Source organism: Pituophis catenifer, unplaced genomic scaffold (assembly GCF_029215685.1).
Source record: "Pituophis catenifer annectens isolate HBS135680 unplaced genomic scaffold, rPitCat1.0.hap2 SCAF_2, whole genome shotgun sequence".
In the NCBI taxonomy this organism is placed as follows: Eukaryota; Metazoa; Chordata; class Lepidosauria; order Squamata; family Colubridae; genus Pituophis; species Pituophis catenifer.
Genome location: NW_027256882.1, coordinates 176,839,355 through 177,127,712, shown reverse-complemented (window position 1 = coordinate 177,127,712; position 288,358 = coordinate 176,839,355). Strand labels below are relative to the sequence as shown.

The following is a 288,358-nucleotide window of genomic DNA, read 5'->3' as shown; positions in this document are numbered from 1 at the left end:
ATCAATGTACTTCTTTTGACAAAGCAGCTCATCAAACTGGGTGAAGAATCTTTTAGTTAACAGCTTGCTAAAACAAGCTAGGCCTAGTGGATGAGAACAAAGGGATTTTACATTTTCCTGCCCTCAACCTACCTCATCATTCTGCACACACTGAACTTTAGGCGTTTGTTATATTTTTATCACTTATATTATATAAGTGGTAAAAAAATAACGTATATACTTGGCTAATGGAATTGTTGCAAAAGTATCTCGGTTTCATGGTCAAGATCAAGTCTAGGTAATTGCTTCTCAAGTGACGATTTGGAGGTGGGATGATGAGCTTTCAGCATGAGATGCGTTCAGTCTTTCTCCTCTGCTTTCCATGCTTTTCGAGAAATGGATATATAGATACCCTGGAAAAAAATCCACCATAGATTGAAGACTTGGTGGGGGTTCAAGAGCAACAGGGTGCAAAGGACCAAAAGATTAGCAAGCAGCAAAAGAACTGGGATCAATGTAGTTCTTGCAAAATGGAAATAAGACTCCCACACCCAGCTTGATCATGAGCACATGGGAATGATAAAAAAAAAAAGGGAGCTGTCCCCACCCTTAGCTTCCTCCCCCCATGTAAAGGAAGAGAGGAAACAGGTGGTGGCTCCATGGAGACATCTGAAAAGGAGTGAAATGGAAAAGCAATACAGGGGAGGAGGCAGGAAGACAGAGATGGATGAGTAGGAGGAGAGGGGGGTTTCCTATTGTGGTGGCTAGGATGCAGGGTGCATAGGATAGGAAGCGGATCCGTGTGTTTGTCTCTTGGTTTGGGAGATAGCAATAAGTGGATCTATGAAGAGGTGGAGATACGGGAAGAGAAATACATTAAAAAAAAAAAAAGGCAGGCAGGGACTTTGCAAGGAATGGCCATAGACAACAATCCTGCATCACCAGTTTTGAGCATGCGGTTTTGTCTGGTGACTGGGCCTGCTCACCTCCGCTTCTCCAGTCTGGCTAATCAGAGGAGTGGTAGAAACATTATCCCAACTGGCTGGCTGGGGGTACGTGACGGTAGATGGATGGCACTCGAAGGGGGGAGAAAGCCTGCCTCTCAATCCACTCTACCGTGTTCTGGTAGCTTAGGGTTCACACCCTATCTAGGGAGGCTGGCTAGGAATGCCCCAGAGCTGTTGCCTTGGAGACAGGGCCAGTCCTTCTCCCAGGAAGAAATGGGGCTAGGGAAACTGCCATTTCAAAGGATCGCCCCCTCTCCCTTCTCTCTTCCTGCAGGCCGTGATCCTGCCCCCTCCCTCTATTGTCAGCCTGGATAAGGTATAAGGAGCTGGAAAATAATCCAAGCCTTTACCGTTTTTTTTTTCTTTCTTCCGATGATGTTGACTGCTTAGGAGAATGGCAAAATCAGCCCTTGCTGAGGAGGAGGAGGGTTGATGGGGATGGAGAGCAGAGTCTGCCACCAGCTTAAAGGATGCATCCAGAAGAACTGAGCTCCGTTTGCCATGTCTGGACCAAGGTTACTCCATCATTTTTCCCCCGTGAAATTCAAGCTGGTCTAGTCTGACTCCCCAAACAGACAGCAGCAAAATCCAGTCTACTAGGTTTTCTTTCCACCGGGTCCCACCTAGATCAGTCCATTTCCACTAAAATCCAACCAGCAGGAACCCCCTCCCTTTAAGCCAAAAAATCTCCAGACTGATCCATTCTTATGTCAAAAAAACAGACGCTCACCAATTCTTCCAGGGATTAGTTTCATCAGGGTAACCAAGGCATCAGATCGCACTACACCCCAACTGAGTCTGTCCTCAAATCTCACAGCTCTCAAAAACTGGCTGTGGCTCGATTCATTTTTTTCAGTGGGATTCCACCAGGAAGGACCCCAAATTCAACTGCTCCTGTCGAAGTGGAAGTCAAGCCATCTTGGTCCCGTCTACCGGAAGATTCTTTAGCCTGCCTGGGAGGGGGAGAGGACTTTAGGCCCCAGCATCTCCGGGCTTCATTGGGAGAAGCCGTTGGTGGTGGTTGTAGGTCCAGGTCCGCGAGAAGGCTGCCATGAGAGAGAGGAAAGGGCAGCGCGTTGCAGGAAGCGGCGTTGGATGAAATGGCTGTGGAAGCTAACAGGGAGGACAATGGACAGAGATAAGCGCGCCCGCTCGCGCGCGCCCCGTATGTCTGTCTCTGTGTGTGTGTGTGTGTGTGTGTGTGAGAGAGAGTGAGGACGCGCGCTCGCGCGCTCGCGCTCGTCTGTACGTGTGTGAGTGAGAGTGTGAGAAGGTGCGGGAGAGGGAAGCCTCGGGAATTTCCGGACAGCTTCGGCCCCAGCGGCGGAGGGAGGGATTTGGGTAGGAGGGAGCATCCTTTTTCACTTGCAAGAACCAAGAGCAGCTGGTGGAAAGCACCAAGTGCCTCTTGGGGTAGGGGGACTCTGGGAAATTCTTGATAGAAGCCAACCTCAGATCCAGGAATTCGGCTTTATAGGTCATTCACCAGCAGGGAGAGGACTCAAGGCGAGGGCTTCGTTTCTAAACTTCTGGAGTAGGTCCGAGGGTCGAATGGGTCAACATTGCTTATATAGAGTCAAGAAGGAAACCCATACAGATATAAAAAGACACGCACCTTGTTTAGTACAATTCTCTTCTTCGCCCCCTCACCGGCTTTTTAATACTATATCCCACCGCCCTTCTTTCCAATGCAATTTCAACACTCGGTTGCCAAGTCAACCATAGGAAGGAAAACTTCTGCAAATTAAATCTTAAGAAAGCTCCTCCCTGTCTCATGCTCACAAGTGCACAATACAGAGTGCTGCATTATATGGGGCCACAAAGGATACTTATCACAAAGCATATTTTTAAAAACTTTCACGAATCTTTCCATGGGATATCTGTAAGGCTGTGGTCAATGATTAAAAAGCTACTTTGATAAGGGTGGTGGTGGGATGAGCACAAGGGCTTCAGCCCCACCCCAAAATAAAAACCTTGTTATGAATGCTGCTAATTCAAAGCTCTCTTTTTGCCAGAAGTTATTTTATAAATATATAGACCATTCACTGTAAAAAAAGATTGCTTAGGGAAGCCAACAAAAAGACAAGTCTAGCATGCAATATTATTGATAAAACTATCAGCTTTGTTTAAATGCTGTTTAACATTTTGTTCAAGCTTTTGTTCGGTGCAGAAATCCGTATTAAATCATTCTTGGCAGTAGCTGTAAGGGGAATCCACCATCTACCTAGAAAATAAACAGGGCCCACCGTCAAACATTATTATTGCATTTTTTTTTCCAATCCAAATCTACTTTGTAATTTGTATTCCCCAATCTAGAAGGATGGAGAACAGATTGCAGCTTTCTGGATGGTAATTTTTCTGTTTTTTCCTTACGGGATTAAGCATATACAATTCCCCTTCTCCCTAGTATTCATTTTCCAATCTTAAAATGAGTTTTGTTCACATTCACTGTAACCGTTCCAAACTTGTCTGAATCCTTTTTTAGGTATAGTGCTCCAGCTAGGCATAAGATACCAGATGAGGTCTGACCAGTACCAAATGGACTGAAATAGTGTGTAAACGAAGTCTCCAGAATTAGAAAGTCAGTGTGATCTGAAGAAGGAAGATGAGCATTCTGCTGCAGACATGGATGTATACATCAACACTCTGACTCATGCTCAAGAATGCCCTGATAACCAATGACAATATTTATACATCACACTATCACTGGTCCCAATTCAAAGTCTAGCATCTGTACTTTGGTCTCATTCCAGTTCATATGTTGCAATCAATTGCATGGACAGCTATATTTGTTCAGGTTAAGTCAGTGAATGGCAAATGTTTTGGGCTTAATGTGTCAAAAATTCAGAAAACGTCTAATTTGATTCTGCTGTGTGTGTGGTGTGTGTGTGTGTGTGTGTGTGTGTGTGTGTGTGTGTGACATGCGCACAAACTGAACAGAAGAGAAACAATTATATATTTATTTTTTAAAAAATGCAGACAAATTGAGGTAGTTCCAGGTCGCACAAGGCCTTCATTCTTGAAACAGCTTCAGAAAATGTTCTTCCACAGGATCTGTAATCTCCAAAAAGTGTGAAAGCATACCCCATTCTCACAATTCCCAGTGGCTCTGGAGGCAGCATGATGTCCAGAGGAATTCCCCCAAAACTGTGTGAGAATAGGGTGTGCTTTCAAGAACAGTTGTTGTCAGGTATTGGTGAACATTGGCATGTCACCCAAACTGTAAGTGTATCAACACAGAAATATTTCCACACTGTGACACTGCTCTTTTTGGAAATACCACTCCATCCATGAAAATATTGAAGCATTTTCCCCAGGTAGCTAAGGTTGGCCTCAGCAACTAGCATTTTGAGATTGATTGATCGATTGAGATTGATTGATTCTATACACCTTAATATAGGCTGCTAGGATCCAATAATATTCTTCTGGCCAGTTCTCTGCACTGGTGCTGTTTTGTCAACCCCATGTTCTTCAACTACTGACAATGGTCCTCTTCTGGATCGGCTGCTCATCTCCATAGCTTCAAGCAGCTGGTCTAACTTTGTCAGAATGCTGTCACCAAAATGCTATGCAATTGAATGACAGCTACTGGTTTACATGACTTTAAGAGATTAGACAAATTCATGAAGAGTAAGGTTATTAATAGCTGCTAACTGTATGGTCTGTCTGCTATTTCTCAGTTCGTAAGTAATGCATTATAGAATATTACTTGCTGGAAATATAATTGTCTTATAGGCTTTCCAAAATGTTCTCCTTATCCACTGTGAAAAACAGAATATTGGATAGCCCTTTGTTTTGTTTCAATTCTGATTGCTTTGCCTCATCTGGATTGGCTGTCCTCCAATTATTTGTTCAAGGCACCACTTTGGATTGTCTCCCCCTCAACTAGGGGAGACATGAAAGGAAAAACAAGATCTGGCCTAAGGGGCTGCATACAGCTAATGTCCTTTTGTAAAGTAAAAGATGTTGATTGCAAACTAACCAGAGCAGCAGTCTTCTGCAAAATAAATTCAATGACTTGCACATTCATAAACTTGGATATTTTGCAGTCCTAAAATAGTCTTATGCTCCTATTACTGACAGAAAATTTCCCAGCCTTCATTGGTGATTTATTTAATAACTTTCAGTAAAGCATTTATTTGCTCTGATATTTTGTTTCTAACCAATTGTTTCTAAATGGAGCATCCCAAAGGGAGTGAAGTCCATACACACAAAGCCTAATTTTTCCAAACATTGTAGAAGAAAAAATTCTACACATGTTCAAATAAATTCTTGTTGCTTTGCTTATTTTGGGTTGACTTCTCACACTGAAATATAATGCTGGGTATTAATGTCTGTACCCTGTGATACAGGGTACCCTGTTTAGATACTTTACTAAACAGATTGTCAAGTTCTTAGATATTATCACTTTTTTCTTAACCAGCTTCAATGCTTTTTGCAAGAAAGTTTAAACCAGCAACTACGCGTTTTCAGGCATACTGAATTGTACTATATTACCGACTACCAGGTTTCTCTATTTTTCTCCTGAAATTCATGCGTTCCAAGTGTCACTGAATCCCAGCATCCTTTATTACTGGCCATGTTAACCATATTCAGCAACACTGGGAGTACCCCAAGTTTCCTGCCCTTGCTTGAGCTAGAATGTCACAATTGGGGCAGAGATAAAACGATTGCGGAATACCAACTTTTAGGCTCCTTTTTTGCTGATAATGACAAATTAAATAATTTAGGTTTCAGTGCATATCATCTATTGGGGAAGACCAGTCTCTTGAAATAATATCCTTGGGTCATTAACTGAATCAAAAGAAGGAAAGGGGTGGAGAATAAGACTGGTGGTCTTATTCTCAAGTGCACTCCAGGTATAAAAAAGATTTACATAGTGAAGGAATCTACCGTAAAAGACAAGAATTGGATAAGATCTTATTAGAAGGAGGGAAAGGGATATTATCTAAATGTTATGCATATTTATTGTCTCTGCAGATAGGACAGGATGTAGTGAAGGATTGTATGATAGCATGGGGGCGAAATTTTGGATATCCCCTTGACTTCCAGCAATGGGAACAGATTTGGTTGAAAAATATGAAATTAACCATGGCCTCCTCATATAAAGAAAACATATATAAAATGGTCTACCGGTGGCATCTCCCCCCGGTGAGATTAGCTAAAATGTTTCCCGGGACATCTGCCTGCTGTTGGAAGTGCGGTTACAGCAATGGAACCTATTTTCACCAATGGTGGACCTGCCCGCAGGCGGTTAAATATTGGAAAAAAATACGGCAATGGATTTTGGAAATTACACAGATTAATTTGGAACTAAGACCTGAGATTTTCCTATTGGGGGCAAAACCTTTGAATATTAAATCAGATATATGGTTCTTGTTGATTCACATTATCACTGCAGCAAGATTAGCGTATGCGCAGGAGTGGAAAAATCAATACTTACCGATAGATTTGAAAATAATATATAAAATTAATGAGTGTGCGGAATCAGATAGATTAACTAGATTGATCAATGGTAAAAAAGATTCAGAATTTTATAACAGTTGGAAAGTATGGTACGATTGGGTCCAGAAAAGGTGGGATAGAATAGATATATGATGATGTATATATATATGGTGGCAAATATGTATGTATAAAGGAATGATTTTATACTTATGGACAATGTAATCATATTATACCATGGTGGCAGGATTGTATATTTTATTTGTGTATTAGTGCATAGAATATATTAATAAAAAAATTTTTTAAAAAAAAAAAAAGAAGGAAAGGGGGAATATGGAGGCAAAGAGTTGGGAGCAGTGGTGAAATCCATTTTTTTTTTTTACTACCGGTTCTGTGCGCGTGGCTTGGTGGGTGTGGTGTGGCTTGGTCGGTGTGGCAGGGGAAGGATACTGCAAAATCTCCATTCCCACCCCACTCCAGGAGAAGGATACTGCAAAATCCCCATTTCCTCCCCACTCCTGGGGGAAGGATATTGAAAAATCTCCATTCCCACCCCACTATGGGGCCAGCCAGAGGTGATATTTGCCAGTTCTCCGAACTACTCAAAATTTCTGCTACCGGTTCTCCCAACTGCTCAAAATTTCCACTACAGGTTCTTCAGAACCTGCTGGATTTCACTCCTGGTTGGGAGGCTGAGGCTTCCAAATAATCACAGGAGGGCAGGTAACAGTTACCCTAACCCTAACCCATTTGTTGCAGTTTCCAAAAAAATTCCCAAGGACACAAGTGCTATAGTCAGGATGTTTATTAGTGCTTCTGAAGCAGGCACAGCTCAAAAGGATGTACACACATACACATATAAACACACCCACACCCACACACACATACGTTAGTCCCATCCAATTCCTTGCTCTACAGTAGCAGATACATAACAGATTCCCTGCCATGCTCCCTATAGTCTGCCATGCACAGATCTTTTTCCATAGCGAAAGACCTGGCTGAGGAACATGATCAAAGACAGCAGCCTCAGTCTAAGATATGGAGTCCAAGATATCTAAAGGGCTCTATCTTGGGGGAAGGCTGCTCAAACAAATAAGGCTTCTGGGATTGTAATCTAATTCCACACCATGGGGTGATTGCAAAATTGAAGAAAGGAAGCAGAGTTGTTGCTTTTAAATCATGGACAAATGTACCACTGCTAATTCTCTTCTTTAGTGTTCTCCAGCAAGCTAAGTTTCAAGGGCTGAACAAGCATGATTTCTCATTCATAAATCCATAGCTTGATACTAGTTCAACCTGCACAGCTTACCTCCCTCCCCCCTCCCAAACTGCATGGATTCAGTCTGTTCACAGAAAATAAGTCTCTTCTGGACAAAGCCACAAATACCAGTGGCAGAAGTGAAATCTCCACAATGCATTCTGCATGCGTAAGACAATTTGCATCAAGATAAAACTACTGGACAGAACCAGCTGCTATACTACAAGAAGAGGTCAGCACAGCCTAAAAAGCTAACCACAAAAAGGATCAAATAAATTACCCTCTCATCCCTAAAAAATTAGACAGCTGGGCTTTCGCAACCATCTATCTGACCATTTTTCAATAATTCCAAAATTGTAAGCAATATAGTTTAGCTTGAATAACTACCTTCAGCTAGTTTAACTTTGCAAATAAAATATAAATAACTCACTCTTTGACCATTAACAAAACTGTTGAATGTGTCAGTTACTCTTACACTGATGAGCTGATTTAACACATGCAGTGTAATAAGAAAACCCTTGATCTTTTGTTAAATTACTGATAATTTTTGAATTATTGGCCAGTATCTAGAGATAGCTTTCAGCGTTCCTGATCTTTCTTTCTACCATTTCCATTAACCTATTCTTCCAAATGGCTGTGCATATATAGTACTCTTCTCTCTATTCCAGATATCTAACAATATTACCCACAAAAATCAATGCTACATTAGATGTAGGTCTTCAGGATGTCATAGGATTCATTTTTGTTCTTGCTCTAGTATATTACCAGAGTATAATATTGTTCTGAAAAATTACCTGAATTTTTGCAAATATAATATTGGAAATATAATGAGGCCCTGTGCATTAATGGAAGGAGTTATGAACTTGGCTCTCCTAGTTGTTTCTGGCTTGTATTTTTCATGACCCAGAAAAAATTTGTAACTTGTTAATGTATTATAAAGAGTAGCTGTAATTATTACACATGCTAACCTGTTGCATACAATTATATTTGTGCACTCTTACATCTATTTAGTTTCAATATTAATTATAAAGATTATCCAAACTTCCTACCTCCTCTGAATTACATTTTATTATTGCTGCTCAGAGAAGAGAAACCACTGATTTTTCTATAATAATGTTGGTGAAGAGTTAGTATACAGGATCCAGTGGGAGCAAAGATTTATACATTAGCGCAGATACACAATGGTGGTTATAGAGATGATTTTTTATAACAACCTGCAATCTAGCTGTTATTGATACTATGTTTAAAGTACACAACATTGAACTGAAGGTAGGGGTTCATATTACTGAACACACTTCATTTAAAAATAAAGTACACATAAGGAAGAATCTAGTATAGCTTTCTTGCACAAACTCTAGCTTCCTACGTGCAGATGGAGAATCTTGAAACAACTGTACTCTAAACTGGCCAGCTGAATGCTGAAAGTTAACAACAATATAAAGTAAAAGCACTAAAGTAAGCCTGGTTTTACAAGAGCTAATTCAAAATACATTGAAATTGGGTATCCCCAAATCCACAGAAACCTCTAATTAACATGAAGCACATTCCGCATATAAATTCTCCTACACATTATTTGACCAGGAGCTGTGCAAAAGCACAGCAATGTTTTATGCAGATATTTTGCATTTTGATATAAGTTGTGCAGAAGAACTCTCTGAAGAATAATACTCCATAATATGTTTATATCCCACTGTGCAGTCCTTAATGTTATTCAACAATCTGCCACCAGAGGCAGCCTGTTCATTTATGAAGATTTTGGCTTTGACCAGTGTTCCCTATAGACATCTGAATTATAATCAATGCTTGCTTTGTAGCCAAGTGGAGGTACCAAATAATTTTCAGAACTTATGTGGTGTGGAACATGTATAAGACATATTTGCTTGATGAAGGATCTGACAGTTTGAATAAGGCAGAAGGAACAATAGTAGGACATCAAAAAATGTTAACCATGGGACAATTAAGAAAAAAATGTGTACATTCTCTCTCACTCACTCACTCACACACACACACAGCCGTGACTGCTAATTACATTCTGATCTCAGCTTTTATCTGGAAAATACAGATTTTTCTTAAGATGACTGACGTCAGGACAGATCTCTCTTCATGAAGCACAAACAGTATTCCACTTTCCAAACCTCCCTATGTTCCTTAATTAAGAGCATTCACCAATGGATGGGGAAAGCAGGACCATGTCTGGATCAGCAGACAGAAGTGGCTTCAGAACCCATACAAATATCTCCACTTCCTCCACAAGGCCCCACAAGCTATATCACAGCAGCTGTTGACAGTACAACATTCAAGAGGAAGTTAATGAAAAACATTTAGCAGCATGAAAGCGGGTGGGCTTTCTTCTTACAGCAAGTTCAGTGCCATTTTAACCTATTGCACATAAAGACACAGGATGTTTCCAATCTACTCCTTTGCTGCAGACATCAAACATGTATATATAAATTATTTTAATCTTCTGCAAACCCACCAGCCTGGGTTTGTACTGCTAGTTGTTAATAAATAAAATCTCTATCTTGGGATGAATTCTACGGTAGAAAAAGTCAGCCTTCCCACCAGGTACAAAAATAAATATGGGGCCATCTGTTTTAAGGAGCTTTCCTGTAGTCCTCTACGTTGGACCCTGCCAGTGGCAGAGAAGTGTAGGATCCAGGAGTGAAAAGGGGTCCTAGAAGCACAGACAGTCAGCAGTCCAAAGTTTCTTCCTAAGAAGCTGGGTATGGCTCAGGATAGGGGCATGAATGGAACTTGGCTGTGCAATTGTAGAGGCCATCTGGAATGGTTGTGATTGTATTTTGCAGAAGCTGTACGGACAAAAAACTGAAAATGCTGCCATCTTCTTTGGAATGGAAAACTTCTGTCTGTCTCCCTGTTTCATTCAAATAATGGGAAATTACAGAAACGTGGAGCACAATGCAGGATTGCACAAATCCTTCTGAAATCAGGTGCTCAACAAAAGTGCTATTTTGCCTTTGGACTTTTCTTGTTAAATTCATTGAGGCTGGCACAGGAGAACATTCTGAAAGAAAGTGCTTCATGATATTTTCAAAACATATTTACAATTTCCCAGCCTTGTAAAAATAAATGGGGATTAGGGGTCATCTGTTAATTAGTCTTTTTCACATTGATAGACTGCTAAGTCATAGGGTAGTATATTCAGGTCTAAGCCTACATTCTTTCCCAAAGAGCCAAAGGAACTTCCACAATAGATAAGCACTAGGTGTGGGGTCATTTTTAACTCAATGGGATTTTTGTTTGTTTGTTAATGCAGAATTCACTTAATTAGTAATCATTTGTACTTGCACATGAGAAAAGCAAGATAGAAACTGAGCTAGCTAGTTGATTTCTCCAAATCTCTTACACAGAACAGGTTGGTACTTTGTAATAGAATAAAACCAGAGGCTCCTCAAACTTACTAGGAATTTAGTTTCCAAACTTTGCACTAATATATAGAGAATGGGCATACAGAATTTAAATAAAACATTCTATCTTAAGTTTTACATGGGCCATTTTGACTTGCTTCTTATAAGTAAGCTAACTGGATTCCAGCCAAGTACCTGAAAGAGCAAGGCCAAAGACACAGAGATAAAGTCTACTAAATTTTAACAAGGAATTTTGTTTTTAAAGATGGAAAAGAGAAATAATATTCTGGCTTTTTGAGTAGGATTTGAGGCCGTTAAGGCATACTTAATTGCCTCTCTATATTTGAAAATGAAGGATGGACAATGCTGTTGCTTCTAACCTTCTTGAATAAACTGTGCAAAGGGAGAATGGGAGGGCTATTGGGGCTTTGAGCCCTCTGTCACCCGCTCTGGGTCTTACAAATGCTACCTCAGAACCAATTCATGGCAAGTTTCACATATAGCTCATTTTTATTGTCCAAGCAATTCATCTCTTATACCAGATGATCTAATAAAAATAAATAGTTCTGAACCTTGGGAAATTTAGAATGGATGTGCTATTAACTCTAAAAAGATCTGATACTACTGCCAAATTTTTAGTTGATCAGGTGAAACGGGAATAGAGCCAAGTTACAGATCTTCTCATGAGCCTTTGGCACTTCTGAGAGTCATACCAATTATGAGAACCAATCCAGAAGGAGGTAAAGTGTAACGGCCACCAAAGGCATGCAGCTGTTGAAAACCACGGGAAGGAAGACAAAGAGGCTGAGGAACCGCAGGGAGCGTGTCAAGATCTTTTCAAGTTCATTATGAGGAACAGGACTGGTTTCAGGGGGCTTGTGGACATGAAGGCCCTCACCCAGCCAGAGGCTGCCATGCCCTATCAAGAAGCCCTGGCTCTTGCCTTGTCCAGGGGCATCAAGAGGGCTGGATGGCAGGTCTGTGGGCCGCTTTGGTAGGGGCACTAGTGTCCGGGCTGGAACTACAAGGGGCATCACCATAGCCTCTGGAATTACCGGCCTCAAGGTGTTAGGTGCCACCACTCTCAAGCTGGGAAAGGAGTCAGAGTCCTTCATTGGACTCTGTTGGACATTTCCCTCTTCCAGATGATTTAGAAAGCAGCCTTCTAGTAAGACTGGTGGGCTATCACGGCCTGATCCCACCATCCCAGGTGGTCCCTGTGTTGCATATCCTGCCATAATTCCCTCCTCCTCACTATCTCTGGAGTCATCGCCCCGTTGCTTAGCATAGTACAGTGTGATCTCTTTTGCCAGGGAACTGTTGAGTGCTCTCTCTGGGCCTGTCCAGTTGACTATCAGGTCACGATCAGTCAAGACACTCTGACGCAATGCAATGAGAGATGGTACAGGACTGGTGTTGTTGCCTGAGCTGTCCTCAGACCACTCTCCTCTTCCTCCAAGCTCCTCTGCTCGAAGCCGGCTCAGATGGGACAAGTAAAGCTGTTCCAGTTCTCGATCTATGGCATCTTCCTCCAAACGATGGGGCAGCTCTTGGTATCTTCTCAACTGTTCCTCCATGCATTCTTCCATGAAGGAGCCCTCTGTGGTGAGGTCACACTTGCTGAATTCAGGAGCATCCCACTGTCCCAAGGGATGGGGTTCAGCACCTAGCATGAAACCCAATGGCACTTTCAGCTCCTCATGAGATGTAGTGTGGACCCTGATAGCATGTCCCTGTGGGGAATCAGTAAAATCTACGAGATGATCTCTAGAAGGGTCCTTCTTTTCTGGTGAGTTAGTAGTGATTGTGAGTTCTGGAATCTAGGCAGTGAAGGAAAAAGCAGAAAAAATAGAATGTGAAAAAGAGTAGCAAAATAATATATTTATCTATAGTGTGATGAACGCTCATAGCTACCTACGGAGTGGTAGAAACAGAGCATTAAGTTTCATCAGGAGAGTAAGGAATGTGCCTTTTTCTACCAGGTGTTATGGCATAACAACCCTAAAATTGCATGCCTATAGAGGAAACAAACAGCACACTTTACTTTCCAGCTCCATTGCACCAATAGGTATTGATTTAATCTCTTTTTCAAGCACACTACTTGGAAAAATATGTTGTAGGTCAGAAAAAGTCTACATCATAATTGAATGATCGTTATTCTAAAAAGACCTATAAAAATCTGAAGTTCAAGCTCTTTTACTACTTATTTTCTAATTGTTCATCTTTAAGAGGAGAAAAATTATGTTTTATTTATTATATTTTAACACCCATTACTTCTGCGTGCTCAAAGTAGCATACATTGGTATTATCACTGTGGTATCCTGTGAGTAGTATGAATCAAAAGAAAGTGACAGACCAAAATCACCCAATAAATTTCAATTATCAAACCTGGTTCATCCCTGTCTAACTCTGCAATTTTAACCACTATGTAACAGTTGTTTGCTGCCAAGATTTGGTAGCTCATGTTTGAAGGTTGAGTGGGGGCTATAAAAATTTAGGATTAGATACAACCTACAGGTTACAGGATCCCAATCTTATTAAAATTTTATTCTCAGTCTGTATCAAAAGTGTTAATTTTTAGGATAAAAATGGTTATGTTTTAGCAAGAACCATGGGGAAATAAAAAGTATTTATAGAATTAATGCTACTTTCATTTTAAGTATACTTATTTCTCCTCAGAATGTACTGCTTTATTTAAATGAATGGACATCATATATTTCTGCAAGGCAATGCTGATTAAAATGGTTATGTTAAGCAACAAGATAGTAGCCAAACTATGTATGATATACTTATGAGAACAACAGTTTTATTATAAATATTCTTCCAGCCTCTGTTCTGTTATGATTTTGATGTTGTTCTTTCCAGAACTAGTACATTTTTCCTCTTTTTGTCAGACTTGATTTGTAATAACAGATTACAAATTATTTTATCATTTCTTTGTTTTAGCCTTCTTATATTTGCAATGGGAAAACAATTTTTTTCCCAGTAATCCTGCAGCTGCTGGCCCTGGCTTCTCAACCAACAGTTCTGAGTCCTGTAGACCAGCACTCCCCAACCTTTCTGAGTTAGTGGCCTGGGACAGGGGCGTGGGGTGGAAACAGCGGATGGTTTTTTGTGGGGGGCAGGCACGCACGCAGCTTCATTTGTATGAGTGGTGGGCACATGCACCAGTGCCCGCCACACACAGAAGTGGGGCTGCAAGTGTGGCCCAGTTGCAAATAGGCCACGGTCCAGTAGTGGGCCATGTCCCACAGGTTGGGGACTCCTGCTGGAGACCATTTAAAGAATAACAGAGTTGGAAGGAATTTTGGAGGTGTTCTAGTCCAACGAGGACTAGAACTAGAACTACAACTCAGGCAGGAAACAGTATATTACTTCAGACAAATGGTTGTCTATCTTTTCTTTAAAGCCTCCAGTGTTGGGAGTACCCACAACTTTTGGAGGCAAGTCATTCCATTAATTGTTCTCAAGAAATTTCTCCTTAGTTCTAGGTTGCTTCTCTCGATTAATTTCCATCCATGGCTTCTTGTCCCGCCTTCAGGTGCTTTGGAGAATAGATTGACCCCCTCTTCTTTGTGGCAGCCCCTTAGATATTGGAACACTTCTATCATGTCATTCCTGGTCCTTCTTTTCATTAAATTGGATATACTCAATCCCTGCAACCATTATTCATTTGTTTCCAGTCCCCAATTGTTATCAGATATCCAGGATCTCCAACACTTAGCATGCCCTTTTTGACCTTGGCAACAATCAATCCAGTATAGGTTTTTTATAAATTACATTTCACCATATTGTTTATGGGAGAGGCACGCTTTGTGTAGCTTCTCTGATGAGACTGGTCCAATATGGTTGAAGTTCTATTGTAGCTCTTAATTCTCCACAGAACATGCAAGCCCCACAACCATGTTAAGGGTGTGCCTCATATAAGAAAATAAGCTTTCACCTTTGTTGTTTCAAGTGCTATTTTAAACTGACTTTCTTCAGCGAAGGTTTTAGGCTTTTCTTAATGTAGTCATTCAAGCCATGCTTTTCTTCCTTCATAGTTTGTTTCACCTGTAAGAGTCCTCTATCCCCTTCAGCTCTTGGCAAATGCAGTCAATCAATATCACTCTTTTGATCCAAAGCACGGTGCACTGTCATTAGTTTTCTTGCCTTCCGATCCAAGATATCAAATTCTATCTAGGTCCAATCAACTATTCCTGCTGTATACTGAATAACAGGGACTGCCCCAGTATTATTTGCTTTGATAATGTTTCCACCAATTAGCTTTGATTTCAACATTTTTCAAACACATTTGATATATTTGCAAGAAGTATTTTCTTTTACTTGTTTCTGAATAAATTGGAAGCTTCCAAAATTCCCAAATATTTGTAGCCTTCTTCTGGTGCTACTACCTTAATCAAATCTTCATTGCTAAACTATATTCCATCATCTGCAACAATATTGCCTGCCCTTATGGCTATGGTTGCATACTTCTCAATGTCAAATAACACTCCAATCTCTTTTCTGAAGTCGTTTGTGTTTTTTAATAAAGGATCTAGTTCAACCTTTGTTTTTCCAAATAATTTTAAATCATCCATACAGAGTAAATATGAAATTTATACTCCTTTTTTGCCAATTCATATCCATAATTTGTCTTATTCAAAATTGCTGTCAGTAAGGCCATTAATACTTTACAGTAAAGTGGATAATGAGTCACCCAGGAAAATTCCTTTTGATTTCAACTTTTCCTAATTCTTCACTTTTAGTTGTCAGCTTTGTTCATCAAAACTTCATCAAAATGTTCATAAATTGCTGAATGTTTCTACTGATTGCAAAAACTTTGAGACATTTCTCAATCCAGCTTTGTGAAATAGAATTGAATGCCTTTTTATTTTCTATTCCAAGCACTGAACAATTTTGTGTTTTTTTAATCCTTTAAAACCATCTTATCATCAGTAACTGGTCCTTTGTTTTTCTAAAGCTTCTGCAGCATCCTTTTTGCTCTATAGGAGTAAATCATTACTTTTCAAATAGCTGTAGACTTGATTTGCAATTATGCCCATAAGTAGCTTGTATTTGTTGGCAAACAGGCTATATCTGTAATTTCCAGGTTCTTTCCCCTTCTCCTTATCCTATAGAATTAGGAATGTCCTTTTAATTGTTTAGTCATTTTCTGGTTTTTGGTACTTCCAAAAATCAGAAAATGGTCTGGTCTGCCAACCTCAGATGTAGATTAACCTGAATCCATGCAGATCATCGGCTCAAGGAGCATTCCAGTTTTTACCTTCTCGGATTGCTTTCATAACATTTCCTCAATTACCTTACGGGTGTCAAACTTGCAGTGTCACATTGCCATCACATGATGTATCACGATTTTCCCTTTGTGGAGCTGGGGTGGGTGTAGCCTGTGTGTGACGCATCCAGCTCGTGGGCCGGCAGTTTGATATCCCTGCTCTAATGTTTTTCATACTGACTATTTCCAATGCATGTTCAACTTGCTTGAACCATGTTGTACTTCTACTGTTTTCCCACAAACGTTTCCAAAATTTTAGGGTCTCTTTTTTGTCAAGCTTCATTTATAGTTAGTCCTTTCCCTTTTTTCAAGGGTTTTGTAGAATTTAATATTGATTTGCTCTAAATTGCAAAATCTGCAGAAATTGAATCATTTGATTCTCATATTACGTGATCTTCCCTGGAAACTGCCATAACTCTGAAATTCCTTTACTGTCCAGGTTGTACTTTACCCACACCCACACACAGTTTTGATTGATTTTTCAAAGTTCCTTGCTTCAAATTCTTTAAATTGCTCAAGTTTATGAAAATTCTCTTTATTTTCAATTCTATTTACATGTACCATTTAGGTTTTCCTTTCTTAATAACTTCATTCCTTCGTACTTGAAGCCCCAATTCCTCAGTAGTTACATAACCGTGGCATACATCAACTGGTTCATTTGGGCCAATGTTTCAGTTGGAATAATTTTAACAACTTCTTCATTGTTTTAGCCAAAGTTTTCTTGCTAATTTGATTCCATTTTGGTAAATGTATTTTTTTCAACTTCTTTCATTTCTTCTTTGATTGAGATGGGGGATAGGCAGGTGGGGAGAGGTCAAGATAAGGCAGTTACTTTATTTTATCCTGTCTCTGGGCTAGAAGGGAGCAAGCCGGGACGGGTGGGTCCTCTTTTAACAACCAGTGGGATTTGGTTAATAATGGCAAATGATGTGGTCATGTGATGTCACAGTTTACAACTGCATCACTTAGCAATGGAAATTCTGGTCCTAATTACACCCAAGGATTACCTGTATACCATAATAGCCTTAGACTTTTTTTTGAAAAATGGATACTGCATTGCAAAGATACTGTTGTCATTTGGAAAGGATTTCAAGATGCTGAAGAAACAAAAAATCTAATCAAAACATTAATCTGCAAGCAATAGTGGTAGGATCAACTATTAATTTCATACATTTTAGGGAAAATGCTATCAACTCCAGATTATTGTTGTCATGACACCAGTTATATTAAAAATATAGGTGAGGAACTGTTTATACAGGACATATTTAATAATGGAGCTGTGAATGAAGCCACTTCCCTAAAGTGGTGGAACCAGTCAGTAATCTGCCAAGTTTTCACTGGACTGGTTTCCTTTGCAAGCTGAGATTATTGTCATTATTTATATTATTTGCTCAAAACGAACAAATTAACCAAGTGTTGAAAAAAACCAAGAACAATATATGTACTTCAGCTATGAATAAAAATAACAGTGTAATGGGCAATATGAGATCTACTTATGTAAATGTTAAGGATATATACATTTAAAGGTGTGGTGACTGGAATATTAAGAATAAATAAAATTTAGGGGGAAAAAAGAATATAGGGAAAATATTCTTTTTTTTCTTCTGGCTGCCAGAAGAAAAAAAGCCCAGAAACTAGTGAATTGTGATTTCACTGAACTAGGGCTGCATAATATTTTGGTTTACGTAGGTAGAACCTGGCTAAAGAGAAATATATATATATATATATATATATATATATATATATATATATAAAGTTTAAAATATAACTGAATGTACCTTGTTATTTATGTCTGTATGATTTATTATTCCCTATATATTGTCATTAGGTATTATATATCATTTTGTACATTAGCATAATTATTACCCAAAATATTGCACAAAGTATACAGGTTGTCCTCGAGTTATGGCCACTACTCATTCAGTGACTGTTGAAAAATATACCAGCGCTGAATGAAATAGACTTACGACCAGTTTATGAAATTGTGGCCTTTGCAGCATCCTGATGGTCACATGATTGTGATCCGGGTACCTGGATGCCATTCTTGCAATTATGATGTCAGAATGAGTTGCAGTCATGTGATCACCATTTACGATCTTACTCTGTAGTACCTGCTCTGTGGTGGCCCCCACCAGCCCGCCCATGCTCTGTAGTGCCTGTCTGCAGTCCCCGCTGTCCCACTTGTGCTCAGAATTACCTGCCCATAGCCCCTGCCAACCTGCCTGCATTCAAAAGCACTGGCCTGTGGCTCCTGCCAACTGCCTGCATCCCCTGCAGCTTGCCCACAGTCAGAAGTTCTCTCCCTGCCAATCTGCCTGCACTCTCCTCCAGCTGGCCCATGCCCTGTAGCACCTCCCCACAGCACCCACCCACCTACCCACCCACCCTGCTCCTTGCCTGGAACTCCTGCCACTTACCTCTTAACGACCCACATGATCCGGAGGCTATGATGGCAACTGGGACTGTCATTGCCAAGCGATGCAAACAACTGCTCCGCCTAGACCAACTGATCGGTGGCCGGTTCTCGGCTGCCCGCAACGCCACCGATCAGCTGGTCTAGGCGGTCGGGGCTGCTGCCACCGTTCACCGCTGCCGCTTGTCACTGCTGCTGCCTCTCTAAATCCCCTCCCCCCAGGTATGGCAAACCCCACTGGGGTTTGACACAACATGCTTTACAACTATATTGCTTAGCAATGGAAATTCTGCTCCCAATTACTGTGTTATCATAACCCTTTTTTTCCATGTGCTTCATAAATATCTGTTGGTGTGTGTGAAGAATCAGTGATGGTAAAGTCAGGTCACTCTAACTTTGTTGTTCTTTACCTGTTTTATTGGAGTTGAAGGCTGCATTACAGAAGAGTTTGGAAATTCCTTGGATAGATTTCCGTCAACACTTGTTTCTGTGATGAGAGAAAGACAGAGGAAATGTATAGAGGTAACAGGGAGAGAAAGTAAAGAATCAGCATTCAATATGGAGGACTATTTATTTGTAACTCACATTCTCAGAACTGCTGGGTAGAATCACTATTTTGTAGTTCTGTGAGCTCAGAATGGGATCCTAGACATCCAGTTTCTTTATAATCTTAGTTTATACATGTTTTACACATAGTTTTAGAAGTCTCTACAGTCAGCATTGAACTTATATAATGATTGATTAAGTACCAATTTAACTAACAATTCTCAGGACTCTGTTGGCAGAAATACCCCAAATTCATTGTTTCTTCTTATTTATATCATAATGTATATCAGGATTTCTTAAACAGTTTTCTCTCAGGACCCCTTCCTACTTTTAAAATTTATGGAGGACCCCCAAAAAGCTTTTGTTTCTATGGGTTACATTTATTGATATTTATCATAGATAATATGGAGGACGGACTTTGCTTGCCTGAACGTCCCTTCTCGGTGCGCTGATGGAGAATCCAAAGCGAGGATTATTCAACAGTCTAGCAGTCAGCACTGAGTGTATGAGTCTTTAAATTTTTTTAGGCACGCCCCCTTTGCTCATCTGAGCTTCAGTTTTTGTTCACGAAGAAACAGTTCAGGGAGACGTGCGAAGACCCAAGTAGTGGCCGGCAGCCGGACTGGGTGGGTTGGATTCTCCATCAGCGCGCTGAGAAGGGACATTCAGGCAAGCAACATCCGTTCTCCAGCGCGCTGCTTGGAGAATCCAAAGCGAGGGATATGCCCAAGCAAGTTTTACATGGGGGGGTGGACGGCTGCTCATGCATGACTGAAGCAGAGCACACCGACTGCAAAAGGCGTCATCCGAACGACGCTTCCGCCGAGCCGAACGAGTCAACCTTATAGTGTCTGATGAAGGTGTTCAAAGAAGTCCACGTGGCAGCTTTGCAGATGTCAGATACCGTGGCATGAGTCGCCCAAGATGCCATGGTGTAGGCGCTCCGGGTAGAGTGAGGAAGGATTCTACCGGGAACCGGTCTGTCCCGAAGCGTGTACGACTTGGAGATGCAAGCCTTTGCCATCTCCCGATAGTGGACGATGACACCTTCCGACCTAACATCCCAGGAAGGAATGAGACAAACAGTGCTTCCAATTTACGGAAATGTTGAGTCCTCCGGATATACCTGTAAGGCTCTACGGACATCTAAGGCTGCCATTGAGCCTCTTGTGGATGTCTCAGATCCCGGCAGAAGTCCAGGAGAACCAATTCCTGCTCACGCTGGTAGAGGGAATTGACTTTAGGTAGGAACGATGGGTCTAGCTGAAGGACCACCCAGTTGGGGTAGAAAACACAGAAGTCCTCCTGGACAGACAGGGCAGCCAGCTCAGAAACACGGCGGGCCGAGGTGATTGCAACCAGAAAGGCTGTCTTTAACGTGAGAAGTCGGAGGCTAATGGTTCCCAACGGCTCGAAGGGAGGCTGCGTAAGCACCTGAAGAACCAGAGACAGGTCCCAAGTCAGGTAGTGGTGGACGACTGGGGATCTTAGGTTCGCCGCACCCCTTAGAAAACTGCGAATTTTATTGTGTGAAAGGGGAAGATTGTTTTTAGCCGACAGGACCATAGACAAGGCCGCCACTTGTCGATGGAGAGTGTTTGGTGCAAGACCCTTGTCCAGGCCATATTGAAGAAAATCTAGCACCTCAGAGACAGATGCAGAGGTAGGGTCCACATGGGCCCGGGAGCACCATGCACAGAATGAGAACCAGGTGGCGTTGTAGATGCGGCATGTGGATGGGCCCCTGGATGCCTGGATGGTAGAGATAGCCTTCACTGAGACATTGTCCCATCTCAGGAGGATCCTCTCAAATGCCAGGCAGTCAACTGCAGCCATTGGGGCTCTGGGTGCAGTATGACCCCCTGGCTGAGAGAGAATCTGTCGTCCGGAATGCGCCATGGAGGGGCGATGAGAGATTCAGAAGGTCCGTGTACCAGGCCCTCTGTGGCCAGTGGGGGGCAACCAGCAGGACTTCTGCCTTCTCATGCAGGATCTTGCGGACGAGGCAGGGAATAAGCGGTATAGGAGGGAATGCGTATAGCAATCCCGGAGGCCAGGGGATGGCAAGTGCGTCGATCCCTTCCGCTTGCTGGCAAGGGTAGCGAGCGAAGAACCGAGGGAGCTGTGTATTGTCCCGTCGTGCGAACAGGTCGAGGACAGGAGGGCCGAAGCATTGGGACAGCTGTTGGAAGATGTCTGGGTGAAGACGCCACTCCGATTGATCGATCTGCGTTCTGCTCAGCCAGTCCGCGGTTACGTTAGTTGTCCCGGAGATGTGCTGCACCCAGAGCAAGAGGAGGTGAGTGTCCGCCCAGGTCATCAAGCGAGATGCCTCGTCCATCAGTGGTCTCGAGCGCGTGCCCCCTTCACGGTTTACATGTGCCATTGTAGTCACATTGTCCATCCGGACCAGCACATGTCGACCCTCCACTGATGATTGGAAGTGGAGGAGGGCGAGGCGAACTGCACGGAGCTCTAGCCAGTTGATTTCATTCTGGCGATCCGCCTGCGACCAACTGCCTTGGGCAACTTGAGAGAGCATATGGGCGCCCCATCCGGTCAGACTGGCATTGGTCGTCACCGTGAGACGATGCGGTTCCAGGAAGATGCAGCCGTTCATCAACGCTGACAAGGTCCACCAGCGAAGAGACCTGCAAACCTCTGCTGGAAGCGGTGCCCGAGCAGTGGAGTTGCTGCGGCGGGAGCGTTGGTATGGGAGCATGAACCATTGGAGCTGTCGACTATGAAATCTCACCCATGGAACAATGGAGATGCATGAGATGAGCTTCCTGAGCAGACAAGACAGGAGCACGAGAGGGATTGCCTGGAGCGAGAGAATTTGGAGGACGAAAGACAGTATGCTGAGGCAACGGTCCGGAGACAAAAAGACCTGCCCTTTGATGGAGTCTATAATCGTACTCAAGTGTAGAATCAGGTAGTGGGGCGTAAGTGGCTTTTCGGCAGGTTCAAGGAGAAGCCGTGTTGACGTAGGCAGTTGCACACCGTGGCCAGATCTCGCATGGCCTGATCCTGTGTGGACGAAAGGATGAGAATATCGTCCAAATAACACAGGACTCTGATGGGAATCTGCCGAAGATGTGCAGCCACAGCTGCCAGGATTTTTGTAAATGTCCTGGGGGCGGACAAAAGCCCGAAGGGCATGGCCCTATATTGGAAATGATGATGGTTGTATGAGAAGCGGAGGAAGCGACGTTGTGATGGTCGAATCGGGATGTGAAGGTAGGCCTCCTTGAGGTCTATGGAGGTCATCCAGCCCCCTTCTCGAATGCATCCCAAGATGGACTTCAGGGACTGCATTTTGAACTGATTATTATTATTTATTATTAATCAAATTTCTATACCGCCCTACTCCCGAAGGACTCAGGGCAGTGAACAGCCAAGATAAAATACAGATAATACAAATATTAAAAATCCCTTGAAATTATTAAATATTTTGGCCGAAACGCAGATTAAAACACCCAATTTATAAAATCACGAATTAAAAAATTTAAAAGAGGAGAGTTAGGCCAAACTGATGGTAAAGCACGAATTTGTTCAGTTCCTTAAGATCCAGGATCCCTCTGCAGCCTCTGGAATTTTTCGGAACTAGGAAAAAGATTGAATAGAAACCGGTCCCACAGTGTTCTGTGGGAACTGGCTCTATGGCACAAATGTCGGTGAGTTGTTGTATTTCCGCCTCCATCAACCGACGTTTGGTCGGGTTGGACGACACTGGGCACTGGATGAACCTGGTATGAGGGCAGGAGTGAAGCTCCAAGGTCAAACCCAGTTGGATAGTCTGTAGGACCCAGGCATCCGTTGTCAATGCTTCCCATTGAGCGGAGAAGTGTTGGAGGCAACCGCCAATGGGAAGATGATGGAGTCATTTGCCTCTCCTAAAGGCACGGGTCCCCGTACCTCTGAAGGGGCGCTTGGATGGGACAGAGCATCTGCCGCGGTCTCGGAAGGATGATCTGTCATAGGGACAGTCAACTCCATGCGAGTATTGTCTCGTGGCGAAGGACCCGCTGGGTCTGGGGTCAGTCCGAAAGGGCTGCCTCTGGCCATATGACGAAGGTTGATGATCGGCCCACTTGTATGAGGAAGGCATGACCTTACGTTTGTCTTTATCCTCAATGAGGATCGGGTCCAAGGCCTCCCCAAAGAGCCGTGACCCTTTGTATGTGGCTGATGCGAGCCTCCACTTTGACTTCATGTCCGCTCTCCAGTGCCTCAGCCAGAGCAGATGCCGAGATGTCACCGACGAGACCAAGGCACGAGACATGTGGCGGCATTGAGAGAAGTGTCAGTGGAGTACTCCATCGCCGCCACGATCTTATTAATGTCTTGGTGGACTCTTGTGTCCTCCGGTGGCAAACGCTCCTGGAGTTGGTGCAGCCAAATGAGAGTCGCCCGATTGAAGAACGACGCTGAGGTCGCTGCCCTGACCACCCAGGCTGCAGCATCATGCATCTTGTGGACTGTAAATTCCACCTTCCGGTCCTCCATCCGGAGGCCGTCGGCGATGTTGTGAGACAGGAGCAAGGAAGATGAAGTCAAGTTAGCCACGGGAGTATCCACAGCAGGTAAAGACAAACAGGAGAGAGCCAAACAATATAATTTGCAATCAAGACCAGTAGGTGCCGGCAAGGAGGACGGCAGGGCCCAGGAACATTGAACAACTTCCGTGAAAAGTTGAGGGCACGGAATATAGGCTTGTTCGGTCTTAGGAAAATTAAACAGAGCGTCGTGTGGTTGAGATGCTGTTGGCTGATCAGAGAGACCATCTGAGGTGGCCATGTGAGTAGTCGATTTTGCCTTGTGTAACAAGGACTTAAATAGAGATGGTCTAAAGAGACCGGTAAAGGCTGGTCTGTCAGGAAGAAGGTCCTCATCGTCGGAGAATTCCATGTCCTTCTGGGCCTCCTCATCCTTCAGAGAGGAATCATCAGCTTGTGCAGAGTCCAGCTGAGAAGAATAGTGGTCCGCAGGATCATCATAGTGAGAGACCTGAGGAGGCGGAGGAGGCAGAGGCGGGGGAGGAGGTGGAGCAGCCATAGTCACGGGCCTGTACGACATAGGCTGATGAGCATTAGCTGCCAATGTTTTAGATATAGTCTGAGAGGTAAGGAAGCATGACATGTGAAGGTCCCCCAGGGCGGAGCCCGGCAGCTGTGGGGGTGTAGGTTGGCTCCGGAGGAGGGCACTTAGCAGAAGGTCGGGGATGAGACAAATCCACCGGAACTGCCGTGCCATGCGAGTGGACAGTGGGAGGAATCACCACCTCCGGCATTGGAGAAGAGGTGGTCACAGGGACGTGACCCTGGCACACAGAGGGCGGGATCCCCGAATGGGGAACAGAAGGCACAATAGAATGGGCAGCTGGATAGGTTGCATGTGAGGCTGACGTCTGTGCCTGTCACTGAGCCAAATCAAATTGGCGTTCTAGCGCCCTATGATGTCTGTTGGCATCTTTGGTGGCAGCCGACAAGGATTTGCGACTTCCCGTTGAAGGAGCTTTAACGGTTGTAGTCCTGTGCTTGACCCGCTTCTTTGCCTTTTTCTTAGCAGGGCCTGGGGAAGCTGGAGCCTCAGAAGGCCCAGGGCTGTGCTCCAGGTCAGATGAGAGGTCGCAGTCAGCCATGCTGAGGAGCATTGAAGACACGAAGAGAAACAGGTAAGCAGGTGTTTATATGTATTTATTTATTTATTTATTTATTTATTTAGATAGATGGATAGATAGATAGATAGATAGATAGATATAGATATAGATATAGATATAGATATAGATATAGATATAGATATAGATATAGATATAGATATAGATACAGATATAATGGTTTTGATTTTTTTTTTTTACAGAGTGGGCTGCACTGGGGCAGCAACCCCACCCCATCCAGCACCAGCTGCTGTGATCCTGTGCCAAGATAATGACAGACCTGCCAGGCAGTCACTGAGAATAGGGGCTGTAGCAATATGGGTGAAATGCCACAGAAGGTCTGTTAGGGACAGATTGGAATTGCCCAGCTAACAGCCTCTTAGCCACTGGAGGGTTCTAGAGCGGCTCATTTGGTCTGTGTAGCTGCAAACAGGCCCTCAATGCATAGTAGTGACGTGTTTTTTTTGTTTTTTTTTAAATTTGATTTATATGCCGCCCTTCTCCGGAGACTCAGGGCGGCTTACAATGCATTAAGCAATAGCCTTCATACTTTTTTGTATATTTATACAAAGTCAGCTTATTGCCCCCACAAACTGGGTCCTCATTTCACCTACCTTAGAAAGGATGGAAGGCTGAGTCAACCTTGAGCCTTGGAGAGATTCGAACCAGCAGTAAATTGCAGGCAGCTGTGTTAATAACAGGGTGCGTAGACCACTGTACTATCACAGCTCCTGTGCTGGCAGTCAACGTCACAATCTGCAGCGTACAGCCGCAGCGCTGTTGAGAGGCAGATAAGGCACCCGGGGGTGCTCACTGTGCAGCCACGGTGCTGTTGCCGGGCAGAATAGCGCTAGGGAGTAAACTGCGCATGCTCGGAACTGTTGACAGGTAGATTATAGGCAGGGAGACTCACTGAGCATGCACAGAGTTGTTGCCGGGCAGAAAAACGCCGGTCGGACAAACAGCCTCTCACTGTAATGGCGGCCTCACAAGCGACCGAAAAAATGGCACGAAGAAAGGCAATGCCTGTTCAGCCCTCCCCACAGGCTATAGAAGGTGCATGGACACTCAAAAGTGGCCCCAGCGCATCATAGAAGCGGAGGGAAGTAGTATGCCACTGGGAGCAGGGCAGGGACTCAATAAGCAGCTGACAAGCTCCGCAGTCAAAGGAGTATGCCACTGAGAGCAGGGCAGGGACTCAATAAGCGGCTCACAGGCTCCGGAACGAGTGTGCCTCTGAGAGCAGGGCAGGGACTCCATAGCCGCACCAATTCCAGCATAAGCAGATCTCCGAGAGAAGATGCCCTAGACAAGGCAGAGCTTCTGTCAGGCAAAAGGGAGGCAAAGGGAAAGTCAGGAAGGACTTACCCTGAAATAACACTGTAGAAGGGAGAAGAGGAGAACCACCCTTGCGGATACAGTCCAGAAAATTAAGTTCAAAAAGAGTAATAGAGAATCCAAAGCGAAGATATTCAGTAGTCTAGACACCAGAGATGAAAATAAAGTCTGAACTGCTGACTGAGTGAATAAAAACTGAAGCTCAGATGAGCAAAGGGGGCGTGCCTAAAAAAATTTAAAGACACATACACTCAGTGCTGACTGCTAGACTGTTGAATAACCCTCGCTTTGGATTCTCCAAGCAGCGTGCTGGAGAACTATTTATTTGCAACTCACATTCTCAGAACTGCAGGAGAAGACAGTTAAGTGAGTTTTAATGCATTTTATGACTTTTCTTGCCCCAATTAAGTGAATCACTATAGTTGTTAAGTTAGTGACATGGTTGTTAAGTGAATCTGGCTTCACCACTTATTTTACTTGTCAGAAGGTCACATGACTCCGGGACAGTGCAACCGTCATAAATGCATACCACTTGCCAAGCATCCAAATTTTGATCATGGGGCCAGGGGGATATTGTAACAATTGTAAATGTGAAAACTGTCATAAGAAACTTTTTTCAGTGCTGTTGCAACTTCAAACAGTCACTAAACAAATGGCTGTAAGTCAAGGAATACCCTGTATTAAAAATTAAAATTGATGCATCTACTGCTACTGTCACTTCTTATGATTTTCAATGGGATTTTAATATTATATTAATTTTCAACGAATAATTTTGTTCAAATATATCTATATATCAAATATAGATATAGATCTTTAAAATATGTAATGTTTTAAATAAATATAGATATAGGGAAAGATATAGATCTTTAAAATATGTACCACTCCAAAAGGACTTCGAATAAACTGATATAAAATGAAAATATACAAGTTTAGAAAACACAAAATTAAACATAGTTCTAGAATCCAGAAATACCTTAGTTGACTGTTCAAGTTTATTGTACTTTTGGGTAGTCTGCCAAGCGATCAAGATATAATAGAGGAAAATTTTGAATATTAAATTACTGTTCATTTTCTGTTGACAAGATACACCTTTCAGTTTATTTTTTTTTTAAAAATAAATTAAAAAATAAACTGAAAATGGTTTGATTTCAACAATAAAATAAACCGTAGAAGAAGCAAGTCAAAGGAACTGCTGTGTGATTTGTTCCCCCAGAAGTTTAATTATTAAACTACAATAAGGTTTCTCATTACAACAAACTGAAGAACAGCTTCACATTCACCAAGGGCTGTGAAACGTATTGTGGGAACTCTAAGCTCACCACCATCTTTTGAATTGCTGATCCCAATGCTGTATACTTTTCTGCTGATACCATTGATTCTAGTTGTTCACTTTGATAGACAAGGACAGAGAAAAGAGGAAGGAGCGAAATAAGTTTCAAGAAAGAGAAATCTATGTTTCTCTTCGAGGCACAGAGTTGATTTCTCAACTCTTTAAGTCTTAGCAACTGGCTACAATTGTATATACAAACTACTTCCAATTTACTATAATGGTACGCTGTTAGCTTGCCTGCCATTAAATTGTTACAACTGAGAACTTTAACAATATAGCAATCAAATTATCCTAATGTTGTGCTATATCCAAAACATTTGTAGGATTCCATGCTGCCTTAATTGTGCTTGAACTCTGTAACTATTCCTTGCAATCCTTTCCTAGAACTATCTCTGTTCTGTTGCCTAGTCCTAGCCGATGTTTACAGGATGAGAGTTCCCCCACTTCCTTTCTTGAACTATTTAGAACAGCACTCTGTGTAGTGGGGTTGGGCTGAGAGAGAGTGGTTGGCCCAACATCAGGCTTTCATGGCTAAGATGGGACTCGAACTCATGGTCTCCCCCTTTCTAGTCTGGTGCCTTAACCACTAGACAACCCATTTCTTTTGTAGAGATAAAGCATTAAGCCTATGAAGTTCCAGTTGAGTTCAAACTCTGGTTGCACACATGAAAAAGGGCAAACTGTCAACTGTGGAACCTTCTTCCACTTTTGATATCTTGGAGGAAGATACAGCTGAGCGATTAATTTTGAAGACAGTGCTAATCACACAAATGACATGACTTACATACTTGCACCAGACATCAGGATACGAAACTACAACATTTGTGTGAAGTTGTCACGACATACATGTCTGCTGCACCAAAACCTATTTTGGTTTCCTCATGCCGGGTTATTGAAAATACAGGAGCCCAAGTATTGTCTTTTCCTGGATATTGGCTATTCACTTGCTTTGAATTAACTAAAACCTAGGGGATTACAGTAATCTGGCCAATGACATACTCTTAACTTCTTGACTACTATGGAAATTGAGTCATTATCTTTCGGTACTCTAGAATATATATAAAACACACTGAACTACATACCATTTATTTCATTTCTTCTCTTTTCCTTCTCTACATGTTCCCAATTCTTCCCGTTTCTTTTTAAGTTTTTCATATATTTTAATGAATTTTAAAGCAGGTTTTTAATCATGTAATATTTGGCTTCTATTGATCATGTTTGAAATCCAAAGGCATATACAGTTTAAATACACATTCTTTGAATGTTTGGCAAATGCTGCTTTTCTAGTCTCCAAGCTTTTCTCTTTTGTGGCTGGTACATATCTATATTAAATATTAAACTCAATGGTTGTTGAACTAATACTCCCAGTTTAACTTTAACTGTTCCTCTTTCTGTTTATCTACTCTGAGTGCATTCCATGCCGCTGGCAAAATTACATTCCGGCATCCATCTGTACATATGTAAATTTGAATGGAACTGAGAATGGACGATCTGTTGTAACATTCCTAATTTTAAAAAACTCTTGAAGGGGAATTGAAGATATTTTCCCAGTTTAGTAGATATAACAAAATAAAAGCTCTCCTGGATCTAACCCAAAGGCTTTATTTAGTCCAGCATCCTGTCCCAATGCAGGCAGCTTCAAATGTTCAGTGGAATTATTTACTTCATCTGTATCGATCACAGTGACATTTTCTTCTTTGCCCTCAAATGCCAGGCAAAGAAGATCCAGCAAGCAACTTACCTTCAGAATAAATATACTGAGTTATGTCCTCTACTTGTAGCTCATTTTCACCTGACCTGCAACAAAAAGACTTCGTGAATACTGGCTGTTAGGAGACACATGAATTGTTGATATGATCCCCAAGACAAATAGGTATCAAATACGTATTGCACAATAGGCACTTCTGTTCTCTGCAATTTAAAGTTTTCTTATTAATCAACTTTATAAAAGCATTGATAATTTTGTATTTCATGTGCTAAAGGACATCTTGGGAATACAAAATAGGACTGGTATGTACAAGTTCCTGATAATCAAAGACGTGGACAAATGTACTTAAATTTATTGCTTAAACATATTAGACCAAACACAGAATATTTATTTATATATTTCATTGGAAGATTTGAACTCAGTTGGGACTCTTTAATAGGAATTCAGGATGTGCTTCTGAACATGTGTTGAGTACTAAAAGAATGCCAAGTAATTAGCAGTAGGTCCCATTCAAAGAACAGCTATGAATAAATAGTAATATACATTCATCATATTAATATATATGCAGGATAGCATTTCTATCTATACTATATCTCTCTTCTTTTTAAACTATGGCTTCATGAGAGAAACAGGCAAGAGGGAGAAAACAAGTACCGATAGTTTCCTAGTTTCTTAAACATAAGAGTCTTACTTTATGACCTAAAGGCTGGATGACAGACACAGTATGAAAGAAACCTTCCCCTTACCCACAAAGGTGCTTAAAAGTTTGTGAACCCATTTGAATTGTTAATATTTCTTCATCACTGTATCTCTTGCCATTAACTTTAGTGGTCCAAAGGTTCATAGATGGAAAGAGATGATGCAATCTCCAACACCCCTTCTCATCATCTGGAACACACATTCACTATTTCTATCTTGTTTGTGTTACTTGTGTGGTTGTGGCTTGGCTGGCACATTAGCAATAATTTGTTCTACAGGATAGTACTGTAATCCTTACTCTTGTATATCCTGTTTGTAGTGTCAAGAACTATCTGCACTCTTATATGTAACTTACACTGCTGTACCCAAATTTGGTCTAGTTATTGTTGACACATATAAGCTATAAGTTATTGCTGGCACATATAAGCACATATCGTTACCAGATAAGGTTTGCTCTTCTTCCTTTAGAAATTTAGCCGCCATAGGTTGTTGGCTGAATTGGTTACTCAGCCATAGACATTTTAAAACGACCATAATTTTCTGTTTCTGTCTGAAGAGATATTTTTCTTACTCATCTTTTTCAAGCTATAACAGGAAATGCTACCAAGCTCTTCCCTGGCCAAATCTTTCAGAATCTTCTTATCTTGTTTATCCTCATTAAAAGTTATTAAACCATCAATGTTAATTCAGGATAAAGGTTCTTTATTACTTATAAATCTCAAGTTTAGGCAAGATCAGCCTTGCTTTGTTCAAATCCTTCCTTAAGCAACATTTGGTTTAATTTCTCATTTCAGGCACTGACAACCTGCTTTAGTTCATAAAAGCTTTTCCGTAGTTTGCTCATCAGGTTCTGAAAGAATTCTGGGGGCTGTTCCATATGGATCTCTAATTCTCCCTGTAAGTCTTTAGACCCAGTTGGCCACCATCCGTGCTCCTCCTCCTGCTATGCCTAAGAGCATCCTGACTAAAGTCACTCTGTGAGTGAGATGGGAGGTATCTAAATTTGACAAATACACACACACAAAAAAAAGTATGCTTCATAACAGAGGGAAAGTTCATCATAGCCCTCTTCCTAGTTTGGGATTATCCTTAGTCCAACCATCTGGCTTTGTAGTGGTATACTTCTCCATTTGGTCTTGAAGCGTCACCTGCATTGATTGGCTTTGTCCTGGCAGGTATTTTTCATTTTTATTATTATCTTGCCTTTATTATTTTTATTGATAACTAAAGACAGCAAATTACATTAGATGTAATTAGTACATTAGTACATTAGACTTAGATGAGGGAATAAAAGGGGAATTTATCAAATCTGCAGATGATACCAAGCTGGCAGGAATAGCCAACACCGGCCTAGATGATAGGCTCCAGATCCAGATGGATCTTGACAGACTTGAACACTGAGCCCTAACTAACAAAATGAAACTCAATGTAGAGAAAAGTAAAGTCTTACATTTAGGCAAGAAAAAACAAAAGTATATATATAGATTGGGAGAAACCTGGCTCAATAGCAATAACTTTGAGAGGGATCTTGGGAGTCTAAATGGACAACCAATTAAACATGACCCAACAGTGTGCAGCGGTAGCCAAAAATGCCAATGCAATCCTAAATTGCATTAACAGAGGGATTCAATCAAGATCACGTGAGGTACTAATACCACTCTATAAAGCCTTAGTAAGACCACACCTAGATCGCATCCAGTTTTGGTCACACTATATAAAAGATGTTGAGATTCTAGAAAGAGTGCAGAGAAGAGCAACAAAGATGATTAGGAACTGGAGGCTAAAACATATGAAGAACGGTTGCAGGAACTGGGGATGGCTAGTCTAGTGAAGAGAAGGATCAGGGGAGACATGACAGCAGTGTTCTAATATTTGAGGGGCTACCACAGAGAGGAGGGGGTCAAGCTATTTTCCAAGGTACCTGAAGGCAAGACAAGAGGTGGCACGCAGCGCTTTCTCTGATGGCACATGAGCTGTCGCCCCAGTTCAGCTCCCCTGCACATGTGCATGTGCCTCCCGCTGGCCACCTGATCTTCAGGTCTCTGCCACGCTTTCGCAGGGTGCAGAGGGCCGCATGTGTGGGGTGGGGTGCATGTGTGGGGCCGCATACATGTATGGGGATGGGGTGCGTGTGTGGGGACACATGTGCATGCACAGTGGGTGGGGCACATATGGTGGAGCACATGCATGGGGCCGCGTGCGGGGGTGGGGCGCATGCACGGGGGGTACGAGCATTGCATTTTGGGCACTCGGGGGCACAAATGTGCTTTGGGCACTCGGTCCAGAAAGGGTTAGCCATCACTGGTGTTGGGTCTCCTGCTTGGGTGGGGGGGTTGGACTAGATGACCTACAAGTACCCTTCCAACTCTGTTATTCTATTCTATTCTGTTCTACATAATACTCCTTCCTCCTCCTATTTTCCCCACAACCACCACCTTGTAATATGGGTTGAACTGAGAGAAAGTAACTGGCTCAAAAGCACTCAGCCAGCTTTCATGCTAAGGCAGGACTAGAACTCATGGTCTCCTGGTTTCTAGACCAGTGCCTTAACCATTAGACCAAATTGGCTCTTGTTACTAAATGTTATTTATCTAGTTGCCAAATGTTATTTTTGGAAAGAGATTCCATCTCTTCACTTGCTTTCCAGTTCCCAATTTCATGAATCGACGGTTTTTAGATAGTCCCCAAGTCTTTACCTCTTCATTTCTTTTCTCTTGGCAATAAGTAAGAGTTTATCTGGGAGGAGTGGCATGACTCTTTGTTAGATATCTCTGAACTGCATCTCAACTAGTGCTGAAACAGGCTGTAGTGCTGGTTTGAAACCACAGGCAAGGAACAATTGTGGTAGTGTTGCATACTAGTGGCTGCTAAGTTCAAATTCCGAGCTGGCTTTACTTTCTCATTAAAGTACCGGTAAGTCACATTTATTATTTTAAACCTTCCAGTGGACAGATCTAGGATCCCCATATTCTTTTGTGTCAGCTGTATACCTATTCTTGTTCAACTATACTTCAATTTCCTTCTTTTCTCTTTAGAAATATAACCACATACTGTAGATCCAGACATTCTATTTTTTAAAAATAATTCTTAAAATTATTAAATTTAAACCAAATTTTCTGTTGAACCATAGCTACCAAGAATTGGCTTTAATGACTAGCCAGTTTGGAAGATAGCAGAAATAGTTTCTTACTGCCATTTCTGATCCAGGCCTGAGTCAACTAGCATACTGCTATAGAGAATGATACTTTCTTTCTGTTGATCCATTTTGTTCTATTGCAAAGGGAACAGAAGTCTTATGAATAATCCCATTTTCCTTTAAATAATTAGATTAGTTCACTCAAAATTCAGTTGTTATCAGAACATAAATTGTCTTTCTTTCAATAGCATTTTAATAGCACTTAGACTCATATACCACTTCACAGTGCTTTACAGCCCTCTCTAAGCGGTTTACAGAGTCAGCATATTGCCTCCAACAATTTGGGTCCTCATTTTACCGACCTCGGAAGGATGGAAGGCTGAGTCAACCTTGAGCCAGTGAGAACTGAACTGCCAAACTTCTGGAAGCTGGCAGTCAGCAGAAGTAGCCTGGAGTACTGCATTCTAACCACGGTGCCACCACAGCTTAAAAGTGTTTTCTACATAAACCAGAAATTGTCTGGATTGGTGATACTTCATCTTTATGCCCTCTCAGACAGAAACAGCAAAAACAAGGTGTTTCATTAAAGAAAATTACAAAGTCCCAGTTTCCTCCATTTGACTCAATGGGAAGGAAAGAGGTCAGTGTAGATTTGCTTATTCAGAATACTGCTAAGGTGCAGTATTTCCTGTGCTTTCAGTATTTTTTCTTATTTGTGATTCAAAGACATTTACTAAATAAATGTACAGAGAAGCATAGATTAGCACATTTGTTGTGCATGTTTCAAAACTGTTGGTCAATTCTTCCCTTTGTATCTGCCTGATTTGCTCTATATTCCGATGTTCTAGTTTTCTATGGCAAGATTCAGTGCAATTTCTCTTGCCTCCTTTTCAAGCTCAGTTGGTTGCCTCTTATCAGAGAATTACTCTGAAAAGTTTAGATTCTAACAATATTCCTTTCAATAACAGATCCCATCTCTTGTTCTTATTGAGCAATTTCCATCAGAAAATTAAATTCTATGTATCTTTCTGACTGCATAATTAACACTCAATCATTTGGAGCTCAAATCTGGAGAGTACAGTGCAATGTGTAAAGCAATTGTCTTTTCATCAGTCTACATTTTATTAGCCTCCCTAATCTCTTGTGAACTTATTTGCTGTCTATTTATTCCTGTATCTGCCCTTTGCAGCTTGTTTCAAGAGTCACAAAAAATCCTTATTTTAAAACATATGAGTTGCTCCTCTATGTAAATAGACTGAATTCAGACTACTCTGAATTTTTTTTCTTACTCTGAACAATTCTTTCACAGAATGCACTATTTTTTGCCCTTTAGGTTTAGCTCTGTTCTCTTCTTCACCCTTTTCCCATCCTGATGATTTTTCCTTCCTTTGAGAGAAAAACCCTTGATTTTGGCTCGAACTCTCTCCATTCACATCTTTAAAGCACTGGGTAGACCCTTTAAACCGGGGGTGTGAAACTCGTGGCGTCACATTGTTGTCATGTGACCTATCATGACTTTTTCCCCTTTGTTAAAATGGGGGAGAACGTGGCCAGCGCATGACACATCCGGCACGTGGGCTGCGGATTGACACCCCTGCTTTAGATCCTTTTCAGGTAAAATACCCTCAACTGTAATCTGCTGTTGCAAATAAAGCAGGATTTTTCTCCAGTTTTCAAATTATCTCAAATAATTTCTCCTATTAAGAAGCCCACCCTGGATCCAGACTCCCTGAACACTATCGTCCAGTCTCCAACCTTCGCTTTATAGCGAAGGTTGTTGAGTCTGTGGTGGCACAGCAGCTCCCTCAGTTCCTGGAGGAAACGGACTACCTGGACCCATACCAATCGGGTTTCAGATATGGTTACAGCACAGAAACGGCATTGGTCACCCTAGTGAATGATCTCTGGCGGGCCAGGGATGGGGGTTGCTCCTCCATCCTGGTCCTTCTTGACCTCTCAGCGGCTTTTGATACCATCGACCATGGTATCCTACTGCGGCGACTCGGGGGGTTGGGGTTAGGAGGCACCATTTTACGGTGGTTCTCCTCCTACCTCTCGGGCCACTCGCAGTTTGTATGGACAGGGGGACAGAGATTCTCCCCAAGGCCCTCACATGTAAGGTGCCTCAGGGGTCGGTTCTCTCCCCCCTGCTCTTTAACATCTATATGAAGCCGCTGGGTGAACTCATTCGTGGATTTGGGGTGAAGTACCATCAATATGCTGATGATACTCAGCTTTATAGCTCCACCCCGGACCACCCTGGGGATGCCCTTTCCGTGATGTCTGCTGCCTGGAAGCGGTGCGGGCCTGGATGGGAAGAAACAGACTCAGACTCAACCCATCCAAGACTGAGTGGCTGTGGATGTCGGCATCTCGTGATCTAGTGGTCCCATCACTTGTGATAGGAGGGGAGGTACTCACTCCCTCAGAAAGGGTTCACAATCTGGGTGTCCTCCTGGATTCACGGCTATTTTTAGAAGATCATCTGACGGCCGTGACCAGGGGGGCCTTCGCACAAGTATGCCTGGTGAGCCAGTTGCGCCCTTTCCTAGACCAAGATGCCCTCGCCACGGTCACTCACACCCTTGTTACTTCTCGGTTGGACTACTGCAATGCCCTCTACATGGGGCTGCCCTTGGGATGCACCCGGAGGCTACAGCTAGTTCAGAATGCGGCCGCGCGGGTTGTTACGGGGGCTTCTCATTACTCCCATGTGACACCTCTCCTGAGCGAGCTGCACTGGCTGCCGCTGGTCCTCCGGGTCCGTTTCAAGGTGCTGGTGCTCACCTATAAAGCCCTACATGGCTTAGGCCCGGGGTACTTGCAAGATCATCTCCTGCCATCCTCCCATCGTCCTGTGCACTCCCACAGAGCGGGCCTCCTCAGGGTGCCGTCAGCCAGACAATGTCAGCTGGCGGCCCCCAGGGAGAGAGCGTTCTCCGTGGGAGCACCGGCCCTTGGAATGGTTTGCCCACCGGGCTTTGGACAGCCCCCGACCTCCTCTCCTTCCGCCGCAAACTGAAGACGTGTCTCTTTTATCAAATGGGCTGATCCGTTGGGGGATTTTTATATTGGAAATAATTTTAATTAATTTTAATTGGATTTTAATTTTTATGTAATTTTCGAATTTTTGAATGTTTTCTTTGTAAGCTGCCCTGAGTCCTTCGGGAGAAGGGCGGCATATAAATTACATAAATAAATAAAATAAAATAAAATAAAATAAAATAAAATAAAATAAAATAAAATAATAAAATAAAATAAAATAAAATAAAATAAAATAAAATAAAATAAAATAAAATAAAATAAAATAATAAAATAAAATAAAATAAAATAAAATAAAATAAAATAAAATAAAATAAAATAAAATAAATAAATAAATAAATAAATATTAGGGATTCCTGTACTCTATTTTGGATATTGATCCAAAGTAGGTTTTCCTGTTGCTTGCTTCAGCATATTAAAACATTGGGACATAGACATCACAAGGGAAGCAACTTCTATATAACTTCACCTTGCAATACACATTATTTTAAAACAGTTTTACTTGGATCAAGCATTTGGTTCACATAGTCTGAGATGCTTGTGTCATCTTGCCATCTTAAACAGCACATTGTTTTTCATTAAGCAGATGGAACAAACAGAGTTTTTATAGGTAAGTTTCTTTAATTAGTCACAAACCTCACTCACGGTTGTTAGTTCCTTGATACGAATAAGCATATCACTATATCCATTTACAGAAATATGTACTCGGGCTTTTCTGTTCCTGGCTTCCCAAGATCTCTGCCTCTTATCTTCTGAGAGATTTTGGGTTTTCAGAACTTGCCATTTTCCAAAAGTTTCCAAGAACAATTCCATACAGGAGACCATTTTTTCCAATCCTGGCTTTTGAAATTTAAAATAAAGTAAGAGGTATGTTATCTCATTCAGCTGCATTTTGCAGCTGCTTGCCAAGTGTCAAAATTGAAAAAATCAATTGAAAATCCTGGGCATTTTGCCACCCTAGTCCTGGGATTTTTGTGTTTATTTTGGTAATCCTTAACTCCAGATTACCAGTTCATAGCTTGGAAGCTGGTCTCAACCCATAATCCTGTTTGAAGTCAGCATTACCCCTTGTTAGAAGATGTGCTCCTGAACATATGCAGAGTACTAAACAATAGTGAGCAGGAGGTCTCATTCGTAATGAAGAATGCTCATAATATATTTGACTTGGATGCAGAATATAGATTTAGCCCACCTATCAATGAACAGATATAATATTTGAAGTACTAGATAGATTTCTCAATACATAGGATAAGAAAACTGCACTTTTATCCAAACTACATGTTAAAAAAAAAAGAGAAGAAATCCCTTGTCTCTTAAACACAGAAACCAACAATAGGCTAGATGAGAGAAAGACATATGGAGAGTACATAAAGCACTTCCCTTACATCTATGAGAATTGAATGAAAAGTACTGTCTTCAATATTGTACATCACCAATAGATGGCAGTCCTGATGTGATAGAAGCTGTAACATGTTCTTTAGCATCTGTTCTTTCATTTCTTGGTGGAAATTTGCTGTGAAAAAAGATGAGTTGCTCTCAAAAAAGTTGCATTGCTATTCTTTATGAAAGGGAAGCCTGCAGTGGGTACACATCGGTGTACTTTTAGCAACATGCTGTGATTGAATTGACTGAAGAAGTCTTTCCAACTGAAATTCACCACCAAATGTAGGTTATTTATGGTGATGTCATGAATACTGTGCATTGCTGCACAAAAATATACATTTAAAGCAATGAACTGGGAAAAGCTGATGCGTATGATCAAGAATGAAGTGGACAACTTGTGATAGCAAACAACTAATTTCATAGAAGAAATACTTGAAGGACCGACTATGAAAAATGAATGGATAATTCTAAGGGAAACTGCTGACAAGTTTGGCATTTCACAGAATTTTGTGGGTCATATTACAGATGTTCTTCCACAACAGATAGCTTTAGCAAGATGGTTCCTTGCATGCTGAATGCAAAGATGAAAGCTTCAAGTGTTGAAAATTGTCAACAATTGTTACTATACAAGAATGAAGGTGAAGAAGTTGTTTCCTTCATTGTGACAGCCAATGAAACAGAGGGTCATTGTTGTAATCAAAACCAAAGTCCGTGTCAGTCCATGATTTACCTTCACAAATCTGCACATGAAACACAAATTCAAAACTGAAAGATTTTTTAGAATGCAGAGTAGCGACTCAGAGCATAACACTCAAAACTTTAAAACAAAATTAAACACAAGAAGAAATTTTGCTGCAACCTGACTAGGCTTCAAATCTGATAAACCATCCAAGAGGCAATTGTGAAGTTGCATATCCTTATCTTACCCTATATGTCATAGGGTCCACACTTGGTACTATGCAATTTCCACCTTTTCCTGAAATTAAAAAAAATACCTTCATGGGCATCTGTTTGATTTAAATAAAGATGTAGAAAGAACCTGACTGAAAAGACAAAGTGTGGAGTTCTTTCAAAATGATTATAAAAAGTTTGCCCATTGTTGATAGAAGTATACAGAAAATGGAGGTGATTATGGGGAAAAGAAATAGAGTACAAAAGAGCTCATTTCAAGGATTATTTTCCTGTTTCATTTATTAAAAATATCCCTATTTAAACTAATAACAACAATACTTAGACTTATATACCGTTTCATAATGCTTTACAGCCCTGTCTAAGCGGTTTACAGAGTCAGCATATTGCCCCCAACAATCTGGGTCCTTATTTTACCGATCTTGGAAGGATGGAAGGTTTGAGCCAGTGAGAATCGAACTGGTTGGCAGCCAGTAGAAGTAGCCTGCAGTACTGCATTCTAACCACTGCGCCACCAAGGTTAATATTATGGAAGTGGAAGAATTACTTTTCATTCAAGTCTCCATTTGCCTTACTGGTCATCAGTTCTCTTAAATGCAAAGAAATAATGTAAACAATTTCAAACTCTGGATGTTCCTGCAGCACTCAACCACAAACATGGAAATCAACTGTCACGATGAAATTGTGATTTGTGGTCAATACAAAAAAGACTCTACCTTCAGCATGTGGGAATGTGATTTGTACAATATTCAAAAACACAGCTTTACCAAAAGGCCACCGTGGCAATATATCAGTAATGACATTAAAAGTCAGGAGATAGAATCCTCTCCCCTGCAACCTCTGCTTTTTCTTTTTCTTTTATTTTTAAAACTATGTTTTACTTATTACAGAAACTGCAAATGAAACTCTGCTGCTAAAACCAAGAGATTGACAGAAATCCAAAGCAAAGCTCTGAAGCTGGCATATTTGCATACTTCCCCCAGATTGTAATTATGTCACACAGCCTTCATAAGTTTCATACTGTGGTTTGTGGTAAAAGACAGAGGTCTCGTGTGTCTGTGCAAACATTTTGCTGAGAAGTCAACTCTTCAGAAACTCCCTTCACCTGAGAAATACAGAAGCAGAGATGATCTCATCTCATTTCACAGCTGCGTAACTCTTTAGTTCTTGCTTCTGATTTAACCTATAAAAACTGGAATCAGAAGCTGTGAGCCTCTATACAGAAGAGAAGCAGGTTACTTCAAAGCATTGGAAAGTGCTTTGAAGTATGTTAGATAAATTTAGGATGACCCAAACTGAAGACAACGTCCCTCCATAGAAAAAATATACAGTAGAAAACCTGGGTTTGTTATATCATCATCTCTGAAGGGCTGAGCAGTAAATGGGATTGAACTGGTGATCTTTGTTTAGAAAAATTGGGTGTAGGCTGGAGTCACTTGTCCTTTCTTGGTATCTGGCTCTCCTCCAGATGGGATACTACATGTATGGATGTAAGTAGTAAACTGGACCAGCTGAACCACATTTTTGGATGTTGAATGATTTGCTGAAGCATTCTGCTGCCAGATACAGTCAGCTATTTTGGATGTGTGTCATTGGTCACAGCATTCCTCCCACCCCCGAAAGCCTACTGGTCACAGCATCCCCCCAGAGAGCAATATGCTTCCCCACCACTGATGTTCAGAAAGTGATTGAAAATTCAGCTGTTTTCTCAAGCCCTGGGACAAAGTACTGATTGAGACCATGTCAGAGGTTTAGGGTAGGAGGGAGGGTCGGGTGCTCTCAGGTTAAAGCAGTCACAATGCCTGGTTGCAGTGCTAGCCCCCCATACTTAGCCCCGAGGCCTAGTCATCAGAATTTCACTGGCTCTGGCCTCCAGCTGCTGTTACATAATACAAGGCCAGCCTGTAATAATGCCTACCTCGTTCATTTATTTTCTTTCTTTATATAATAATGCCTACCTCTTTCATGATTTTATCCAAGATATCATACCAGTTTTGGTAAGGCATACCAGGTTGGTCTTCTCATCATCTAACCATTGGATGAGAAAACCCATCTGATATGCATCACTAAAGCTGATTTGGTAGAGAAAGGATATCCTGTTTTGGAAATATTCCCATCTGGATTTGGCATCAGGGTGTAGCGGCAGAAAATGGCTATTGTCATCCAAAAAGACTGGTGGCTTCCAGGGATACTGCTCCAGAGACAATGGAAATGAGATCCTGTTTGTGAAGTGAACCTAAAGGTTGAGATGGGTAGCTGCAAATGTATTAGTGCAGAGTAGTACAGAGAAGAAAGTATATGACAACTGTTCACAAACACATCAGCTTAGCCTGGAAAGATAGGAGGTCTGGAAGAAATTTATGATTGGTCCACCTTAACTCTCTTTGGCATAAGAGGGAGAGGAAAAGAAACTCTTGTCAGGCCTTCACAATTCTGTTATAATCCATATCATTGAAGTAGCATTCTAGTAGTTCTTGCAATGTCTCTTTCCTAATCTTATTTATCTTAAAAAACCACTTTACTTGCCTCCCTGAGCTACTCAATGCTATGGCCAAGTTTTTCCCAGAGTTCCCTAGACCTATGATTCTAGGGAACTTCAAACTGTCTTCTCTGGGCTCAAAATTAGAGGTAGCTTGGAATGTCATAGATACCATGGATTAAATCTAGGTTACTGATGGCCTAGATCACATACTAGATCTGGGTTTTCTCTTGGAATTGTAGTAACATGATCTAGAGTTGTGGATGTTGTCATCAGTCCCTCGTTATAGACAGATCACTCCCTGCTGGCCTTGAAATTTTCTGTGGTTATCCATTGATGCAGGGAAAAAGTACCTATTTGCTCAGGGTGCCCACCCAGGCACTTGATGGGGGCTATGGGGGTCCAGAGGGTTGTCCCTGAAGCTTTGTTGCACAGCTCAACAGAGGCCTTAGTCATTGTTTAGAATGAACAGAAGACAATGCCTATATGGATCAGACTATGCCTATATGGATACTGTCATGACTAAGATCCAAAATGTGGACAAATTGGGCCTGCCAGTGCTACATCATGGTAAGCAGTGTTGCAGGCTAATTCTGCCAATTGCCAGCAGTTTGATCCTGATAGAGCTCAAGGTTAATTCAGCCTTCTATCCTTCCAAGGTCAGTAAAATGAGGACCCAAATTGTTGAGGGCAATTTGCTGCTCTGTAAACCGCTTAAGAGACAGCTATAAAGCACCATGAAGCAGTATGTAAGTCTAAATGCTATTGCTACACCAACAGATTCATCAATGGCAGGTCTTTCCTCTGCCATCACCTGTTCAACCAAACACTTTGCTCATGTGTGCTCAGTTTGATGCCACCACAAGACTTGCTGCAATCTCACTACTCTGTTACTCCAGCACTTTCCCTGCAACTATCCCTCACTTCCCCACTATTGCATTTTCTGCCAAGCCCTCTCCCCAGTTTGTGCTTCATTCCTAGCACCTCTTTAAGCCTTACATATGATTAGATGCACTGCATCTGTCACTTGCCAGCCTGCTACATGGACATTTGCCCCCTTAGTTGGAGCCAAGGCATTTTCTATGTATGTGGATCCCAGAGAATCTCCAGACTGAGAAATGAAGTAGCACAAGAGACATCTACACAATCACTGAAGAAAGAAAAAACTTACAGGCCAGGTTATAATACTGACACAACACTGATCAAACTTATGAATTACTGGCAGGCTTCAAACAGGGGTGGCATGTGTGTCCGAGCCCTCCCTGATCTTTCAACTCCTTTGAAACCATCAATTATGGTATCCATCTCAGCCAGCTAAGGGAATTGGGAGCACTTCCCAATTCCACAACTATGGCATTTACCCGAGGAACTACCACCACTGCCCCTCCCTGGTCCATTTTGCTGCACTCTCCATGGTCTATAAAGGGCCTATCACTCTTCATGCTGGTGGTGGAAGATGGGGCTCCTCCACCTGCACTGCTGTCCTGCCTCCTCCACTGGTTCACTCACAGTGTTAATACCACTTTATAATGCCTTGATAAAAATTTGGAGTATTGCATCCAGTTTTAGTCACAATATAAAAAAGATGAGATTCTAGAAAGAGTGCAGAAAAGACCATCAAAGATGACTAGGGGATTGGAAGCTAAAACGGTTGCAGGAATTGGGTATGTCTAGTTTAATGAAAAGGACGACTAGGGGTGACATGATAGCAGTGTACCAATATCTCACAGGCTGCCACAAAGAAGTGGGGATCAACGTATTCTCCAAAGCTCCTGAAGGCAGGACAAGAAGCCATGGATAGAAACTAATCAAGGACAGAAGCAACCTAGAATTAAGGAGAAATTTCCTGACAGTGAGAACAATTAATCAGTGGAACAACTTGCCTCCAGAAGTTGTGGATGCTCCAATACTGGAGGTTTTTAAGAAGAGATTGGACAACAACTCATTTGAAATTGTATAGGAGTTCTTGCTTCAGCAGGAGGTTGAATTAGAACAAGGGTCCCCAACCTGTGGGCCATGGCTTAGTACCAAGGCCATGCAAGCGGCAAGCAGGAATGTTCATGTGTGAAGCTCCATTTGTGCTCACCTGCTGCTAGTGTGGAACCATCCCCTCTCCCCGTCCTGCTGCCTCCGCTGGCCTGCAAAGCCAGAAAGGTTGGGACCACTGGAGTTCTAGAAGAGCTCCAATGTCTCTCCTAACTCTGCTATTCTGTGCTGCTGCCCCCTGCTGGCCATGCCTTGCACACTCTCTTCAGCAGACAAGACTCCACTACTCTGCCACAATCATTGGGTCCATCCCAAGGCTATACCCTTGCCCAGCACCTGGATCCCAGGCCAGCAGTAGGAGGAAGAAGAAGGTGAAGGTCACCCAGGGGCAGCAAGGGGGGTAGTCAGGTGGAGTGCAGGGTGGTCAAAAGGGTAAAGATAGGCAGCTGGGCAGAACTGAATTAGAGGCAGTTCGCACAGGGAAGAGAATAGGATTGAGGGATGCTGCAATGGTCATAAAAAGATATTGGACAACCATTTGTCTGAAATGGTATAGGGTTTCCTGCCTTAGCAGTGGATTGGACTAGAAGACCTCCAAGGTCCCTTCCAACTCTGTTGTTTTGTTATAAATTTGGGCATGCATCCTAAGGAAAAGAGGAACACAGGGACCAAAGGTGATAAGAGAGGGCAAGAGAAAAGACTGTTTTCATGTTACTAAAAAGAATTCAACAACCCTCCCACACATTTGCTAATTTTCAAATGCATTCATACTTTTCAGCAGGAATATCTGTAGTCATGTACTGTATATCTTCTGCCCATTTGTTCTTCAAAGTTTAACCAACTTGACCCGAAGGTAAGTATTTGGAGAATTTCCCCCCTATTAATATGATATATAATATAACATGTCTAAATATAATGGAAATATATCTCTGTCCACATTCTTATGTAATCATACAGTGACACTTGTTATAAATGCTATGCCAAACAGAACCTAAACTATATTACAGTGTGTCTACTCTTGAGTATAGTAATATTTTGTATAACATCTGTTGGAATAATTCAAGAATGAACAAAAATATACTAATCACATTGAATACAGCAGATTGTCTCAGGTCTATAGTAAGGTACGGTATCTCTATAAATTCCCAAACTCTATCTAGGTAGTCTGCGACTTACGACTACAATTGAGCCCAAAATTTCTTTTGTAAGCAAGACATTTGTTAAGTGAATTTTGCCTCATTTTATGGCCTTTCTTGCCACACTTGTTAAGTGAACCACTGCAGTTGTTAATAACACGGTTGTTAAGTGAATCTGGTTTCCCCATTGACTTTGCTTGTCAGAAGGTCACAATAGGTGATCACATGACCCTGGAACACTGCAACCGTTATAAATATGAATCAGTTGCCAAGCATCTGAATTTCAATCATATGACCATGGGGATGCTGCAATGATTGTAAGTGTGAAAAATTGTCATAAGTTACTTTTTTCACTTTTTTCTATCTGAGGGAAACTCTGAAGGGACGATTCTATGTTTTTCAATCTGCTTCACTCTGAACTAGGGAAAGATCTGCTTTGAGAGATGCCTGTTTGCTTATGGTCACAAGTACATAATGCCACCAGTACTGGCTTCTGCCATTCATAATTTGTTTGATTGTTGTGAGTCACCCAACGTCGTTGGTAATTGAGCAACATACAAGTTTAACACATTATTAGTATAACATTGCTAGAAATTACTGGCATTTCTAATATATGTCAAGTATGCATGTGTAATTGATGCATTTGTTTTTAGTAGACAACTGCCTAAATCTGATTGGAAAGCAAAATTGGACTTGATCCAGAATTCAGCACATTGATATGTAAGTGTGCAAAAAAAAATACTTATATACTTTATTTATTTGGCTAAGTGTGGTTAGAACACACAAGAAATTTATGTACAGAAGCATTCAGTGCACTTGGAAAACAATATAATACAGCATAATAATAATAATGTTGATACTAATGTATACATCCAAAAAAGGGAGAAGTAAAAAATAATAAAGGGGTTAAATAATACTGCACCATATGGCACGGGGGTCAAACTCGCAGTTGTCGTCACGTGATCTATCACGACATTTTCCCCCCTTTGGGGAACTGGGGTGGGCGTGGCCTGCATGTGATGCATCTGCCCATGGGCCGCCAGTTTGATACCCCTGCCCTATGGTTTAATACCCTGTTTTCCCAAAAAAAGATATCCCCTGATAATAAGCCCAATCAGGCTTTTGAGCATATGGCAATAAGGCCAAGCATTTATTTCAGGGTTCAAAAAAATATAAGACAGGGTCTTATTTTCGGGGAAACACGGTATACATAGGTGGCTAAAAACAATAAAGAAGAGTATATATTAATGTGAGACAACTTCTAGAAAACTTACTGTTTGATGTAATATGTTTTAATTTTAATTTGCAAACAAATGCTTGATTGATGATTATGCTGGATTAAGGTTTTATTGAACAAACTATAAGACACACAGATATTAGCGATAAATTGTGATTTAACTTAATATATGCTGGAAATGATGATTATTATGAAATACAGTAGAATTAATTTGAAAGAATATGCTGGGAAATTGACATAAAATAGATAATTATATGCTAAGGGAAAGTTAAAATAAGAGGGAGGGATACCAACTAGATAAGAGTTTGAGACTCGGAGGAAATACGTTGGAAACTAGTTAAAATGCTGGAAATCAGCCAAACAATTACAGGAGAGTTGGAGGAGACTATGCTGGAAATCAGCCAAACAAGAGTGGGAGCCCTGGAGGAGACTATGCTGGAAATCAGCCAAATATAATATGCTGGAAATCAGCCAATAATGGTGGTAGGCTTGGAGGAGATTATACTGGAATTAGCCAAAAATAGTTGGTGTTCTGGAGGAGACTATGTTTCTTTAGATGAAGATGTTAGAATCTATGTTAAAACTTGTTCTTTTATGTTTTGAATTTTTATTTGTAAAAGATGTCATGGGAAATTGAGAATGGAGCTTGTTAAAGGAATATAAGCGTGGTAACCATCTATGACCGGATCGAGACTCTGCTCTTGAAAGTTATATTTCATGTTTAAGTTTGAAAAAAAAATTATTATTTTTTTTTGCAAATATATATATATATATATGACAGGGCCTTATTTTCGGGGAAACACGGTATACATACACATTAAGCAAAAAAATAAAAAGCAGTGATTGTATTTTGTCAGCTGCAAGAATTGGGTGTTAAATCTACTAAACTATGGTCACTTCATGAGTGTAATAGTTGCCATAAACACTACTAAAATTTGAAACATTATTTCTGTCCTGACCCATATTCAGGATAAATTTGATGCACCAAAATCACTTTCTGGTGGCGGAGAATCCTGGAAATTATATTCCAGTATATCTGCAGGGCTCCAGAAGGGAAGGTTAGAAGAGACTTTTCCATAATTTCTTCCCAGAATTGTAAAATATCACCTGACAAAGCCAAACTTTGACAAAGCCAAACTTACAAAGGTCATCATGAATCCGCATATGAATGGTGGGTGGGGATTTCTGCTGAGAGTGAAAAATCAAGATGCAACCTACTCATTTTAAATACTAACATTAGAATAGCAAGAGACCACAATGAACAGTTGTTCCCATTGAGGGTGGGAAATTAAATCATTTCTTGCTTTTTAATTTTTAATCCTTCCGTCTACAGAGACACCTTATAAACCGCATTTAAAGGTTTTTGCAGACATGTTTGCAACTCTTTTTTTACTGTTTAAAAAGCATTTTCTCTTTAGATAATAATAGGTAAATTTCCATGGTTCTTTCTCTATATAATACATTTTCTTCCATTTTAAATTGTATAAAAATTGTTATATACCTTAGTACAGGAATCCCCAACCACTGGTCTGTGGACCAGCAGCAGGGGTGGGTTCTACTTACCTTTACTACTGGTTCGCATCGCGCCCGCACTCCTCTGCACATGCACAGAAGCTTCTGCACATGCGCAGATCACCTATGATGACGTCCGGGTCAGTGGGCGGAGCCTCCCACCGGTTTTCCTACCAATTCTTCGAACTGGTCCGAACCGGGGGCAACCCACCACCGACTGGCACCATGTTGCGGCATGCCAGAAACTGGGCCGCGCAAACAAGCAAAGCCCTATCCGCGGAATGCAGGCAGCACACAAAACCATGCCTCGTCTGATCCACAGAAAAAGCTCTCTCCAGGGAACTGGTTCCTGGTGCCCAAAAGGTTGGGAGCCACTGCCCTAGTATACAATATGAAGCATGACAAGTGGCAGAAAAATGTGTTAAATTCTTTATCTTTAAACTACTCTACATAAAAATCAACAAAGTATACGGAATTAATAGTTACTTGAAAAGCCAGTCAAGTTGTGATAATTGTTCACTTCAAATATTTAACTCTTTCCTGCAATCTACTGGTTTTTTACAGCCTAGATTTGGTAGTATTGTATTATGTTTGTATTCTATTAATTTACAACTGTTTCTGTAATCCTTGTGCCAAACTGTTCTATATTTTTCTTAATGTGTGAACCTGCTTCCTAGAACAGCCATATATTGATCCTTCCCTTAAATCATATCAATTCTGCCTTAATATCCATCTGTTCCATGAAAATTTTGGCACTACCCACTTGTTCTATGCTGTCATGCCCTGTATGAAGCTGTTTGCACTTTATATTTATTGTGAATGAATCCAGGCGGCTGTACTTGTTTTAATGATGATACTAAACAAACCACAGAAGCTCCTTTCGAAGTATGTTTAGTGTAGGGCTAGGCAACACATGTCATTGCAGCCCAAAGGCTACAGAGGGCAAGATGACACTATAATGTGAATGAAGCTGTCTCTCAGATGCAGGTGCAGGGACATAATTTTCTTTCTTTACTAAAAGCTCTCATGCTTCTTAAGGTTCTTTTAAAACTATGCCATATGTAACTACAAAACTGAAATAACTGCTACATGGAAGAAAATAATTTTCTGGACTAAAAGAAAGGGAAATTTAACTTTCTGAGTAAAACATCAGCAACCTCAGATATGCTGATGATACCACTCTGACAACTGGATGTGAGGAAGATTTGTGGAATCTCTTCATGCAGTTGAAAGAAGAGAGTGCAAAAGTTGAAAGAAGAGAGTGCAAAAGCTATTCAATTATTTTTTAAAAAAACCTAACATTATGTCAACATGCAATTACAACCTAATGAAAATAGGCAAAATAGTAACAGTTTATTTTCTTAGGCACAAAAAATTGTAGGGATGGTGACTGTGGTCATGAAATAAAGAGATATCTGCTGCTTGAGAAAAAGATTGAAGCTAGATCAAGACAAAATACTAATGTGTTATATGCCGTAGTACAAAATACTAGTGGATGTTGTTGGTTTTCTGATTAGGTCATCTAGATGCAGCAAGCCTAAATGATACTCATATGACTCCTTTATTGTTGCTATTGACTTGCCAAATAAACCAGAAGAGCATCAATGATGGTGGGTAGCTTGAAAGCTAAATTCTATGAAGAATGGTTAAAAAACTGGGTATGTTTTCCCTAAAGGACAGAAAGCTAAATGTGACATAATAGCAGTATTTCAATACAATGTCACATGAAAGGATGTAGAAGCCTTAAAAACATTTAAGGAAACTGACAAGGAAACCCAAATTCATAGCAAACCTAAGCAAAATCCATCTAGAGCTAATTGCAAAAAATAGTAGTACTAGCAACATAGAATGGTGACAAACCTCCCAATGAGATTGCATTTTTAATTGCCTCCTTTATTGGATAATATAAAAAGTGTCAAGAGAAATAATATCCCATATTTTTTCATGCTATCTCCATCATGGCACCTGTAGGTACCAAAATATTCAAGGACAATCTTACCTCCCCTAGAGATCTCCATGCCTCATCTGGCCTTTAAAAAAATAACATTGGGGGGGGGAGGAAACCTGATATGCTTCAAGGCGAAGTCCCAACCTCAAACATACTTATTTCTGGCCATGTTTCTGGGCACTGGTCATACGATGGGGGTTCTTTCCAGAAAAAAAAGGGACAGAAAATGCAATTATCTATTTATAAACTTGCCCACCTACCAAGAAAAGTGACCGAAATAAATGAAATATAGGAATTATTCTGGGACTCTAGAATGAGTAACTGAAAGAACGAGATCAGTTTGCCTCCTAGAAAATTCCACCAGGAATTCCAGCATTGTAGTTAGACTGAGAAATCAAATCAAAACAAAACACCATGGAAGAAAACAATGGAAAATCACTTCCATTGTTATCAAGAAACTATGGAATGTAGCTGTATGGTATCCATATGCTGATTAGGAACTGAGGTTAACTTGAAAAATATGGCACCCTTTTGCAACAGTGCAACATGTCTGAAAATCCACATACCAGTCCCCAAAGTCTCCTGGGGTCAATAAGATAATGGATTGTTATGTTCTCTTTAAATTTTAACATTTCCTAAGGGGGAGGAGGCTGAATCTACATTTCTATCCAGCACTTCACATGCAGACAGAATAATATTCATGATAAATGGACAACGACTGATTGTTCAACCTCCTCTAGTCTTCACCAGACAGAAAAATGCTATATATAAATGCTACATTGCATCTAGAACACAGAATTGTGGAATAAATACATTTTATCCATTTTGTAAGTTATGATTTTATTATTTCTTTGTAAAGCAAAGTACCCAAAGTCTTGGACAGACAAGATTATTCTTCCCCATTTTCCCCATGTTCTGCTCTTTATATGAGGCTCTATATCCATTGACAAACCTATTCCATGGTTCCCTTAATACGTTTGAAAGAAAACTCTTTCTTGGACTGATCAATATTCATGAGCACATAGTTACTCATAAGGAACTTTGCCTTAAGTCAAACTTCTCTTAACAACCCTAGTGGGAGTGCCTTCCTTTCTCCTGGATCAACACCTAAGAGAATAATCTGCAGCTATGTTTATTACTTTTCCATACCAAACTCTATCTACCTAAGTACATGTTCTATGCTTTAGTTGTAAGCCTTTATTTTAAGAATATAAGGTGAGGGAAATCCTTCTAATTACACACATTAAATAAATGGAATATGGTCCTACGTCAGTATCATAAGAATCAGATATGTTGCTTCCAGACTAGAACTCCTTAAGGCTACTAAGCACCTTTTTATACAGCATTTAGTATAATATTCAATAAATTCCCAGGTATGGTGGGTTTTCTTCTCTTTCCTTTTGGTCATAGGTAAATCTGGTTCAGCAATGGCCTTTCCTGGTTCTATCCTTTGTGTTCCTTCCTGTTAAAAGTCTGGCGGGATCAATTATTAATAACCTCTTAACTGATCTTTGAATAGGCTCTCTAAAGTAATGCAACTTTAACCCCTATCCCTATGGGTTGAGGAAACAGAACCAAATATCATAGAGGAGGAAGTAGTGGGAGCACTCAAACAGTTGCCAAACTGCAAAGCCTAGGAGTTAATGGAATTCCTGCAGAGTTGCTGAGACCAGTGCCAACAAAAGCACTGACAAGCACTTTGCCAAAGTGTATGGAAGTGTGGTCAATGACCAAAAGAATGGAAAAGGTCAATATTTATCCCAATATCAAAGAAAGGTGATACGAAAGGCTGTTCCAGTCACCAAACCACAGCCTTGATGCCACATGTGAGTAAAATTCTCTTGAAGATAATTTAGCATCATTTGAATTCAACTGCCAACAGGGAACTGCCTGATACACAAGCAGGATTTTAGAAAGGAAGAGGAATGTGTGATTATATTGTCAATCTATGTTGGATGGTGGAAAAAGCAAAGGAATACCCAAAAGACCTCTATGTGTTCTTCATTGCCTATACAAAAGCTTTTGAGTGTGTTGACCATGAAAAGCTCTGGAACTGCCTCAAAGAACTGGGAATATCACCACACCACATGCAGCTCATTCAGTCATTGTACTCTGATCAGGCAGCCACTGTAAGAATGGAATATGGACACACAAAATGGTTCAGAATTGAAAAAGGCACTCAGCAAGGTTGAAACTTGTCACCTATAATACCACCCAAAATGTACACAGAAATAGTTATGAGAAATGGAAATTTGGAGGAATCTATCATTGGGGTTAAAATCGGTGGTAGGAATATCAACCTCTGATATGCAGATGATATAACATTGCCCATGGAAAGCAAGAAGGATCTGGAGAGGTTAATCCTGAGAGTCAAAAATGAAAGTGAAAAATTTGAACTGCACCTTAAACATCAAGAAAACAAAGATAATGACAACTGCAGAGAACACATAGGTCAGAGTGCAGATTGACAATGAGACCATTGAAACAGTAAAGAAATTCATCTTCCTGGGCACTACCATCAACCAAAGTGGTGACTGCAGCCCTGAGATCAGAAGGCATATAGCACTTGGAAGAACTACAACGTTTAGCATGAATAATATCTGAAAGAGTAAAGACATCAGCCTTGCAACCAAATGCAGATTAGTTAACACAATAATTTTTCCAATTACTTCTTATGGCTCTGAAACTTGAACTCTAAAAAAGGCAGATAGAAAAAGGGTAGATGCATTTGACCTGTGGTGCTGGAGATGACTATTACACATCCCATGAGCTGCAAAAATAAAGTCCTAGACCCGTAATGGCGAACCTATGGCACGCGTGCCACAGGTGGCACGCGGAGCCATATTAGTGGGCACGCCAGCTCAGCTCTGGGGTGCATGCGCGCACTGGCCAGCTGATTTTCGGGCCTTCTGGGCCCACCAGAAGTAGGGAAACAGGCTGTTTCCTGCCTCTGGAGGGCCTGGGGGGGTGGGGAAGGCCCGTTTTTCTTTCTTACCTGGCTCCAGATCCTCTCTGTGTATCTGGCAACGGCGAAAACAGCCTTTCCCACTCCCTTGGAGGCCCTACGGAAGCTCAAAGGGCCCATTTCCCCATTCCCGGTGGGACAGGAAGTGACATTTTTTCCTGTCCCCAGCCTCCAGAGACTCCTAGAGAGGCTCCTACAGACTCCTAGAGAGGTTCTGGAGGCTGGGGACAGCAAAAAATGTCACTTCCTGTCCCACCGGGAGTTGGGAAATGGGCCTTTTCAGCCTCCGTAGGGCCTCCAAGGGAGTGGGAAAGGCTGTTTTCGCCGTTCCCAGATACACAGAGAGGATCTGGAACCAGGTAAGAAAGAAAAACGGGCCTACCAGGCCATCATGTGCCAGGAGCGGGGGGGGAGGGGGGGAGGGGGTTGCGCACACATGTGCATGGGCACGTGCGCGCGCGACCCTCCCCCACCCCCCCCCTCTCCTGGCACGCAATGGCAAAAAGGTTAGCCATCACTGTCCTAGACCGAACCTCACCAAAAATATCACTTGAAGCCAAGATCACCAAACAGAGGCTGTCATACTTTGGTCATCTCATGAGAGCTGATTCACTTGAAAAGTCAATCATGGTGGGAGCAATCAGTGGAAAAAGGAAAATGGGCTGCCCTAGCATCTGCTGGCTGGATATAAAAGAATGATACTGAGATGACCATTGCGGCTGTGAAGGAGGTGGTGCGAGACAGAGGGGCATGGAGAGTGCTAATCCATAGTGGCCAAGGGTCAGACATGACTGAATGGCTGACAATGATAACTATGGGTTGAGGAGATAATCCCATCACAATCAACAGAAAACAGAAATATGGACAAAACCAGCAAACAGGAAATCTTTAATGAAATGCAAAGAAGGATTAAAAGCTTCAGTAGTCTTTTGTCTACCGTGGCCAGGTTGATGCTAAAAAATCAATTTATTCCTCCTCCCATGTGTACATTCAACTATCTATAACAGTGTTAAAAAAACACCTTAGAACAAAAAAAATACTAGGCTGCCAAATTGTAATGATTTTTCCCAATTTTTCCCAATATATGTCTATGAACAAAGTAAGGCAATTCCAAGAAAAAAGGCTACTGCAGAATCAAATTAGATGGAAAAAGCTATGGAATGCTATGCTTATAAAATATACACCACTGGTGATAATCACTTGTTGGTGACAATCTTCTTTATTACAGTACATAGAAAATGAGTTGTACTTATGTTAGTTCTCAGTTCTGGCCTAGAGAGGGCTTTTTTCACAAATGGTACTGAAAGGAACAAACTCACTTGCTTCAATATTTTTTACACCATAATAAAAAAAATCTTTACTACAGTGAAAAATCAGGCTGTTTGATCAAAATAAGATACTCAGAAATTGACAATTCGGTATCCTTAATGACACATCAAAAACTCCTGCACAGTTCATTAGGTAAAGTGAGCAAGATTGTGTCAGTCAGAAAATCTGGGGCTATCAGTAAATATACAACATGTGTACAGGAAGCTGTAAAGTGGTCATGGTTCATATAAACCCCTGCCTTGATAGCGAATTGGTACAGTCCCTATATAGATTTACCTCTGAAATGAAAAATAGTTCTAAGAAACCTAAACCAATCAGGGCCCAAAATGCAGGTAGTCCTTGATGTATGGTCACATTTGGGACAAGAACTGAGTGATATAAATGCCCGATTTGACAACCTTTTTTGCTATACTCATTAAGTAAATCACACAGCTCTTAAGCAAACCTCGCTTGCCCCATTGACTTCGCTGGTTGGAGACCAGCTAAGGAGGTTACAAACGGTGATCATGTGACTTGGGAGACTGCAAGACGTAAATACATGCTGGTTGCCAAGCTCCTGAATTTTGATCATGTGCCTATGTAGACATTGCGCCAGCCATAAGTGCGAGGACCAGTTGTAAGTCACTGTTTTCAACACCATTGTAACTTCGACAATCATTAAACAAATGGTCATAAGTCAAGGATTACCTTTATGTGCATATTTTTTAAGCAATCCGTGTTGATACATTTGTTGCTGGAAAAAGTGCTGCATGTGCAGCAGTTGATTTTACTGCATACATAAAGGTAGGGAACCTCCCATAAAACATGTTTTTAATATTCTGAATACAAATTACTACACTATGCATTTGCCTTAAAAGAGTCCTCTTGAACTTTCTCTTTTTAAATCTTTCACACTTTCTATAATTAGCAAAATTATGCTTTCTGGATCATGTGTGAAAATATCTTGAGGATTAACTGGAATGGGACAGGATGAATCTCACACCTTTTTTGCTGATTGCATTATCTTTAGTGATACCCATCTCACATTATGAGAATGTTCATATATTAGGGTAAAACAAAAAGTTCCAAGAATTCTGCCTTATGGTGAATATGTGTATCTTTTCATTATGCCATTTCTAACCTTTTACTAACAGAAGTACCTTAAATCCAGATATCTCTATTTATTGCTGTTCCATCACTGCTGATTCTTGATTTCAGTTTGATTACAGAGACATATCCCAAAGATCTTGATTCATACATCACAAAAAAAAAATCACTGTTCAGGCACTCCCACTAGCAGGAGGACTCAAGCAAGAGGGACTAAAGCAGCATGCATCAGCACTCTTCTTCCTTCATAGTAAACTAGATTTCTTTGGAATGCTGGTTTCTATCATATGAGAGTACAACTAATAAGTGTCATTTGCCTAACTGAAGGAAACAGAATCTAGAAAATAGGCAAGAATTCTCTTTAGTTCCTAAATACCCATTTTTTTCTTGTCCATTTGTATTTTTATCCTATGAAAGGTTCAAGATACCTGAAAAAGATACATAGATTAAGTGATAACAACATATTAGATTTTAAAAAGCCCTGGATATAAATTCTATGGAAATTGAGTAGAAGAGCAAAAATACTCAGTCTTGGAGTACAACTACAGCTCACTTCATCTTTGGGGTTGACGGGAGTTAGAGGCCAATTGTTCTGGAGGGCACTGCATTGGAGAAAGTTAGATTACAAGAATAGAACTGATAACTCAAAAGATGCACTTTCTTCAGGTATATGAAGGGCACTGAAAGTATTACCTGATTTTGACTGGCCTCATACAGCTCTTGAGCCGACGTGATTCACCTTCTTTATAAGACCTCGTGGGTAGAACTTGGGTAGCCGCTGCCCCCTTCAGTACCACACTATAATTCTTGCCCTGGTTATTGGCCCAGTAAACTCCTTCTTCGGTCTGATAGCGCACCACAAAATCAAGCCGGGCTCCTCCTTCTTCCTCATCTTCCTCATCCTCATCGCCAAACTCCAGGCGGAAGGCAAAGCGGTCAGTCAGGCCCCCATCTGGTGAGCCCCCTGGAATATAGAGGGCGGGGTAATCCCGGTGACTTTGCCACCGGTCTTTGCTGGCCCGCACATGCACAGCCTTGTGGTAAGAAACGTTGAGCACACGCACAGTACCACGAAGCACTCGTGGCTCTCCAGGCTCTGGTGGCAAAACTTCTTCCAATTCTACCTTGGCCTGGTGGAGCCGTTCAAGCTTCTCATCCTCATCTTGCCCCACTGGTTGCAACACAAAGGATGGCAAAAGGTAGGGGGTACCTGTGGAGGGAGGGAGGGAAGCCAAGGAAGGCACCACCTCAGGGGGAGACTCTGGAGAAGGCGGTGGCCAAGGCTGGTAGCGCCGCCAGCGTGCCAAGGGCAGGCCCAAGGCATCAGCAAACAGCACATGCCGGCCTGCGGTGTGCTGAGAGGGCTCCTCCATGGGGGTGGCAGCTGCAGTGGCATGTTGGGAAAACAGTCCAGGGTGCCCTTGAGCATGCTGGGAGGGGAGCCCTCGGCTGTCCTGCACTGCATGCTGGGAAGGTGGCCCAGGTAGGCCTGGGGGATGCTCAGAGAGTGGCCTGGCCAAGCAAGGGTGCTGGTGGTGCCCATCATCCTCCCCGTCGTCCTCTGACGAAGAGCAGCTCTCTGGGGCGCTGGAGTGCTGAGGCCTGGGCACCGGGGAGGAGCGTGGCATGAGAGCCCGGGCTGGGGGATCTTCTTCCTCCTCCTCCTCCTCCTCCTCCTCCTCTCCGTCTTCTTCGCCGTCGTCTTCCTCCTCCTCCTCCTCCTCCTCCTCCTCCTCCTCGGCCGCCTCCCGAGTGAGAGGCAAGGGAGGCTGTGGCGGCGGTGGCGGGGAGGAGGAGGAGGCCCCCGCGCGAGCCATGGCGGGCGGCTGGGAGGACGGCGGACTAGCGGCGCAGACAGCTGCTGCTGCTATTGCCGAAGCTGCCGGGCGGGGGGCGGAGGACGACGACGACAGCGAGCCGGGGTGGAGCGAGCCGGGAGAAGGGAGGTGGAGCGAGCAGAGCGAGGCGAGGAACGCGGGAGTCGCAGGCTGGTGTCAGGCAGGCTAGCGGCTGCGCCAATCGGAAAGCAGAGCGTAAAGTGTGGGGGGAAAAGACCCTCTCCGTCTCCTTTACCCGAGAAAAACCCGCAGGCGGGCGACCCTAGCCGGCAAGCAAAGCGTCGGGCAAAGCAGTCGAGACCGAAGCAGATCTATGCCGGCCGACACGCAGATAAGGGAGGAAAGGTTGAGCACGGCGTCGCCTGCCTCCTCCCGAGCCCCCTCCGGTCGGATGAACTCATCGTGGCTGACAGAAAGCCAGGAACACAAATTGAGCTTGATTGGTTGTGGAGGGCGCTTATTTTATAATCTCCGAACATCTGTCAGAGAGAAAATGGTGAAGAAAGAACATAATATAAGCTGTGACGTGCGCCTGCATTTTTTATACCAGGACGTAGATCTAAGACGAGGTAAAGTGGCAGCGTAGCCTATCCCAGGAAAGGCACTCTTGGTCCCGTGCACAGTCTCTCGGGGTGTTTTTTTTAAAAAAAATGATCTCCCAGGCCATGCGAAATGAAACTAGAATGTCCTCACCTGTAATAAATGCATGCTTTTTATTGCACCGCATTGTTTGTTCAAAATAAAAGAGTTACAAATCCAATATGGAGAAGTACATTCACTAGATCCAGTTCTCAATCAGATTGATCCGAAACACTTTAACCCAACTGTATATGTGGCATATAAATTTCAGAATTAAATTCGTATCTATTGGATGACAGCAGTTTATAGGAATTAAATATAGTTTACTTTAACATATAAAGTATATCCAAAATGATTAATTAAAATGTATTTGTATTCATTTACTACTGGTAGTATAAAAACAGCAGTGGGTTGCAAAATTTTTGAATAGGTATGCATAGACATGCCCTAATATATCAAATAATTTTTATCTTTTTTTTGTGTTTAGTATATTATGCAAGGAAGCAGAAAGGGGGTTGTTTTCTCAAGGAAAGGAAGTCTTCATCATTTACCCATCATTGAAGACTATTTAATAGATTTGTTAAAACAACACTTCTTGGCTGACTCATCATTGCTAGTTTTTAAAATTGCTACTTTTGCTCTATGTATATATATATAAAAAATAACTAAAATAAACATAGTAGTATTAAAATATTCTTCCCAAAGAATTAACCTAGAAGTTTATAAAATGGTTACATTTGTGGACAACACCAAATTATTTAAAAAGTTAAGGCAAAAAAGGCAGCAAAGAATTGCAAAAGACTCTCAATGGTAGAATAAGTATTAAAATAACAAATGTGGTTCCGCATATACATATAAAGTAGAAAAAGAAAGTTTTTTTCTTTCTCATACTACTAGAGTATGGGAAACCCTCAAACTAGGGCTTCCCAATTAAACTGAACAGCGAAAAAGTCAGGAACAAATGATGTTAATGATTTATTAAATGTATATGATGCTCAACTGCCTGCACTAGAGAAATACACATTCATACAGTACATAAATAATTAAATTCACTTCTATATGGTAAGTGAAATGAATGAAGCATAACATTAGCAAATCAATCAGAATAGTTGTATTTGTATTTGATAATAATTTAAGGAGACAATGAGAAAAAGACAAAGGGGCACTAAGGATGCAGAAAGGAAGAGGATTTAAAACAGAATTATATACTTATATTGTAAAATAATCCAATAGGAGAGCTGTTTGGAGATATTACAGCAACTAGAGCTCTGCCAGATGTTTTGGAGAGAGCTGAAATATTTTGGAGGATATTAAACATCCCCATTTATTTTAAGCCTGGTTCTTGCAAAACATTACTATGTTAGACTTATGGCTGAGGACATTTTCATAGGCATGTATGAAGCCTCAGCAATGAGTCTCCACCATGCTATCCTAATTTATGAGATAAAATTGCACCATTTCATTTGCATCGGCATAATTGGTTAAGATAAGGCAGGCAAGAATCAGACAATTTTTTCAGTAAGCAAAAGACATTGAGGCCATTTCTGAGTATAGTCAAGATGTAGAAATAAAGGATAAAAGCTTCTGCCAGGCCTCTAGAAAATTATAGAATCCAAATAAGATTACAGCAATATGCAGACAATAGCAATATCACCGTAGTTTATTTCCCTACCTACATTACAAACAAGCCATTAGAGAGCAAAGAACATAAATGTGATGCGGTGCTTACTTTTTGTCAGAAATATGGTAGAATATGCCATACAAAGGAACCAAATTGGCTGCAGCCAGGATTTTTTGAAGGATGGACCTATTCTAGCTTCAGAAAATGGCATGAATTTCCAAGCAAGATATGAGAGATAAACTAAAAGAATTAATGAAGGGCATCTCAAAAATTGAAAAAGCAGGCAAGTTGTTTTGGTCATGTTTCTATAAGAAGTAGGTCTAAAAACACTAGATTGTTATGCATAATATCTACACTTCACACAGCATAAGTCAATTTGCTACCCAACTAACAAAATGTTAAAAGAGTGTCATATCAGGTGAAGAATTGTTTTCCCTTATATAGATTATAATTATATGGTCTTATTTCATCAGATTGGTCTTATTTGATTAGAAGTGACATAATTTCTTTAAAGTCACTTGTAAGTACAAAATAAAATGTTTCATCATGTGTTTTTAGGCCCCTATTGTTTTATTTCTACTTTTGTTATGTTTTTTGTTAGGCTTGTCAATAATATTGCTAATGAAGATTTTTATCATGCTTGTTCTGTTTTCAGAGCTCGTGTTTAAATCTTAAACAGAGAACTGCTTTTGCTGGCAATCTAGGAAAACATTAAATGTATATATGTATGAATGATTTGATCACTCCTTTCTAGGCCTTTAATTTATTTGTGAAAAGTAGCTAATTGGGAGCCCTAGAAAGTGCACCTGCTGTTGTTATAAGTGATTGTAGTTCGTATTCATTGTAAAAACACAATCTCATTAGGTAGAATCGAAATCCTTAGATTCTAGACTAGAGTGAAGATCATCCTGGAATTTTGTGCCCAATAAATCAATTCCCAAAACTTCAACTATTTGGAAATGGATTGATTACCAAAACTTGCCTCTTCACTTGCACATAACAAATGCAGTAAAGTATATGGATATCAATATAATTTTATGTTTTTTATTTATCGGTTATATTATATTGTACTCTTTACAGAGCCACTCTTTGAGGGAGATGGGTAGTTTAGAAACATGAAAAACAAGCTAGCAAGCAAACAAACAAAAAATAAATTGACACTTTTTACCTCTGCTGAATCTAGGCAAGTAATGTTTCTTAAATCATGGGAAATTAAATTTGCAGATAGTATTTCCAAATTTCTGAATATTGAAATATTGTACTAAAGTCAGGAAAGAAAGCAAAACCTTAAAAAGGGTGTGTTTTTACAAATGTATTTATTGTTTGCTTAAAATTATATCATCAAAATAATGCCCCCATGGAGACATTCACACAGAAATTTGTGGATCAGCTAAAGTAGGCTACTGTTTGGCAATTCTATAGAATTGCTGTAAATCATTTTATCATATACATAAATTCAAATGTACAAATGTCAATGTACATTTTTAAAAAAAAGTGAATCTGAATCCTTTGCAAACTATTACATGTCCAGTAAATATATTATTTCCTATTTCTTTTCGGTAGAGTCCTATAAACACCTGGATTTATGTTTTATTTTTTTGCCAAGGATACACAATAATTTTGAGTTGATGGCAATCTTGGTCTTTGGATAATATGTTGGTATGGGACCCATATTCCTATATGGGTCCCATACCAAAAGAGTCAAATTCGATTTGATTAAATTTGAAAATAGTTTAATTAAATTTGAAATTAAAAATTGGAAAATTTTGACTGAACTTTGGAAAAATCAACATAGTTTTTAAATTCTCTCTGGATTGTATGTAGGACAAATGGGCTAGATTGTACAAAATAATTAATTGTATCTATTAATTTAATATCAGGACTAAAAAAAAAACCCGAAATAATATCAGGACATTCCATTACAGATTTCAAAGTAGTTTGGGAAAAAAAATATCAGCGAAGATGAGGGAGAAACTCAGGTCTCAATTGGTTTTTAACACATCATAAAATGCTTGTAATGTGTCTTACATATGATCTTGCAAAACTACCCTGTCTTTCTGTCTCATTATTCTTCTATCCTTATTTCAACTGTACTTAAGTCTTGTCCCTCCATGCATCTGAAAAAATAAGATGGGGTTGATAAAAGCTTATGCCTTTTAATAAAATGTCTTTTTATATAACTTTTATTGAACTTTTTTAGCAAAGTTAAAAAAATAAAAATAATAAAGATTTTTTACATTTTTTTTCCTATTTTCACTATTTCTATTTTTTTATTATTCCTTAATAAAATGTCTTAATCTGATTGGGGCTACAGAACTAGATTTCTAAGATTTCTCTTCAAAATGATTAACCAAACTTTTTTTTCAATTTCTTAACATCTTGTTTACAGTGTCAGTGAAGTCAACCTAAAAGATAGACTTCCAACATCTAATCCATAAAATTATTCCTTTTGCTAGTGTATTTGTCTATGTATTATTATTTAATTATTTTGATTGTAATTAAGCTATAATTGTTGATTAAAAGATGAGATACCGAAATGAGTTGATCAGTAATGTGTGAGTTCTTTGTGGATATTACTTTTTATTTGATTAAAAAAAAAACAAATGAAAAACTCTAGATTTAGGCAGGCACAATCATCAGGAAATGAAAATGTCAGGTTGATCAAAGCCTGTGGAAACTTAAGAATTTCTGAAGCAAATTCCACTTTGCTGCTAATACCTTAAGAATGCCAATTATCTCAGGTTCTAGTATGATAGCACTAACAAAAAGTTATAATTCAAAGTAATGAACAAAAGTCAATTATTTTATCACTATTGCTTTAGCAAACCAAAGATTATGAGCAATTGTGCAAAAACTAGCCTCTTTGTCAGTTGCAGTCGTATTCTTAAATTATCTCCTCCTAACCTTTAATAAAGCATTAGAAGCTTTAGAGAATAAGGACAAAATATTACAGTTTGAAAAACCAAATAAAATTACTTTATTAAAAGAATTTTAATTTTTAAAAAACACAGGTACTAACTAGTAATTACAACAGGCAGAAAGCTAATTCAGTTGCCTTAAAAACATGATTAATATACATTTAAAATATACTTAATATACTTATATAAATATAAGTATATAATTTATACTTATTCACAAGTTGAAAAATTAGTAAATTTACCAAAGGTCCAAGATGAGGAGATTCTGAAAAATGTATAGAAATTAATCTATTGATCCCATGAATCATATTTTTAAATTCATTTTTAAACCACCTGACTCCTAGTGGCTCTGGGTAGTTCACAGTTAACAACACAAGAGGAATAAAGTAATACAACAATAGAACCAAAGAACAGAACATGACATAAACCAGATAACAACCAAAGCAAACCTGCAATAGCCAGAAGGTGGCTTCAGTCACCCTAGCCAAAGATCTGGGTGAAGAGCTAGGTCTTCAAGTTCTGAAATACCATCGAAGTGGAAGCTATCTGGATCTTGGGGGCGGGGGGGGGGGGTGAGTTTACTCCAGAGGACAGAAATGCTGAAACAATCCTACCAATGATTTTCAGGAATAGATAGCTATTCTGATTAATTTAAGAAGAGGAGGAGGAGGAGGAGGAGGGAGAAGGAGAAGGAGAAGACTCAGTTTCCACAACATCTTAAGCATGTAGCCAGGGGTGAAATCTAAAATGTGTTACTACCGGTTCTGTGGGCGTAGCTTGGTGGGGGGAGGTTAATGTGACTGGGTGGGCGTGGCCATTTTTTTTTAACTTTTAAAACCATTTTTTCTACAACCTCTTCGGCAAAGAGGTTGTAAAAAAATGCTTTCAAAAGGCTCTGACGATCCAAGCTGAGTTCCCTGATTGGCAGAGGCTTTTTTAAAAAGCCTCTGCCGATCAGGGAACTCGGCTTGGATCGTCAGAGCATTTAAAAGAAAAAAAGGGTTTTTTTCTTTTAAATGCTCTGACGATCTGCCAATCAACTCAGCTGGGATCGTCAGAGCATTTAAAAGAAAAAAACTCTTTTTTTCTTTTAAATGCTCTGACGATCCAAGCTGAGTTCCTTGAAAGCCTCTGCCGATCAGGGAACTCAGGTGGGATCGTCAGAGCATTTAAAAGAAAAAAAAGGTTTTTTTTTCTTTTAAATGCCTTTGACGAGGCTTGTGATGATCAGAGGCTTTTTTTTTTTTACTTTAAAAAGCGTTTTTTTTTTACTTTTAAAAGCGTTTTTTTTTTTTACTTTTAAAAGCATTTTTTTGGCGGAAGTTGTAGAAAAATGCTTTTAAAAGTAAAAAAAGCCTCTGATGATTGTGCGGCTCAGCTGGGCATGGGGGGGGAGCGGGGATTTTTGCTACCGGTTCCTCGAACCACCTGCCTCCATCGCTACTGGATCGGGCGATCCGGTCCGAACCGGGAGCATTTCACCCCTGCATATACCCATCATTTTCAAGGAGAATAGTAGAAATAGCTTTGAAGTCCTGAAACTCACTGATAAGCAAACAAGAGGAATTACAAAATTAAAGAAGCTGTTAAGGGTGAATGTGAGAAGAAACTGCCAAAGATGAAACTGAAGAAAGCAAACTGGATGTCAGAACAAACCATGGAAATTGGTAAGAGAAGTGAAGCCAAAGCCAAGAAAGACAAAGTCCTCAGGAAGGAAACCAACAAAGAATTTCAGAGAGTTGTTAGAAGACACAAGAAGCAATATGATAACATCTATATAGACACTGAAGAGGCAAAAACCAGGAGCCCTGGTAGCCCAGCAGACTAAAGCACTGTTATTAATATCAGCTGCCTGCAATTACTGCAAGTTCAAATCTCACCAGGCTCAAGGTTGACTCAGCCTTCCATCCTTTCTAAGGTAGGTAAAATGAGGACCCAGATTGTGGGGGCAATAAGCTGACTTTGTATAAATATACAAAAGTATGAAGGCTATTGCTTAATGCATTGTAAGCCACCCTGAATCTTCGGAGAAGGGCAGCATATAAATCAAATTTAAAAAAAACAAGGAAAATCTTCAAAATGATCTCTGAATTAAAAAGGAGGTTCCAACCTCAAATTGGTAAGCCAATAGATGGATAGTTAGTGATTCAAACAAGATCAAATGAAGATGGAAGAACTATATTGAAATATTGTACAGTAGAGGTGCCAACATCCAAGATAATTTAAAAGATAATTCCCTTTTTACTATTATCTCTAGCACTCCAGAAGATGAAATTAAATCTGTACTCCAGTCGTTACAAAGTCAGAAAGCTTCAGGAACTGATAGAATACCCACAAAATAAGCAACAGGAAAAAAATCAGTAAAAGTTCTAACCAAATTATGACAGCAAATCTGGAAAATAATACTGTGGTCGAAAGATTGGAAGAGATCAATCTATATTCCAATACCATAAAAGGAGACTCAACAGAGTGTGGAAACTATTATACAATATCCTTAATTTCATATGTCAGCAAAATAATGCATAGGATCATCCAATGCAGCAAAGGATGTTCTGTATAGAAAAGGAGATGCCAGATGTTCAAGCTGGCTTTAAGAAAAGTTGAGGAACATGAAATATTATTCCTGATAAATGCTGGATAATTTAAAAAAAAATAATACCCAAAACAAGTCAGTGTCATTATAGGAAGGCCTTTAATTATATGGATCATATCTTGATGTGGAATGTGCTTAGGAAAATGGGAATCCAATCCCAATATATCTTTTGTCTTCAGGGGAAACATATAACAGGTCAGGAAGCCACAGTACAGATAGAACTTGGTAAAACAGATGACACTATGTTGGCAGAGACACGGTTATATACTTTCCCCACTTATATGCTGAATATATTAAGGGAAACTGGATTGGAAGAAGATGAATGGGGATTTAAAACTAGAGAAGGACATTAAGGCCAGCTGTCTGCAATTACTACGAATTCAATTCTCACCAGGCTCAAGGTTGACACAGCCTTCCATCCTTCCGAGGTAAATAAAATGAGGACCCGGTTTGTGTGGGCAATAAGCTGACTTTGTATAAAATAGAACACCGCTTAGGGGGGTCCAAAAGCCCTACTAAGCAGGTATATACAAAAGTATGAAGGCTATTGCTTAAAAGCATTGTAAGATGCCCTGAGTCTCCGGAGAAGAGCGGCATATAAAATCAAACTAATAAATAATAAATTAATTAATTAATAACCTGTGCTGATGGCCAAAAAGGCAAAAATCTGTAAACTCTAGTTAAAACAGTCAAGGGAAACAATGACAAAATGAGACTAAGATTATGTATAAAGAATACCAAACTAATGACAACTGATTCAGTTCCACTCTTAGACTTGACAATGAAGATATTGAAGTGGTAGGTAGCTTCAACATTAACCATCAACAGTAATATTGTAAGCCACCCAGAGTTAACCTGTGGAAAGATGGGCAGCCAATAAATTTAATAAATAAATAAATAAATAAATAATAAACCATCAACAATAAAGAACAAGCTGTAGAACAAGCAATCAAGAAATATGCTGCAGAATAGCACTTTGTAAATTAGCCATGAAAGCCATGGAAGAGATTTTCAGGTGTTGTGATGCATCTAGATTTACAGAGATCAGAATCATGCAGGCAATAGTATTCCCTGTGACCTTTATGGAAGTGAAAGTTGGAAGAAACTGAATAAGAAGAGTATTGACACTTTTGAACTGTCAGAATAATATAGCTGAGAAAGCAAATGGATCATTGAACAAATCAACTCAGAATTCCCATTTAAAACACACATTGCTACTATCAAATTATCATATTTTGGACTCATTATGGGAAGACCTAGGAATAGGAATAGGAAGGCCAGTAGCAAAGTGGAGGGACCCAGTTACAGTTGTAATGAGTGCTTTATTCGGAAACCTGAAGGAACAGGTTTGCCGTTGAGAACATTTACATTTTAGAGACCGCTTGATGGTACATATTGATTTTTAGTTAATGAAAATCAAAGGCCAAGACTGGAAAATACCAGATAAAAGTTGCTGACTCCCCACTCTCGCATAGCACTTCTGATAATTTTATTAGATTTGGGGATTCAGTGTTTTTTCCTTTCTAACAGAGCAGATTCAAGTTTACTGTTAAGTAAGATATAGCCAACGCAATGAATTTGATTGAATGAAACTTCTAGATAAACAGAGAGAGAACTTCAGGTGGGGGCTACCACATTATAAGTTATACTGTGCTTTTTAATACACACAGTATTTATGTAAAGTGGAGATTCTTTTGCAAGTTTGGGGTTGTAAATTTAGCTTGGACCTTGTGGAATGTAATTACTCAAACTTACGTTTTTTAAAAAATACAGTGATGCAGTTCTGTGTATTTAGCATTGCAAACTGTAATTTGCTGCAAATATTTTTCTTAAGCAACTTTTTTTCATAGTTCACCAGTTTGGTGTAGTGATTAAAACATCAGGCTAGAGTTCATGAGTCCTAGCCAAATCTTAGGTATGAAGCCAGCTGGGTGACTTGAGTCAGTCCCTCTCTCTCAGGCCTAGACATGAGGCAAGGGCATGCCACTTCTAAAAAACCATGCCAAGGAAACTTCAGGGACATATATGCATATATAGTCACATATATATTATTTTGTAATTTTCATTGGGATGTAAGTCTTTTTAATTCTGGTTTTTTTTCTTTTTATGGATTTACCCATCATCACTACCTAAGATTTTAATCTTATTGTTGACTTAAGTATATTCCTTGATACTATATTTGTGAGATTGAAAATGCAGAGTTTAGGAATGAACAACATCCTTCTTTGATGGATGGAATGTCAAAAATATCCACAAGTTTATACAGGAATCCATTTAATTACTGAGCCCTTCCCCTGATCTAATATTCATTTTCAATGAGAATTACTCTTCTTTGGTCATATATTAAGCATACTGTATTGTAATATTTGTGTTTATAATGTAAGCAAATGCCATACTTACCAAATTTTAATAGGAAAATTCTAAATAAAGTAAGAGAAATTATAATGGCTACATGTTGTATGTCTAAGTAATAGATAACATTGCTTTGTTTTGAATAGGAATGCCTCCACTGTATCATTTGGGGCCATAAAGCACAATATGTAAGGTGGAGGATACTTACTATGTGTTTTTTTTAAAGAAGCACTACTGAGTTGTCAAAGGAGAAATATTTTAACAAAGGGTGGTATATATTTATACCTAAGCAACATTGGGTTTTAGTCTAATGAATATGGGTAATGCTCAATTGTAAAGAAGTTCCTATTTATAGAAAAAGACCCCACATGCATCCAGATTTCAAAAAGCCCATTAGAAGAATATTTAATAACATCATATTCATTAATGAGATTTAGAAGGTCACAGGCCTCACAAAATATGTTTGTCCAGTGGTGATTAGGACTCTTGGTGCTTTGCTCATACCCTGCTTCATTTAGCATAAATCTTTCTTTCATCTTCTCCATAACATAGCTTTATCTAGCATAAAACTTTCTCTTATCTTTCTCTAACATAGGTTGCTGCCAGTCTTGCTTCATTTCGGGTTGAATATTTCTTATACACTAATTTTACCTTTTTAAGAAATGGAAACGTGGTTGATAACTCTAAAGTTTCAGTCTCATTTATTCTTCTGCTGACCATCTTTATTTATAATCTGCACACTGTCTGAAGATTATTGAAATTGAAAATTTACACATCTGGAGTGGTTAGAAAGTAATGTGTGACACACATTAATGTGCCAACCATTGTATTTACTTCAATATTATTTCACTGTGCCTTAGAATGCTAATATGTTGTTCCTATTAATTTCCTTTTTTGTTGTGTTTTCAGTGGAACTCAAGATTCCAGAGGGATACCTTTTCATGTTAATCAGTTACAAGAAAACAATACTTAGAAATTTAACAATTTTATTGAATCAGACATCTAAATTAACTATTTCTAGTCTACAAAAATTATACCGTCACCAGCAGAACATTGTTAATCTTGATGATATCATAGGATTTGTTGTGGAGATTAGTATGATAGCTATTAATCCATTACCCACTCAAGTGATCTTAAAGCCATAATTCATTCTTACCGTAATTTAGCCCTTTATCTAGAGTCCATATTCTGTAGAGAGAACAGTCTCTTAATTAAAATACCAAAGGATCTACCAGCCCAGTTGCTCTGTCAGTTCCTGTAGTGCAAGTGGCAGGCCAATTTCACTTTCTCAGACAGGGTTACAGGCAAAAGAAAGAAAAAAAGAGTTAGTGAAAGCTTATTGAGGGAGGGTTGCTTACCTCAGGTATTTGTATTTGTTTATCTTCAATGTCAGACTGGAAATTGCCCCAAGAAAAAGAAAAACTGAGGAGTCTAGGACTTTCCCTCTCCTTACAGCATCCCCCCTTCCTCTAAGGAGGGGGTGCCCCAGATGTCTGGGGAGGGACTTTGGAGGATGACGCAAGAAGCAACATCAATAAAAAGAAATAGGCATAGGTGTGCTAGTTCAGAGCAAGGTTCCATGTCTATAAGCATCTATCAAGTCACCAGTATATCTGCTGGAGATCCCAAGAGGATGAGGCCACCAAAATATCCTAAGGTGAGGAAGGTAGGAAAGACTGGAGTGTTTCTCACTCAAAATATGAATTGGATATTTAAAAAATGGTAGTGGGAGGAAATTATTAGTTGTTCACTTCTTAAGTTGTCTCAGGTGTGGTAGGGCCAGTGGTGGGATTCAGCCAGTTCACACCACTTCGGGAGAACCGGTTGTTAACTTTCTGAGCAGTTTGGCAAACTGGTTGTTGGAAGAAATCATTAGGGCAGAGAACCGGTTGTTAAATTACTTGAATCCCACCACTGGATAGGGCCATACCTAAGAATCAGCTTTCACACACACAGACACACACAAACAGCTTAAAGTAGTACATATTCAAAATGCCCTTGGGAGATATATTTTTGTGTGTTATGTAAGCAGTGGATTAGAAACTAGGAAGGACAAACCCTTAACCGCTAGGTACAATAGAGCACAACTTGATGATATGGTTTTTATACCTATCCATTTGCACGCACGATCAGTCATGCATTAATGTGTTAATTTCAGATTTCCCAGAGAAAATAAAAATGCCTGCAATAATTGTGTCAGTTATTGTCAATGTGTATGACTGTTATGAGACAGTATTTAAACCGTGTAGACAAACAAGTAATGGACTCAATTCTTTAAGAACAACAAAAACAGCTGTATTTTTATTTGCCCATCTCCCTCATTCCGTTTTCCATGCAACTTCAGGTACAAATTAAGAAGAACCTGCAATGTGTTTGAAATATATTTAGGCCAGGAAACCAAGATAAATACTTCATAACTGAAATAGTTGCAACCTTTCTGGCAGATATCAATTACATGAGTCCGCAATGCCATTAAACAAAGAGCTACTAGTAGTTAGTGGAAAAATTATCAAAAATAATAATTACATTCTAAAATAGAAAACTTCACAGCTAGGCAGGAAGATAGATAAAGTGAATTCAATTATTAAAGTGACTTCCTTTTCAAATTTTGTTGGGAATTTGTATCTTTCAGAATCCATAACAGATTAATAGAAAATTACATGTTTGGTAATTGTGTGTAATGAAATATTAACTTTTTTTTTAATGAAGCTATTTTTTGGAAGAGGAGTGAACAAACAGTGAAAGAGGTGATCTTTTCTTTTGTGTATCATTTTTTTTCTGCTGAAAATCACTATTTACTTTCTGACTTTCTTGGTGTGTAATTATAATTACAAAAGCACACGGTATTTTCAGAGAGGCTGAACTGAAAGTCCCTCAAGTCTGAAGAGAAAGTTAAACTCCTCTTTCTCATTTTACTTTTCTGATCCTTGGTGCTTTCTGAGCTTGGTTGTTTTCTTGCAGACATTTCATTACCCAAATTAGGTAACAACATCCGTGCTCAGATGATGTAAATATTCTGTGCGAATATTCTCCTTTATTGGTACTTCTCTGATCATAACTGCATTCACTGAAGATTTTTTTTGTGGAAAAATTACCATTACTTCAGTGAAAGATGTTTCACTGAAGTCAGAATTATATTCAGACTGTTCATATAACCCTTTATCATTAGTATCAGAGCTAATTCTTAATTTCATATTGTGGAAGCTTATATTCTTTGGTCTTGACTTAATTTTTCCAAAGGTCACCCCTGGAATTAGACTGAAGCATGAATTTATGGCTGGCTGATTTGGATGTCAGGGATTGGCAATTTGTTTTCTCTATATTTTTATTATTGGAAGGGAAGGCAAACACTTGTAGGATTTTCTGCCTCAGGTGCCAAAATAATTCAACTACCGATGTCAGTTGTCTGGGAAGGGAGTGGTGCTATTTAATATTTTCATTTCAGGAAGCAAAATGTCTTAGGCTAATACATTTTGAGTATGCATAGCTAAGTTTGCATATTTCACTCAGTGTCAATGAACTCAACAAACCAGAGGAGTTACTTTAATAGTTTATTTAGGGCTGGGCAACTCATTTTATGATAGCCCAAGGCCAAGCGGGTAAGATGAAAAATGACATGGGTAGCTCATGTGAGCAGGGCATAATTGTATGTTTGTTCCCTGGGTTCTGCATCAATTTCAAAAAATACAATTCTTTGAAAACTCTGGTAAGAAGAACTACCATATCTGGGATTCAGAAATCTGTATGATCACTCAATAGAACACAGTTTTATGTACCTCTTTGCTACTTTTTAAGGGTCTTCTGGAATTTTGCAGTTCAGATATATGCCTGATTTTTAGGTATATTGAGGGCTTTCACTACTGTTTATATCATGTCTGTTTTCTGCCACAAAATAGTATAAAATTATATCCCACCATTTGTTTTTCAAACAGTGTTGGCCCTTTTTTGGAACTTAAAGTATGGATTTTGGCTTTTGTCAATTTTCTGTCTCATATTGGCCTGAAATTTTACCATCAATCTTTGTTAATTGTGGCAGGTGAAGGACTGCAAACAATCGAATGAAGTGGTAACTTAGTTTCCACAAGCCTGATTCAATGAGATTCATGAAGGTAGACTTCTGGCTTGTACTTCTATGATATCTGAGTTGAAACCAAGAACCAAGATCTTTTAAAAAAATATTTGATTGCCTAGCAAGAAATTTCCAATTTATATGTTACACTAAATTAGTATTTCTAAAATTTGACAACTTTAAGATATGTAGACTTCAACTCCTAGAATTCCCCAAGCAGAAGAAAGAGCGATTAAGCAGTGGAGAACTACATACAGGTCATTCACAATGATCCAGAATTCACTGTGTGTGTATATGAGACAATGTTGGCAGATAGCTGTGAGGGACATTTTTGGAGCCTTCCAGCACATGAGTTCATTGCCCATTCATTTAAAAAAAAAAAAAACGAAGAAGAGAAATCATAGAACAAACAGTAAGAAAATAGGGGATAATTACAAGTGGAAGATTACAGTCTGAAACCTCACCAGATTCTATGAAAAGAAACAGAATATGATTGTATGACTATGTTTCCAAAGTTACCGGTAGTTGGAAAGAACAATTCGTTTTTCTTAGAAAACTGGTATCTTATGAAGTCATCCTGCGTTTTTCTGTAATCCTTACTTTGTAGGATTAACATGACTGAAACTCAGATTCTTTAATTCCCTGACTTCCCTCGCATTCTATCTTCTTCATTTTTTAAAATTTATTTATTATCAAATTTATATACCGCCCTTCTCCCGAAGGACTCAGGGCGGTGTACAGCCAAAGTAAAAAATATAGATACAAACATTAAAATACAGTTAAAAAGATATATATGCGTTTGGCCCCATAATTAAAAGAACAATAACAAACCTCTCATCACTGTACGGGGCTTCCTAATTCTCACTCTACGAGGAGAAAAATGGGTCCTCCTCCAAATATAAAACTTGTATGGATTATAAGTGGAAGGCGAATACCTATGATCTAGGGAAAAACAATCAAATAAATGACATGGCATGATGACAACAGCCTCTTCTTAACACACCCACACCCAATATACTATACAGCTGAAGACCAGTGAAGGGCTTTGATCTTTGCTTGCGAGGCACTTGAAAACAAAAAGATAGAGTCAGAATAATTAAAGAAGGATGGGTTATGAGATTTTGCAGCCTGAAACGAAAAGTAAGATGGACCCACTTCTTCATCCTATGTATACAAGCTGGCTAGACTAACAGTTGAATGATTATAATGGAACTGAATCCTCTGTGACACATGAAGGCAGTGGGATGAGCTTCTATAGGTTCTGTCCCCCAGAACAGAACTGGACTCAATGAGATTGCTGCTGCTAATCACCATCTAGGTGCTATTCCATCAACTTCCGTATCCTAAGGCAATTCTCCTGCATGGCCTAAAGATGAAACCAGCCTCTTCTAAATTAAGTACTGAAGTGAACTGGGAGCATTATTAAGGCCCGATTTATTCCTTCTCTTTGTTTTTTATCTGGGTTCTCTACATTGTGTGACTTGCTCTTTACACTGAAAAACTGAGTACATTGATAACATCTGAAATATTTGCATTTGGATCTTTATGACTGAAATGGTATAATGCTGGGTTGGATAAAGGAAAATTCTAGAGTGATGATGAGTCAGTCATTTTGGTCTCTGAGATATTTTGCATTTGTCTGGAGCTGACGTTCGGGGTAGTCCAACACGGGGGCAAAGAGTTGGTGTCCGTGAATATGAAACGAAACTTACTTTCCAGGACAAGGTGTTTGAGGTTTCTTTCCATTCAATGCAGCTAATTTCAGAAATTTGATAGATTATCTAGACATTGTATGTATGTATGGGTTTCTGATCAAATGTGGATAAAGCTGTATAAAATATTTGTGTATGCGTTCACAACAAGCAATATATTCTATTTTTCCCCCTAATTATTATACTACAGGTGCAAATTGTGTGGATTGTGTATTCAGTTTAACAAGCAATAAAATGTGGAAGAGAAAACAATATGTAAAATATGTAAAAGAAACCTTTTTCCTGAAAGAACCTCATGGTTCCTGTGAGATGACCTTTATATTGTATTTTTTAAAATCCTTCTTGGCTGTTCAGAGTTGGCTTTGTGAGATTAACTACCATATAAAAATAATTAAATAAATAAATTTCTAACTGCTTAGGCTGTTCAGGGAAGGCTGGAGACTCTTGTTCTTTTTTTAATCAATGTTATATTTTTATTCAAAAACTTTAAAAAGGGATTTTTTTCACAAAAACAAAAGACAAATAAACAAGACACTGAAAAAAAGTGCATTCAAAAAGATACAAACTTTGTTGTGATGAAAGAAAACTCCATGTGTCCTAGCATTTATTGGCATCTCCTTTTCTTAAATTTAGATTCAAATGGGAAACCACCAGGGAAAACTGGGAAATCCAAATAACACAATAATAAATTAATTCCATACTGCTGACGAGAAAACTACAGGAATGCACCCATGGTGATTTCAGGATCTGAGCTTGACTCAAGGGTATGCTTACCATTTCTGAATTGCCATCTCAGAATGTCAACAAAAACAGGAAAAGTAATTTAAGAATATATTAGGGGAAAAAATAGATTTTCTCATTGTGAAATCTGCCTGAGAACACCTGCATAAATACTTAAAAAATAAACATATTTAATTCAGTAACTTGAATTAGGTAGGTTGTGTAAAAGGTGGTTTTCCATTCAAGTACTAATTTAAGAAAAGGGGATGCCAATAACTATATAAAGTTATGTGGAAAAAAGATCCTGGAATTTATTTTCCTCTTATTTTTATAAGTGTAATGGTTCTATTGTTAATTGTTTTTCTTCTGAATAAATGCAAAAACAAAGTTAATACGTATTTCACTTTAACTTTCAATAAGGGACTTTATTTTTATTTGTTAGACATGCTACCAAAACTAAAATTCTCTAGAATAAAATACTAAGACGGAGATGTTTCTAAGATGGATGTTTCATGGAGATAGTGTGCTGCATATAAACAATTGAACATTAAACCTGTATGGACTGATTGGTACTCACTACATATGAGAGTTTCATTTTGAACAGCTTGTCAAATATTGCAGGACAGGTTTTGTTTTTTTTTAAATTATCCTGCCTTTTCTTTCATTTACAACTCAAGGCAGCAAACCTATTAATACTTCTCCACAACAACCCTGTGAGGTGAGTTGGGCTTTATACCGATTAATTATGGAGTAAACTTCATAAAACTTAATGAAATTTTTTTCTGCGTAGTCCATGGTTGTAACCCACATAGGAGGAAATTAATTCACTAAAGTCAGTAGGACTTATTTTTGATTAAAAAGTGGTAGGATTGTGCTGTTAAAATGCTTTCTCTGCTTTCAGTTGATCAGAACTGCAAAAGAAATGGAGGCAGAGGACAGCTTTTACTGATTAATGCACGTAGATGAGTTTTAGAAACATATATCTAAAAAATATCATAAAATGTGAAAGAATTTGAAATATATTTGGAAAATTTCTACACGTGTAGATATAAGTGCTTGGATGGCATGAATATACATGAAATATACTTTATGTGGTTTAACATAAAAGTCAGTCTGATATACTATGACATGTTTTTATGTCTCAAAAGAGGAAAGAAAAAATTAAGTCATTACGTGTAAAAGGGCAGGTTGACAAAACAAAGAAAAAAGATTACAATTTTCACATTTTCCATATACTACTTTATAGTCAGAAAAAGAAGAAGAAAAATACCCCTGATAAGCAGATTGGGCTATGACAACTCCTGTGGCTTTGGCAGGTGGCTTCCTCACAATATAAATACTGATTTGTTTTTGAGGATTCTTCACTATATATCCATCCACTGACCTCATCTGATCTGAAAAGCAAAGCCCCAGGCGGTAAGTTTACTTGGCTTTCCAATTATTCTGAAAAATCAGACTATCGAAGATTTTATACCATTAAAAAAAAACAATTGGACTATCTACATCACCAACTGTATTCTGTCCAATTCAAAATAGTATCTCACAATACTTGAAGGGACATTTAGATTTTCACAAAACATGCTTTACTCAACCTATTCCATGGATTTTATATAAACCAATATAAATCTGATACAATGTTTGGTCCAAAATTCAGGATGTACATGCCAATTAGATGTGCAAATTGAGATGGTATTAATACTGACACTTTTGATACCAATACCAACTTTAAATCGTATTTTGCAACAGGAACACAATGAACATTGCAAAGGAATTGACTTGTAGTATTCATTATCTAAATCCTGGCTTCTTAGATACTGTAGTAGGAAATATGTATTGGGGGGGATTTCAATGTATTTAAAATATATTCAGATTTTCTGAATAAGCTCAATATCTTGATATATGATATATGCCCTCTTAAATTCATTTATTTTAACTGAGATATGCTGGGTCGTATTCTAAAATTCAATGTTAAAAAATGTTAGATCCAGAGACTGTATTTTGTCTCAGGCATTCCTGTATTTGTTATAAAGTTGTAGCGGTTTTAAAGAATGCAGAACTTCCAGGACTCTATGCATCTGGTGAAATGAGCTACAGTTCACAAAAGTTTATGCAGTTTATGAAATTTGTAGTTAGAAAACATGCTACCAGATTTCTAAAGCACATATAACTATTCTTTTTTTGTTTGTGCCATAGGAGCATGGGCTCCTCCAATTAAATTGCTTATCTATTTAGGTTTAGGGTCAAGAAAGAAAGAATTTCTTCTAACAGGATGAGTTTAATCTGGGAAAAGCCATTGTCAATGCAATACAGTGATGATGCAGTGATTAATTCAAACAGCTACTTAAAATAATTGGACAGAGTTATTATAACCTATTAGTTTGGCTATGTGGAATTTTTGTACTTGGAGACAGCATGCCTAAAGATTAGATGCTGGACATAAATATCATAATGGCTGTTACTTTTATGTTGGGCCTGTTTGTTTCATAAAAGCCTCTCGCTGGACAGTGGTGAAACCAATGGTTGAAAAAATTGGAAACTAGAACTTTTTGTGGATTCTCATAAAAAAAAGTCTTCATAACAGTAACAGATGGAGGTATCTCTTCTATAAAAGAAAGAGAATGCAGTATTTGGCCTTCCACTGAAAATACCAGAGAAAGTTCCACATGATGAAAAACTCAATATATACAAGTAGCAGTTTGAGGTGTGTGTGTGAATCTGAATTATCACTGAAGCAATTCACACTCTATGAATGTTTAAATTCTGAATTATTACTTGCCATAAAATCTAAACATGCTTTTCTGTTTATGTATTATTTAAAGTCCTACCTCTAATGGTAGGCCAACATTCTTGTTCAAATATATGTGCCAATATAGATAAAATTACATATGTAATATGTGGAAAACATTTTTTTGTTTTTGAAATTGTAAAAGTGTCTTATTTATTTGCATTAAAAATATAGAAAGTTTCTCAGATAAGGACCAGTTAGCCAAGACTTTATCTCTCTGAATCATTGCAATCTAAAAAGGTTAAACTAGGATATATAAACAGGTAAAACTAGGATATATAAACAGTTTGCAAGAAAGAAAATAAATGTCAGTTATGGATACAAGAAAACTTCCATTTCATGAACTTGGAGCAATTTATGTGATGGGCAGTAGTTAACGTTTCAATTTATGCAATAAATAAATTTTACTTAATTTAAATTATATCAGATAATTTAGTAACCGTATGGTTCACAAATCACAAATGGGTTTTCAGAACTCATATATTAAATCAGTTCAGGATCTATTTTGTAATTAAGTAATATTTGCAGGGTCCCTTAAACTTTTGGAGATCAATGCTCTGACAATATATTTTGCAGTTTTACAACTGTAACTGAGAGGTTGAAAGCAGTATCACATATTACATAAAAATTAGGATAATTTTTGAGCAGAAATGAAGGCGAGAGACAGGACTTTAACTTTTGTCTTTACCTTTGCTCTTCTGCTTAATACGTTTCTACTCTATTTTTTCCCCAGTGAGTTTCAGATTCTGTACTTCCCTGTTTTACGGATGGGAAAAAATTCAGAGGAGGTATAGATGGTACTTCTGTTTTTTTTGAATGGTTGTACACCACCAAAGCTGTTAAAATCACTGTATGTAATATTTACACTATGTAAAGTTTTGGATACATGCATTTATGCAAAATAATCCAACCCTGGGCTTAATCTATAAATTTAATGGTCAGTGAGTTATAATTTCTGGATCATGTTTGGACTTATAAGGTAAACAGCATTGCATATGACACCACAATGCAAAATTAGTTGTTCAATTTCCCATGAACAGAATTTCCCCAAAATAAAAAAAAAATGTATTAGTTGTTTTATTGAAATCTCATGTACAAAATGGCTCCCCCACAGAATTTCAATTTATTATTCTATTATATAATAATTAACATGGACATTATGCATTTAAGTATCTTTTTAATGGGGACATTTTTACACCTTTGGAATTAAAGAGTTTGAAAAACAGATGATTAAAATGGATTTTCATGGACCTTCCAAGGCTTTCTGCTGCCACTTATCCAAGAAAATCAGAAGGGAAAGTTCATTTACGGATTGTCATTCTCACAAAATCCAGGTTTCTCTTTGTCTCTTTTTGTAATAACACTCAACATTTAGCAGATAACTTCCAGCCTATTAATTTTAGGACAGCCATTCTAATGTGTCTTTTAAAAAAAGAAGTCAAGAAGTGGAACTCCTATAAATAACAGGTTTTTGTTTTGTTCTTCAGGTATCAACATTTTTGTAATTGCAATTATAACTGATTTGTTGTTTATTTTGGTGTTTTAGCCTTTTTACTGTAAGAGGGGAATGTAAATTGCTTAGAATCCCTTTGACTGAGTGGCATACACAATCTAGTAAATAAATTTAACAATGTTTATAGATAATCCTAATCTGTAAAACTACAGACCCTGTTCCATGTTAGGTGAACTTGAGAACACATGGTGTAAGTTAGGCATTTCTGGCTCATCTGTTTGCCAAGAGGGAAATTTTTAACCCCAGAAAGTTGTTCGATACTTGGTTTGACGTATAGGAAAGTTTTTATATAAGGTACCAACCGCTTGTGACATACATTTTCGGGGAATGTGGATCAGCGGTTTGCAACCCATTGTGTGAAAGCATTTTCTTTGCATTTCTACAAAATAAACATTATCACCGTGTTTTGCCCGGTGGTAAGAAACAAGATGACTTCAAAATTTTGGGAGGCAAATGAGTGTTACTTAGGATGAAGTTATGGGCCAGGAACAGAAATATTACAAGTTTGGGATTATAGGAGGGGATAGATTTTACATTTAGATGACTCCCTTTAGTTTCCGGTGTGCAATACTTTCCACTGCTAACTAATGCACTACTTTTTTTCCATGTAGTCCTTAGAAAGTATGCAAGTCACGACTATGTAAATTCCAAATCGTAACCTGCCAAGCAAATATTCAAAAGAGACACTTCTTGAAACAAACTAATTTAATATACATTTTTTAAATCATTGCATTTGTTACTGAATCAGTTCTAGGATCTACTATAGTTCCCTACTATAGTTTGTGAGGTTCCTAACAAAGGTTTTTTGGTAATTTCAGTTATTTTTTTGAGATTGAGAAACAAGTCATAATTCATAAAATAATGGTAAACCTAGTAAGATGAATATACATTTTATGGCCTACATGTCTGCTTGAGGCATATGGAACTACATATAGGACAGGATTATATTTAGTATGACCTGATACTTCTACATTTGATTGATTATGTGCATCAAGTCAGTGATGATTCTTAGTGATGCATAAATAGATTTTATCCATGAATACTTCATTATTTTGAAGTTATTTTTTCCTCCTTCCCTATTTATCTTTGTATAAACCCACTGTGGTAGATCTGATTATTGAGGGAGAGTTGTCTTTCCCATGATAATTTCTTTTTCAAGAACATTATATATTCATTTTTCAAAAGGATTTGTTTCCTATGAATAAACCAATTCCAATTTTTTTGGAAACTGTATTTAGGTGCAATAATTTTTTTTAGAAAGTCTATTTCATTCAGAAATTCTGCAGGTATACACATTCAGGAGATATGCCTGTGAACAATTTGTATTTTCAAATAACTGTATTATTTATAGAAGGAGTTTATTTTAATGATGTTTATTATTTCAAAATAATTTAACTTTATCTTAAAAATGAAGGTTGCACTGCGATCCTTTTTAGTTCTATTTTATCACCTGACAAGGCAAAACACATTCATATGCCACTGACTTATCAATTCCCTATGGTTAATGTATATTTGGAGAAAAAAATATTTTTTCTGTAGCAAATATGTGAGGTTGGGGAAAATGTGCACAAACATATGTGATAAGCAAATATGCACATCCATTTATAAAATCCAAGTGGAGCAAGCTTCTCAATGAATACACAAGGATGTTTAAAAGCATGTGTCATGGGTATTTTACTTGCCAAGCTTCCTATTTGTTGATGTTATTTTCTAGAAACTCTCTGTTTTTCTCTGTTGTGGGACAGTATATTCTTTATACAAAACTATAATCCTAGTAATGAAATGCAGATTGCAGAATTCTTCAAAAAAAGGAAGTGTAGCACGTCTCAAAATCATATTAATAACAATAGCAAGACTCAAGTAGGATGGACTTTTAAGCCACATTCGGCTATCAGTAAGGACTATGGTATGTTTTAAGAGTCTCTTGAATATTTTATGTTGTAGACAAAAATATAAAAAAATAAGACAACTAATTTGTTTTATTTATTAAACAAAATTATATGGGCATGGATCTATCAGAAAAAACTTTGGATGGCAAAGAAAAATAAATCATAATTTTTAAAAATTGAAAAACAATAGTTTATGATGCAGTTTAAAATGCTAATTTAACAAGATTTAATTTGGGAATCTCAAAGAGGTAGCATCAAATTCCATGTCAAGATTTTTTTTTTCTTGTAATAAATTAAGATTTCATCTATTTCGGAGTTTTCGAAGTTTGATAATAGCAAAAAGAAGTAGCATGGTGCCTAAGAAATTGCAAATTTAGCTGAAATTTATACAGTATTGCACAGCTGGTTTAAAATAGAGAAAATAATTATTCTACAGTTAAAATGAGTTATTTTTGAAAGATCGAGACTGCTTAACAAAACAATGCACGTAGAAACTAGAATAATTTCTAGCATGCCTCACAGTCTTCTATATTAGGCTAAGCTACCATTTCCTTTGTAGAAGAAGAGAAACAGCAAACGAGAAACTGCCTACAATTCCCAGAAGGCTATGCAGAAAAGAGCCACAGCTTCTTTGACTGTCCCCTTTCTGGAAAAGTAAAATTGTATTATACTTTTATATGCCACCCTCTCACCGTCAAGTGACTCTAGGCAGCTTACACGATTAAGTTGTACAGTACAGTATTCCTTATAAGTCAATAGGAAACACTGCTTTTCAGTTTGAGGAGAGTTTTAGATTGTATGTAGATACTAGATTGTATGTAGATAGTAGACTATAATGGAACTACCCTGTGTTTTTGCAAATATTTCAGGTAATACCATAAGGTTTCCTTGGGAATAATAACAATAATGGAATTAAGAGGTTGTGAAGCACCACATATGTTGAAAGTATATGTATATTATTTATAGAAAAATGGAAATCCATTTGCCCTTCTCTTTGTTTCTCTGCTGGAATAGCATCAAGTGTATTTTTATGTCAGAAACAGAGGAAGAGTCCATGGCAGTTACTGACATTGCTTTTTTTTCAGGCACTTTTAAGACTTGGGTCTTGACCATATAGAAAAAAGATGGTTGAAGTGTATGTTAATTTGATTAAATTTTATTTCAGATATTACCAATTCTCAATGCCGGGTCCCAAGGCACCCTGTTCGCAAAGTTCCAAGATAGTATTTCAGCCTAGCCTGAGAATAACTAACCAGAATCGGCCATCTGTGGTGATACGGACTGCATCATATAAGCAACCAGTAAGTAATTGTATGTGACAGTGAAGATGGGCCTGTCATGTAGCTGATGACGCTTCTTGAGAAGTCATCCGTTTCTGTTTTGCTGTCAGACAAGGTTTTTGTGGAAGTGGTTTGCCCTTGCCTGCTTCCTAGAGCTGAGGGAGACCATCCAGTGGTGGGATTCAGCTGGTTTAGACTGGTTCACTAGAACCGGTTGTTAACTGCTTGGTCAGTTCACCGAACCAGCTGAAGCCTTGCCCCATTCAGGCCTCTGGAGTCCTTGCCTGGCCTGTTACAGGCCAAAATTGAGCCTCCGTGGGCCCGATCCAGCCCTCTGAGGCACCATTCGGGCCTCCAGAGGCCTCTCCCGGCCTGTTACAGGCCAAAATAGAGCCTCCATGGGCCTACTTATTCCTCCCCACCCCATTTCTAATGGCTTTACTGTACTTACTTTTCACTGCAGAAGAGGCTGATCCACATGGCAGAGAAGCCAAAGTCTTTTATTCAGAAGCTGGTGAAGCTGTAAGAAGTGAGATGTAAGGAAAACAATTTTCCCCATCTGAATAAAAGACTGGCTTCTCTGCCATGAGGGCCTTCAGGCTTAGTTTGGGCCCAGTTGGCTGGCATGGAGCAACCTCCTGCTTGCTACTGACTGGCTAGTTCAAATGAGCAGCTTCAGGGATTGGGGTATGGCAGCCAATCAACAAGGGGCTTGCAGTTTAGCCCAATGAGACAAAGGAAGCAAGCTGCTCGTTGATTGGCTGCTATTGCTACTTTAATCCCTGAAGCTGTCCTAAAGCACATGGTCCTAAGTGAAAGTCTTTTATTCAGAAGCTGGTGAAAATGTTTTCCTTAGATTTCACGTTGTTACAGCTTTGCCAGCAGCTGAATAAAATACTTTGGCTTCACTGCCGGTGGGTCTGGACCTCTGGAGATCTTCAAAAAGTAAGTTATCCATGGGAAATGGGGTGGGTAGGAGTAAGTGGAACCTGTGATGCTAGCAAAGCAGGCCCAGTCTGTGGAGGCCCAGCGGGGCAGGATGGGAGGGGAGCAATTGTGGGGACCACAGGGGAGCATGAGGTGTCTCAGTGGATTGGGGGAAGCCTTGGATGGCCTGCTCTAGCACTAGGCCCCACATGCTATTCCCCAGCCTGAGATACCTCATGTGCATTTAATGACCTGCGCATTCAATTAACAAATGCATTAGGGAAAGCAGGGAGTGATTACGTTCATTTAACGTCATTCAATCAAATGAATCCCCAGGTTACAAATGTAATTTGCAGGCTCTATTACATTTGTAGCTGGAGGATTCCCTGCATAATAAGAGTGAGTGAGGGTCTCAGGGAAGTCCTTAGCATCACACGAGATCCGTGTCACGCCAACCCCGCCCACGCCCACTCAGTCACATGACCACCCAACTACGCCTACCCAACTGATCATTAGGGCAGAGAACCGGTTGTTAAATTATTTGAATCCCACCACTGAGACATCCACTGGTTTTGTGCCTAAGGCAGAACAGTCTCCCAATTTTTAGCCTGATGCTTTAATTGCTATACCAAACTGGCTCTCTAAACATCTAGATTTGAATTCTGATTCTCCAGAGATAGTAGCTTGATCTTGGGTATGCATGTAAATTATCAAAAATATTTTTAATACTACCTTTCCTGGCAATATTCATTTTCTAATAAATAACTGAGATATGAATGTAAAAGCACCAGTTGTTAACACACTGAACATAAATATATGCAGAATGTTAGCTTACCAGATAATAGAGGATCAAAAGATAACTTTGTATTTCTACATCTTTGCACTTCTAGCTCATTAGCAAGTCACAAAATTTTCCACATAATCCACTGAACTGCTATACAAACTAGTGGGTTATCTATATGCTCTTTAGCCTTTAGAGTGACATGTGAACCAATTCTATACTTTTGGGGACATCAAGTGGCAGATATTTGCCTTGTGAAATGTTGAGAATCATAGAGCTGTCTGGATCCAGCAGTAAAGGGCATGGTTTAAAAATGAATGCTGAGCATGTGTCCTGGATATAAGGAAAAAGGTTCAAGACAGTTCTGCCTTATGCTCATTGGACATCCTTCACAAATCCACATGTGTTGGGGCTCTGACTGCCAATTGGGTAGGCACTGGTTTGCCATTAGAAAATAGAAGCGTTTCAGGATTTGGGGCTTGGCGTTCCAGTATTCAGTTTTTACTCCACACATGTTTTACTTTCCTCAGAACACCCATGCGGATAGCAGTCAGCAGTTGCAACTCCCCCTGCCGTTTTCTGGCTCAGTCTTGCCACCAAATCTTCAGCCAACAAGCTCAAACCATGACTTAGCATCTCGTAAGTAGAAGCTGGGAAAACAGGACGCATGTAGCCTGGAGCTCCTTCCCTGCCTTCCTCTTCTTTCTAACCAGTTTTGTTTCAGGGATTAACACGGGAAAAAAGGACTGGGCTCACCAGGCTGCTCTTACTACATCTCCCACCAGAGAAAACGCTCAAGGAAAGCAGCTTCGCACAGATGCCACCTCTTGCTTGCACCAGTACCAGGAAAGGTGAGCCAGTCCATCATCACTACCTCTGCCTACTTCTTCCACCAAAAACATCCCTTCCAGATATCTCTACAAATATTAAAGCACAGGTTTTGCTATTTCCCATTACAATTTGATCCTCTGCTGCAATTCTTCTCAGTGTTCAGAAAGTTTTGCTAATCCTTTGAATAGCAGAAAATGAATGCTACAGATGGAATTATAGGCTGACTCTGCCAACAAGGTGAGATGATTCCTGGGGAATCAAGCTGGCTGGATGTACCATTTGAGTTGCTCCATATGTTCTGGGCAAAAGCTAGTTTGGGGTAGTGGTTAAGGCATCAAGCTAGAAATTGGGAGACCATGAGTTCCAGTCCTGCCTTAGGCACAAAATCAGTTGGTAGGCCTCAGGCAAGACACTCTCTCTCAGTTCTAGGACATAGATAATGGCAAACCACTTCCAAAAAACCTTGCTAAGAAAGCTGCAGGTATTAGTCCAGGCAGTTGTCAGGAGTCAAAACTGAAAGGCCCATTGTCAGTACTCAACATTCATTTGTCAGTCTACTTGCTTCTATACAGGGAAAGTGGTGATTTTATTTTGTCTTCTGACAGGAAAAAAAAATGTTTGACCATGTCTGCATTCAGCTTACTTAATAGCGACTTCTACACTGGTGTTCATATACTAGGTCTTCCTGTTCATTCACATATCACAGAATCACTTAATGTACAATAACATGCTGTAGAGGCAGGATACTGGTTCAACTAACAACTAGCTAGTTAAGGCAACTAGCCCTGCTACCAAGCCCACATCTGCAGTTCCACTGCAGCTTTCAGATTTCTCATCCAAAATACAGGGAGGGAATTCTGAGAGATGTGATCCAACACATTTGAAAGAGGCTAGAATGGAGCAAGTGACTCAAACATTATCTGCACAATCTTTGTCTGAATGGAAATCTAAAGGGCCATCAGTCTTCAGGAGCTTCTGTTTGGACTCTAGGATCAGGCAGAGTTGGAATGCTCCAGGTCCCATCCATTAAGGAGTACCACCCAATTGGACCTAGGAAGCGTGCTTTCTTTCTCATAGCACCTCCCTCTAGAGCAATATCCTCGCCCTTTCCCCGAGATATGACTGGCCCTCCCCGGCCATGCTTCTGAAAACCAAGCTTTTCCCAAGACTTGGATTAGAATGTGTATTGGGTACCAATTGTCCTTCATTGTTTTTTAAAATTTGTGTTTTTTTCCCCTCAGTGTTAAGATTTTTAAATGGTATTTTATATCATCGAAGCTTTTGAAGAGTTGTGTTGTGGCCTACCAGCGGCCAGCGGAGCTGGCAGCAGACTCGGACAGTGAAGAGGTTGAGGAGGAATATGGGCCTGTCCTGGAATCTGGGGAAGGAATGCTCTCTGTAGGACGCAGAGATGGGGCCAGGGCCGTCTGACAGTTATCAGCTACCTTCGGAGTCAGAGATAAGTGGGGCAGAAGAACAGCTGGAGCCTGTTCCCAATGTGTGCATGCGCAGAGCTGTCAGGAGAAGGGAACAATTAAGGAACAGGGGTCGACTTGGGAGTAAAGGCACAAGGGAACGCTGAATGGCCCCTCCCATAGGGAATAAATAGGAGCAAAAGGGGAGTGGTGTTTGTAGGAGACAATTAGTTTGTTTATTAGTGTGAAGATTTGCTTATCTGAGTTCGTGCCTCACAGAGACTCCTTGCCAAGTATTTCATTGTACAGCGTTACGCCTGGAAGCTATCAGCTTGGTCTGCTGTTGCAATTCACCCATGAAAGACCGTTTGCCTGGACTTTGCTGGCTGGAATGCTAGAAATTCACATTAGCCAAATAAAAAGAGTTTTTTCGAGACAAGGAGTCTGTTTCGTGATTTGGTGAAGCCTAGGTCAGAACAAGTTAGGACTTTATAATTTAATTTTAAAAAATGAAAATGTTGCACATGTAGGCTAGACAGCTGCATAAACAAGTATATGCAAAAATTTTCCTGTATAGATAACCTGATTTGAGAGCTGAGTTTACTGCTTCATGTGTCCTCATTCATTAGTAACATGGCACTATGTGGGCCCCATACCACAAATACAACAAAGACATGCATTGCTTGTTTAAAAAAGTTGCTGGGGATGAATTCCAAACATTTTTAGGATGCTAACCAGCCAGTATGGTTGAACAAATGAAATTATGTTGAGACAACCTGAGATAAGAGATACTGATGTCTGAAAACTATCTGGATGGTATTTGGCTGTTATTATTTGCTAGATTCTGCCCTAGTTCCATTCTTCTCCCATCAGATTCTGCCAGCCTGGTGTGGCCCCTCTCCTCCGCTCATGGACAATAAGGACAGCCTTTTAAATGAAAAAGTTGGCCTTAGGGTGCAAATTATGGGCTGTTTACAGATTGACCAAAATAATTGTGCAGTGAATAGGGCATTTTCCTTGGCTTGGGTGGCTTTTCACTCTGCTCTGAGTCCAAATAGGCTCAATTCCTAAACTGCCATATTCAGCCAGGTCCCTCTTTGAGCCAAGCAAACATTGTTACCATGGTGCCCCACCCAAAGCTCCATTACCAGAACTTCCAAGTATTAGCCTCTAATTTCAGGATCAGGGACAGAACATTAGGAATTAGCAACATTGATACAGATAGTTCTCCATGTACAAGACTTCATTTAGAGGCCATTCAAAGTTACAATGGCACTGAAAAGAGACTTATGACAATTTTTCACAGTTAACGACCATTGCAGCATCTCCATAGTCGTGATCAAAATTCAGATGCTTGGCAATTGACATATTTATGATGGTTGCAGTGTCCCAGGGTCATATGATCACCTTTTGCAACCTTTTGACAAGCAAAGTTAATGGGGAAGCCAGATTCACTTAACAATCATGTTCCTAACTTAACAACTATAGTGATTCTGTTAACAACTATGGCAAGAAAGGTCGAAATATAGAGCAAAATTAACTTAACAGTTGTCTTGCTTAGCGACAAAAATTCTGGGCTCAATTGTGGTCATAAGTTGAGGACTACCTGTAGTATCAATTTTAAATGCACAGAGTGGCTATTTTTATAATGCATTTTCTTTTTGCAATCTAATCTGTACAGTACCAAAAGCAATTCTTAGCAGGTGCTGACAATCTTACCCATCACTCTATTAGACTTTCACACCTCTGCATTTCTGCTTTATTATTTTAATAGCTACACAGATTTGCAGCACATACATTTAATTGGGAAAGATGAAAGCAAGCTTTCTTCTGTTTCCAACCTCAAATCATGTTCTTTTAGTTAGATTCCACCTCTAAATCATAATTGCAATCTTATGAATTAAAGACACAGGTTAAGACACAGAGCTCTAATCCCAGTTCTGATGAATCATCACCACAAAACGAGAGCCCAATTCTTTCAGACTTGCTTCTGAATTTCTTAGCTTCTTCTTGAAATGCCTTGTACTATCAACTTTGAAGGGAAAGCCTATGATTGATGACTCTGGCAACTCCTGTTTCTGTATTCGGTGGATGGAAGGAGGGTTCTAGGTTGAATGCAATCATTTACACCCACCAAGCAAAACAAAATGTTGCCTTATTGCTTCTTCAGGATTCTGTCTTGAAGTTGGTCCTGATTAGAAGCAATCATAGGATAGTAGTTTCAGTTTCATCTGCCTGGATGAACGCAATCAAGCTGTCTATATTCTGCACAAAGTAGTTATTATGGTGCTCCATCTTGCCTAATGTGCACTGGTGACTCAACATCAGTAGAGAATGACCCCCCCTCCCCCCCCAAAAAAAACTCCTCTGAGTGTCAGTGATCAATATGGTTTTGAAAAAAATGGTAGCTGGGTGATATGTCTAAAATGGCCTGTGGCTATTGTTGTTTGCAGAGTCACATACAGGGAATGCAGAGCAGATAATACTGAGTGGCAAAGTCAAGAGGATTTGGTGCGCAAATTAGAAGATCGGGTGAGTGCAATCTTGAAAGAAGGGAACATGCTTAAGGAAATCACATTCCTTTGACTAATCTAACTGCACCTAGCCTAGACCATCTTCCACAATTCTTAGTTATGGCTATGTTAGTTGGGGGATTCTGGAAGATAAAGCCCATAAAACTAAAGTACCCAAGATGATCTAAATCAAATTGAATTCTCCAAGTTATGTCACTTCCATAACCAAACATAGTAACAAGAGGTATTATGAACAATTTCAGGGCAACCCTTAAGTTAGCAAACCTAGCACTTCCAAATGGGGAAAAACCTCAAAGCAGGAACCCCCCCCCCCAATAGCCAAATATAGTTTAAATGTGTTTACACTTATTGTTCAATCTCTAAAAAGTTGGAAAAAAGAATAGACTAGAGTTATTGCAAATACAAATAAAGACAGAGGTACAATTTAAAGACACCCTTATATTCCCAAACTCTGGGCTCCATCATTAACTATATGAAGAATTTTCTTTTAATATGAGGTTAAATAACATGATAAGTGGGAATATGCATGATGTTTCCTGCATATTTTCAATAAAGTTGAATGGCTCATCTAGAAACTGACCATAGTTTTCCCATCTTTGTTCTGTGATGCAGCTGGCACAAGAAAAGCAGAAACTGGCTGTTATGAGGGCAGAGCTAGCATTGACCTCCCATTCACCGCTTTCATATGGGTCAGGGCTCATCTTCTCACAGCATACCAAAGGGCCAAGGAGTGAATTTGTGAATGGGATCTGTGTTTCCAATCATCACGGGTTCTACAGCAATTCAGGTGAGAAGTGCATTGTGGGAGACTGGAGGCAGAACTCAATTTCTAAATTTCAAATGTTAAGATTACAGGAGTTTGCATCCGGATGAAGGATCAAGTTCTGCTATTTGTCTAGAACAGGACGGCAATTGCAAAAACCCATTTGGGATGTGTAAGGCTGAAGAGTGAGCATAAAAAAAGCAGAATGGTATGGGTGGATGTTGAGCCATTTTGAGTGGGAACAGCTAGACCTACATTCTAAGTTCTGCTTCAGAATTCTAGTTTCAGCAATACTGTGGCAAACTGGAATGCAATCTGCATTCTAGGTTTTTACTCTATACAAATAAGAACAATTTATTTGCTTAATATAGAGGCAGTGCCACTTAACAGCTTAAGTCCATCGATAAACAAGTTTCTGTGCTTTATAAGACTGCACGATGGTTAGAGCCAATAGGGAGCTAATCAGCTTCTGAATGTATACAGTAGTGAATTTTTATTTGCTGTACTTGAAGGCTTGCTACAAGTCGTTGGTCAGGTTTTACATCTATAGAAGCAATATCAGGTTTCTAATATTTAGAAAGCAAATGCCTTCAAGAAAGCAGAAAGGAAATAGGACCGGAAGACTCCAGAAAGTAGAAAATTGCCTGACTAATTACTTTTGTCACCACAGTGAAAACCCCCAGCATTGACTATTACCGGCATACCACAACCCGCCCACCCTTCACATATGCTGCCCTGATTTGTTGGGTAAGTTATTGCAAAATATGCCAACTTCACGCAAATAGCAAGAGATTATTTTAAAACAGGATGCATACTTTTGCAAACTCATTCTCCTCCAATCAGGGGTAAAATGCTCCTGGTTCGGAGAACTGGTAGCGATGGTGACACAAGGCTCCGCCCACCCACCTGCCTGGTTTTAACCAGGAAGTAACCTGTTTTTTACCCTCTGCGCATGCACAGAAGGGTTTGCACGTGCGCAGAGGGTCCAAGTGTGCACGTGAAGTGAGCGTGCGTGCGCGGCATGTGCACTTCCAAACCAGTTGGGAAGGTAAATAGATTTCACCCGTCTCCAATCCTACTTTCTTAGAGTACTGAATGCACTTGCAAATGATGATATGTTTCCCATGCTCTTGCCATATACATTTTCTCTTCCTAGCTACAGCACTATCCCATATCCACAAATACTTATTCTCTATATTTAAAAAAGTCACATTTTACCAATAGTTATTTTTGTAAGCAGCCACTTCAAATGTTTGGGGATGGTAAAAATAATATTGGGGCAAAGAAGCTGCTAGTTTTCCTTTATACACAAACATACCAATATCCCTTTCAATAAACAGCCATGCTATGAAGTACTGATGCTATGATTTGCAGGCCATCCTAGAATCTCCCAAGAAACAACTCAGCCTGAGTGAAATTTACCGTTGGTTCAACAATTTTGGCTACTTCAGACACAACACTCCTACCTGGAAGGTGAGCTGAACTCAGATTTGAATTCAAAAGAGGAAAGATGAAATTGAAGTTTGTGGGAAAAGAGGTGCTTCCATATGAAATTGGCAGGAAAAACCAAAGTAATAGAATGGAGAAAGAAATAGGTGGATTATAGTTAAGAAAATGTGCGTGAATTTGGAAATAAGCTTCTCCTAAGTATTTCAGTTCAAAATGTAAACAAATCAGAGAAACATACCTAGTTACGATCAGAGTACTGTATTTTTTGGACTATAAGACGCACCGGTGTATAAGACGCACAAGATTTCGAAGAGGTAAGTAAGGAAAAAAAAGTTTTTGCCCTCCCTGGCCCTCAGGAGCACTCTGCAGGCCTCCTAAACCCTCTGCGCGCCCCGTTTTTGTGAAAAACGAGGCACCCAGAGGGTTTGGGAGGCCTGCAGAGTGCTCCTGGGGTCTGGGGGAGGGCAAAAACACAATTTTTGCAAAATACAGGGCGTTCAGAGGGTTTGGGAGGCCTGCAGAGTGGTCCTGAGGGCCAGGGAGGGCAAAAACACCCCCATTTTTGTGAAAATCGGGTACAAAATGGGCCTGTTTTTCGCAAAAATGGAACGAGCGGGGGGGGGGGCTTCAGGAGGCCAAAGATGGCTGTGTTCAGTGTATAAGACGCATTTCCACCTTCTTTTGGGGGGGGGAAGGTGCGTCTTATACTGCGAAAAATATGGTAAGTTACCTAGGCAAGATGGGCGGCATACAAGAGTAATAAATAAATAAATAAATAAATACATACATGAAATAAAATAAAATAAAATAAAATAAAATAAAATAAAATAAAATAAAATAAAATAAAAAATAGTTGGAAATCGTCTATGAAAACATGAGAGGAAGGAATAATACTCCAAAATAATTGGGCAAAACTATACAGAAAAAATGTCAGAAATACTGAAGATAATTGATTCCACCCTGTGTAAGAGTGAAATATCTCATTTGCATGCAGATGGTGCTAGATACCAAAATCTTGGACAACATCCCTGGAAAGCAATCCAAATGGAACATACTGGGATAGGGAGACCAGTGATCTGATTTGATAAGGGGCAGCTGCTGTTATAGAATGTTACCTAGTTCTGTAATAGTCCCTCAACATATTCTTGCTAACAATTTATAGATTATTTGCTTTAGAAGTTAACTTCAGAACAGACCAAAGTTAAGGGGTTGAAGAGCAAATAAAGGAGCATTAAGACCAGACTATAAAAAGAGCATTGGTATATCTGCCTGTTGAAAGCATGAGAAAGGTGAGAGATTTTGGAAGGCAACCTGAACGAAGACTGGCTATGAAGAATGCAAATTTAACCATCATTGTCTTTCTTCAATCCACAGAATGCTATTCGACACAACCTGAGCTTGCACAAATGCTTTGTGCGAGTGGAGAATGTCAAGGGAGCTGTTTGGACAGTGGATGAACTTGAGTACCAGAAGAAAAGAAGCCAGCGTTGTGCTACTTATCCATACCCAGTTCTGTTCAACCAAGGAGTAGGTGGTTCTGTTGCCCCATTGGAATCCACTGCCCAGCCAAGAACACGTCTCCCCACTTTTCTGGTTTCCCAGGAACCCCTGTGAGGGGGTTTCCCACAAACCCCCGTGAGTTGAGCTGACTCTTCCCCCATCATACACAAAGACAGCAGTGCTCAAGATCCTGTTTCCAAGCTATGGATGCAGAAGCATCGAATTTGGAGGCAAAAACATTTTGAAGCAGAGGCAGCTTAAACTGGCCACGCTGCAGTATTCTCTTAATTCATAGCAGCAGTCCTAGTATTCTGAATAAAGAAAAGGGAAAAGGGGAATTTTATTGTGTTTTTAGGAGAAAAGGAACAAGGGCCTTGTTTGAAATAATAAATGGAGGAAAGAATGTCCCCATTGCATATCTGTTTCTCCAGTATAGACACAAAGGCTTCACATTGTGCCTGAAATGTGCTGCACTTTGACTAGTTTTTGCAATCTAGGCAGAGCCTGGAAGAATGAGCCCTGCTCACTCTCCCCTTGAACTATCTAGAACTGTGTATCAAAATGGGATCTTCATGTCTCTCGGGAACGGCTGAGCAGTGATGTATTTTCCTGCTTTATGGCCCGATAATCTCCAAGGATCCTCTCCAAATTGCTCAGGGTTTTCTTGCTAGTTTCACTCTCAATCTGGAAAGGGGAAACAAACAAACGGGGGCTGTTATTTTAGACAGGAGGCACGCTTGCACTCTCTGCAATCCATCATGCTGAATTAATCTGTCAAAAATTAAAAAAAGAATTGAAAATAATGGTATTCGGTTCCCAAATTATCACTTTCACACCAGCACACACCTTTTTTAAAATTATACTCTTATCCTTATTTATTACAGTAAAACTGTAAGAGAGACAGGGATATCTGGAAAAGATTTCGAACCATTTTCCAATAGGAGGTGGGAAACCTTTTAGTTGATGGGGGGAACTTCATTTAAACTTTATTTTTATGGCATGATTATCTTCAGCTATCAAGTGCTGCCATAAAAGAATGGTTAAATATCCAATGGCAGCGCCAGCATTTCCAAACTATTGAGGGGGGTGTTGTTGTAGGTTTTGGTGATCTTATAGCCGAAAGGTGATTTCCATAGCTTTTCAATATAACTTTGACACCAGCGTCAAAAACCTTTTGGTTATTTACCATCAAAATTCAGTGGTCAGAATTTTTTGAGGGGAGGGGTGTTAAAGGATACTGTGATTTGCTTACGCCTATCTTGGAAGGTCCACTTTGATACTGCCAGGCTAATCATGTATCTAAAATTGCAAATGCTTATCAGGAAAAAAAAAACCTCACTTCTGCTTTTCTAATCAAGGGTGAACAAAATTATTAAAAAAACTGATTTCCCTTTTATTCCTAGGGTTAGGTGTGGGTTTTTTTTGCTAAATCAGATTATGTTAAGAACCCATACCAAAACATTACATTTGAGGTTCCCAAACTGTGCCCCATGGCATCACCAGGCCACAAAGCAAACTCACAGGGCGCTGTGAGATGTTTTACTACTTAATAAATGGACCTATTAATGAATTTGCTGTGATGCCCTGGGGCACTGCAGCACCCAATTTGGAACTGCTAAGGATGCCATGAACCAAAAAATGCCTGAGACTGTCTACCCTAAACAAACATAAAAGAATTAATAGGCATTGGTGTATAACACTGCACAGGAAACTTTATTACTCAAGAAGCAGACAATATACACTACAAGATATATATAGGAGAGAAAAGGGAAACTGAGCAGGCAGTTGAGGTCGTACTTCAGGTCTAGAGGGATTCTGGCTTTTTAATAGCTGCCTCTATAACAGGAGACTGGGCTTTTCATTAAAAATAACCAAGGATATTGAACATTATTCCCAATTTCAGCTGAATATATTAGAGGATTCCAGAATCAGAAATTATTAGCGAACTCCATCATATTTTATACAGAGTTTAGAGAGGCTTTCACACATATTCTCACAAAATAATGAGGAAGGAGGGATAGAGCATCATGAGAAAGCTATCAGAAAAGCAGAGAGACAGGTATCTCTACACAGAAGAGCAACTGTTCAAGAGCTATTTTATTTCAAGAAATGAAATGAACAGCTGCCAATGGACTGAAACTAACAAATTTCAAATACATACAAATAGTGATAACTGTGTGAAAGCCACAATAGTTTCCTTCTGCCACCTGTATTTCAAGTCAGACTCACCTGCTCCTCAAGATCCCGGATTTCTCGCAAAATGGTACCTGTGTCCTCAATAGTTTGGATCAGTTGACTGCAATTCTAAGGGAGAGGCAGAAATGGCAGCTTCAGCTGGGAAGGGTCCCAAGTAGATATAATGCAGCGTGGACCATCTTGGGTATATACAGTAACAAGTTAACTCTTAACAAAGGTAGGATTACATTTACAAGGGCACTTATATGAAGTATCCTAAATAAGATTATATACCCACATCACATACCTGCCCTCATGCCATGATTATGTTGTGTTTCGTAGGCCTATCTTTCAAGCTGTCCAGAAATATGACTGATGCAAAGCATCCCCAATAGGATGCTAAGCAGTACTCAGTGTAAAAAGTCCAATATGTCGGTCCTGAAATACTCAGTTGCGAAGTATTTACCGGGCTCAAATCAAGATCCTGGTTTTAAGCCTTAATGGTTGTCACTAGACTTCACTAGGGACTGCCTGCCTCATTGTTCAACCCTTCCAGATGGGCAGTTCAGGCTCACTTGTATGGTCCATAGCCAAGATACCTCTTCTGCATTGTCTTCAAATAGTGGCAGGACTTTCCTGGAGGAATGGCATGGGCATGGCAACCTGTGGCCCTTGGCTTATTTTCAAGTGCCTTTTACAAGCAAGCCATCTCTAAAAGATATCATACCCTTCCCTAGCAGCCTCCTGGAGGAAAACTAAAGAGGGAGTTTGAAAGATAACAGGGAAGGGAAAAAAGGAGTGCAGGGAAAAGGAAAAGAAGAGTATCAGAGTGGAAAGATACCTCTATTCATTATGCACATTGTTCCCCCTTTGTGCCTCCCAACAGATTATGCCCTATCTATAAGAAATGTAGCCCTTAACCAAAAAAAAGCTGCTGTTCTCTTGCAGGAACTTCTCTTCTCCAGGGTCAATGTCAAAAGGCATTGAGACTCATCTCCTTTCCTTCTAATGTTTCCACTATAGTTCTAATATTCTAAAGTTAGCCTTGTATTGTTTTTTGGCTTCTGATTATTTCCCTTTAAAAGGCAGCATAAAAATAATCTATTTCTCTCGTGCGCACACTTGCAAACATCTACTGCGTATTATTGCAATAGGAAACCTCTCACCTCATGCAAAGCTGCCAAATACTTATACGCCTTCCTCACAGCCTCATCCCGCTTGGCATCCTGTAGAAAGAGACAAGGGGAAGAAGTTAGCTTCTTCAATGTGCCCCTTCAGTGCTCTACCCTCTTCTGATCCCCAGCCATTACCTTAAAAACCAGCTCATCAGTGACAGCAAAAGTCCGGTCCAGCTTCCCAGCAAGGCTATTAATTTCCTTTTGGAGCTCCTTGGTGTCATGTAAGATCTTGGGAAGGAAAAGCAAATAGCCACACATAAAACAGCAGCAAAGTTTTGCAAAGGAGAATTTAATAGATTTTGTAATTGCCAATAAGAAATCTTTGAACAATGCTAAAATAATAGCAGCAATTATTGTAAACACTGTTAAGTGAAGAGCCTTCCTAATCATTAAAGCTCAGTGGTGAGAGGAATAGCCTTTGTTGAATATAGACAGGCACAAGTTGAGGGCCCTGTTGAGAAGAGAGGGACTGATAAAAGTTTATTCCACAGTTGTTTCTGTTAGGTATAATTACAGATTGTACGGCTATAGAGACTAATTTGATTCTGAACTTAATAACTGCAGCAAGACTCTTGGTGGTGCAGTACTAGAAGAAGGAAGATTTACCTACTATTCAAGAATGGACATTAAAAGTAGTAAATTTAGCAGAAATGGCGAAAATTTCGGCATATCTAAAGGACCATTCAAATGAGAAATATATGTTAGAATGGAGAAGATGGATTGATTATATTCAAGGCAAATATCGGACTAAAAAATTTCAAATATCTTACGAATGATCAAAGAGATTTTATAAAGTACTTAAATTTAGTTTAGTAAAAGGGGAGTTAAAAGTTCAAGAGGGGGATAGGAGGCTATAGATAATTAGCTTATGTTAGTTTATGATTGTCAAATGTTATACTCTGTATTTTGCTCTGGGAAGCAGGGGGGGAGGGAGGGGAAGGGGAGGGTTGGAAGGGGAAGAGGGAGGGGGAAGGGGAAATGTTTGTAAAACTTTTAAAAACTTTTCATTAAAAAAAAAGAGAGAAGAGAGGGACCATTACTGAAAGAGACTTATGAAGCTTGCTCAGTGCCACCATCTTTGATTGATGCCATGTGTTTGGTTAGACAGAAATGGTAACAAGAGTTCAAAGATTCTGGCACAAGAAGAGTCCAGACTTTGCACTTCAAATTCCCTTTTTGCTCTGAGAATGCATCTAAGGGGATTCTCCCCCCATTTTACATAGTGGGCAGATGGCCTTGAGAGACAGGAAGAAGAGCTGTGACCAAGATAACGGTCAGATAAAATACTGAGACCAGGGCAGGAATGTAACCTTAGTAAACAAGCAAGACTCTAGTTTCCACAAAGATAGAGAGGGAGGTGGAAGCGCATTTAGATTTGCACAATTTTATTGCTTGTGATGGAATATAATCCAGATTCCCAGGAGGAAGGGAGGGCATTGCAGAGGAGCAAAAGACAGTGAAGTTTAGATAGTTTGGCTGGAAGGAAGAGAGTTAATTCCCTAGAAGTTCTCAGAGTATATATTTAATGATGCAAGTAGTTTGCTTGAGTTTGGCAAGATTTTTGTCCATAGGCAGGAAATGGTTAGAAGAAGCTCAGTGTGATTTTTTTTGGGGGGGGGGCGGCTGGAGTCTGATATTACTACAGCTTTACAATTAAAAAATAGCATGGGTCTACATGATATTGGATTCCTTGCCTGATTTATCCTGATGTTTTACCACTCCTGTGAGCTCTTTCGGGTTGTGAGAATGTGATCAGATCCAAATCACCGAAAGAGTGGATACTTACGCCTGGCACTTTAAAAGGTTCTATACTTTTTGCCAATGGAAATGACGGAGTACTTGTAAAATTGACAGAGATTTTCATACATTCCTCTTGGAACCCAGCCAGGTGAAATGAAAGATAATCAGAAAATCATACACACTGGACTCAGCCAAAGTGAAGGAGAGTCAGACCACAATGAGTTTTTGCACAGAAGGAATTGGAAACCACCTGTACATAGCTGGGCATTATCCTTGTATGCATAAGCCTTGCTTCTTTGCCTGTTACCTCTGAGGGAGGCAGATATGCTTTATACAGTATTGTTACTCACTTTAGTAATGCCAAAGTGAATATAGTAAACCGAGCAAATAAAACCATATTCAACGGAAGAAGTCATAACTGTTGAAACAGCTTAATACAAATGACAGCAACACACAAAATGACAATGCAGGGGAAAAAAACCCCTCTGGGTGAATAGGTACGTCTTCAGTCATGCTGACATTGAAGAAAATTGGTGCCAAGTCAAACCTGGCAGAGAAAGAATTTGACACTGTAGTCAAGTGTATCTGTAGATTTGACATGATTAAGATTTGGGGGCGGTGCATGTGGAGAGGATAAAGATCGCCTTTTAAAATCACCCCCGTGTCAAAATGCAGAGGGATGGCATTGCAGGAAGTCTGAACAGATTCTGTACCCTCCCTTGCTGGGCCCTTTCACTGTGTCAAATATGCTGTTCTCGTGGCAGCTCAGCACTTCAGCATCTGAAGTCATATGTTGAATAAAGACATGCTAGAGGGTAAAAAAAAAACAAACCCTAACAATCCATGTCTGCAATTCATCAGCACATCCATTGAAGACTCCAAAGCCCCCAAGAGTAAATGTTTCCAATAATATGTTTTGTTTTAAAACGGGGGTAATTTTAGAGGGCAATTTTAAAACAAAAAAAAATAAAAATAAAGTGGGTGTCCTATTGTCACCCACTGTTAAGAGCAGACCTCAGCATGGCTCTTAAATCTAAGAAAATAGTGTACCCCTATAAAAACCTTTTTAAGATCCAGTATTTCCCTCTCTGTTGGTATAACACAATTTCCACTTGCATCCAAATGCTATTATTCCCGAAAGATTTCTATATAGCATTCCTAAAATGTTCGTTACTTTAGGCAGTAAATTTATAGCAGTGTACAGGAAGCAGGAAGTTACTAAGGATTCATTTTACCTTTACATCATCCTTGTTTCTAGATTGGGCTGGCCAATAGGTGACCAACCAAACAGTGAGTGACCAACCAGAAGAACATAGTTGTTGGCATAGTAAATGCAGAATAAAACATGCTGCAAGGTTGGTCTTCTTGGTTCACGCTTTTGATTGTTTTATGCTTAGATTACTGTAATAATCTCTTGGCAGGAATTTCTGATTCCTCTCTCCGTCTCCTGATCTTAGTCCACAACAGTACTGCTTAGACCAGCGTTTCTCAACCTTGGCAACTTTTAAGATGAGTGGACTTCAACTCCCAGAATTCCCCAGGCAGCATGGGAGATGGATGTGGGATTTACAATATAGTGCTCAAGGATCCAAAGGACAGGAAGATCACTTAGTTGCCAATATGTACTCCCAATTGCTACCAACCCTGAACATATTATAGTTAGTCCTCGACTTACGACTATTGGTTTAGCAACTGTCTGAAGTTACAACAGTGCTGAAGGAAGTGACTTACAAATGATCCTCCCACTTACGAGCGTCACAACATCCCCATGGTCACGTGGTCAAAATACAGGCGCTTGGCAATTGGCATGTATTTACAATGGTTGCAGCATCCTGGGGTTACATGACTGTCATCTGCAACCTTCCCAGCTGGCTTCCAACAAGCAAAGTCAATGGGGGAAAGCCAGGTTCATTTAACAGCTGCAGTGATTTACTGAACAATATGGCAAAAAAAGGTTGTAAAATCAGGCACAACTCACTTAACAACCCCCTTGGTTAGCAATGGAAATTCTGATCCCAATTCTGGTCGTAAGTCAAGAAGTACCTGTACAGCGGATTTACAGCACACACATTTGACATTGGAGGAAACACTTCCCGGGTACAGGCGCTCGAGTGCTTTACCTTCGTGATCTCTTCCTTCTGCTTACAGATATTTCCAACAATCTCCAGGATGCGCTGGGTATAGGCAGAGCGAGAGATATCTTTGGGAAGAGATTCCACCTCTACAAGCTGCACATGGAGAGAAAATGGGCAGAGGAACACAAGGGTTTGTTTATTGTTCTGAAGGAATTAAGTATTCCTCACACAGTATCACAATTTCGCTGAGCAGAAATTGAACCTTGGAATATTTAAAATTTAGCTATATTGGCAAGCAGAGTTATCAGATAGGAATAGTATTGTATCCCAGGAAATCATTCTTTTTATAGTTAATGACATTTATAGGACCTACAACACTTCTAGAAAGGCTCTATGTAAAAAATTTTCACCCCATACCAAATACTTTGTAATTTCCCAATTAGAAAAATTAAGAGCAATCATTAGCTAATATGTCCTAATTAGAAAGGACATGGAAGCAGTAAGCTAGGTGGAAGGATTCTAGCTATCATCTAGCTACCATCAGTCATGGAAGGAACTATTGTTCCAATCACTCTCCTATGTATGGCAAACTATGTTTATGCAAGGATCCAACTGCAGCAAACCAGTCAGACACATCACCAACCAGTTGTTTGTAGAGGTCATCCTTGCGCTTAGTCTCATCAGCGGCCAAACGGATCCGCTCGTGCAGCTCTCTAATCTCCAACAAGCGCTGTGATGATTCCAGCTGAAAGGGGAGGAGAGGGTCAGTATCATCAGAAGGTCGGCATCATCACCACCACCAAGTCTCTCTTCTGAAGAAGGATTTCCCTCACACCCCTTTGCTTGCGTCACCTCCTTGGAATCATGGAGAGCCTTCAGTTCTCGGAACTCCTGGATGAGTGGCACCCGGTGTTTCTCCCATTGGGCCGCCAGCTGGATGACTCTTTGCGCACTGCTCTCAACCAGCACCTGAAGGACGAAACAAGTTGTTGGGATCCATAGTATCACCCAGCTCTCCTCCCATCCAGATATTTGCTACACAATGTTCTCTTCCATTCATCGAAGAGCAGGAAAAGAAATAGAGATAGGCTGCAAAAACGCCAGGAGCAAGCAAGCATTTCTTTTTGCGCTCCTGGCATTTTTCCACTTGGAGAGGAGGAGGAGGAAGAAGAAGATGAGAGCGGCAATCCCAGATGTGTGAAGCAATGCATGAAAATCCATAGCAGGAAGCTCGAGGTGAGTGAAAAGGAGGAGCAGCCGAGCGCTTTGTTTCTCCAGAACCGGTAGAAAAAAATGCTTAAAAAGTTTTAAAAAAAAAGTTTCCACGATCACGCATCGCTCAGTGATCGTTGGAACTTTTTAAAAAACTTTTTAAGCATTTTTTTACTACCAGCTCTCTGGAAGTAAAAGCAGGAAGTAACGATGACTGGGCGGGTGGGCGGAGCCTTGGGTTGCCATTGCTACCGGTTCTCCAAACCACCAGCCATCATTGCTACCTACTCGCCCGAGCCGGTCCGAACCGGGAGCATTTCACCCCTGTTTTAGAACCATTTCCACTTTTCATTGTATTTTCCATTCCTGATTATCTGTACTTCCAACAGAAAACATCTATTTTCCCTTTTCTGTCCAGCTCCTCCATCACTTCCCCACCTCCTTTTGTTACCTGTAGCTTGGCCATGTTGTTCTCAGCATCAGGCAATAGTTCCACGGTACGTCCTTTCACACGCAGGACCTGTTCCTGCTCTGTCACTCCCATCTGCTGCTGCCGTACTTCCCCTTCCACCTGAGGAAGGAATGGATTCCTCTCAAAACAAACTCTGAAGGAAGCCCAGATAGCACTCTCACAGTAATATGACTACAAACCCCTGGAAAATCCCATTATGTTCCATTTATTTCAGAGGGATTTCCATAGAATTTTTTTTTAGTGATGTGGATCACTGCTGACTCCCACATCTCCCCACAGTCTCCATTGAGAGACATTGAGCATTCTATTGCCGTCCTGCACCACAGGTTTTACTAAAATCCAGCACTCATCCACCAGCCTTTTCCCTGCAACAAGGCCATGGGGTACAAAGGACATTTGACAATTCTTCCTTTGAGTTAGTATGGTCCACCCAGGTGACAATAACATTGCTAAGCTCTCACCTGTGTAAGGGTCAACCCCAGTGTGGACATCTGGCCCTCCAATTCCTCAATCTGTGCTATGAGATGGCTCAGTTCACTTTCCAAATTTTCCAGTTCTGCTGCCTGGTTTTCCCGGAACTCCTGAGAGCAAGAACAACAAAAAAAAAAAAAGAGGAGAGAAATCAAAAAGATATTCATTGAAAAAAGTGATTTCGAAGTGCTGGAATTTTCTGTTCAGACATTCTTGTGTTCTTTATGTAAGAAATTAATTTTGTGTAACTGGGCTCCCTATTTTTCCTTTGGACATAAACTACCCAAAAGGAAACTAGGTTTCATAGGACAGCAAGCAATTAGAGGCTCAAGAAATAAGTCAGCTTGGGCTCAATAAGCTTTGGCGATTGCAACCAATGTCTTCCAACACATTTCTTAGTTCTCCCTCTCCTGATTTTGTAACTATCTTTAGCTGCAGTCTATCGTTCAGAGTTCAGATTGGCTTATAGGGTACAGTCAGCAGAGGAGGAGGGCAGTACTGTTAACTTAATGTGGTCAGATCTTTTATTCACTTTTGCTGAAAGCTTCATGGTTTCATGTATTTGTGCTCCAAACCTTTGGGATAAGGAAAGCCAAGAGTAAATTAAAAGCCATATGCATTAGGAACAGCGCTTCAAAGCATTTAGCAGGATCTCTCTTTTGTTATTAGGGAGCCTTTCTTGCAGCCACAATGTTATACATTTGCTTTCAGGACTAAGCACCCACCACCACCACCACCATTTTAAAATTCTGCAGAAGGTTTCTGTTTTGTATTTGAAGTATGCATAAATCAAAGCTTCTGAAGAGGAAGGACACTCCCTGAGTTTGGTAGCTAAGTGTGAAATCAGCAATTTAAGGCAAGCAGTATACAAACCTGAAAATGGGGCACCTTTGAATAGAATATTAAGATGCAAAATAAGATGCCTCACGTATTGTGGTCAATAGTGAAGGATACCTACTAAAATTCTATGCAGTGAACAGTAAGAGAAGCCAAAAAGTCACAGCAGGCCACCCAATTAAAATTTGCTCTCCAACTTGCTCTTCTGAAACATCCTACAATACATAAGTAATCCTTTTCCAAAGTATGCGTAGAATGAGCTAAAGAAAATGGGTTGAACCCACCTCTCCTACATCTTAAACTGCCAATGTTTACCTGTTCCGATGTCCGAGAGTTTGGCAAAGTCTCCATCTGTGTTGGGATTTCTGCATCCTGTTGAGGGACAATGGAAATGGAAGGTCGACTTCAGGTATTTTACTTCTTCTGTCCTTCCCACCAACATTACTTTGAGCAATAGACTTCTCCAACTGATGTCTACTGAAGAATTCTAGTTACACTGATCTACCCAGAGCAAAGCAGCAGCTCTGTCACACGTAGCCTTGTTTAAAACCCTAATTTCCCCATCTCAAATTAAAATCAAATATTTTCCCTCATACCTGCTTGTAGGCCAAATGTTGAGTGTGGGTGAAGCGAGAGCCCTTGGCTAGTGCACCAGCCTGCTCGTGGCCAGCACCGAATGTCTCCAAAAGCTGTACCAGTTCTCGGCTGGCTGTCCCTTGTTGAGACGGGCCAGCACGAGGAGACGCTTGTCGTAGCTGGTCGAAGAGTCGATGGTGCAGTCGTTGATGCTTCCATTGGCGGTATTCCTGAGAAAGGGGCAATATGGGGGGACAGGTTTGTGTGCCAAGGTATAAGAATAAGAGTGGGAAGTTATGAGCAACATCCTGGAAATAGCAACCACCCACACTGTGTTTGCTGCAAGTTAATTTTATTCCTTTATTGCAGTAGCAGAGTAGGTACGTCCTTCAAATATTGCTGAACTGCAACACCTGGCAGTCTTTGCCAGCACAGTCAATTAAGAAAGCTGCCGAAGTGTTCACTTCAATAATATTTGATGGATGGTGGTTCCCAGCCCAAAGGTTCAAATTTTGGTTAGATTCAGAGTTTTGGAAATCAAATGACAGAAAACATTTAAGATTTATCTGCATAGAAAACCCAACATCTAGCAAGGTATTCTGCATACTCTGAAAAGGCATTAGTAAGAACTTCTGGTGCAATCTGAGAAAAAAAAAAGAGAGGAGATTGGCCTCTCTTCTGCTTGGGCAACCTCTGAAAGCAGGTAGGAAAAAGAGAATTTGGACTTCCACACATTGGAAGGGCAATAAGCCAAGGATATTAAGTATGCCCAGGTAAACTTTGCAAGCTGCACTACTTGTCAGTTTGCTTCTGGGTGTAATTCCAGGTATTGGTCATTACCTTTAAAACCCTACATAGCACATGGCCTGGTTACTTGAGGGACCACTTGTCTCCCATAGTATCTGCCCAGTCGATTCAACCTTGCAGGGTTGGCATGCTCCTAGTACATTTGATTAAACAATTTTATCTATTCGGAGCTTGGAAGGGTGCCTTCTCTCCACAAGCCCCTACAGTATACCGTGTTTCCCTGAAAATAAGACCGTCTTATATTTTTTTTGAACCCCGAAATAAGAGCTTGGCCTTATTTTTGGGGAGGTCTTATTATTTTGGGGTGCGTTGAGCAAGACGGGGCTCCTCTTGCCGTCTTATCTGATTTCCAGCTCTGTCTCCCTAACCCTAACCAGAGGAAATGATGGGGACCGGCTGCGCATGCGGTTAAATATTTTCGGGGAGGGCTTATTTTTGGGGAGGGCTTATTTTCAGGGAGGGTTTATTGAGCAGGCGCTCAAAAGCCCAATTGGGCTTATTATCAGGGGATGTCTTATTTTCAGGGAAACAGGGTACTCTGGAATGAAGTACTCCCCGAGAGCTGGATGGTCCTCACTCTGCTACCGTTCAGAAGAGCAGTGAAGACCTGGTCCTTTACCCAGCCCTTTGGCAAGGGAGAGGGACAGCCCTTGCTTTACTCAATCTGGGCCTGCACCACTTGCCATATTTTATTGATTCTCCCTTGTGTTTCATTGTTGTGAACGATCCAAAGTTATTGAGAGTTAGGCAGCACACAAGTTTACTAAATAAGTTTAATACATTAAGCTGAATTGGGTAAATCCTTCTTCCAGCCTCAGTTCCTCCTTCCATATAAGGCTATCCATAAGGACGTTGAGGTTTTGTGAGGCAAAAATGTGAAAATCACTACTAGTTGCTCTTAACCCTACCACCAGTGGCCATGAAGTGGTAGGTAGGTAGCTTCCATTCATTCCTTACTGCCCACCTCTGGGGTCATGCGGGAACCAAGCCCCTGGCTCTTCCATTCGCTGTCCCACTCTTGTGCTGCACTCAGCTCAGCCATATTAAGCTCCAACAGGGATGGCACCAAGGATGCAGGCTGAGGAAGTTGGGCTGACACAGGAGGCAGGAATTTGACAAAGAATTCTCTCCTCTCTAGGGAGAAGAAAACAACACCAGTCACATCTACTCAAACTGGTTAGTATTTCTTCCAAAATCCCAAGTGGGCAGATGGCTATTAAGTACACCAATGAGAAGTTTCCACAACATTGTGAAAATTCTGCAGTTTTGCATACATGACCACCTCCTGGGAGATGAGGGTTTTTTTTAAAAGGAAACACCTTTGTCATATTTCAGTGTGAGAGGCTCAAGAGTAATTGCCTGTGTGAGTATTCTAGAAATTTCACTCTATCTCTTTTTTAATAACTGAGAAAAGCAAGACAAAAATATCACCTACATACATGTAAGACGCATTCAGTGCCTGCTAAGCAAAGAACCCCAGAAAACTGAAAATCTCAGATAAAACTACAAGCTGTCTGAGCAGGAACACAATATCCAGGTTATGTTCTGGGTTTGTTTTTAAACACATGGAATTTCCACAATTCTCAGTTCCATAATCCAGCACTTACTGCACACTAAATCCAAGTTTGTGTAACTATAGAGAATGCGTAATATTTCACTTTGTTAACCATCTTCCTGCTCTTCTTCTGTTGTCTCCTATGTCTGAAAATTGTAAATGCCTTAAGGTGCACCCTTTCCCTCTCATTTGTATAGCATCATATAGGGAACTTCGTAAACAACTCCTCTCCCTGGCTGTCTGTTGTTTTCAAGGATATGAAATCTACAGGCTACACCAAAGAGAACAATTCAATCTCAAGAACAATATTCCTTTTTCCTGCGTCAAGAAGCAGAACCCACCTGGTGATACTTTCCCAATAAATGGGTCTGACTCCTGTGGCAGGATCAATCGTTGCGCCTGGAATTGTTTCATTAAGCGTGAACCCTGGCAAGAATGAAAGGAGAAAAAAGGTCTGAAGAACAAATTATTGTCTTTAAACAGAGAAAAACCCAAGAGCACCATAGACAGAAAAGGGTTGTGTAAGGATAAATGTAAGAATTAAGGCTGGAAACAAAAATGCATAAATAAAGCATCAAAGCAGAGGGAGAGAGGAAAACAAATTACCCAGTGGAGTGTGCACACCAGGAGAGAGTATCCCTGTCTTTTTTGCTTGCATTTGCAAATCAATGAATATATGTTTGCTTAATTTAATATCTCTCAGCATGTTTTGTTCAGAATGCTATAGCTGGGTGGCTGTAGACTTTGAGGAACTATTATCAAACAAGAAAAGAAATATTGTTGTGAAGCAAAAATTAATGAAAAAATACTGGGAAAAGAAGATGGCTGATCTGGGAGTTAAGGAAAAGACTCAAGAGTCACCATGGGCTTCTGCAAAATCTTCCTGCATTTCTTCAAAGGAGCTTTACGATTCACAAGGATTAGAAACTTCTTTCAAATATATTTGGGTTCTTGGGAGTAAAAGTGCTGTGCCAGATTTTGCTTATCAAGCTATCGGCTTAAGTTGAGGGGGAAACAAACCTGCAAAAGCTGCAAGCCAGGAGTACGGCAGGCAGGGGGTACCCATGGGATGGCCAGTTGCCCCTTGATAGTAGCAGCAATGGCTCTGTGAAGAGTGGCAGACTTGCCTGCAAGGAACAGCAGTTTAAGCACACAATTACAATTTGTAGATTCGGCCTTGATGTGTCCTGACTTTTCTTTAAAAACCCCCGAGTCCTCCATACCCACAGGCTGGTTGGCATCTTCTGAGGCATCTCGTGGAAACTTCTCTACCAGGAAGAGGAGAAGGCGTCGGATTTCAGGCTCATTGCTGTACAAGAATGTCTGATAGCCCACTTCCCCTTGATATCCCAAGTCCTAGATGGCAGAAAAGTGAAGCAGGATGAGCTAGGATGAGAAATAAGGTTCTTTGTGTAACAGTTTTGAAGTACCAGCCACTGAAAATACATGGATTTGAAGAACAAGAGAGCTAATTACTGTTGGTTCCAGATCTGTAAGGTCTGATTTTAGCATATTTGTTTGTTACCTCACACATCTGATGGGAACTAATATTAGAGGAAGGACTAGTTTATACCAGTTCCACAAAGCAAGGACCTCAAGTTTAAAAAGAGAAACCTATTGTACTAGAGACCAGGAGATTTTTCCAGAATAAAACTACTTCAAGAGACAAAATTTCATCCTTCATGCATTAGGATCCATTTACCTGACATGCCTGGGCCAGGCTCATGCCTATCCGAAAACGGGCCGACATTCCTGGAGGGAGAACATGGCTCAGATTTGCTCCCACAGAAGGATTGATGACCCGCAGGCAGCGTACCACAGATTCAATGATCAATTCGGTAGTGAACTCACGGATGCTCTGAACTTCCTCTGGAATATCCCTAGGTGGGAAGGAAGAGAATGGTAGAGCAAGGATTATACTCAATATGAACTCACCTATACTTCTCCTATGCTGGGAGAGGAAAGCCTGCACTTTTTCTCACTCTCAATTATTAAACTGCAACAGAAAATACACTAGACAGCACATGTCTGTTCAGTATCACAAGCAAAGGTGGCCTCCGAGCTAAAAAATGAAATGTGCATAAGTTAAGGGACTGCTTATGCTTTAGTACTGTTGAATCTTAATAGGATTTCACTCAGTCAGTTATCTGTCCAAGCTGCCCAGTTGTGGAGGATGCTGGATAAAGGTAACAGGGAGAAAACTAAGGGAAGAAAAACTGGAAAATTAGGAATAATTGTTTTTATGTTTTTTAAGTTAATAATTTAATTTAATAATTGCTTTTTATGCTTTTATATATGTTTAAGCATTTTCCTAGCTCCTGGTTTTCACATCTCCAGAGCTCCACTGCAACTGAACAGGAGTAACCTTCTATAGCTAACAACTTCTTCAGAGTGCCACTGCTTATTCATTCAGTGTGGTGAGTCAGGTTACAATCCCAGACATGCCTTTACCAATTAAACAGTGGGGTCCACAGCTGTGAGCCAAACTGCTACTTTTCTCAGGCCCCTGGACCCTCATTGGAGCTCCAGAAATACTGAGTGCTAAATGAAAGATCAATATGGATTCTCGTTTGAAAGAGAATATAGTGACAGCACTGGGATTCTGCAAAAAATGCTGGTTGTTTTGAGGACTACTGTGGTTCCGCGTCTTTTAAAAGTCTGCATGCCCATTTCATATTTTGCTGGATTTATTGCTTTCTAGCAGGCTTGCACAACTCATGACTCACCAGCCAAATGCTGCATGTAGACACATAAGGGCAATTTAGGAAGAACTGAACATCAATCTTGGAACTGCAAAGATAAGATGGTGTCCAAACCCTTAGTGGAACACTATATCTGACTGGGGTTTACCTTCAATCAGTGGGGTTATTAATCTTATGGATCTGCTCTTTAATGCTAATTATTATTGCTATTCAAAGGGAATCATGGGATTGCCAATAAAGGTTTGCACTCCAATGATTAAGCTATTCATAGTTGCTAAGCAACTGTCAGTTGCTTCCTCCCACACAGCATTCAGAAGCAGTGAAATACCTAGTTGGGTACATAGCCAGGATATCTGCAAGACAGCCAAGTTCTCCAAGCTAAGGCTAGAAACCAGAGCGACAGAGTAAACACCTTGGATATGCAACCTTGATTGCTTATATTTGCCAGAGCTCAGAGAAAACTTTTCCATAAAGGCAGTGGTAGATTTGATCTCCTGGATAATTTCAATCAGTTCTTTGTTCCATGGGTTTGATTTTATTACAGCTCATTATATTAAAGCTCTAGTTCGATTTTCTAGGCACCTGTAGATTTTTTGTGTTCTGTAACAGAAAGCAAAATTGAAATAGGGATCGTGTCATCTCATTGCGTAAAAGTTAAGAAGATGGAGTTTGTCTTTAGATGGGCGACAGCAAGACTGTAGATTAGTAAGAAGCAATGGCAAACCATTTCTTCATTGTGGCCAAGAAAACGCTTAATGTGTCCATGAAGTCATCATCCAACAAGCAAAGCTTAAAGGCGTCTCTGCATTTAAGGAAAAACAAAGGTCCCATACCAAATCACTTCCTTGCTATTCCCATCCAACAAACTTCCTGCATACACAACATGGAACACATAAAGATGGCCTTACGTTCCAGAGAGGCGGAGGGAATGTATCAGAATCTTGTCCACTTCTTCCATGATGCCGGGACATCTAGGACAAAGGAATGCCTAATAGAAAAGGATGACCCAGTGTTACAAGACAGCCAACAATTTACAGCAGCAAAACTCAAACAAGGAGTTTTCAAGCAACCACTTCATGTCCTTGGGGATAGGGAGAATTCTTTATTCCTCCCTGCTCTATTTTCCAACTGCATTTCAGATAGCAGATTAAGAACCCATGAGTAAATCCTGAAATGTCTACCAACATCTACCAACAGTGTTTACTTCTCTGGTGCTCTACACATAAAAAAAAAAAGAAAAACTAAGAACAAAGCATTTCTAATTGAAAAAATGTCACCGCTCAGTTAATTCAGTTAATTCTTGCTATAGTGAGCCAGCCTAGATTGTAGCCCAAATTTACAGAGGTGTCAAACTGGCGGCCCATGGGCCAGATGCATCATGCACAGGCTACACCCACCCCAGCTCCGCAAAGGCAAAAAAAATCGCAATAATCAGGTCACATGATAGAGTTTGACACCTGTGATTTAGGACAATTTCTGGTTCTCTAACACACGATTCTTTTATACACAAGAATATATAAGAGCTGCCGCCCTGAATCAGCTCAAGAAATATAAAGAGCCTCCTTTGTTACAATAATGTCCAATAGATCTTTCAAAAAACCAAAAACAGGACTCACAGGTGATTGTGGCTCTCAAGGTTTGTTGCTAGAGTCTCAAATTCAGTATTAAGCTTTTTTTTTAATGAATGTCTATACAGTTTTCCTGCTAATATCCTCCCCTATTTGCTCTTTTAAAACATCTAAGCCAATAGCAACTACAAATCCTAATAGCAGTGAGTTCCATATTGTATGTGTTACCTGAAATATTTGTTTCTCCCATTTTATTATTCGTAACATTTTATTGACTGACTTAGTAGAAGTGCCATACCACTTATAATTTTATTGAGCTTTCATTGTCACCTCCTTTTTGCTGTCTTCCTCCTCCCCACCACCCCCAAGTGCCAAACTATATAAACCCAAGAAAGCCAGCTTGGTAGGGTAGCTAAGGTAGAAGTCTAGAAAACTAGAGATCATGATTTCTAGTCCTGTTTAAGCCAGAAAGCCAGCTGGGTAACTTTGGGTCAGTCATTCTTTTGCCTCAGCCCTCAAAGGCAATGGCAAGTCATTTCCAAAAATTGTGTCAAGAAAATTGCAGAGAATAGTCCAAGCAGTTGCCAGGGGTTCATATTAACTTGAAAGAAAAAAAATAATACAACCAGCTCTGAACAGTGGTCTAGTTCACATGTCACACTAATCCAGTGTTTCTCAACCTTGGAAGCTTGAAGATGGGTGGACTTCAACTCCCAGAATCCCACAGCCAGTGCTGCTGGCTGTGGGATTCTGGGAGTTGAAGTCCACTCATCTTCAAGCTTCCAAGGTTGAGAAACACTGCACTAATCCATATAGGTAGACCTTGGTTTATGACAATTGAGCCCAAAATTTTTGTTGCTAAGTAAGTCAGTTGTTAAGTGAGTTTTGCCCCATTTTACAACATTTTTTTGCCACAGTTAAGTAAATCACTGAAGTTGTTAAGTGAATCATGCGGTCATTAAGTAAATCTGGACTCCCCCATTAACTTTGCTTGTTGGAAGCCAGCTGGGAAGTTTACAATGGTGATCATATGACCCCGGGACAGTAAAACTGTCATAAATACATAACAGTTGCCAAGTGCCCAAATTATGATCATGTAACCATGGGAATAATGGTATAACCCTATATACCATTTCAGATAGGTGGTTGTCCAGTTTTTTCTTAAAAATGATGAAGCACCCACAACTTCTGAAGGGAAGCTGTTCCACCGGTTAATTGTCCTCACTGTTAGGAAGTTTCAACTTGGAATTAAGGAGAAACTTCCTAACAGTGAGGACAATGGAACGGCTTGTCTTCAGAAGTTGTAGGTGCTTCATCACTGGAGGTTTTTAAGACAAGACTGGACAACAACCTATCTGAAAGGGTATAGGACAGTGATGGCGAATGTTTTCGGCACTGAGTGCCCAAACGCATGTGCGTGTGCCGGAGCACCAGAAACCCAAAGACCAACTGGCTGACGTGCGCATGCCTGTTTTTTGGCCAGTTTTTGGGCTTTTTTCAGGCTGTTTTCCGGAGCTCCGGTACCCGTGAAGACCAGCTGGCCAGTGTGCATGTGTGCGCCGGAAACCAGGAGAGCAGCTGGCAATGGTGCGCATGCCCACAGAGAGGGCTCTATGTGCCACCTCTGGCATGTGTGCCATAGGTTCGCCATCACGGCTATAGGGTCTCCTGCTTGAGTAGGGGGTTGGACTAGAAGACTTCCAAGGTCCCTTCCAGCTGTATTCTGATTGAGTGATTGAATGCTGCAAGAGTTATCAGTGTGAAAATAGTCATAAGTCACTTTTGTCAGTGCCGTTGTAACTTTGAACAGTCACTAAATGAATGCTTGTAAGTCGAAGACTATCTGTAGTCTTAATGTACAATATGTACCCTTTAACATGCAATGTGTAAACCACATCCATGGCTTGTTCTACAAATCATGGTTAAACAAAATGTAGTGCATATACTCAGCCAATATATGCATGTGAAAGAAAAAGGGGCAGACAATGGTAAGTTTGGATGGATGAAAAAATCTTCAGATAATTGTTCAACTGCATGTGGAATGGATGAAGCTACCGAAACCTTAGCAACTGAGGATAAAAGACATTATAGGTGAAATAGACTAGAACGCTAAAAGCCTGGGCTATATCATATGATAACCTTTCCCCTTATTAGTAGTCTGATTACCTAGGGCAATCTTCACCAATGTAAGACCTTTCAAACATACAGATAATAAATATGATTTATTAAATAAACCATTGTTTAATCGTGTTTGTATAATAGGGGCGAGTTTATACCTAATGTTATAGCAAAAACAAACCATATTTGAGTACGTTGTGAATTAGGCTGGTAAATACCACAACCTTCAACCATCATGATAGACTGTGCTCAAGAGATGGAAATCCTGGTGAATCCAAAGGACCAGAAGAATGCAAAAGGGGAGAAACTCAGAAAAAGGTGCTCATGACAGCAGGGTGGATTTGATTTAAATCGAGTTGATTTAAATCACAATTTAAATCATGATTTAAATCACTAGTAAAAAGGCTTGATTTAAATCAACTTGATTTAAATCATAATTTTTAAAGAGCAACTATCATCTCTGCTATTCCTTTGACCCACTGTTAACTCACCGATAGTCCCAGTGTTGCAAAATATACAGCCTCATGCTACATAACTAAGCTCCATTTCATGCTGAATAAACTAAATTATTTATGTATCTTAAATAAAAAACTATCTTACGATAGATTTTTACCCCAAAAGTTTTTTATTAAAATAAATTCGATAAAAATAAAAAAAATCCGATTTAAATAAAAAAAATCTGATTTTTTTAATTTTTTTTAAAAAAACCATTGATTTTTATCCACCCTGCATGACAGGCAGCCACCTTGTTCTCTTTTTTCATGCGATGTTCAAAATCTAGTTTGAGACAGGAGTCCTCTTCTAAGTTAAGGGTAGAAACGTGCCTTAATGTGTCAAGAAACATGCCACTCCTGTTCCAAATGCATCTGTTGCTGCCTCCAGAGAAACAATGGCCAGCTATGTAAAAAATGGCCTTCTCAGATTATACAGAGTTCTCCATCCTAGGCCCGTGGCCACATTTGATTTTATTTATGATCCATCAGGAAGTAAAGCAATTTCCTTTTAGACATTTGAGTTTTGCTTAACTTATTCACAAATAGTGAGATGTATCGGGGGAAGATTGCTGCTTTTGGCTGGTCTTTTTGTTACATTTTTGGTAAGAGTTCTGAGTAAGTCATTTTTTTAAAAGGGAAGAAATATTTTGAAATTTTTAAAAATTGCAGTTTCAAATTGCACAACTACATTACAAGACATATAGATGGAAAGAGATCTTCCCCGATTTAGTATATTCTTGATGGCCAGGCTGGCTGAAAATTTTGAGAGCTGCAAATCCAATATAGCTTAGAAGTTACCAGAAAGGAAAGTCTGATGCATAAAGCTGCCAAAGCTTTGTAAACTTTCCTGCAGTTACTGTGATTAGAGCTGGTTACTAGACATTTTTCATGCCTCAGGCAAGGCCACAGTCTCCCAGTTTCTAGTCTCGTGCCTTAACCACACACACGTGCGTGGGAGGGTGGAGCACGGGTGGGCATTGAATTATGGGTGTGGGCACGCACATGCATGATCCCCCCGCTCTCCCCCCGCTTTTGGCACACGACAGCAAAAAGGTTAGCCATCACTGCACTAGACTAAACTGGCTCAAGGGTTATGATTTTTTAAAAAATTCCCCTCTTCTTTCAGCCGTGGCATCACTAATAAAGCCCAACTTCTTCAATGTATAAACCAGGGGTGAAATGCTACCAGTTCGCTCCAGTTTGGGTGAACGGGTAGTGAAAAAATGCTTTAAAAAGTTTTTTTTTAAAGTTGGCCACGCCCACCCAGTCACATGACTCACACCCTAAGCCATGCCCACCAAGCCACGCCTACTGAACCAGTAGTAAAAATTTTTGCATTTCACCACTGGTATAAAAGCTATAAAACAAGCAATGGGACCCAGGAACAACATAATGTAATTCTCACAGTATGTATACCCATAAAGTGGCTTATTTAGTTTTGGCTATCACAATGCAGCCACTTTGGTTTGCAAACATGATGATGGTTTTGCAATCAGGTCAGCAGCAGTCAAACTTGGAGTGGGCAACACTCCTATTCTGCTGCTTGGTAAAAATTTTCTGGGTTGCTCTCTGACACCACCATACTATTCCCACTCCCAAAAATATGTAGCAAATTTTTTTAGAAATAGGAAAAATACATTTTGACATAGACCGTTTTTTTTTTTTGTCCTTGCAGACCAATACCACAGTACAGTAAGCCAACATCTGTATCCTGTCCAGTGGAGCATAGGGATGAGGTATGGGACTGAAACAACATTGCTCACATTTGTGATTATCTCTGGAGAGAGTGGGATGGAGGTAGTGCATCCATCCTTGCTGTCTTTGATCTCTCAATGGCTTTGGATACCATCAACCATGGTATCCTTCTGAACTGGCTCCAGGAGTTAGGAGTTGGGGGAATAGTGTTATGTTGGTTATCCATCCAAAATCAGTTGTAGTCACTGTTGGGGGGAGGAGAGAAATCTGTTTAATGGCCTCTCTTGTATAGGCTGCCTCAGGGCTCTCTCCATTCTTGTTTAACATCTACATGAAGCTATTGGGTGATGTCATTTGAAGGCGTAGAGTAAGATATCATCAATACACTAACAATACTCAGCTGCATATCTCCACCCCTGGCTGGCCGAGTGATGCTTTGGAGCTTCTGTCTCAATGCCTGGAGGCCATGAGGCAATGGATGGGGAAGAACAGACCCTAACAAGATGGAGTCACATTTGGTTTTATGCTTCCTGGATCTGGTGATTTTTCATTTTTAGTTCTGGATGGGGTTGTACTGCTTCAGATAGAACAATGTGCACAATCTAGGAGTTCTCTTTGAATCCTAGTTCCTGTGCAACAAGCAGGTGGCAGTCATGATCAGGGATGGGGAATAGTTGCAGTTTTGTGTTGTGCCTCAATTGTGGATCAGGAAGTACTGCACAGTCACTCATGTTTTGATTACCTTCCAAGTAGATTACTGCAATATACTCCACATCACGGGTGTCAAACTCGATCGTGTCACGTGTCGTATCACAATACATTGCGATGCTTTTTGCTTTTGCGGAGCCGGGGGGGGGGGGGGTTGTGGCCTGCATGTGATGCATCCAGCCTGCAGGCCACCAGTTTGACACCCCTGCCTACATGGAGCTGCCCTTGAAGAACATCCAGAGATTTCAGTTGGTCCAAAATGCAGTGGCCTCGTCAATTATGGGTGTGCCTTATTCTCACTCTTTCTACTCATCCCATTAGGTTGGGCAGAAGGAGCATGCTCTGGACCCTATTGATCAAGGATTGTCATCTAAGAGGACCCAGGAAATGTGCATTCTCTATGACTAAGCCTGCCCTCTAAAGCACCATATAACTGAGGTTACATTGGGCCTCGGTCTGCTCACCTTTCAGAAAGCTCTGAAGACCAGGTTATTTTCCCAGGCATGGGGATTGGGAGAGTAACTGAACCCACGCTCTTAGTGTATGGTGTATGCACTACGGTAGCTGCTTTGTGTTTCAGCTGGTTGTGAAATTTATTTTCTAGACTGTATTTATATTGTATCTTTTAGTCTTTTGTCAGCATCCTCGAGTCACTTCAGTGGGTTGGGCGGTCGCAGAAAACCGATTAAAATAAATATATTAGAAAGCATCCTACGCTGCGGAATAGCTTTTCCAACCTGTGTGCACACCCAACCGTTTTGGGCTCAGCTGCCAGCCAGTAAGGCATTCGCCTACTGCTCTCCAAAGGCTCCAGTAAGCAACCTAGAGCACCAAGTCCACTCCTAAAAGGCGTCCGAAGTCTTCGAAAAGGAAGAGGAAGCGGAGGCATTCAGCCCCAGAGGTTGCTACAGTTTTTAGAAGGGCTGAAATAAAACCTAGCAGGCATTTCCGAATTTCAGAAGGTTCTGCAAGGAAAGGAAACGAAAGAGGCTGCGGGGGAAAAGATCGAATACTCACCGCTCCGAGGTGGGCCAGGCACTCAGTCACAGGACCCACCACAGAGTACGATGGGAACTGTAGTGCAAATCTCCTACTGGCCTCCTCCTGCGCCTTGCACGTTGGGACTTGTAGTGCGGGCCTGGCGGCAAAAGCGTTTTGTAATCCCGGCCGTGGAGCAGAGATAGTATAGAAAGACTAACACGGTCTGAGAGGAAATTTCCGCGCTCGCTGCGAATGTCTTTGTTCCGAAGGAGTCATTAAAGCCCGCGGAGAAATACAAGCTCTTTAGATAGCCTATGGTGGGCGAGCGGTAACTTTCCTTTCAAAGCAGTTTTGCCAGCAGACATTTTTTTCTATCTCTTTTTTATGTTGATTTTATTTCATGTGAAAAGTGTGATTTGCGGGTAGTGCTGCTGCTGCTGCAGCTTTTAAGAATTGTCCTACAAATACCAATTTATGTATCTCTGATTGAGGGCTGTTGTGTTGGAGACATTAATTTACGTGCAATATAATCCATTATTACGGATTAAACGAATTAACAAATGTTCTTTTTGGCTTTCCACAGCCAAACGCTCCCACTGATAAACGCTCTCGGGTAGACACTCCCACAACGATCCCTGTGCATTTCCTGTTAAATTCACTTCCCAATTCAGGTGCATTTCATTCATATCCTGGCTTTCTTCTAGGAACAAAACGTGAGAGGAATCCTCAATGTATCCTCACGGCAACCTCACAAAGTAGCTTGGATTAAGAGAAAGCAGCTTTTATGGTCAAATAGTGACTTGCATCTGGGTGCTATTGTCCCAGCCCGATATCTCAAGGTTAAAAACGCGCTCATTCCAAGTTATACTCCCACGAAACAGTGCGAGCACCCGCGTTTGCGGCTGCATTGAAATTTCTGCAATGATTCTTATTAATACCTCACTTTCATTTATGGGGGGAAACAAAGGAAGATATCAATGAACGCAGAAGTTAGAAGCATTGGTCTCTCTACATGATATTTATGGTTCTGCTATGCCGCGCCTTTTGCAAAGCAAGCGTTCCGCAGGGCATGCCGGGGGTTGTAGTCTTTCTGTACTATTAGCAAGCAAGGGGAGGAGGACGGGCAACTAGAAAGCGGGCGATTAGGAGCAGCTGTCCCCTAGCAACTGAAACCTCGTAATGTCAGCCAAATCTGCCTTAGGCTGAAACATTTTCCCTCAACTGCATCAGGTTATAACCTTCCACCACTTATGAGAAGTAAATTAAACGCGGCCTAACTGACTGCTAAAAAGGCCATGATCGTTTCCTGTTAAGATATGTGATTGGACAGTATTGCAGTTTAATTAAAAATGCAAATATTGGCCAGCTATCAAACCTGGCAGCCACACACATACATAACAGACTGGGATGGAGAGTGAAAGCCAAGGCAGTTTAAAACAACCCTCTTGAAATATGTTGATGCCTCAAGCTGGAAAATAAACTGCTGAAGGTAGGCATTTTAACATGGAGTTTCTCTTGCTCGTTTAATGGAATAGCAAGCCTCCATTAAGCCAACCAACCAACCTTTTCTTGTTAGAGAAAAGTTCCTGGAGGAATTTCATTCTTCACTTGCAAAGAAGTATTGGACATTTCTCTCCTTTATTTTTTTTTAATCATACAATACTTATAAGAATATTTCAAGGTGAAGCTTGTTTTGGATTAGATTAGATTAGAATTTTTTATTGGCCAAGTGTGATTGGACACACAAGGAATTTGTCTTGGTGCATACATACACTTTCGGTGTACATAAAAGAAAAGATACATTCATCAGGAATCATAAGGTACAACACTTAATGATAGTCATAGGGTACAAATAAGCAATCAGGAAACTATCAATATAAATCGTAAGGATACAAGCAACAAAATTACAGTCATACAGTCATAAGTGGAAGGAGATGGGTGATAGGAACGATGAGAAGATTAATAGTAATGCAGACTTAGTAACTAGTTTGACAGTATTGTGGGAATTATTTGTTTAGCAGAGTGATGGCATTCGGGAAAAAACTTCTTGTGGCTAGTTGTTCTGGTGTGCAGTGGTCTATAGCGTTGTTTTGAGAGTAGGAGTTGAAACAGTTTATGTCCAGGATGTGAGGGGTCTGTAAATATTTTCACAGTCCTCTTTTTGACTTGTGCAGTATACAGATCCTCAATGGAAGGCAGGTTGGTAGCAATTTTTTTTTCTGAAGTTCTAATTATCCTCTGAAGTCTGTGTCTGTCTTGTTGGGTTGCGGAGCCAAACCAGATAGCTATAGAGGTGTAGATGACAGACTCTGCTATGTACGGATTGGCTGGAATCTATATAAGGTTTCATGCTCACCGCTGATTGGCTGTCCGGACCGTGGGAGATTTAACCTGCTGTAATTGGCTGACTGGTCTGCCTGGAGGTCCTTAAAAAGGCGAGCTCCGGCAGCCTAGCCGGCAGAGCACAGTCACATTTTGCTAGAAATAAAAAGATGCTGAATTCACTAACGACTCTCGCCTGTTGTTGTGCGCCAATCTAACAGACTCAATAATTCCTCTGTAGAACTGTATCTGCAGCTCCTTGGGCAGTTTGAGCTTTCTGAGTTGGTGCAGAAAGAACATTCTTTGTTGTGCTTTTTTGACGACATTTTTGATGTTAGGTGTCCATTTTAGGTCTTGAGATATGGTAGAACCTAGAAATTTGATTGGACACTGTTCATTCTAGGAGGGGAGGGATGTTATGTATGGATTGGCTAGAATCTACATAAGGTTTCATGCTCACCACGGATTGGCTAGAATCTGCATAAGGTTTCATGCTCACCGCTGATTGGCTCTCCGGACCGTGGGAGATTTAACCTGCTGTAATTGGCCGGCTGGTTTGCCTGGAGCTCCTTAAAAAGGCGAGCTCTGGCAGCCTAGCCAGCAGAGCACAGTCACATTTTGCTGGAAATAAAAAGGTGCTGAATTCACTAACGACTCTCGCCAGTTGTGTGCCGATCTAACACTGGCGACGAAGGACAAAAGGGACCTGAGAACTTGCTCATGAACCACACAGCTGTTTTGAAACAAGGACCTCCGACCACCTGCACAAATGACATTGCAAGTATCACCCGCCCCAGCGATCTTTGACCCGCAGGCGGAAGACTGGCATATATACATGGGCCGTTTCAGAATGTTCCTGGAGGCCAATGATTACCAGGACAGGCCGGACAACAGGAAGCGAGCATTATTCCTGACCTACTGCGGCACCAAGATCTACAAAATGGCACAGACGCTGATCGCCACAGCAGATGTTGAGACCGTCGCCTAGGCCACCCTGCAACGTGCCCTGGAGGACCACTATGCACCATCCGCCACCCCCATGGTCAGCTGAAATGAGTTTTACCTCCGGCACCAATGAGAGGGAGAAACCGTCAATGATTTTGTAGCCAGCCTCCGGGAGATCGCTACCAGATGTGAGTTCATAAATCCCGAATAAATGATGAAGGACTGGATCATCCTGGGGATGAGGGACCTTGCTCTACAAAAGAAATTGTTGATAAGAAGAGGGGTCTCATTCAAGGACGTTGTCGAGGAGGCCAGGGCTGCAGAATCATCAAACAACTCGGCAGCAAATGTAAGGAAGACCAGCAGGTTGCACCACACATACCGGGAGCCCGACTGGTCAACTGAAGTCCCTGAGTACGATGACAACTGGGACGACACTGATGACACCATCCACCGCATGTACCCAGAAAAGTGGCAGAACCCCAGCGATGCGGAGAGCAGGCAGCCACGTTGCCCGGGTTTCCACACAAGGGCGGCTTGCCATTTCCAGGACGCAACATGTCGCCGATGCCAAAGAAAGGGCTACATTGCAGAAGCTTGCAAAGTGCCCCAACTCATTCCCTTTCAGCCAAAGCCTATAGCATCATCAGAAAGACTAGGGAACCCTAGAGCTGGCCAACAACGGAGCAGACAAAGAGAGGACCAATATCAAGCTCCCAGAGAAATCCATCACACAACCGTGGGACACACAGATGCATATGAGCAGGAGAAATACCACGCAGTTGTGACCATTGAAGGGGAACCATGCAAAATGAAGCTGGACACAGGGTCATATTTTACAATAGTATCCTGGCAAACAATCAAGAAGTTGAACCCAGCCGCAAGCAGGAAGTTCCTGAAACCGCCAAATGTCTGCCTGAATGACTATCAAGGGAACCGGATAGAGGTACTAGGCAGAATGGAGGTCAAAGTAACGTTCCACGAGTTCCAGGGCCGGCTGCCGCTCACGGTCATTGGCAGCCACCGGCCATCACTGCTGGGAGTAGAATGGTTTAAACCCCTGGGCCTGGACATCACCGGACTGCACAACATAACCACCCACGAACTGGACCAGCTGTTGGCAGAGTTCGCGGACGTCTTCGACGAAGGCCTAGGTAAATATACGGGGAAACTCATTTCATTTAACCTAGACCCCCATGTAACCCCCATCAGGCTCAAACCCTGTAGGGTACCATTTGCTTTGCGGTCCAAGGTCGAGGAACAATTAGACAAGCTCATTGCCCAGGGAATCCTCATGCCAACCGACCATGTGGTGTGGGAGACACCCATAGTCACACCCGTGAAGCCAGATGGGTCCGTCCGCATCTGCACGGATTACAAGTGTACACTAAACGAGGCCCTCCAGCAGAGTGCGTACCCAGTGCCCGTGGTGCAACATCTGTTGCATTCCCTAGGAAGCGGGAAGATATTCGCCAAGCTGGACCTTGCCCAGGCCTAGCAGCAGCTGCCAGTAGACGAAGCCACCGCTGAAGCACAAATCATAGTGACTCACGGGGGCATTTAAATGTACCAGGTTGCAGTTTGGGGTCAGCGTAGCCCTAGGACTTTTCCAATGCCTAATGGAGCGGCTACTGCACGGGATCCCAGGAGTGGTGCCATACTTCGATGACGTTTTTATATTAGGGGAGTCAAGAGGCCAGTTGATGGAACATGTGCATGAAACCTTGGGGAGGTTCCAGAAAAAAGGACTCAAAGTGAACCCTAAGAAATGCAAAATTGGCGTAAGGCAGGTAGAGTTCCTGGACTACCTAATAGATGGGTCGAGCATCCATCCGACTGACAGCAAGATGAAAGCCATTAAGAGCGCCCCCACCCCGAAGAATAAGGCAGAACTGCAAGCCTTCTTAGGACTGTTAAACTGTTGTGACTCTGACCCCCGAGCCCGTCTTATTGGAGGGAGAAGACTCTGAAAGTGAAGGAGAGGAGTTGGCAAGGCCTCCCTCTCCAGGACCCTCCTCTCTGGCAATGCCTCAGGTGTCTCCCGAAGGAGAAGAGATAGGCCAGGAGACAGGCATCTCCGAGCAGCCGCAGTTAGACAGCGACAGAGATAAGTCTTGGCTGGATCCCCGCCAGCATCAGAAAGACAAGCACACGCAGCAGAGAAGGAGGTGTGCCAGAGATTAAGCTGAGTCACTGGACCACACCCCACAGGGGATAAAAGGGGGTGTGGTGGCCATTCAGGCTTTGTGACGGACAAAACTGAACAGCTAGCAAGTCATACCGTGTCTCTGGAACTTCGTTATCTGCCTTCCTTGGATTTATTATGGACTGGACTTGACAATTCTTTGGCTTTGTGAATTTATTTTGGTTTATCTGATGGAGGAGGAACACCTCCCTCTATAAGTAAAGTTTTTGGCAAGCAACTACTGGGTTGCTGCCAATTGTGTTATCAAAGGAAATTGTTGTCTGCAAGTTTATTTTAACTCCTAGCTGACTGTTTGTATGCGTGTGTGAGACGGGGACAGAACATAAACTTTTACAGCACATTTTTACAACAGAAGGCCACCATTGCTGAACCGCTCCACAAACTCCTGGGGAAGACGACACCGTGAACATGGGGACGGAGGGAAGACCAAGCTTTTGCAGCAGTGAAAGACCTCCTCTCGTCCGACAGCATCCTGATCCAATTTAATCACACATTGCCCGTTTGGATCACCTGTGACACCTCCCCTTTCGGAGTTGGGGCGGTCCTCAGCCACCGCCTACCAGATGGAATGGAAGCACCGATAGCATACTACTCCAAGACCCTGTCATCAGCCGAGCGCAACTACAGTCAAATTGATAAGGAGGCCTTGGCCGTGGTGGCAGGGATCAAGCAGTTTCATGAGTATGTATACGGTAGGCATTTCGAGATTGTAACTGACCATAAGCTCCTATTAGGACTCCTCGCCAGGAACCAACAAACCCCACCATACATGTCCCCAAGGATGACCAGATGGGCCATTTTTCTCACATCATACGACTATAAGCTGATCTGCTACCCCGGCAAAGACATCAGCCACGCCAACGCTCTCAGCCGCTGCCCACTGCCAGAATTGGTGGAAGACCCCGCACCCACCACCCAAGTGCTGTTGATCGACATCGACCTGGCCAGCCCAGTGACCGCCAGAGACATAGCTGAACACACCCAAAAAGACAAAACGTTACGAAAGGTTCTGAACTGGGTGTTGAGGGGGTGGCCACAGGAGAACCTGGGGGAGGAGTTCAAGAGTTACCACAGCAAGCAAACCAAACTGTCAACCATTAAGGGCTGTTTGCTGTGGGGAGAAAGGGTCGCCCCGAGGAGCACGCTCAACTGCCGACCGGGAAGCAGACGAGCAGGAACCAGGCCTACCCAGTGGCCCAACAGGGAGACTACTCGCCAACCATGGTTCTTTGGGATCAAGGGCGTCCAGCGGGAAGTGACGGTTTCAGAAGCCGAAGGAACCAGGCCGGAAATCGACTCGCGGGCCAAGGAGCTCCAGAAGGTTCCTTCCCAGGCAGCTGGAGGATCACCAGACTCGACCGCTGCAGCCACGATCCCGAGGACAAGTGGACTACGCAGGTCCAGTAGGAAGCCAGCGCGCCCCGCCTACCTAGAGGATTACATCACATACGTAGGCAGGGGATTGGACACTGTTCATTCTAGGTGAGGAGGGGTGTTATGTACGGATTGGCTAGAATTTACATAAGGTTTCATGCTCGCCACGGATTGGCTAAAATCTGCATAAGGTTTCATGCTTATCGCTGATTGGCTGTCCAGACCGTGGGAGATTTAACCTGCTGTAATTGGCCGGCTGGTCTGCTTGGAGCTCCTTAAAAAGGCGAGCTCCGGCAGCCTAGCCGGCAGAGCACAGTCACATTTTGCTGGAAATAAAAAGGTGCTGAATTCACTAACGACTCTCGCCTGTTGTTGTGCGCCGATCTAACAGACTCAATAATTCCTCTGTAGAACTGTATCTGCAGCTCCTTGGGCAGTTTGAGCTTTCTGAGTTGGTGCAGAAAGAACATTCTTTGCTGTGCTTTTTTGATGACATTTTTGATGTAAGGTGTCCATTTTAGGTCTTGAGATATGGTAGAACCTAGAAATTTGAAGGTCTCTACTGTTGATACTGTGTTGTCTAGTATTGTAAGAGGTGGTAGTACGGGAGGGTTTCTCCTAAAGTTTTTCATACAAACCTTTGCAGCATTTTATTGGCTGGGAGCACACAGAACCCCTGATTATTTTTTTGCCTGAGTGGGTGCACAGTACAGTATTTCTGGCTGCTGCAACTTTACCTGGAAGAATTCTAAGAAGAATTTTAACTATAAATTAACTATGTTTTTATGGCAGGTTGATGAAGTATTTTGTTTGTTTGTTTATATTTACTATTTCCTAACCACCCATCTTTTTGAGATGTTCTCTGGTTATAAAAATAGTTACACTATAATTGTTAAAGTAAACAGAACCGACTGCAACTAATTAAAAACTTAAATTTTAAAGGCTTTGAGGAACAAAAGGGTTGTAGCTTGAATTTGCAAATACTGGGTACTGTAGATACATTTAGAATTTTCTAATTGCTTAGTGTTACTTTTATTGGGACTGTAAATGTGTGATTGATGTTATGTAATTCTAACTTTTAGTTAATTTTTATTTTTATTTTATTGTGTCTAAGCCTTTTGTAGATATTTGGGTAAAGGTGAAATTGGTTGACTAAATCTTTGTAAGTATTTTTGTAACAATTTCCTCTATAAAATGCCATCTTCCTGGCAAGCATTCATCTACCTTCATTTTTTCAGGGGCACTTGGAGAAGGCCAATTGCAAGATTTAGATATAGGCAAGATGGTCTTCCAGGTAAATGAACCCTGAAGTTGATAAACAAGATTTGGATGGTGTTTGTACCACATATGCAGTGGTGGGATTCTGCTGGTTCTAGGGAGTTCGGCCGAACCCTTTGTTAAATTGCTGGCTCTCCCCGCCCCTTGCCCCACCCCTCCGCACCACTATTTATTGCCAATAAATAGTGGTGGGCGAGGGGCGGGCGAGTCAGCAATTTAACAAAGGGTTCGGTGTTTTTTTGTAATTTTATTGGCCCACAGAGCTTCAGCATAGGCTAATTAGCCCTTGCTTAGATCGGCTCCCGACTCTCAGCTGATTTGCTCTCAGCTGTTTTGCTCAGGGCTCTGCTGCTTGCTTGCAAAGAGTGCTGATTTTTTTCCCCCTAACTATGCTGAAAAACGAAACAGAAAGTAAAGCAGGCTGTTGGCTTTGCTGTTGTCGCAACATTGGAAAATTAGGCAGGCAGATTTCATTTCTTTTTCCTCACCAAAAAAGGTAGGTGCAAATAATGGGAAATTTAGGGGAAAAGAGGAGAGTTCAAGATTTTAAAACACAAAAGAAAAAAGCTCTATTTAACTAGGGAATTGTAATAATTGAGATACTATTAATTGTATATTGTGTTGAAAGCAGAAATGATTAAGTTGTGGTTTGGAGGAATATATGGGGGAAATTATTTGGTTTATTATTATTGGTAAATATAATTAATTGATTTATAAGAAATTGGATTGCATGGAAATAATTGGAATATTCATGTTCATATTGATTAATATACAAAAAAGGTAGTTATATAACTAATTGATTTATATTAAAATGTTGAATTTATATTAAACAACTGTAATATTACATAATTAACCAATGTGAGGATGGATATAAAAATAGATGACAATGGGAAGGGGTATAATATAGAATAGAAGGGAAAATTGAATTTGATTAAGATTAGAGATGAAGATGAAGGGTAATATTGGTTTTTTACAAAAAATAGATGAGGAATAAATATGGCAAAAAGGAAATATAGAAATTGTAAATTTAATTGAAATGACTAAACACTGTTTAAATTTGTGAACCGGCCAAATACTCTGTTCAAAGAAAATACATTGAATGTTTGTATGTGTGTTTCTAATTATTGTTATTTATTTATATTTGTTCTCTTTTATTCTTTAAAGTTTAACAATTCATTCTTTATCTTAATATCTTTATATTTGTTTGGGGTTGGCTTTCTTTCCTTTCATCTTTTTTATTGTACAGCAATCTTTCTCCTCAAACCTACCACCTCTCTCTTTTCTTTCCTTCTTACTTTCTCTTCCTCCCCTTCTTCTTCTCCTCCCTACTTCCTCTTCCTTTCTCCTTCTCCTCCTCTCTTCCTCCCTCTCTTACCCTCACTCCTACTCTAATTTCCCTTCCCTTCCTTCATCTCTCTCTATTGCTGTATCCTTTTATGCATATGGACTACTCAGGGGGCTGAAAAAATTATTTCTGACTGGTCCTTGTACTTTTGACCAGTCCTCGAACTTACGACTGTCCTCACATTTTACGTTTTCGCCCTATCTTGTCACCATGGTGAAGAGAAGCAGTTGTGAAATGAGTGACATGGTTGTTAAGAATGCTGCAATGGGCATAAATGATGACCAGTCATAAGTGCGAAGACCGGTCAAAAGTGCGAGGACCTGTCAGAAATAACTTTTTTCAGCCCTCTGGGTAGTCCTTTTGTGCATATGGACTACTCAGAGGGCTGAAAAAGTTATTTTTGACTGGTCCTCACACTTTTGACCAGTCCTCGAACTTACGACTGTCCTCACATTTTACGTTTTTGCCCTATCTTGTCACCATGGTGAAGAGAAGCAGTTGTGAAATGAGTGACACGGTTGTTAAGAATGCCGCAACGGGCATAAATGTGAGGATGGTCATAAGTGCGAGGACCGGTCAAAAGTGCGAGGACCAGTCAGAAATGACTTTTTTCAGCCCTCTGTAGTCCCTATGCAGATAGCCACGCCCACTGGTCACATGACCAGCTAGCCACACCCACCCGGTCACATGACCAGCTAGCCACGTCCACCCGGTCACATGACCACCAAGCCACACCCCAACTAAGCCACGCCCACAGAACCAGTTGTTAAAAAAATTGAATCCCACCACTGCACGTATGGAAATATAAACTAGATAAATGCCCTTTAACCTAACATATTATAGAAAATTTAGGATATTGTGCACATCCGTTCAGTAAGCTATGGGTAAGCAGGTCATACAGATGCAACCTTTGAGTTAGAATTCCAGAATGCAATGCAGAATGCAGAATGTTCTAGAAAATCAGCGAAGCAGATAAATTCAAGCAAAGCTATATGGAAAAGGAAGGATAGGTGCACCGGACTAATATAATAGACTTGAGCTGTGTTTGTCCATGTGCTGACCCACAAATTGGCCAACTATATTTTAGGCCAGTGTGTATTGGGGTGAATTCAGTCTATGTGATTAGTTCAGTGTGTTGTACAAACCTAAAAAAGTGAATTAATTGATAAACTATGGTGTGTGAGCACAGCTAAGCCATCTGTTCAATTTTTGGTCATGGAAGAATTTTATATGCAAAAGCTCAACTATTCTGTCCTCAACATACTCAGTTGTTCTATCTTGCATTGGGATAAGGCTGTATCCCTTTTTCTAATGTCACAGAGGATCATGACTACTCTCTGGGCCACATCCTGTTGTTTGATTGCAATGTCCCTACCTCTCCACAAACTGTGACCTAACCAGCTGTGACTCCCTCCTCCCTTCCTCCTGTGCTGCCCTTTAAAGTAGGCAATCTGCCTTAATCCTCAACCCAGTAAGGGAAAGGAGGGAGAATGACGGAGAGAGAGCAAATGAGCATGAAGTAGACACAAGGGGGAAATCTGGTTACTTTCTGAAAAGTCCCTATAGTGAAAGCAAGAGGTGCATCTGGGGACTGGTACTCCCTTTTCATGAGGCCATTAGCTTTTAACTTGGCCCTCCCTTCCCATCTGGGGAGAAATACTAAAGTAATGGAGATCCCTCCTTGCACAGTGGAGAGATAATCGATCTGAACTGCTAGATTTTTTTTGGAAATTTACACATCTTCTCCTTCCCCTTTACACAACCAACCTGCAAGATGTCTAAGTCGGAGTGCAATGGAGGACGTGAGTAACCCCACGTTAATATGTTTGGTGATAGGAGTAAGAGTATGGACAGATGGAGATTTTATAGGGCAGCCTACGCATATCGAATTAGAAGCATGTATTGGACTGTATCCTCTGGGGATTGTTCCAAAAATGAGAACTGATTAGTAGTGGGTGTTCAAATGAACAGGTTTGTTGGATTTAATAAAGGATGGGGCAATTTGAGTCCTACTGTTAGAAGATTGGACAGAACTTTGATGTTACAATGGTTGTTTGAAATAAAATCCTGTCACTCTAGAAAAGAAGTTAAAGTAAGGCATTTGTGATATAGTTTAAGATTGGAACTTGGAACCGTACCGGAATAACAGAAGTATATAGATTTGATATTAAAATCAATAGGGGATATACACTGGGACAGAAATGGAAGAGAAACTTATAAATAGATTGACCTCATAGAGGCCTTCAGCTTGGATTAGTTTTCCAGGCTGAAGCATGCTGTATTGTATTTTACATTAACTGCTTCTCTTTTTTCAGATTTTTTTTTAAAAGAGGAGATTAAGTTATTTTGCCCCTTCACTCACACTCGCACACAAATTTTAAACAAGATGATGGGGTCCTACTTAATTCCTTCTGTCTCTTGTCACCATACTCTTCCTTTGCAGCTTTGGGTTCTCCAGAGGCACCACACCAATCAGCAGCCGCAGCTTTTGTGGAAGCATCAGGCCAGGCCATAGCATGGACGCTTACGAGTGGGGGTTCAGATACTTTGGGCTCTACTGGCAGCCTTGCTCAGAAGAAGCGTCAGCAGCAGAACAAGCATAAGACCCAGAGCTCCAACGTGGTGCACCGTTCACCACGAGCCCTCTTCTGTCTACATTTGAACAATCCCATCCGCAGAGCTGCTATCAGCATAGTAGAGTGGAAGTATCCTAAATTTGCAAATTAGCAAAAAGAAGAAAGGAGGGTGGGAGAAGAAATTCCTGTTTGATACCTTAACTTGAATATCTTCCAGACCTTTTGACATCCTCATCCTTATGACAATCTTTGCCAATTGTGTGGCCTTAGGAGTCTATATTCCCTTTCCAGAGGATGATTCCAATGTCTCCAACCACAATTTGGTGAGTGCCTTTCCTCAAGTTATGAGTGGAAAGAAAGTAGATGTATGAGCAGTGGGAAGTGTGTGTGAACTTAATGAATGAAACATGGACTTTGCACGTCAGACTGAAGATCTAAGTTCCTTTAGAAGGGTTTAAAGTGTAGAATTGAGAAGTGCCTCTGGAAGGCTTCTGGAGCCTGAAAAATTGCTGCTAAGCAGACAGTACTGTGTTAGAGGGATCCGTAGACACCAAAAGACAGATTCCTGCGAATTTAAGAAGTCTGACTTTGACTTCTGCTTCCTGGTTCTAACGCTACTGTGTTAACTATAGTTTCTTCCCAAAAATCCTGCATAACAGTCGCTTCACTCCTTTCTTATGGTTCCATCTTTACCTCTTGATTTCTGCCCAAGGCAATACCTTAATACTAATTAAAACTATTATCTCCTAATAGGCATTAATCTACCCATGTGACTCATGGCAGCTGAGGTGACAGTTTCCCCTCTCCACTGCCAAATCAGATCAAATTAAAATCTTAATTATGGTCATAGATTAGCATAAAAATACAATTTTTAAAACTAATATATAGTTTTAGTTACACAAGTATCTAAAAAAGCAAGTTTTTGTATTTAATGTTTTTATCCCTTTTATAGTTTTTTAAAGATTCATTTTAGATGTTATCTTTTTACAATATAGTGATTTTTAAAATGTTTTTAACCTTGTGTATGTCATATTTTTAGTTTTTAAATTTGTATTTTTTTATGCTGGTCTATCAGTGTAATAAATATTTTTATTTGAGTTGACCCCACTGCATATACCACTCTGGGTCTGGTTACTCCGACCAAAAGCTTTCAAATGCAGCTGTTCATCTGCTAATTGCAGCTGGGGTTAAGACTAGAGTTGGAGTTCAACTTCCTTGGAATAAATCCCAAATAATCCATTGACAGAAACTGGAGGTGGTGATTGCTTGTTTCTCTGAGGCAAAATTCAGAAACACCTGTAAGGTCAGGCACAATCCAATTTCCTAATCAGTTTATTGTGTATGTGTGTGTGTGTGAGAGACTTAAGCATATAAAGTTGTGCAATTGATACAACATTTGGTGAAAGGAGAGGTATTTCATAAATTATGATGTCAAGGCAGAGTTGGTTTTAACCATTTAGTTGCTAGTAAGTGAAAAGTGAGCATTAGTTGGTACAGAAAGCTGTGCTGAGACTACATTCTTTTTTCCAGCACTTGGAAGAAGTAGGATGGGAAAAGAATATGGAAAGAATAGGCAGCGTTCTGTGCTGCAGACCTATGCTTCTTTTTTGCTGTGTGTTATGCTTCCCTAATTTTGGATGCTAGGATCTGGGCAATTTTTGCAAGATGTGCTTCTGTGTGTACAGATGTCCAGCATGCTGCGCTTCTGTCATTTGTGCCTCCAGTATATGCCTCTATTCTTTCCTAGCAGGTTCTGTAAAACACTCACGGTGGTGTTGAGCTGAAATAGTGTTAATCCAGATAAATCCTTGTCATTTTTCCCTGACTGGAATTTCCAGTCCTTTTTAGTGTGGGTTTCCTGGAACCTACAATTTGGATCTTATAAATGTATTTCTTAGGGATGGCTCTGATTTTGGACTATTTGTCAACACACTTGTTTTCAAAATACAGAATGAAAGTATAACTTGGTGTTCCTGCTGCTATTCTTCTCAATTCTACAGGAACAAGTGGAATATATTTTTCTCATCATCTTCACAGTGGAAACTTTCCTCAAGATCCTTGCCTATGGTCTGGTCATGCATCCTAGCGCCTATATTCGCAATGGCTGGAATCTTCTTGATTTTGTCATTGTTGTAGTGGGGTAAGTTTTTAAAAACTATTTATTTTAGTTCGGTATATGTGTTGACTCACAGTGGTCTGATTCTTAAATATAACTTCCAAGTGAATCATCTGTTAATATAAAAGAAAGAAAAATCTATGGATACATTATGGATTATGGGAGCGAGAGGGCGCTCCCATGTGACACCTCTCCTGCACGAGCTTCATTGGCTCCCGGTGGACTTCCGGGTGCGCTTCAAGGTACTGGTTACCACCTTTAAAGCGCTCCATGGCATCGGACCTGGGTATTTGTGGGACCGCCTTCTGCCGCCAATAGCCTCCCATCGGCCAGTACGCTCCCACAGAGAAGGACTCCTCAGGGTGCCGTCAGCTAGGCAGTGTCGGCTGGCGACCCCCAGGGGGAGGGCCTTCTCTGTGGCAGCACCTGCCCTCTGGAACGATTTGCCCCCGGAGATACGGAGGATATCAGATCTCCAGGCTTTTCGCCGCGCCCTAAAAACTTTTTTCTTCCATCAAGCAGGGCTGGCGTGAAACACCCCCCCCCCCCCCGTTTTTGAGATATTAGATTTTTAATTGTTTAATGGGTTTTAGTCGTAAGGTTCTTAATTTTCGGCCAAAGGGTATAATTCTTTTAAATTTTTACATTTTGTATTGGATGTTTTTTACTTGGCTGTGCACTGCCCTGAGTCCACCAGGAGAAGGGCGGTATACAAATTGAAATAAAATAAATAAAAATAAAAAATAAATAAATTAAAAAAAAACCTATCTTTAGCTTAAGTGGAAAGAAATACAGCAGGCAATGCAAGCAAGGATGTACCGTAGAACAGAAAGTAAAATCCTGTCCTGAACGACTTCTTGTGACTTAAAGAGTTGCAGAGGAAAATTTGTTTGTTATCCGAGTATTATAATTTGAAAAATGCAGCTATCGTAATTTTTCCTCCTATTACATTTTCAGAGTAAAACAAGAGGCAATGGAGCTGTCTGAATAACCTGCGTACTTTTTTTGTATATACCTGCTTATTAGGGCTTTCACCCCCCCCCAAGCGGTGTTGTTCTATACAAAGTTGGCTTATTGCCCCACAATCCGGGTCCTCAATTTACCTACCTTGAAAGGATGGAAGGCTGAGTCAACCTTGAGCCTGTTGAGATTCGAACTTGCACTAATTGCAGGTAGCTGGCAGCTAAGTGCTAGCACTTAACAGCACTTTAGTCGGCTGCACCACCGAGGATGTATATTTTGTATACATCTTGTTTAACAGACTCTGAAGCAGATTGTCTGTTAGACTGTATTAAATTTTTTAAAACTTTGGCATAGACCAGGAAAAGCAAATAGTTTGGAACTATGAATACCAAATTAAAATAAAAAGGGTCATTTAGGATTGTCATTTTGGCATTAGATTTATAGAACATATTTAAAGGGTGGGAGAAAGTAGAACTGGAAAAATTTACAGAAGCTTCACTGTGAAATTCTTCACTGACTGGAGGCAGGGTCCCACATCAAACTGTATGTATATCATGACCAGCTGTAAACTGGGGGTATATACCAATCCAGTATCCATTTTTTTTCATGTCAACGGTGCTGCACTTCAATGGTTAGATGGCCTAGACATTGGCATCTGAATATAGATCTTTTTAACAATCATATTCTATTGTGTTTTTTATAATCTAGGCAAAATGTTTATATTGCAAGTCCATGTATGATATGCCATATGCTAAATAAATTAATACAGTGGTTTGTCAAACATTTCTAACACTCCATTGTTTAGATGATAGTAGAATAGTTTAAAAATGATTTGATTCTGAACCTAATTTTCCCCTACTTGAAATGTCTCCAAAATGTGGCCTTAGCTCCCAAAATTCTTTAGTGAGCAAAGCCATTGGTAAGAATTCTGGAATTTAAAGTTAACAGATCTTGAGTTACCTAGGTGGAAGATATCGTTTGTATAAGGTATCCTGGTGATTTCAGAATGCTGGTGAAAGGAAACTTGGTCCATCATCCTGAAATCAATCTTCCCCTGCGTTGTCTTGTCCTTTGTTTTCCCTATAGTCTCTTCAGTGTCATTCTGGAACAAGTCTCTCACAAGCCTGGGGAGGCCCATCACATGAGTGGGAAGCCAGGTGGCTTTGATGTCAAAGCCCTGCGAGCTTTTCGTGTCCTGCGACCTCTGCGTCTGGTCTCTGGTGTCCCTAGTAAGCATCTCCTGTACTCATGCTTCTTAGATATATGCCTATGAGGGAAAGGCTGAATAAAAAAACCATGTCTCTTAGTATGCACTTATATGTTGTGATGCCAAACTCTGCTGAGATGCTGACTGTCTCTTATATGACTGCACATTATGAACTTAATTATATATGATTTGTTTTATTGCTGCTGGTTGCACAATGGCCATACTATACTTTTTGTTACCAGTATATCTTATTAAGCACGGAGGCTGTTACTTCTGTTACCACTGTTATCCCAAAGATGCTTTTTCAAGAGGCAACTGGACTTGATATCATGTTTTCCAACTCATTTGTTATTGTTCTAGAATACAATTTAAGATCACGTTCCAGCTCATATTAATTCTTTTGTACTGCATCGGAGATACTGAATCACATAAAACTAGACACGTATAGGACTATGTGTAGGTTTATATGCTGGTGCATTGCACAGGCTGAAGTGCTCTCCACTTAATCATTGCTGTTCTTGATGCAAACTGTGTACTTCCTGTTCAGGGCCACATGACACTATTACTTTGCCATTCTGACTCCACACTGTATCCTATTATTAGTGGTGCATAGCACACTGTTATGTTTGCTATTCTCTGCATCACTACATGATAAATTCTAATGAACTACCTTGATGATGATGATATATATGAAGTTTAATTAGGTGATCTAAAAACAATTGACTTCCATGTTTTCCACAAATCTGTTTTGTGCTAGGGCAGTATTTCCCAACAGTGGCAACTTTACCATGGGTGGATTTTAACGGGGGAATTCTGGGAGTTGAGTTCCACCCATCTTAAAGTTGCCAAAGTTAGTAAACATTGTGCTAGGGGAAAAGAGAAATTCCTCTACTCAGCACTGTATTCCTGAGATGGGCCAGTTGAAATTGTACCCTTCATGTGGAAGAAGTTCTTGTGCTCTGAAAAGCTGATGTTGTATCCTAAACATTTCTGTCTCATAGGTCTGCATATTGTCTTGAATTCTATCATGAAAGCCATGGTGCCCCTTCTGCACATAGCACTACTAGTTCTTTTTGTCATCATCATCTATGCCATCATTGGCTTGGAGCTCTTCATTGGTCGCATGCATAAGACCTGCTTCATCATTGATTCAGGTCAGGTATAATTCACCAAGCATAGCACAAGTCTGTCAGATCTATATTTTAAAAACTCCAGATTATATAAAATGATAGCAAAAATGTGGTTTTCAGAATACCCTTCACTGCATCCTGTGGTAATCTGTATTTTTACTGCCCGGTAGCCCTAGCCAAGACTTCTCCACTTCCAAAAACAACACAGTTGAAAGTTAGTTCTGTTCAAATATGAAATAACTGGAGGAAACAGTTCTGCTTCATCCTTGTAGAATAGGGTACAGTATGCAAGTTTTGGTTGGAAAGTAATCATTTTGAAGATTATGAAAGTTTTCTGTAATGCATCTTTTCCTACTGGTTTAAATAATTTTCCACTTTGATTGAAAGATCTTTTTAAGATAAGTCATACAGCCTAATCATGTGCCTAGATTTAAAAAGCGGTATGCTAATATGTTTTTATGTTGGATTTAACAAAATTACAGAAATTGTAAGTTAATTTTATTCATGTGCCTACTTTGGGGTGGTCTCGGGCTAAAGGTATGACGGGGAGAGTTATAAGAAATTTTAGCATACTTTGGAAGTTGATTCAGCTCAGCAATAAATCTGTTAGATGATCCTGCTTCTCTCATCACTGTGATTCATCTTCTACTTGTTGCAGATCTGGAGGCTGAGGAAGACCCGTCACCTTGTGCTTTTTCTGGACACGGTCGGGAATGCACAATAAACAATAGCGAATGTCGTGGCAGGTGGGATGGACCCAATGGTGGAATCACCAATTTTGACAACTTCTTTTTTGCCATGCTTACTGTCTTCCAATGCATTACCATGGAAGGTTGGACTGATGTTCTGTACTGGGTAAGTTGTGTCCTTCTGGCAAAGAAACAGAAAGCTCCTCTGTTCATACTTCCTTGTAGTAATTCATACAATTCAGCCTCTCTTTATGTATGATTCCTTAAGTATTTTTTTTTTTGTTTGATTATTCCAGATGCAAGATGCAGTGGGTCATGAACTACCGTGGGTTTATTTTGTCAGCCTTGTCATCTTTGGCTCTTTCTTTGTGCTTAATCTGGTTTTGGGTGTGTTAAGTGGGTAAGTCAGATTTGGAACATTGGACATGTGACCAGAATGTGTTCATCTTCCTTGATAGAGAAAAAAAGCATGTAAACTAAGGTTTTCACATCTGCTTAAATTACGCAAACAATTTTTTCACATTTCTGTCTCGTTTGCTTAATTTATCCTACTTTTGTTAAATATGAATCAAGGGCAAAGAACTGCAGTAAGCAATGTCTGGATCTCTTGTCTTTTGAAATCTTTTTCAGATTTCAGCAAATATGGTTTACACATTTTCAAGTCTAGCAATGGGAGCTAGAATGTGATTCTGTGTACTTTTGCATTTTTAGAACAGCCTTCTTTCTCATTAGAAAAACCCTAAAGGATCTAGAATAAAAAGGAAAAACAGTAGAAAAAATAAGTAACAGGTAACGTCCCATGTTCTCATTGTCTGATTAAACATGAGACACATGAAGGAAGAGGTCAGAAAAAATAATTGGACTACAGCTAGGACATTTCAATTATAAAACAGGTTCAGGAAACAAGATCTAAGTTAATATTCTGCACATAATAGCTAGCTGCATCAAAGGCAAGGAGAGCCTTCATAGAAATTTTCAGATGTTGTCCAGTCAACTAATTTGACCTCTTCCATCCAAAGGGAATTCTCTAAGGAACGAGAGAAGGCAAAAGCCCGGGGAGACTTCCAAAAGCTACGAGAAAAACAACAGATGGAGGAAGATTTGAAGGGCTATCTGGATTGGATCATGCAAGCAGAAGACATTGAGCCCGATGAAGAAAAAGATGAGACAAGTGAAAAGCATACTTGTAAGAGCTTTCAGGACCATTCCTTCCAAGCTCTCTCCCTTGTTTGCCAGGGATTGTTCTTTGCTGTCCTAGAGATGGTTTAGTTAGCAGCCTGGATGTTACCATCTGTAACAGCTCTGTATGAGGGGGATTAGAGAGGAATCAATCCAAGCCACAGCAATGCAAGATTAGCGGAAAAACCAACTAAACTGCCAGCTTGAAAAGGAATTCTGATTGAAATGAGGAAGTCAGGGGACTCCAGTGTGAATGTGTTAGGATACATAGCTGAAATCTTCATTTACTTACTTATTTTGAGGTCTTTTATGCTGCTTCGGTTGTGTGAATGTACAGTAAACAGCATACAGCAAGTTAACTGTGAGTGGAGCATGCCATCTTAGTTACAGGAATAGAGTTAGTGGAGAATAGGGCAGACCAGGCTGATAGCTTGGTGGTTTCCATTCCTTCATGTTGCATCTATTGTTTCTTTCTCACCCTCATGGCCATTTGGTTGCAGTAAGAGACACTGTGTTGTGCTCTTCCGTTTGGCAGAGCCCAGAACTGGCCAATTAGTGGCAGCTTTAATTTCCTGTAGCTATAATTTGTAGCCTGAGAAAATGGCATTCAATTCCAAGAATCCATCTCCTGGTGCTAATTAATTCACTGGAGCTGTATCAGCTGCTTTGGGTTCATTGAACAAGTGTTGAGAGCAGTGGAGAGAAATGAAGGTTACCTTCTCCATTCAGTCCATCAGCTTACATAGTTTCAGGGATCTTGGTCCTTCCTTTTGTTCAGATTACTTCCAAAAACGAAAGCAAATATGTTGTGTAGTGGTCCCACAATAGAGAGAAATCACTAAAGTTACTCACTCACTTTTTACAGGGCATTTAGAAAATATTTTTAATAATATGGAAATATTTTTCTTAACAACAAACAGACAATAGTATAGTTTTCCCAAGCATAGTTTTTTTCAGTGCTACTTACTGTGTCTTTTTAAGGAGAGATTGTTTTTAAAAAAATATTTTAAAATGACAAAAAGCACAAATACATTTTTAAAAATACATAACAAGTGCTTAGAAATAGATGAAAAATACAACAAAAAATAAGATACAGATTACTGTAATTCATTGTTAGAACAAATTACAATTCTATATATAATTTTCTAATAATAAATATTCAACATACGCACACACAAATATATATATATATATCTAATACACACCTATAATGATATTGCTTTTTAACTTACTGTATAGGTATAGATGAGTTCCATATTTCCTTATATGTATTCATACAATGTCTCCATTTATAGGCAATCCACTCATAAGTATGGTAGTAAGTAAGCATTGAGTGGAAAGATAGTGATTTCAACTTTTGCAGCAACACTGTTCTGTGTACCCAGAAACAAATTCCTAATTATCTTCTAGATTGGCACCATCTTTAGCTTTTTAAAATTGTGCTAAAATATTTTTACCTACATTATGCCTATGCGTTTTTGTGTGTGCACAGATGAGTTGACAATGAAATAAATTATTCAGCAAATTCCAAAAGAAGAACAGCACAGTGCCTTTCTTCTTTAAGTAATAAAATATGTTTTATCACATTTAATCAAAAGTTGATTAAATATGTAATAAAATTTTTAAATGGCACAGTTAAGCAACATGCACCTCCCATTTTATATTATACTAATCGGTATGTATGGAATCTAGAAGAATAGACACAAAACAAATGGAATCATAGAGTTGAAAGGGACTTTAAATGTTATCTAGTCAAAGCCCTTCTTAGATCAGGATCCAAATTCATTCTCTGTTTGAAGACCTCAGTTATCACTACCCAAATGGGAAGAGACTTTGGGTAGTGATAGCTGCTTCTAGTCTTGAGACTCCAAGCTCTTTAGTTCTAATGGCTTGGAAAGAAATGGACAAGGCGTTTGTAAGGAGGGTTCACCACATTTCCTTTTTTCTGTCATCTGCCTCTCATCGTTTATTGTTCTCCATCCATTCCCATCCACTTTGTTCCTAAATAATTCCCTTTCCTATTTATCCCTCCCTTCATGTTTTTCCAATCTTTCTCTCTCATCTGTGCCTTCTTTGTGGAAGACGTTACTGTGGCCAACCTGATGGAAAAGAAGAGGAAGAAGAAATGGTTCAGGCATAGAACTCATTCCTCCGACAGCCACAGTAATTTTCAATGTTTTCTTACTCCTTTGTGTATATGCTTAGTTTTCTTTAAGGGCTAAGCAGAGAAAGCTGTAGATACTATGTTTCCACTTCATTCCTCATCTGTGCTTCATTCTATATAATGAAGTCTGTTGATTTCACAAGCCTATTTGGTAATTATGCCGAGGAGTTCTATTTTTAATTTCTTTGCTTTTGGTTGATTATTAGATTTTTCTTACTGTATGCCCTTATGGCAATTCCTTATCCAAGTGTTTTTCTCTCCAAGTGAATTTTCCTATCTATTTTCATTTGCCACAATGCGTCTTTCCTCTCCCTACGGCATAATTGCAGCAATAGGATACCCTTTGCCAGTTTCCAGGTCTGCTGGCCAAACAGGATCCATGATTAATAGGAGGACGATATCACAGTCCCTGGTTCAATCTGCAGTATCGCATTTAAGAAACTCTGGCTCATCCAGTCTTCACAGCAGTTGTGATCTATTATTTATAAAGTTTCTGATTACATTTTTTAATTCAAAAAGGTAATAGAGGAACAGATAAAGGGATAAAAAGGGTTTTGACTCTTTAAATAATTAAAACTAGTATGTATGTACTGTACTTCCATTGCAGTAATAAAATTGTAAAAGCTGATGAAACTGAATTATGTCCAACAGCCAAAGAATGCATTACAGGTAATCCTCTACTTATATCCATTCATTTAATGCCCAAAGTTACACCAGCACTGAAAAGTGATTTACAACCAGTCTTTGCATTTATGGCTATTACAGCATCCCATGGTTACAGGATCAGAATTCGGGCACTTGACAACCAGCATGTATTTGTGAAGATTGCAATGTTCCCAGGGTCATGGGATCACCATTTGTGATATTCCCATCGAGTCAATGGAGGAAGCTGGATTTGCTTAACAACCTCACGATGATAGTGATTCATTTAACAACCATGGCACAAGTTGTAAAATTGGGCATGGCTCCCCTAGCAATGCTTTCGTTAGCACTGGAAAGTCTGATCCTAATTGTGGTCATATGTCAAGGACTACCTGTATTAAGCATATAGATAGTATAGTTGCAATCATTTCTAAATATCTGGAAAATATTATGTAATTTGAAAGAGAATTTAAGATGATTGTTTATGTTGTCTTGAAAATTTGCAATTTTAAAAAAATCTGAAAAATCTTTCATAAGAGGGCAGTGTATTTACTATCTCCCTTTCTTCTGCATATCATAAAGGTATCAAAATGATGGTCTGAGGAAGAGTCAATCCTATGGTTTCAATGGTGGCAGCTGTCTTTTTGAACAGAAATACTGCAGGAAGAACTTGGGGTTGTTCCAAAAAAATAATAATAATAATCTGATTTTCTCTCCCCAGCCAGTCTTCCTGCCAGCGAAAGTACCTCGGTCAACACGGAGAACGTTGAAGATGAAGAGCACCTTCAGAGCCACTGCTATGATGTGTGTTTGTGAGTTTGCCTGGCCACAGAGAGGAGGGCTGCAGAACAATGCTAATTATTAGTGTTCTACAGGCCAAGTTAACTCTTCTAGGAAGCTAATGGGGAATCCAAAAGGTTGCCTCCTGTTGCCTCCTGCCCCCCTATTTGAGTATCTTCTCTGCTGGGGTAAGAGTTTTTGGGATTAGTTCCTGGCATTTCCTATTGATCCTCCTATTGAGGATCTCAGAGTGATCCTGAGAAAGCAAAGTCCCTAATCTGTTTTCAGTCTTCTATTGTCGGACCAAATCCACCTAAGTCCTTCAGGGATGCTCTAAATGTTAAGATCAAGTGTTTAGATTCCACTCTAGTCCAAAATAAGACAAGCAACCAACATTTAAAACACGGGTGTCCAACCTTGGCAACTTTTTTTTTTTTTTAATTTGATTTATATGCCGCCCTTCTCCGGAGTCTCAGAGCGGCTTACAATGCGTTAAGCAATAGCCTTCATACTTTTGTATATTTATACAAAGTCAGCTTATTGCCCCCACAAACTGGGTCCTCATTTAACCTACCTTAGAAAAGATGGAAGGCTGAGTCAACCTTGAGCCTGGTAAGATTCGAACCTGCAGAAATTGCAGGCAGCTGTGTTAATAACAGGGTGCATTAAACCACTGTACTACCAAGGCTCCTGAAGACTTGGAGACTTGAAGACTTCAACTCCCAGAATTCACTATCTAGCTGGCTGGGGAATTCTGAGTGTTGACATCCTTAAAGTTGCCTAGCTTGGACACAACCTGATTTAGAAGATGTTTCTTTAAGTGACAGATTGTTTGGCTTTATATCTGATAACTGATCAGATTTTAATTTCTGATTTTAGTTTTAAACTGATTTTAGTTTTTACTATTTTTAATATTCTTGCCTGCCTTGAAGAAATTCTCCAGCGAATGCTATTTTCTGCTAAGCTTGCATCTCATGTCTCTGATTAAATCCTGCCTCAATAAGCACTTCTTACTGCAGACTGAACTCTTCCCTCTATTAACTAATAGACTAGTTAAGCAAATTTGCTGAGCAGATGGACATGCTGAATATACGGCCTCCTTGCTGAAGCCTACTTGTGAAAAATCCCTATCTTAGAGGTGTCACTTTGTTTTGTTCGTCCCTATTTTTTAAATAGCATGCTGACCTCTAAAAAAGTAACCTCCTTATATGATAATGGGAAAAAATTAAGTCTCTATTCATGGCATTAGAATGTCTATGTCAGGGATGGGCAATTGTGGCTTTTTTACAACCTGTGGACTTCAACTCCCAGAATTCCTGAGACAGCTTGGCAGCAACTCCCAGGAATTCTGGGAGTTGAAGTCCACAGGTTGTAAAAGAGCCACAATTGCCCACCCCGGTCTATGTCAAACTGCATTTTTCTATGTGCAGGCCAAAGGTCAGCAATCTCTTTAAATAGGGAGGGGAGGCAAGGCAGCAACTTATCCTGCTGGATAGATGGCAACCTGCAGAAGACCTTTCACTCATTCCACTGAAAGAAGTAGGCTCAAATGTTCAGCCTTTTGTGGAAGACTCTGGGTTGGAGAGGGAAAGGAGAAGCAAAATGAAATGTTTTACCATATAGAGATCTTAGGCTCCTATTGCCATCTATACTTTGCCATCCAAAATGTGCAGCTGAAAATCACCATTCTGCTAGCAAATTTTAGGGATCTCAAACAGATGATGGAGGGGCTGCATATGGCCATGGACTGCCACCCCTATGGGATGAGAGCCCATTTTTACAAAATGGTTCTTGATTCTGTATTTAGAAAAGATGTTCTAGGGCAGTGATGGCTAACCTTTTTGCCATCGCCTGCCAGGAGAGGGGGGGGTGGGGGAGGGTCGCGCGCACAGGTGCCCACGTGCATGCGTGCGCAACCCCCTCTCCCCTCCTCCCCCCGCTCCTGGCACATGATGGCCTGGTAGGCCCGTTTTTCTTTCTTACCCGGTTCCAGATCCTCTCTGTGTATCTGGGAACAGCGAAAACAGCCTTTCCCACTCCCTTGGAGGCCCTACGGAGGCTGAAAAGGCCCATTTCCCAACTCCCGGTGGGACAGGAAGTGACATTTTTTGCTGTCCCCAGCCTCCAGAACCTCTCTAGGAGTCTGTAGGAGCCTCTGTAGGAGTTTGTAGGAGCCTCTCTGGGAGTCTCTGGAGGCTGGGGACAGGAAAAAACGTCAGGCCCTCCAGAGGCAGGAAACAGCCTGTTTCCCTACTTCTGGTGGGCCCAGAAGGCCCGAAAATCAGCTGGCCGGCGCGCGCATGCACCCCAGAGCTGAGCTGGCGTGCCCACTAATATGGCTCCGTGTGCCTCCTGTGGCACGCGTGCCATAGGTTCGCCATCACGGTTCTAGGGTGTATTAATGATGATTTGTGGAATTTCATTTTGAACCATTTCCATAGCATCCCAGATAGATTTGTAACTTCTCTTTGGGTCTTTTAGCTTTAGCTGAAGAATTCATTTTGAGTTTTTACTAAATTTCTATTTTTCACAGACAAAAGCTTTCCAAGACCAAATTTGGGTGAGTATAACAACAGCCTAGTTTTCCATTCTTGCCATGACCCCCAGGCTGTTCAATAATTTCTGTTCTTCCTTTTGTGCCCCAGCCGCCATGTACAGCGTATCAACCGACTTTTTCGGAAGAAGTGTCGTTTGGCTGTCAAATCTGTCTCTTTCTACTGGATGGTCCTGCTCCTTGTGTTTCTGAATACCCTCACCATTGCTTCTGAACATTACAGGCAGCCTTATTGGCTCACCCAAATCCAAGGTGGGACTACAAGACATATTAAATAGAGATAGCCTTAAATAAGTGAGACTTGTCTAGAGGCATTAGGGCTGCCTTGGATAGCCATACGAGAAATGAATTTTTCAACACGGGGCCGAGACGCAGGAACTCATTGTTTTGAATTTAGTTTGAGACACAATTGATTGGAGGGAGGAATACCTGTAGCAGGTTACACATATTCTATCCCCAATTAGAGATATAAACTGCAGATTTCCATCCTCCTCCTCCTTTTAAACAATTTTAGTACCATGTTTCCCCGAAAATAGAACCCTGTCTTATATTTTTTTGAACTCTGAAATAAGCATTTGGCCTTATTGCCATGTGCTCAAAAGCCTGATTGGGCTTATTATCAAGGGATGTCTTATTTTGGGGGAAACAGGGTATTAGTTATAGAGTTTATTTATTTATTTATTTGTAACATTTATATAGCCACCCATCTTGTACTAAAGTTTGGGTGGCTCACAACCAAAATATAAAGCAACATCTGTGTAAAATAAAAAATATTAAAACCAAAACAAAACAAAGCCTATAGCTAAACTTTTATAAGCAGCCCACAATAAATTCATATGCTCAATCTCACCCTATCCCAGTGCTTGGGGGAAATCAAACTTTTAAGCATTTTTTGGAAGGCTGAATGAATGGCTTTCAAGTTGCCATGGGCCTGCTAGCTTCGGGGGAATGATGTTCCATAGGGCAGTGACTGCCACAGAAAAGGCATGCTTCCTAGATTTCATAAGATGGCAACATTTAAAGACAGGGACTAGGAGTGTGCCAGTCTAGTAGGACAGTCAAATGTCTTTAGGGAGAGGTGGTTCCGCAGATAACCTAGTTCTGCACCATATAGGGCTTTAAAGGTAATAACCAGTACCTTGAATTGCATCCTGAAAGAAACTGGGAACCAGTACAGCTCATGCAACGGGGGTGAAAAGTAGGTAAATATAGAGGCATCCATCACTGCTGCATTCTGGACAACTTGCAACTTCTGGATGGTCTACAAGGGCAGCCCCATGTACAATACATTGCAGTAATCCAAATGGGAAGTGACCAAGTCATAAGTGACCAGGAGCAAGCCTCCTGATCCAGCAAAGGACTCAGTGGGCACACAAGACAAATTGGTGAAAAGGTCTCGCTAGCCACAGCTGCTACCCTCAAGCAGGTGCCATGAGTCCAAGACAGTCTCCAGATTGTGCACATGTTCAGTCAGGGGAAGTCCCAGCCCATCTAGAGTTAAAGAAGAACTATCACCCAGGCCTCGAAGGCCAAAATCCCAAAATTCTAGGGTGTGGTTGCCCTGAACTTCTTTCCCCTTCCCCCTTCCATTTTGGGATTGCACAATCTCTTGATCAAGTCTTTTGGGAGCGTTCTAGCAAAAATCTTCTCCCTCTGCTGCTACAGGTGCACATTTCCTCATAAGTTTTAGGCTGGGGTGGCTGCTGTTGGGAATAGGAGGGTGCACAAGCAGGGGTCAAGGCTGGTGTGATGCCCCAGCTGCCCTGTTACTGCTCTTTAAATGGACAGAGGTGAAAACAAACAGTATGGTACCTTATCTAGTGCATTGTGAGACTTCAGATGAAATATTACACAATAGGAACAAAGATTTGATTAGTCCTGTCCCAGAGAATATACTCTGTTGTGTTCCATATAGTGACTCTGTAATTTTATTATTTCTGCAGACTTTGTCAGAGCTTGTCCTTTAAAATATTTATTTTTGATGCTAGAATTTCTATCAAAATCGGTGCTAGATACAGCAACCTATTCTGCCCCATATCTTTTGTTGTTGCAGCTTATGCTAACAAAGTACTGTTGTCACTGTTCACCCTGGAGATGCTGCTGAAGATGTACAGCCTAGGCCTCCAAGCCTATTTTGTCAGCTTCTTCAATCGTTTTGACTGTTTTGTGGTATGCGGTGGGATTTTGGAGACTGTCCTGGTAGAATTCGAGATCATGCAAGCCCTTGGAATCTCTGTGCTCCGTTGTGTCCGCCTCCTGCGAATCTTCAAAATAACCAGGTAAGGAAGTTCCATTAGCCAGGAATAAAGCATTCACTTAGATTGCTCAGCTTAATAACATTTACTTATGGTATATATTGACATTCCCATAGGAGGAGATGATTTGAAGTGCTATTTGCTATTGCTATTGCTGCTACTGCTGCTACTACTACTATTATTCCACCAGTTCCTTTATAGTTAAATGAAGCTGACAGATGATATACTATATGGGATTGTCTGGCTTTCTAGAGGATGTGGAACTTGGAAACATGATATTTTTAAAGGGACCTTGAACCATCAGTGTCAAGTATTTCCTGTGTTTACAAAATAGGGTTTTTTATGTCTGTTGGTCTATAGCATGCAAGCTTAAGCACAAAGTATGTTGAATTCAGCCCCACTAAGTCTAAAACTTACTTTCAGGAAAACAAGTAGAGATTTTAGCCTGAGTCACTCTTTCTTGTAGAAAAAGATATCAAGATTTTTTAAAAAGATGCATAAAAAGGTAGATAATTTGGACCCGAAATAGGAAATATTTATATAGAAAATAACGTGCCAATTTTTATGTAAAACTTAACAAGTGTTCAGTAATGCCCTAAGAAAAAAATATTAAAAAATTGAAAGACCTAGGTTGCCAATATACAGTTCTTTGACAGCTGCTATACTGTAATTCTAGCTAGCAGAACTACTGTGGAGAAATAGTGAGAGATGTTGATAATTTAGTAATACATGGATAGCTAAACCTTTTCTTAGCTGCCTGACAGACAGGCAGTTTACAACACTGGACCTGTTTTGTTTCTGTGAATTCCCTATCACAGTGGTCCTCAAAAGCTATTCTATAATTCTGATATAACTCTTGGCTTCTAAAGATGCTCCATGCTACTTAGCTTGCTTACTTTTCCATGACTTATCTTCTAGGCATTGGGCCTCACTGAGCAACCTTGTGGCTTCTTTGCTGAATTCCATGAAGTCCATTGCTTCCTTACTTCTACTGCTGTTCCTCTTCATTATCATCTTCTCCTTGCTAGGCATGCAACTCTTTGGTGGCAAATTTAACTTTGATGAGACTCAGACCAAACGCAGCACCTTTGACACTTTCCCCCAGGCCTTGCTCACTGTCTTCCAGGTAAAAGACTGCACATTATGCCAGTGGACTAGAACCTTTAGGAAGATGATTAAAGGCCAGTACCACCATATCTATGTGGCTTTCTAAGATGTTTTCAGTTACAGCTCTCACAGTCTCTTGCTATTGGCCCTGCTACCTGGTGCTTTTGAGAGTTGACATTCCCTATTCTGGCTTAGAGCCTGAATGATAAACTATTGCTCCTTAGACCCATGTATTTCCTGGAGTTAGTAAAAACACTTTATTTGGTCCTAATTCTTAATGAAAAAATATATAAGATGTGATTCATATAATTAGTTTCTGGTACTTTGTGAATGAGTTCCAAGAAATAAATTCCAGGCACACGGCTGCTAGCAATCCTTGTCTCTAACTTTTAGGCTGGGAAAATATTATTCTTAAAGCTATTCAAGAATTAGTGCTATCTGAAGGTTTGAGAAATGGCAATGGCTTTCAGGAAAATGGTTCCCTAGACTTATGAGTCATTTTAGGAGCAGCTTTAAATTTCTGTAATGGTTGAAGCCTAGCTCTTGAAAAAGGCTTAAGAGAATAGTCAAGGAAACAACATAGCATAGGTTACTGAAATATTGTAATCGATCTTAGGTACAAAAGTAAATACTCAGCATTGCATGTTAGAATTTTAATAGGTGTACATTTTGGATGGAGGGGTATACTTATTTACACCTAGGTAAATCCATGAAGTTCTCTTTAAAACTATTATAATCCAATTGGCTTTTCCTTGATATACTCCAAAACAGAAATTAAATCCCGTCAGGAGAAGAAAACCCCACTTGGAACATAAACATTTTAAGAGCAAAATGTGTTGGGGTAGCTCTATTAACTCTGCTTACATAGAGTTATGTCGCTTCTATATACTCACCCAAGCTGGCCCTGCCTTTGTCATCTCTGCTTTGAACCTGAAATGCGTAAAACTAAAGAAATTAGAGTTCTTGTTTCCTCTCACGCTTGGCAACATTAAATATAAAAAACTCCATTTTGCTGCCAGAAGTAATTATTTGTCCTGACCTAATGGGTTTTCATATTATAAAGAAAGCAAAGCTGGTTATGCTTAAGAGAATAAATTGTTTTTCTGGATCTGACGATGTAATAAAGGTTTGTGGTATATACCCACCATTCAAATGTTAATGCATGGAAGAGCTAAGAGACAGTTGCTAATAATCCAAGTAAGCCAGGAGAGTACGGTATGTGACCGAAATAGCTCGGAATTACCTCCTGCCATTCACAACCATCTTCAAATTGTGAATTTATACCAAAAAGAACCAGGATTCCAAAATCCCTCCTCACTAGATCGAGACTAGTAATTTGTTCACTACAAGATTGTGAGAAGTTCTTCTTGGGGAGGGGTTATAGAATTATCTGATCTGCTGTTGATGTTTTCCCTGTCCAACTGTGAAATATAGATACTGACAGGAGAAGATTGGAATGCAGTGATGTATGATGGAATCATGGCCTACGGTGGCCCCTATTTTCCCGGCATGCTGGTCTGCATCTATTTCATTATTCTCTTTATTTGCGGCAACTGTATCCTTTGACCCTGCTGTTGGCAGTGATATTATTTGCATGTTAAGGCCAGGAGAATCATGAGAGGTTGCTCTAGTGCTAATTAATTTATAAATTAGTTGCTATGTCAATCTCACCCACCCTTAATTCTCTTTTGGAAGCAGATCAAAATGTTGATCACATACCTTTTAAGAGCCTATATTTAGTTCCATTATAACAAAGGATGGCTACGTAATAGCAATAGTAATAGCACTTAGACTTATATACCACTTCATAGTGCTTTTACAGCCCTCTCTAAGCAGTTTACAGAGTCAGCATATTGCCCCCAACAATCTGGGTCCTCATTTTACCCACCTTGGAAAGATGGAAAGCTGAGTTAATCTTGAGCCTGGTGAGATTTGAACTGCAGCGAGCAGTCAGCCGAAGTAGCCTGCAGTACTGCACTCTAACCACTGTGCCACCTCAGCTTTTAGGACTGATAAAATCCTAGGCTCAACTTTTATGGGCCTTGTGGCTTAAATGTTCAAGTCTTTTGTTAGCAATCAATTTAGTTCTTTGAAAGAGCAATGCATCTTTAATTTGTCAGTCCCTAATTGAAAAAGAAAGAGAAGAAGATATCAGAAGAAGACAACAGAAAGTTGGTGAAAGGAAAGCAGAGAATTGCAGGAGAGAACAGGTTCCCTGTGCACTACTGATTACAGTATGGTTTACCGTTGTTATGCAGCCTTCAACAGTTACCCTTCAAGAAATGTGACCTTGAGAAAGAAATGTCCACCTTAACAGTCAGATTAGTTTCTAAATCAATCACTGTCATAGCCCAATATATACAATAAATCCAACACACCTTAAATACTAGTTATTATCAGTCAAGATTAGAAGAAAACCATTGCCTTTCTGGTCACGATTGTGAGTTTCTCAATTGCATAGTATAGTATAGCCTTTATTGTCATTGTACATTATATATACAATGAGATTGGTTGTATAAATGCGCCAAAGTGGCTACAATGCCTTGGTAGTACAGGGGTTTAAGGCACCCTGTTATTAAGCTTATTAAGACCTGCAATTACTGCAGGGTTCGAATCTCGCCAAGGCTCAAGGTTGACTCAGCCTTCCATCCTTTCTAAGGTAGGTGAAATGAGGACCCAGTTGTGGGGGCAATAAGCTGACTTTGTATAAATATATACAAAAAGGATGAAGGCTATTGCTGAGCACATTGTAAGCCGCCCTGAGTCTTCGGAGAAGGGCGGCATATAAATCAAATTAAAAAAAAAAAAAAATGCGACACAGAACACTAAACTACATAGGCTGTCTATTGTCAGAAAAATAACAGACAACCATACTTTTGGATCAGGGGTGGGTTCTGCTTACCTTTACTACCAGTTCACAGCAGAGCCGCGGGCATGCTCTTCTGCGCAAGCGTTTTCATGATGTCGGGGTTGGTGGGCGGAGCCTCCCGCCGGTTTTACTACCGGTTCTATAGAACCGGTGCGACCCAGGGGCAACCCACCATTGCTTTGGATCTCTTGTGATTATAGAAGGATAAAATTGCATTGGTAACACAGATGTGGGATTGTCAAACACTTTCTTCCATTTTTTTCTTGGATTCCAGGAATTGTCCCTTTAAGTATAGATTTTAACTCTTTCTTTAGAATCATTTGAACCTATCTATCTATCTAAATATCTAAATATCTATATTCCATATTTATTATTTTTACATGTTACTCAAGATAGTGAACATATCCAATATACTTTCCTCTTCCTATTTCCCCCAAAACAACAACCCAGTCAGGTGAGTTGGGCTGAGAGAGAGTTATTGGCCCAAGATCACCCAGCTGGCTTTCATGGCTAAGGCGAAACTAAAACTCACTGTTTCCAGCTTTCTAGTCCTGTGCCTTAATCACTAGACCGAACTGGCTCTCTGATGAATTATTAGCCATGTTATGGTACCTTAATCTTTCTCACCTACGTTCTTCTGCTTGTTCTAGGCAATGGCATTATGAATGAATGAAATATTCATTCATTGTCTTTCTAGTCCATAAAATGAGCAATCATGCTGACTTTTCCTGGTTGTAAGGCTGTAGAACCACAATAATTTTATAATCTACCCATAGAACTTCATCTGTGGGATAGATTAGGAATAAAATGAATGAACAAATGAATGAATCAATACATAGCAATGCTGTCATTGCAAAGCACTTGATAGCCTTTTGATTGCCCCAAAAGATGCTTAGATTCACCTAGCAGAGCCATTTTATACCAAATACTCACATCTACCTGCCCTGTGGAACATTCTCTGCCCTGAAGTCAGGTTAGCTCCATCCCTTGCTATTGTTTCAGAAGTCCCTCAGGGGAACCAATGTCATTCTAAAATGGCTCTAGTATTGTGGTCGATATATTCACTCTATCTGTGCCTTTTGGTTGGAGTATTTTAATTTTCAATAATGTTTTAATTTTTAATAATTATTGTTTTATATTTTTATAATGATTGTTTTATATTTTTATAATGATTGTTTTATATACTATATTTGTTGTTTTACTTGATTGTTGTATGCTGCCCAGAGTCATCTCTTATGAGATGGGCAGCCATATAAATTTGATAAATAAAATAAATTTATGTAGATAATCTCTATAAAAGCCTCTTCCTTTCTCCCATGTGCACAGGAAGAGATAACTCTTCTAATGAATGAGTTTTTTTTATTTAAAAATGAGGTTTCTTTGTGTTTCAAGATTGTGTTTCCACATATACAAAATGCATGCACATTATTAACCAATCAATCAAGTAAAACTCAGATGACTAACTTTTAGATCTTTAGTTGGGTTAAAAAATTGTTCTTCAAGTGTCTTTAGAGTGAATTAGTTCCTCTTATATCAGATTGTTTTCTCTAAACTTCTCACCTCAGATATCTTACTCAATGTCTTCTTGGCTATTGCAGTGGACAATCTTGCTGATGGGGATGATATTAATTCCTCCAAAGAAGAGAAGTGAGCATAGCCTAAGTGAAGGCAGGATGGGAAAGAAATTCAACTAGATAATAGCTGTTTGATTTGTAACTTTGTAAAATTGTTTGTTTTACTGCTATAAATCAGCGGTCCCCAACCTTTGTGGCTTGGCAGCCTGGCTGGGTAGGGTGGGGAGAGAGGGGAACTGGACTGCATGAGTGGTGGGCCAGCATGCACATGTGTGTACAACTTGACTTGCGCGAGCAGTGGGCTGGTGCATGGATGTGCATGTGTGGTAGCCCACCGCTTCCGCAAGTTGAGCTGCGTACATTGGCCCGCCACTTGTGCAGCCTGGTTCCAAATAGGCTGCAGCCCAGTAGAGGCTTTGGCCCGGGGTTTGGAGACCCCTGCTATAAAACATCAAGCAAAGTCATTTATACTGCAGTAGGATTGTTTAAGTAAAAGTTTGGAATGTACAGTACTCCAATTTAAGAAGGCAATAAATACAAGAAGTATTTCATTAAATAGGGATTGAATATAGAAGAATACTGAGAAACTCAGATGGCAAATGCAAGATAAAGTCTAATGTCTTCCTTTCCTTTTTGTCCTCTAACATTCTTCCCACCGCTGCCTTTCTTGTTGTAATGCAGACAGGCACCAGCAGAGGGAGAACAGAACAAAGAGGAAGAGAAGAAAACTGTGAAGGTGGGGTCCAAACACACATGCATAAGTTTAGGTTCTGATCCAAGTTCCCTGGATAGCTATAGATAGCAATAAGTGAAGTGTTTCACATTTTAATGTTTCCTTCCCAATGTGATACCCTCCAGAGGTGTTGGACTTCAGGCAGCCTAGAAATTATAAGACAAGAGTCTTAACACATTTTCTGTTAGGCAAGGCTGTCAACTACATTTAGCTGGAAACAGCAGCATTACAACAAATGCTTTCTCAGATTTTGTTAGTTTCCAAGTGGAGGGAATTCCATGATTATATACTCCTACTTCCAACAAATAGCACATAATGATGCGCCATTATAGTGCAAACACAAGAAAAATTTATCCCCACCTTTTTCCTGTCCAGCTCATTATTAATCCCAAAAAAAACAATGTCTGTCTCTCTGTCTCTCTCTCTCTCTCTCTCTCTCTCTCTCTCTCTCTCTCTCATTGTCACATGACTGTAAAAGATACACTTGAAATTATATAGAGTGAAATTCAGAATAAAATGAAATGAAAGATAAAAGAAGAAACGGAAAAACCAGTCCAAGTAGAGAAAAAATATATAAAGTAGCAACTTCCCTTTTTAAAAAACAATTTGAAAATTACATGTACAGATAAAGCTAATATAAACCATATTATATAAGCACAACTTTAAAACCTCACTCCGTTCTAGTTAGCAAAAATCTATTAAGGGTTGCTAGAAATAACAACCTGTCTATTATAAACTTTATCTAATACACCCAATTGAATTCCTTTCTTTTACATTTATATCTCATTTATATTATTAAACAAATCCTGCAAATGTCATCTTTCAAATCTAGTCAGGAAAAATCCAATAAAAATTACCAGAGATAGCGTCATACCGTAACTATTATAACTTTAATCAGATAAATTTAAAATGCAGCAAATGAACTCTTTTACATAAAACTTGAATCTATAAACAAAGCATTAAAACATTGTCCTTTAAACCTGGTCAAAGAAAATCCATTAAAAGTTTTCAAAAGTAGCAACCTATATATATTTTAACTTTAGTCAAATAAACCAACTTCATATTCCTTTCCCTTGCTCTCTATAATCTTAATCTTTAGCCCCTTCATGTTTGGTCCAAACATTTGGTTTCTTTTCATTTTCTCTTTGTTTATTCTAACAAAATCACCGACAGACTTAACAAATCCCTTTTCTAAATCCAGTATAAAAAGATTATTCAAAACATTCTTCTGGTCTTTAAAAAGCCTTCAATCTTTAGAGTCTCATCATATTTTCTTCTGAATGCAAAGACATGAATAGTTTGTCATGAGAAGGATTCTTATAATAGATTTCCACATTTTATTTTTATTTTATTTATTTATTTTATTTTTGAATTTGTATACCGCCCTTCTTCCTAAGGACTCAGGGCGGTGTACAGCCACATAAAAACATAGACTACAAATATTAAAATACCATTAAAAGATATATATAAATTTGGCCCCATAATTAAAAATAGTAACAAACCAATTAAAACATTTAAAAAGTGTTAGGCCAGCCCGGCTTGCTGGAAAAAGAAAGTTTTAAGGGCACGGCGGAGGGCACCGAGGTCTTGGATTCTCCTTATCTCTGGGGGCAGCTGATTCCAGAGGGTAGGTGCCCCCACAGAGAAGGCCCTCCCCCTGGGGCTCACCAGCCTACATTGTTTGGCTGATGGCACCCCGAGGAGGCCCTCTCTATGGGAGCGCACAGGTGGGAGGCCGTCGGTAGCAGCAGGCGGTCTCGAAGATAACTAGGTCCTATGCCATGGAGTGCTTTAAAGGTGATAACCAACACCTTGAAGCGCACCCGGAAGACCACTGGAAGCCAGTGCAGCTCACGCAGGAGAGGTGTTATATGGGAGCGCCAGGTAGCTCCCGTGACTACCCGCGTGGCTGCATTCTGGACCAGTTGGAGCCTCTGGGTGCCCTTCAAGGGGAACCCCATGTAGAGAGCGTTGCAGTAGTCCAGGCGAGAGGTGACGAGGGCATGAATGACTGTGCACAGGGAATCCTGATCAAGAAAGGGCCGCAACTGGCGGCTCAGGCGAACCTGACAAAAAGTCCCCCTGGCAACAGCCGTCAGATGTTCCTCCAAGGACAGCTGCGTATCCAGGAGGACTCCCAGATTGCGAGCCCTCTCCGAAGGGGCCAAAGATTCACCCCCAATAGTCAGTGATGGAGTCAAATGACTATATCGGGATGCCGGGAACCACAGCCACTCAGTCTTGGAAGGGTTGAGCTTGAGCCTGTTTCTCCCCATCCAGATCCGCACAGCCTCCAGGCATCGGGACATCACTTCAAGGGCATCGTTGGGGTGGCCTGGGGTGGAGGTCTACAGCTGGGTGACATCAGCGTACTGATGGTACTTCACCCCAAAGCCACGGATGATCTCACCCAGTGTTTTCACATAAATGTTGAACAGAAGGGGCGAGAGGACCGACCCCTGAGGCACTCCACATATAAGAGGCCTCGAGGTCGATCTCTGCCCCCCCTGCCAACAAGAACTGCGACTGGTCTGAGAGAAAGGAGGAGAACCACTGTAGCACGGTGCCCCCCATCCCCAACTCTTCCAACCAGTGCAGCATGATACCATGGTCGATGGTATCAAAAGCCGCTGAGAGGTCTAACAGGGCCAGAACAGAGGAGTAACTCCTGTCCCGAGCCCTCCAGAGATCATCGACCAACGCGACCAATGCCGTTTCCATGCTGTGCCCAGGTCTGAAACCCGACTGGAATGGATCTAGATAAGACGTTTCCTCCAGGTACTGCGGAAACTGTCGCACAACACACTCTCGACAACCTTCGCCACGAAGCGAAGGTTGGAGACAGGACGATAGTTGGATAATACTGCCGGGTCCAGGCAGTATTAGCCAACGAAGCGTCACTATATACTCACTCAACGAGTACTCACTCAACGAAGCGTTAATAATTCCCTGGAGCCAGCCTCGTGTAACCTCCTGGGAAGCCAGTACTAACTAGGAGGACACAGATCCAGTAAACATGTGGCCGCACTAAGTCTCCCCAGAATCCTGTCCACGTCATCAGGGGTCACAGAGTCAAACTCTTCCCAGATAACATTCTCAAGACTATTTCTCGCCACCCTGCCCGAATCTACCCAGTCAGAGTCCAAATCCCCCTGGATCTGAGCGATTTTGTCATACAGATATTGTCCGAAATCCTCGGACCTGCCTTCCAGGGGTCCTCCCGCGCTCCCGGGTGGAGCAGGGAGCGGGTCACCCTGAACAGGGCAGCCGGACGATTCTCTGATGACGCAATAAGAGCGGAAAAGTAATTAAACTTTGCCGCCTTTATCGCCACTAGGTAGGTCTTAATATGCGACCTTACCAGTGTTCGGTCAGATTCAGCGAGACTGGCCCTCCAACCACTCTCCAGGCGTCTTTTCTGGCGCTTCATCTCCCTCAGCTCCTCGGTAAACCAGGGAGTCACGAGGGATCGGCACCAGGTCAGAGGCCGCAAAGGCACGACTCGATCCAAGACCCCACCAGCCGCCCGATCCCAGGCAGCCACCAGGTCTTCGGCCGAGTCATGTGCCAGATTCTCAGGAAATGGCCCAAGCTCCATCTGGAACCTATCAGGATCCATCAGGCCCCTGGGGCGGACCCATCTAATTGGCTCCGCCTCCCTGCAGCGGGGTGTCGCGGGGATTTTATTAAATCCATCTGAATACTTAGTGTGCTTGTAACTTTAAATCAACACTCTCACTCTAATTACCCTTTTGCTGTTAATTTGGAAAAAGAAAAAAGAAAACAATTACCGTATTTTTCAGACTACAAGATTCACCAGAGTCTATGACGCATCTTAGTTTTTGGGGAGGAAAATAAGAAAAAAGCTGATTGGAAGGTGAATGGCCTCCCAGAATACCCCCAGTCAGCTGTTTCCAGAGGTGAACTTTAGCAACAGGTTCTTGGTTGTGAGCTCTGCACTCTGCTTTTTTTTCAGCCTTTGAAACCTCCCTTTCAGAGGCTTTTTTCAGCCTAGGTGGGGCTACATTCAGTGTATAAGGCGCACCCAAATTTTCACCCTATTTTAAGGGGAAAAAGGTGCATCTTATACTCCGAAAAATATGGTACATATGTACTTAAAGCATTTTTAGTAGTGGACTGAAGGAAAGTCACCCAGTGAAGTCCATAAAAGCTTGCCATTCCAGAGGTTCTCAATATTAAAAAGCAATAAAAAGTTAATTCCAAAGTGATTAAAAATGTGGATCAGCCAAACTTGAGTCCTTAATTACGATTATGAGCTTAGATGTAATCCCTTGACTCCCAGCGGTTCAACTGTAGTTTACTCATAAAGAGCAGCTGTCCAAATTGTGTGCAGACTACCCCACAATCTCTCCTTTCTCCAAAGACATTTCATTGGTCCAGATTCTGCATCGAACTGCGGATTTCAGCTGTAATGTAGTCCCCATTTTTTCAAGCACGTCTTCAATTCACCGTCTTCTGACCATAAAGAAGCAACTTCTAATCTTTACAGCAGCTGCAGACAAGTTCCTTATCTGTCCTCCCTCTTTAAAGTTACAACATGGTTCTTTTCTTTCCATATTCAATCCTTTGATTGAATAGCAAATCTATACATGAGTTCATTATTTCCATTTTCAGCAAAAAGTCTATAAGTAGTTGCCAGTCTTTTATAAAATCACTTGCTATCTGTGACCAAACAGGTCAATTTTGCCATTTCTGTATTGTTAATCTATGTGTGATGATTCCATCTTTAACTTATCAGTAGCTGGGACAATTTTCTGTGTGCCTTCCACAATCTATAATCAGCCTTACGTTTGACAAAATTCCCACCTTTAACCAAATTCAATCCAACCGTTTTTATTGCACGATAGGGCATACTTCAGTCTTCTTTGATATTATGCTATCCAGATAGAGTAAGTTAGAAAACAACTAATTTTCAAGTAAGAACTTGCAGTGGGAAACTAAGGCCTTGCCTTTAGCTCATTGCATTTATTGCCTCAGTCTTTTTTTTCTAGCCTCCCCTCACCCAAGTGTCTCATTTCACTTACAATCTATAGCCCCATCTACTGCTTTAGATGCAAGCATAGCATGTATGTGAATAAGAAACATGAAGTATATCTGGCAGCAAGGGGAAGACTTTGTAGGAGAAAAGTATGCTCATTTTTCATTGTTTGTTGTGTTCTTCCATTTGTTTGCCCTTCCTTGAACACTATAGGAAACAATCGGGGAATTTTGGGGACAAGTCTCTCTCTCTTTCACTAAAATACCTCTTCACATTGGACCTCCCTGATTTCTTTCTTTACAGGTAGAAGGTGGTGAGGAGGAGGAGGAGGAGGTGGCTGTAGAAGAAGGCAATGAAGGAGCAGGTAAGAAAGGGATTCTAGTACTGTGAGAATCATAAAGACTGTGGCCCCTATACAAGGGTGGGGATTTTTGTGGGTGAGCATTGCATTCTCTTATTGATAGTCTATTGGGAGCCATGTGGTAGGCAGGTTGAAGAAAGAAGTTGAAAGGGTCACGACTGAAGGCCCTGGAGATATTCACTCTCATTCTCTCCTCTTTCTTTCTGAAATCTTATTTTCTCTCTTCCAAGCAAAATAATTCAGGGGAAGAATAGATACCTCTTAACAGAGACTTGATCTGACCTTTTGCAATGGGCTTTTGCAATTAGACTTCAGCCAAATTGTTTCAATGGTTACATATGACTCTGGGACTGCGGGTTTTCTATTAAACCACAGGCATCAAACTTGCAGCATCACGTTGCCGTCAGAAGACATTTCGTGACTTTTTTCCCTTTGCGGAGCTTGGGTGGGCATGGCCTGTACAAGACGCATCCAGCCCGCGGGCTGCCAGTTTGAAACCCCTGCACTAAACTGAAACAAAGAGCTATTTATGTTTTCCACAGAGGGACTTGAAAAAACCTTTAGCCAGGATTGAAACTGAGTATAAAACTTGCAATTGGCCAGATTAGTAATTCTGCTGCTTCTCTTGTATGCCCTTTTCCAAATAAAACAACTATCAAACAGACAGTGACACCCACTGTTTTTCAGTTTCTCGGGGCTCTTTAATCCTCACATGTGAAACAGCCACTAACTGCAAGGAAAAAAGGAAGAGAAATGATATAAATTGATTATGGATTGAAATTCATGGACCTCCCTTTTTGCTGTTACTTGGCCAATTTTTTTTATATAGCATTCTAGAATAATAAGAATTTGGAGAGACATGTAAGTTAGGAGGCACAGGCAGACATCCATAATTGCTCCAACCTTGAACCATGTAATTGTTTCAGATGACACAGTTATAACACATTTTCAGCCTTTACAAAACTTCACAGATGAAGAATGCTTCCTGTAACATTTCTTTTCTTCCACTAAGGGTCACTGCCTGACAGGCTGATGCTTTATTCCCCTTGTCTGTGCTTTTTTTTTTTTTTTTTGCATTTACATTAAAGAATAAAGATGTATCTTTCTTTTCTCTAAATCTGGCAGAGGGATCTCAAACATGAAATGTAGATACTCACGGTGTGTGTGTACCCATTAACTATGTTTTGGAAAGTCTATTTAGAGGTAAAGTTAAAGTAGTCTTTTATTTAGGATAAGTAAAAGCTGGAAGAGAGAAGCTGGCCCTAGTAAATACTAATAGTTGATGTTTTCGTTGCTGATAACGTTTATTGTTTCTTTGGCCATTGACCATTCCAGGAGGAAATAATGCTTTTTAAGCAGTTGGATACAGGACTTGGATGCCTGACTAGGAGCATAGAGAAGTTATATCAAACTAGCTTTCAATCTATTCTTGATTGGGAACAAACTTTTCATAGTTTTGCTACAACTCTCCACCATTCTCTGTTGATATATCTCTCCTGGCTTCGCATGTTGAGGCTTCATTAGTTTCACCTGCTCTGCTGATTCCAGGAAGGAGATTACATGGCAGGAGAATAAAAACAGGCCCCGTTAAGGTTGCAGGACCTTGGACAGCTCACACAGATAACTTACACTCTGGCTTGGTTCTATATCTCTGCTGTACTTTATGAAAAGCATAAGAGACAACTCTGTTCTGGAATCTCATCTTTGTTGCCTCTTACATCGTTCATTTTAAGTCCAATGCCTGCCTTAGAAAATGGGCTTTCTGGAAGGGCCAGCAACTATACAAAATATATAGATAAATAAGCTAAAATTCCTGTCTAGAGACTGCCATCTGCTTAACTGAAGGCTGCAGCTATTTTGGGAGATAGACTCAGCTGGTTTTAACTTCAATATTAGTAAGTTATGATATATCCAAAGATTTCTGTTCATTTCAAGGACTCTGCTCTTTCTTGCTGCTTGCTATAACTGCTTTTCTAGAATTTTAACACGAGTCGCTCCTTTCCAACCTCATATTTTGCATTAATTATTTGCATAACTCCTTGGATCTCTTCCTTGTTCAGATGTTTAGCCTAACTGAACCATTCCCACCCATCCCCACCTGACTACTGCCATCCTTTTAATTGCTGCTTCCTCCGGTGTTGTACTTTAAACTATAAGCTCTTGGAGGGCAAAAATTTATCTATGCTACTCTAATGCACTGTGCACATGTCTATCATTATGTAATCAGTTATCCAAAACTGACGTCTCCTTTGCTTTAGGAGAGGAAGAGGTGGCAGATCAGCAGAGCTTGGCAGAGTCCCACCTAGACAAACTGGAAGACACTCCCAAGGAGAAAGTTGTACCAATTCCTGATGGAAGCGCCTTTTTTTGCCTTAGCCAAACAAACCCGTGAGTATATAAAGTGGAAAATAGGGGGGATATCTTTCGGGTCTATGGGAATGTGACTTCAGCCTATAAGAATTGTAGAGTGAGGTCCAAATTTCTCCTCTTCTAGTGTCAGAGCCTGTGGCATTAGGGCTGCAATTTGTCAGTTAGAAGATTCGGAAATGGGAAAATAATCTTTGTCTAGTCAAAATCCAACTACTACTGTATTTGGGGCAGACAGAAGTCAAGTCAACAGCAGGTAGATTGGAGGAAGGGCCTGGATAGCTTTTCTAGTGACCAGTTGCTCAGGCTGAGGAACTGGTCTGAACCATCATTGATACAAAGTCAGCCAGATTCTTACTGCCTTGAAGTCTGGCTGGGCTGATGAACGACAGTCCCCTTCATTTATGGTTTCCCAGGTTATTTTGTTGCACAGCCCAGTTTACTTCAATAGCTTCCCTGTTAGGGCAAGAAAAGGCACCAAGTCCTTTGCTTTTCATCTAGGTTCACATTTCCTGGCATTTGATATTTCATGAGATTGCTATACCATCAATGTATTTTAATGTATATCCCTCCAATGGCTTTGCTCTATGTTAGGGCTGCTTCTGTGGTTTACCATGCATATTCTGCCCTTTTTTGAATAAATTCCATGTGTGTTCTATTATGATTTTTTTTTAGCCCCAGGGCATCACCTCCTGATTTTGGGAATTTGGATCTCAGATCAATTCTGCCTTATGTTATTAACTTACTGCCTTCCCTTTTTCCACTAGCCTTCGTGTTGGGTGCCACAAGCTGATCCACCATCACATCTTCACCAATCTCATCCTTGTCTTCATCATTCTTAGCAGCATCTCTTTGGCAGCTGAAGATCCCATCCGAGCCCACTCCTTCCGCAACAATGTAAGCTATGACCCATGTTGTCAAAGAACGGAAGAAAGGAGATGGAGGCAAAAAAGCGTTCTTTTCCTTCATCTGCACATTTGTCTCTCTTGCTCACTCTGCTCTTTGGCTTTTATATTTCAACTTTTTTTTCTTTCCTTTTTTTCCCCTCCCATTACTCAGATTTTGGGCTACTTTGACTATGCCTTCACGTCTATCTTCACTGTTGAGATCTTGCTCAAGGTACTAAGACTAAGTAGAGTAAGGGCAAAGGGAGGAAAGAAAGGGGAACGGCTATTAACTCAGAAATAAAACATGCATCCTAGAGGCCACGATATCACTCATATAGCCTTGTGGATACTAAAACTATAGGGTAGGAAGCAGATGAGTGGGTTAAAGAAAACTACAAAATGAACTGCTAAAGACTAAAAATGTAAATGTAATTGGGATAGAGATCCAGAACTTCCAAGAATAAATGTCAATACATGAGAAGTCTCTGTTTCTGTACTAAGTATCCAAATGCTTATTTCTCTTGCTATTTAGCATGTGTTTATAAATAATTCTGGATTTAGAAGACTACAGTTACCTCAACATGTTTTCATTCTTAAGTCTGAGTTGCGCTATTTGAGAACTTGAGAATACCCTCTAGTCTAGTTTATAATTATAATAGATAACTCAGTATTAAAGTCAGTTTACCTCTAGGATAGAATGTATCTGGTGTGCCATGAGAAGTGGGTAGAAATATCATAAGAGATTAAAGCTTTATTTAATGTATGTTTAATATTGCATTTAGGTCACTATTCCTAGACTAAAGTACTGTCCTAAGCCTCTTATTTATCTACATATATTTTTTATCTTGCTCTATATTTGTTGCCCATGGAAAGAGCTAGGGTTTGTACAGAGCATGGAAGTCCATCTGATTCAGGAAGTCCTATTAAGGCATCCCTCTAGTTCTGAGAGTATATTGCTCATATTTTGTAAAGCATACTTCTGCCTAATCAGAAGTAATCTGTCTTCTTTAAAACATAATTGCAAATATACAACTGTTTTCTTAAAAACATAATTGCAATATCCATGAAATTGCACCTATTTCTGTGTTCTCTATATATGGGTGTGATGTTGGTCTGTTCCAATACAGTGTTGGCATATACCATCTGTTCAGGGACAGAGAAACATACCAACCAGTACAGCCTGTAGAACGAACGGAAATGCCTTTATAGACCTTGAGGGAGGGGAGAGATCTGTACTGCCGGTAGCCTCTTGCATATAGCTGACTTATTTTATGAAGCAGAGTCACTTATAGCAAAATAACCAGGCATTAATTTCCAAGTTACTTCATTCTCACAACACCTATGAGAGGAAGGGAGAGACACACAGCTGCTTTGACATCTTTGTCTACAGATGACTTCATATGGTGCCTTCCTGCACAAGGGCTCATTCTGCCGGAACTGGTTTAATCTCCTGGATCTGCTTGTTGTCAGTGTCTCACTCATCTCTTTTGGCATCCAGTAAGTTGGAAAGCAGGATATGCAAAGGATAAGTATGCACCTTGGCAAAGAACCAAACGGATTAAGAAGGAGCAAAATTAAGCTCTGGGCATCCTGTCTGAAAAGTGGGCCCAAATGGTTCGGTATGGCCTATTGGCTTTTACATCTGCTTCCCGGTTTCTGCCTCAGCTCCAGTGCCATCTCTGTGGTGAAGATCTTGCGGGTACTAAGGGTACTCCGTCCTCTCCGAGCCATCAACCGAGCCAAAGGGCTGAAGGTGAGGACTTACCTGAAGAATAGATCTTTAGCCATGTCCCCAATCTGATGCTTTCTAGATATGGCCATGCTAAGTTGGAAATGCAACCCAATGCATCTAGGAGGCACTGGGCTGGGGAAAGCTGTCCTAAAATGCAGAACTGGATAGACCCATCCATTTCTTGCTTCATATATGGGTGCATGTAAGCTGTGAAGGGGTGGGCCCAGGGGTGAAATGCTCCTGGTTTGGACCGGCTCGGGCAAGTAGGCGATGGCGGGCAGTTCGGAGAACCGGTAGCAAAAATCCCTGCCCCCGCCCCCCCCCATGCCCAGCTGAGCCACGCGATCATCAGAGCCTTTTTTTTTTTTTTAATGGCTCTGATGATCCAAGTTCTGACGATCCCAGCTGAGTTGCCTGCTAATCAGGCAACTCAGCTTGGATCGCCAGAGCCATTTAAAAGAAAAAAACCCGATCAGGCAACTCAGCTGGGATCGTCAGAGCCATTTAAAAGAAAAAAAGTTTTTTCTTTTAAATGGCTCTGATGATCCAAGCTCTGATGATCCCAGCTGACTTGGCTGCAGATCAGGCAACTCAGCTGGGATTGTCAGAGCCTTTTGAAAGCATTTTTATATGGTTTTACATGTAAAAAATGGTTTTAAAAGTAAAAAAAAAAAAAATTGGCCACGCCCACCCAGTCACATTACCACACCACCACCAAACCACGCCCACAGAACCGGTAGTAACAAATTTTAGATTTCATCCCTCGGTGGGCCCTCTCTCTGTCCGACTCCCTCTTGGTTTTTCAGATGACATAAGGGCTGAAAAGTATATTTTCAACTATGTCTTCCTCTCTCCGTGTGCCTCCTTTCCCAAACAGCACGTGGTACAATGTGTGTTTGTAGCAATCCGCACCATTGGAAATATCATGATTGTCACCACCTTGCTGCAGTTCATGTTTGCTTGCATTGGCGTTCAGTTATTCAAGGTAAGACATACAGTATTTAATATTTCAACGGGTGACTGAGGTGAAGTAAACATGGAAGACAGATATGTGTTCTTGGAATGATCAAGAATACACTGAGTGATGACCGAGCTCATGGAGCGTGTGTGGGTGGGCTTCTTTAGATTTTCCAAACACATCACCTTAGCAACAAATCCTATGCCTGATGGTAAAAAACAGCTTCTTGATTTATCTGCAGTTGCAGATGTCACCAAGAAAAACCTAAGACTCAAGTAAAATTAAAGGAAACACAATAACAAACGCCATAGCTTTAAGTTACACAGGTAATTTAAAGAGTTTTTGTAATACATTTCTCAGAACTCTTTAAGGCAGAGACCATTTAAGAACTTTCAAATGATCCCTCTGCCTCTGAAGGCTGAACAGCTATGTCAATGATAATTTAATTCGGATTTCTGCAGTAAACAGGAAAATAAATTGAATGACCTCAATGGTCCTTCCACTCCCACATTCTGTAATCCTATATGGAAGTTTGGGATCTGGCTTGAGCAGAGATTAGCAACATGCTGGGCCCAGTTGAGATGTGGAGGGCAGAAGAGAAAGAACTGAAAATAAGAAAGAGGAAGAAATCAACTGAGAAGTATAGAGATGAATAAAAAATAAAATGTAGAAAGAGTTATTAGTCTTATTGCTTGACATAGGACTGTTCCGCTTCTTAACTCAGCATTTTTATACGTATGCTTATGCATGTTATTTTCTTGCCCCTAACAGCCACGGCTCAGTGACAATGAGTGGGATATGGACACAATGGGATAATAGCTTTCACAGTACAACTTTGTGGGTCTAAATTTAATGGAGAGAAAGAAGCCCTCCTCACACAGACCTGCCAATTTTCAGCAGCAGTCCTGTGTCAACAACAAGAACCTTAGGATAAACCTTTCTCGTCCCCTTTGTAGTTGCACATACCCTTCAGTGGCGTTTGATAAAACTTTATAAGGCCCCTGAGAGTGTACATCAATTGGTTCATTATGAGGTATCATTAAGCTGGTGATATACAGTTACACATTGCCATGCTGAATTAAATGGGAAATGTTAAGATCCTGACTCACTGCTGGAGATTTTGGTGAAATGAAGCCAGCAGAACTTCAATCAAAACAAAAAGAGGCCATCTGGCTATGTCTGCTGCAATAGTTGCTATTGTAGATGGAATAAAAGGAGCAGATCCATGAGCTGAGTGTTCTCCTAAGCTCATAGCTGCTGCTTGATGACCAGATAAGAGCTGTGGCCAGAGGTGCCTTGGTCTAGCTTCATCTGATGAATCATTCATGGCCCTGGAACAGAAGGATCTGGCAATAGTAATTATGCCTCCTCTCCATCTATGGATACTATTATAAAGTGCATGACAAGGGGCTATCTTTGAAGATTACTCAGAAGCTGCAGCTAGTTCAGAATGCAGCAGCACCCATGCTGAAGGCTGAGAGCTATTATGGCAGAATTGCATCTGTATGTTGAATGCTGCATGCCATGGCCTATATGCCAGTAGGCTTCTGGGTACAGTGCAAAGCATAACTTCCTTCTCCAGGCAGAAACAACCAGTTTAGAATATTTGACCTGGATGGGAATGTTGCAGGTTCCTACATGAAGTAAGATTGGCGTGGCCCAAGGATAATGTTTCCTGGTTATGGTAACCAACCTAGGGAAAATCTTCCAGTAGAGATTACAGTAGTGATATTCTTAGTGTATTTTTAAAAAGCTGCAAAGTATTGTGCAGGTCTTTGCAAGTGAAAGTTGCTTTCTACTGGTGTTTTTGCCTGATGGTTGAAATTATATCCATAACTGATTTGATCCTTATTAAACATGTTTTTATCTCTATTGTTTCATGTGTTTTTTTACTATTGAAAATTGCTAGAATCTTGGGATTCTAGTGGTATATATGGTAGGTAGATAGGTAGGTACGTAGATAGATTGATTGATTGAATGTATAAATCAGGATATTAAAATAATTTATTTATATTTCATCCTTCCTAACCGTCCATCTCCCTAAGATTCACAATATTATTGGGAATATTTACCAAAGACAATATGATATAGTCTAAAGAGTTGGTGATATATATATATAATGATAGTGGCACAAATGGAAATACATAAGGGATTCTATGGAGTGGATGGGAGGCTCTCGCCTCAATACCTAGTCCATAGATTGAAAAGACCTCACAACTGCTCAAAATGAAGAACTTTAGTCTGAACTGTTTAAAGGCTGTTTCTATGTGAACTGATATATAAAGCATTTCTTCTGAATTTTTTATCCTTGTATCTTCAGGGCAAATTCTATAGCTGCACAGATGAGGCCAAGCATACCCCAGTTGAGTGCAAGTAAGTATAAAATCTGCTTTAATAAGAGTACAGAAGTAGGAGACTGATAAAGAATTCCCTGTAGCATCGGTGTTGTAGCCTTGCACTGAAATAACTGGATAGAAAAAATGGATTTGATCCTGGTCCCTGCCATGTTCCCTTGGTTCATTTTAGGACCTTTGTGAAAACTGCTGATTCTAGCTTTCCAACTGTGCTACTGTTTACTACTAGTAGCAGAATGACAAAAACTCTATTCATGCTTATATTAATGATGGGCCCCCAGGTGTAGTTGTAGTGAGAGCTGGAAGCTAAAATTTGGGATTAGTATGATTTAATTTTCAGATAATTACAGATTCTTTTTAGCTCTATTACATAAATACTTGTTTGTTTGTCTGACCTATACTTAAATTGCTTAAAAAAGTCATTTACAGTAATTTTAATGCAATGTAATGCAAATTCAATAGATAAAAATAATCTACTATCCAATTGATTTAAAACTACCATATTCCTTCTTCTGTCCATTTTCCATTCCTTCCCTTCCTCCCAAATCCAGAGGCACATTCATTGTGTACAAGGATGGGGATGTAGCTCACCCAATGGTGCGTGAGCGCATGTGGCTCAACAGCGACTTCAACTTTGACAATGTGCTGTCAGGCATGATGGCTCTCTTCACTGTCTCCACTTTTGAGGGATGGCCAGCGTGAGTTACTCTGTAGAGGTTGTGCTCAGAGTGTCTATTTGATGTTTGCCATTCCCAGATGTCTTAACATTTTTCACTTTAAGCAGCTGTTTAGATACCTCTTGCTTACTCAGAAGTATAGTAAGAAAATATATTCTGCTAGCCCCAAAATGAAGGGTACTTGGTGTTTTTTCATCCTCTTTTCAGGAACAGAGATAGATGTATGGCTATAAAAATTGCAAAAAAGAATTCTCTCCTCTCTTTCCTTCTCACTTTGCCTCTTGAATACTCTGCCACATTTCTATGGTTATAAAAAAGACTGTGTCCAAGGGAGTGGAAGAGCCCCATTGGGTTTCATGATGGTATTCCAAGCTTCAAAAAGCAGATAGAGATAGACAAAGTGCTAGAGAATTCAAGAATTTAATTGAATCCTGACTGGGTTTTTTTAATAAATCCAGTCTTTATTATTTTTATAAATAACTCTTTTCTGTGCTTTTTATAATGTTGCTTATCCCAGAGTGGGTATATATGTAACTATTTATTTATTTTCCTGACAACCTGAATCCAGAGGAAGTGGGTCATCAATGAGAAAACAGCAGTAAGAGTGATGTTATATTGTTCAAGCTGAAAATTAGGTTGCAGGATGAGACTTCAACAGAACTTGATGGAATTGCATTGGTTCCCTATATTTCTTGAACAGATATGCTGAATCAGATGGGGGGCATGTAATATAGAATATCTGAGCAATATCTTACATCCTGAACTTATTTGGAACCTTGAATTCAATCAATCCATCTTTATTTAATCATAGACCAGCAGATAACCTGAATTCTGTAATTATTGGTTTGAATCTTTTCTGAAGAGAGAAAATGCTCAAGTCTTTTGGGACTTTGAGTATGTTCTCATTGATTGCAGGACTCAGCCATCATGCTTTGTCCAGGCCGTTCTTCAGATGACAACTAAAAATAATGATTTCTTCTGGGGTTCTAGCAATTTTGACAAGCCATGACCCCAATTTGGAGTGTTGTATTCACAATAGTTGCTAAATGTTTCCACAAAGAATTACAAACAGGGCAGAATGTTTTCCCCTGAATCCCCAGTGTCCAATCCTCAGGAGTATTCTTATTGTGGCATTGATTGAAGATCTTCAAAAAGAACCCATTTCTTTTTCTCCTTTCCTGCTATGCACCCTCTTATACTTTCTTTGCCACCATCTAACCTATGCTAGGCTCTTGTACAAAGCTATTGATGCCAATGCAGAAAACCAAGGACCAATATACAATTACCGGGTAGAGATCTCCATATTCTTCATTGTCTACATCATCATCATTGCTTTCTTCATGATGAATATCTTTGTGGGCTTTGTCATCATCACTTTCCGGGCCCAAGGAGAGCAGGAATACAAAAACTGTGAGCTGGACAAGAACCAGGTAGCATTCCAATACCCAACTCCATGTTTGCTTTTGAAATAACATTTCAGATTCCTTTTTTTTCCTTCTCCAAATAATGTTAGCTTAATTCACCTTTCCCCAACTTGATAATCTTCATGTTGTGTTGGGATTGCAACTGTAAGAAAGCCACATTGGCTGAGAATTCCGAATATACGTCCCAGTTACCTACTTTTAATGGGGATCAAATTACTATTTTCCCCCTCAGTTTTGCCCTTTCTACTGAGAAGAATGAAATCATTCTCTCCCAGTTTTTCCACACTGAATAAAAGAATGCTTTTCATTTCTGAAGTATTATTTTACCCCTATTTATTAATTGTTTTTGTTCTGAGAACACTCCTTAATAAATACAGTCCATTATTCATCAAGTTTAGAATGCATTCTAATAATATACATTAGTACAAAAGTGTTATTACTGGGAAAAGGAGATGGAGTTTGAAAAGTCATGTATGTTTTATTATTTGTATTTATTTATTGAGGGAGAATATACAGCCATAGCAAATTGGAAAAAGTAGCAGACATGTGAGCCATTGTGGGTGTTTTTTTATAAAAAATAGGCAGAACAAAGGAAAAAACACTATAGTTTAACTCTTGAGATTTTTGAAAGTAATAGATAATTATTTTTGCAAGAACTTTTTGGTATGGGGTCTTATCAGAGTTTTTTGTCTATGTTTCCCATGAATTGCTTATAACTAGATCACCTAGTAATAATTCAAATCCAAACAACATCTATCCAGCATTAACACCCCTCATAACAGAATAAAGAACAGGAAAGGTGCAGGAATGTTGGATTTGGGATTTTGTCAGTGGATATGCAGAAGGAAATGGCATCAGGAATTTCAGCACTCATGGAATATGACATATACCAGTCTCCTTCACGTGTATTGGGGCTTTGGTTTACAAAATTAGAAAATGTTGCTCTATGTTGTGAATACTGTTGCAGATAGCAGCTCGTGGTGTTGCTGAAGAAATGTGCAAAAGATGGGGGGGGGGAGAGTTCTCTCTTACCACTCAGCTGAATTGCTTTCTTTTTCTTTTCCCATAGCGGCAATGTGTGGAATATGCCTTGAAGGCTCAACCCTTACAACGTTATATTCCAAAGAACAAATATCAATACAAATTCTGGTATATGGTCAATTCCACTTGTTTTGAATACATCATGTTTGTACTGATCTTGCTGAACACTATTGCTTTGGCTGTACAGGTGAGAAGCATAATTTGTAGTGCCACAAATCAAAAGGCACTGCCCAGTTATTTTCTCTTTAAGGGGAAAAAATTAGAAATGGTGGGAATAGATAAGTGGGTTACAAATCCACCCTTATAAAATCTATGAGCAAGGCAGGTCAACCCATTGCTTACTGGAATGTATTCATATGTGAATTTTTAGAATAAAAATGGGATCCAGATGTGTGCAGAAAAATGCAGTCATGCTATCACTATTGTAATAAGATATGAATAGAAATACTTATTTTCAGTAAGGTGAATAGACAAACATCATTCTAAAATAAATATGTAAAACTAATATTTGGGGCCTGAGTGGTGAATGTAATGAATTGGTAAACTCTGAGAAAATTCACTCCAGGCCATATGAAGAAAGTGGAGATGCTGGAGGTCTCACAGAAGTTGGGGATTCAGCTGCAGAGCAGCAAAATAAATGACAAAGATAAGGCTATGGGATAATCTGTGTAAACCTATATGTGTGTGACTTCAGAACAAGAAGGAAAACCCTAAAGAACCCAGGAAAGATGATTCTTTTGAGTTCAGCATTCATTCTTATTGTAAGGATATTCTTAACAAATCCCACTTGAGTCACCAAGATTTGCAAAATTCTCCTGTATTATTCATGCCTTATCTTTTCTTTCAGCACTATGAACAATCAGAGCCTTTTAATAACGTGATGGATCTGCTCAATATGGTGTTCACAGGCCTCTTCACCGTTGAAATGTTTCTGAAGATTATTGCCTTCAAGCCCAAGGTTTGGGAGTTTTGCAAAAATTAAAAACATAGTGGACTGTTTCCCATAACTCCAGAACCCTTTGATCAACACCAAGTTATCACTATCAGGTGTTGAAGGATTTTCATTAAGAGACTTAAAAGAGTTCTTACCTCAATCTTCTGCATTATACAGTATATAACAATTTGTTTGTTGAATGGAACTCCTCTTTCAAGTTTTTCAATAGAGCTATCTTTGGAGGACCTCCTAATTCCTGATGGTGCAGTGTGCAGTCCAAGAAAATGCTCACATTCTTTCTGGTATGCTCAGCTACGGTTGTAATGTGAGAAGGGAGGTGAGGTTATTTGCCAGACTTTCAGGTTCTGGTAAATATATGGCTTTGCCGATCTCTAGAGCCCTCTGCTTTTAAATCTTGCCTGTAAAAATGCCTTTATTTGGTATGTATCCTCTTCAGGAATTTAGGATATCCTTCTAGATCAGGGGTCTCCAACCTTAGCAACTTTAAGCTTGGCGGACTTCAACTCCCAGAATTCCCCAGCCAGAATTCTGGGAGTTGAAGTCCACCAGGCTTAAAGTTGCCAAGGTTGGAGACCCCTGTTCTAGATAGACAAACATCTTTGCATTAAATTCTGAAGCATTTAATATTGCAGCACAGGAGCTTTTTCCCAACACATATTTTTTTATACTTTTAAGATCACACTTTCAAGTAGAATAGGTGGTGGTGGTGAAAAATGTGTGATTTTGATTTTTAGGCCAACCTGTGCCAACAACTCAGGTTGGATTAATAATGCTGAATAAGATATTGTGCCTGTGCCTTCCCCAACCTCTCAGTCTTGAGTCCCCAAAGGACAAAATTGAACTGTCCAGGCTTGAATTTTGTTAAGATGATAAAGAGCTTCTGGAAAGGGAGGGTTGTGTTTCCTCGTTGTGTGCCCTTTCTGGTTACTCTGGGACATGAATAATAATCTGAAGCAGGAGCACTACACATCTGAAAAATCTTAAGAAAGCAGAGGCTCTGGCCAATATTGGGCTTCGGTTATTTTGGTGTTATATAACCCAAACTCTACCTTGAATTTTGCCCAAGGGAAAGCAGGGGACCAACCATTCTAATAGGACAGGCCCATGCTGTTTTTGCTCAGTTAGATAAAATAGGTGTGGGTGGGTCAGTGGATGTAAATTAGTTCTGACTGCCTCTTTCTGGAGCTTTTCTCTGTTGTTCTCTTGCAGCACTACTTTGTTGATGCATGGAATACCTTTGATGCTCTGATTGTGGTTGGGAGTATCGTAGACATTGCTGTTACTGAAATCAACGTGAGTGATCCCCAATATGATACCTGTCCCATAGAAGCTATCTGAGCAGTGTTGGTTCATTTGCAGAACGGCTGTTGAAAGAGGCAGAATATGTCATACTGTATGCTTATTTTATTGATTGATTGAATTTTGATTCTGGATTATGTACACAGTTAAAAGATAAAGTGAACAATCAACATAGTTTAGCCATTAAAACAATGTAAAAACTGTAACAAAAAATAGAGAAAAACGCAGTCTAAACTTATAATGCCCATTTAACAGGCTCCACACTTCCATGGGATCCCCAGGCCTAATGGCAAAGCCAAGTTTAGAAGGCCATTCAGGAGATGAACGGTGTTGGGGCCAATCTTACTTCACGAGGAATGATGTTCTGAAGGGCGGGTGCCGTGGCAGAAAAGGCTCTCTCTCTAGGTCCCACCCAAGCTCCTTGACTGATGTACCTTGCCCCCACCTCTGCCAGGCCTGATACCACTGCCTGGCAGAGGTGGAGGCAACCTAATTGCCCATGCCACTGCATTCCCCACCAGCTGAAGCTTCCAGATACATTTCAAGAGCAGCCCCATGTAAAGTGCTTATTTACTGAAAGGACTATTACACCTGATATTTTTCCCCCCGACTATGATATTCAAATATAGCTCCCTGCTATCACAAAGGCTAAGAATTTGTTTTTGTTATTTATTTGCTATATTATTGGTTAGATGGATAGCCTGCCTTTTCTCTAGGAGCTTACAAACTTTACATGGGTCCCCTTTCCTTTTATTCTCCAAACAATCAACAATTCTCTCTCAGTACACAATCCTGTGATCAGTAAGAGAGAATGACCGCCCAACATTAGCCATTAGGTTTTCATGAGCGAGGATAGATTTGAACCTAGAAATCACAAAACAAACAAAAATCAACTTTCTCCAAAGCTTTTATTCCATGTTTTGTTGTAGTTATTCTTTATGCAAGAAATGAATAAGTTTTGTGGATATATAATATGCTCCAAAGTTATTTTATTTTCCGAATTTCTTTGTCTTTTATTTACTCATCTCCGGATTCTATCTTCCTATTTCTTTTTTCCTCCATATATTGTCTGCATTGCTGCTTTCATGCACTAGATATTATGAGACACAAAATTGGCTTGATCTTATGTACCTCCACCATATCTTCAATCATGGTTGTGATTCCTTCTCTCTGAAAAGAAAGGAAGCTATAGTGTGAGAGTATTACCCCATGAATCAGAAAAGTTGAGCCATGTAATACAGAAGCAATGACAAAATCCACAGTGGGTCAAGGTGGTATTGTGGTTAGAGTGCCAAATTACAAGAAGGAAGGCATAGGTTCAAATCCCCATCGGTTCACAGGGTCATTCTTACTTGCCTTATTTCAAGGGTTGCTGTGAGGATATAAAGTAAGTAAGATCTTGCTCTAAGATCCTTGGAGGAAAGATGACAAAAAAAATAACTTTGTGCCAGAGATGTAGACTAGAACAGTGGTCCCCAAACTTGGCAGCCTGACGGTGGTGGTGAAGGGGAACCAGGCCACACAAGGGACAGGATGGCGCATGCACATGCAGCTGGACTTTGCGTGAGCGGCAGCCTGGCGTATGCATGGGCACACAAGTGCACACTGGCCCACCACTCATGCAAGTTAAGCTACATGCGTGCACAGGCCAGCTCACCACTCATGCAGCCCGGTTCCGAATAGGCCATAACTTGGTAGTGGACCACGGCCTGTGGGTTGGGAACCCCTGGGCTAAAAGGAATGAAACAGGCCAGTGATAAAGCATGAAGGTATAAATGTTGATGTGACAAGCCTCACTATCATAGGATTTGTAAATTACTGTATAAAATAAATGTCTTTAAATTCAGGCAGAGTTCAGTAGATGCTATGTATTGGTGTGTGTTGTAAATACGCATTTTTGGGGCAATACATATAAAATAAACAAATGAGTATATACATGGTAGAGCTGTTATTCCTAGCCACTGTATTTTATAACTTTGTGCCTCCCAGATGTGAAGCTCCCATTGCGATTGCACTGGCTGAGGATTCTGAATGGACCAAACTGAAGAAAAGTGGTGGAGGGCTTGGGAATGAATGCAAGATGTTGTTGGGCAAAGATAACCAAAAGAATAGTATGGGAGTATCATTTTGGACTTGCCAACCTTACATGCAATGGTATTATTTTTTTAGGTTGGTCTTGAATAATGGCAATTTGGCTCCACTGGCACCTTTGCCCCCACTTATAGTGAAGGATTTCCTTTCATCTTTCTTTTTTCTAGGACCAGCAGGCTTTTTTCTAGGACCAGCAGGCTTTGCTGCAGATGGAGGCAGGAAAAAGGAAAGTGGCACAGTTGCTTAGCAACTACACAGCTCTGTTTTGTTAATCCTGGACCAGAGAAATGTCTGGACTAGGAACAGAACAGGCAGCTGTGCAGGCAGAGAGAGTCATAGCTATACCCAATATATTGTGAGCTGCTCAGGCTTTCCTGGAGGTAGATGCTGGTGGCTGAGGGACTGGAGCTTACTTCTCACGTATTTGCAGATATACAAATATGTTTGTCTGACATATTCACATGTGTTAACTATGATAACTAAATGGGAGCATCATGTACAATGGCAATGTCATACCTCTAAACTCTACTGTTTGGAGCAGAATACAGGAGAAGGCCATCACTGTCATGGCTGCTGCTCCCAGTTGAAAGCTGATTACAGGGCTAGATGAGACTGTACAGATTCAGCAAGATGGTATGGTGGATTTAGTACCCTGCCCTGTGTCATATGTATGCATACGTTTCTATTATGGGGCTACTTGTTCTAATCTAATCTCTTGCTGATCCCATTCCACTCGACTCCACAGAGCTCAGAGGACAGTTCCCGTATCTCTATCACCTTCTTCCGCCTTTTCCGTGTCATGCGCCTGGTCAAGCTCCTCAGCAAAGGTGAAGGTATCCGTACCCTCCTCTGGACTTTCATCAAATCTTTCCAGGTCAGAAGGGGAATGATGAGAAAGTAACCATTGCCTTAAATTTAAGACTTAAAATTGCTGCATACTTTGTTCTAGCAGGGTAGGAAGGAAAGAGCATACTTGGGAAATGTGCTAACAGGAGCATTAAACACTGTTTTTGCGGCAAACCAGGATGATGTGGCCCTGGCTGCAGATTTATTTCTCCAAATTCACTACTGTTTTTGTTTCCCCCATCCAGGCTTTGCCGTATGTGGCCCTCCTCATTGCCATGATTTTCTTTATCTATGCAGTCATCGGCATGCAGGTGAGCAGATAATCTTCCTCGCTGCATTTTTTCTTGCAAATGAATCTTTGCACAAACCTGAGTGACTTGTAGGCGTTGTGTGGAACTCTGCACCTTTGTATGAGGTTCTGTATTATCAGAACTGAAAGATTTGATTCTTTCATTTGTGCAAGGCAACGATGTGCATGCAATAGATATTTGTACGTGTGTAGGTGTTCCAACCAGCCTAAGTGCTACCTACGTTTCTATAGTGTGCGGATTAAATGCATAATTTCTCCAAGAAACATTTACTGCCATCTATGGTTGGAGCCAGAAAATTAGCTCTTGCTGTATTCTAGAAGCATCATCCAGCTGCACTTGTAGCAACATGGCAGAAGTATTGTTTTTATTCTCTGTTCTGATAAAGGAGACAGAATGCAAAGAAGGCTGAATTATGTGCACCTGGAAACATTTTGCATTAGAGTTTTTATTTGTTGTATCTTGTCACAACCCTGAAATTGGACTCCTTGTCTTTCAGACCTTTGGCAAAATAGCTATGCAAGATAGTACAGCCATCAATCGCAACAATAATTTCCAGACCTTTCCACAAGCTGTGTTGCTGCTTTTCAGGTATCTCTCTTCCTCTCCTTCTCATGCTCCTCCTTAATTTGGGAAAAGATAAGCAAATGGCTTCTTTCTTCATCCCTTGTTTCCAAAGGGCTGACAGAATCTGGGCCGATTCCCAAACTAAATTCTAATTCACAAATTATGGCTACACAGAATCATAGGATAGGATAGGATAGGACAGGACAGGACAGGACAGGACAGGACAGGACAGGACAGGACAACAGAGTTGGAAGGGACCTTGGAGGTCTTCTAGTCCAACCCCCTGCTTAGACAGGAAACCCTATACCATTTCAGACAAATGGTTATCCAATCTCTTCTTTAAAATTTCCAGTGTTGGGTTTTTTTAATTAGGAATCTTTAACAAATCATACCCTAAAGATATTAAATATCTCACAATTCACATATTAACTGCTGCAAGAATAATTTACGCAAAAAATTGGAAGCAAGAAAGAACACCAAATGAAACAGAAGTAATAGAAAAAATCTTAGAATGTGCTGAAATGGATAGGTTAACCAAAGAAATACAAGAAAGAGAAGAATCACAATATTATAAAATATGGAATAATTGGTATAATTGGTTAAAAATGAGAAATAAATAAAAAATATAAGGGGAAATATTACCGATTTAAATATATAAAAAAAATGTTATTAGATTAAGGAGAGATGAAGGAATATATTATAAGTAGAATTGTAGAATGTCACTTTGAAAAAATGCTTAAGAAGAAATCATAATCCTTTTGTGTATATGTTGTATAAATGTTTGTTGTGTATATGTTATGTTATGTTTTTTTTAATATTTATACTCAATAAAAATTATTTTAAAAAAAATAAAATAAAATTTCCAGTGTTGGAGCATTCACAACTTTTGGAAACAAGTTGTTCCACTGATTAATTGTTCTAACTGTCAGAAGAACTCCCAGCTGAGCGTTTAGTCCAATTCAAATTTATAATAAATCAGAATTAAAAGCAAGATTTTGGTATTTGGAAGAAGAGATAGATAACATTTATCAAAGCATTACTTTGTCCCAACAGACTAGCTATTCCCCCTTTAATACCACTAAAATAAGAACTGTGTGAGAAGTACAAGTTGAATAGGCACCAAAGGAACTTTTCAAATATACATATAAACAGTGGGAATGTAGTTGTGCTCCTTTTTCTATAATGGTGATTCAGAGGGTGCAATCAGTGAGTTTACCAAAACATGCAGTGCTTCTAAGCATCACAGATGATTTCTAGCAAGTCTGTTGTATTACATATGTTGTATCTGTTTTCCTGTCTTTCCTCCTAAAATGTAATAAAAAATAGATTCAATCAATATTAGCTTGATTGCTCAAGATGGGCACGTATATTGTCATGGAATGGAAGAGCTTGCTATACCCTCCCAGGCTAACTTCCAGCCCTCAGATTTCCTACTTGTCTCCTATCTTAGATCTAATGGCATTTGACTCTGTTTAGTCTTTTTCCCCCCAGCTTTGCACTTTCATCAGGTGCACCTCCTAAATCATCCCCCAAACAAATTTAAAGAGGGCTGTTTTTGTCCATACTTTCTTACATTCTCTCTCTTCTGGCAGGATACATTCAGCCTGTTTTTTCCCATCTTGTCCTTCCAGGTGTGCCACAGGGGAAGCCTGGCAGGAGATCATGCTGGCCAGCTTGCCTGGCAAGCGCTGTGACCCTGAGTCTGATTTTGAACCTGGGGAGGAATTCACTTGTGGTAGCAACTTTGCTATTGTCTATTTCATCAGCTTCTTCATGCTGTGTGCCTTCTTGGTAAGTTCCTGACATAAAATACCCTCTGCTCTTCCCATTTAGCAGCTGGATTCTAGATCTATCAACCCAGTCCCTCTTCTGCAGAGCCAAGATCCATCTCATTATAACTATCAAACTAAAACATTGGTTCCCACCATGCATGTCAGTTTTGATGCACCGATTGTGCTGCCTGAAAATAGACCTAACTCAGAGAACATATGTGTCATCTTTGAAGTTGTTTCTGCAATTGGAAGCAAATGAACAGCTGGGAGCTAGAGTGGGTGCCGCTTAGCTATCTCCATTCCTGCAGTTTATCTCTTTAAAATTGCTCTCCCCCCTCTGGCTGCTGTTTCATCTCTGTTGCACAGAGAGGATCCTGTAATGTGCTTCTCCTGTTTCTCTGCTTAGTCAATAACAGTAGGAGCAACAGCACTGTTTCAGCCTCAGATGATGCTCTTGCATTGTTACTAATGATAACCAATGATCTGTGTGTGGCTTATCCCATTTCCTTTCCCCATTGGGCCAGGCTTACTTGCTAAAATGAGGAGAATTGATGCTCATGAACATTCCCTGACAAAAAGGCATCCTCCTATCCCAAATATGGGGCATACTATCCTTGTTGAAAAGAAAGGGCATTGTGGGCAAGCAGTTTTCTCTAACTAAATGTTTTTCAGTCAAATGTGTAAAATAGCTCCCCTCATCCCCAGCCAAAGGGGAGACAAATTACAGTCCAGAATACTGAGAGACATCCTACTGATGACAGCTATTCCAAGGCACACTTTCTGTTGTTATTGAATATGTTCCAAGCCCAAATCAAAGCAATGACCCTTAGAAAGAGCTGCTGATTCTCACTAAGGTCCTCTGGCATCGATTCCTTTCCTTCAACTTGAGTACAGTTTGATGAACACTTGCTGAGCCCGACAGGACTTATTTCTAAATAACCTTCACAGGATCAAGCTGCTTGCTTCTGATTTTTTGCTCTCACTGTCTCCCCTATTAGATCATTAACCTCTTTGTTGCTGTCATCATGGACAATTTTGACTATCTCACTCGGGACTGGTCCATTCTGGGTCCCCACCACCTCGATGAGTTCAAGAGGATCTGGTCGGAATATGATCCAGCTGCCAAGTATGAAACTTAACTCCATTTATTGAAATAGTTTCAGCAAGTGCTTTTGGAAATAGTAGCAATATCTTCCAGAATTTACATCACAGACAATAAGGAGAAATCTTTAACTTCTCTTAAGCTGCACAATTTCTAGTGTTCTACTGTTACCAGAGACAATAGAAGAATATTACTTTCTTTCAATAGTTTTGATGCATACCACAAAAGGCATTGTAGATTATATATTGAGTTAATATTTTGAAAGTGAAATATAAGTGATAGTCCTGCCTGAGGAGCTGGTACTATTGTTTCTAGATCATGAGTTTATAGCAGTAGCACTTAGACTTATATTCCATTTCACAATGCTTTTACAGCCCTCTCTAAGCGGTTTACAGAGTCAGAATATTGCCCCCAACAATCTGGGTCCTCATTTTACCCACCTCAGAAGGATGGAAGGCTGAGTCAACCTTGCGCCTGGTGGGATTTGAACTGCCAAACTGCAGGCAGCCAGCAATCAGCAGAAGTAGCCTGCAGTACTGCACTCTAACTGCTGCGCCACCATCATTGATGATTTTACTATTTGAGGGTCTTTCCTCAGTGCTGAATTAGACGACTCTCCATCCATCTGGAATTGGCACAGGCCTATAATTGTGACATTGAATATCCCAGTTGCTGACTCTCTCCTGCCTCTATTTGTTTCAAGACAGTCAATTTCTCTTCAGGATGCTGAGTGACAAAACCTGGTGATTTTATACACCTTGAGGATTGTCTTTGGATGGTTTCTAACTAAGGAGAGAAATATCACTTAACAGCTGAGGATGATTAAGTCTGTTTCCCTCATGGATTTCAGATAAAATAATACAGTAGCAACAACATTGGGACAAAGCAAAGTGTATTTTCCTAGTAGCAACATTGTCCATTTCCTACATCTTTCTGATTTAAAATGTTCTTTGAAATGTGTTTTGTAGCATTATTACTTTCTATGCTGCTGTTTGATAAACATTTGAATTAATAGGCCTCTGGTTTAAATCTATGCTTTTTAAATTCTGTTCCTTTATAATGATTGGGCATTTGTGTGCTTAATACATGTGAAAATGTAATTTATGTTCATGCAGATTAATTTAGAGTATCTGCAGCCTATAATGATAGATGACAGGTGTGTTTCACATTTTCCCATTCACCATGGGAACTGGAGGGGATGAGAATAGTCCATCAAAACTAAAGGAGATCAGGTAGAGGAAGGCTTAATTAAATAAAGGTTGCTCTTCCAGAGGTTACATCAAGCATCTGGATGTGGTGACCCTATTGCGCCGGATACAGCCACCTCTGGGTTTTGGGAAGCTCTGTCCCCACCGAGTAGCCTGCAAAGTAAGTCAACAAAATCAGATTCATCTGGACTATAGTGACCACTAACACGGAGGAGATTACAGGGATTCTTGATTTAATTTGCCTGTCTTTTAGAGGCTGGTGGCCATGAACATGCCATTGAACTCAGATGGAACTGTCACTTTCAATGCCACTCTCTTTGCTCTGGTGCGTACATCACTAAAGATCAAAACAGAAGGTAAAGCGCTAATTTAATGCAGAGAAATATTTTGTACATGAAGAGAGTTCCTATTTTCAGGCTTCTAGTTAAGCTTCCACAAACCTTTTCCCTGTTCTCAAAAACTCCTCCTATGTCCCACCTACCCTAATCCCACAGACTCCTCCCTTCTCTCCACTTTTTTCTCCTGCTTTTGTTTTGCTGGAGTAGTGGAAAACAAATTAGATGAATCTGTGATACCGTAGAATAATGCAGCTGTTTTAGAATCATATGTTCTAAGGCTGTCCTAATATGCTGTTGTCAAGAACCAACCTTCCTGTTTTACTAAAACAGACGATAATGACAGTGATGCTTTCCCCAGGCTTCGTGCCTGCCATTTAAATTGGTTTTCTCCAGATGTGTTGGACTACAACGGGAATACAGTATAGTTATAAGGCTGGAAAGATGTCTATAGATCACATATCTAAACCAGAAATATTTTTCTTCCCCATTTTCTTTTCTTTCCTAATTCATTTCACCTCCATCTGACTGTATTCCAACTATTCGTTTTTCTTAGTTCCAAATAATTCCAAAACTTGGGATAGTTTTGGATAACTTAGTAGAGGAATCAGGAATAAAATCTCATTCTCCTCTTCTCTTATAGGAGACCTGGATATGGCCAATAGGGAACTCCGTGCTGTCATCAAAAAGATCTGGAAACGGACTAAGCCCAAATTACTGGATGAGGTGTTACCTGTTGCAGAAGGTCAGTATTCCTTTGTCCTTTCTGTTAAATCAATCTCTTATCAAGTCTCCAGAAAGTCAAGAGAGGAGGGAAGATTAAACATTATGTTAGCTTAATGGGCCACTTGTTGAACAGCTGTTAAGACTTGTTTGGTGCTGCACCAGTTCAGATTCTGCAGGTGTAACAAAAATATTTTTTTCCTGATAACTGTTCTTGATGCAAAATGGAAGTCATCCTTGAAAACAACAAAATGCACTCAGCACTACAAGAACACTGGTACTATTCTCTTGTAGCTAAAAAAAAAAAAAGCCAAACATTTCTGTAACATCACCTCAAGGTTTTTAGGGGAACATGAATGCTCTGAACTTAGCCACAGGTTCCTAAACGCTTGCATCTTCCATTGGCAGGGGAGGAGATAACCGTAGGAAAATTCTATGCCACATTCCTGATCCAAGATTATTTCCGTAAATTCCGTAAGCGGAAAGAAAAGGGACTGCTTGGACCAGATGGGTCCCCAAGCAACTCCTCCGCCTTGCAGGTAACTCTACACCTTTTAAAGACGAATCCCTTAAATCAGGGGTCTCCAACCTTGGCTACTTTAAGGCTTGTGGACTTCAACTCCCAGAATTCCTCAGCCATCTTTGCCAAGGTTGGAGACCCCTGCCTTAAATGGTCAGATGAAGAGACCCTGAAACACAGATAGCTGATCTTTTTGTTTTGGGACCTCTCCCCATTAAGGCTGGACTGAGCTACTTACAAGATCTAGGGCCTGAGATCCGCAGAGCAATATCTTGTGACCTGGAAGGAAAAGAGGAGGAGGAGGAAGAAGAAGTTGAGGAGAAAATCATTGAGGAAGAGACAGCCATTTACAAGGTAAAGACTTTGTTCCAGTTGGATTTAAGGAAGCAAATTTGTAGTTGTGAAAAGGTTACATGGTTGAAAACACTTTATTGATTTTTCTTCAAAGAAAAAAAATAGATTAGGAAGGATGCTGGGTTGGAAACCTTTCGGACACATTTGGTTTTTTAAAATTTATTTACAGGAGATATGTATTTTTGCATGAAGGAACTTTCACTCATGTGAACCCACTCATGTGTGCTCTGTTCTCTGAAGTGAGAAAACATTTTTTGCCAGTTTAATAAGAGTGAGATCTCCATTGTGTGGATGGCTCTTATCTGTTGATCTATAACAAGGCTACTGTTTATTGGAACCTTCTTTGGAGTAGAGTACAGTTAGCTTCATATTCATAGTAAAACCTGTGTTTTGCTATGTTGGACATAGTGGCTGAAGGTCCTGGGAAATCATGAGTTCTAGTTCTTCCTTAGACATGAAAACTGGCTGGGTGACCCTGAGACTGGCAGTCTCTCTCAACTCAATCCATGTTACAGAGTTTATTATTGTAAAAAAAATAGTATTTCTACAAAAAGAAAAGGCAGGATATAAATCTAATAAATAATAAAGTATTCCATTTGGGAAAGAATTTTGTTGGAACTGGGGTTTTAAAAAATGCTTAATTTTCTTCTCTGGTTGGGGTAGTCCAGTTTTTTCTTTAACCCTACAGTTTGTTTTAGCACAGCTTCCCATGGTGCACTTCTAACGTGCGGACTACAAGTTCTGATAAGCTGAGAATTATAGCCAAGTGTACCTCAAAACCCACTCAAGAGCATGGGATCCCTGGAGCGTTAACAGAGAGCTTAACTCCAAGCATTAGTTGCTCATTGATTTTCCTTTGGCTGTGATTTGGTTCGATATTGTTATTTAAGTTAAGACAGAGTTTCAACATGGAATTAAAATGAATAGATTTTAAAAGATGAATGATTTTGAAAGTCAAATCCTAGTGCACCTCAAGCTAAATGCAAACGAGATAATTCAGCTAGCCAGTTCTGTTTTTCCACACCTACTCTTCTGTGCTGAAATTGGAAAAGGTTGCTACTAGGTTTCTAGGAGAGCAGATGCATGTACAATATGGTGTTATGAACTGCAGAAGAGAAGAGAATTTGAGATATTTGGAGAAAGGGAATAAGAATTCTGTCTGCAGATTTATAATGTGTTTCTAGCTTGACAGGGCTAGAAAGTCAGAGACTACTGTTCTTATTTTGCATGAAGCCTCTAAAAGAATTTGGAGAGCATTTTTTGAAAAAAATTCCTCTGAAGATTTCTTGCCTAGTTCCCCTCCTACACAAACCGGGAGCCAATTTCTATCATGTGGCATATTAATGGCTGATTTCTAAAAAAGAATTATGGCTCAAATTGCTCCCTTAAGTCTAAAAGCTCTCTTTTTCTAGCAGGTTTGGAGCAGGGGTGAAATCCAGCAGGTTCTGACAGGTTCTGGAGAACCGGTAGCGGAAATTTTGAGCAGTTCAGAGAAACTGGTAGTGGAAACTTTGAGTAGTTCGGAGAACTGGCAAATACCACCTCTGGCTGGCTCCAGAGTGGGGTGGGAATGGAGATTTTGCAATATCCTTCCCCTGCCACGCCCACCAAGCCACACCATGCCCACCAAGCCATGCCCACAGAACTGGTAGTAAAAAAAATTGGATTTCACCACTGGTTTGGAACTAAAGAATATACAGCAATTAATTTTCTGTGAGTGAGCAAAGTTTACATTGACTTCAGTTTATTCCAAGGGTGTCCACAGGGGGGGTTAAAAAAATCAAAATGATGGGCACAACCATGCATATAAAAAGTGCTTGATTGTATGATTGTAGCTGCCATCTATATTTTTTGAGCCCCTCCCTGTGGACACCCATTATTCATTCTCTCTTTCATGATTGCATTGTTTCATATTTAGTTTATGAGTGCTGAGCTTGGGCATTACAATTTCTTCTCCAACTTCAAACTCTAGAATATTGGATTATCATCAGACTGAAGTTTGATTGTTGAAAGAGACTGCATGGACTTTTAAACAGTCCCTCTGCAATTTGCATTAGAACTGAACTAGCCCCAAGAGGGTCCATGCTCTTAAAAATCTCCCAAGGTAGAGAACCCTCAACCCCATAAGGAGACAGTTCCACTGTTGTACAGATCCTACCATTTAGAAGTTTTTGCTTGTATCTAAAAAAGAAATCTAGGTTGGTGCGACTTGTAGCCATTATTTTTGTTTCTACTTTCTGTGGACATTAACAAGTTCCCTATGGTACCTTTTAACATCTTGAATCAGTATCAAATCTCCTGTTAATCTTTTCTCCAAACTGAGCATCCCAAATTTCTTTAATCTGTTATTTTAGACATATCCTCAAGTTCCTATATCATATTTGTTGCTACACAGTACTCTGGTTTGGAGTAGAAGAATATGGGTATTTGATGTACCTTTTGTGCAGTGCTTTGTTTGATGAAGCCCATAACTATGTTAGCTCTTTTAGCAGCCGTCTCACACTGCTGGTTCATGTTCAGCTTGTTCTCAGTGACTGAGCCCTTTTCCTTCTATGATGTTGTTGCAAAGCCACAAATCTTGCAAAGCCACAAATCTCCCTAAATATTATCCATTGCAAATTCTCCCTTTTGGAGGTCATCTTGTTCCTCTCAGTTCAGACTTCTAACCTGTGCAATCTCATCCGGTATTTTTGAGTATAGAGACCAAACCTTCCATTTCTGCATCATCCACTTATTATCCAGGTCATTAATAAAGATATTGTATAACACTATCCCCAAAACAGATCCTTGTGGGATCCCATGGGTTACTGCTTTCCAATTTCCAGATCAGGTTTTCATGTCATTTCATGCTCATTGTTTTGAGTATAGTTAACCGGCTATTTCCTGGACCACCATCCTACTGTGTCATCTAAACAACCCTTTAATGGTTTATCAGTGAAAACATTGTGTGGAGCCTTGTCAAAAACTTTGCTGAAAGATGGGTAGCTCAGATCCTCAGCATTGTCTTTATCCACGTTACCTTGCCAAGAAATGCAATATTTGTTTCTCAGGACCTATTTTTGACATATACTTATTAACTTTTAGCAATCATAGCACTGTCTTCAAGACACTTTCAAGTGGCCTGATTCCTACACTTCTCATTTGAAGCATTGTAAATGGTCCTTGCTTGTTAGCTGTTCCTTTCATTTCCAATAAACATTTTTTTATTATCAGTTCCTTCTTGATTTCTGTAGTCTACTACATTGGCTTCTTTAGACGTTTCCGAGTTTTCTTCCTTACTAGTGTTGTTGGAGGCTATGTAATCCTTAATTTCTTTTTCAAAAAGTCGCAGCCACCTACATTTTTGCTTTTAAGGTTTTATTTCTATAGTGCTTTTCTTACTTCATTAAAATTTGCCTTTCTACTATCCATGGTTGGAGTTTGTTTTTTATGAAACTTTTTTTATTAAAATCAAGAACTAGGAATGCATGGTTACTTGCTCCCAAAGTTCCTACCACTTTAATATCCTTAATCATCTCATCCTGGTTAGTAAGTATCAAATCCCAGACAGCAGATCCCTTAATGCCTACCTCAATCATTTTAAAAAAGAAATTATCACTAAGGATGAGTAAAGAATATATGTGACATCTTATGTTTGGTAGAATTTATCTTCCAATACATATCTAGTAGTTGAAACCTCCCTTCAGAAATACATCAAGGGGTATTGGGACTTCAGTGAATCTTTTTCCTCTTCTGATTAGTTTGATGATTTATTGTAGCAAGTTATTGCTTATATTAGCTTGCCCTGCTATATTAACCCAGATGCTTTCAACACTTGTATTACCATCAGTCCATTAGACCAACTATAGGGAAATTCATTCCTTTTACACAGCACTATCCAGCGTTCTCTCTGATGTTGACTGTTCCTCTAAAGCAAGCTGTACCTCTCAAGCCATCCCACTGTGTTTCTGTAATCACTGTTTTATTATGCTTACCTTTCTGTCTCATGACGTCTGATTGACATTGCTTCTTACTCATCCTTTATGTATTAATGCGGAGACATTTAAGATAATTGGTTAGACTCCCTGTTTTGACCTCCATGCATTTCTTTTCTTCTTCTTTAACTGGTAATTACCAAAAAAAGTCCTTTTTCTTAAAGAACGTTTGCTTTCATTGGGAAGCATTGATTGGGGATACCAGCTGGGCTCCATGGTTTTTTCCTCTTCTCCCCAAAGCCATGAAATAAACCTTCATATGCTGGAGGGGTCATGCATGCCTTACAATGTCATTTGTGTCCAGTTGGATGAGTAGGAAGACCTGTGATCAGCCGTTCTGAAAAGTCTTGCCGGTTTTTTAGTCACATCTCAGATCTGGGCACCCGAAGGGCAACACGTAAATGGGTTCTCTTATGTTTTCTCTTGTTGGGTCACTATCTTTCATCTAAGGATTGTTAACAGTACAAGGCAAATACAGGAAAACCTGAAGTGCAACTGCTAAATCCATGAAGAAATGCACTGCCTTCCAGAATTATATTCATGAAAAAAAATAAATCTAAACGAATGTAAGGTTATGGAAGATAGCACTTCCATCAACGATGCTGCTTGCTCAGAATAGTTTAGTTTAAATAGAGCAGATGATGCTGGGAGTGGTCATAAGGGCATGGGCGAAACATACAACTACATGTAAACTGAAATATGTCATTAATCACAATTCTTTATAAGTGTAAATAAATGTTTTTCCTGAAGGCCTGGGTTTCCCAGTGCTGTAACTGATATTGATTTTACTTTGGAAATCAGTGGGAAATCAATTTGGTCTGATTACAAAAAGGATAATTAGGACTGCTATTTTGGGAATTATATATATACAGTCTAAAGAAAATGGGGGGACACCAGAGCAAAGAGCACCAAAGCCTAGAAAGCTGCAGGTATGCAAATTTGACAAAAAAAGAAGCTCTGAACGTAAGACTGAGGTTGGCACGTAGATTTGAAAGAACAGGCTTGGTTTAAAATATCTAGCTAGATCACATAAGCTATCCAGGAACAGCAATGAACAACAGGAGCCTGGTGGCTCAGCAGACTAAAAGCATTGTGATTAACACCAGCTGTCTGCAATTACTGCAAGTTCGAATCTCACCAGGCTCAAGGTTGACTCAGCCTTCCATCCTTTCTAAGGTAGGTAAATTGAGGACCCAGTTTGTGGGGGCAATAAGCTGACTTTGTATAAATATACAAAAGGATGAAGGCTGTTGCTTAATGCATTGTAAGCCGCCCTGAGTCTCCGGAGAAGGGCGGCATATAAATCAAATTAAAAAAAAAAAAAAAACAGGAAAATTATTGATTTCTAAGACTTCCTTCCTTCCTTCCTTCTTTCAGAGTTCTGAGTTATATAGTGAAGCCCCTGAGCACCATGCCTCAGTTGCTGAGACTCCAACAGAACAAGAAGACAAGACTGTGGCCTCTCAGCACCTCTCTAAGACCAGCTCCTCCCATGTGTTAAATGGGCTGAAGCCCTATGAAGAGAACATTAGTGGCAGTGATGAGCCTGCTGACTTGCCTGTTGTTTCCATTCAACGCAGGATAAACAGGTGCTGAAGGGTTGAATGGGCTTTTGGACAGGGGAGGAAAGAAGGTAGTTGTAAATTCAGTGGGGCATGGTAAATTATGGGAGGGTATGTAATTCCTCACAACCATATATTTCATCCAGGCAACGTTCCAGTTTCCCACCAACAGTAGAAGAAGTAGTTAACCACACTGATGTTTGTATAGAGGACACCTCAGCTGAGCAGGGAAACTATAGCCGAGAGGAAGACTCTGAAAACCTGCCGCCTCATAACAAGTATGTGTTAGGGACTGAAGCATAGTAGTGCAGTATAGAACCACAACATTGGCTCTTTTTTGCAAGTAATGACAAGGGAACTGGATTTGCTTCTTGGTACTCAACTTCCATATTTTTTTTAATTAACTATCCAGTAGATAAATAATATCTCTTCCAATGCCATGTCCACACACTATCATGATCCCTCTGGATATTTTCACCAGAAGAGGACGAAAGGACAGATGAGCAGAACATTCTGAGGATGTCCTCTCACCTGAAGCATCGAGTAGGGGCAAAACTACGCCTTCTAATTCTTCAGAACCTATGTCTGACTCATAATCCCCAAACTCCTAAAAACAATTTTGTGAAGCAGAGGGGCAATGCAATGTACAAGGTTTGCAAGATCAGCCACCCTGTCTGTAAAGTTGTACTCAGGAGCCAGGTATATCTCCCTTAAGAGCTAATAAATGTGATCTGAATATGGGAGAAGTACTCCAATGCTTCTGCATGAAAGCCTTTAATAGAACAAATACTGGGAGCTATGTTTATCATCTGTGTATCCCAAATCTTACTTTACTTGCTCAGCTAGACTGAACTACTCACCTTACCTGCTTTTCTGAATAGCATGTTTTGGCCCTCCTATTTTTGTACCTGGACTGTGCTTGGATAAAGTCCAAGCTGCTTTCTCTTCACGGTCAAAACATCATAATCCCTGACTTTAGTTTACCAGACTGTGTCCTTTATCCAGGAGAGTTTGTTTCTGGCCGCTGCAGATGGAGGGCTTTTTTTTTGAGGGATCACATATATATTGCAGTTGGCTCTTAGCTATTGCAGTTTATGCTTTGCAGGCTTAACCCAACTACCTTGGAACTGAGCAGGTGAGTTTGCCACTCTGACAAAAATGCCCAGAGAAACATCCATGGTGATCTTTCACACATTCAATTAAATTCGCTCCTAATTATTGGGAATAATGCACATAATGGGTGGAACTTTGTGGTTGCATTTCTCATGCAGGCAGCCTCATCTGCACAACCCTCAGTCCCACCAGCATCACTGGCAGAGTGGCTACGGGGGCTCTCTGCCTCTGCTCTCCCATCCGGTCAACAGCAGACTCGGCAAAGGAGTACTGGACGGCAGGCAGATCAAGCGCCGGCGCCTCTTGCCTGCCACTCCCGCAGGTCAGGATGATGGGGATTTGGTCTTAGGTGGAGAGTAGCTGAAAGAGAGATGGAAGAAACTATGCAAACCTGTCTTAGTTGCAGGAATATTTATCTATCACACCACAGAAAGCTGTCTACAGTATCTACAAATGAAGCAACAATGTCTATACAGTCTCTTTAGTACCAATGAATGGCAACAGGCTAGGGGCAAGAACAGGAAATAGAATTAAATTTGGAAATGGTATCTAAACTGTCTACTGTTGACCTCACCCCATTCCTAAGAGGTCTGTAAGGGGCGTGCATAAGAGCACCAGCGTGCCTACCGTCCCTGTCCTAATGTTCCCTTTAATTGTATTCATTTTATGTATTCAATTAATGCTTATACTTATATATATTATCTAATATGTACTCGACAAAATAAAAAAAAATATGGGGAAAATTTGGAAACACAAATTTTTAAGTGAAGAACTACGGTAAATGCAATTGAATAGTCCATTGGTTAGGATGGCTATAAACAACTGTAGAGTTACTTTATCCACTCTGTTTTCACTTGCATTCCTTCTTCTGGTCTTAGAAAAGTGTGTAGTCATACTATGTTTAGCTTTTTTTTAAAAAGTATGATGAGGAACCGTTATACATTTAGTGAAAGATATTTGGCTAAGCTAAACAAGGGGCTAGTAGAAGGTGGTCCTGCACCAATGGCTACTTAACACCTGCTCTGCCATTCCCTTCCGTCACTTTCCTTCTTTGGGCAGGCCACAAACCAGCCTTCAACATCCAGTGCCTGCAGCGTCAAGACAGCTGCGATGACATCCCCATCCCAGGCACCTACCACCAAAAGGCACCACTGGGCCGAACACATGCGCAGGTAAAAGAGGATGAATAGAGCCTTCTTTCTAAAAAAGAGACTTTAGAAGCAGCAAAATCCTTCTTGGAAAACAATATCCTTTTGCTTTTTGAGTTCCTTCCCTATTGTTCTCAGTATGTAAGGACTGTTTATGAGACAGACATTCTAGTAAGATTGCTTCATGTGTTGTAGGGATGAACCTGAATTCTGAAAACAGGTATAAGTCTGTCTCTCTCCCCCCTCCCTCCCCCCCCTCCCCCCTCTCCCCTCCCCCCTCTCACACACACACCAGTTTGGCCTCTCCTAGCTGAATGAAATGCTGTGTCCATTTTAACAGTCATGTTGTATGTAAGTCAACTGAACACTTCAGGATGTTCTTCTGTAATGGTTCACCTTTCTTCACAGAGAATATGTGACAGTAGTTGTACTTGTAATATCAGTGGTGGGTTGCCCCCGGTTTGTACCGGTTCTATAGAACCGGTAGTAAAACCGGCGGGAAGCCCCGCCCACCGACCCCGACATCAAAATGCTTCTGCGCACGCACACACGAGAGAAGCAAACACGTGCGCACAGCCCCGTTGCAAACCGGTAGTAAAGGTAAGTAGAACCCACCCCCGTGTAATATGGTTGTTTTATGATCAAACCAGGTTAATATTGTTCCTATTGTTGGCTGTTCCATTATTTGATTGTACCATGCATCAAACCATTTACACCCACTCTTTCCAATCTCATGTCCACAGGATATAATTCCCAAATACCTTACCAGCATGCTGGCTGAAAATTATTGCAGGTTGGTTCCAAACAACTTAAGGTCTCCAACCTGGAAGAAAGTAAACACAGATTGTTTCTCTGCACTGTTATCTACCGGAGTATCCCAGGAGTTTTAATGGCTCTTCTCTCCTACTCTGCTCCACTGTCAATAAGCGCGCCGAGCTGCTTCTGCTTTTCCTTGGAGCATTTCTTCATCTACTGTAGCTCCAGATGGTTCACTGATTGGGAAAAGCTCCCCAGATAAAGTTCGAGACACTGAATCATTGTGGGCAGGGCAGGAAAAGACGGTGTCAAGTTGAGATGGCCTTGCCCTGCCCACAATGATTTTGGATTTCAAGCTGTCAAAAGACTAAACTGACCTTTTACTTTGTAAATCGAAAGACTGTTAAAAAGCAGAATAGCATTATTGTCATTAGGCTGACTGCATCTCCCTTTCTCTTTCAGTCCCATCAGGGCTATGGCAAGTATAGCTCATGGCACAGTGGCAGCCGCACTTCAACATCTTCCTCGCAATCTTGGGCCACGCCTCCAAAACGGGGCCGGCTGCTCTATGCTCCGCTCATCCTAGTGGAGGAGGAGAGGGTGCCAGGATACAGCTGGGAAAAGAATAGCAGCAGCCTTCCACCCATGTCGCAGGCCCACTGGTACAGGAATGAAGCCGAGCTGACCTGCCACACCTATGGAAGTCTCAAGGTTCCAAGCCCACTCCGGCACAGCTCCGGTGGAAGATCTGGCAGCGCAGACAGTCTGGTGGAGGCGGTGAGTGTGGGACAGATCTCTGTTTCCTTCAAGTACTATAATTTAGACTATCACATTAAAGATACAAGTTGTACAAGCAATAACACAAGTAGTAACACGAATAAAAAGTCTGCATCTCTTTCTATTTAAACTCTCATAACATAAATTACATACCCCCAAAAAATTAAATAGGAAGAAATCAAACAATGTATCAAAAGAGTGTAGAGAAAAAAATCAAAAGAAAATGAAAAAGTGAAGAAAAATAACAATGTTAATGAGTAGCAGTGTTATATTAAGCTTATTCAAAATGTTACAAATAAATTTTCAACACTAAGGTGAACCAGAGAGCTACATTGTGTAGCCTTTTCTGCCACATAAAGCCTTTCAAAGGCTGGGAAATGACAGATTTCATGCAGCCATAATTCAGTACACATGACCTTCCAGCGTACAGAACTGAATATAGGACAGAATATTTGACCAAGGTATTTTAGAGAACAAACAATTCCCAGTCTTCCATTTTAGATCTCTACTTGTTGGAAGCCTTGGAATAAATCATCTGCAAGTAAATTATCCTTTTTGGTCAGTTTTCAGGTATAATGCTGGGACCACATTGATTTCTCTTATGGATGACCAATAACAGGACCAGGATGGAGCAGTGCAAACTTTCTCATCCTATTTGATCTCTCAGTGGACGATACTACTAAACTTGCCTTTCTTCTTTTTCTCCTAGGTGCTCATCTCCGAAGGCCTAGGCATGTATGCACAGGACCCAAATTTTGTGGCCTTTACCAAGCGGGAGATTGCTGATGCCTGCCACATGACTCTGGATGAAATGGAAAGTGCTGCCACGGACTTGTTGAGTCGCAAGTCTGCTGGTGGTGATAGTAGCAACCGAGGTGGTGGAAGCCACCTTCTGTATAGCAGTGATGGGGAACATAGCGGAGCTGAGAGTCTAGGCCTTGTTTATAGTGATGAAGAAAGCTTCCGTTCCCATGAGGAAGAGGACTTGGCTGATGAGATGATCTGCATCACCACTTATTGACCAAGAAATGCCCTCCCAGCAGGGCAAAAAGAGTCAGTGGCTGCAGAACTGTTCAAAACATTGCTATGATGGTTGTGGTTATTTAAAAAACAACAGCATTCAGGGTTAAGAAACCAAACACTGTCCTCACATTGATTGTAGCAGAAACAATTATTAGAAAGACTGGATAATAAGCTTTCTTGATTTAGGGAACCTGCTCTTTATCTTCCAGACTTTGGCTCTTCCAAAAACGGTACAGAAAACAGCAGCCTTGTACCTTTTCTTCTAAGGAAGGGTTCTGGAGTTGAACTGGAATTCCCACACAATTAGTTCTGGTTTTTTTATCAAAAACAATAGATATTGTTTAAAAGATCTAGGATGGGAAGCTATTTTGCCAGATCATATTAAAAAGAGAGAGAAAAGGTAATTATTCTCCAACATCTTTTCCCTGATGTTCACTAATTACAACCAGTTCTTTTATAGTTGCTTTTACAACATGGTCCCTTCCAGATACTTTGGATTTCAGCTTTTATACTGTATTCTCCCAGCTTCCCATAATGAGGTCAACATCCCACAAATGATCTTGGTGTCCTGAACTTTATGTAATAAAGAATCCAGAACAACCTCTGGAGTTCCTCCTCATATACTCACTTGAATGAAAAGAATGTGTATGATTATGGGGGTAGTTGTCTGAGGGTGGGAATCCAAAGTATTAAAGGGAAGGCTATCATGATATGAATTTGGAAAAAAACTTTTATAGATATTACTTAATCCAATCTATTCTGCTCATAGAAGATTTCCCTATGTCTGTTGCCGTACAAAGCAGGCTAACCTCCCAATCCAGGAAATTCTATGATTTCCCTAAATTAAAAATGGATAACCTTCATCTAATTTCCTTAAGTTGCCCAACGTTGCCCAAGTTACCCACATTCAACATCCAGCTACTGAATAAAGATGATCTAATTTTCTGCATTTGCAGAGGGAGGGGGGAGAGAAGAAGCAAAAGAGGCTGTTGGTCTTTGTTGATAAAAATACTTTTTAACAGATTGTATTTCCTCCTTGCAAGGCAAAACAAAGTAGAATTACTTTCTTAGGATCAGAGTCCCCTGAAAACACACATTTATATTTTGTTTTTAAATGGATATACTTAAAATAATACTATTTTATCTCCCTATTCAGCTCGAAAGGCTCCCTGAATATTTTTGTAGAGTGCATATAGCTTCAGGTCTTGAAACTGAAAGACAGGCCATAATATTCTGTATTTCATCTGAATCTGGTTTTATTTTCTCCTTATCCTTATTTTACTTCTAAGGATGAGGAGAAAATACTGAATGTTTTTAATGATCAAGCAGGATGGAAACAGTTCAGGGAGAAGATGAAGGGGAAAAAACAAACATGCCAGTAAAGCTGAGGAAGGGTGGTTTTGCTTCCTTTTTTTCCTGCTGTAGCTGGATGGAATTTCTTCTTTCGCCTACAGTGGAGAAACCTGCTCCTCCACAGATTATAATTCAACCATTATAATTCCCAGCATCAATCATTATATTGCCCAAGCTATTGGAGTTAGTTAGACAGCACTGAAGAGGGCAGGTATGCTCATATTTCTTCCGTTTGCTTCTGAAATCATGTAAAAGGAAATCTGGAGGAGAGTAGTTATTTAGGCCTACATGTATATGAAATTACTTTTTTTTTCCAGCATTAGAAAGGCCAGTTTTTCAGTTGCAATATTTTTCTAATCAATCTTTATTTTCAAGGACATTATTATCTAGTGATAATTTAGAAGTGACGACACATTTTCGAAATTCTCCATAAAAATGTATGACTGGTCATGAGATTTTCTGACTACAGTGATCATAGATTTGAAGGGGCTGGATTGAAGCCAATTGCAGAAATCGGTGAATAAATAACATAACTGTAGGCTGCCAAGTCTGTTAACAGACAAGGCAAGCCAAGAAGCAAACAACGTACATGGTCAAAATGCATCAAATTTTGAATTACTATTATTGTGACAACAAATGTTTTTTTAAAAAACAAGATACTCAGAAAGCTAAATAATATTTGATTTTAAGGCTATGCTTGGTGTCCTCCTTTTGGCAGACTTCTGGTAACCCTAGGTGAGAGGAGGTCCTCCAGCTGGGTTGGCTTTTTGCAATGTTTAATTGATGAGCTAATGTCTCTATTACCAACAGATCCCAGAGGCCTTTGAGCTAGATAGCTTTTATATTACCATCAAAAGACATATGGATAACATGGGTGCTGTATGAAAGCCCTGACCTAGGTTTTAAAAGCCCTCAATTCAAATGCTTGAGAGGTCCCTTCCAAGGCAGCAAGATAGGCAGAGAGTCAGAAGAGAAAGGTAGAGGCAGTATGAGACCATTTTGAATTCAATCCAACCTATATTAGCTTTGGATTTACCCACACAGAGCCCTTTCTAATGGGTGACCTATGAGGGAAGGAGAGTACTGACAGATTAAAAGTTCTTTATTCTGGCATAAGTTTGCTATCCAAGGACAAAGACCCAGTTTTTGTGCATATTTAGTTCACATAAGCCTATCATAGATCCAAAATATGTTCATGAGTAACGCTAACAATCCCTTGAAATTTACAAAATCATGTGGGTAACATTTTAAATAAGCTTTCTATAGTATATAGAACCACTAGAGTTTGAGCTAAAATTTATAGGTATATCAAATTAAGTATTAGTTCTTAGATGAGGGAATAGAAGGGGACCATACCAAATTTGCAGATGACATCAAGCTGACAGAAATAGCCAACACCCCAGAACATAGGCTCAAGATCTAGAAAAATCTCAACTATCTTGAATACTATCTTAAAAAAATGAAATTCAGTGGTGAGAAAAGTAACTTAGGCAAGAAAAACCAAATGTACAAGTATAGAACAGGTGGAACCCAGCTCAAAAGCAGTAACTGCAAAAAGATCTAGGAGTCCTAGTGAACAATCACTTAAATATGAGCCAGCAGTTTGCTGCAGCCCCCCCCCCAAAAGCCAGTCCTTGGCTGCATTAACAGAGGGATAGAGACCGTGTGAAGTGTTAGTATCACTTTATGATATCTATGTCAGTGTTCCAGAAAACCCCCCAACTTCAAGTAAAAACTCTGAAGCAAGCATTTTTCAAAGTTCTATTTACTAGAATAGGTAAACTGGCACATCTGAGAAAACCCGAATCTGAGAGGTCTGGTTTTCCCTCAGTAAATCAAAACCCCCAAAACCATCCCCTCCTCAGTCGATCACATGCTCCAATCACCATCTGTCCCATCTCGAGACAGCACTCCGAGCACTCCTCCAGATGCAGGATCGGCCTGACCTTGACCAACAGGAAGAATGTTATTATGTCTACAGACAACCCCTCTACTAAATCCCCCCTCCTACTTTCCCACACATTTCCCGGTTATTTACGGGACCGCCTACTACCACAAACAGCCTCCCACCGGCCGGTACGCTCTCATAGAGAGGGGCTTCTCCGGGTGCCGTCAGCCAAACAATGTTGACTGGCGGCCCCCAGGGGGAGGGCCTTCTCTGTGGGGGCACCCACTATCTGGAACGAGCTCCTCCCAGAGATACGGAGGATCCCGGATCTGCGTACTTTCCGCCGTGCTCTTAAGACCCTCCTATTCCAGCAAGCTGGCCTGGCCTAATTTTCTCCTCTTTTTTAAAATTCTTTTAAATCGAAATTTTAATCTGTTTTAAATTATTGGGATTTTTAATTGTCTCGGGCTAAATTATTTAATCTGGTTTTAATTATGTTTCTAACTTTTGTATCTATGTATTTTATTCTGTGCCTGTTCACCGCCCTGAGTCCTTCGGGAGTAGGGCGGTATATAAATTTAATAAAAACAAAAAAACAAAACATGAGAAGGTGGCAGCATGGAAGCTTCCGGCCTAATATGGCTTCCAAAGCTGACAATCTTGGTAAGACCACACTTGGAATATTGCATCCAGTTTTGGTCACCACAATATTAAAAAAATGTTGAGACTCTAGAAAAAAGTGCAGAGAAGAGCCACAAAGACAATTAAGGGTCTAGAGGCTAAAACATGAACAGTTGCAGGAACTGGATATGTCTAGTGAAAAAAAGGACTCTAGGGGTGACATGATAGCAGTGTTCCAACAACATTTAAGTAGCTGCCACAAAGAGGGAGTCAACTTATTCTCCAAAGCACAGAAGACGAGGCAAGAAACAATAGATGGAAACTAATCAAGGAGAGAAGCAACCTAGAACTAATTTCCTAACAGCGAGAACAATCAACCAGTGGAACAGTTTGCCTCCAGAAGTTGTGGGTGCTCCATCAATGTACATTTTTAAGAACAGATTGTATAGCCATTTGTCTGAAATGATTTATTCCTTGCTTGGGTGGGGGTCTGGACTGGAGGACCTTCAGTATCCCTTCCAACTCTAATTATTCTGTTTTGTTATTGTTATTCTTTCTAGATCACATGTATCCATCCCATGATCATAGAATAATAACAGAATAGAATCATAAGAGTTGAAAGGGACACTGAAAGTCTTCCAATCCAGACCCCAACCCAAGCCCAAAGAAAGTCTGGAATGGTATAAACAGTATTGGCGAACCTTTTCAGTACCAAGTGCTGAAATGGGAGCATGTGTGCAGGGGGAGCACCAGAAACCGGAAGAGCAGCTCCCCAGCGTGTATGTGCGGGAGCGCCGGAAACTGGAAGAGCAGTTCTGATGGCGAACCTATGGCACGTGAACACCAGCGCATACGCACCAGGGAGCTGCTTTTCTGGTTTCTGGCGCTCCTGGAAACCCGGAAGAGCAACGGGTGATGGCTGGTGTGCCCAGAGAGATGGCTCTGTATAGGATCTCTTGCCAGTCAGGAAGTTGAACTAGAAGACCTCCAAGGTCCCTTCCAACTCTATTATTCTATGTTCTCCCCTTTCTAGGGAAAAAAATGGAAGTTACTGTTCAATTAACAAAGATATATATTAAAATCACAGTTAATCAAAATTATGGGTTTCACTCATGTAGTCAATAACATACCTCTACCTGTCATTTCTCTTTTTTTTTTTTATAATCCTCTGATTTTGAAAAGTGGCACAAAATTAAAACAATATTTCTGTAGACTTTTCATAATTATATATATAAGATACACAAAACCATTGAGACTACAATAATAACTGGAACATAAAGGAATAATAAGACAGTCCTTTGTTTTAAGAATATCAGAACACAGTATTCTGTTTGAAGGCATCTCTTTGAAGGGCTTCCGGTCCATATCTGATTTTAAATCTAAAGTCCTCCCAGAAAAGTGGCTTAAAACGAACCATTCAGCCTCTGGGGAAGAGACTGCAATTGCCATCTTCTATTATGGTGAAATATATTGCATTCATATTAATTATTTCTAAAGTTGTACCTGTACATGTTAATTTCCCTGCTGCCCTGCCTATCAGCTTCCTTCACTTTCAGTAGCATTCCTGCATTTTGGGGTTAGAGGCCTAGCATTACTTTTACTATGTAGAGCAGTGCTTCTTAACATTAACAAATATAAGTTGTCTGGACCAACTCCCAGAATTCCCTAGCCAGCATGCAGAATGTATGGATTCTGGGAACTGAAGTCCGCACATCTTAAAATTGTGAGAAACACTGATGTATATAGTATGACACATATAGTATGGCAACCCACACATACAAAATGGGTGTTCTATTTATTACGGGTTGCAATAGCAAAACATGGGCAAAAATCAGAGCAGAAAAGCAATTTTAACTTTAGCATCAACTTAACCTCCATTTCCCCCTCTAAAAGTGTTCTCCATTTGCCCAGAAAGAACATGGCTCTCATCCTAGCTTCGCCTGCCAGTAGCTTTGACGTCATCCCTCCCGGCTCTTCCAATCTCTCCCTACCGCTATTACTCTCCCCCCCTCACGCTCTTCGCCCCTCCCTCTAAGGCTGCTCCAGATAAAGTCCCCCCCCGCCCCAACCTCCCCTGCGCTCTGCTGCGTCGCCCTCGCTTTCCCCAAGCAAAGATGGAAGTCGTCAATCAGGTAAGCGCTGAGGATTTCAACACCGGGAACAGCTCCCCATAGCCTTCTTAGCGTGCAACCCCACATTGGGATGTTGATCAGCTAAAGTGGCTCCCACCCTTCCAATGGCCGCTTTCCCGCTTTAATCCCATCCTGCCTGGATCGAGATTGATTCTAAACCCAGCAAGAAGATGCGCCGGGTGCAGCACCATCTGCGAGGTGCAGCGAGACAAGAGCCTCAGTTTTAGAGGAATGGGGTTGGGGTGGGAGCACGTTTAGTTAGGTGAGCAGCCTCCCAAAGTGGGGGTGCAGAGTTGCGGTCTAATGGAGACGGGGGGAGTTCACATCACCCACTGCAGCAATTTGCAGGAGCTGCACTGAGCCCATCCTGGGTGGAAGGGAGGGGAGAGGAGAAGAGAGGAGGCTGTGAAGTTGCTGCAGTGAAGCAGCTGGAAATGGGAAATGGGGACTCTGGAGAAGGCAGATTCAAGATGATATAGGTAAATAGAGGATGGATAGATGGATGGACAGATGGACAAGATGGATGGATGGATGGATGACAGACCAGAGATTAATGTTGGGAGAGATGGAGGTCATTCATAATCCCCCCCCATCCTTTTCCACTTATAATTTGATACAGCAGCTCTAGATTGTAGCTGACAACTCTGGGTAATGTACAGGCACAGCAGCGTTCTGCCTGCTGTCACTGCAGCAGACTGGGAGGAAAGTGGGTGAGAAGGAAGAGCAGCCAACCAAAATGGCTGGGGTGATGCAATAAAGCTGCGCAATATAAAATAGGCTCTTAGGCTGTATTTAGGGAGCCAAAGGGCAGGGGAGAAGTGGGGGATCTTTGGGGGGGGAGGAGGGGGAGGGAAGAGAAAGCACGACAACAGTAAACAGACGGTGGGGGTGGGGTAGAGATGGCAATCAATATCACTGCACTGTTGGTTGGGAATCCGGTGCATGCAGAAAGTGTCTGCAAGTACTGAAGAGGTGGGTGGGCTTAGTCGCAATACCATAACTAGGAATTGGGAGAAAGAGGATTGGCAGAGTTGGAGCTAGGCATGTCATAGAAATTGGGCAAGGTGATTGCAGGGAAGAGAAAAACAGATTAACAGGATGATACGGAACTCATATGCACAATTCTCTTTTCCTTGGAGTTCTACCAAATGAATGAATAAATAAATAATGGTGCTTCCTATCAAAAGGAGGGTGGCCAGGCAAGCAATGTAAGTGAACACAAAGGATAAAAGGGGCAGCCCTTCTCTTTGCGGGGTGCAGCAGATGATGGATGGAAGGGGGATTTTGTCAATATGGTTGCGGAATAACCCCAAGCCAGAGAAAGGAGGAGGGAGAAGAAGAGCGAGGAAGGAGGGGGAGGCATGAGATGAGATTTTATTTGATCGTATTTTGAGTGGAGAAGGATGTCAGTAGGTAAAATGGGTTGGTTGGAGAGAGGTAGTTATAGATACTAGACTAGAGGAAACGGAGAACAGGCAAAATAAGATCTGTCGCTTAGGGGCAGTTTCTAATTCCTGTTCCCTAGAGCAACTGCAGCAAGATGCACCAGGCGGAGGGGACGATTGGCAAAAGGAAGTGATTTCTTCCCCCTTGGGAATGAAGGTGGCTTCTAATTTTCTGCCCTGATGGAGGAGGTTCAGTCAAGCAACGTTGTTGCACAGTCTGTGGGAGTCATATTTCAATGCAGTGGAAGTATTTTTGAGGAAGCCCCATGGATTGGCATGAACTTTGTATTCCCCCCCTCTTTTTTTTTGGATGAAGTGTCACTGGGGAACTGAAGTATCTTGAGGGCAGAGTGCTTTAAACAGATCAGAAAAATGGAAGGGAGAAATGTAGACTTTTCCTACGTGGGATTTTGAGCTGTTCTTTGCATAAGAAGAAGCATTAAGAGAACAGCCAGATGTCCGTGTGAAAGTATCGTCCACCAGCCAGTGGAAAAACATCCCTACAGTTTGCTATCCCAATGGCCAAGCCCTGTTCAGTCTCACTCAAAAGGCTCATGAATGTCCTAACAGCTTTCATTCAGGACAAGATAAGGAAAGAGATTGATGGATTCTCCCGCTTAGATTTCCCCTCTCACTGGGACTACCTGCCAGCAGGAAACCTAGCCACTAATTGTTCTCAGCATAACTGAATTAGTGTAGATGGTGTCCTTTGAATGGTGGGCTTAATCAGCTGCCTATATTAGGTCAGAACAGGTACTCTCGTGTCTGTACCTGCCAGCCAGGCTATTTTTGAACAAATATCCAGTGCTCTTTCAAAAGAGCATTAGACCTGTACATATAAAGAGCCTGCCTAAGACTGATAAGAACCTCAGAACGTGCTGGCCAAGAATTAGGCAAGCAAATGCCTCTGCAGCAGCGACATCTCTGGTGTCTCCTAGAGCCCAAACTGATATGGCCACACTGAGCAGCATTCAGTGATGGGGGGTGGCGGTGGCAGTGGTGCTCTCAGCAGTCCAAAGTGGCTAGGAACTGGACACATCCCAATCCCTGATCACATCACCAGCTTCCTATTGATCAAATGTGCTAGGTTGTGTCCTTGGCAAAAATTATGGTGGGACAAGAGGGAAAACACAATGTTAAATTTCAAACCGCTGATATTGACTTTAAGCTGCCTTTGCTGTGAGCTGGAAATGAGACAAAGACAGTGGCAATGGGGAAGGCTAAGAGAGCAAATTGGTTTCCTGGTTAGGGGGATATGAGGAAGAGCCCTAACTAAGGCTCTTGAAGAGCAAAGGGTAGACTTTGGGATATTCCAGACAAGATTGTCGCATTACATTTCTACCTGCTCAATTGTAAGATGGTTACTCAAAAGTAAGTCCCCTTGGGTAATAAGGAAGCTTAGGTCTGCAGACTCACTCAATCCTTGTTTCTTCCCTTGGATCTTACAAGAAAAAAGGAAAATATGAGAGGGCTTCTGGTGATGATGTTTCCATCCAACCCCAGTGGTTGTTTGATCAGCAAATTGTGGTCTTTTATTTGGCTTTTGTGAGCCTCAGGACAAAATGTATTTGATTCTGTTGGCTTTTAACTCTTTCTTTCTTTTTCAGTTGAATGTAATGTTTGTGTATTTTATGTTTTTTAGATGTGGAGCTGTCCATTTCTTCTAGAACAGATCAAATTATAAATGCAAATCAGTCAACTTTCTCAGAGAGGGGAATGTTGTTGCCGCTACCAACGCTTTTGAACATCCTGGCTTTTTCACTGCCGATAAGTGAATTATCTCGAGGCATGTTCTCATGCAAGGCAGGAGATGCTGGGAAACAGAATTAGTCCAAGCTGCTTGTGAACAAGATAAGAGGTTTTGCCCTATTGCCTGCAGGACAGTTCAGCTTTTGGATGGTGTGCGTAGGCAGTGGTATCACATTGCCTGTGTGAAGCTATACAAGTCAGAGATGTGTGTGTCATAAGAGAGCAGGGCTTTCAGTTGCACATCAGTGTAAGATGGGCAAATGTGGGACAAAAAAGTTGTGGGATCATCTAAAATGGTGGAAAACTGTGGAGTGGTTTGCAGTATAGGCAGATGTACCTACTCATAGATGTGTATGAAGAAAGGATCTGTGTCACTGATGTGCCTTGGGCAGACCTATATGCAAGAGTGCACCAGAGGATATAATGACTATCGTGCCAGTCTGTGGTCATAAGACATATTTTTGGCATATATCATGAAACCAAGGACACCACTCGGATAATAACATTTAGTGTGTTGACTTTACTGAGCTAATCTATATGATTAGCTATATGAAGCAGTTTTGATTCTTGAAAATGCTACATAATATTTATATATAGCTGGAAGATTTCAGCATTCAGAAAACTGCAGCATTCATGTGCCCCACACACCAAAGATTTATGAGCCTTTTAAGGTCTCTGATATGTTTGTCCTTTGTTGAGTGCTGCCTGTAGTGTAGGAACAGATCTATCTAAGAGAAAAGCCATGTTAGATGACCGATTATGCATTGTCTTTGACCTGTTTCTAGGACAGTCTCTTTCGCCTTCCAGAATAGTGATGGAAGTCTCAAACAGCCTTCCCTGACCTGATGCAATCCCAAACCTATCTGATGCTGAGAATAAGTTAGCCCTCACTTCCCTGGGAAGGTGCTTTGTGAGGAAGAGGGGCCATCACAATCACAATGTCTCTCCTGGTTTGGCATTTGGGGATCATGACAGGGCTTCATTACTGAATGTGCTTCTTTCGGTTATCTCCATTAAGATACCCTAGCAAATTCTAAACTAGTTATCTTTTCTGTCAACAGTCTTGAACTATTTTTCCTTCTCTTCACTGCCCCTTCTACTATGGTTTTATCAGCGCTCATTGTTTTTTTTTAATAAAGTTTTTTTTTTTTTAAAATAAACGAAAATTTAGTACATCATTCATTTCTTCCATGTGACATTTCGGTGTTATCTTCAAAAATTTCTTCTCTACTCAATCTCCTCTGTCTTCAATCTCACCAAGTCCATTACAAAGGTTTTCCATTAGTATAATATTCTAATTACAACTTTTTTTTTCTTCAATCTGTTTTAAAACTTATATCTCTTTTCTAACCAATAGTAAAATTTATTCCATATCTTAAAATATTCTGAATCTTCTCTTTCCTTTATCATCATAGTTAATCTATTCATTTCTGCACAATCTAAAATTTTTTAACTTACTTCTCCCTCCGATGATATATTCTCTGCTTTCCAACCATCAGCTCACAAGAAGCTCTCATTATGTTTTAGAATTGCTTTTTTAAAAAAACCTATCTGAGCCAGCACCTTTTTAAAGAGCAAAAGAACAGCCCAGAAAATTAAAGAAAAATGTCATTTAACTTACCCTATTGCGGTATACCGATTGCGGTATGTTTCCTGAGTATTGGTTACAAGGGAAGCTAAAGTTAATCCAATTAGACCTTTTCTTCCATTTGGCATCCTTTGGATGTGTTGGGACTGGGATTGCCAGAATTCCCATGATTCTTGAAATTTCCTTCCAACATATCCAGATAATGTCAAGTTGGGGAAGCCCGACTTTAGCTGGACACTTTTGAAAGACACTCTGGGCCATTGTCCTGTGTGATTCCAAGGTTATTCTCTTTTGTTGTAATGCTTAGAAAAAAGCAAACTGAACAAATGATTCTGAGAAGTGTGGCAGAGAGCTTCCAACTATAGCTTCTGTTCTTTAGCATGTTTGCTTTGCTTGAACATGTTTGGTGGATCCCAACTGATCTAAGCAGTGGAGAGTGGGGGATGGAACCTTTTGATTTTCTGAATGAGATAAAAGGAGACAGGACAAGGGGTGGAGCTTCATGGCCATACCTATCCTTCGTACTCATTAGATTCCAGATTCACCTTCAGCTTATCCAGCTGAAAGACGTCAAAGGTCTGTGACTTTGGACCAGTACAGGTTTCTGCTTAATGCAGCATCTTAAATGCATATATTTCACAGGTTTGTAAACTAAATTTCCTTTCTCTTTTCACAGCTTGTGGCAGTTGGACAGTTCCGGATCTTCAAGGAGCCCTTGGGATTTGTAAAGTTGCTAGAATGGGTGAGTCCACCATATCAGCACTCCTGCAAGTCAAGAGGAGTCTGTCTAAGTCCTGTCTTCATCCTGCTTAGAATTAAGACAGATGCGCCAGAGATGACAGTGTTTGCTTGTTCCTTCTCCCAAAGTTGCATCCATCTCTTAAAGGTGGAGAAGGTTTGCTTTCTTTGGCATCTGATCAGTTATAGTCTGCTTCTGAGCCCTGGCTGGGCTCCAGCTGCATGTGAAGTCAAGTCTAGGGCTGAGAGATAAGCTCCTGGGTACTATTACCAGCAGGATTTGACTGCTTAACATTGGATGGTCTCACGTGTGGATGAAGTGTCTCACTTTCCCCTGTGCTATCTCCAGAATTACTGGGGGTTGCCAACCATTCCTAGCCTAGACCTTACAAGAATGGGTTGGAACACAGCCTGTTTGCTGAAGCATTGAACCAGGTCAGGCAGACTATTCTTCCAATCGTCTGGAAATTCTCCCCATCACAACCACTGTGACCATAGCAACCTAGCAGGATGTAAGGCAGGGATACAGGGAGAAAGTGCTATCATGATACTGTAGTGCTGGGATTTGCTAGTGATGATGCCAGCATCAGAAGAGATGGTGCAAAAGAGAGACCCCTAGCTCAGATAGAAAACTGGCCAAAAAGGGTACTCTGCCAGGAACAGAATGGAAGTCCAAGCTACGTCCAACCTGAGAGGCAGAATACTCTCTCTCTCTCTCTCCCCCTCTCCTCCCTCCCTCCCTCTCTCTCTCATCATCTGTCTATCTAATTAAAATGTATTCCAACAACTAGGTAATTGGGAAAGATAGTGAGATAAAATGGATGGGCCAATATGCACGGAGAGTTTCTCACACAACGCTCATGGAACCAAATATCATACAGCAGTTAAGAACTTACTGTCCTTGAGTTCCTGCTGAATTAAGAGTTTTTGTAAATGATGATACAGTATTAAAATGTGCTTGCTGTGCAGGTGCCATCATGTCACCTGTTACAGAAACTAGGGGAAATGCTTGAAACTATGGCTGTTGATTAAAAGGTTGAATCTGCAACTCTCCTATCCTGTCCACCTATCTGACCATTGCTTCCCACATAAATATCCATACACAATTAAGCCAGCCTGAAACTGGTTACTACTTGGAAAAGAGGCCATTAAGATTTATTTTTATTTTTTTTAAAGAGCAATGCAAACCACTTCCATTTTGCTGCCAAGAAAACTCTACTTTGTGGATATGGCTATGCAAGACATCAGGAGTTGAACACAACTTGAGGAAGCTTTTCCAATTGTTCCCCAGTCCTAGTCTGACACTCTATTTATCACTTTAGATCTCACTACAAATCCACAGTTGCCGGAATGAATGCATATTAAGCAATAATCATAAAAGCCAGGGTTGTATACCAACTAAACTGTTGGGATTGGAGACACTCGGGTCTACTCTAACTTCAGGCAGAGAACCTCCTTGATTGACTTCAGGTCACTTTCTTTCAACTCAACCTCACAAAGTTGTTGTTAGGAGGAGAAATGGGAGAAGATCGTGTTCCGTACACCACCTTGCGGAAAAGTAGACTATAACTATAACAAATGAATAAATGTCAACATGGCATAAATCTAAGAGTCAACTGGAATTGGAAAAAGTAGTGCTCTACATTAAAAGTTGAAGTGACAATTCTAGACCATTAAAGCATAACGTAGAGAATAATATCCAAATATATAGGCAAACAAGCTAGTAGTTTCAAACATCTTTTTGGCCATCATGACAGGAGTGCCATTTTTTCCCCTTTCATTCAATTCTGTTGTAAGAAACAGCAAGTATTTTAGACCACACACAATGAAATCTAAAATAAAAACAGACTTTAGAAAAATCAGGAGCAGTCAGGGCACTTGAGATGGAAAATTCAGATGCTTCCCCTAATTAACAGAGAGCACACTCCATAGGGAATCTGCCTGTTTTATTGCAACGTTGGTAGCTATCTTAGAACACAATAAGAACTGGAATGTGTGCAGGAACATTGGTTGGTGCCCAGAATAAATATCTTCTCTATATCTCTGTGCCTCTGAAATCTGGTAAACATGTTTTAGGCCTCGTTAGTATTCAAATTAGAGATTTCGAGGAATGCCCAGGGCTAGAATGGAAAATTAAAACACTCTGTAAGCGGCACCAATTCACTTCCGTATTGCTGCCTCCAGGATGTGTCCATGAAGTCACAGTGAGCCAAACTTTTCCAAACTGATTTGGAAAAGAACTTATCTTTTTATGTTATGCTATTGTATGGTATCATCACAAGTTATTATATCAAGATACCAGTATAAACTAACACTGAGCCAATAGGAATTACATTTCCAGTGCAGCGGTCGATCTATTCAAAAGTAAGTCCAGCTGAAATTCAGAAGAATTACAGCCCTTACCTGAAATATTAAGACAGTCCAGTTATTTTTATAAAATATAGGTTAACTACCAAGAATGTAGAGTAACACTTAAAGTCACTCAGTTAAACAAAACACACACCAAAAAAAAACCAATATCCAGTTTTTAAAAAGTGAGTTTGGAGGATTGAAGAGGAAGGAGAGAAAAGAGTGCTCTATAGATAGATAAAGGGCAGGGGTGTGTGTTAAAATGAGGACTTTAGAACTCTCCCCTCCATCATACATGGGCTGTAATACCACAGATAACCATTGGATGGCAGCCAAGAGTTAAACTTCTTATGCTCTCATTGCTGTCATCTAATGACTGAGCAGATCTTTGCCACTCAGATACAGGTGGTTTACTTTTCCCCTCTTCCCCCCATCTCCCCCGGCAAACCCCAGTAGCTAAGCACATTGAAGTAGTTTTCTCCCTACTGCCTTCCCAATACGTTAGGCTACAGTTCTCACAGTGCCTGGTGATTATGGGCCTCATGTTACAATATATCTGGAGAGCTCCAGGCTCATGAAAATTGCTTTGTACAATTATTTGGGCATTCAACTTAACCTAATTGTTTCAATTCCTGTATACGAATATACCCATTACAAACGTTTTCTTTTGGTATCATCAATAACACACACACAAAAAAAGAAAATTTATGAACAGAATTTTGAACAGGGAAGCCATTGATGGGATGGAACACAAATGCAAATATAAGACCCTTGTGGTTGAAGCCATCCTGGATTTTGGAAGCTGAAAAATATGATTCCATATGACCTTGGCAGTTTGGGATATCTTTTCCTGGGAAATTCTGGAGGTCAGATATTCTCTACTGGATAGAGCAGAGGTGGGGAATGATGGCCTCTTTATGACTTGGCTGGCTTGGGAATTCTGGGAGTTGAAGTCCACAAGTCATAAAAGTCCAGCAGGCCTGGGGCCGTTGATCTCCCTGTTGCAATCTGGTGAGATCCGGCTGTGAATGGTGTGAATGGGTTTTAATTGTTTTTAATGTTTTAATTTTTAATGTTTTTATATATGGTTTTTAATGCATTGTAAGCCGCCTTGAGTCTTTGGAGAAAGGCGGCATACAAGTTGAATAAATAAATAAATGGGCCATTGTTCCCCACCTCTAAGGTAGATCAAGGATTCCAGCCTTTGGAGTCAATGGGCATGTTTGGATATGCAGGTATTTTTCGAACAATGGTTACCATGGGAAATATGGCCAGACCCAAACCCTTGTATCTACTAAAAATCAAATGAAGAACTTGCCTGCAGCCCTCCTCACCATCCCATTTTCTAAGAATGCCTCTGTCATTGAAAATACGGATCATGCTTAAGGCATGCTTTGCTCTGCAACATATAGGCTTCCAATTTTTTTTAAAAAAAAAGATAATGGATTGAAAAAAGGTTAAATGTAATAGTCAGCTTGTTGGGCTCAAAGAAATATGTTGTGCAGATTGTTGCCTCTGGGACATTTTACGGAACGTGAAGTAAATAGACATAGGGATGGATCAGGACTAAAGTCTTCTCCCAGCATAGCCTGCAGCATACCAAGCCTCAAAGCCAGCTTCCTCTGGTTGTTCTTTCTTAGATGCATATCCTGGCTTCAGAGGCTTTAAATAAATCCCAAATCCCTTTATCTGTCAGGTTCACAGCACTTCTTAATCCACTTTTTATTATGTATTTTGCAAAGACTAGTCTGGAAGTACATTTGCACTGTGATTTGTGAAGTGCTCTGAAGTCCTGCCTTTGGAGACCCCAGCAGATTTCCCCCTTGTCTCCAGAGCTTTCCACAGAGAAGGGGATCAGCCTTTGGAAGAGATTTGTTCTCAGACCAAAGGCTCTATTTTGTTTCCTTAAAGATGCATTACTTCGCTATTTTGCAGTGGTGCACCCCACATTTTTCTAGGTAAAGCTTTCCGTGGCACTTGCAAATTCAGGAGTTGTGTGTCTTGACCGTGACTACCAAGCTGTTTTTCCTAGCCAGCCTCACAGTTGTCTGCATTGGGGTGTGTTGGAAAAAAAGATTGACATACTACTTTCAAATGGCACAATCTTCCACTTGTGCCCCAAGCTTGAATTGCCAGCTTAGTTGAAACTATCTCTGAGTTAGTAAACTTGAACTACCTTAATACATGAACTTCACACCAAGCCACATAAATAGCTTAGAAACTCAGGGGTGCAGACAAAGCAGATGAGCTCTGCATTATCTTGAACCAGTTTCTCACTATTTGTATTTATTTGTCTACGGGACCTCTAGTAAACTTGTTCTGTTGCATGGACCCTTCTGCCCTATCAGTATTCCAAGGGAGCATGTCACCCCAGCACAAAACCATCTGGGGGAAGGAAATTCTGGTAGAGGGGGGGGGATTTCAAATCAGATTAACGAGGACTGCACACATTCAATAGATACTGAATGCCGTACAATGGAATGGAGGATCCAGGAAAAACAACCCCAGCCAGCTGGCTGGAACCATGAATAGCATGCTGTTCCTTTTTATTGCAGTTCTTTACTTGCCCTCTGCCTTTGGAAGCCATTTCATTAAAGGGATTTAAACTCCTCACAATCTAATTCATAGCGGCATAATTTAAAAGCCTTCCAATAGCAGTCACCATATAGCAGGTTTTTAATGCAGGCATCTCTGCTGACTCTTCTGCTCTGTGGGCTGAGGCCAGGCAGGAAATGGTGCCTCCCTGGATGGTAGAGAGCAAAGTGGGTCAGGGCTGGGTTAATATCTGGTCCCTCCCTGATTAGATGCTGGGAGGAAGAGATTAAGAGAGGGATCAGGCACACTCTCTCCTACCCTCATTCTCCAGCTCTTCCTATGGCAAATTTTGCTCTAAAAATATCTATGATCGCACAGTGATTTCTCAGCTGATCCATGATGACAGTAAACCAAATGCCTCCTGCCACCCCACCATCCTAAGCAAAGGCTAAGATGATCCCTTCATCTGCCAGTTTTCTTCCTAGAGTGCCCCCTGCTGGCCCAAGTGAACCCAACAGCATTTACATCTCCACCCCCACGCACTAATGCTCTGGAAGACTGAAATAGCCCTGTGACTCATATGGGTGCAGGCATTGCTCATTATCAAGAGGTTGCCTTGCGAGAAAAAGATGCGTTGGCATCAACTGAAAGAAAGGTCCACATATGAGAAAAGATGTGCTTTGTAGAGAGGTAAAATCTTTTGAAGCCACATTGGGGTCATAAAATGTTTCAAAATATATTTCCACACAAAGCGGCACAAGGTTCAGCAGAATACAGTGTTATATGCCTCAGCTCAAACATATGGTACTTCAAATTGGCTTGGAGAAATGATGGGTGCTTAATGCCTACTAATTTTCGTTTCAAGTCCCTAGTTCTCATTGAGGTAGGAAATCTGCAACTGGCTTGTACCTTTTACAACTGGGCGGCGGTGCCACATTAGGCAATTTCTGTACACCAAAAATTGTCATAGGCATAACAACGGAAGCTGTATAACATAGGATGAAAAAAACTGAGATGAGATTAAACTCTTCTGAATTCTACAAACTCCACCTATGACTTATGATTCATTTTAATCAGGTAAAAACATAACTAGCTTAAAATGTATTTCTTCACTCTGAACCTGGGAATCCCCATATTTGGTCTCTTAGTAAGCTAAGAGACCTCTAAAATAATAGGAGACTAACATTTTTTAATGTTTTAAATGTCTGTCTCATTTAACAGACAAAAAATAAGGCAATGATATACAATAAAATATAGTGATAAAAATTATATAAAGCTCTTCAAAGAAAAAATTTACATTGTATTAGGATGTATCCACAACTACTGCAGTCCTTTCATATATTATTAAACCTAGACAATATAGCCTTCACTAAATTAAAAGTCCCAGACTCCTTCATTGGAATCTATTTTTTTTTAATTGTATAAATTTGATGAATGTTTGCAATAAAGTAGAGCAACTGCCTGTAACTTTTCAATGTTGTTTTTTAACTGAACTGCAATAATTGTTCAAAATGTGGTCCTTTTAAAATAAAAATTCAAATTAAATGCTAATCCTTATTGAGGGGAGAAAGTAGTTTGAGGGGATTCTGACTAGGGAAAAAAAGAATTATAGAAAAAAAGATTAAGTACATTCACTCTTGTTTGAAGCCTGCTAAATCTGTTTCTTTCTTTTTCTTTTTTTAAAAGGCTTGTTTGGGAAAAATATTGCATGTATTTTCAATATAATAGTTTGTCCTTCAGATCCTTGAGTTAGTCAATCCAACCAATTGTTTTTTTAAAAAAATCATACTAAAGAACTAAAATATTTAAATATGCAATAGTAAAAAATGATTATATCTAAGCTATTTTCATCACCCAAATTCTTGCAAGCAAAAAAATCTCAGGACATTTTATTGTTCCCCCCCCCCGCGTGCCTTTCTATGCCATGAGCTATTAATGGACTGTTCAGTTGACCAATCATGGAGGACAAATGACAGCAACCAATCTATGTCCCTGCCATATCTATCTATCTATCTATCTATCTATCTATCTATCTATCTATCTATCTATCTATCTATCTATCTATCCATCCATCATCTATCTCTCAATCATTATCTAACAGAGCTCACAAAACATGATCTCATCTTAATCTATCATTCTAAGGAACCAGGATAAGGTATCAATGAGAAGCCATCTACCTCCGGGTTCCAGCATTTTAACTGGACCAGAATTAATTGGCATGTTTGTGGGAAAGGTCTTTAAAATATTTGGGAGGCAGAGAACTCAACATCGCAAATGTTTAATCTTGCAAATATAATTAGCATTATAGTTGTCGTAAAAATATCCCAATAAAAAAACGAGGAGACAGTAATACAATAAACAATTCTTACTTTAAGATTCAGAGGTTTATTTCATGAGCAATTTGGAACATGAAAAGCCATAATAACACAACTTACATCAATAACCCATTGCAATGAGGTCCAGAGACGATAGGTCCAGAGACGATAGCTAGGTCTGGCAAGGAATAGCTATGGCCAGTGGCCCTGACCTGAGACCCATCTTCTTTTATATCCTTATTCAGAAAGCCCCTCAGTAAGTGGAATTTTACTGAAGTTATTTCCTTGTACTTTATATTGACCATCAATTATCACACACTTGCGTGTACATGTGAAATCTACCATCTGCTACTTTCAGTCCCTTATTTTCAATGCTTCTAATATTCCTAGTCCAAAATAACCTCTGAAACTATTTACTTTGCAAATACATGTTATAAAATTGCTTTAGCATAGCAGATTACGTTATTCTTAGGAAATCATTCTAGTTAGTACTCCAATATATAGCAATTAATTTGAGGCCTATTATCATTTTGAGGCCTACATAATTTTAGTAAATCACAACCCAGTTTTCCTCTTCTCACACAGTAATGACATCTTATAAAATTAAGGTATTCAATATAGAAAGAGATATTTAAAAATCCAGATTGAATATTTCAAACAGAAAATATTTCATAAAAAGTCAACACAATGAAAAAATCAAGCTATTTTTTTTTTCAAAACCTTCCATTAAGTTATTTTCAGGAAACTTCAGTTCTCTAATGTAGCAAATAACTTCCATTGCAATTTTTTTCAGGAGTGTATAATATTTTACATGTGGCCACTAAATATCTGTGAAATCTGTACCATATTGTAATATCGCCAGCCTTTTTGCTTGCCCGGTGCCACGCTTCTGATATGTAGCACAATAAATAGGATTGTTGCTGAGTAGATTTCCAAATTTCCTGTGAATGTCACTCATATTTGCTCCCCTTTTCTTTTTCTCCCCAGTTCTTTTCCATTTTTGCATTTGCGACGTGTGGCAGCTACACTGGACAATTCCGCCTCAGCGTCAATTGTCCCAAGAAAAATGAGAGCAAACTCAATATAGAGGTGGAATTCTCCTACCCCTTCCGGTGAGTTAAGACTTAGTTGGGGCTGTTCAGTGAAGAAACTGTAAAGAAACTGCTAGTGGGCAAAGGTTTAAACGCAAGATGTTGTTTATGGATCAGTACACAGCACATTCAAGAAATAAGCTACCAGCTAGTGGCCTGCACTTCTGGTTTTGACAGTCAATGTCCAACACCAGGTAGAATTTAGGGATTCCCAAAATGCCAAGCAGGGTCAAACTAGGTTACTACATGGAAGACCATCAAGGAATGTTTGTAGGCCAACAAATATCCAAGAAGAAAGGAATGACAAACCACTATTTATTGCTACCAAGAAAACAATAGGACACGGGAAGTAGGGTCAATACAAAGGGAATGTTATCATTTCTGGATAAAGGACAGAAGACAAGTTTGAACTCCTGATATATACATGGATGGGTGGTGGGTAGAGGCATGCACATATGCATGTCTATGTGTGTCTGCTTTTCCAACAGTCATGCAGAGAAACCCAAAGAGCCCATTAGAAGAGCATATGGTAATGGACCTCCACAATTGTTAATCCTTAACTTGTTGCATTGAGGACTATACTTTCCCTGAACCTTGAGGATCCATCCACTGTCATGGCTAATAGCAACTGCTATCATGAAGTAGATTCCATTATGAATTTTGCTAATCACTTTTTCGTAATCAGGGTCTAATCCTGTGGCAGTAATCCCCATGGTTTTGCTTCTCCTGATATTAGTTCTTAAGAAGAATATGGTCTTGATTTCATATGTACTGAGAAAGGATGAAAAATCTCTTTCTCGCTTGCTCTCTCTTGCTCTTTGTGGTCCTCCTGTAGTATTAGGCAGCTTACTTTAATGTAACACTTCCCAAATGGGATGCTGGGAACTGTAATCCAACCCAATAACATCTATCTGGTTCAGTGTAACCAATGTTCACCCATACTGGCTGCCTTTTTTCTGTGAATTCCTGTTACAGATTTTTTCTCTCTCTTCTCCAGGCTCCACCAGGTGTATTTTGATGCTCCCACCTGTAAAGGAGGCGAACAAGACAAGGTTTTCTTGATTGGAGACTACTCTTCCTCTGCTGAATTCTTTGTCACCATTGCAGTCTTTGCCTTCCTTTATTCTCTAGCCGCGATTGTTGTCTACATTTTCATGCAGGATAAGTACAGGGAGAACAACAAAGGTCCCATGATTGTGAGTACAATTATAGGATGATAGCATTGCACAAGCCATTTCGGCACATGTGTCACACCTGATACTAGCACCCTTTGAATTAACCCCAGCAGGAGTAGTTGCTTCTGAAGAGGACACCTAGAATGGCAAGCAGGCATTTGGAAAACCTTCTAAATCCATTGAGAAGGGTCAAACGTCATCCACCATTAAATAATAACTTTACATTCAGGTCGTTCGTGCCCCCAACTGATTGAATAAAGAGTGCCTTTTGAATGCCCTGTTTTGTGCATCAAAATATTAGATGTTCATTAGGAACAGGAAGTTAATTGATGATAGCACGAGTCACGGTGTCTAAAATATGTTGAACAAAATAAATATTACATGATGGATTCTTTCTTTATTTTGAATACTGCCATAGTGCTATAGTTTAGCATACTACAGGTAGTCCTCGACTTATAACCACAATTGAGCCCAAAATTTCTATTGCCAAGCAAGACATTCGTTAAGTGAGTTTGCCCCATTTTACGACCTTTCTTGCTACAGTTGTTAAATGAATCACTGTGGTTATTAACACGGTTGTTAAGTGAAACTGGCTTCCCCATTGACTTTTCTGCTTATCAGAAAGTTGCAAAAGATTATCACATGATCCTGGGATACTGCAGCTGTCATAAATATGAATCAGTTGCCAAACGGTTGCATTTGAATCACGTGACCAACGGGATGGTGCAATAATTGTAAGTGTGGAAATGGTCATAAGTCACTTTTTACAGTCCCATTGTAACTTCCAGCGGTTACTAAACAAACTGCTGTAAATCGAGGATTATCTATATAGTTGTATCCCACTTCTGACCCATTGCAAACACTACTGTCAAGGTGGGGGCTCCTCCAAGGTTTGTGAAACCAATTTTTACTTACCACCAGGGTCTATTATTTCAAAATAGTGGCTTATCTGAAACCACCTAATGATCTTCTAGCTGAGGTGAAATTTAAATTATCAATTAGCCAATTTAAAATCTTGGGCTTGAGTGACAGACCTGACATGGTCATTGAGTTGCTGAACCTTCATCCTCACCCTACACCCAAGCTACAGATAGCCACTATCGCGAAGTCTTCTACCTATACTGAATCGGGGTTAGGGTGTGCTGCGACAGCACGGCAGGATCTTGGTTCTGGATCCTCTCTGGATACAAGAGAGGCTTATGATATTCACTGATGAGGTCCCCAGAGGCTTACTGTTCTTCACACATTGGATAATCTTTCCTATAACCTCACTGGTTTTTTTTTCTTCTTGCTGCAGGATTTTGTTGTCACAGCTGTTTTTGTGTTCATGTGGTTGGTGAGCTCTTGTGCTTGGGCCAAGGGGCTTTCAGATGTCAAGGAGGCCACTGACCCTGATAATGTGATAGAAGGCATGTCTGTGTGTAAGGAACCAGAGGTCAAATGCAAGGAGGAATATGAACCTGTCACTTCTGGCCTCAACACTTCTGTGGTAAGTCCTCCAACTTACTATCATAGGAATATGATTAGAGTATAGATAGGATTTTCATATAGGGTCTATTCCTGGAGACTGAACATGCATTTTGTAGTTGTGTTTCTTAGCTTTCTTTGACTATAGTTTTGCAGTATCTTTTTTTGTGTGTGTGTCTGTTTCCATATGAGTCTGTTTTCTATATTTTCAAAGAGTTTATTTGCACTTCTGGCTTTCAGTTAATGAACTCTGTACCAGGACAAGTTTGTTGTTTACATGGATGTGTTGGTGTTTTGTGCATCTTTATAGGTTGCTTTATAAAAATGCCTGTGTGTCTGAACTTGGGGTGATGTCTCTGCTGGTAAGTGTCTTACAATGAGCCAGTTTCAAGGAAACAACCTTAATTGTTGTGTTACACAAGTGTCATATTACCATTTGCTGATCCAAATCAGAGCTACTTGTTATCAAATAAATCCCACGATTCTGTTTTCTGGTCTCATAGCCAGACATAATCCTTTTGTTTCAGAATGCTACTAGATAATTTTTTATTATGCAATCCATCCTGCCTCTTTCTTTGAATTTTGTGAGAGGCTCCAGGTGAGGTTATCTCCTTGTGATCAAAATACCCCAATAAAAAAACCCAAAGAGGAATATATTTCTCTTCTCACATCCTGTTTATAGCCCTCTTGTATTTTCTCATCATTTCTTCTATCCTTCTTCATGTGCACATATGCACATGGCCATTAAGAAGAAAACACTTGTTCCACAGGACAGAACAAGCTGCTACTCTGTTGAACTACTCCTGAAGCTGACTTTTAGAATTCCAGTTTGGTTTTGCCCATATGGCTGACCTATCCTGAGAGTAAAACTGATGCATTCTGTTTGCATATCTATTCATGACTAAGCACTAATGACTAAGCACAACTGCACAGCACAAACAAATGTTTTTTTAAAAAATTGCTGTTGCAATCAGAGAACTTTTGAGGTCTTAGGGAGCTTCTCAGTGGTTTTCTGGTGAGATTAATGAAGATGAGTTTAAAACATAATTTTATAAAACATTTCAATTGACATTTTGATTTTTACAAAAAGTGCTTAATTGTTACATAATATTACATAGAAACTACAAGGCAAATAAGCATTACATAAAAACTATAAACTTTTAAAAAGAAACCTTACCCATATGGTAAAAAAAATAAATAAATGAAAAAGTCCTGATACTAATTTAGGTGGCTGGGAGGGGAGAAACGTTAAAGGAGAAAAGAGCAGAGAAAACAAACAAAAAACACAACTAAGCAAAATTAAAAACTCAATCCTGTACAAACCAAAATGCAGTTTACTTCTAAATATATAGAGAATATACCATTTAAAGGAGAAGAAAAAGAAAATATAACATTCAAATAATATTGGTTCAATTTCATCATCATGATTCAGTTTTTGAACAATTGATTAAATCTACGCCATTCAGAATCATATTGTCCAATTTGGCCTCTTCTTTAATACAAAGCTAATCTGAAAGCTGAGATTTGATAAATTTTATCGAACTACCCTTAGAATCTGGTACACAAGCGATCTTCTATGAGTGCACAATTCTCTGCAATTAACCCTGTTAATTAATTACTATACGTTTTCAGAACAAAATTTTGTTTAGATAAGCTTTTTAATCTGGAGGAAATAGGAAGGCATAGACAAATTTAACTATATTTATCTTACTCCACTGGTTCTTAAACTGGGGATAATTATCCCTAAGGGGATAATTTGGGCCTATTCTAGGGTACTGTAATGGAACAATTTGTAATTTATTGTTTGTGAGTCGAGTTGTAAGTTTGGAACTTGTTTGTTTGTTTGTTTGTTTTATAGGGGAAATGACATTATTTGAGACCAGGGAAAGAGATATAATAATTGCGCCAGTTTAAGTACTGTCTTATCCACTAAAAATCATGATCCTTCTTTGCACTTAAAGATAAGAAGATGGGGTGATGTTATTTAACTGGGTGGTCCCAGCATTTTTCAATTTCTTTTTTAATGATCCATGATTGCAGAAACTTTGAAAAAGACGTAGATATAAGCTAATTCAGAATTAGGATTTTCCTTTGCAATTCTTCAGTCTGTGGATTGAGTTATTTGGCCTATCTCTGTTGTCAGTGTGCAAGGGGGCACAACAGCTGCATAGAATAAGAGAGTTGGACGGTGCCATTTAGGCCATTACGGTTTTTTCCCCACTTCCTAAATTAAGATTAAAAGAGATTGAGAGTTGGCTTTAAGACAGTGATCCTCTGGGTCTTGTCAGCCAAGAAATATCAGGTGGCGGGGAACCAAGACACATACCTTCTCTACCATTGGCTCTGCCCTTTGGAATAACCTCCCTAAAATTAGGATGGCCCTGACCCTACTGGCCTTTCAGAAGGCCCTGAAGACCCTGTTTCCTGGTTATATTGACACTGATTATGATATCTTTTGGCTGCTATTTGTATTTAACTTCCTTTTTTGCATTGCATTTTAACTGTTTTTATTATTGTTTGTTGCTCAGAGTCACTGGTTTGAGATGGACTTCTACAGATATCAAATAAACGAACGAACGAATGAATGAATGAATGAATGAATGAATGAATGACTAGCCTTCCTGTAACTGAAAGTCATTATTTTGCATCTCTGGGATAATAAAGGACAAGCCATGACAATTTTCAATATGATACATGACTCTCCACAGTTATTTTTCCTCAGGATAAAATATCCAGCATTGACTTCCTTCATCTACTCTAGTATAGGTTTCTGTTGCCTGGATAGTTCATGTTGTTCATCCTAGTACTCATCCTACTTTGTGGGAATCTTTCTTAAAATATAGGATCCGAAACCGTACCTAGCACTTGAGGTGAGTCTGACCAATGAAGAATGAAGCCATTATTCCTCAGAGTTATTCTATGCTTTCTAGATTGGTGTGGTTGCTGAGCTATTCTTCTTAAATGCTCCATGCAGTGTTTTTAACAGGTAAGGCTGTACATTCCCAGCTCTTTCATCAACTTACCTTCATGCTGTCCATAGGTTTTTGGCTTTCTGAATTTGGTGCTTTGGGTTGGAAACCTATGGTTCGTCTTTAAAGAGACTGGATGGAGTGCCCCCTTCATGAAGTACCCACCAGCCCAGGAGAAGCAGCCAGCACCTGATACCTATGCAGATAGCTACAACCAAGCTCCAGGATATGGACAACAGGACACATATGGGCAGCAGGGTGGCTACCAGCCTGACTACAGCCAGCAAGGCTATGGTCAGCAGGGAGACTTCGGCCAGCAAGGTGGTTATGTCCAAGGCGGGCCCACTTCCTTTGCAAACCAGATGTAGGCGGGTGAGTCATGGAAACATATGGGGAAATGGAATTGTGTAGTTGTTGCATAAATTGTGTTGATCCATCCCTGTTACATGTGATAAGATTTTGCATGATAGGTTATGGTTCTGCTAACCCTGTGGATAAGCAAGGACTGATTTAAGGCTCTGCAGCCTGATCCCATTTGATCAAAGGAATCTTATTGGCTTTCTTCCCTCATGTTCCCTCATGTTCAAATTTCCACAGATATTGACAATGCCCAAGGACAGGCTTTTATCCAAAGTTCTCAGAAGATTGAAGTCTACATATGCTACCACACTCTACATTTTTTGTCCTTTGGCAGGACCATAGAAATCATATAGATGTATGCAAATACATAATTTTTTTTTTTAATTGAGCCTTGTTAGAATTATACTGGCAGATAAATTCGTTCATAGTTAATGTTGCTCATAAACGTTCCAGTTCAGTAAATATAAGGATAGCAGTAGTTGAGTCCCAATTACCATATCTAATTAGAATATATGGTTTCTTTATTCTAAGTTTGTTTCAGCCCTAGTTACCCCTGTCTTGTGACATGTCTTCCTAACAGGATCAAATCCTCACAAATCCAGTAGCCTCACAGAGGACTACCAAAAGAAAATCCCCAGAACTTTCTAAGCTCAAACAATTCCAGAGGAAAAAATAACCATAAAAACTGGTTTAAAACCAATCATGTTTGAAATATAGAATCTATTTATATGTGGCATTATTCAGTACAGTTTTGTTATAGAGATGTGATAAGCTATATATGTGCTCTGTAGCAGCAAAGACCATTCACTGTTTATCTGAGCTTGTCTGCATGCCATGCCATGTATCCTACAAATAAATGTGTAAGTTCTGTAGAAATATGTATCTGCTAAGTGGAAATGGTGGCTTGCATAGTGACATCTGTAGCTACCATACAATTGATGTGAAGCAAGCAGTAACATCTGTACAGGTATGCAATAACTGGGAAATCTTTTATTATTCATTGTGATGTGTTAAGTTTTCATAACTGCCTTAGAATTAGCATTTGAGCACTTCCAAATGATGGCATACAGACTGTTGGTGAGGTTCAACAAGTCTTACACATTGTAAGCCTCGTGCAAATAGGAGTCCAGCATCAGGCAAACACAGATGACAGAGTCATGACAAAAGAGAGAAATAAAGGAAAGCAGGTGTCAGGCCTGGAAGCCATCTTTTGCATTGGATCTTTTGTTGGGGCTGTTACTCGGAACCCTGACATTAGGAGATTTTTAAGAGCCATAGTGGCACAGTGGTTAGAATACAGTATTGCAGGCTACTTCTGCTGACTGCCTGCAGTTCGGCAGTTCAGTTTTCACCGGCTCAAGATTGACTCAGCCTTCCATCCTTCTGAGGTTGTTAAAATGAGGACCCAGATTGTTGGGGGCAATATGCTGACTTTGTAAACCGTTTACCGAGGACTGTAAAGTACTATGAAGCTGTATTTGCATACAAGCAATTTTTTTTTAAAAAAAGAGACAAATAAAGGAAAGCAGGGGATTTTTAGGAGCCATGGTGGCACAGTGCTATTGCTATTGCTATTTTCTTTACGTCTGGGGAGAAAGGAGCCAATAGCTGGATGTGAGAGAATCCTAGATAATGATTCTGAAAGGCTGAGGGGTATGCTAACAAGATTTATTATCTCTGATAAAGTACAAAAGGGGCTCCATTGAGAGACAGGAAACCAGTCTAAGATTCAATATTATGCAGCATAATTCTGCAAAGTGGTTAGTAATGTCTATGGGAAGGGTCAAAATCTACAAAATGGCAGCTGTGGTATTGTGAACAAAGCTCTTCCCGTTGTACTTGGATTAATATAGCCCCTCTGTACAAAAGGGATGGGGGTTCAATTATAACTTCATTACCTATCATCATTTTGATACGTGCTGTACATATACACAGAGACTGAGATTGTAACTTCAGGAGAGTTACATCTATGCAGAACAGTTTTAATGGTTCATGCAGCATGTTCAGCTGTATTATCCTTCTGCCTATCAATCTATTTTAGCTTTTGCAGCCCTGCATTTAGAGTTTGGGCTTGTTACCACACAGTAAAATTGATCCATGCCCAGAGATTAAGCTCCCAAGTAGTGCAATAATTCAATCCATGACAGCATCTCACCACAGTTGCCCTTAGATTGTGCCTACACTAAAAGGAAAGTAGTGAGGCTGTGTTCCCACAACTAAACCATAAACCATGGGTTATAAGATACAGTAGCTAATCTAAAATTAAACAAGGTGTTGAATGAATCAGATCAACTGTTAAGCTGTTGTTTATTTGGTTTAGCATGTTATATGAACACAGCCTTTGTGATATGTTAATTATGCTTAGTAATCATAGTCCAACTGGTTAACTAGTTTTCAGCAGCAATCCTGTCCCATTACATATTTAATGGTACCCAAGGATAACTGAAAAGGTGTTAGCTAACCTGGTCACTAACTCATAAGTGTTTAGCTTTAGCCTTAAATTCAGTCTTACAAAGATTAAACTACCTCCACTCCATAGTTGGTCAGATTCAATTTTCAGTCTTCGCACCACCACACAAGGAGTGAAAAAGTGAGAAATCAATCATTTTATCATGCTTTATCTCCCCCCCCCTTTTTTTTTTGTCGTCTGAAATAAGCGGGGAATGACAGCTTCTTGGGCACAATAATGAGTCCACTGGTTGGGAGAAGAGCTAGTGGTGGGAGGACAGCAATTGGGAATAAAATGCTATTAAAAAGTTGTGGAAAAGAAGTGAGTAAGATCAATGTTTGGGCTGTGAGATCTGCATACAGGAAATTTGCTAGTTTACTTACTAGATACATTACTAGATACATTAACCCAAATGTTTCAGGTTCCTCTTGAACCCCAAACTTCATTTTGCAGTACCCGTTCTTACAAAATGTAGCTAAACTCTTTTTTCTTTCCAAAGGAAAAACATTTATGCTCTCCTCAGCTCATGGAATGAAGAAACCACTTCTCTGTTATCAATCTTCTAAGGAGTGATAAGCAATTTATGGCACTCTGAATGTTACTCAAACATAACTCCCAATATCCCTAGAAAGTATAGCCAGAGTAAGGACACTGGGACTAGTGTTTGGAACCATGTGGATGGCAACTGATTGCCTATCTCTGATAAAATCACATTTTTTTTATAATAGGTGTAAGTATATAAACCAAAAAATAGTTCACGCTATATAATTATACAAAACTGTATCACGATTCTGTAAAAACCTGTATTTAAATTATACTGTGTGCAATTCATACCAACTGAATACCAACTAATTCACAGCCCAAGCTGTATCTGGACCAAGATGCTAGAGTTTCCCCATTTAAAACTGACCACCTGATCAGTTACTCGTGCTGCATCTGGTTTGTTTTGTCCTGCTAACAAATTTCCAGAGGAATGTTAGTTAATAAACCATCTAATTTCTTTTTGCTGCATGCCTAACTTTGCGCAGCAAGCAACGGTTTATGGAAAGGAAAGGAAATTGTTATCATTGCGTGTGGGAATTTGTACATTCCCTTTCCAGTGGTGTTATCCCATTGGGTGTTTCTTCCATGCCAGATTGGCACTTACTCACTTTGTGTGTATGTGTTTTAAAGAGAAACTCTAGTCAAAGGCTTTCTATATCATTTCTAATTTGGTCCTGAGAATCAAGAGTAAGCACACATAATTTACAATAACAAAAGAATCACTGGTAGCGTATCAAGCTTCTTTAACAATAAAACCCGAATTGCATTAAGCTTCTTGGTCTCCCATTGGTAATTTTAAGAACTTGGAAGAAAACCAAGTTTGTCTTCTCGGTTCTCAAGCCAGAGAAAACTTGGCCTCTTGGCAGACTTCCATCTCAGGCAGCAGATTTCAACAGGCACATACAGACAGGAAATTCTATCTTTAATGTGAAATTATTGTATTTTAGTCCAAAGATAAAAAAGAGGGAATTGCAAATTTTCTGCTTTATATGCTAAATCTAAGTTGGCTAGTTTTAGAGAGCTTAATGGGTTTGAAAAATGAGACACAATAAACTGCAAACTGCTTCCTAACCAGGCCTAGCTTGGATTTAAATGGAAGTCACCTGGTGAAATTTTACTTATTTATTCCTTCATCCCATTTCTATGCCACCCATCTCACCTAAGTGAAATGGTAATTACCTTTTACCTAGGTAATGCTTCTTGTAGATTTCAATTAAGGCCAAATTCCTTACTCTATTAAGAGTGTCTGGTGGCTCAGCAGACTAAAAGCATTGTGATTAACACCAGCTGTCTGCAATTACTGTAAATTCGAATCTCACCAGGCTCAAGGTTGACTCAGCCTTCCATCCTTTCTAAGGTAGGTAAAGTGAGGACCCAGATTGTGGGGGCAATAAGCTGACTTATTGTCAATATATGTTAATATACAAAAGTATGAAGGCTATTGCTTAATGCATTGTAAGCCGCCCTGAGTCTCCGGAGAAGGGCGGCATATAAATCAATTTTTTTTAAAAATAAAAAAAGTGTCATCCACACAGTCTATTCTTGTCATGATATAGAAAAGGACAGCTGTCATCTCCTTTGTCCAAAGTTGTCTTGGGGTGGCTCTGTCTCCACATTCTTTGGAACAGGTTTCAGAGTGACTCAGGATTATCAACTCCGAAAACCTGTGGTACTGTATATATTTGTGTCCTTGGACAAGCAATTTGGCACAGGCATTATCACAGCCATATTATCATGACTTTTCAGAACCCAATCCAGCCAACCAACCGAAGCAGCTTGGGCTGGGAAAATCCCAGCACTGTAGCTATTTTATCCAGAAGTTTCAGAATTGATAATCCTGAGTCACACTGAAATCTTTTTCAAAAGTGTGTATATGGAAGAGAAGGAGGAACAGCATAATAAAGACTTGCAAGATTTTGTTATAACAGCCAATCTCAATAAAAGTTCTAGTCTTTTGGTAGAGTTGGTTTTCTCTTCTGGTCTGCAGTGCCAGGCAGGCCCCATGACAGACCCAGTGCTCATAGTCTTCTTGAGCCAAGACAATTGCCAGAGCTGGGGATGGAGGATAACATTTGGTGGAGTGCCATTGTTGTGCTAGAGAATGGCGCCTCTTTCTACAGATTTCTGCTAAGATCTGGCTAAGATGTCTGTCTGTCCTTCTCTGCTATATCAGGATGTCCATCGATTGCAGGATGATGTCACTCATTCTGTGTTCATTTGGCTCTTTTTTCTCCCTTTTCTCTCCACAGGTTCCTACCCCCAAATAGAAGGCGTTGTGAGAAGGAAGCAGCCATCCCGTCCTGGCTCCCCATGTCCCTTGTGCGGGGGAAGGGAGGGCTGGTGGGTGCTCATACTGGGAGGTGGCTGGTGGAGCCCTCCCAACCCCCCAGGATGAATGTAGATGTTTGTGCTGTTTATATATACATATATATTATATATATATGAGAAACTATAACTAGAGGTAGACTGCTCCCTCTCCCACTGCCCCAATGCCTCATGCATAACACACTTCTCCACATCATTGCCCTCCCCAGGACAGTTTCTTGACCTTTGGCCTCTCCAGGCCTATCTCCTACACTCTCCAGCCAAAATGGATTGTCAGATCTTCTCCGGAAGTACCCTTTCTCTCGCCATTCACTTTGAACCCCACCCCATGCTTTCTGTATAGTGGAAGGCATCCCAGGACTTCAGTTTTCCTTTGACCCTCATCTGATGCCAAGCTTTCCTCACTCTCTCCTCTGCATGTCTCTAAAATGGGCCGGAAGATGGGCTGGAAGGGGATGAGGTGGAGGGCAATTGGGTTGTTCTTTTGAGTGTGCAAATGCCAGGCAGGTTTGGGGTTTAAGAGGTTTGGGGGTTCAATCCTCTAGCAGCACTTTAAAGTTTTTTTTTTAAACATACCCTCCATTCCTGACTTCACCCCATTGATCTATGGGGTAGGATAGAGGGCAAATATATTTGGGGGAAATTATCCCCTGCTTTCCTTCCAGGCGAGTCCAGGTAGCTATAATGGGCTGTGAGAATAATCTTGAGGATGAGCCTCAACCAAGGCAGAAGCCAGATAAGAGAAATCTGAGTCCAAAGCAGGAATGGAATTTGAGGAAGCATCCCAGACTTTATTCTCTCTAGTTCTCTTCAGGATAAAAGGCACAGCGGAGGGGAGGAGTGAAGGCACATTCAGAGTTGCAAGACTGATCTTAGCTCTTTGAGGTAGACCTGACTAAAATACCAAAGTCGTGAACACTGAAGCTACTTTTATTTTAGGGTTACAGTAATAGAATCTTGCACCTCTGATTGTGCCTTCTCTCTCCCCCCCCCACCCCACCACCATTATTCTTTATTAACCAGGGAGGGTAGAGTCTGAGATGCTTTCCCAAATTCTAGTTTGGGCCTATGTTTCTTGTATCTGACCATTACCTTGGCTGCAGCTGTTCTTCCTCTTCCTCAAGGATATTCTCACAGCCCATTACATCAGGGGAGGAGGGATGCTAAAATGGGGAAGCCTCAGAAAGATCCACAGCATTGGGGTGCTCATTATTGTTTTGAAGGGATGTGTATTGACCATCTCTTTAGAAGGCTTTAGCCCAGTTGGGAGGAAAGAGCAAAACAGGGGTGGGGGACTTATTCCTAGTGAGCTGTTGCACCAGGGGTCTATAGTTAAGGGACGGGGAGATTGCGGGGGAGGCTTCCACTATCATCCATCCATCCCTTCCCCATGCTTTTCCTAATTTGCATTCTCTCTCTCTCTCTTTCTCTCTCTCTCTCTCTCTCCCTCTCCCTCTCTCTCTCTCTCCTAAAACCTGTATTTAAGATATGGTAATTTAATCCATCCAGACACCATACTTCTCATCGGGATGGTTAACCGCTGAACCTTTTCAATCATCAGGGCTGTCTCCAGTCTGGTTCACATAGAAGCCTCCATACATGATTGCTTATGACAGGGGTATCAAGCAGCCCTCAGGCTTCAGAAGCCAATGAGACAGCAATCACCATGGTGGTCCAAAATTACACAAACCCAAGAGTGAGAAAGAAATCTATTCAAATGCCATCTCTGAGCTCTGCGGTTTTCAGAAAACTACCCACATGCTGGATATACCACATTCTCTCACAAACCAAGCTCCTGAAGGCTGGAAGTTATAGATCAATTGGCGGAATTTAATCAACTGCAAACATGCTGCATGTGAAATCATTCTAATCAATACAGGCTTGTACAATATGATCTGGAGTGTTTGGTATCAGGTAGTAGCTCTTAGCATAATAAACAACATTGATTCCGTGTGAGCTTGTTTCCAAATAAATATGCATTATCATTCAGATTCTTTCTCTTCCACTTGCTCTTACATTCTCTAATTCATTCTGTTAATCTGAGCCCTACCACTGCCTTCTCCCCTTTCCTTAGCCCTGTTACCTTTTCTTAAATTTATTCACCGTTTACATGGATCTCCTCACTTACTCATTTTATCCTCCCTAGGCCATCCCCTAATTCTTGCTCCTCTTTTCTCCCTTTAAAACCTCTGGCCTCCAACTGCTCCACTTTCCATACCAGCCAAAGCTTCCCCCTTCAGCCCAGATCCCTTCATTCTCCCCCTCCCCACCCCCAGTGGCACTCTGACTATATATTACTCAGTGTCTGTGTATCTGATTGTGCCGTAATTGTGCGTTTCGGTTTGTCCGGCTCTTTGCCCCGGTCGATATTGTGTGATTTTTTCTTCCATCTTTAAATGACAAAAAAAAACAAAAACACCAACCAACAAGAACAGCAACAAAACTTCAGAAAAATATGCATTATTCCCCCAAAATGCCCCCTTATCCCCCCAAAATTATAGAAAAAATTGATAAAAACCAAATAAAAACAGAAAGAAAATTAATTTAAAAGTAAATGTTTGATGTGTCTTTATTTGATGTTTTAATCATGCTGCCTAGCTACATATTTTAGTCATGTATCTTTTTGACTGATAAAAGCTCCCCACTCCCCACAGTGTATTCCAGATTTATTTATCCTTACATGTAAGTCCAAGTGATCATCAAAGGGCTTGTAACTCTCCAAATCCCAGCCACTAAAGCTGACTTGGTTAGGGGAAACTACATTATTAAACTAAGAGTTAGCATTTGAAAATGAGCACCTGTGTTCCCTTGGCTAAGCAGGATTGTCAAGGGAAAGAAAAGAAAAAAGAATGCCACAGCATCTTCTTGACATGTCTGAAACCCCAAACTAAGGAAAATCTGCTTTCTAAATTGTTCTTGAATGATTTCACTTCAAGCTAAAAGCGCAATCTGTGAAATCAGTGTTTCCCAACCACTTCACATCAGTTCAGAAAAAAAAGGAGTCATCTGCCATTGATTAGAGCCACAAAATTTTTCTTAGCACTTTATAAACATGGTCTTTTCTTTTCTTAGTTGTTTGCTTCTTAGCATATTAACTAATGTGGGAAGGAAGATTATGGGATGAGCAGGAACCTAATATAATTGCAAAGAGCCAGAGATAGGGCAGCCAGCCAGACCTGCTGTTTTGCTAAGAGAAGGTTAATGCAGGAAATGACTAGACTGAGTCCAAGGGAAGGGTCAAACGCATCATCAGGCTCACCCACAAGAGATCTAAGTCCAGCCTACCTTGAATTTCTTATCTACCACCAAATTGCTTTGACACCGTTAGTAGTACAGATTCTTGCAGAGAGCTTAAGCTTATAAGCATAAGAATACTTTATTGCGGTCATAGACCAAAAAAACCAAAACATCCAAGACACATAGCTGGCACACGACCAGACTGAAGTGAAAAACGGCAACAAGATCAGTGGAGAAAATCACTCCGTCAAACTCACAGTTCATGTATTTTAAATTTTTAACTCCAATCAATATGGACTATAGTCAATTAAAATTGTACATAGGTAGAAAATACTATATTGAAATTTACATAAAATCCACACATCAGCATTTTATACAACCACCAGCTAACTCAACTGCTGACGATCAATAGAGCTGACCTCAGTCAGTGGATCCAGCCCATCCCTTCCCCTGGCTCTTACATCCCAAGACTGCAGCAAAAATTTTTGCTACCTTTAGTGTAATTTTAGAATCAGTATCTTGGAGTAAAAAGCGAAGACTAAGATTTTCAGATAATCCAGGAAATCTTTGGCAAGTGGGAAAGATAAGTTCTGACCTTACCTCCCAATAATGGGGGCATGTAAATACAATGCGAGCCAACAATTCCGGAGATCGGCCGTCACATGAACAGTGGGTAGATTTCACACACCCCGAGCACCTACTATCTAGGACATTCAAGGGGATCACATTAAAACGTGCCTTTAGAAAGGCCAACCTGTATTTAACAAAGGATAGCATAGAGAGATATTTGGTGGAGTGCATTCGGGGAGTAATACCAAGAGAAAACGGAGAACATACTCCCGCACCAAGTGCCAGATTCTGTTGTCTTTCAATATCATCCAATCGCTGGAATATCAGCATTTTGGCTGCATCTGGGCCAAGCATAAGGGCTTCAATAGGGGGAATACCTATCTTCATAAGTTTGGTGTGAATATTGCGAGCCCAAGAACTGTGGAAGTCGTCCCGCCATAAGCACTGGCCTAAATAGTAGTCTGGAAGTCTGACCCACAGGGTCAGCCAGTAGCCAATAGCACACTTCCACAGAACAGTAGCGAGAGGTGGTGTGCCCAGTTCCAAGTGGATTGCAGCATTACTCACACGGGGGGGACTCCCATTAGACGGCGTAAGAATTGGCTTTGAACTGACTCGAGGAGGGAAATATTTGTTTGAACCCAAAGGGGGGCGCCGTATGTAATGGCAGCTATCACCTTTGCCCTATATACTTTTAATACCGAGGGAATATGTTGGGCTCCTCCGTGTAAAAGAATTGCAGAAGGGCATGCATAGTGGCCTTGGCCTTGGTGCGGGGGGACTTGACCTGTGCAAGCCACATGGCATTAGATTGGAAAAGAATGCCTAAATATTGGAATCTATGAACCTATTCCACTGGTATGCCATCGAGCTTCCATTGATAGTTTTTCCTGCTTCTTGAGAAAATCATAATCTTAGACTTAGAATGGTTGATAGACACTTGGATGATGCAACAATAGTTGGAAAGGATTTTGAGGGCTCTAAGCAGACCCACCCGAGTGAATGAAAGAATCGCAGCATCGTCCGCATAGAGCAGGAGTGGGCACCTGTAGTCAGCTAATCTGGGGGCGTGGATATAATCCAGTTGGACCATTAACGCCCTTCTCCCATCACTAATGTATACGTTGAAAAAAAGGGAGCTTAAGCTTATAATAAATTTTTATACCCGTTTGAACTGCCTGGATCTCCTGATTTCCCTGACGCTTGACAGTTAATCTGTAGAAATTAATAAGGCTTCTGCCTTGATTTTGCTTGTCAGAAGGTCACATGATTCCTCCAAGATAGTGCAACCTCATAAATATGAGTCGAAGTCTGAATTTTGATCAAGTGTCCACAGGGATGCTGCAATGGTTGTAAGTGTGAAAAACGGTCATAAGTCGCTTTTTTCAGTACCATTGCAACTTTGAATGGTCATTAAACAGTTGAAAGTTGAAGACTACCTGTATGTATTTATAGGCTGCCAGTAATTAATTGGCCCTTCTGCTATCATTAAGGTAGCAATCAAATAAGAAAAATAGAGAAGCCCAAGCAAATACAGGTAGTCCTTGACTGACAGCCAGATTTGAGACCATAATTTCTGTTGTTAAGCAAAGTATTTATTAAATGAGTTACACCTAATTTTATGACCTTTTCACTAGTTGTTAAGTGAATCACAGCAGTTGTTAAATGAATCGTGGTCATTAGGTGAATCCAGCTTCTCCCATTAACTGCTTGTCAGAAGCCAGCTGGAAAGATTGCAAATGGTGATTGCATGACCCCCGGGACCCTGCAACCATTGTAAATACATGCTGGTTGCCAAACACCCAAGTTTTGATTAAATGACCATGTTAGTTAAGAACAGTTAAGTGTGAGGACTGATTATAAGCCACTTTTTTCAGTGCTGGTATAACTTCAAAAGGTCACTAAACAAATGATTGTAAGTTAAGGACTACCTGTAAGGCATTTTTGCATTTTCTGACCAAGGGACTTATGTTCTCCTTTTTGTTGCACAGTTTTGTCAACAGGACCTAGAGCAACCCTGGAGACTGTGAGTTAAGGACTGATGTATAAGGAAAAGCAGTGAAAGATCACCAGAGTAAACAAGATCTTTAAAGCTTTGGCATCTGAGTCAAAAGTTTTTAACACCCCACAACTAAGTTTCTGTGCAATACCCTTCCTGTTCACTGCTCTGGTTCTGGGAAATGCCACCCAGCCGCGATAACTTTCCTAACCAGTATGTTGTTATCATGAGTGACAAGCTGTACCCTGTTGATTCACAAGAGGAACATCTTAAATCTTCCCTTGTGTCATGCAGAAAAGATGTTGAGAAAATAATTCTTAAATGTGCAGGATTCCCACTCGATAAAATGTAACATATATTGTACACCTGTCCTGGAGGACATTTTATTAGAAGAAAGGGAGCCTGTTATAACTGGTAAAATAGCATGTAAGAGTAGGTATGTTCCATTTTAAATGGTTTCCTTCTTGCTAGTGTGGCTTCTCTTCATTTGTTGATCATTCAGAGAACAATTCCCCAAATTGCTTGTTCAGGGCAAGAGCTACTTCCTTAATCTCAAACTCCAGAAAGTTATAGGTCAGAACATGCACAGGCAGATCCACCTCAAGCAACTTTTGGTGAAGGACAAGGTGGCCTTACTTCCTTTCCACCTCATGACAGGAGCTGCTTGGAGAGGTGACAAAACAGAGCATCACTGCTAGATAAAAAGAAGGCTTGCTTGAGGAGCGCAAGATGGAACATGTAGCATATCTCTCTCTGTAGAGCAGGGATGGGGAACTATGGCTCCTTTATGACCTGTGGACTTCAACTCCACTTGAGTTGAAGTTCACAGGTCATAAAGGGGCCATAGTTCCCCACCCCTGCTGTAGAGGATGCTATCTTGGGTGTGGGATGCTATCTTGTTGTGTGGCACATGCTCTGCTCAAACTTTGCTTCAGTTAAATCCACATAAATCTAGTACCAGGGCCTCCAAACTTGGCAACTTTAAGACTTGTGGACTTCAACTCCCAGAATTCTGCTGGATGGGGAATTCTGGAAGTTGTAGTCCACAAGTCTTAGTTGCTAAATTTGAAACCCCTGACCTAGTACATGGCAGCCTATAGCTAAGGTAGGTTCTCAGCACTTGAGGACATGAGGGAGAAAATTTCAGAATAGGTGGTCTATAAATCTTATCTTTCACTGCGATAATCTCAATTGGAAAAGACAATCTCAAACATTTCCTAAAGAAAACAAATTTCTCTAGTCCACAGAGAAACTCTTGACATAAATGGGACTTGTACTACTTCCTGTTTTATCCTCACATGGCAATTGAAAGGTAGGTGAGAAGTGATGATCCCATCTAACTAACTGAACATCATAACTAAATATAGATTTGGGTATATATCTCTCCTGATTTTCTTAGCAAATTTGTTGTGTTCCTACAATTGTGTGAATAATTTCTTCAAGCAGGAAGTTTGTTGAAAATCAGCTTTAGTATTTCAGCATTTCCCCATAGTTATTTCACAGTATGTCATACCATAGTATTTTAGTGAATGAAGGAAAAGGTTTGGCAAGTATTGCTGTACTGTATTAAGAAAACTCCATACACAAGTTTACTTGAAATATGTACTTTCATTCATTTATTTTCTCCAGCAGTTAGTACACTAAAAATAAAGTACCATATGCAATTTTCATACTACACAATAATTCTAAAGAATTCTAAAGAATTACCAATTTTTGAGATACATAGAGTCAAACAAACCCTTAAGTTAACTAAGAAATAGATAATTCATTTCAAAACCCATAGATTATTATCCATCCAGATACATTCATCTATTAAATCATATTCTATTAAAAAGTCAGAACAAATTGGAGTGTCACTATATAATTTGAGGAAAGTTTCACAGGTGAAGAACTGTTTCCCCACCCCCTATGGTGTACAATTCAATCTATGATAGTTAAAAAGAAGGCAACTTTGCTTGATTTTGGGATCAATTTATTGTATAAGCCTGTGATGGCAAACCTGTGGCACGCGGAGCCAGATCAGTGGGCATGCGAGGATTGCCCTAGCTGAGCTCCAGCGTGCATGCACGCGCTGGCCAGCTGGTTTTCGGGCCTTCTGGGCCCACTGGAAGTTAGGAAACAGGCCATTTCCGGCCTCCGGGAGGTTGGGGAAGGCCATTTTTGCCCTCCCCAGGCTCCTAGAAAGATTCTGAGCCTGGGAAGGGTGAGAAACGGGCCCACTGTGCCAAAAGCAAGGGGAGCATGGGTGGGTTGCATGTTTAGAGGGGCGGGGCGCATTGAATTATGGGTGTGGGCATGCAAGCACGCGACCCCCCCGTGCAACCCCCGCTTTCGGCATGCGACAGCAAAAAGGTGAGCCATCACTGGTATAAGCTTTAATTTAATCAATTTTTAAAAATCACGTATTTGTTTATAATAAAATCAGTTGGAAAAATAATTCCTACTGATGTCTTAGGCCGCATCTAAGGAGGTGTATCTCACACATTTGGAGAAGGTAGCAACGAAGCTGCATCTTCCAGCATGAGAGAGGGAGAAAAGTTTCTTTTAAGAAAACCTCTGCCAATTTTTTATAATTTTTTTAAAGAAAGTAAATTTTACTTTTTTTACTAGGTGTAAAAAAAAATATGTGGCCAATTTAATTAGGGGACAATTTTAAACTAACTAATTCACCAATTGTACCTTTCAGCCTCTGCCTTTTTTTTTTTTACGTAACTGTGCATATATCAAATAAAGGGATTTTAAAAATAGAAAAATAAGAGAATAACAAAACAGTCCATCAAAAGTAACTGATAATTAAGAGATAAACAAATAAGCAACAGGAAGTACTTCCTAGAACAACACATTTTGTTTACTTAGAATTTTTTTCCACAAGTTATTGCAAGCATGTGGGAGTTTAAATAAGTACTGTGCTAGGAAACTACTTCCTTATGCCAAAATTATTTAGAAATGCTACTTCCGTATTCATCAATACTTATTCATCACAATGCTAAACACCATGGGTTAAAAGCGGAATATTAAAGCCTTCTGTTAGCAATGGTGGCTGAAATATGTAACAAGAAGCATCCAGTTCAAATTTGGTCTCACCCACAAATATATTAAAACCACAATCCCATTCAAAAATAATTTTTTCAATTCATGATTGTAAGCTAAGGCAACTTTATTCATCTCCAACCTGGTGTCTTTCAGGTATTTGTAAAGGTTTCTTTATTATTATAAGACATGCAGGACACCAAAAATAAGGGAGGGGGGGGTTTGGACTACCGGACTGGGCCTCAGCGCTCACATGGGTGAAAGAGTGGATAAATTTGAAGAACAAAAGAATATTGACACTAGAAGGACACGACCTACAATTGGGGTGGCATGCGTCTATGTGTTATGGAAAAAGTAGAATACACAGATATTTCCAAAGGCACTATATCAGGAATGCTCTGCTTTCAGTATGGGAAAAAATGAAACAAAAACATTATATGAAAATACCGGTCTGGCTATACACAACGGAAGCGCTAATACATCCAAAGGCTCTTGAACTAAAAAAAATTGTAAGGTATAAAGATATCCTAAACGAACAAAGACTTAAAATCAAGACAGGAACTAAAAAATCAAGGAATAGATTTGGACTCGTGGCCATATATCCAAATACAAACTAGATATAAGAAAAATGTAGAAACATATGGATTCTATAAAGAACCCCTAGAATTAGATCAGCTATTTCTGGGGACAGATGATAAATTAATAAAGAAAATATATAGCTACTTATGGAATTTTAAAATGGAAGAGCATGTAAAAGAAACTATGATAGTATGGGCTAAAAAATTTGGATATACTATAGAATTAGACAACTGGCAACAACTATGGAAAAGAAACTACAAACTAACGATGTCAACAATATATAAAGAAAACTTGTACAAAATGTTATACAGATGGCATTTGCCACCAGCAAGAATGGCAAAGATGTTCCAAAACATATTGCCAGAGTGCTGGAAATGTAAATAAATATCGGGTTCCTATTACCATACGTGGTGGACCTGTCCAATGGCGAAAAAATATTGGTTAAAGATAAAAAGGTGATTTGAAGAAATGACAACACAATAAATAGATCTAAAACCAGAATTGTTCTTACTTGGTATATTACTGAGAAAATACAATAAAAGAATTATATATTTAACATTATATGTGATAATGGTGAGAATTATGTACGCACAAAATTGGAAAAATGAAAATATACCTATAGATGAAAATGTAATAAAGAAAATATTAGACTGTGCCGAAATGGATAGATTAACAATGAAAATTAAGGATAAAGAGGAAACAGAATACTATTTAACTTGGGACCTATTTTAAAAATGATTAGAAAATAGAAGCAGAAGTTAGTAATTTATAATTAAGGATGATTAATAAAATAAATGCAAATGCAAATAAAAGTAAATATATATATAATCAATAATACCATAAGCAATATTATCACTGGATTATATTTGATTGTAGATTAAATTTTATAGGGCGATTAGAAGGGATTATATTGTAAATATTATGAGAATAACGGTTATAATTATGGGGTATATAAAATTATGTGTATTCAAGAGATTTGATACAGACAGCACACTGCCAAATGGAAATGTTATGTATAACAAAGGAAAATATATAATAAAAATAATAATAATTTAAAAAGGCATTCAATAATTGAAGAACAGACACTTAACAACCTTACTTCAGGATACATTGGGGGGAGGGGAGTTGACATTTGTATCCAGAGCAAATATAAACAATCCAAATCCTCAAAATTTGAGGATTTTTAACGTAAAGACTGTTAACAACACACCCACATTTCAAATGTCATTCTCCATAAAAACTTCTACCCCAATTTAACATAGCTTCAATAAATAATGGAAAGCTAGTGGCAGATTTGTTATCTAAAGCTTGTTCTTCTTATCACCAATAATTTATTTTCCTTCAGAGCACATAAAAAGGATTCCTGAAGTTTCCTTCCAAATATTTTCAAAATCCAGATCTGTCTCAAAGTAAATTTAAATATATGTCTTCAGGAGAATCCCTTTCCTTTATTATTTATTTATTTATTTATTTATTTATTTATTTATTTATTTATTATTTATTTATTAGTTCAATTTTATATGCCGCCCTTCTCCGGAGACTCAGGGCGGCTTTCAATTCTTTAAGCAATAGCCTTCATACTTCTGTATATACCTGCTTAGTAGGGCTTTTTGGCCCCCCCTAAGCGGTGTTCTATTTTATACAAAGTCAGCTTATTGCCCCCACAAACCGGGTCCTCATTTTACCTACCTCGGAAGGATGGAAGGCTGAGTCAACCTTGAGCCTGGTGAGAATTGAATTTGCAGTAATTGCAGGCAGTTGGCAGCTAAGTGCTACTTTAACAGCAGTTTAAGGCTGCGCCACCAAGGCTCTTGGAAAAGTTGACTAAGAAACTGAAACACACATCTTTAAATTTTAGCCTTATGGCAACTATGTACATTATGCTCAAAAGTAATGATGAAAATCTGTAGTAGAATTAGACAAACTCTGTAAATGTGCAAATGAAAAGGAATTTCTAGGATCACGTGGCATTTCAGATTTGAAGAGCAAAATTTCATTGGGACCTTACACAGCATGTGTTGGCCACTTATTAAAGCAGCTGCATCTTCTCCCAGGATCAGACAGTTGCCACATGATCCCAAGTGTCACCCTCTTCAAGTCCAGATCAGGTAGCAGAGCCCACAAGATTTATTGGCGCTCTAATTTATTGATATAGGTATTAGTATTAAAATCCTGAAAGTTAACCGCATTTTCCTTCCCTGTCTCTCTCCCTGTTATACCAAAGGAAGTTTAGGCAGAACCAGATTGAGTTTCTTTCTAGTGTTCTCTTCCTGTTCCAGGCTTAAATCATGTTTTTCTAACTGCCACAGCATATCTTCTCCATGGTCCTTGCTGTGGTTTTCTACATCCAGGAAAGAAAAAGAGCTTGGTTTGTCAAGAACAAGTTTATAAGGTATGGTTTACTCAAGAAATCATCATTTAAAAATCATGGTTCAATATAATGGAAGACAGGCAGTGATAGGATAATTTCCCCCCCCCCCAAGAGATCAGAACCTGTTTGAGTGGTGAAAATCCATAGGTTTAATTTCCCCCCATTTCTGGGCCCCATAGGTTGCCCAATGCTTCAGCACATTGGCCTTAGCAAGAAACACGAGCAGAAGAGTAAGCACATCTCCTTCAGCTGTGTGGGCTCTTGATGGTTCCTCTCCGTAGAAGTACTGGTACAGATTTCCCAGATTATAGCTCAGGTTTGGCTCTCTAAGCACATCCTTCAAAGCCTGCAGTGTGTCGAGGCATCCTGTATCTGCAGGTAAGTCAGTGCCTATTTGCAACAGTTCTTTACGCAGCAGGGGAAAGTCGAAGCGGAGACCATTGTGGGCCACTAAGCAAATGGGGTGAGCTTGCCGGTCTAAAAATCCTTTCAGGGTCTCCATCAAAGAACGGTTGATTTCCGGCTTGCAATTCTGTTCTAGCTCTTGGTTGCTGAGCCCAGTTATAATCTGTGCACCCACAGTAAAAGGTTTCTGGGGGTTGATGCAGAGGGTCAGCTTGTCTATGATGCGAGGGAGCTGTAGTTCTTTTGTCTGTGGAGAAGGCTGCAGGGAAGATTGGTGAACAGCGAAGAGGCACAGCTCCGCTATGCATGGTTGGTCCCTGGGCAACCCGGTGGACTCAATATCAAGGAAAACAAACGTTTGGTAGTAGTTCCAAGGTTCAGTCATGGCTGGCACAAAAAAGGCAAAACGTGTTAGAATCACTGTTAGCAACAACAATTAAGTGGCTTTATCAAGCATTGCTTCATCCACCAAGAACCTGTCTGGGTTGTATTCCCAAGTGCCATAAAGTGTCCCTGACTACTATCATCATCATCTGAAAAGACACGCCTCGCACTCAGATGTTCATATTAATGAATAATGCTCCACAGTCTGACACACAAAAGAGGAAAGTCATTGTTCAATTGTACAAGTGAGATTTCCCTTTAGGAACAAATCATGGTTTAATGTTGCTAATGGTCTTCCTGTAAGGTAGGAGAAACTCATATCCATATTGCATTTTGACAAAACAGTCCATGTTGCCTAGTATGACCTTAATATTCTTTGCTCTAAACCAAGATGCCCAGAATTTTGTTATTGGTTCCTGTTATTGCCTTTCGTCCAGGACTCACGGTGATGGACACACAGGACTTCCTCTGTCAATTTTCCCCTTAAAAACAACTCTGTGAAATGGATTAGATTGAGGGAGGGACACTGGCCTCAAATCACCCAGAGGGCTTTCATGCCTGAAGTCAACCTCAAACTGGGTTCAACTCTATAACCACAAATCCAGGATGTCAACCGCTATATGACATGAATGTCTTCTCTGGACTAGAACTTGAGATTGTTTTTAAAACTGCATACATAGCCAGATAAATGTTCCTCCTCCTCTACATTTCATAAAGCAACTGTATCTTGCTGCTTCATGATAAACCTTTCATCATGCTCTGCCTACACAAGTTATGAAGTGACTTGTTTTCCAGTTCTGAAAAAAAATTTTTTGAGTAATTTTATTTCCAAGGCTCTGCATACCAATGAGTAGACATCTATTTTTAAAAAATTATAGAAGGAAAATGTACCAAAGGGCATTGCTCTACTTTGTGTTTCCTAAAGCTGAGGTGAGATTTTGAAATTTCTGTGTTTTTTTTTTCAAACTTTACATCATAGTTTTTGTATGTTTTTTGTAACAGGAAATCATGACACAAGTTGTGATCAAAGGGGCTTCTAAGGCCATGAAAAAGAGGTTGTAATAATTTGCAGGCCAGGTTGCAAGTTGTCTTCTCCTGTCTTGAAGATACAGGATGTACCTCAGAGTCCAAATATTCCCCTCTACAGGCATTATAGGATGAGCAGATGCAAAGAAAAATGTTAGGTTATGATTCTATATAGTGAATAACAAAAATGCTGGGGTTAAAAATAAGTGGAGTGGATAAAGCTTAGGAAACAAGAAATTTATAAAATTACAGGACAGAGAAATAAATTATCTTCGTCTCTCATATTACCAGAATTCTATTAATATACCGTAATTTAGAACACAGAACATGGAATGATAGGGCTGGAAGATCCTGTATCATTCTGGACAAATGGCTGCCCAGTCTATTCTTGAAAACAGTTTTGGAGCACTCAAAACTTCCAGAGGTGAGCTGTTCCACTAATTAATTGTTCTCACTCTAGAAGACTGGTCATTTAGGTTGATCAATGTAAGTTTCACAATCAATAGCTTACAATATGCCATTGTCAATTGTCAATGACTCAAAAGAGGAAATATGAGCACTCCTTTAAATAGAAAGGCAGACAATAAATAAATAAATCTTGTTCTAAACAAGGTAAAACTGGATTCTAAATGGCAAGGCAAACAATAAGTGAGAAGTCCTCAGGTTCATGTTGTACTCTTACAATTACTATAGCTAAAACATCAGCTTGTAGGGATGGTCTAGAAAAGTGTTTTCAACCCATAAAGACTATTTCCATTATCCTGTTACTCTCCCAATCAGGGGAAATAATGTGAATTCTTTCAATGTGACATCTGCCAGCAATGCCCCTTTGGGTTCTTAAGTAGGCCAGACAGGGTAAACTTTATGCAAAATAATTAATGGACACAGGTTTCGCATTAGGACTGAAAACCAGAACCATGTTATATCAGAGCATTTAGCTCTCCTGGATCCTCCCTAGCAGACCTCATAATGGCTAGTTTACAAAAGCGGGACTTTAACAGCACCATCAAGTGAGAAATGGTTGAACTCACATCAAAACGTTTCTAGGCAACCTTAGAAGGTCTCAACAAATACAATGAGTTTGTAACACTTCACGCTTGTTAACGGGTGAGATATTTGCAACCCCTCTCGCATATATCCTGCACCTACATAACCATCTATTTCTCCCCCCAATTTAATTTTTTTTATTTCATTTGTCAAGAACACATTAGGTAATAAGTATAATAAGTATAAACGTAGATTGGATACATAAAATAGATACAAATAGAGGAAAGATTAGGACAGGGACGGTAGGCACGCTGGCGCAAGCCCCTTACAGACCTCTTAGGAATGGGGTGAGGTCAACAGTAGACAGTCCTAGGTTAAAATTTTGGGGGTTGTGGGATGAAATCAGAGTCAGGTAGTGCATTCCAGGCATTGACCACTCTGTTGCCGAAGTCATATTTTGCAATCTGCAAAAAACAAATCCCACATCACCCTCGCACTCTCTGCATCCGATGAACTGAGCTGCAGTTCGCCAAAGCGGATGCTTTTAATACAGTGTTGTCAGTCGTAATAGGTGTCATCCGACTCCTCCTGATTCTTACCCCCACAGACTGACCTGGCTCTCCTCCTGCAATAACTGGGGAAGAGTGTCCGATGGCTTGAGACAACAACGCCCGTCAGCGCCACTGCCGTATTTCGGTCCTTCGCTTTTCAAACTCACGGAAAGGGGCAAAATGAAAAGGGGAAGCGTCTTTTTCCTCTCTCCTGAATAAGACAAAACATCTCCCCGGCTCACATGCTGGAAATGGACAGGAGAGAGGCGTTATGTATCTCACCTCACCGCGATTCTCCAGGCGCAGAAGCAGCAACGCTTGAACTCCCGGCTCGCTCGCTCTCTAGAGAAACTGAAAGCTGCATGCCCGGGCAAGTTCTGGACAAGATCCTCCTGTTCAGTGGGAGGGGCGAAGGAGATGGGAAGGGCAGTCTTTCCCAGCCCAGAGTCTGATGGGAGATGTAGTCTTTTCTGCTCAATGGAAGGTGTTCTTACAATTCGGCCTCCCTTTGTCCGCCGAAAGCTTCTGGAGGGGATGCGGCTTCTCCTGTTTCCTGGCGTCAAATCGCAAGGGCCCATTTTGAGACTAGACTGGGCTCATGGAGGATGCAACTAATACTGTAGTGTCGAAGCTCCGTTCGCAATATCTGGCTGGATTCATAGCCGGTGCCGGCAGAGGACGGCCACGAGAAGAGAAACGTTTACGGCTGCCTACTTACCGTATCTGGTCCATAAAATTCTGGACGACCATCAAATGACAGCAAGGAGCGAAAGGTTTCTTTGTGTCTTTGCTGCCATCGCGTGTCCTTACAGAGTGTTAGGCTCACATACTTAAAACTTCCTGATACAGATTGAAGGCCCTGAGCTCTGCAAACAGGGCTTGCCTTTCTTGTGTTCCCAAGTCATCTGGTAACTCTATGACAGCACTTACTTTTCTTTAGAAAGTAATATAAACTTTCCCCATGTTGTCTGGACATTCTGGGAGATACAGTCCCAACATACTGAGTTGGGGAAGATTCATTAAACTGATTAGGTGTAATGTGTGAATAAATCAATATTTTCTAGACAAGTTGCTTATTTACTAACCTGATACAAGCAAAGAACAGCTGAAATATTTCACTCACACCAAAAACCACGAGGAAAACTTCCCATTAATTATACCATACATTTTATTTTAGCCCAAGATTTTACATATTACACATTTCACTTGCTCTATCACCTCCAAATTATTCTCTTCAGGTTTATCGCTTATAACAGTGGTCCCCAACCCCCGGTCCGCGGACCGGTGCCGGGCCGTGGAGTACCTGGCACCGGGCCGCGCAGCGGCTGGGGGACATGAACGCTGCAGCGCAAAGGCTCCTGGGCCGTGCGCAAAAGCTCCTGGGCCGTGCGCAAAAGCTCCTGGGCCATGCGCAAAGGCTCCAGGGAAGAGAGCCCCGCGCAGGTACGCACGTGTGGCCCAAAGCCCCCACCCCTGCGCGCGCTCAGCGGGCCACGGTAAAATTATCAAAGGCTGATTGGTCCGCGGCGATAAAAAGGTTGGGGACCACTGGCTTATAAGATTTTGGAAAATGCATTATAAGCTGGATAGGTCAAAATAAAACAAAATCATGCAAATCTAAATACATTTATTAAGAAATTAATCTTGCTGAGGCCAGTGAAGCTTATTCTCTTCAAGTAGATTGCAAGATTTGAACTTATTTGCTGGTAGACATATAAAGGAATGTGTTATAAAGTAGAGCTGTTAGAATCAATTTCAAACAGGTCCTTCAGAGTTTAATTGAAGATAATTATATGACTGCCAGATTTATATACTGGTGCACCCCAAAGTATTGCACAACTTTCAGGATCTCCAGCACTATTGGCAATCTTGCATCAGTACAGCCCAAATTTTTTTGAATCCATCCTTATTTCATGATTTCTCATCAAGTAATTAAGAGCCTTGATGGTACAGTGGTCTAAGCACCCTGTTATTAACACAGCTGCCTGCAATTACTGCTGGTTCGAATCTCTCCAAGGCTCAAGGTTGACTCAGCCTTCCATCCTTTCTAAGGTAGGTGAAATGAGGACCCAGTTTGTGGGGGCAATAAGCTGACTTTGTATAAAATATACAAAAGTATGAAGGCTATTGCTTAACGCATTGTAAGCCGCCCTGAGTCTCCGGAGAAGGGCGGCATATAAATCGAATTAAAAAAAATATATGTATCAACCTAAGAAAATCTTTCCCAAATGTTTGCATGTTGTATTAAACTGGAGGAAACTGTAAAGTTGAACACTCCCCTATTTTAGCAAGTAAGATTGAAGACATAAGTTTAAGTAATACTTAAAAAGTAAAGGTTCCCCTCGCACATATGTGCTAGTTGTTCCCGACTCTAGGGGGCGGTGCTCATCTCCGTTTCAAAGCCGAAGAGCCAGCGCTGTCCAAAGGCGTCTCCATGGTCTTGTGGCCGGCATGACTAAACGGCAAAAGCGCATGGAACACTGTTACTTTCCCACCAAAGGTGGTCCCTATTTTTCTACTTGCATTTTTTACGTGCCTTCGAACTACTACGTTGGCAGAAGCTGGGACAAGTAATGGGAGCTCACCCCGTTACCTGGCACTAGGGATTCGAACCGCTGAACTGCCGACCTTTCGATCTAGAAGCTCAGCGTCTTAGCCACTGAGCCACTGCGTCCCCTAAAGTAATGCTTACTTTAACACAAATAAACAAAATATAAACTGAGGTGTTGAACATTGACTAGGTTGGCTCATTATATTAAAACAGAATCATTTTGGATAGTGAAATGGGTGGCATATACATTTAATAAATAAAAATAAATAAATTAGCCTTCCTAAACCTTGCCCCTCTTCAATGGTGGCAGTGGCAAGCCACCATTTAGGATTAGAAGAGGAATGGGAATACTCTCCCCTTTTCATCTTGCAGGAGAAAAGTGAGTAAAAGAAGTAACTGGGCTGAACCAGCAATCATTTAGATATTCAAAATCACTGTGTTTAATCCTCACACTCAAAGTATGGTATCCATCTTCATTGGAACACTGATGGGATTATCAAATGGTTCAAAAATTGCTAACTTGGCAACGACTTAACTATTTTTTCCTAGCTGAAGTAAAAATGTTAAATATTAACAGAAAAGTGATAATTTTTCTTGAACTCACATCTACCGCCCATTTAATGATTTCACAAATAATGTTCAAAAAAGAGGAAGAGGCCAAAAGATTAAAGACAAAAGCAAAAGGCAAACCAAGACAGAGGATGGCCTCCTAGCAAGTACCCTGTTCGGCTTGATATACCACTTCAGGGCTTTTGGCAACATCAGTCATTTTACATTCTTTGTACTGCTCTCAATCTTGAGTTGCAGTTATGAGGAAATGTGGGAAATCTAAAAAGTGTAAGATCAGCCCCACCCACCCAACTTTTTGAAGCAGTGCCACCTCACACAAAAATATTAGCCAGGCAGAGCCATTTGAGTAAGAAGAGGTCAACCAGAAGATAATTTGCCCCAAATCTGTTCAGATTTGGAACCAATCCTAATCGCAAATCTTGGTATTTTATAACCCTGTCCATTTCCATGTTTTCAATGTTACTGTCTTTTGGAAAAAAAATCCTCAATAAACCCAACATGGTTGTGTCCAACCACAGCAATGTCTGGTGTGCTATGAATCAAGTATCCATCAGCATGTTTAAAATCCCAGAAAGTTTCACTGTCATTTGTCTGTGATTTAATATTTCCAGAAAATGGCTGAATCATATTTTTAACATTTGTATTAAAAATTTTTATCAACACCCATCCTGTGGCATATACAGGTAGTCCTCAACTTACAATCACAATTTAGAGCAAAATTTCCATTGCCAAGCAAGGTTATTGTTAAGTGAATTGTGCCTGATTTTACAATTTTTTTTTTCCATGGTTAATTTAATCAATGTAGTTGTGATTCATGTGGTTTTTAAGTGAATCTGGCTTCCTCCACTGATCTTGCTTGTTGGAAGCCACCAGGAAGATTGTAAATGGCAATTCAAATGATGTATATTTGCAATGATTGGAGGACACTGCAATCATTTTAAATACATGCCAATTGTCAAGCACCTGAATTTTGTTCACTTGACTGTGGTGGGCTGCTGTGATGGTTGTAAATACAAGAATCAGTTGTAAGGCTTTTTTATCAGTGTTTTAACTTTGAACAGTTGCTAAACAATTGGTTGTAAGGTCTATCTGTAACTCTGGGTGGCTAACAACAACAATAAAAACACAAGCAATAAAAACCACATAAAATAAATGCCTCAATCATGCCTTTTAATCAGTCTGTATGATTGGGCTGCATTATTTCAGGTCAGTTATATTATTATGATTGGTCGCACAGTCAGCCAGATGTAAGACTTGATTTGGCATTTTTGTCCACCTTTTGAGTCCTTCCCAAGAACCTGGGATATGATGTTGTTTAATAATACAAAAGTACTGTAGCAGGATGTAAGGTGTTCCAAATAAAGTTACATTTTGTAATTGACTATTGGTAATTTTCTCAATGCTGATTGTATACAACTGCTGCTCCAGATCTTTTAAAATTGCACCCAAAGCACTTATTATTGTCTATTGAAATGGACATATAATATTAGAACCATCATTAAAATGGCACAACAAAGAATGTTCTTCCTGTGTCAACTCAGAAACCTCAGTCTGCCCCAGGAGCTGTTGATACCGTTCTACAAAGGAATTATTGAGTCTGCCATTTCTATTTCTGTAACTGTCTGGTTTGGTACAGCAACCAAAAAGGATAGGTACAGACTTCAACAGATAGTTAGGACTGCAGAAAAAACAATTGCAACCAGCCTGCCTTCCATTGAGGACCTGTATACTGCACGAGCCAGAAAGAGGGCTGAAAAATATATACAAACCGCTCACATCCTGGACATAAACTGTTTCAACTCCTCCCCTCGGGGCGCCACTGCAGGAATTTGCATGTCAAAACAACTAGACACAAAGACGTTTTTTCTCCTCATGCCATCCCTCTACTAAACACCTACCAGTAATTCCCACAGCACTGCCTTATGCCTAAGGATATGTACCCATGTAGCAGGGCTGCATTACTATACCTTATCTTCCGTATTACCTTCTCCTATTGGTATTTTACGATTACCGGTATTACTTTGTTGTTTGTATGTACACTGAGAGCTTATGCACCGGAGACAAAATATTTGTGTGTCCAATCACACTTGGCCAATAAAAGAATGTTTGTTCTATTACAATCGGTGCTGTCCTTGCTCTCTTTTGCCACCGACGTTCTACTTCTATTATGGATGGCCAGTCAGCCAGATGTTTAGACGACTGGATTTGGCACTTGTATCCACTTATGGAGTCCTTCCCAAGGATCTGGGATAGGCAGAGCTTGATCTCTGGCGGTGTTAATTATTATTACCATCATTACATCCGAGGGATTCCGCCTCGCCTATAACGTCTGCTTCCTCCGTTTCCTGAGCCTGGAAGGCGGCAAACGCGCGTCGTTAATTTGCGCTGCCAGTGCCAAGAAGTGAAAAGATCTGAAACGCAAAAGGCCGGTAACGAGAGCCAGCGAGAAAAGGAAACCCGCCCCGAACCCGCCCGGCAGCTACAGAGGAGGAGGAGGAGGGTGTGCGCGGCGCTGAGATCCAGAGCCTGTCGGGCCCTCCCTCCCCGCGCAGCCTGACTCACTTCCCTTACGGTGCCCAGCCCAGTGCGCCCGGAATAGCAGGTAGGAACGAGCCCCCGCTGCCCTCTGTGCCCCCACCCTGCCTTCTTCCCGCGGTGGGGCTTCCCTGCTCCTTTTCCTTGCAGCCTGGCCGCTAGGAGAACTTCTGCCCGGCCCCACCCGGCCCTCTTTAAAGCTTTCTTTTCGGTTGCAAAGCCAGCTTCGTTTCCCCCCTGAAACTGGACTGGAGAAAAGGCTCCGTCGCCTTTTTTTTTTTCCTCCCTTTCCCTTCGCCAACTGGATGTATCGTGGCGGGGAGTAGAGAGAATGGTCTGATCCGCGTGTTACGAAAGAAAGTTGGGGCGTAGGATCAGGGCATGGAAGGCATCGCCCACGCCGAGCCTACCCGGGGCAGCAACTGCACGTCTCTCGTTTAGTAGAGGGCGGGCCCCGATGAAGGATTTGAAGGGGGATTAAGGACCGACCGGGCGACAGGGTAACCTTCGTTTGGCCCTTTTAGACGCGTCTCCCGCGGCTTTGGCCCTCCGTCGGCAAGGCAGAGCCGAGCCCGGAGCGCCCCGGGCTTTTGAAAGTTGGCAGCTGTCAAGCTTTGACTCTTCCGCCCGTCCCTCTGACCCTCGCGCCCACGGCATTTGCTGTACCATCAGAGGATAGGGTAGTGTTGGAGGGTCTGGAGCTCGACCAAACTGCTTTCCTTGCAAGAGGACTGCAGGTAGTGGCTGATGGGATAGGTTTTCGGGTTCCTTAGCTGACCCTGAAGTATGCTTTGGGCGGGGTTACTTTCCTCCCGCTGCTAAATTTACTCAGGAGCTTAGTTTACACGCTGGCTTGACTTTCCTTCTTTTCCCGCGTGAATCTGCTTCTTCCATTCAACGCGATCTAGACTTCAGTTCACCCCATTTATAGTTGGAAAGAAAGCATAATCAAGGGTTTGTTTCTGTGCAGCTTAATTCAGGCATGCAAGCTGCTGATTGGTAAAGCCCCCCCTCCCCCCTGCGTTATAAATAACTCAAAGCAGTGAGCATATCTAATGCTCTTTTTCCCCACAACAGCAACCTCGTGAGACAAGTTCGGCTGAGAGAGACTAACTGGCCCAAAGTCATCCAGCCAGATTTCTAGACTGGTGTCATAACCACTAGACCAAACTGACTCTCTTGGTTATCTCTCCCTTGTCCCTATTTAACTGTTCCCAAATTAAAAAGGAACACAGGACTTCTACTGTTGGTTATTACACACTGAAACTCCTAATTAGCACGTTTCTCTGTGATCATTTGCTTGCCTAAATTATTTTTTAAAATGTTATTTAATCTTAGGCATAGGAAGCATGCAACTGTAATAATAAGTTTCATTGTTATGGAATAAATGTGTTCCAAAGCCCTATCTATCCCAAATTGTTAGGCGAAAAAAGAATTACAGTATTCTGTCTGCATTTTGATTTTTTTGGGGGGAGGGGGAATTCAAGGGAAAGCCAAGGCACACCCAGGCATCTGAGACAAAACAAATTTGCAAACTACGTCTGATACTGATTCAGGCCCCAGCTCTGAATGTTTTTCCATTTCTTCTTCATAAGATAGAACCTGAATTTTGAAAACAGAATTTCAGACAAATCTAATAAGTACAATAATTACTTGAAGTTTTGCTTTTTGTCTTGTTGGTTTTTTTCAGTTATGTTGGGTTTTAGGAGAATTTGAATTGGACAAAGACCCAAAATAAGAAGTGATTGAATATGTTGATGTAATTTACGGCTGTTCGACATACCATGATAAAAACAATGCATAACTTTGTACAACATGTGGATTCTAATCAGACACAATCCCTTGTAATACGTATCTAGAATGCATGAATTCCATTTGGGGCTTGTACTGATTAAATAAGCTCTGAAGATTTTGCGGGGAATTTGTTTAAATGGCCTCTTGTGACTGAAAAGAAATTTTTCTGTATTCATGCTCAGGCAAAGAATATGGTGAAAAACTTAAGGAGTGGCTTATAATTCTTTTGTCTGACACCCTCCCCCCAGGTTCTTTTGTCAAAGTTATAATCTCGCAAAAATGCAAAAAGCTTGTTGCTTTTTAAAGATTTATGAAGGCCTATAAGTTTATGTACTAGATCAGTGGTTCTCAACCTGTGGGTCGGGACCCTTTTGGGGGTCGAACAACCCTTTTACAGGGGTCGCCTAAGACCATTAGAAAACACATATTTTCAATGGTTTTAGGAATAATTTTATGGTTGGGGGTCACCACAACATGAGGAACTCTATTAAAGGGTCGCGGCATTAGAAAGGTTGAGAACCACTGTACTAGATTGAATATTATTAGCTGCATTAAGGGTTATCCAAAGTTTGCAGGTATTGAAGTTGGGCAGCAATAATAAATTCAAATGAATAAAATAAATCTGTACACATAAGTGTAGAAGGAAATGATACACAAAAATGCAGACTGTAGCATTAAATAAAACCTGACTAAAATAAGTACACATGATAAAATATTTGTTGCTGACAGTAATCCTAAGGGTGCATTCATTGTAAGTTACGTGTAATGGAATAACATCTTTATCCTGATTCAGAGGGAGTCACCAAATGGGTTTCTTTGATTTTTTTTTTTCATCAAGAGGAGTAGGAAGAACATAATCCTCTTTTCCCATACTCGGCAACTGTGCTTTGGGAAACTATGTGCCCCTCCTGGAGGCTTTAGCAATACTGTGTTAGTAAATGTCTAGCACTGAATTAGATCCACCCACCACTGCCTTGCCTGGCTTAATCCAACATTGCCCAACTATTCACAGACATGGCCAGTTTGTAGAACTGTAAGGCAGTGGTGAAATCCAATTTTTTTTAGTACCGTTTATGTGGGTGTGGCTTGGTGGACCTGACATTGCTTGGTGGGTGTGGCTTGGTGGCATGTCAGAAGGATACTGCAAAATCTCCATTCCCACCCTACTCCAGGGGAAGGATATTGCAAAATCCCCATTCCTGGGGGAAGGATGTTGCAAAATCTCCATTCCCACTCCACTCTGGGGCCAGCCAGAGGTGGCATTGCTGGTTCTCTGAACTACTCAAAATTTCCTGTCTGAAACTGCTGGATTTCACCCCTGCTGTAAGAGGTTGAGAACATTAGCTCTTGTTGAGGCAACATTGCCTTTACTGTTATTGCTCAGCTCCTCTTGTTATAACAGACCACATTGTCCTTAGTCCTTTCCTATTCTGGGAGATATAGTCACTTCCAAATATTGACTTCATTTATGTTGGGTTTTGCTTCCCCATCTCATTTCTTCCCTTCATATGTAACTCGTTTAGGAACAGCTTGATTACATTTTATCCCCTTCGGGGGAAAAAACAAAACAAAATATGTTCTTCTACTGAAATAATTCTCTGCAGAGAACCTGTAGCAATGTTGGTACTGAAGCTACTTATGCTTTTAAGATAAAGTATTTTAGTGGTTGGTTCATTTAGTTTTAAAAGTAGTGTTTTCTGATTGCACAATTAATTGTTATTTAGGGATATTGGCTGCAACTTATTTCTCCCCACCCTGATTCTGCATTTTCTAGGTAATATCATGGATGAATATAAAGGCATGACAGACAAGGAACTTATCGCACGATTGAAAAAATACAGCATCCCCCATGGGCCAGTTGTTGGTATGTGTTGTGACAATGTTTTTACCCAGAGCAGAAAAAATAAGTACAGGTAGTCCTCGACTTATGATCTTAATTGAGCTTGCAATTTTGGCTCTAAATTGTGATGGTTGCAAAGTGACTATGCCTGATTTTATTACCTTTTTTGTGGTGGTGATTAAGTGAACCCATTGTTTGCTATGCGGTGGGTTGTGTTGGAAAGAAGTAAAGGCCAGGTTCTGGCAAAAACTTCATAAATGGCAGTCATGTGATCACAGAGTACTACAAACAGCCATAAATGTGAGTGGCCCCAAATATCAGAACTTTGCAAAAACTCCCTTTTTCAGGATCCTTCGTAACTTCAAATTGTCAATAAGTGATCTGTTATAATATGAGGACTGCCTGTAAATATGCCTTGAAATTTGGAAGTGGGGAAGTAGCAAGCTAAGAGAGGAAGCAAAATAAGCAAAAAAGATGAAGTTTTATAGCAAAGGTGATTTCTTTTCCCCAAACTTTATGTGCAAGCCCCCTTTTCCAAAATGTAATTTTTAATGAGCTGGGTGGGAAATTTACTAAAATATTGAAGATTCGATGTAAGATTGCCCTTAATTAATTCTAGTTAATTAACATTGCATCAAGTTCTGTTATGGATTGCACCAGCAGAGGCTAAACCAATTTCATTGTATACTTGAAGTACAATGACAATAAAGGCTATTATTATTCATTTTCCTCTAATCACTTATTTTCCTCAGGATCCTTTCCCTTTTGGAGCATAGCCAGGCCCACCCTTCAGCACAGAACTGAAAGCCAAGAATAGTTCTTAGTTCATAAAAATTGTGCATCTGGCTTTTATAGCAGAAGAGATAAGTGTATAAGAGAAGATTCTATTTGCCCCCTCCCTCTTGCCCTCCTCCAGTTTTTCACTAATTTCACAGTGAACTGCCTGAAGTGATGGAGCATATGGGGATAAAATTCTGCCTCTCTGCTGAGGGGAAACATGCATAAATAACGAATGTGGATACGTTCATTGAGTCTTAAGAAGAAGAAAAGTCAAAAGAGTCTTAAAATGCTTAAAGGGAGTGCTGCACACCTAACCAGGAATTGCTTTCCTGTGAAATATACAACCCATATTTATCTTGGACAAGTGTGGTTTGGGCTTGTATTCACAACAGATCAGGGGTGAAATCCAGCAGGTTCTGACAGGTTCCGGAGATCCGGTAGCGGAAATTTTGAGTAGTTCAGAGAACTGGCAAATACCACGTCTGGCTGGCCCCAGAGTGGGGTGGGAATAGGGATTTTGCAATATCCTTACCCCAGGAGTGGGGAGGGAATGGGGATTTTACAGTATCCTTCCCCTGGAGTGGGGAAGGAATGGAGATTTTTCAGTATCCTTTCCCTGCCACGCCCACCAAGCACCAAGCCCACAGAACCGGTAGTAAAAAAAATTGGATTTCCCCACTGCAACAGATTAACGTACTCTCTGAAAGATATTTAGGACAGGTTAAGCAATGAGCTTTCCTTTGGGAGTTGGCAAGACTTCGAAGCAAAATCAGTAAAGATATCTGGAAGTATTAATAGAAGAGTAGATGGAACATATGGAGAAGGCTGAAGGGTTGTATATTGTTCTCTGCTTAGCTATAACCCAAGCCTGGTTTCTGTTTCCCAGGATCTACCCGGAAACTTTATGAAAAGAAAATCTATGAATATGAGACTGAGCGGACTCAATATCCTTCGCCTGGAGGATCTGTGTCCCACACAGGTAAGAAGAAACTGACCCAAGGGAGAAAGGCCTCCCTGCCAGGCACTAATCTCTTTTCTCACCCACACAGAGCCAGCCACCAGCCAAAGCTACGTAAAAGAGACCTTTGTGAGTCCACGGAAAAGGGAAGACTTCAGTTATGGACGAGAAGGTGAGTGAAATGAATTGCTAAGACAGGAGTAAAAGACAGACCTGGACTAAGAATCAAAAGATGTTAGTTAGAAGGATGAGCAACCCAAGAAACAAACAAGCAAACAGGTGAAAATTAGCGGGACAATGGCATGTGTGTTCTTGGTGCTCTAAGGAAATGAACAATCCAAGTTAAATTAAAAAGGGAAAATCTCCGTTGATTTGAGATCAACATTTGGGTGACTACATGGGTGTATATCCATGCTGTCTTCATGACAACAGTAGGGAAATAGTTTGCCATTGCTTTCCTTGGAGAGTGTTTTGCAACTTTTCAGTCTAGTCCACAGCCCAGGTATGTTATAATAATACTAAACAGACCCAACCTTTTTTAGTTTCCCAGCCTAGAAAAGGTGACCCAGGTATTGACTTCCTATTGAGGCTGGATCAAATTTAAATACCTCCTCATTCATTCTACCCTGCAGCTCTTGGCTCCACAAGAACTTACTTCAAAGAATATGTCCCAACAAGACAGGAATACTATTCTGAGTACAGAGATGAAGGTAGGTGTGAGAGGAAAGTCTTTGACTGAAAGAAGATGGATTATGGGCCGTGGACATGGGATGAAGATATTGAAAAGCTGGGAGTTTTTCATTTGGGAAGAAGATATATTTTATTGGTATTTTTATAGCAAGAGAAATGCATGCATTCTCTCACCAAAAAAAGACATAATTAATGTCAAACTATGCTCAGTCTTGTTCATATTTGGAACTCAACCCCCAAAACAAGGATTTCTATATACTGGTAAACCTGGTTTGGTTAAGCCTAAAATCACAAATAGATTGATGGGATTTTATTTTAAAATCAGAGATTGTGTGCAATCAATGCTATATTTGTTCCGTAAGGTTGATTTTTGAGCTTTTGGGGCATTTTGACATCAAGGTTAACTTTGTTGTCACTGACACTGCCAAAATTAATACCCTACATCACAAACAGGTACATTTTAAGAACATGAGGATAGATCCCTTTTGCTTTCTATGATGTTTGCTTTTTTTCAGGCAAAAGTCACTTGCACCCTATTTTCATAACAAATTGTGATTTTTTTAAAAAAAAAATCTATATAACATATACTTAATTCAGTGCTGATTTTCATAACACCTGAACATTCATACACATTTTTGTATATATTGCCCTTAACATTTGTGTTTTTGCAAAATACTCTTTCCATGTGTTTATACCTTTTGGAATGCTATTTTTCCTTAACACATTTTATAAGCATTTTTTGGAGGGGAGATTTATACTCAGATGTACAAAAATTAAAGAACACTAAACAACATTAAAGAAGGTCTTCCACTTTCTCTATTAGTTTGGAATTAGTCATTTGATTTGTTTGTCTTTACTTACTATAACCTAATGTAATTCATAAAAAGTTAATATCGACAGGAATACAAACATCTCCACAGTCCATAGATTGGCTAGATCAGGGGTCTGCAACCTTAAACACTCAAAGAGCCATTTAGACCCATTTCACACAGAAAAGAATACACCAGGAGCCACAAAACCCTTCCTGTGTCTGACTATTTCTTGAGCAGCCACAAAACTAGCATATGTAGTTGAATTAAATGTTCCGTTTTCTTCTGAAACTTTTCTTTTCTTGGATTTATCCATGGTTGGCCTACCAGGGGTTGAACAGCTCAATAAATCGTGTGCTGGCGGGTGTCGCACATTGGCGGTTGTGACACATATTTTGAGTGATGGAGCCGCAGAGAGAGGTGAAAGAGCCACATGCGGCTCCAGAGCTGCAGGTTGCTGATCCCTGGGCTAGATGTAGAGGTCTACAATATTTTAGCAGGAATTCTGTTCTGATTCACTATTCTTTCTTTGTCTTTGTCTTTGTCTTTTATTAGATTTATATACCGCCCTACTCCCGAAGGACTCGGCGGTGAACAGGCACAAAATAAAATACATAAATACAAAAGTTAAAAGATATAATTAAAACCAGATTAAATAATTTAGCCCAAGACAATTAAAAAATCCCAATAATTTAAAACAAATTAAAATTTTGATGTAAAAGAATTTTAAAACAGGGGAGAAAATTAGGCCAGGCCGACTTGCTGGAATAGAAGAATCTTAAGAGCACGGTGGAAAGTGCGTAGATCCGGGATCCTCCGTATCTCTAGAGGGAGCTCATTCCAGATAGTGGGTGCCCCCACAGAGAAGGCCCTCCCCCTGGGGGCCGCCAGTCGACATTGTTTAGCTGACGGCACCAGGAGGAGCCCCTCTCTATGAGAGCGTACCGGCTGGTGGGAGGCTGCTTGTGGTAGTAGGCGGTCCCGTAAATAACCAGGTCCTAAGCCATGGAGCGCTCTAAAGGTGGTAACCAGAACCTTGAAGTGCATCTGGAAGACCACCGGGAGCCAGTGCAGCTCGCGCAGGAGAGGTGTCACACGGGAGCGCCATGTTGCTCCCATTACCACCCGCGCGGCCACATTCTGCGCCAGTTGGAGCCTCCGGGTGCTCCTCAAGGGGAGCCCCATGTAGAGAGTGTTGCAGTAGTCCAGGCGGGAAATATTTCTTTGAAATATTTATAATGTTGCTTTGGTAATTATGATGAAAGTTATCATTTATTTTTTAAAATGTCAGAATTTCTGGAATGTTGTGTTCTTATCTCAGGAATGAATTCTGCAAGGACAGGTGGTCCTTGCTTAATGACTACTTGTTCAGTGACTGTTCAAACTTAAGATGGTGCTGAACAAATGATGGTTATGACTGGTCTTTGGACTAATGATCACCATTTGTGATCTTTCGTGGCTTCCTACAAGCAAAATCAATGGAGAAGACAGCAGGGGTTAGCAAATAGTGGCCACGTGATGTCCTTGTTTAACAACCCACAGTGATTCCCTTAACAATGGCAATGAAAAGTTCTGGGATTTCTTTGCTAAGTGGCATGGTCATATGATGTTATGCTTTACAACTGCATTGCTTGATCCCAATTATGTTGTGAAATTCAGATTACCTTTAATTGTGTTATGTCATATGCAACAGAATGCCAAACAGATCCAAAAACATTTGCAGATACTGTTTGTCCCTTTGCAACATGTTCTCAACTTAAATAGCTTAATTTGATTTTTACTATAAATACATGTACACACATATGTTCCAGAAAGAGGAAGAGCTTTTGCTTCAAGTAATTTTTTTCCTGTGATTTCCTAGATCCCAGTCCCACGAAGTCGTATCTGAGTTATAATTACAGTTTGCCCCACCATGAAGAGCATTCTTCATATGCATCAGAAGGTAGGAAGAAAAGTGCAAAATGGGCTTTGAAAATTCACAAACCCTGTAAGATTAGAATCATAACATTTGGTCAAACTGATAATTATTGAGAAATCTGGGAACAAAAAAAAACACCCATCCAGAGAGCACCCAATCAGAGAAATCTGATCTTGCCTTTATTATTATTTTTATATTGATATATAACAAAAATTATATGCCATACCATCAGAGTCTTTGATAAACCTGTCTCTTTTATGACAGATAGGGATGTGAACACTTCTGAGCCCTCCAGATCTTCCTATCGGAGTTACTCATCTTTATTAAGCCATACTACATCTCCGGGGACGGTGAGCGCCCGCCAACCAGTAAGTTGTTCCTCACATGCTGTCAAGACCAAAGACAACACAAAGAACTCTTAGTTGTAGGAGATGACCAGGCTGAGCCCAAGGGAGGGATCATATGTGTTATAAGTCACCAGTAGATCTAAGTCCAACCTACCTTGAATGCCTTTCTTATCTCCTGCTCGTTTCCCTTGACTGCTAGTTGGTCAGATTCTTGTAGATTCTGCCTGAATCTTCTGATTTCCCTGGCGCATGACATTAATTGAATCCAATCTGTTACTTGCTTATACCTAATAACAGTAACAGAGTTGGAAGGGACCTTGTAGGTCATCTAGTCCAACCCCCTGCTCACGCCGGAGACCTATACTAGGGATTCGAACCACCAAACTGCTGACCTTTCTGATCGACAAGCTCAGTGTCTTAGCCACTGAACCGAGAATCTTGCCAAACTAAAGCTATAAGCTTCTAGCCTACTAGATATAGCTTGAGAGATTCTAGGGAGTGGCTATCTTGAGCCTCTTCCCCCTCCAGCTTGGGCTGCACAGTCTCCCCAAGGTACACATCCCATCACACATCTCTAGACAGAACAAGAAAGCTATCCAGGTGGGGTTAACATCCGAAACAATCAAGAAAAGATTCCTCCTTACAACTCTGTATAGATGGTCTTCGACTTACGACCACAGTTAGGACCAGCCTCTCTATTGCTGAGCAAGGAAGTTGTTAAGTGAGTCACACCCAATTTTACAAACATTTTTGCTACCGTTGTTAAGCAAATTACTGCAGTTAAGTGAATCATGTGATCGTTAAGCAAATCCAGTTTCCCCCATTGGTTTTGGTATTTAGAAGCCAGCTGGGAAAGCCACACATGACGATCATGTGACCTCGGGCTGTTGCAACTGTTGCTAATACAAGTGGGTTGCCAAGCAGCCAAATTTTGATCATGTGACCAGGGAGGATGCTGCAATGGTCATAAGTGAGAGGACCGGTCATAAATCACTATTTTCAGTACTGTTGTAATTTCACATGGTTGCTAAACAAATAGTTGTAAGTGAAGGGCTACCTTTATACTCACTACTACCCATGTTTTCTTTCAGATTGCAGAGCCATATCCCTACTCTTCCAGTGAGAAGGATACGTCAGCTGAGAAGTACCGGTAAGTAGGGTCAGTGCAGAGGCATCAGTAAGAAAAAATATTCCCAGGAACGTCTCGTGGAATGGATTATTTGCTTTGTGGGTAGATGCCTTTCTGTGGTTCCTTCGGAAAATGCATGATTTGATGACCTTGAGGGTAGCAGGTGATGTTAAGTCCAGATAGAGCTACCTCAAAGAGTTGCTTAAAGAAGTTCTGTGCCCACGTACTCCTGTGCACCAAAATAATTTGTAGACTTTAAATTGGAAATGCTGCACAGCCTTATCTATAATGGGGAATCCTCTCAGTGTTGCCAAATATTTCTGATTCTAAACAAAAGTTGATGTTAAAGCTCCCATCAGCTGAGACGGTTTTCCCCAATTTGGTTCCATCTTGATATATCAGGGCTGCCATTCTCAGAATAGCTGCCAGCTGTCAGTGTTAGAAGTTGCAATCCGAGCACATTTTGACAGAACCAGTCCAATGAAGGCTATTATGCTAAGGTAAGCCTTCTATCTCAGGCAGTGAGTTTTGAGCATCGACAGGATTTTTATTTTTTGTCAGGATTTTTATTTTTTGGATTTTTATTAAAGTTTATTATAAGATACAAAGAGAAACAAAAATTGAGGAACCTTAAAGAGACAAGCGCAGAAAGAGGTAAAAAAGGAAAAAATAGTGTGTTCTGATTTTTTTTTCAGTATAGTAGCATACAAAACAAAAATAAAGGTAGTCCTCAATTTATAACCACAATTGATCCCCAAATTTATGTTGTTAAGTGAGTTTTGTCCTATTTTATGACCTTTCTTGCCTCAGTTGTTAAGTGAATCATTACAGTTGATAAATTATCTGGCTTCCCTATTCAGTTTATTTGACAGGAGGTTGCAAAAGTTGATCACATGACTTTGAGACACAGCAACGGTCATAAATATGAATCAGTTGCCAAGCGTCTGAATTTTGATCACATGATCATGGCAGAGGCTGCAAAGTTCGTAACCGTGAAAAACGGTCATAAGTCACTTTTTTTCAGTGCCATTGTAACTTTGAACAGTCACTAAATGAACTGTTGTAAGTCAAGGACTACTTGTATGCAACCTCAGTCTTTTGCTTTACATTTTAAAATGTTTGAAGCTATTTCTATAACAACGAAGTCATTCTGATCATCAAAAGGAGCCTTGATAGTACAGTGGTTTAAAGCACCCTGTTATTAAGACCAGCTGCCTACAATTACTGCAGGTTCAAATCTCGCCAGGCTCAAGGTTGACTCAGCCTTCCATCCTTTCTAAGGTAGGTAAATTGAGGACCCAGTTGTGGGGGCAATAAGCTGACTTTGTATAAATATACAAAAAGGATGAAGGCTATTGCTTAGCACATTGTAAGCCGCCCTGAGTCTCCGGAGAAGGGCGGCATATAAATCAAAATTAAATAAATAAATAAATAAATAAAACCTAAAACTAAAGTTTCATTTTTTTCCAGTTTTGGTTCAAAAACCAGAAACGGTTTCCAAATGAAAACACCAGTTAGATAAATTCTCTTTAATTCACACAATCAATTTTGCCATCTCCACACAATCAATTTTGCCAACTCCATCATCTTTATCATCCATTGTGGGAATTAGTCTGTCTTTCTATCCTTGTGCATCTAAGATTCTTGCTGTTGTCAACATATATAGTAGCAAAGGTTTTAAACACCACCAGAATTATCAGCATTAGTGCAATTATCAAAATGAGAATCGTTTGCAATCTTCGTGAAAAATGTGAAAGGCAAGGTAGCATCAACATGGAGATCAGGTGAAAGTAAGAGAAATTTTGTATCATGCCAGATAGAAAATCTAATCTAGGAGGCCTTAAATCGCAGTGCCTTCAGTTGATAAGGTTCTTCTGCACAGCACTCACTGAGATGAACTGCATCCCTGCATTTCATTTCCATGGAGTTTTATCTTGTCAGCAATGGTTTACTTCGTGTTAATTAAGGCAAAAAGACAAAGTGTTTGTTTTTGTCTTTTGATAGTCATCCAAATGTTTTAGATTTTCTCAATATAACAACAAATTACTAGTTAGTGAAACAGTTTGCTCATTCTCTTTCTCTCCGTAACCTAATTTCCCAGCATCACTGAAAAGCTTTATTTTAGGAAAACAAATTTTTGGCTCTGTGTAGTCACAGAGGTACCTCAAAAGAGAGAAATATTCCCTGGATTTAGGGAAAGTCAAAGGATTTGACTTTGCAGACTCTGTTTACTTGGAATTTAAAATAGTTGCCTATCACCACCAAAGCAGTGGGGGGAAATCTTAACATGCATTCTCAGTAAATCCAAGACTACCCTCTTATTTTAAAAATACATTTATTGGACAAAAGGGCTTCTTACTCCATTCGGAAAAGTATTTTGCATTTTGGGAGTGTCTCATGGGAGCTCTCAGTAGTGATTGCCATGGAAAGAGTAAATAGGAGGAGGTTATTTACAGAAGCAATATGAGTAACAGTGTAGTGATAATAACAATATAACAGAGTTCAAGGGACCTTGAAGATCTTCTAGTCCAACCCCCTGCTCAAGCAGGAGACCTTATACCAGTGATGGCTAACCTTTTTGCCATCGCGTGCCAGGAGGGGGGGGGTGGGGGAGGTTCGCACACGCCCACACCCATAATTCTATTCGCCCCGCCCTGCGCATGCGTGCACAACCCCCCCTCCCACCTGCTCCTGGCATGCGTTGGCCAGGTAGGCCTGTTTTTCTTTTTCACCTGACTCCAGATCCTCTCTATGCATCTGGGGAGGGCAAAAACAGCTTTCCCCACTCCCTCGGAGGCCCTCCGGAGGCCTGAAACGGCCCATTTCCCAACTCCCGGTGGGAAAAGAAGTGACTTTTTTGCTGTCCCCAGCCTCCAGAGCCTCTCTAAGAGTCTGTTAAACAGCCCGTTTCCCTACTTCTGGTGGGCCCAGAAGGCCCGAAAATCAGCTGGCCGGCGCACACATGCGCGCCAAAGCTGAGCTGGGTTACCCACTGATATGGCTACATGTGCCACTTGTGCACATGTGCCATAGATTCGCCATCACGGCCCTATACAATTTGAGAAAAGTGGCTGTCCAGTCTCTTCTTAAAAACCTCAGTGATGGAGCACCCACAATTTCTGGAGGCAGGCTGTTCCACTGGTTGATTGCTGTCACTTGTCAGGAAATTTCCCCTTGTTGCCACAGTACCACATACAGGTAGTCATCAATTTACAGCCACAATTGAGCCCAACATTTCTGTTGTTAAGTGAAACATTCGTTAAGTGAGTTTTGCTCCATTTTACGACTTTTCTTGCCATAGTTGTTAAGTGAATCACTGCAGTTGATAAGTTAGTAACCCGGTTGTTAAATGAACTTGGCTTCCCCATTGACTTTGCTTGTGAGAAAGTCGCAAAAGGGGATCACATGACCCTGGGACACTGCAACCATCACAAATATGAATCCATTGCCAAGCATCTGAATTTTGGTCACATGATCATAGGAATGCTGCAAAGGTTGTAACTGTGAAAAATGGCCATATGTCACATTTTTCAGTGCCGTTGTAACTTTGAACAGTCACTAAACGAACTGTTGTAAGTCAAGGACTACTGTTGTGGCCTGCCAGCAGCCTGCGCAGATTGTTGCTGATCTCGACGATGAGGAGGCTGGTGTGGTGCTGCGCCAGCAGCCTGTGCAGCCATCGCTTGAGTCGGACAGTGAGGAGGCTGAAGAAGATGTGGTGCCAGAGGCAGGGATTTAGTCAGAGCCTTCAGAACCTCCAGAGGCTTCTTTAAGTGAAGAGGATGAAGAGGAGGAGCCTCTTCTCAATGCACGGGCACGCAGAGCTGCCAAAAGACAGGAGTGGTTCCTCAGGAGGAGGTCTCCTTGAGAGTAAGGCTTGGAGCTAATTGGCCACTCCCTTAGCCTATTTAAGAAAGAACGCAGCTTGTAAGAAGCTGCAGGAAATAACTTTAGTTCGCTAATCATCGCGTTGGGATTTCTCTGCAACCTTGCTTCTGGGCTTTCTGCCAACTCCAGTAAGACTCTGACTATCTTATCTGTGGAATTCTGGCAGGCTGTTAAGAATGCTTATTAACAGCCAGCATTTGATAAAACTGCATTATTTGAGAAAACTAAGTTTTGTTCAGAGTGCTGTGTTCTTTGGGATCCATAGCTGGGGTAGAACAACTACCTGTAGTGCCACATTGCCACAGTGGGCAGGGCCAGTCACAGGACACCCATTTTCCAGAAGGCAAAAGGAGTGAAGGTGTTCTCTGACACTTCCTCTAATGATCCAGAGTGCTCTCTATCCCCGTTGATCTTTCTCTGACCTGGGGAGCTGCATTTGGGGACGAAGCAATGGACCACAGCTATCTTTCTGATTGCCAAGAATGCCTATGGGGTTCCCAAGGGATTCTTGTAAATCAAAAAGAAAATGTCACTTTTTCCTTGCTTAATATTGTGAATATTCAGAAATAATTAAAGCTATGTGGAGGCAAGTGGGTACCCAGGTGTATGTAAGTAGGCAAATTGATCCCCATGGGAATGCAATGAATTCCTATCTCTGAGATGAGAGCAGAAGAGGCTGAATGCCCTGCTGTATTGGTATGTGGGAATGACCTTGGGAGGCAGGAGGAAAAACTGCAGCCTAGACATAATTCAATAAAATTTGAGCTTGGAGGAGGAGGGATGGTGACAGTATCTCAGAAGGAACCCTCCTTCTCCTTTTCAGGAGAGAAAAAGTAAGGAATGGGAGTACTTTCAGACTTGAAAGATGTTAATATAACCTTACAATAAATGTAGAGTTGGTACTCCTGGTGTGCTTCTTGTCTGGCTAACCTGAAAGGCTGACATCAATCTTCTGAGATTCTTTTGCCCCCTCTCCTCCATCACGCTCAAATGTCATTTGAGGCTGCAGCTCTTCCTTCTGCCTCCCAAGGTCATTCCCACATACCAGTCATTATACCTTCCTATAACAATTCTTGTGGATGACAGTATTTTCCAGTAAAAGAAAGCAAGCAAATATTGTCATTTTTAGCAGCAGACTTAAATATGAGCAATATGAGCAAGCCTATATTAGGACTATTAAACGTCTAGAGTTGACTGCGTATTTATATTCTGATAGCGATTTCTTAGGGCTTCTGCCAGAAAATTATATTACAGTGAAAAAGAATTCATAATGTGGACTGCATTAAAGAGATTCTCCAAGAGCTTAATAAAATTTATGTAGGACATCTCTTCATACCTTAAGAACCAAGTTTTAACATAGATTGTATCAGGAAGATTTAACTGGCCACGGGGCCAAGAAGGATTGGACATGCCTTGAGCTCTAGTTAAAGAAGATGCTGGCATGTGGACTTACATTTCTGTTTTGGGTTTATGTTTGCAGAGACAGCAGTTCCTACCAGAGCGTTTTCCAACGAAAATCATCTGGCTTGTCTTCGCTGCAGGTGCAGCCCCGCCGTGCCATACATCCAGAACGCCAGGCCCAGGCGGCGGAGAAGGCTGTGGGGAGCAGTGGAGAAACCAAGCGATACCTCCCCCTCTGGCTCCAGCTCCTGGTGTTTGGGCTGCTGGCTGCCTTCCTGGCCTTCATCTACTTCTTACAGGGAGGGGCTGATGATAACCCCTTTGTCAAGTACATTAGTCAGTAAAGTCTTGGCTTTTATTACTAAGATGGCCCCCCAAGAGCCTAGGCCAGTCTTAGCTGACCTGGTTCCCTTCAGATTGGTTGGGGCTGTAATTTCCAGAAATCACAGCCCATTGGCTGACATGCTGTGATTTGCAGTCCTAACCCAGCCAGAAGGCACCAAAATGGCCAGGTGTGGCCTAGAATTTTGTGTGGGTTTTTTTTTTTTTGGGGGGGGGGGGGAGAATGTTTTTTTTGACAGTAAGTGCCTTCTTGTCAATTAATAGAAAAAAAGGAAGTGGTATATTGAGGGCCAGGGATGGAAAGGTTTCTACCAACTTTCCAGAGATAAAGCTGCTCTCCATACTTGGGGGCATCCCCTTCCTGAAACCAGCTAACATGGGGCATTTTTATCTGCTGATTTTATAAGCTCGTCTTTATATCAAGAGAATGGGTGGCTTCTTATGAGGGGATGGGCGGGCATGGAGGGAAGAAATGTAGCCTTTCAACTACTTTGTTTTAAATATACAAATGTATGGAATATCTAAATAAACCTTCCCATTTTTTAAGGTTGTCTTATTTCATTATTTTACCTCAGTCTAGATAATCACCATTTCTATGTAGACATTGCTCACCCTCCCATAATTCCAAATATTTTTAAGGTCAAATAGCTGAAGGGTTTCTCCATAGCTTATATCATTTTTATTTGGCCAGTCATGTAAATAAAGACGACATTAAACCAGAAGTTTTTTTTTAATGTGTATGGTTTTTTTTTTTAATTCTTTCATAGACCACAAAAAAAAAAAAAGAAAGAAAGAAATGGAATTCACACACTTGACCAACCTTTTTCCTTTCTATTTTCACAAATGGGAGTGGAGACAAAGTTCACATCCTTCTGAGATTCCCTCCCCAAATCTGGAAGAACAGGAGGAAGGAGTTGCATTCCCATGTGATGCTACGCCAAGTTTTTAAACCAAGCTTGTTGAATAAGCCCCTCACCTCAACATGAACACATTGCAGCTTGGTGTTATGTGTTTAACCACCTGATGAAGCATTCGTGGTAGAAGGGGCATGTGTGGGAGGCAGTCATGTATTATTGGCAAGGGAATGTTTTGATGGGACTGAGGGAAGACTAGAGGCCTTGAGGGAACTCAGAGGATGTGAAGCTGTAGGCTGTAGGGCTACAGGAGGGTGCTTGACTGGGAACTGGGAGGGCTTCCTGTTGGGGTGATGAAGGCGTGGGAAAGGAACAGATATCACGGAAGGGGATGCATGCTGGGGAGAGGGATCCCGATGCTGTGTACTTCGTAATTTCTCCCGGACCTTTACGAACTCTGGTTGGCTCCCACCGGGATCTCCTGTTGCTTCCTGCTGTTGATGCTGCAGATAAGAAAGAATACTCCTATCAGATATCCTTGAAAGGTCCACCTGCAAGGCATTTCCTGTCGCTGCCTATAAGAACTGTAGTAGAGAGACTATCCTGGTGGCTTGGCCCTTACCTGTTCCCGTCTCTGCTGCCAGCGCAGAAGCTCCTGCTCAAGGGGGGATGGTTTCAAGCCACTCTCTGTCCCATCCCGGCGCCGGTTCCGATGCTCTAGAACCTGGAGCAGCTCTGGCTTTGATCGAAGGCTCAGGCCTCTGAGAAGGGAGATTGACACAATACGGGGATTTCATTCATCCTAACCTGCACAGATAAATGGTTGTGACAAGCATCCACCTTCAATAAGCCCATCAACAAGATAATATATACAGGAAATCAGGAAAACCCACATAAAAGCAAACAACGGTTGTTTCCTTTTAACAATAAACATCCTCAGTCAGGCTGTTTGCCTACTAATGTAACACTTTAGACTGGGAACAGTGCAGAAAAGTGCTATAGCAACCAGAACAAAGAGAAGAAAATTGTGTGTGAGTGTGTGTGTGTACTGTACATACTGTATAAAGCTTCAATAAAGGATTCCCATATTTCAGCATAATCACTCCATATATTGTCTAAGTCGGTGAACAACTCATTCAGAATTCTCAAAATCATCAGATGTAAAGAATGATTGGCAATAAGGTCATATTTAAAAAATACATAATTATCTCTCACAAAACAATGATTCACAAGGTTTTTTTGGTGGGAGCTGAAAACCATTGTCTATCTAAGCTGAAGCTGAGCATGCTAAGAAAACAAGAAATGTTCCTAGATGTATCAACAAACATTGGGTTTGGTTTTATATCAATTTATGGTTCTAGCCCTTTAAAAATACACAAAGTGGATATGTAGATAATGTTAATTTTATAATTTAACAGTAAATAGATCTGGTACTGAAACTGGTGGAATAACATAAATTTCCCTTCCTACTATGTATATTCCATTTTTCTTTAAGACAAGAAACAATAATTATTGTCTGGCTTCCTGAGTCCAAAATGCTTTAAACCTGCTATGGATTGTGAGGAAATTTGCTGTGTATTTTGGCGTTCTTACAAATTGGACTGCAATTGGTACGTGTACATTTAATGTTTGAGTAAAGCTACCATTCAAAGACCAAGATTTATTTCTGAATAAACAGAGCCAAGGTCTGAAGTGCCTTAAAGGTATTCAAGAACTGGTCATCTTACATGGGATTTTTTTCCTTCAATCACATGCACTCAAATCTCACCTTGTTGTCGCTAAGATTGCAAACCTATCAACCTATCTTCAGGTATCTAAGCCACTCATTTGCAACATGATGTCAACTCCCTTGAATTGTCCTGATGGTTCCTTAGATTTGTCCACTTTCTTAAAAACAAGAAGCAAGTGGCATTCTGTTGCCTTCATCCAGAATGAGTTTTCGACTAACCTAATCTAGCCTATAGTGGAGTCTCCAACTTTGATGCTGGCTTCAGAATTTTCAGAATTGATAGCTTACTGCTCCATCCATTACCTACCACCACCAGTCTACCTCCATTGCCAGCCTCCTTTTGGGTTTGTAAGAGTGTCTACCTGATGCTCTAGAGCAGGGGTCTCCAACCTTGGCAACTTTAAGCTTGGCGGAATTAACTCCCAGAAGCCAGCAAAGCTGGCTGTGGAATTCTGGGAGTTGAAGTCCACCAGGCTTAAAGTTGCCAAGGTTGAAGACCCCTGCTCTAGAATGATACCACCACCAAGTGGATGAATTAACTTGTAAATAAAAGGACACCCCAAAGGCGATTTTCCAAAGACAACTGGACGACTTTTTCTTCACAAACTGAAGAAGATTCTTGGATGAGAAGTGAAATGTTTTCAGAGAAAAAAACCAAGGAGGTCCAATTGTCTTTGGAAAAGCACCTTTGGGACAACAATTACCTGGTTGGTTGACAATCTCCACAGAAAAAAAAAGACAGCTCCTTGTCTTTTTTTTCTCCTTATAGCATTAACAAGCAGGCAGAGCTGATGAAAGTCTGTGGTTGCAGATGGTTCCTGCTGCCTCTACTAAACAAGTCCACTGATGGTCAACAAAGGAAGAGAAAAAGGGAGCAGGAGGATAGAGAGGCCTGTTATTTACACCAAATGGGGTTTATGAGGGTGGGAAGAAAACAAAGTGCCCTACCACCATTGCTTTACATTTTAGCTCTTGTTTATCTACTTCTGGGTTCAGTGACTGAACAAGGTTGAAGCAAAATAACGGAGAAATAATATGTTATTCTGCCTTAAGAGGGAAGGGAAATATAAGAATTTGGCCGTGTTTGTCTCCCTCCCTCTACAGAGAAGTAGCAGAACAGACATCCATGTAAAACTGTCCTTTCTATTTAGACCTCAAGAAATAGGCCAGCAAAGGAGGCTTGAAAAACCTGCTGTTGATTGGAGGCCAGCAAAGGAAAGAAAGGTGACTCCCGCTGTGTCTCATGGGCTGGGAATGTGAGTCAAGTTACAATTCATGTAATCCTATGCACGTCCAGTCAGAAGTAAGTCCAGACTGTGTTGGGGTGTGTGTGTCTTACTCCCAGGGTGGGGGTTATAGGGTTGGCACTGGGAGGATCTTGTGGGTAGAAAGGGCACTATTTGGCCTATATGGCCATCCTGAATATGAAGTTAACACTTTGGAGAGGATGAAACGGCATTCATAGATAGAAACAGGCATATATACTGTACAATTGAAGGACCTACTGGACACATATATTTGTTGTTAGTTGCAAAGTTGTGTCCATCCCATCGCAACCCCATGGATAACGTTCCTCCAGGCACATATATTATTAATGCTATATTAACACAAATGTGCATGCATACACATACACACACACACACACACACACACACACACACACAATACACAAATGTGGATAAGGAATGTGGATAACTCCTGTTCATTGCTGCTTTTCTCACACAATCTCATTATTTCTATCAATGTAGGGGGTGGGGTGGGAACTGAAAACACAAGGTAAAATATATTCACCTGAAACAAGGGATCAGTTTGAATACATTTAGGCATCAGTGATACTTCAGTGATTGGGGCAATCGTTTTGCAGAACCTTTTGATGTAATGGTTAAGGTGTCGGATTAAAAACCAGGATATTGAGTTCCTCCGTTATGCACAGGCGTTGGTTAGATGACTTTGAGCCAGCTAATCCTATTTATCCTGCAATTACCTAAGGAAAATGGTTTTTGTCTGTTTCACCTCTGCCAAAATATTTGCTCTGCTACCTTATACCAGGGGTCAGCAACCTTAAACACTCAAAGAGCCACAAAGGCCCTAACCAGAAGCTCCCCGTTCAATTCTGGAGCCAACCGGAAGTCCAGTTCCCCCCACCATAGTGTCTCCTCCTAGCACGGCTTTTTCCTCTATCTATCCTAACTGACAGCCCTATCAATTGTGGAGCTGACTGGCGACAGGGAGCCTCAGTAGAGGGCTCCAGAACTGCAGGTTGCTGACTCCTGCCTTATACCATGGTTTCTAAGACTCTCTCTTGCAGAAAGTACATTGTTATTGTTTTTATTTTAATAGGCTCCGTGGATGCCCTGATATTTTGGTGATATCTTAGGAGAGTGCATTTCATCTTCAAATAATAACTGCATGGTGGCTTGGAGTGGTCTGATCAGCTTACACAAGAGCATGCCAGGTTTCTTACTTTGAAAAGTACTTCCCATGAGGTACATATTTGGTACATCTTCTCCATTGCTAAGGAGGAAAAAAAGTTACATGCATCTCCTCCTCAAAACTCAGACCATTGACTCCTAAACAAGTTGAAATATTTATGTATAAAATGTAGCATTTTAAAGAGTAGCAACCTTGCTCTGGCAAAAACTGGCAGAATGGATATATGGATGATAGTTCATGAAAATATATGGCTATAAAACTGAACATATTTTTTTTGGTCTTCAACATGCAAGCTTCCCTGATGTTTTTGCTTCGGCCAACTAACGTGGCTTCCCAGCAGTACATGGTAAGAGGTATACAGCATTTTGGCCTAATGTTAAACTAAAGCAGTTCTGAACTGTTTAGGGATACCTCTACAAGAGTGGCAAGGAAAGTGAGGCATTGGTAATCGTGGGGGGCAATTCCTCTGTGTCACCTGCACAATGTCTTAAATTAAAGAGTAAACAGAATTGGAGGAGCAAGACACAAGTGGAATTTTCTGAGCAGCAAAATGCCACCTTTTTAGAATAATTAAAATAGATTTCTTCCAGCAAGGGTATCAAGCTTTCTACCAACAATAAACTATAATTTATTTCAGAGGGAAAGTACCCAATCTGCAAAAGTCTTAGGGGATACATCAACAAAGGTCCCCAGAAGCCAGAGCTTCCAGAGAGAAGTTATTCTGTCCAGCTTCTGAAAAGCTTATGTAGCAATAGCAGCCTGGAGCTGCAAGCCATACTTGCGATGGGTGAACAGCAACTCCCGGTGTAGGTGCTGCTGGTTTCCAGCGGTTTTGCTGGGGTTTGTGACCCGCAAAGTGGTGACAGGCTGAGCCTCAGCACCCCTGGATGTGGTTTCTGAGCGAGTAGCTAGAAGGAAGGGAGAAGCAGAATTGAGTTCACTGGGCTGTAGAAGTGAGAGACTACTTCTAGACTCCCCTCCCCATACACACACCTTAACAAGCCCTCACCATAAATAATGGATTTCATGCTGTGGAATGGGGGATGCAAAGCCAGAACCTGAGATTTGGCCTAAGTCCTAATGAGGGGGAGGAAATGGGGGACAGGGCTCTTCCTGGGAGAGGACAGGTCAACCTTTCCTCATTTGGATGGCTTCATTCTTTTTTTTTTCCTATGCACCACCATGCTTCTTTTTAAAATTAGGACCACACCTGAGTCACCTGTTTGGTTTTAGTTCCTTAAATACCTGTACATCTTCTGGTTAACTAAAAAATTGGATTTAAAGCATGTGTATTTCTCAAACCTTAGTGTCAGTATCCCTTGGTGCATGGTGCTCTTACATGATATTTTCCATTTTAATCTATCAAACTGCTATATTTCTTTATTAGAAAATATATTTAATGCTTATGTTTTTGATTTCTGTTTTAGAAGTACATTACTATATTTATCTAAGCTGTGAGTGAAATTAGGTTCCCTGCTACTGAAGAGTGGAAAAAATTATAGTGGCTTAAATACCCAAGAGACATGAATATTATTTAAAAGCAGAAGTATTCATTTCAGTTTCACTTCTGCTAAATGAATCTTGGTAATGTTAAAAATTTTATTTAGGTAGAGGTGAAGGGGTAAGGAAATAAATTAACACATCCCCACTTAAAATGTTTTCTTAAACTTCCCTCAAGACGTACTTTGATACTCTTTAAAAAAAACAATTACGAACTTTTTAGCCACTAAACTGTACTTATATCATTCCATCGTCTTAGCTACTTCCTTGCAACAGCATCCACCTCACCAATCCACAGCTGGTTGTTCTCACCAGACCCTTCCAGGCGTGTCCAGTTGCCGGCTGTGTCCTGCTGCCATGTCACACTGCTTGTCTGTTCCACCCGGGATCCAGGCAAATGGAGGTTTGGAAGCTCCCTAGCTCCCATCTCCCCCACAAAGAGATTGGGTGGCCCAGATGCTGCCATCCCAACCAAGTGAAACAATTACATGGTCTCCAATTGTCTCTCCTGCTGCGTCTTTCTGGTCTGCCACCCTCAGCATGTGCTGGGGGAGCAGAAAGCCAGCAAGAGTGAAACAAGATCCCACTCTAGGCAACCGAGCAGAAACAGAGCCAGGATTGCTAAAGATGATCAGTCCAGAAACCTGCCTCAGGCCTCTTGCTGCAAGGGCAAGATCACAGCTAAGACTGATGGCAGGTAGATAGCTATTGTTGAATACAAAGTGACCACTGGGGATCAATAGGTGGTGTCCACCAAGTTGGAAGGGTCTTTTTCCAAGAGGGGAACTAGCATCTTTTAATTTGATTTGATATGGTCAAATGACTTAATAAAACTTCTATTATTTTCAGTTCATCCTTAAAGCTTTTCTAGAGCTACTGTGCTAAGTACAATGCACAGCTTCGTATTGTGAGCTCTTTGATTCTATACGTCACAGCAGGCAATAAACCTTGCAGTATTGAGTTCAAGATGGTAGGTTCAGTTTTACTTCAGTTTTTAGATCCAAACAGTGCAAGCTTCCTTATTTTGTTGCAAAAGAACAAAAATCTACAGGAAGCAATGGAAAAAAATAAACAAGAAAGCTATTGACTTTTTTGGTATAAAGTGTAGCAGGATGGGAGAAGATTGTTTTGAGTTGGATCAGGACTCAGCCAAAGAGATATATATGTTTTTGCTAGAAGCATAGGCGCAAGATGCTTTTATTCAAAATAATTTGAGACTTTAAAACATAAACCCGACAGCAGTCATATGACTGCATAACAATTAACAAGCACCCTTCTAACTTTGCTAACTGGATGCAGGATCAAATCCACCTACTTGAAAAGCTATCAATTGACTTACTATGCCTCTACTATCTAGTAGTCACAGGTTTGTACAAAGAGTTGGGCTCTGGCGAATGATATAGCATGCAATGATTTCCTAATCATCTTGCACTGCCTACGAGCAATCTTGCCATGAAACAAATTACTAAGATCTAGAGATAGATAATCATAAGTTATAAATGGAATACAAAGTGAAGATATCGTAATTCCAAATGAGATTTTAATAGGGTTTAAGAATAAAACCTTTCTCCCTAGTATATGGATATTGCTTGTAAATTATACATATAACCAGTAGGTGGCATTACAATCCTATATAGGTCTTCATTATAGGCCTGTAGACACTCTGAAAATGTATGTAGAGTATGTAAAGCATTGTATGATTTTTATAAGATGATGTACTGTTGGTATTTAACACTGAACCAATTGTCAAGAATGTATAAAGGTACTTCATATGAAAGTTGTAAACGTAAAGAAGGAACTTTTTATCACTTATGATGGACATGTAACAGAGCAAAGAAGTACTGGAGCAGGATTCATATCGTAATACAGAAAATTCTTAAATGAATATAACGATATAACCAGATTTTTCTTTTGGGCTTGATGGATAAAGAACTTGAAAAAGAATTGGATTTTTGATGTTATATATGTTGACAGCAGCAAGAATACTTTATGCACAAAAATGGAAGGATGTTTTCATTCCCACAATGGACAAATGGCTGCAAAAGCTGATGGAATTAGCCATGGGTGATGAAATTGACTGCTTTGACCAAAGAAAAGAATACAATTAATTTTTTTTCTACTTTGAAACAGTTTTTGGACTTTGTGCTTGTCGTGTTAAAGGGGATCTTTGATTTTACATTTTGCTGATTAGATAGGTTTGTTGTTATAGAAATGGCTAGTATATATTATGTAAAAGTAAAAAATCAAGGTTATATGTTAGGACCTTTTTCTACTGTGCCAAAAGGACTCAAAAGTCAATGCTTTTCTTTCTTTTCCATTTTACTCTACACTTTTTCCTCCTCCCCTTTCCCTCCCCTAATTTCCCATTGTTTTCAATTTTTTGTATTTTTGTATTTTATATTTTGATAAAAATTTAAATTTGCAGAAAGACGACGACCACGATAGCAAGCCAAACTTAGCTCCTGCTCTCATTCCTTAACTTCACACCACAAATCAGTCATGGATTTCACACTGCTCTTTTATTAACATTATAAAATTCCAGTGATCAGCTAAAAATACCATCCCCTCTATAGCACCTCCTATCCCTCCCATTTCAATGGGGAGACAGGACAGGAAACTCCCCCCACCCCACTGCCCCATTTTCCCACCCTGTTCTCCGCTCCAAGCAAAAAAAGACCTTACAGTTGGGGAGGGAATGTAAACTTCAAACACTACAAAATATATGTATTTCTACAAGGGACGAGAACTTTGTGTACCGATCTACAAAACCAAGGTCTTCCACCTAGCATATACTAAGCATATTTGTCTAGGTCTAGGAGAAGCACCCAACCCTAACAAACAGATTCCGGGCCAGTTCAAAGCCCCTTCTCTCTGTGTACATGGAAATTCCAAATTCTGCAGCACAGCTGGCAACAAGGGCAGACAATGCTCCATTAATGGGCCTGTTCGAACTTTTGCAGTCTCACTGGGAAGCTGCTGATGTTCCAACAAAGAACAATGGGCCAGACTTGCTAGATCTCGGTGTGAGCCACAAAGGTCTTAAATCCATAAGCAAAAATGAATGCCAAAGAGCAATCATTAAAGCTTAGAAGGCCCCTTGCTTTGTAAATCTGACATGTAACCACAGACCACAGGTTTGATTCTAATACGAAGAACCATATAAGATTTTAAATCCATCCCATCACTGCCCTAAAGTTAGGAGCACGAACACCTGCAAACATCTCCCCAATTAGTCCCTAGCGGATATGTGCCATCTCTTCCAGGAAGGGAGTCTTCATGCAGCCAGTGCAGAGTTGATCCATCCAAAGGGGAGCCTCATGTTGCAAGGGGGTACGTCTTGGGTAAAAGGTGTATTTGAGATCATAATTGAGCAAACAGCTGAGGGAGGCCATGTAGACATCCGAAAAACGGCACAGGCGGCGAGAGAAGTATGTGGGATTGTGGCACGTGCGAAAGATACTGCCAAACTGCGGGTTGAAGAGGTTCTTGGTGAGTGCCCTGAAAGAGCATGCAGGAGGAGAAAGAAAAAGAAAGAGTTATCAGACAATCAGGATTGCTGGAATTTCATTCTCCAGAGATGACTCAGTTGGCAAGGTGGAGTATCTGAATAAAATACTACAAAGATTATATTAAAGAATTTTCTAAGAATCGAGGTTGGAATTTAACATAAATATTTAAGATGCAAGATTTTACTGTGCATTATTTTTATACCTTGAAGCCGTAACTGTAGATTAGGTATTCTCAGGGTCTCTAGGGTGGACATAGCCAATAATAGCATATCCAGCATCAGAAGGTTGAGTTCCACCAAGTTTCTATTTATCAAGCAACTAATTTTCCTATTTTATTCCTAGCAAATATATGTGTATGAGTATGTGTTCCTATTTTATTCTGAGCATACATGTGTACGAAATTGGAACTGCAACTGGCATTATTTCTATTTTCTAACAAATCCTGCAGTGTGGCCAGGGGTTGTTTTCCAAATGAAGATGACAGAAGGTTGCATTTTATCTCGCAATATATAGCTTCTTCTTAAAAGAAAATACTGGAGGGCACTAAGGTTATACTTTGCCTGCCCTCAGATCCAAATTGTATTTTAATTTCTAGAATTGATCTAACATTATTTTATGGTTATGAAGATTACTAAGGTCTGGACATTACACCTGAATATTCAAAACACCAAGTTGCTGCAGAATAGGATTGGGGTATGGAGTGACAAAGCTTATAAAACATATTATTCCTCTCCATAGCCAAGTAAAATAGAATCAAAGAAATGTTTTACCTTACATAACTGCAGATAGAACATTTCCATTTATCTCCATCAATTCTGCACTGTTATTTTTACAGTACAACAGAGAATTCCATTTCATATTACCCTGTTTCCCCCAAAATAAGACATCCCCTGATAATAAGCCCAATCGGGCTTTTGAGCGCATGGCAATAAGACCAAGCGATTGTATCATTAAACTTGGATATTTTGTGATAAGGAATTTTCTGTATTATAGTTTTTAAGTTCCTTTGCTTTATTATTAGACAATCTGAGCTAGGTTTTTTTTCCATGCAACTCAGAGGTTAAAACAATACGAAGCCCTACTATAATCTAAAAGAGTTTATGTCATGCCTAGAGCATACAGTCCCAAGGAGAGGGCAAGTCTACAGATATAAACTCCTACCTTTATTAAATGGGATATGATTCTCAACAGCAAAGCCTGTGCTTGCAATTCTTTCATGGAATTGTCAGTGTCTGTGCGTGCCAAGGTGCACATGTGCAAAAGGAAGCTATTGCTCATACCAAAATAACTACTCTCAGCATAAGGCAGGAGCAGAGCTGTTGAAACTGCCAATCATGCCTGGGATTTTCTTTAATGTATATTTATTTTAAACTATCTGCGACATTTCAACTAGCTCCAAGCATCAAAGGACAGCAGGAACAGAACATAGTTTTTAAACAAATAGCAACTCCCCAGGCTTCTGAACAGCACTAAGGGAACTCACAAATGATGTTATCAATACCATTTAAGAAGCTATATTAAAGTGAACAGGCATAAAAGAATTCCCAAAACAGTATGAAGGTCATTCTCTCTGCTGTGGAATCTTTGTATAGAAGCCGGAACACTATTTTCAAAAAAGGATCTGTTGCCTCTCTTGTCACTTTTTCACTTTTACATCAAAGGTGGCTTTGTTTGACTATTTAATGCGTGCTTTACAAAAAAAGCGAGCTGAGATGAAATTTATGTTTCCCTCCCCATTCTCCAATCCCCATCAACTCAGGATTTCTCTTCTGGAGCTCAAGCAGGATTCCATGTCTAGCCACTTACGGCTTGGCTTTGTAATAGAATCTGGCAAAGGATAAGTCATAAGAGCCATCCTGATGTAGTGATTAAGGCATCAGGCTCAAAACCAGGCACTGTGGGTTCTAGTCTTGTCTTGGGCACAAATCCAGCTGGATGGCCTTGAACTAATCACTTTCTCTCAGCCCTAGGAAGGGGCAATGGCAAACCACTTCTGAAAAACCTTGCCAAGAAAACTGAAGAGACTTATCCACGCAATCTCTTTAGAATCAGACATGGTTGAGCAGGAGGGGGGGGAAATCATTAGAACCAAGAAGACAATGTTATTGTGGCCAATAGCTCACTGTAGTTGTTGCAGAGAAGGAGAAATTAAATGCTCCAGATTAATAGAAGATTTATTTGCTCTGTTTTTCAAAATACTGCAACGGGTGATTTAGCTTCTAAGGGAACAATGAGAGATTCTATTTACATGGCTTTGCCCATCAAGAAAGAGTCAATGAGGCTGATAAATGAGTCAGTCAAGTAAACACAAAACAGAATTCCATGAGGGAATTACAAGTATGCAATAAAGGACATGTTTGGACCTGTGTAAACCAGCCTGAAACCAGTCTATTAAAACTTTACGTGAAACTTATCTAATTCACAATTCTATTTCCCACATTGCTAATCAAATGTGTTTTAGAAAATAAGGAATACCAGAGAGAAGAGCAAAAACTACGTCTTGCTGCTGAGTGGTCTATAACCAAAATAAAGTTTTATTCTTTCTATTGGAGTGGATGCTTAGTTGTGGATGATGGGAGCTTCAGCCTAAGCACAACTGGACAATGTACAATGCTGTAATATAAATCTTTGTAATACTTTACAAAGTAACACTATGTTGAGGTAAATCTACATCCAAGATAAATTTAAATATAGATTTGATGCTGGGGAGAGAAAGTGAAAAAAGGTCAATAAATTCTAAGTTTTGTTTCAACAGGATAGAGAGAACGACGGATTGAATCCTACTAAGCTGAACTAAAGATAAGTAACTTTTTAAAAAATTAAATCAGTTAATTCAGTGGGGTTCAAATTATACCACCTGTAACAAAGCTGAAGTGGAAAATCATGAATCCAGGAGAGGTGAAGAGACCAAAAAGCAGAGATAAATTGTTAAAATAAAAAGGAACTAGATTTTTTTAAAAAAATAGGCAAAACCACCAATTAAGGTCCCAATTAACTCTGCAGAATTTAGAGGCCTGAATTTTATTTTAATTCTGAAAAGGGTAACAGAGTATGTGCATACAATTTCACTTCGTAAGAAAAAATAAAAACCTTTATGTTCAGTAGGATGGAGGCAGTTCCTATTTGTTAATCGGGCAAGCAGGAAAGTAGCTAATTTGTAAGTCTGAACTAGCATACTGAAGTCCCTGAAAAGGAGGGAGAAGAAATAAAATACCTGAGTTCCTGGCGCTCCTTCATCCAGTCCTGCAACACCTGCTGGGATTCGGGATCTTGAAACATCTTTTTAGGAACAAGAACCAAAAAGTTAAGAGAGCCCTGTAATTACTGTTCCCTCTTCTCCCAAAACTCACTAAACTAGCTTCTTAGAACCAATTTTACATTCCCCTGAAGCTCCTTAGTCCCTTAGGTCCCATTTATTCTGAGTTAACTGGCTTGAGAGCGACTGACTGCGATGCTGTTTTAAGTATTCCCTGCGCTACGTTACTCAGGGGGCACCTCTCTTCCACACTGGTTCCATCAAGAATTTGGGGCCTTCCTCCTTCTATTCCTAGCAGCCAAGCAAGCATCCTAATTTTTATCCGTACCTGCATTCGCTCCAGCAATCCAGTTAAGGCTTGTAGCCAAGTGAGTGCTTGGGAGTACTGCTCTGTGTTGACCATTTTTGTCTCTGTTTCTAGTTCAGGAACAATGGCCCCTGTCCGCCAGCCATGCCTCAGCATCAAGTCCTGGGGCAGAGAGATATAATAATGGGTAAGATTTATAGGATCACGAGAGACATTACAGGGCTGGGAAGAAAATCTAGAAGACCCAACTTCCCCCCAACCCTCTCTTGGTGACCCAGAGGATTATGCCCAAAGTTCTCACCGCCAGGTCACTGTAGAGATGATCCCCAAAATAGAGCACCTTGGATCCACGCCAGCCTGTGAGCCGGAGGAAGTCAAAAAGGTTGCCCTAAGATTGTAGAAATGTTGCATTAGAATGATTAGAAGAACTGCACAGATACAAGACCAACATTCCTAGACAATATTTTATATCACAGAGGAAAAAGGGGAAGGTTCCCCTTCATATCTTGCAGGTACAGAAAAGCTGGCTCTCCACACTGTCTCCAGGACTCAAGAGACCTCTGAGCAAATTACCATATAACACTCAATCCCTCTTTTGCCTTTTCTCTCACTTAGTTATCCAACCTTGGCCAAGTCTCCACCTTCAAACTTAAATAATTAGACCCAAGCAAGAGCTGGCAGCTGTTCTTATTTCTGTCACCCCACCCTCTGTCTCAGACAGAGATGGTAGGTAGACTGGAAAGAGGAACATCAGTAGCAGTAGGAGGTCCAAGACTCCAGGAAGGTGGCACTTTTCTTGGAAGTAGGTCACAACAGATGCCCAGTACTGCCACTCCTGAAACATGTCCTCATGTGCTTCTTCTCTCGTCTCTATACCCACAGAGCAAATCTCAAAGGAGGAAGTGGGGAGCATATATAATTCAAATCTTATTCTACTCGAGCTAACTGGGTTATTTTTTAATTTTTTTTTTAATTTTTGATTTATATGCCGCCCTTCTCCGGAGACTCAGGGCGGCTTACAATGCGTTAAGCAATAGCCTTCATTCTTTTGTATATTTTATACAAAGTCAGCTTATTGCCCCCACAAACTGGGTCCTCATTTCACCTACCTTAGAAAGGATGGAAGGCTGAGTCAACCTTGAGCCTTGGAGAGATTCGAACCAGCAGAAATTGCAGGCAGCTGTGTTAATAACAGGGTGCACTAAACCCTTGTACTATCAAGGCTCTTATATGTCCTTTCAGTACAGCAACTAGAGTGGAGATTCCTCCTTCATCTCATTACATCTCTTACTTTCTCTCCAAAGTTTGCAAAGAAGCTCAAAGGGGTTGAGAAGGTTGAAGGTGGATAATTAGTAATTTAGCAGGAGACCCCATCAAGTATCAGCAGCAGTCTTAATTTTTTTTTATGCTGATGGAGTTAGTCACACTCAAGGATCAAGGCATTAAAATCATATCGCATGTAAGTGTTACCTTGCTTCCTCAAAAACACAGACCACCTAATGTCAATGTTCCCTACCTGTTTATACACTTGTCCTTTCTCCAGCTTATTTATTTTGTCCCACTGCAGATCTCCATTGCTATCCAGTCGCCGGAAAGGCCTGGAAGGAAAAATGAGTATCAGTTTGGAGAGGCTGCTGGGAAGGCCTTTTGCTTTCCACTATACAAGGGGAGGGCAGCACAGGAGTTCTAACATCTGACTCCAAAATCCACAGATATTTTTCTCACACACATAGGCACAAATTCTTTAATGCAGGCTGGGGAATTCTGGGAGTTGAAGTCCACAGATCTTAAAGTTGCCAAGGTTGAGAAACACTACTCTATAGGAAACATTAACACTGCTGTGTTTTACACCTATGTACACATTTTATGCAAATTTCAGGTGGGTATCAAATGGTCCTAAAGGCAGTGGTGGGTTGTTCCCGGTTCTGTCTGGTTCTATAGAACTGGTAGTAAAACCGGCGGGAAGCTCCGCCCATCCGCATTGATGTCATCAAGGGTGATCTGCGCATGCGCAGAAGCTTCTGCGCATGCCCAGAAGTGCGCGTGAGCAAAACAAGCATGCATGCATGCTTCCATTGCGAACCGATAGTAAAGGTTAGTAGAACCCACCCCTGCCTAAAGTCTAAAGGAAATTAGGAACCTTGATTTTATAATTTATTTGTTCAGCAGCCTCCCCCAATCAAGTGCCCTCCGGGAATGCTGGATACCCATGACACAATCCTTTGACATATCTAGGGGTTTGAAAAGACATGGTACAGCATTTTAAATAAGTCTTGCACAAAGAATTTAAAAAAACCCTATGTAATGGCCAGTGATGTAAATTTATATCAGGAAAGGAAATCAGGATATGCAGAGTTCAAGTATAGTTCATCGTAGCCTCTCTCATACAGTCAGCAATTGTTCGTCAAATTTTCTATTTCTACTTTTTATTGTAGCCAGAAAAAGAAACCAATGATGATTTAGGGTAGAGAGACAAAAAAAAATATATCTAAAAATGAAAGAAAAACAAAGGAAGTGCTAGAATATAGAAGTTAAAATATATGCAGGAGAAAAAAAAATATCCTCTCCAACAACCAGCAAATGAAATGCTGCAACCAAAGAACTCTGCCAATAGTCAGAGGTAGGATATTTTGCTCTCATGGTCTTAAAGGAACAACTCCCTCATTTTTAGCCTGAGTAGTTTTCATTGTGCTTTCAGGTCTGAGCTATAATCTACTCAGGGCACTCCCCCAAAGCCACATATTATCAGTACACAACATGCGCTGATCCGTCTACTCTCCACAGAAATTGAGCAACAATGGCAGGACTGAGAAACACACTACCTTTTTTTTTTTTTTTGCAATATTGCAGTCACAGACCATGCTTTAAAAAAAACTGTAGGGAGCATGATGGTGACACAGTGACATTACTGGCAGAGGCAGGATTGAAAAGTCAATCTTCTGTCTGCCTTTTTAAAATGCAGTAGGGGAGAACTAGATTCCTAGCATGTTTTTTTTTTTTTAATCCTGGTGTACAATTGCATTTCTGCAGCACAATCTTCAGGGGCTCTAAATATCGCAAAACAAGGGGTCAAGGAGGCTAAACATAGCCCACAAATTTCTGACTCGGGAATAATTCAGCAGAATGTACGTGCAGCAGTGTGCCAGTTCCATTAACCAGAAAGGTATCAAATGCCCTCAGGACGTTCATTAGCTCATCCCCACATGCGGAAATGCAACACTCACTTGACACAGTCATTGAAGAAATGAGGCTTGTCTGCCTGGACTATGACCACATCAAAGAAGTCTCGCCAATCCTTTCCCACCATGTAGCGCATTCCTTTATCACTAGGGGAAACAGTGAGAAAAAGGAAGAGAATTAGGAGGGGTAGTTGGTACCGAAAGTACAGAGTAGGGAGCAACTGTGAACAAGAATCTCTCCCACTATCATGCTGGCTGGGGGATTCTGGGAGTTTAAGTCCATTGAGCTTAAAGTTCCAAAGGTTCAGAAATGCTAGACAAGAGCTGGCAACAAGATACCTGAGGGTGTTGTGCTATCAGTAGCACCTCAAAACATTGCCCATCTAGATTAAATTAAAATAATTAAATGATTAAATTGAAACAGTTTAATTAATTAATCGACCTTAAATATTCTCTCCTATGTTGTTGTGGGGATAAAAGGGAATGCCATGTATGCAATCTTGAACTCTTGAATGAAAAGGAGAACTGATTTTTATTGATAAAATTTGGGTACCGCCCATCTCACTCTTAATATTATATATTTAGTATATAATCTTGCTATATATTCTGGGGTATACAGCAAAAGGCATAAAAACATTAACAACATAAAAATGCCTAACGCTGATAAAAAAGAGCCAGGTAAATGGATTTGATGAGTGCAAACCTAATAATTAAATAAGAAACTTGCATCCAGATAAAAAAGTTGGAATGCAATCCAACTCACCAGCCAAACTAAAGCTAAACTCCTGAAAAAAATGTTAAATCTCTGGTAATTTAAGAAAAACAAAAATAATCCCAAATAGCCCAGACGTATTTTAGAGTCCGGGCATGCTGAAACTCACACAAAGCTGAAGGGGCTATTGGTGATGAGGAAGAGTTTCTTGCCACTTTTGGCCAAACGGTGCAGCACAGCGTAGGTCTCATCCCCGTGCAGGATATATTGCTCTGGAAGAAGGAAGATGGACAGACGCCTTTAAGAATTACAAGCAATTCTTGATTTAGGACCATTTGTTCAGTGACCATTTGAAATTATGACAGCATTAAAAAATGGACTTGTGACCAGAGGTGGGTTTCAGCAGGTTCTGACCAGTTCTAGAGAACTGGTAGCAGAAATTTTGAGTAGTTCGGAGAATCGGTAGTAAAAATTCTGACTGGCCCCACCCCCATCTATTCTCTGCCTCCCAAGTCCCAGCTGATCGGGAGGAAATGGGGATTTTGCAATAACCTTTCCCTGGACTGGGGACAGAATGGAGATCTTACAGTATCCTTCCCCTGAGGTGGTGTGGGAATGGAGATTTTACAGTATCTTTCCCCTGTCACGCCCACCAAGCCACGGCCACAGAACTGGTAGTAAAAATTTTTGAAACCCACCACTGCTTGTGACCCATGCTTAATGTTACAGTCATTGCAGCACCCCCACTGTCATGTAATCAAAATTTGGGTGTTTGGCGGCCCATGCGCTCTTATGACCATAAGGGTGCTGCTATTCCCACCCACCTGCCAATCTCCCTCCATCTATAACTTTTGTCCACTTTGCACAGTGACACTTGGCAGAGGCAACACCACAACAGGTGCTGAAGTAGAGGCCCAGGGCCTTCAGCAGTCTCAGCTAGCTGCCATCACTCCTAGGTCTCTACTTCAGCCCCAGCGGCTGTTGCCACTGAGAAATGCAACTTCAAGCCCCACACTGTGGCCAGCCATGTCAGCAGCATTGTGCAAAGTCCCATCATTGCCACCTTGCCCCCCAACACAGGGGCAGTGTTGGGTCTGAAGTAGAGATCTGGGGGCAGGGCCAGCTGGTTGAGACTGCTGAAGGCTCTGGGCCTCTACTTCAGCACCAGCTCCAGTGCTACCACTGATGAGTGCCATTGTGCAGGGTGACAAAAAGGGCATAGATTTTTTTTGGGGGGGGGGGAGATAGGCAGATGGAAGAGTAGCAGTGCCCTTGCAGTCATAAGTGCTGCTGGGCTGAGTGGGCAGTTGAGGTTTCCTGGGGTGCGCCCGCTTTATGCCACATTGCTGAGCCGAGCTGGGGATGAGTAAGGTTTCCAGGAGTGGCTGCAGCTTTGTTCTGCACTGTAGCACTCCCCAACTCATATATGGCCTGCACCTAGTTTTCCAGGGCTTCCCTCTCCCCGACGCACCCCTTCACTCCTTATCTAGAATTCCCTCTGCTTAACAACACATGGTTCTCACATAACAATGTCTGCTGAGAAAGGCAGGATTGCAGTCGCTAAATGATGCAGTAAAACAATGAGATTGCTTTTCAATCTCACTGCTTAGGAACCAAAATTCTGGTCCCGATTGCTGTCGCTAAGTCAACGGCTTAACTACTTGTATGCCATAAGGGCAGACCTGTGGGCTGAACACCAGCAGGCTCTTTTCTTGCTTTTCCTATATCAATCACTGTTTCTCAACCTTGGCAATTTTAAGCTGTGCAAATTTCAACTCCCAGAATTTCCCAGCCAGCATGGCTGTGTATTTCTGGGAGCTGAAATAGCAATAACACTTAAGACTTATATACCACTTTACAGTGCTTTACAGCCTTCTCTAAGCGGTTTACAGAGTCATCATATTGCCCCCAACAATCCGGGTCTTCCATTTTACCAATCTTGGAAGCCTTGAGCCTGGTGAGATTTGAATTGGCAAGTTGCAGGCAGCCGGCAGGCAGCAGAAGTAGCCTGCAGTACTGCATTCTAATCACCGCCCCACCGTCCATGTAGTTTTAAAAAATCCATGTAGTTTAAAGTTTCCAAGGCTTAAAAATACTGCTATAGCAGATAGACAACTCACCCAGATCTTGCATAATCCACTTGTACATAAAACCTTTAATATGAACATCCCGGATGGCATCCTGTGGAAATGATGGAAGAAAAAAAGAAATGAATTCCAGAAATAAATGTTAACATTGTAGGCCTTGACATTTCTACCTCTGGGCTGCATTTCAAATACAACATGAGTAGGGAGACCACATCAGTGTTATGCCTTCTGTCTCGCCTCTGCTTTTTATTTCTTGGTTATGCTCTAAAGAATAAACCAGAAAACAATACTCAAGGTTCGTGATCTGATCACCTCTTTAAAAATTAAAATACTTTTAATAGCAGTAATGATTGTGTGTTTGTGGTTTGGGTAACCAATAGATAATTGTGGTATGAGGGAGTGAAAGTAACTCTTCGCCGTAACTCTACTTTGTGGATAATGGTCAAATATATCTTTTTTTATTTCTCTGCTCTCAGTATTTCTATACATGTTCCATCAACAAAAAAAGTAATTGGGTAATTCATAAGTAACAATTAAAACCACAAAGTAAAACATTAAAATAGATATAACCTTTAAAGTAATTAAAACGATATCAGAATATAACAATAGTACCAAAACACACAGACAAATACAATCTTAGAAAGAACTGAAAGCAAAAGGCTTGGAAAAGAAACCTTCATCTGTCCTTGTGGAACAAAACATTAAGCAACTTGTATTTGTATGTTTTGCACATATGCAAATAGCAGCCTGTGGGACAACTGAGAAGGATCATTTGATCTGAAAACCCCCCCAAGGCTGTTTCTAATCATTTTAAAATATGTAGGAAAAAAGGCATTATAGAGTTTAGCCAAATTTGTAAGCACAGCATGTAAGCTGATCTTGTTTTCCCCCCTTCCTCCCTCCCTCCCTCTCTCTCTCTCTCCCTCCCTCACAGACACACACACATACATATACACACGGACAGAGGTTAAATGATAACCTCTCAATGTTAAGTAAACTTCAGAATTGCCTTTCACATTTCTCTGGTGGTAGACTAAGGTTCTGCAGGTGGGAGCTGAAGAAAAGGACAGGAGCAAAAAAGAATGGATCAAAAACATTATTTATGAGAATGCCAATTCTGACCTTTTGCTCAAAATCAGGGGCTGGGCAGCCTCCAGAGAGGCAAACAGCCAGAACAGATGGTTTTTCCAGTCTCTAACTTAAAAAAAAAAACATGCTAAAAACAAGCTGAGGGGCCCTCAATACGTGCGCCTTGGAGCAGTTGGGCTTACAGATAAGCCTTCCTGGCAGCTTTGCAGGCAACACGTCCCAAGTCCTCCTCCAGCTCAGGACAGCCTGTTCCTCTCTAGTGAGATACGTCACAATCTTCTATAATAAAGGTCTATTTAAAAACAGAATCGGGAACCAACAGACCTAATGCAGGTCTTTATAACTCCAGGCCCTAAAATCTTGTCATTTTGTTGTAGGACAAATCACACAGGACGCTATGTCCTGCAAAACCTCCCAAAAATAATTGCCAGAATCCTACCCCCACTCAGAACTGGGAAGAAAACACACAACTGCCAGCCAACAGCACTTTCTCCTTCTCCTAACTTTCAACACAGAAGTTCTCCCAGACAAACAGGAGTGAAAAGGGAGAAACTTGCCAAGGGGGATGAAGTACATACCGTAACATCTTTGTAGAGATGGATGGGGTCATAATCAATATCATTGCTGATGAAAAAGTCATTGGCTACAGCCAGGAGTGTCATTTCTGGCAGAGAGAAGATGTCCATGAATTGCTTAACAGCAGGGCCCTGGAAGGAAAAGAGAAAGAAGGCGAGGGGTACAAATTATTAGACCATTAGGCCCTTCCTTTTTAAAATAAGACGACAAGACTAGAATGCCTTCTGATCTTCATTCATTTAGTGTTAACTCTGAAGGATTTCTGTAGAAATTAAAGGTTACTCAGTTTAACTCTGGCTTTTTAGCAAAAACACATACACATCATTAACCTTTAAAAAGCAGAATTAAGAAAGTCAACATTCAGATTGTTCCAAAACAATCTGGAATTTGGACAAAGATAGATTAGAAGGAAAGTGCAGAGAGAGAGAGATTAGATATAGGCTATTAGAAGAAAAGTGAGTAGCAACTTCCAGGAAAGAAATGAGAACTGAAGACAGCTACATTAAAAGCAGAGCTAATAATCATGGTGGAATGAAGAACTGTGAGTAGGCCAGCTCTAGGCTATTCCTCCCCAGAAAACACAAGGACTTGAGATTGCCTACAAATGCTCCAGACAGTTGCTCCTTGCAAGGAGACCACAAAACAGTGGTCTATGATGAGTTCAGAGCTTTGGGGGATGAGGAAAAATCATCTTCATTCAAACCACAGTCAGCACCTTTCGAAAGGACACTAGATTTGCATACTTCCTTTTCTAATCACTTTTGGTAAATGCTTTTTGCCTATTAGGAATCATTAGATCCACAGGTTTTACAGAACCAGATGAGTTTCCTTCAATCCTTAGCAAGTTTAAGTTTAAGAACTTAAAATTATTTTGGAATGAACAGCAAAAAAAGGTGATTAAAACTTTGATTTTAGAAAGTTAGAAAATAATTAAGGGTCCAAATAAGTTGAAATAAGATTTTGGAATTTATTATAAAGAATCCTTCCCATGCAAAAATGCTTTTGTTTTGAATTTTTTAAAAAAGATAAGACTAAGAGGGGTAAGGCAAAACTGTTTTGACCCACTTGCTTCATCTTACATTCAATATCTGCAGCAATCAAAAAATCCCAGGTTTGGCTCTGCCTAACTATAAGCAATCCAAATTTCTAGAACATGATATACATTTTGCTCTGGTTCAAAAGAATATATTTTTTCCATTTCATGCACACTATTCATATGAAGATTAAATAAAGACAATCAGCCCAGCTATCATCCAATCACACAGCTTGTCTGGGAATGGAAACTCAGCATGAGAATAACAGCTTTAGACAGCGCTGGGAAATTCTACCTTTCCATAGAAGCCACTGGCTTGGTGCAAGGGAATATGATGGGTGCCATCATACATCTCCAGAACTTCATCATCTGGAACAGGTTTCAAGCCTCTGCACAAGATTTAGAAAAGAGGTGCTTAGAATTATACTAACAGTATTTTTAGCAGATCAGTGTTTCTCAATCTTGGCAGCTTTAAGATGTGTGGACTTTAACTCCCAGAATTCCCGAGCCAAAATTCTAGGGAATTGAAGTCCATATATCAAGGCTGAGAGACACTGAATTAGAACATAACAATATCTAAAGTATTCTTGTAACAGCATACAGCAGGGATCAGACATTTTGCAACTCAGCATAATTCTTGGGTCACACAGAATGAAATGTGAGCTACAAAAGGACAAGAACTTTCACAGGTATAATAAAATACATTCCAATGCAGACATATAACAGCTAAGTTAAATTCTGACCCAACATGTTGTCATTAGGCCAACCAGTTTGAAAATTAGAAGCCAGAACATTATATCAATGCTTCTAGCCCACTTCATGCAGAACAAGAAATTCGTCTTTCCTTTGCCTTGTTTGATCACGTATTTATTACTGCTAAATACTATCAGTGTAAGCCAGGCAAAGAAGAAACACAACACAACATTTCCCAAGGCCAATTATAAATTTGCAAACCATGAATTGCCAGAAGCTAGGGTAGGGTCTGAACTTGGCCAATCCAGCCATTTGGAAACCAACATGATGAATACTTACCGATACACAGTACCCAACTGAATGTAGTGAAATGCATCTATCTTCATGAGCAAGCCCTATAGGGGACAGGGGAAAGTGGAGTTAGCACCCACATAGAAACCTTAGGATTCCTAATCGTTGCAAATAAATGTTATAAATGTTTTCAGGTGATTAGCTCACATTCAACAATATTATCCCTTGGGTTCTATACTGGCAGCCACAAAGAAAAAAAAGGGAACATTACTTTTCTGTCCTAAGCTTACAAAGGACCCTCAATTGATGACTTATATATGTAATAGTTATTCAGAAAAGTAGCTACTGGATAATAAAGGTAGTAATATTTACATGATTTAAGACTGTAATCCTGTAGCATTTGGGTTGGATATTTTGAATATTCTTACATTTATGCAAAGAGCCCCCAAAGTACTATAGAATTCTGAAATGTAAGATCCTCCGATCTCATTCCAGGAAATAAATCTGCACCAGATTTGGAGCTTCATGGATTTATTCCTTCCCATTCTCCACCCCTCCACCTATGATATCCACCATTTTGGATCCTTGAACTAACAGTTTCTGGGGAGTTCACAGAAAAATCAAGCAACCACACACAGACCTCCGACCTGCTAGACAAATTTGCTAAACCCCAGAAACACAAATGACAAAGACTCTCTCACCTTTGCAATGTCATAATGTAAACCTCGAATAGCAAAGTTAGGCCAGTATTCATACTTCAGGATGCCCTTTGGATACTGATGTGATGAAAGGAAGAGAAATATGTCACCATGTGCAATCTTCTAAGAAATTTAAGTTAACAATTTTTTCTTGAACAATCAACATAGCAAACTGCTTGGAACCATTGGATACAGTTTTATCAGGCACATAATCATTGGCTTCCAAACCAAACCATGAACAGAGTGATAGGGAAATTGAGAATGTGCATGAAGAATCAAGTAAGGCAACCATTTTGGATCTCTTCTCTCACTGAAAAGGACATGGAAGAAGTACTGTACATTTAAGGGGGAAAAGCACCTTTGAGCATAGTCAAAAATCTCAGCTGATTGAGCTTCTCTTTATCTGAACATTCTTTTTGACATAAAAACCAGAACATTAGAACAGAAATGACCAGTTTACATGTGGACGTGTAAGCAAACAAATATTGCTCTATCACGTCTATCCGGGCCCTAATGCATTTAAGCTACTTTCCTTCACATACTTTCTAACTTTATTTACTAGTGTAAGGAGAATCATAATGACTATTTGCCTATATAAGCTCTGTCATTCAGTATAATTCTTAGTTCTATTTATAGTAAGAATCTGGTCATTTTCTTAGTATTGAAGATAATTACACATATTTGAGTTCCACTGGGCAAAACCTTATTTTATTTTTGCTTCTACAAGAAAATAATTGTTCGAGGAATTCTTGTGTTAAAATGGCTGGAAAATGTGATTTTAAAAACAGTATTACTCTTAATCAGCTCTAATCTCAGAAGTAATAAACTTTTGAGATTTTACAAAAGGAATATAATTTGCCTACAATGGCTAAATGCCAACAAATACAACTACAGGTAGACCTGGGTTAACAACCACTTGTTCAGTGACCATTCAGAGTTATGACAGCACTGAATGAGTAATGGTTACATCTGGTTCCAACTTCCAGCATTCCCAGCTGCAATCATGTGATCGTGAACTGGCATTTAGCAATTGGCTTGCACTTATGGATGGTCTCCCCACCCACTCCCTCTCCCCAAGTCCCTCTGCACTTGTGCTGCATCTCCCCAACCACTTCTGCATTCTCTCCCAATTGGCAGCAGCCACCCCAAGACCCACTGCACTCATGCCATACCTTCACACCATGTGCTAATTCCTTGCTCCCTCTCCCAACCAGCTACAACCACTTACTTACCTGCTACCCTGCTTGCAAGCCATCTGGAACTTGCAATTTCCTATCAGCTTCCCCACTGCAAAGAAGTTCTGAGGAGGTGCTTGCTTAATGAGCCACAGTTTTCACTGAACTATGACAACAGGCATTGTAGGGAATTACCTATATAGTGCTTGCTGTATTTATTGTTTGCTCTTGATCCCACTACAGCCCTAGAAGCACCGAGCATACCGAAGAAGGTTTTTAATGAGTTTAACACTTACTGCAATTGTCACTTATAGATAGAAATTTGGACAATATGCATGAACTGGAACAAAGAATTAGAAGTATCCTATATTACCCAATTAGAGTGCCACTTTGAGGCATCAGGCTGGATACCATGAGGCTGTGAGTTCTAGTCCCATCTTATTACATACCTTGATCTTGGACCAGTGCCTCTCTCTCTGTCTTAGGAAGAAGTCAATGGAAAGGCACTTCGGAAATCTTGCCAAGAAAACTGCAGGGAGTAATCAAGGCAGTTGCCAGCAGTCAAAACCCACTCACCTCCACACACACAAAAGCCCAGTTAATGATTTCAAGTTTTATGGAATGTCAGATATGTTGCATGTGATTGAAAAACTCGGCTGGTTGTCTTCCTTTTATGCTGGAAATTTAATAAATTTAAAGGAAGTTCAGTGCTCATGTTATGGATGAATGAAAACTGTCAATTGTCAGCCTTTCAATTAGTTATATTTGAAAAGACCAGACCAGACCAGACCAGACAGTATGATTCCATATATCTAGGTTATATTCACTGTCTAAAAATTGAATAGTAGCAATGTGATTGAAAACTGTAGGATAATTCTGAAACTTGATTAACCTGATATTTTAATTAAAAATGGATTCTTCCCGGTTTACATTCATTTATTTGTGTGGCATTGTGTAATAGCCTTTTTTTAAACTTATGTTTGTTTTTCTTTTTATTAGCACCTTTTTTATTCTAGTTAGTTGAGGTTTTCTTTTGCTTTCTTTCACTTATTTTATTATTATGTAGGATTTACTGTAAAACAGGCAGCTTATTATATAATTACTGTATAAGATAGATATGTGTTATTGTTATATTATTACTGTATATATTTTTTATAATTATAATTACAATTATAATGCTTTTAAAACTAAGTTTAAAATTTTGTTTAAACGTTGCTTCCTATTTGTCCAGTTTCTAAGCTAAGTACACCAGAATCTTAACTGCTTTGATATTTTGTCAACAAGAAGAAAACAACCCCAGGTCAGGTTGTACCTTATACTGCTCCACTAGGATGTCCCTAGCAGTATTGTAGATGCGGGAGTGGAGTGCAGGGGAGTACAATGCCAGGGTGTAGTCATAATCAAAGCCGTAGACACCGATGGTATTCAGTGAAATCTCATTGTTGGCGTAGATGGTTGAAGGATTCAGAAGGTTGCAGACACCAGGTGGGAGCAAATCTAAATCAAGAAAGAAAAGCATGGAGGACAAGCTATGATAGCATATGGTTGCTACAAGCCAGTTTGGTTAAGGCTTCATAGGACATAAGGAAGATGATCTTGACTAAATTACACAAGTTCCATTGCCAAAGTGAAAAGGGTAAAACCTATTTGAAATCCACAACCAGATAACATTTAGAAGTGACTCAGGCTTCTCCCTAATAGTTTAAACATATGCTTCAATATGTCCAATGTTAAGGTATTTTGCCCCATTCTATGTCAGTAAGTCAAATCTAAATATTCTTTAATTGTAATCATTAGTTTCTTCTATTTCCCTCTAGGGTCTAATTTTTAAAGTATTATCTTATACTATTTTTTAATTCAAAACATTTTCCCTTGGAATCATTTCTTTATAATTAATTCCAAAATCTCATTTCAAATTTATTTAGATCATTAGTCCATTTCTAACATTGTAAAACCCAAGTTTTAATCATCCCTCTGCTATTTATTCCAAAATATGTTTTAAATTCTTAACCTTGTACTAAAATGTGTTTCGCTAAGGACTGAAGGAAAGAAACTTGCCTGGTTCTATAAAACCTGTTGATCCAAGATTCTTAACAGCAGCTAGCAATGATTTCTTAATGTAATTAGAGAAAAGTATGTGAACTTAGTGTTCTTTCAAAGGTGCCAACTGTGGATTGAGCAAAATGGCTATTCCCTCGTCTCCCAGAGTTCTAAAGCTGCCAGATTCTGCTGTCTCAGACAACAGGAGGAGGAGCAACTGTCTGGAGCACGTGTGGGTGATCTCAAATCCTCTCCTTCACCAAGTAGAAAAATGGTCAACAAAAACAACAATATTGCATGGTACACTATATTGTGGTAAATAGAAATCTATCCCCAAACACTTCAGGAATATTCTAATTCAGAGAGTCACCCAGGGTCCTTCTAGATATTTTGGACTATATAACTTCCATAATCCCTGGCCACTGACCATGCTGCCTTGGGTTTATGGAGCTTTAGTCCAAAATATAACTTTGTTTACCCTTCCAGTGTTTCTCAACCTACATTTTGTTTTTAATTAATATATTTAATTCTTGTAAGACTGGTCTTAATGGGTATACAAATGTGTTTTTCTTATTTAAAATGGCAAAGTTCATGGTTCCCCCCAGGGCAGGCATGTCAACTTCAGTTTTAAAAATACTCAGGCCAGCACACAGGCATATCTTATATTTTAACAAATATTAATCTACAAATTTTGAACCTGCTCAATGATACAATTGTGCCCCTGCCTTTGTGGCCTTCAACCATCAATTTTAAAAAATGCTGCCCTTGTTGGCTATAGTTACCTATTTATCCCCAAGCACATTTATATCACCTTTGTGACTATATAATAATCAGCAGTCACTCTGAGTTCTCTACTGCAAAGAATGTTGACGAAGAAAAGATGCAAAGATATGTTAAATTAGAACAGTTTTTCCTTTGTTTTTTATAAAATCAAGTCATGACCAGAAAGAAAATTGGATGTTTCTAATTAGCTTTCCCACAAAATAGGCTAGCATTTAATATAGAGATACACCTTCTAATCATTTTTCAATCCAATAATTTATTATGAAATTTATTTGTTTGATACATTTGATAGCTAGAAATCATCACTTGCTGTAGGGCTTTATCATAATCCTTGAATCTGTTTTTAGTACACAGCTATATTTTCTGAAATATACAAAATTATATGGCTTTCATCAATTGCAGCAGGTCTTCTCCTAAGTAAATAAAACAAGCAGATTCCATGCATATGTAGAAATACCACAATGGCTCTTTAACAGATCTGAGTTATCTGTAAATCGGTAATATGAAATTGTGACCTCCTAAAATAGTATCAATGCACTCCCCTTGTAAATAATAACTATTAATAAAATTATTAATATCTATCAATGTTCAAATTTATTAATATCTATCAATTTTCAAGAACAACAAAAAGGAGTTCTTTGGAAGCAATTCTGTTTCTTTGGGAATTAAGGAACAGATTAAAAATAAACATGAAAAGACATGAATATGTAGCCTAACAGGTTTAGACAGTTATGTATAGAACTGGTCACATAACTTTTAAAAACCTGTGAAAAATTGTTTATGATCAAAGCTACAAAAGACTTTTTTAAATGGTGGGAATAAAAAAGTGAAAATAAAAAAGACTTTTAATTTAGTACAACAACAATTATTTCTTTACATAATTCAGAATTATCTTTTGCTGGGAGAAACCTACTAATAAGTCTCAGTGGCAATAGCCAAAATGCAATGTTTGTTGCTTTATTTATTTTAAATTCACATATAGGCTCATTTCTCCTGGAATATTGGATATTGGGGCAGAGATAGCTTGAAGAAAAAGCAGGTACTAGCTCAAATTATTTTCTTCTCTACTAGTTCTCAGGCATTATATATAAAAGATGAATGGAACAGGAATTAATCTTTGTTTCCCTAATAATGGACTTTGTCTCCTTATTTCTCCTAAACTTTTATTTTTCCTTCCTGGAACATTCTCCTCCCCTCACTTCAGAACTTGCTTGAAAATTCTTGCTTCTTCCTCCAAACTGGATAGTCATTGCTGGAATCAGAATCCAACTTTAGTCTAATTTATCAAGGCAATTATATTTTTCAAGGATGAGCTACCTACACATCATTAGTGACACCAGACTACTAACATAGCATAGATTTTGATGCTTCCGTTGTCTTGTGATTCCGCAACTGGAAATCTGAACTGGTTGGCTTTTCATATGCAAACAGACCCGTTAATAACAGAAGCTGCTATTTGCCTTTTGATGAGTCAGCTAATTTCAGAGTCCAGGGGGAATTTTTCTCAATCCTTCCCGCTTTACTCCCTGGAATAGATTTTTTTGAAAATAAGTCTCTTCAGTTAAACCAAAAACCCCAAACAACCCCTAGGATGAGTAAGATCTTTTTCCCGACAAATCAGAAATTTCTGGGTCAGGCAGTCAGGCAGTGACAATGCAATACTATACAGACAGTTGATGGCACAGCATATTGGGAAAGAACTGGCAATATGTAGGAAGGAAGCAGATATTGTATACATATGCAATGCTGAGGGAGCAGAAGGAGGAGAAAAGAGTGGGTGAGACGTGGCACACTTGTTAGCAGCCAGAAAGAAAGAAGTCAGCAAATAAGGAAGAGACTTGGATAATTGTGGATTTCCAAAATAAATATTTTGATCTGATCACACAGAACTAAAACCAATCAACTTTCTTTCACTGTATAGTAATTCAAAAAAAAAAAAAAATCACTGCTGCGACACCCAGCATTAATATGATTCCGTCATGGCATGGCTATATCAGAAAGGAACTGAAAAGTGTCAAGCCTTGTAGATAATTCTTACAGCTTAGGAACATTAAGATGGTGCCTTATACAGAATCATACATAACATGTGTCACTAGCTTTAGGTTGTGTTGGGTATGATAACAGCTATCATGCAACAACTATGGAGCACATAAGTGTATTCTTTTTCCTTTTGTTGGTTGCATTAACTATCCAGCACCCTCACAGAGCATGGGCTGACCTACAGCAAGTATAATCTCAGTATCACACATTTCTCAAACACCTTTTTAGTAATCCTTACTTCCATCCTAGGCCCTTTGTGCCATTGCTGTTTATCACCAGTCAGGTGGGAAATCCAGAAAAAAGTAGTACATAGACTTACTACTTTATTCACCCCAAAAAAGTAGAAAACTACATTTCGGTAAAACAAGTAAGAATGGAAGAGATTGTCCCTTGCATAATGCAGCCCTATTAACTGAAATATTTTGCACCACCCACTCTAAGGGTTAAGTCCAGTCCCCAACACTCCTCAAAAATTGACTACTTGTGTTCTGGATAGAGTAGACTCTCAAAGCACTTGGAGCAATTTTCCTTAATCTGGATAGATGTACTTGGACCATAACTTCAATAATCCCTAACTAACATCTGAAGCCAAACTCTACTGTTTACATAGGAATCTGAATCTCCTTTGCTCTAGTAGAGATTAGGATTACTACACAGAGGGAACATTCCAAACTTTTAGATCATGGCTGGCTGGAGTATTCTGGGAACTAAGGTCCACAAGTCTTAATGTTGCCAAGGTTGGATATCCCTGTTCTAGATAACAGACAACAGACGATAAAGAGATAAAATAACAGAAATGCTTTCAAAACCCAGGTCTAGCAACTATCGTCTTAGAAGAGGCTTTCCTTCCACAAAAGTGGGATCTCCTTTTCCAGGCCTGTGTTTACAGGATGGTTAGACATACCAGCTTTCACAAAGCAAAGATAATGTGCTTTCATATACCCTTCCAAATTGTTGTTGTTTTGCATGCAGACTTTAGTCTGTTGAAAGAGTGCTAACCTCAGTGGAAAAGTCCACTAAAATTGCAGTTTCTGGGCTTTCTCTACTACTGAGTTGAAGCACTACTCACCCATCTTTCAGTTTGCAGAACAATGTACATGCACTTTGAAACTCTTAAAATAAATGGCACTGGAGTGAGAAAATACTACTTTAAAGCAGAACAAATATATTTCTGGTGGGCTTTAGATGAGATCAAGGGAACCTGACTGGATGCAGCAAGAAAAATATGTTGTCATTGGTTAGATGCAGTAAGAAAAGCTGTTGCAGCCAGAACTGACACTTAAAGCACCTTAGAAAATAAAGGATCAATTCCTTAATATCAAGAGTCTTGTAACACTCCCATCAGCTGGAGATATTAGATGGATGAAATGTTATATATAGTCAGCAGAAAAAAAAAACAATGTAAGTAAGATTGTGGGAACATATCACAGAAAATTGACCTTCAACACCCCATAGGATTCTCTGTTGTCATTCTCTTCTTCCCACTGAATCCTCCCTAGGAACCAGACACAAAGCAATACTGTATAAACTTGCTACAAATCATTCCCTCCCACCTCCAGCACGTCCTTACCAACTAGGGGGAAAGGAGGGAGGGGGTATATCCCAGCTTGAATGCCGGGGAAAAAATACCAGACCCCGGAGCAGACCACGAATTCCAGAAACAGATGGAGGAGGAGGAGGAGGAGGAGGAGGAGGAGAGGAGCGACGCGAAAGCAATCAGATTCATCACAATGGTGTGCAGGAGAAGCCGAAGTTCTCATTTAAAGGGGCGACGAATTAGCCGGCGTTCAATTCTCGAAAGCAGATTTCGAGGGGAGCGAGAGAAGAAAGCTTCCGACGAAGACAACCTCCCCCCCCCAAAAGCTCTGTCTGATCAAGCGGGAAGCGACAAAATAAGGAATGGGGGCTCAAGAAACGACCCAAAAACATCTTCGACGTGCAAGCTGGTGCGTGCGCACAAAGTCTGGCATCCAACTTGGCATGCAGGAGTACGAGAAGCGGAATACGTGGATCACCGAGGTATTCCGGATGGCGTTTCGGAGACGAATCGCCCCTTCGAAAGCTTTAGGAAGGGAGAAATCTCGGAAGTTAACGCCCCGAAACGGGAGCCTCTGCAGAAGGGTTACCAAAGGTTGGGAGACCGAAGAGGACAATGAAGCAGCCCTGCCGCGGGGGAGACGGAAAGAGAGGCGAAGTAAAGCCCCTCTGGGCGGGAGGACCTCCCCGGTTTCCCAAAGCAACCTCCGCAGGGGCTCTACCTCACCGACAAGCTCCGTGGCCCGCTGGGGAGGGGGGCAGAGAAAAGCGGGGAAAGGTCTCGCTCTATTCGGAGACCCACCTTGCACCAGCCGCTTCATCTCGCCGTAGCGCGCCCAGAGAAAGCTCTTGTTGTCCGGCCCCGGAGCTGGAGCGCTCGAGAAAGCTCGGGCGGCCGGGTCTTCGTCTGCCGGGACCCGCCGTGCGTGCGGCTTTCTGCTGCCATAGGGTGGGCTGGGTTGCGGGGCTTGCGCCGCTGCGGCGGGTAATTCGGTCCCGAAGCGAGTGCAGTAGGAAGCGGAGGGGGCCGCCAGGCGCACGAACCATCCGGCACGCACGGCGGCCCCAGCCATGCTGCAAGAAGCGTCTGGGAAGCCACCTTCCGCGGGAGAAGAAAAAGGCAGCCAAGAGGCTGGGCAGGGGGAGGTCGCTCCGCCCCGCGAGAGGGAAGGGCCTAGCTCCAGGCCCCCGACCCGCTCGTACGCCCGTGGCCGCGGATGGGCTGCCCCACCTCCCACCTCTGTCTAGTGTAGCCTCAGCTTGTCCTCGTTGCTTGGAATTCGGTCTTTCCTCGCTCTTAAGCCCAGCTGGGCTATTGGAAAACGATTAGCAGAGATTCAGGGGAGGCGTTTTCTCCTGGAGAAGAATATATAGTATGGGATCGCGGTCTAAGGCGTCGGGTCTTAAACATAGTAAAGAAAAGCGGCGAAAGGTGAGGATGGTGGTTGCGGAGACCTTGGCGTTTCCCCTTCCTTTGGTTGTTCCTGCTTGGTCAGGAACCCCGTAGCCGTATCTGAGTAGTAAACAACTACCCAGCCGTATTTTAGCCCAGAAATCCAGTCAGCCTGTGCGACCAGTTCATAGCTCACCCATAATATTGGATTAACTAAAGGATGGTTAATATAATGCAGCCAGATCCTTCCTGCGACTTTTGTTCATTTTTCCTCTGGCATACTGCTGAACTGTCGACCATTGCCCTAAAAGTGGCTGGAAAAATGACCCAACAGTTCCTTTCAGTCCCGTTGTCAGAATTGTCCTTAACCAGGGTTTGGCTTATTCTTTCAAATTAGAGGCCAAGATAATTTTTAAGTCATTCTTCTGTATTATGAAAGCTAAAGACATGGTTTGTTGAGTGAATTACAGTGGCCTGAATTCACACAGCACAGTAAACTATAACAGATTATGGTTAAACTAGTTTGCATTATTTATCAGGACTTGTGTCATAAAACTATTTTATTTACCTAAAAGATTGTCCTCCCCTGACAAAAGATTACAAAAGCAGTGAAATCAAATTGTACTGTTCTTATTGATAGGAGGAGCAAATTCTAAATTTTCTTGGGCCTCATCTAAAGCCCTTTATCACTACTGCTCTTTGAAATCTTGGAGAAAGAATCAATGAAAGCCTAAATATGTACTGTTTCCTCATAGTGTCACTTCAATGAAGATATCTGAGAGAAAAACATGAGGTGCAACATTGGAAGTAGAACTGAA

General features: G+C 40.5%; 8 protein-coding genes across 13 annotated transcripts; 3 read left to right on the top strand and 5 right to left on the bottom strand.

The window, feature by feature from the left end:
• Positions 1-11,541: 11,541 nt before the first annotated feature.
• On the bottom strand, positions 11,542-55,987 carry PPP1R3F (protein phosphatase 1 regulatory subunit 3F). The gene is made up of 4 exons (XM_070935203.1): positions 54,864-55,987; positions 29,357-29,412; positions 19,153-19,229; positions 11,542-12,874 (listed from the first exon to the last, which is right to left on the bottom strand). Exons 1-4 carry the CDS (start codon positions 55,985-55,987, stop codon positions 11,771-11,773), a joined length of 2,361 nt encoding a protein of 786 aa, XP_070791304.1. The 3' UTR covers positions 11,542-11,770.
• Positions 55,988-90,292: 34,305 nt separating this feature from the next.
• Positions 90,293-113,670, bottom strand: CCDC22 (coiled-coil domain containing 22). 3 transcript variants are annotated; one of them, XM_070935200.1, is made up of 18 exons: positions 113,640-113,670; positions 106,948-107,027; positions 105,040-105,217; positions 104,561-104,693; positions 104,358-104,464; positions 103,679-103,763; positions 102,747-102,916; positions 100,996-101,205; positions 100,715-100,771; positions 99,553-99,672; positions 99,071-99,190; positions 98,260-98,376; positions 98,051-98,152; positions 97,453-97,560; positions 93,725-93,820; positions 93,581-93,640; positions 92,469-92,543; positions 90,293-90,923 (listed from the first exon to the last, which is right to left on the bottom strand). In XM_070935200.1, the coding sequence occupies exons 2-18, from the start codon at positions 106,995-106,997 to the stop codon at positions 90,810-90,812; spliced, it is 1,902 nt and encodes a 633-aa protein (XP_070791301.1). In that variant the 5' UTR covers positions 106,998-107,027; positions 113,640-113,670; the 3' UTR covers positions 90,293-90,809. The 3 variants fall into 3 exon arrangements, with proteins under 3 accessions (XP_070791301.1, XP_070791302.1, XP_070791303.1); XM_070935201.1 differs by lacking the exon at positions 113,640-113,670 and adding an exon at positions 111,983-112,039; XM_070935202.1 differs by lacking the exons at positions 104,358-104,464; positions 104,561-104,693.
• A 12,203-nt stretch (positions 113,671-125,873) lies between these two features.
• Positions 125,874-186,842, top strand: CACNA1F (calcium voltage-gated channel subunit alpha1 F). Its single transcript, XM_070934453.1, is given in 49 exon segments — positions 125,874-125,972; positions 127,650-127,789; positions 129,815-129,957; positions 130,937-131,089; positions 131,724-131,920; positions 132,051-132,154; positions 132,774-132,940; positions 135,016-135,096; positions 136,461-136,555; positions 139,060-139,079; positions 139,165-139,325; positions 141,127-141,352; positions 142,247-142,454; positions 143,870-143,990; positions 146,870-146,951; positions 147,585-147,608; positions 151,051-151,090; positions 152,914-152,974; positions 155,230-155,359; positions 156,106-156,235; positions 156,398-156,457; positions 157,616-157,722; positions 157,891-157,978; positions 158,835-158,942; positions 161,236-161,288; positions 161,821-161,967; positions 163,175-163,376; positions 164,440-164,598; positions 165,259-165,369; positions 166,576-166,663; positions 166,971-166,985; positions 169,500-169,630; positions 169,848-169,913; positions 170,410-170,501; positions 172,109-172,268; positions 173,248-173,375; positions 174,623-174,719; positions 174,813-174,915; positions 175,538-175,639; positions 176,026-176,156; positions 176,357-176,491; positions 181,843-182,054; positions 182,174-182,305; positions 183,299-183,462; positions 184,200-184,310; positions 185,559-185,706; positions 185,749-185,821; positions 186,531-186,675; positions 186,757-186,842. Coding segments are annotated over 49 exon segments (5,721 nt in total). The 5' UTR covers positions 125,874-125,888.
• Positions 186,843-192,791: 5,949 nt separating this feature from the next.
• On the top strand, positions 192,792-224,997 carry SYP (synaptophysin). 4 transcript variants are annotated; one of them, XM_070938175.1, is made up of 7 exons: positions 192,792-192,838; positions 198,297-198,362; positions 206,545-206,669; positions 207,646-207,844; positions 209,121-209,312; positions 212,331-212,631; positions 224,983-224,997. In XM_070938175.1, exons 1-6 carry the CDS (start codon positions 192,821-192,823, stop codon positions 212,625-212,627), a joined length of 897 nt encoding a protein of 298 aa, XP_070794276.1. In that variant the 5' UTR covers positions 192,792-192,820; the 3' UTR covers positions 212,628-212,631; positions 224,983-224,997. The 4 variants fall into 4 exon arrangements, with proteins under 4 accessions (XP_070794276.1, XP_070794274.1, XP_070794275.1 ...); XM_070938173.1 differs by lacking the exon at positions 224,983-224,997 and adding an exon at positions 217,861-220,352; XM_070938174.1 differs by lacking the exon at positions 224,983-224,997 and adding an exon at positions 215,568-215,837.
• Positions 224,998-228,247: 3,250 nt separating this feature from the next.
• TREX2 (three prime repair exonuclease 2) lies at positions 228,248-233,416 on the bottom strand. The gene is made up of 2 exons (XM_070938172.1): positions 233,358-233,416; positions 228,248-230,514 (listed from the first exon to the last, which is right to left on the bottom strand). Exon 2 carries the CDS (start codon positions 230,510-230,512, stop codon positions 229,838-229,840), a length of 675 nt encoding a protein of 224 aa, XP_070794273.1. The 5' UTR covers positions 230,513-230,514; positions 233,358-233,416; the 3' UTR covers positions 228,248-229,837.
• Positions 233,417-238,668: 5,252 nt separating this feature from the next.
• On the top strand, positions 238,669-254,720 carry EMD (emerin). Its single transcript, XM_070935199.1, has 9 exons — positions 238,669-238,798; positions 242,300-242,389; positions 244,032-244,124; positions 244,195-244,275; positions 244,736-244,813; positions 247,464-247,544; positions 247,785-247,888; positions 248,959-249,017; positions 254,365-254,720. The coding sequence occupies exons 2-9, from the start codon at positions 242,308-242,310 to the stop codon at positions 254,627-254,629; spliced, it is 843 nt and encodes a 280-aa protein (XP_070791300.1). The 5' UTR covers positions 238,669-238,798; positions 242,300-242,307; the 3' UTR covers positions 254,630-254,720.
• A 675-nt stretch (positions 254,721-255,395) lies between these two features.
• LOC139310918 (uncharacterized) lies at positions 255,396-261,845 on the bottom strand. Its single transcript, XM_070935198.1, has 4 exons — positions 261,456-261,845; positions 260,422-260,551; positions 256,104-256,242; positions 255,396-255,984 (listed from the first exon to the last, which is right to left on the bottom strand). Exons 1-4 carry the CDS (start codon positions 261,607-261,609, stop codon positions 255,691-255,693), a joined length of 717 nt encoding a protein of 238 aa, XP_070791299.1. The 5' UTR covers positions 261,610-261,845; the 3' UTR covers positions 255,396-255,690.
• A 1,798-nt stretch (positions 261,846-263,643) lies between these two features.
• Positions 263,644-287,257, bottom strand: LOC139312943 (5'-nucleotidase domain-containing protein 2-like). The gene is made up of 14 exons (XM_070938171.1): positions 286,950-287,257; positions 281,061-281,245; positions 278,577-278,651; positions 277,924-277,979; positions 277,187-277,280; positions 275,861-275,989; positions 274,227-274,287; positions 272,276-272,378; positions 271,440-271,541; positions 269,732-269,813; positions 268,517-268,603; positions 268,237-268,377; positions 267,867-267,931; positions 263,644-264,641 (listed from the first exon to the last, which is right to left on the bottom strand). Exons 1-14 carry the CDS (start codon positions 287,218-287,220, stop codon positions 264,380-264,382), a joined length of 1,713 nt encoding a protein of 570 aa, XP_070794272.1. The 5' UTR covers positions 287,221-287,257; the 3' UTR covers positions 263,644-264,379.
• Positions 287,258-288,358: the final 1,101 nt, after the last annotated feature.

What these genes read in the sequence shown, in the direction of transcription:
- CCDC22 (XM_070935200.1), bottom strand. Translation starts at nt 106,997, where the DNA reads ATGGAAGAAGTGGACAAGATTCTGATACATTCCCTCCGCCTCTCTGGA. An exon ending in AACATTTGGCCTACAAGCAG is followed by an intron (nt 100,772 to 100,995) that starts GTATGAGGGAAA and finishes GTCCCTCAACAG; the next exon opens with GATGCAGAAATCCCAACACA. An exon ending in ACAACATGGCCAAGCTACAG is followed by an intron (nt 98,377 to 99,070) that starts GTAACAAAAGGA and finishes TTCGTCCTTCAG; the next exon opens with GTGCTGGTTGAGAGCAGTGC.
- EMD (XM_070935199.1), top strand. Translation starts at nt 242,308, where the DNA reads ATGGATGAATATAAAGGCATGACAGACAAGGAACTTATCGCACGATTG. An exon ending in CCCCCATGGGCCAGTTGTTG is followed by an intron (nt 242,390 to 244,031) that starts GTATGTGTTGTG and finishes TCTGTTTCCCAG; the next exon opens with GATCTACCCGGAAACTTTAT. An exon ending in AGGATCTGTGTCCCACACAG is followed by an intron (nt 244,125 to 244,194) that starts GTAAGAAGAAAC and finishes TCACCCACACAG; the next exon opens with AGCCAGCCACCAGCCAAAGC.
- PPP1R3F (XM_070935203.1), bottom strand. Translation starts at nt 55,987, where the DNA reads ATGGCTCGCGCGGGGGCCTCCTCCTCCTCCCCGCCACCGCCGCCACAG. An exon ending in ATGAGGCCAGTCAAAATCAG is followed by an intron (nt 29,413 to 54,863) that starts GTAATACTTTCA and finishes TTTTTGTTGCAG; the next exon opens with GTCAGGTGAAAATGAGCTAC. An exon ending in TCAGTATATTTATTCTGAAG is followed by an intron (nt 19,230 to 29,356) that starts GTAAGTTGCTTG and finishes CTCTCATCACAG; the next exon opens with AAACAAGTGTTGACGGAAAT.
- SYP (XM_070938175.1), top strand. An exon ending in GAATTCTCCTACCCCTTCCG is followed by an intron (nt 206,670 to 207,645) that starts GTGAGTTAAGAC and finishes TCTCTTCTCCAG; the next exon opens with GCTCCACCAGGTGTATTTTG. An exon ending in CTGGCCTCAACACTTCTGTG is followed by an intron (nt 209,313 to 212,330) that starts GTAAGTCCTCCA and finishes TGCTGTCCATAG; the next exon opens with GTTTTTGGCTTTCTGAATTT.
- LOC139312943 (XM_070938171.1), bottom strand. Translation starts at nt 287,220, where the DNA reads ATGGCTGGGGCCGCCGTGCGTGCCGGATGGTTCGTGCGCCTGGCGGCC. An exon ending in GATGAAGCGGCTGGTGCAAG is followed by an intron (nt 281,246 to 286,949) that starts GTGGGTCTCCGA and finishes TTCTTGATTTAG; the next exon opens with ATTTGCTCCCACCTGGTGTC. An exon ending in TCCTAGTGGAGCAGTATAAG is followed by an intron (nt 278,652 to 281,060) that starts GTACAACCTGAC and finishes TCATCACATCAG; the next exon opens with TATCCAAAGGGCATCCTGAA.
- LOC139310918 (XM_070935198.1), bottom strand. Translation starts at nt 261,609, where the DNA reads ATGGCAGCATCTGGGCCACCCAATCTCTTTGTGGGGGAGATGGGAGCT. An exon ending in GACACGCCTGGAAGGGTCTG is followed by an intron (nt 260,552 to 261,455) that starts GTGAGAACAACC and finishes CCTTCCTTCTAG; the next exon opens with CTACTCGCTCAGAAACCACA. An exon ending in GGCAGCAGAGACGGGAACAG is followed by an intron (nt 255,985 to 256,103) that starts GTAAGGGCCAAG and finishes TCTTATCTGCAG; the next exon opens with CATCAACAGCAGGAAGCAAC.
- TREX2 (XM_070938172.1), bottom strand. Translation starts at nt 230,512, where the DNA reads ATGACTGAACCTTGGAACTACTACCAAACGTTTGTTTTCCTTGATATT.